The 278,854-nt window shown below is 47.3% G+C and overlaps 18 protein-coding genes and 4 long non-coding RNA genes across 41 annotated transcripts in view; 12 read left to right on the top strand and 10 right to left on the bottom strand.

The window, feature by feature from the left end:
- dnajc17 (DnaJ (Hsp40) homolog, subfamily C, member 17) overlaps positions 1-11,371 on the bottom strand; it is a 34,191-nt gene extending 22,820 nt beyond the window's left edge. For both annotated transcript variants that reach the window (XM_048974587.1, XM_048974588.1), the window contains exons 1-7: positions 11,182-11,371; positions 5,857-5,926; positions 4,529-4,587; positions 4,351-4,438; positions 3,839-3,915; positions 2,978-3,092; positions 2,190-2,239 (exon numbers count right to left, since the gene is read on the bottom strand). In XM_048974587.1, the coding sequence (XP_048830544.1) occupies positions 2,190-2,239; positions 2,978-3,092; positions 3,839-3,915; positions 4,351-4,438; positions 4,529-4,587; positions 5,857-5,926; positions 11,182-11,259 (537 nt within the window). In that variant the 5' untranslated portion in view covers positions 11,260-11,371. The remainder of the gene's footprint in view (positions 1-2,189; positions 2,240-2,977; positions 3,093-3,838; positions 3,916-4,350; positions 4,439-4,528; positions 4,588-5,856; positions 5,927-11,181) is intronic.
- A 3,756-nt stretch (positions 11,372-15,127) lies between these two features.
- Positions 15,128-29,558, top strand: inf2 (inverted formin 2). The gene is made up of 5 exons (XM_048974357.1): positions 15,128-15,301; positions 24,743-25,156; positions 25,961-26,076; positions 27,864-28,023; positions 29,521-29,558. The coding sequence occupies exons 2-5, from the start codon at positions 24,760-24,762 to the stop codon at positions 29,556-29,558; spliced, it is 711 nt and encodes a 236-aa protein (XP_048830314.1). The 5' UTR covers positions 15,128-15,301; positions 24,743-24,759.
- Positions 25,150-29,336, bottom strand: LOC125707312 (uncharacterized). The gene is made up of 3 exons (XR_007382255.1): positions 28,906-29,336; positions 27,840-28,056; positions 25,150-25,631 (listed from the first exon to the last, which is right to left on the bottom strand). It is a non-coding gene; the product is annotated as an uncharacterized LOC125707312 (long non-coding RNA).
- A 2,408-nt stretch (positions 29,559-31,966) lies between the features above and the next one.
- On the top strand, positions 31,967-38,113 carry LOC125707307 (inverted formin-2-like). Its single transcript, XM_048974354.1, has 14 exons — positions 31,967-32,037; positions 32,122-32,183; positions 32,276-32,378; positions 32,556-32,641; positions 32,786-32,886; positions 33,127-33,197; positions 33,321-33,428; positions 33,568-33,638; positions 33,742-33,865; positions 34,235-34,399; positions 34,673-34,775; positions 34,913-35,065; positions 35,351-36,010; positions 36,365-38,113. The coding sequence occupies exons 3-14, from the start codon at positions 32,298-32,300 to the stop codon at positions 36,418-36,420; spliced, it is 1,779 nt and encodes a 592-aa protein (XP_048830311.1). The 5' UTR covers positions 31,967-32,037; positions 32,122-32,183; positions 32,276-32,297; the 3' UTR covers positions 36,421-38,113.
- A 219-nt stretch (positions 38,114-38,332) lies between these two features.
- Positions 38,333-47,871, top strand: adss1 (adenylosuccinate synthase 1). Of its 2 annotated transcripts, XM_048974355.1 has the most exons (13): positions 38,333-38,580; positions 42,224-42,326; positions 42,565-42,627; positions 42,730-42,780; positions 42,930-42,996; positions 43,175-43,282; positions 43,378-43,459; positions 43,877-44,003; positions 44,666-44,820; positions 45,001-45,125; positions 45,707-45,804; positions 46,215-46,364; positions 46,508-47,871. In XM_048974355.1, exons 1-13 carry the CDS (start codon positions 38,392-38,394, stop codon positions 46,558-46,560), a joined length of 1,371 nt encoding a protein of 456 aa, XP_048830312.1. In that variant the 5' UTR covers positions 38,333-38,391; the 3' UTR covers positions 46,561-47,871. The 2 variants fall into 2 exon arrangements, with proteins under 2 accessions (XP_048830312.1, XP_048830313.1); XM_048974356.1 differs by lacking the exon at positions 38,333-38,580 and having other exon boundaries at positions 42,233-42,326; positions 42,730-42,847.
- A 394-nt stretch (positions 47,872-48,265) lies between these two features.
- Positions 48,266-50,497, top strand: siva1 (SIVA1, apoptosis-inducing factor). Of its 2 annotated transcripts, none has more exons than XM_048974358.1 (4): positions 48,266-48,568; positions 49,471-49,713; positions 50,049-50,202; positions 50,318-50,497. In XM_048974358.1, exons 1-4 carry the CDS (start codon positions 48,448-48,450, stop codon positions 50,364-50,366), a joined length of 567 nt encoding a protein of 188 aa, XP_048830315.1. In that variant the 5' UTR covers positions 48,266-48,447; the 3' UTR covers positions 50,367-50,497. The 2 variants fall into 2 exon arrangements, with proteins under 2 accessions (XP_048830315.1, XP_048830316.1); XM_048974359.1 differs by having other exon boundaries at positions 48,272-48,568; positions 49,519-49,713.
- A 5,462-nt stretch (positions 50,498-55,959) lies between these two features.
- zbtb42 (zinc finger and BTB domain containing 42) lies at positions 55,960-62,720 on the bottom strand. Of its 2 annotated transcripts, none has more exons than XM_048975423.1 (2): positions 62,535-62,720; positions 55,960-61,027 (listed from the first exon to the last, which is right to left on the bottom strand). In XM_048975423.1, exon 2 carries the CDS (start codon positions 61,011-61,013, stop codon positions 59,436-59,438), a length of 1,578 nt encoding a protein of 525 aa, XP_048831380.1. In that variant the 5' UTR covers positions 61,014-61,027; positions 62,535-62,720; the 3' UTR covers positions 55,960-59,435. The 2 variants fall into 2 exon arrangements, with proteins under 2 accessions (XP_048831380.1, XP_048831379.1); XM_048975422.1 differs by lacking the exon at positions 62,535-62,720 and adding an exon at positions 61,569-62,093.
- A 20,227-nt stretch (positions 62,721-82,947) lies between these two features.
- akt1 (v-akt murine thymoma viral oncogene homolog 1) lies at positions 82,948-101,864 on the top strand. Its single transcript, XM_048974213.1, is given in 15 exon segments — positions 82,948-82,993; positions 93,720-93,742; positions 93,744-93,849; positions 94,832-94,846; positions 94,849-94,927; positions 95,226-95,352; positions 95,464-95,595; positions 95,695-95,760; positions 96,284-96,352; positions 96,438-96,563; positions 96,979-97,107; positions 99,033-99,247; positions 99,969-100,056; positions 100,518-100,620; positions 101,102-101,864. Coding segments are annotated over 15 exon segments (1,404 nt in total). The 3' UTR covers positions 101,182-101,864.
- A 9,268-nt stretch (positions 101,865-111,132) lies between these two features.
- On the top strand, positions 111,133-134,479 carry cep170ba (centrosomal protein 170Ba). Of its 4 annotated transcripts, none has more exons than XM_048974840.1 (20): positions 111,133-111,521; positions 114,466-114,603; positions 117,918-118,007; positions 118,804-118,884; positions 119,494-119,550; positions 119,720-119,858; positions 122,123-122,230; positions 123,662-124,144; positions 124,224-125,101; positions 126,771-126,950; positions 127,599-127,743; positions 127,909-129,567; positions 129,817-130,051; positions 130,255-130,387; positions 130,550-130,588; positions 130,856-130,990; positions 131,191-131,279; positions 131,645-131,738; positions 131,863-131,914; positions 132,166-134,479. In XM_048974840.1, the coding sequence occupies exons 2-20, from the start codon at positions 114,499-114,501 to the stop codon at positions 132,324-132,326; spliced, it is 4,863 nt and encodes a 1,620-aa protein (XP_048830797.1). In that variant the 5' UTR covers positions 111,133-111,521; positions 114,466-114,498; the 3' UTR covers positions 132,327-134,479. The 4 variants fall into 4 exon arrangements, with proteins under 4 accessions (XP_048830797.1, XP_048830795.1, XP_048830798.1 ...); XM_048974838.1 differs by lacking the exon at positions 111,133-111,521 and adding an exon at positions 111,530-114,208; XM_048974841.1 differs by lacking the exons at positions 111,133-111,521; positions 126,771-126,950 and adding an exon at positions 111,530-114,208.
- Positions 134,480-135,059: 580 nt separating this feature from the next.
- On the top strand, positions 135,060-139,493 carry LOC125707619 (5'-3' exonuclease PLD4). Its single transcript, XM_048974873.1, has 11 exons — positions 135,060-135,155; positions 135,512-135,586; positions 135,717-135,919; positions 136,419-136,602; positions 136,703-136,823; positions 136,915-137,048; positions 137,165-137,359; positions 137,947-138,086; positions 138,547-138,712; positions 138,858-138,954; positions 139,042-139,493. Exons 2-11 carry the CDS (start codon positions 135,524-135,526, stop codon positions 139,248-139,250), a joined length of 1,512 nt encoding a protein of 503 aa, XP_048830830.1. The 5' UTR covers positions 135,060-135,155; positions 135,512-135,523; the 3' UTR covers positions 139,251-139,493.
- Positions 139,494-139,808: 315 nt separating this feature from the next.
- srp14 (signal recognition particle 14) lies at positions 139,809-143,595 on the top strand. 2 transcript variants are annotated; one of them, XM_048974875.1, is made up of 5 exons: positions 139,809-139,953; positions 140,706-140,778; positions 140,897-141,009; positions 141,200-141,232; positions 142,622-143,595. In XM_048974875.1, exons 1-5 carry the CDS (start codon positions 139,930-139,932, stop codon positions 142,709-142,711), a joined length of 333 nt encoding a protein of 110 aa, XP_048830832.1. In that variant the 5' UTR covers positions 139,809-139,929; the 3' UTR covers positions 142,712-143,595. The 2 variants fall into 2 exon arrangements, with proteins under 2 accessions (XP_048830832.1, XP_048830833.1); XM_048974876.1 differs by having other exon boundaries at positions 139,863-139,966.
- A 140-nt stretch (positions 143,596-143,735) lies between these two features.
- Positions 143,736-150,662, bottom strand: xgb (x globin). The gene is made up of 5 exons (XM_048974874.1): positions 150,256-150,662; positions 146,231-146,338; positions 145,029-145,149; positions 144,803-144,883; positions 143,736-143,975 (listed from the first exon to the last, which is right to left on the bottom strand). The coding sequence occupies exons 1-5, from the start codon at positions 150,423-150,425 to the stop codon at positions 143,853-143,855; spliced, it is 603 nt and encodes a 200-aa protein (XP_048830831.1). The 5' UTR covers positions 150,426-150,662; the 3' UTR covers positions 143,736-143,852.
- Positions 150,663-153,906: 3,244 nt separating this feature from the next.
- On the bottom strand, positions 153,907-205,650 carry LOC125708051 (pleckstrin homology domain-containing family G member 3). Of its 5 annotated transcripts, none has more exons than XM_048975545.1 (19): positions 205,398-205,650; positions 194,249-194,317; positions 173,052-173,503; positions 169,624-169,724; positions 167,494-167,563; positions 167,347-167,393; positions 165,877-166,027; positions 165,513-165,644; positions 165,038-165,220; positions 164,851-164,943; positions 164,097-164,183; positions 163,983-164,016; positions 162,830-162,931; positions 162,570-162,602; positions 161,503-161,513; positions 160,626-160,985; positions 159,242-159,337; positions 156,933-158,397; positions 153,907-156,466 (listed from the first exon to the last, which is right to left on the bottom strand). In XM_048975545.1, the coding sequence occupies exons 1-19, from the start codon at positions 205,648-205,650 to the stop codon at positions 155,589-155,591; spliced, it is 4,617 nt and encodes a 1,538-aa protein (XP_048831502.1). In that variant the 3' UTR covers positions 153,907-155,588. The 5 variants fall into 5 exon arrangements, with proteins under 5 accessions (XP_048831502.1, XP_048831503.1, XP_048831506.1 ...); XM_048975546.1 differs by having other exon boundaries at positions 160,713-160,985; XM_048975549.1 differs by having other exon boundaries at positions 205,305-205,445.
- LOC125708055 (uncharacterized) lies at positions 202,062-214,903 on the top strand. 3 transcript variants are annotated; one of them, XR_007382409.1, is made up of 3 exons: positions 202,062-204,372; positions 204,868-206,793; positions 214,301-214,903. It is a non-coding gene; the product is annotated as an uncharacterized LOC125708055 (long non-coding RNA). The 3 variants fall into 3 exon arrangements; XR_007382408.1 differs by lacking the exon at positions 214,301-214,903 and adding an exon at positions 207,255-208,138; XR_007382407.1 differs by lacking the exon at positions 214,301-214,903 and having other exon boundaries at positions 204,868-207,220.
- Positions 211,124-218,962, bottom strand: spint1a (serine peptidase inhibitor, Kunitz type 1 a). The gene is made up of 10 exons (XM_048975550.1): positions 218,560-218,962; positions 217,301-217,455; positions 216,930-217,068; positions 213,789-213,959; positions 213,650-213,697; positions 212,985-213,116; positions 212,692-212,742; positions 212,433-212,603; positions 212,210-212,269; positions 211,124-212,064 (listed from the first exon to the last, which is right to left on the bottom strand). Exons 1-10 carry the CDS (start codon positions 218,960-218,962, stop codon positions 211,874-211,876), a joined length of 1,521 nt encoding a protein of 506 aa, XP_048831507.1. The 3' UTR covers positions 211,124-211,873.
- ppp1r14d (protein phosphatase 1 regulatory inhibitor subunit 14D) lies at positions 218,888-230,994 on the top strand. The gene is made up of 5 exons (XM_048975551.1): positions 218,888-219,022; positions 224,131-224,509; positions 229,641-229,721; positions 229,981-230,013; positions 230,552-230,994. Exons 2-5 carry the CDS (start codon positions 224,327-224,329, stop codon positions 230,612-230,614), a joined length of 360 nt encoding a protein of 119 aa, XP_048831508.1. The 5' UTR covers positions 218,888-219,022; positions 224,131-224,326; the 3' UTR covers positions 230,615-230,994.
- Positions 230,995-232,173: 1,179 nt separating this feature from the next.
- On the bottom strand, positions 232,174-236,661 carry zfyve19 (zinc finger, FYVE domain containing 19). The gene is made up of 11 exons (XM_048975209.1): positions 236,301-236,661; positions 236,037-236,158; positions 235,879-235,932; positions 235,618-235,775; positions 235,398-235,540; positions 235,171-235,279; positions 234,855-235,073; positions 233,563-233,639; positions 233,217-233,318; positions 232,797-232,957; positions 232,174-232,662 (listed from the first exon to the last, which is right to left on the bottom strand). The coding sequence occupies exons 1-11, from the start codon at positions 236,364-236,366 to the stop codon at positions 232,581-232,583; spliced, it is 1,293 nt and encodes a 430-aa protein (XP_048831166.1). The 5' UTR covers positions 236,367-236,661; the 3' UTR covers positions 232,174-232,580.
- A 172-nt stretch (positions 236,662-236,833) lies between these two features.
- bub1bb (BUB1 mitotic checkpoint serine/threonine kinase Bb) lies at positions 236,834-245,592 on the top strand. Of its 3 annotated transcripts, XM_048975207.1 has the most exons (24): positions 236,834-236,884; positions 237,315-237,386; positions 237,711-237,873; positions 238,165-238,224; positions 238,347-238,491; positions 238,577-238,773; positions 238,862-239,037; positions 239,134-239,336; positions 240,936-241,033; positions 241,455-241,681; positions 241,853-241,959; positions 242,041-242,168; positions 242,462-242,499; positions 242,681-242,756; positions 242,842-242,938; positions 243,243-243,526; positions 243,614-243,780; positions 243,858-243,995; positions 244,156-244,253; positions 244,336-244,497; positions 244,591-244,727; positions 244,819-244,978; positions 245,183-245,289; positions 245,380-245,592. In XM_048975207.1, exons 3-24 carry the CDS (start codon positions 237,734-237,736, stop codon positions 245,534-245,536), a joined length of 3,102 nt encoding a protein of 1,033 aa, XP_048831164.1. In that variant the 5' UTR covers positions 236,834-236,884; positions 237,315-237,386; positions 237,711-237,733; the 3' UTR covers positions 245,537-245,592. The 3 variants fall into 3 exon arrangements, with proteins under 3 accessions (XP_048831164.1, XP_048831165.1, XP_048831163.1); XM_048975208.1 differs by lacking the exon at positions 236,834-236,884 and having other exon boundaries at positions 237,153-237,371; XM_048975206.1 differs by lacking the exon at positions 236,834-236,884 and having other exon boundaries at positions 237,154-237,386.
- Positions 245,593-247,736: 2,144 nt separating this feature from the next.
- Positions 247,737-268,654, top strand: LOC125707546 (serine/threonine-protein kinase PAK 6). 4 transcript variants are annotated; one of them, XM_048974779.1, is made up of 9 exons: positions 247,737-248,106; positions 259,390-259,617; positions 262,942-263,568; positions 264,648-265,166; positions 265,356-265,489; positions 265,935-266,061; positions 266,245-266,370; positions 266,931-267,065; positions 267,175-268,654. In XM_048974779.1, exons 2-9 carry the CDS (start codon positions 259,414-259,416, stop codon positions 267,340-267,342), a joined length of 2,040 nt encoding a protein of 679 aa, XP_048830736.1. In that variant the 5' UTR covers positions 247,737-248,106; positions 259,390-259,413; the 3' UTR covers positions 267,343-268,654. The 4 variants fall into 4 exon arrangements, with proteins under 4 accessions (XP_048830736.1, XP_048830734.1, XP_048830733.1 ...); XM_048974777.1 differs by lacking the exon at positions 247,737-248,106 and adding an exon at positions 250,727-250,823; XM_048974776.1 differs by lacking the exon at positions 247,737-248,106 and adding an exon at positions 250,984-251,125.
- LOC125707548 (uncharacterized) lies at positions 249,455-251,206 on the bottom strand. Its single transcript, XR_007382299.1, has 3 exons — positions 251,076-251,206; positions 250,704-250,878; positions 249,455-250,588 (listed from the first exon to the last, which is right to left on the bottom strand). It is a non-coding gene; the product is annotated as an uncharacterized LOC125707548 (long non-coding RNA).
- LOC125707549 (uncharacterized) lies at positions 251,421-253,868 on the bottom strand. Its single transcript, XR_007382300.1, has 4 exons — positions 253,740-253,868; positions 252,652-252,746; positions 251,644-251,809; positions 251,421-251,506 (listed from the first exon to the last, which is right to left on the bottom strand). It is a non-coding gene; the product is annotated as an uncharacterized LOC125707549 (long non-coding RNA).
- A 538-nt stretch (positions 268,655-269,192) lies between the features above and the next one.
- LOC125707547 (POTE ankyrin domain family member B3) lies at positions 269,193-271,096 on the bottom strand. Its single transcript, XM_048974780.1, has one exon. It carries the CDS (start codon positions 270,972-270,974, stop codon positions 269,454-269,456), a length of 1,521 nt encoding a protein of 506 aa, XP_048830737.1. The 5' UTR covers positions 270,975-271,096; the 3' UTR covers positions 269,193-269,453.
- Positions 271,097-278,854: the final 7,758 nt, after the last annotated feature.

Genomic DNA, 278,854 nt, shown 5'->3' with positions numbered 1-278,854 from the left:
TGGTTATTAAAGTAAAAACCATGGCATCCAACACAGAACCCTATAGAGTCAGAGGTCTAACCTCATGCCACCTGGATGGTGAGGTCACTGGTATGAATGCCCATTTCTGCAACGGGCTTAATCCAAATGCAATATGAGCCAGGTGTGAGCCTAACTGCCATCTACCCCACAGCCCTGGACAACGTCAGGAACAGAAACGCCGATGACACCCCAAAGTCAAACTCTCTGTTCCTCGTCAAAGAAAACAGTTCTTGGAAGCAGCCTCAAGAATTTTTGCTTCAATTTACCAAAGTCAATTCACAAAACAAATACCCCCACAACCCACCCTTCCCAAGTTACTTGCTCCTCTATGATAAGTTTATACACCATTAATCTTCTGACAAGGCAGAACAGCCTCTGGGTGAAACCCAGCAGGTCTTGTGGAGCGCAGTGCTAGCGTGTATATTACTGCTAGTCTAAACAACCGTAAGAAGCTTTTTGGGAGAGCAGAACTGGGTTCCAGAGGGGGAAACAGTTCGCTGAAATTAAAAACCAAAGAAAGACCACAAATAACTGAGGAGCAAAAGTAGCGTTCCCCCAAATAAATTCACAAATACGAATCACCATTGTGTTCTTCAAAAAACGCCAAAACTTCTACCCGAAAAGAGACCATTTTCACCATTTAAGTCTCTTGATAGCAGAAGTTCGTAAACTGCCTGACAAAACAAGGCGGCACAATGGGACCTTTCCTGGCTGCAACTTTTTAACTAGCTATTGTTCTAACCCCAAATAGAACTCGCCGTCTGAAAATATTTTCGAAAATACTTTTCCGCTTCCACTGTACGCATGAGGCAGGGTACTGGAATGCAAGTACCTGCAAGCAGACACGCAAAGAAGAGCTAAAGGCCTCCCAGGCAGCGTGAAAAGGAGGGAATGAGTTCAGTTCCATATACTGTCACATACTCGGGTTAAGAGGACACTGATATGTCATCTTAGCGAGGCCTAGCCAGCAATGCGCATCAGGAATGACACGCACACACAAACGCTGATGCTATTTCATATGCAGGTGGAGACAACAATGCATTTCTGCAGGCCATTTGTGTTGCTTCAGAGATATCACCGCTTGGGGGTGAAGGAACCGGTTTGACAGGACTGACATCCTCAAGCAGCGTCAACAAACCCTCTCACACAGATACATCACCACCCCCCCCTTCCAAGAACCAAGGAAAGGTATTAAGTCATGATGAACTGCAATTTAACAAAGAGGAAATACAGAGCACTGGACTGAGAAAACGAGGAGAGAAACGCAGCAAAGCCGATGCAGCAGAGACCATGAAGATGAACTGGAACTGCATTAATGCCAAGTTGAGAGTATCTCGAAAAGTACAGATGAATTTATCACCAAGGCTTACATCTCTCATTGGCCAAAAACACTGGGCAGGATAGAGCCATGGCATGTAACAGAATTACATGCACAAGCATTATGTTATATCTCTTATCCTCGAGCAGTGTCTCTCAGCCCAGTCCTCCAGGACCCCCGGAGAGTGCAGGTTTCTCTTCCTCCCAGCTCTCAGCGCACCTGAACCAAACACCGAATACCTGCTACAAGTCTGCTGGGAGGGAGCACAAACGCCGGCTGTCTTGGGGTCCCCGAGAACTGGGCTGAAAAACACAGTACCATTTTACTTAAAGCAGTCATTATAATGCATTATAAGTACATTTGTAATGCATTGTAATGGTCAGCATAAGAGGTAAGGAGGCTTTTGTACAGCATCATGAAGATATTTATAATGTATTATAGATGAGAGCTTCATAGACCATTCATAACGCATACATAAACATGGACATAAGGTGTTATGCCTTTTTATAAATAGTTATAGCCATGTTTATAATACTTTATGAATGTATTATAATGCACTATTAAGATATCTATAATGCACTGTACATGACTACTTTAACTGAAGCGTTACCAAAAACACTGTTCTAACAAGACTGATAATTTTCCATTTTTAAACCCGAAGGCCAAACTTGAGAGCGATGAAAACAGAGAAACTGAGTACATCCTTAATCAAAGAAACATTTGTAGTCTCCATAATTTGAGTGACCTGACAGTTAAGTTCAACAAGCGGCAGTCTTGACCTCCCAGTTCCCTGAAATCTAGTCGGATCCTGGGACGCACACAATCTATAAGCAATATTTTAATGTCTCACTTTTAATTTGGGGGTCACACTGCTGTTGGACGGCGATCCTCGCGGAGGGCCTGTGGGAGAGAGAGGGAGAGAGACATGTTCATCTTGCCAAGGCCTTTGAATGAACCGTATAAATAATGGGACGTGTGGTGGGGGGTTGGGGCACCTTTGCCGGATTCAGAGGGAGTCATGGCAAGGATCCCAACGCCTCATCGTCAGAGGAGCTCCAACATCTCCGGTCAGTCAGTCACCATGGACCCATTTGAGATCACCTCCCATAACCTAAGCCCCCCCCCCCCCCCATCCTCCCCACCCTCCTGAAGAACTGACCCAACCGGAGCCTTTGGAACCGCGCCGTGGTGCGCTTCCAAGAAGCATGGGGGGACGCGACTAGCGTGCAAACCGGAGGTCTGTGGTTAGGGCCCACCATCCCTGCCCAGCCCAGCACATCCGCTCTGGGGGTTGGGGTCAGGGGCCCGTCCCCGAACTGGCTCGCCACACTCACGCCTCTCCTCCTCCAAGCTCTCATTCGCTAAAAAAATCTCACAGCTGTCTTATGACCGGACAACTTACCTCCGTAGCCTGCAGCTGCTACCATGAGCAAAACAATAACGTGTGTGGCATTACCTGAATGCTAGACTAGTGACATACCGGACATTCTGTGGCATAGACGTGTCCTGTATTGGGAGCTTACCAAGCTGCTTCTGAGTGGCACAGATGTGGAGACTTTAAGAATTTAGCAGCGTAACTGGAAGTAGGCAGCAACACACACAGCAGATGCGTTAAATCACATGTGTTACATGAAGTACCGGGTGCTGCGGGGACTCCTTGGAGCTGCGCCTCCCTCTCCCTCTGGATCTGCTCCTTGATCAGCCTTTGTTCCTCCTGTAGTTGCCGGGACCCCTCCTCTCGCAGCCGGGTGATCTGGGATATGGGGGGAGGGACATGTTTAATACAGTAAGGCCCCATGAGCGACTGCAGGAAACCACACATCATCACTGCAGGCCTCAGAAAAGCACCGACCACGTGACTAGAGGATGTAGTCGGAGGATCTGCCAGAGCAATGGCACCCTAAAGAGCAGCCTGAGGCTGATCCACTGGGCAAGGACTTCTCAAACCTACGGCAGCACAGGAGGAACAGAACACTGCCATGACACAACCATCCCTATGCTTTATGTGGTAGAGGGGTTAAAGCCAGGGGTGCCAAACTGCAGTCCTGGGGGAGCCGGAGCCCTGCACATTTTTGGGTTTCCCCTGATTTAACACACCTGATTCAACTACTTGCACCTCCTCTAATTACCACACAGCTCTTGAGCTGAATCATTTGTGGGTTAACAGGGAAAGAACTAAGCTACACAGGGCTCCGCCCCCCTAGGACTGGAGTGTGACACCCCTGGGATTAGCCATGGCTCAGTTCCTTTATCATGAGGACAGTCTACTGATGTCAACAGAAAGTCCATCCTCCAATGACACAATACATGTTATGGGATTGGTCAATCATGCCCCCTCTGGTCACGTGACCTTTGCCTATATTGTCCACCATAAAAATGACACTAAACATAAAACCCAGACTCTATATAATGCTATAGAGTGCTATGTAGCCCTACACAGACTCTATATAGCCCTCTGTGAAGGCATCTGGGATTGGGTGGTCAGAGACCGGCGCTTACCTCCTCTTCCAGTGTGCGTGCGACTTTGATCTCCTCCACACTGTGAGCCTCAGCCTCTCTCTCACGCGCCTCTAAGTCTGGTTTGGGGGGGGGGGGGTGTATAAGAGCAGACCTTGAGCCACACTCAAAACTCCATCCATTCTAAACACTCTCACACTGTAAATCAGCTCATTACACTGTGGTACCAGATCTGTGGAAAGCGGCCAGTCCAGACCGGTAACGGTGGGGAGCACTTGGACAGCACCCCCGTAAGCGTTTTACTGGTCCCTCTAAAGACCCCGTGATACAGAGTGCACTCAATGGTGACACATTATAAGCCACCCATGGCGGCTGTTAATAACAGGGTGGGGGCCCAGCTGGCCACAGGGACTCACTGCGGGAAAAGGCAGGAAATCTGCGAGCGATTCCACAGCCTGTGCTGAGCCGCGCCGGTCCGCTGTCATGGTAACTATGGGCGCCCTCAACACCGGCCACGCTAAGCCCATTCCCCGTGAGGTCTAAATAATCCTCACCTAGCTTGATCTTCTTCCTCTTATCGTCGAGTCTCCGCGTCCTCTCCTCGGCCTGCTTCTTCGCCTTTCGAAGTTTGTCGTACGCGGCCTGCCGGGGGACAGAGGGTTCCGCATGTGGATTCACGTCCGTGGGTCCGGCTCACGGCGACGCCCCCCTGCTGGAAGGCCGCAGACTTACCCTGGCTGCCGCATCCGTCAAAACCTCAAGTGCCTGGGACAGCTGGTGGAAGAGCTCAGCTGTGAAGGCCGAAAAAAAAACACAGAGAACATGGCCAGCTCAAAGATCTGCCTCGTATCTAACCACAGAAAGCGGAGGAACTTCAAACAAAGCTGTTCTTCATTTACAGACTACTTTATTGTTAATACCTAGAGAGGCGGCTAAAACGAAGCAAACTGACTTTACTGACCAGAAAGGACCTTAAGGCTTCTGCTAAACTAAATAAATAACATGATATGTCTCAGTGGCTTCCAAAAGATTCCAGTAAAGAGTTGCTGAATCTGAGGTGAATTTCATAAAAAAAAAAAAAAAAAAAAACCAATAGACTCTACACTAAGTGTGACACGGCATGCCGTCTCTATGAAGATGGAAGGCTGGGGAAATACTGTAGGGGAAAGTCGTACAAGTCCGCTTCATGACAGCCTTTGTCTGAGTGTCTAAGACGGCCCGTTTCCCTCCGGGTCCCTTCCATGCACGCCACGTTGCCCAAGGCCCCGCTGGGAAGCAGACGCGACACGGTCACAATTGCTGGCACTTGGAAGCGCATGCCTGCCACCTGCTTTGAACGGCATTGCCCGAGGAAGCCCGTTTCCTGAGGCCTGGCCGCAGGATCCTGTGGAACGTGAACCGCAGCCTTTCCAATCCAGGGCAAACGAAGTGCACAGGCGGGATTCAAAGGAGAATAACCTGCACCCCCCTGGGGAAATGGTCCAAATGCATGTCTGTCTGCATCCCGCCCGGGCCGACTGATGCACACTGACCCCCGCCTAACCCTACCCCGCGTCCCCTGGTGTGTGCGCCTTTTCGTGCGACGCATGAAGCACACGCGAAACCAAAATAATTTTGGACCGCATCTGAATGCAGATTGGGCTTTTCTCCCGCTCTGGAGCCGACATTGTTCTCTTCCATTTCTGGGAAACTGACCCATTTTATTTCGCTCAGTTCTGCCATTTACCCCCTTGTTCCCCTTTTATGCTCAAATCAGGAATTGTCAGAGTCATCCAGTGACCACAAAAAAAATAAAACTGAAAAAACCTTGCATGAAAACAGGCTGGTGTTTTTTGTTTTTTCCTCCAAGGTACAATATATATTTTTTTTAAATGTATTTTAAATTTCCAAGACCACTTCACCCTCCCTCCCCCCAACCTCCTGGAAGACAGGAGACCAGAACAACACAAGCTGTGGTATAGCAGCACCAACCGACATCCCAGTCCCCTTCAGGGACCCCGGGGGCCTCTGTGACCTGGGGCCCATTAGGGGACCACACCTCCAAGGAGGGCCCCACTTACCCGCTTTGGGGTTGTCGGGATTCTTGTCCGGGTGACAGGTCAGAGCTTTCTGTCTGTACGCCTTCTTGACCTGGAGAACAAAAATACATAAACAATCTGCCAGGAATCAAGACCGACAGTCATGAAAACAGGCTTATATCCGGCTGGGCTGAGCGACTACGAACGTCGACTGGGGTTCAATGCATGCATAGCTGACTTTTCCCAAAGGCTGATAAACCAAAGGAAACTCAATATCGTGTATCCACCACCGCTGCGTGTCCAATCTAATAGACTGAAGGCCTCACTTTCTCCACAAATAAGTTTAACCTGCATTACTGTGAGTGGGGGGGCACCAGCGACTTCTGTATTTCCACTTTATTCTAAGCCACGGTCCTTCCAATAATGCATCCTCTGACTCGGATAATGCATCCCTAGATGTGCACAATTCTCTCTGAGGGAATAGTAAACAATAATTACAGGATATAAATTTTACAACAAAATTTATGACTATGACAACACGGAACGCAAAAAGCTTGAGAACGAAAAACAGGAAATGTACAATTTGCTGGATGGCCGTGGGCATGACATACCGGCATGAACTCCAGGCCAAGGACGGAGAAGTGAAGCTGCGAGCTGCCTTTCAGGCTCATAAGGCTGCCGAGCTGAAGACGCTACACCACATCTGACTACTGGCCTTCATTGTTAGCCGTTAGCCAGGCACCCTGGGGCACTACCTTCGTCTAGCAGTCGCCTGGGTATCAGCTCCACTTGAGCGGGGTCATATGTCTACACATTTTAGTAGGCCTGCTCTTCTGATTACACTGTACAGGCAAAAAACACAGCTGAGCACCACCCAAAAATATGGGTAACAAGGCGCTACTAGAAACCAGCACTTCAGGTTTGGGTCGAGCAAATATACAGACATGCAGAATGCCGAATGTCTACCTCACGTCTTTACTGATACCCAACTCTGGTCAACCCTGACATACTTCCAATAAATTAACGGCCCCTTACTGGTTCCCAACACACAACTATTTTCAAATGGACGGAGGCAAAGACATATCAAACTTCTTTACGCCATCCCAAGTTGAAAACTGCTCTTTAAATCAGGCAGGAAAATAGGTACATTTCTCAGAGCTGGTTCCATGTAGGAATCAAAGTGCGAAGCTGTCAGATATAAATCACATGCTTTGTTTGTGCATCTGGAATTTTCGTATTGAAAGGAATGCTTCCGAAAAAAACTGGGCCATCGTTCCCGAGGATCGAGCCAACACACCTCAGGAAAGATGCACGTTCGGTCTCATGCTACTCTGGGGTTGGTGTGTGATGAAAGAATGAAAATAAATGATGAATCAAATGATAAATCCTTTAATTGCCATTTGCATGAGTGCAGGTACAATGGAATTCTTCTCTGTGTCTACCCCATCTTGCTTTCCCTAGCTTGGGGGGGGTCACAGCACAGGATCAGCCAATGTGCAGCATCCCTGGAGGTGGGGGTTAAGGGCCTTACTCAAGGGCCCACGGACATGTGACTGTCCTGCTGAGGCTGGTGGCTTGAACAGGCGATCTTCCGATCATGGAGGTGGAGCCTTAGCTTGCTGAGCCAATGTGCCCCAGATACATGTCCTTCAGGGTGGCAGTTAGATGCTTCCTGGCCATAAACGGCCACTCAGCAGTGAGCAGAGGGACCCCATGGGAACCTGGCAGCTCCAGCATTTGCCCCGAGGACAGATATCAATGCTGCAATTGGTGGGAAAACCCCGCAAACACAACATTTCTCCTCTGCATTCATGCACTCTTCAGTCGAGTTGCTCTTCCCGCAACCATACCTGACAGCCCCACCCCCCAACCCCAAAAAAAAAACAGCGAACGCATTTCTTCTCCGTCTGACCCGGAGGTGACCCATCCACTGTGATACGGCCTTAACGAGGGAAGGCTGGATGAGAGTCTGGTCGACAGCCATCACTCTCTGCCCCCTAACCCCAAGGCGTGCGAAAAGCACAGGAAAGAAGGTATTAAACCGCAGGAAAGCACACACAACTATTTATTTGCGGTAGAGAGTTCTGCCATGCCGCTAAAGTAACAGGCCAGAAACTTAGCATGCTGGTAAGGGGCCGGACATGAGACCTGGAAACGAGGTCCTTAGCGGAACAGGCACGCAGGCCACACCGAGGGAGGCCACTGAAGCACACTGCCCTGTCTCCACCTGTGCTTCGACCGGCCTGCAGGGTGGGTGCACCATAGATCACAGTATTAGCTCCATGGCGGTAGTAACAACCTCGTACAATGGTTCTGCTGCAAGATAAGAACCAACCCTATTGAGTTTATCACTGTTGCTACTGCACACATTCCGTGTTGATAAATAAATCCTTTATTCGCCCTTTGCACAAGTATTGGTACAGGCTACGCTGGAATTCTTCCCTTCGTCTGCCCCATCTTGTTCTCCATAGTTTGGGGGGGGTCACAGCACAGGGTTCGCCAACATGCAGCGCCCCTGGTGCTAGGGGTTAAGGGCCCGCAGATGTGAGTACTCTGCCGAAGCTGGGCTAGGACCAGCAACCTTCAACACAGAGGCTTAACCCACTGAGCAACATGCTGCCCCCTGTTGACGTAAAAGCCCAAAATCCCTCTGGTACGACGTTTGTTAATGGCCCCGGAACTGCACATTGGCTACAACAGGACACCTACTTGATCAGAAGACAGCAAATTCGGATTAAACACAGGAGACAATGAAGAAAAAAAAAATCATAACTCAGACTCCCCCTAGTGTACACTAGCTAACACAACATGCTCTAGGATCCCCATTGAGCAATGCCTGGTTCTCCTTTGTCACTCGAGGAGACTGGCCTGCACCTTGCTGTCATTACCGCCCTCTGTGCTTCTGATTAGCACTGGTCACATGTGAGAGTGCTGCCCACATGGCAGCTGGGCCTGTCAACTGTCTGCCTGCCAATCAGGCTGTCCTTAACAAATCTGACATGCAGCAAGTTATCAGTAAGGACAGGAAACACAGAGGCATGGGGAGAACAGACACATTTCAGGAAAGAACTTGTAAGTGACCATATGATTCACACAAATACTTATAGTGGCTTTTAGCAAGCAAGGGCCCTCCTTCTTCTTTCAGTAATGTTAGCATGCCCGGGGGGTGGTCAGCCAATTAGACCCCCAGACGTTTTTTTTCCCCCCTTACTTGGTTGTTTCTGGTTCCTCTCCTCCATTGTCATCTGGCTTTTTACATTTTTTTGTCTTTCCTTTTCCCTGTTTTTATATAATTCTCTCCTAATGATGTTGTAGTGTATCACAATGCACCCATGCCTTGGGGCGAGACTTTTGTGAAAGGCGCTATATAAAAATAAATTGAACTGCATTCAATAGTAGGCTGATTAGCAGCTCCACTGATTGGGCTGCATTAGAGATTGTCAGCCTTTTCCCCTTGATTGTGCTCATCTTCAGTAACAAGACCAGGAAAACCAGGCCAACATCGGAGGGAACCTCCAGGTGCCCCATGAACCTGATCTTACAGGTGTTCTTTGGTGGAGATACTAAAGCTCAATTATTTTTGTTTGACAAGTGGCTTTTATCCAAAAATCGTTTAGAGTTATAATTATACATTTTGAGCCAGTTATCCAGTTTGATATTACATAATGCAATTCAATTTATGTACTGTGCTTTAGGGTACAACAGCAGATTGACTCCTGGAGCGTGAGCCAGCGATCACATCCTTAACTGCGTGACCACCTGCTGCTCTGAGCAAATACATAATAACCAAACCTCAGCGAAGCAGACCAGTGAACCATAGCCTGTTCATGCTACGCAAACCACTAACACACCAGGGCCCCATCCGTTAGCGTGACTAAGCCCGAAAAGGGAGCGCACTCATACCACAGTAACGACGATGCTAATTTGAAACACTGCAGGCAGCAGGAAGTACTTCAATTAAAGGGGCCTTAATGAGTTGTGGCTGAAGCTGGATTAGTAAGTTCCTGGAAGAGCCTGTCAGTGCCGTGACGAGGCTGCAACGGCCACACAGACATGCCGATTAAGGGACTGGGTCCTGGATCTCCCCCCTCCCACTCAACAGGGACCTGCAGCCAGTGTCAGCCCAAACTAGAGAGCTTCACCGTTATCCAAACACCCTAACCCAGAGACTTCCCCGGGAGAACACCCACCTAGCAGGACGTGACTCAGAAATTAATACCACCTTACCGCAAAAACGACCACTTTGCTTTCAGGATTACAAACACAAATAGTACCGAGTTGGCAGCCCGCAAGTATCTGTCTGGCGGTGGAACAGAAAAAAGCTGGGAAGGTGGCGGGACAAAGGGAGTGTGAGGGGGATGGGGGGGGGGGTGTCCCCTTGGCGCCCCCAATTTCCACATGCACTCATGCACAAGACATTCTGTTCCAGTTGCAAATGGACAACTGAAAGCCTGCAGCGACAGCAGGCAAACATGGAAGTTTACAAGCCCTGCATATTGCTCATGCAAAAAGACAACCTCCCAAGACTGAAATCCAGACGCATGAGATTCACTACCTGAGGATTGTGAGATTCTCACAAGCCTCTGCCTGAGAATTAACCAGTGACAAGAGACCATTTTCACGTTGGACCTAAGAATAGCCGGGTGCTGGGGAATGCAGGATTGTCTTTAGTGACACGTTTATTCCCTCATCCCGTCGCAGCTACCGTAGGAACTGTCAATCACGTGGCGGTTCCGAAGCATTCCCTCAAAAAAATGTAAAAATGTGCTACATGTGGTAACATCGCCCCTTAGTGGCCAACAGGTTTATTGAAAAATGCAGCGTTTACGAGACTGGTAAAGTGGCAGAGATGAAGCGAGTTCTAAAATTACATAATACAGCTAATACAATGAACATAAACAGTTTTCGCCAGGGTCTTAGTTTTAATGTCACCAATACCGTTAAAACTTGTGTGTTGCGTGTATTGCTCAATTGCAACCGATCCTTAATTCTGCGATTTTCTAAATGATTCTGTAAAGATCTGTGCGTGCAATTTTACATAAGCCGAGAGGTAATTTGGAAGGCTGACCGATGCAGTCTGATACCAAACTAACCAAAACACAAATCCTCACAGCAGCAATTAACGGGAATAAGAGAACCATCGACTAAGCACGTATAGAAAAATATCCAGCATGATCTGTTTTTATCGTGGTACTAGTCGACTGACTGACTGATTGACTGACGTGCCAATAAAACCAAAGAAAATAAGTGAATTCATTCAGTTGCTGTTTTAGGGCTCCTCATTTATCATGTTGGCCCGCACTGTAACGGAACATTTAACTTCATAAATGTTTAGAAGCTAGGCAAGTCTTTATTAAAATTTCACACCTCTTTTTCGGTGGCTCCTTCTTCCACCCCAAGCAAACTGTAAAGATCCATTTGCAACAATTCCTTCGCCGCTGCCATTTTCGCTACGAAACGTATTTTAAATAATAGTGTCCAGTTCGGTAGTCCAAAAATTACAGCATGTATTTCTTCGGCGTCTTAACCCTTCAACTCTCACACAACCACTTCCGGGAAACACTGCGTGCTGGGAAATGTAGTATTATACATATCAGCGGAAGTAATGTTTGCAGCGAAATTAAAAATTCCAATAATAATTAGAAATAATGGTGAGACACACGCTCCGCCTTGCTGTGTACTATTCTCTGCGCATAACGAGTTCTTCGTGATACCTAAATAAACGAAACTGAAGATGACGTAGGCCTATTAACGAATACATTTTCACATTAGAGAAGAAATCCTGCGCACTTCCGAAGAAGTTGAGACCAGGAGGATGGCACTGTTTCTAACACCAGATGGCGACAAAAACTGCAATTATCTGAAAATACGAATAAACACCTTCCAAAAGATATTTGCATCACCTTTTTGGACCTATCACGGAACGTTGCAGCCCAATTATATACAATTTTTGTACGTTTTTAATATGTATTGAAATGAAAGCGAATGGGTAATGTACCATTTTTTTCATCAACCCACTTGAGGTAACAATAATTTTGCTGTTATTTTGCACACTTTGATTTTCCTGTTATCTCAAAAATTGAAATGACTCCCAAATTAGCGATCACAGAAAAAAGCAGGACAGAAGTAAATAAGAATTGGGTATTGGGCTTTGTTTATTCTGTTGTCTTTTTCATTGTATCTGATGTCATTTTATATTATGGATTGATAACACTATAGATCTCCTCCTTATACTGTAATGATGCGCATTGGGACGGATTCATTCCAAATACATTTCAAAGAAATGTATTTTTGAGTGCAGGCCAAAAGTCAATGACAAGGATGAAGGCCAAGCGATTCAAGCTTTAGTTTTCTTTGAAACTAAACAGTCATCTGCAGGCTGCTGTGGACAGCTAATTCATTCAGAAGAGCTCCAAGTCAACTGCTGCTGCTGACAGATCTCTTAATAAGAATCTTCTTCCTCCAATGCAGATGCACATTCCAAGAATGCCTTAACCCTGTTTTTACCTGGTCATCTGGTCATTTTTGTTCTCGTTGTTTTTCTTACAAGATAAGACACGCAGCAGGTCAATGCTGCCCTAATATTCAACGAGGAATCTTGGAATGTCAGATATGCGACTGGGAGAGTGGTGCTGAGAAATGACTCAGCCTGTTTGAAGATATGAGATAGTTTCACGGCTTCCTGAATGCCAGGAAGATGATCAAAAGCAGCCCTAAATGATGATACTGTTTTTTTAGTGTTAATTTTTTGTGACTTCGCAGCAGTGAAGAACAGTATATTGGGCTAATAAGCAGATAAATGTGTTTAATTTGGAGTTTTCAACAGCCAGTCTAAGCCTGACGAAGCCCAAAACTGTAACTGAGTGGACAAACATAGTGATGGAAATTTATGAGATCGATAGTAAATGTCTCTGCATGTCCGTATATATATGTGTATATATGTATGCATGTATGTATGTATGTGTGTGTTTATATATTATCTCAATGCACCAGTTCCCTCACGTATCTCTTGTCTAACGTGCTGAGCAGTTGTTTTCCTTGGTTCTGCGTTCCAGTTTTAATGCGATGACGGTCAGTGTTTTTGTGTTAATGTTCTGTTGGTTCTCCAAAGCTGTTAGTAAAAAGTTAATCACAAAAAAAAAAATAATAAAAGCAGCCCCAAATAGTTTGCCGCCAAACTGGGTCTGCAATTTACTGTGAATGCTGCCAGCAGTTTTGGACATTTTTTTTTTTTTAAACTAATACATCGCATTTAAATATCGGCTGAGGCACAACAATTCAGCAGTGGCACGTAAAACCCACATGTGCACTGAGCCAAAGCAGAAATCAATATTGCACTATTGTCAGGGCTGACATTTTAGCAGACGTGCTGTTTCACGCTGTTTATGTTTCCCAGCACTTATTAATATCAGTATTATTTATAAACAAGACATTTGGACATCTCTGAACCATCCAACGATCCATTTTCCAAACCGCTTATCCTACTGGGTCTCGGGGGGTCCGGAGCCTATCCTGGAAGCAATGGGCACGAGGCAGGGAACAACCCTGGATGGGGGGCCACCCCATCGCAGGGCACACTCACACACCAGTCACTCATACACGCATTCCTAAAGGCAATTTAGCAAGTCCAATTAGCCTCAGCTTGTCTTTGGACTGTGGGGGGAATCCGGAGTACCCGGAGGAAACCCCACGACGACATGGGGAGAACATGCAAACTCCGCACACATGTGACTCAGGCGGAGACTGAGGTGTGAGGCAACAGTGCTAACCACTGCACCACCATGCCGCCCCTATACTCTGAACCAAGGTCTGTTTATTAATTTCTGGGTCTCACATAGGGAGGTTTCCTAGGGGTACGAATGGCCTTACACCAAACACAAGCCAAGTCTCCAGCATGGGATTTGGGTCTGTGGAGGAGCATCTCTGCTATTTAGGCCTGTTTGAGCTTGACTCAAAAAGTCTCTGATTGTAATCCAAAATGTGGTGAAAGAAAAAAAAAACAATGTGAGAGACAAAGTCAAAATGCGCGAATGGATGTGATTGCATGTACATGCCCTGTATTACTCAAGAGACTGCCTATGGAGCCTGCAGTGGTACTGGTACTATTTTCAGCATGTTCTGTGTCCTGGTGTTACAGAGAGGAGACCACAGGTATCATAACAAAGGACAAGGACTCACTTAACCTGAATGGCTTCAGTGAAATTTTCAGCTGTTTAAATCAGTAAAACTGCTTCATACTTCTCCTAAGCGTATGAGGTAATATACTTAACTGTGATGTGCAGCATGTGAAGCATAACATGCTGTGATAGACCCCTTGGCATCAATAAACTATGTATATCCATGTATGCACACTGGTCAGACTGATGTAGTGTTTTAGGAACCTGGACAATCAGAGGATTGTTGGGTCAAACCAATAGCGAGCCAGAAATCATCGCGAGGGCAGGATGGCAAAAAAATCAGATCGGTCAGTTCCATTACAATTTATAACTTGGTGATAAAATCACACTACCGACTCAAATTACATTTTTTAAATCAGTTTCTAAATGGCTCGTGACACTACTAAGACCACATGAACGAAGAGGGGGAAAAAATCTATTTGCTTCTCAATTTCCTCCGATTGATCTAATCACGCACGCACATACCTGTCAGACACAATCATTTCATCGCTCCCTATCATCTCTGAATGGGTGGGACTGACATCCATCTCGCCGGGCCAGGACCAGGGTCACGCACACACATACCTGTTAGACACACTGAATGTGCCTTTATTGTACTTTATCGCTGGCTGTGAATACTGAGTGGGTGGGACTGAATTCCACCTGCCTAGGAACACCCTAACCCACCCATGGCAGGTTTCAGATGATGAATATTACTACTGCTGTATTATTGTGTGATCACTAATATTTGTCACAATACATTATAATTTGTGTGCACCTAAACCACATATAAACCTCTATGTCCACACACGCTGAAAAGTATTTAACTGGATTTGTTTACTCTTGCCTTTGAATGCATCGGTTTTTTTCGCTGCTAAAGAATCGTTTTCCTAATGCAATCAATCATACAGAACGAAGCACTGCCAGAATGTAAAGGTCCACAATTGGAAAGATAAGAAACCCAGATAAACCAAACATTTTATTCCTGTTTAGTTTAATATATACAGCATATGGGTTTTAATATCGATGGCAAATGTCTCAGTTAAACGCTGATGACAATTATTTGCCATCACCGCTGACCGCAGGGGTGCAGTAGAGGGAGGAGGACGGGCCGGGTGCTGGGCGCTGGGAGTGGGAGAGGCGCTCCTGATGTCACTCCCATGTGGGAGCGGCTGAGCACATTCGCTTCGTCTGACCGGGACGAGGTTCCTTTCCATCAATACATCGACTTTCTTCGCGTAATATAATCTTCTGAAAAGGAGTCCGTTACACGATTTTGAGGGAAAAGGTCTGTTTTTAACTGAAGCAGTTTATGTCAAGGCTTTGACAAGGTAAGACGAAATATGAATTGTCAGCAAAGTTAATAGTTATCGTCGGAATTTTACTGCTAAAGTATTTAAATGTTGCGAAATGTTGCAACTTTGATTCGCAGATAATCTTTCTTTAGTTTTGTCGAACTAAGATTTTTTTTTGTTCTGTTTACTTTTATTGCAATATCTGTGCCGGATTTCTGCCCGGATTTAGTTCCATAAATATTAAATACTGCCGCTTTTTGTTGGGGACACTGTCTGCTTTTGTAACGTATCGTCTGCTCCTTCTCCTTAAACCACGAGTAATGAAAAGGAGCAGCTGACTCCAGGGAAAGGTTGAGTCACATAACGGATTTTCCGAAATGTACACATAGTTCATTTCTATTTTGAAGAATTTGTCTGCAGTAAACTCTGCGATGAAACATGCCAGCGATGTGTAACAGACCAGCGAGATATATAGCTACCACATTAATGATTTATTTGGACTAATAAGGCGAATCTTAGCATGTGTTCATCTCAATCTATGTGTTACTTCAATGAACAATCGCAACTTGAAATACGTACACTATTTTCGAGTAAAGGAAGAATACAGCAATTCACTCATTAATCATAATATTATAGATAAAGCTAATATTTGGGTGCCGTTATGCTATTAATAGAAGGGGACGTAAACAGAATTAAGAAACCAGAATAAGATCGTATTGGGGTACATTTATATAAAACAGCAGCATGAACATCAGTTTACCCATGGAAATGAATACAGATTTTGAATTAGCGAACGGTTTAAATATTAAATATGCCCTCTGTCTGTTATACAGCCTAATTCTAAGGACACATCCACAGACCCTTGAGAATAATTTAATAAGAATCATCTTCGCATGCTAGTTTTATTAAACTTCATAATACTACTTCCATTAAATGGTAAAAAGATCATTTTAAATGCAGTAAGCATTTCCCTATTGTATTTTTCCTCTTGGGATCCACTTAATTGTCCCACCAATTTGCTGTCTCTGTCCTTTGGGATCTCCGACAATGCAAATGATGAGAAAATCATGGCGAAAATCATATGCCTGAAATGGGAGGGGGGGGTTGAGAAGAATCAGGTGAACAGCTGACTGGGTGTGAAGTAGGCTTAGTCTTTGGCAATTGGCTGATACTGACTTTCAATTCCTTCCAAGGCTGGAATCGCCAATACCAATCACGAATATCCAGTTCTGGCCCAACCTCGATCTTAAAACTTGCTGAGCCTGGGGGGGGGGCTAAGAGCAACTTCCCCCTTTCTCCACTCATGGGCGGCCCTCCCCGGTAGTAGCTCATATCTTGCTCCTTAAAATAACATACAATTTTAAATTACAATGTAAAAAAGTGATATTTTACTGTTAGAATTGATCTTTTAAGAGACGAGAAGTCTCTCTGGACAGCGAGGCCTGGGACCAGCATGTGTCTGGGACAAAGCGAGTAACAATTCTGGGCTTTCAGGTACTGCTCATGTTCTCACAAACAGTTTGGGGAAGCCAGTGGATTTCATCCTACGTCCTGCCACCAGTGCCAAATACTGCTTTAGATATAAATAGGGCTCCGTTTTGGACGTTAAGAAGATCTTGGTTCAGCAAGAAGAAGCATGAACCTCGGAATGTGTTCTTGTTTCCTGTAAACCGAGAATGAATTCAAAGGTTGAAATGAACTTAAATGTTTGGTAGCTAAAACGTCTTTATAAATATCTATATAAGACATATATAATCAATACACATAAACATATGTGAGTGGACGTCTTGCATAACCCCACTTTGTGTTTGAGCTGATTAAATATTTACATTGCATAGGGATGTCTGGCTTCTGTTATAACTGTAAGCTTGCTGTATGTTTGTTTAATGCGATGCGCAGCGTGAGCTGAAAAGGTGCCATTTGTTGTGTCCGTAATGTTTCTCCTGTCACCATGGTTAGATTTGAGTGTTGGGTCATATCCATGTATTCTGAGGGCAATGTTTTCGGTGACTGAAGTTTGACTGTTAGTCAGCAAGTATATATATGAATGATTTGCACTTTATACTTTGTTATTTCATTTCATGTTTCTTAAGGACCATCAGCATCTTGCATCAGTATGCACTGTATGGCCAAATGTTTATGGACACACCTATTAATAAGAGGAATTGCATATTTAAGCGACACCCATTCCTGAAAGAAGTAAAGAAGGTGCAGTCAGCCATTGTAAGCCAGAAGGAATTGTTTGTATTGTGGAAGCTACATATGAAAACTCTTCTTTGACCATGTGACTGGCTCGGGTAAAACAGAAGGCCTGTTTCTCTAGCACAGACGAGAGCATCACCGGAACTTTAGTAAATTAGTCATTGTGAGGAAGACTCACCAGTTAGTCTATTGGTCCTCCGTAAAGATCACTGTAGATTACAGAGGGACCTAGAACAGTAGTTGTGGTTTCCACCACTCTCCACACTGGCCATTATGACCTGCAGCGTGAGAATGCTGAGCTGCATTCCTGTGACATTCCAGAGCTCCTTTGTTGTGCAACAGCGGATGTCTACATACTTTTGGCCATGTAGCGTATGTTTATCTCACTATAAGTTCAGGCTGAACTTCGATCGCTGCCGGTGCCTAATTTTGCTTGAGGGTACATTTAGACGCTGGAAGAGCAGTTTGGAAAAAGTGAGCGTGGCTGCTGCAGATGACACTAGAATTTCTGCTAGACGGTGGTGCTTTGGTTGCAGTTTGTGTTGCTACATAAGTGCTGCGCTTCACAGCAGACTGCATACGGAGGTACACTGATGATGGATTTCGGTGCCTGAAATTCTGTTTTGCCTTGAAAGAAGATAGGGAGGTACAGTCAGCCTTTGTTAAGCCAGAGGGAATCGTTTATGGTGCAGAAACCTCCACCCGACCCTGTTAATTCAGGTTATCAGTGATGGAATCAACAATGTGCTGAGACAACAAGCTATGCACAAACTCTCTTCTTTAGCCGTGTCGGACTGGCTCGGCCAATCTGGAAGGCCTGTTCCTGCAGCCAGCTAAACTACGATGCATAACAGGGGGACGTACAGCACTGTCACTAGAGATTTGTGCAAAGGGCCAGTAAGCTATTAGTTTTTAATAGTTTAGCAATTTGAATGAAAATGAACGACATTTTCTACTATTTACTATTAACTATTTAAACTATAATTAACGTACATTTATGGGGGAGGGGGGAGTGAAAAACATTACCCCCCCCAAAGCAACTCTAGTTGCATTATATAGCAAGATGACTTGTGAGTTGAATTCAGTGTCTGTGTGGTTTCACAGAATGTCTTGAATTCCTGTTTTCAATGTGTCCTTTCTTTACAAACAGCAGAGTGTTTTCTAGGTGGATACTCGTGCGGCAATCTCTTGGGAAGATGCTTGTTACTAGGGGTGGGTGATCCTCCCAAAAGATCATATTGCAATCGTTATAACACACAATCATGATCCATGATCTGAATTGCGACCTTTCTTCCCAAGTTTGAAATGTACTGTCAAGACTCCAATAAGCCTATAGACTCATCTATTAGCATCATTTAAAACACATTTCATTAAAGACAGTTTTCAAAATTATAATAAAATCCTGAATTAAACTAATATTTTTGCAAAGTTGTGTCAGATGCCTCCTTCTATGGAGGCTGAATAGTTTTGCCTTATTACCTCCAGAGGTGCCTAAAGTGACCTATCGGATTGTGCATGCCTGATTTTACCTTGCACGTCTGCACATGTACAGCATTGCACTTTACGGCATATTTTATGACGGTGCCGGATTTGTACCAATTTGTTTCTCAACATTTTGACAGCCCAACTTGATGGCGCTGATATTTCTTTTCGCTACATCGGGTTAATTATATGTACGTGTGCATGAAAAAACCCTATAACCTACAGGCACATGCCTGAGTGCGTGTTTATGAGTCTCGTTAGCTACCCCAGTCGCGGTGCGGTGACCATATATGTCCTTTCAGTTCAGAGTGAATCAAAACTGTAAATACACCAAAATGCCCGGTGGCTGCACAAAGGCAATTTCAGCTGATGGAAATATAAACTACTACTTCAGATGTGGGATATTCAGGTAATAATGTTGATCATTAACACCAGTTATTGCCAAACAATAAAGTCTCCACTGTAGTCTGCTGTAAATATAGACCGTATGGCATGAACAACACAGGGAAAACATGTAAAGCAAGTCTACTGCTTAGATGTATTTTTATTATGACTAGGAAAATAATCGCGTTAACGCATCGATTTACCTTTAAGGTTGTATGGCGTCATTAACCCATTAATCACTTATGCGATATATTGATACATAAATAGGTGAATAATATGAGCAAAAAAAATGGTCTTATTGCCATCTGTGCATATATCCTTTTTGAAAGCATTAAAATTTTGCTTGTTCTACCTTGCAAGTAGTACTTTGCGGGAAATTAATAATCTGTACATCACAAGTTAAACCATTAATCAAATATTAAAATATGGGTCATTCTCAGGAACTTTTACAATGAAATACAGTATTTGTGTTTATGTAGAGAAATTGACATTAGCTTCACATTTTAGGCTTATTAAAATGATGTCATTGACGATTTTATACCAATTTTCTTCAAATGGGTATCCCAAAAATTCAAAGAACACAAACCTGCATAACTCTTAATCTTTCTGGTTTACTGCATGATAAGACGTATATTTTTTTGCTCATTTTTGGTTAGTTTTGTCAGTTTATGTCATCCCTGTAACTCTTGCCCAGGATTAAATGAAACACTTTTATTACAGAAAAAAATGGCAATATGTCAAAAACTGACAAAAAAACATATAATGCTATAATGTAATGCTTGTCACTTGGGTGTTGGAGTCTCCCCTGTAGCACAATGGAGGTATCCATGCTTCTGCTCGCTGAAGTGGTAGAGTAGTAGTAGGAAACAAGGCCACGTGAGCCCAAGGTCTACACATTCCATCGAGAGGTCTGAGGTCGTACTACCCACATTTCTGAGAAAGTGTTGAAATTACTTAGATGTCATCATGAGAACAATTTGCCTGTATGAACAAGTGAATCGCTAAGGTTGCTTTTGGACTGTCCTTATGATGTTGGGAATATGTGGTGAAACTAGCTGTCAGAGCAAGTTAGTCATTGTGAGGGAGACGTACCAGTTAGTCCTCTGTAAAGACCACTGTAGATCACTGAGAGACCTAGAACAGGAGTTAGAGCTTCCATTACTGTCACTACTGCACCCAGAAGCTCCACACAGGACATTATAACCTGCAATATAAGAATCTGGAAGTGCATTCCTGTGACATTCCAAAGCTCCACTGATGTGACAGTGCACATCCAAACTGCCTAATTCAGCAGGCGGAACCACACGCCTACCAGCATGGCTCACTCAGGAGATGTGCTTGTGGCTGGGGGCCAGCAACATCCCTCTAGTGCCCATCTGCCCCCGCATGTATGTTCACCGTCCTTAAGAATTTAATTCGGTGTGGTGGAGACCTCTTGTTCAAAATGAAAGGAAGTGCTCTGTTTCGATGATTGGAGCTTCTGCGTCACATCTATTCATGAATAATTTCAGGACAATACATGGACGGTGATTCTTATCCTGGTAACTTGACACAGACAAACAGTTTCTTGTTCCGTCTAACATCCTCATCTGCTGCAGATAACAACAGCAGCAGATAGTCGCAGTCCTTCCTGTGATTATTTTACTTCGTTTCCCTTCAGCGTAGATCTAGCATGCCTCTCCTTCAAAGCACACATCCCTCTTGAGCTCTGGAAGGGCTTCACATATGCTGCCAGATGCACTGGCTCATTCACGTCTCCTCGCTCTGCGGGCTGTATCAGATGGTGTGGGAGGGGAACTCTGATTGCTTTATTGTGCTTAGTGTACCGCTGTAGGACAGATGGAATTAGGCCAGCATCAGAGTCGCCTAAAAACAACCTGAAATCAGTTCATGTTCCCTTATCCCAGACAGGAAATATGCCCAGTAGGTACAGTAACAGAATTCCCACTGAAGCCCAGGGGTGACTGCTGGTCTGTGACTGATTTGGAGCAAAGTTTGTTCTATCATTACATCATTTGCATTTTATTGTGTCCTGGGAAATGGGTTGTTATGGTTATAAGATGAAAGACCTGCAATACTGCAACATTTCACATACATGTTATTGTAAGCATGGCTAACTATTTATGAAAAGGCATGACATTGTAGCCATGTTTATAATGCATTATGAATGCTATATGATGCTATCATGCACTATAAATACCTTCATACTGCAGTACAAAGGATCCTTAAGGTGATGTCAATTGTTGTACACAAAAAAAACAAACACTGTTTCATTGTAACTGTCAAGTTTGTGAGAGTGACCCAGTGGTATTTTGTACTACGTCACCCACTCTTTATTGCATCTGTGTAGCCAGCACTAGTGGGCCAATCTTGACTGTATCTCATGAGTGCTGTGATCTTTGGATTGGGAAGGTGTGAGTGTGGTACACATGATATTTCCTGTCTCCCCCAACATACTTACAGCATGTGTCGGGCTGTAAAAGTGGCTGAAATCAAGGGCAAAATGACCCGCTTCCATTTGAATGGCTTTATAACCATAGTGAAGCAGTAGAGATATGAACCAGCTGTGTCGCATACACTGTGAGCTTCCTGATCTAGTTTTACTTATTATCATATCATATTAAGATGCAATTTCATTTCTCTCACTTCCTTTGCTGGGAACCTTTGAGGTTTGTTTGTAATATGGTGGAGATTAAGGACTATGAACTATACAGTTTGATGCATAGTACTCCGTTTCACTAGTACAGAATTTAATGAGCATGTGCCTGTATCTCACTACAGTAGGTTATAGGTTTTTTTCATCTGGGAATTAATTGTAAGTTTCCATATCTTGTCTACAGTCCATGTCCAGTTTTCAGGAAATAGAACATTAAATTCAAACATTGAGTTGTTTTGTCAGAACACACCCCTGAACGTTCATGGCTGTGGACTCAACCATGACTAAACATTCTTCTCATATCTGTACTCTTAACCTCCTCCCAGTTTTTGGTTTTTTTTTTGCACTTGTTCTTTCAACATCCTGTCTATGCATGTGAGCGTGTGATATGGACTAGCGTCCGCTTTCCCACCACGTTGTCAGCTGCTGACCATTGGTGCATAAAGTCCATTTTTGTTTACATGCCAGCCTGAATAGCTGATTCTGTGAGACCCCCCCCCCCCCCCCCCAGCCTCAAAGTCTCTATCAGGACTGGGTACTTGGCAAGACTGGTGCTGAGAGGGCTGCTGCCGCGTCAAAATGAGCAGGGCTGTCAGACCCACCCCCCCATGTGCCCCGCTGTGATAAAGCCCTCTTGTGTTCTATGTGTTCCAGCAAGCCTACAGTGCACAGACGCCATTCAGCAGAGCCTCAAACCACCCACTCAGCACAGCCTGCTGTAAGCAGCAAGGCAAGGTCTGCAGCTTGCAGAGATGTCATCAGTGTCAACAACCTCCTTTCCCTTTTTAAACATCCACCCATTCTTTCATATCTTCTTAAGTCACTGTGAGCCTGGGATGCATTCCAGGAAGCAATGGGCACGTGGCAGGGGTGTCACTGGATGGCATGTTCACACACATACAGTCACACAATAAAGGCAGTTATGGAAACGGCATTTTAATGAACTGCATATTTAATGGACTGCAGGAGGACAATGTAATGCCTGGTGATTAAAGAAATTAAGCAGCACAGTTTATGCATTACAAAAATATGTTTGTTTGTCGAACTCATGTTGGTTAGTTATCTTTAGCTTGAAGGGTATTTATCTGTTTTGTGTGCCCTTGAAAAAAATGATCCACCTCTCCCCCAACCTTGATGATACCTGACATCTGAGATGAACTGGTGGCACCCCAGGGTGCTCGAGTGGCAGGTTTGGCTCCGGCACCATCCCTGACCAGCTCATACTCCAACAAGCTGACTCATCCTTCCCTTTCTAAGCCCATCCCCTCGTCCTACTTGTCAGTGCCCGTAATGTTACCTATGAACGCATCTTCTGCCTCTGACCATCTGTGATACCGTCTTGTGTCCGTGAACAGAGGAGTTGAGTTTCCCACATGTTCTCCCGTATTGCTTTTGGCGTTCCTGCGCTTTAGGGGCTCGTCTGAAAAGGATTCATATTTGTAACATTACCTCAGTCTGTGAGGAATTGGTCTCAGGTTTGTGCCCCTAATACTACTGGAAATACTACAGGGCCATTTTCTCATGTGATAAAAATGTGTCTGTACAGGCCCCCTGCTTGATTTCGAGCAGCAAAAATGTCTGCAGCTCAGTCATCTAGAGCAGTGGTTCCCGACCCCCAGTCTGAGGACCAGCACCAGTCCGTGGCCAACATCCCACAGGGCCGTGGAGTGCCGGGGGTTTTGGAAAGGGGTCGGTCAGCTTCCAAGAATAAACTATGTTCTGTCTTTTTTATGACCCCTGATGGAGAACGTTAAGCTTTCTGGCAATCAACCTGCGCCAGCACACCCGCGTTTACCTGCTATGGGATTTTGTTGTATTATTCTGCTGTATTTCTTCTTGTTATATTCATTTGTAAGTCAGAAATCACAGCATGTGTGACCTCCTGTAATCACGCACATGACACCCCCTATTGTGACGACAAAGCAAGGTGCCACGCTACACAGTACGGCTGCAGCAAACAAATGGCGCTTTGCGACCAAGAACTGAACCCCACCCACGCTGACATGGCCCTGTCTAACAGAAAGACTGAGCTGGCTGCATCACCACCATCTGATTGGTTGAAATGCAGGCAGACACCGACGTTCTGCGTTGACATGTGTGGATTATTTGAAGGGAAATAGGGCATATTCCATATATTATTCATTAATAGTCGCAACGCACATCACAATGTAATTGTGCATTCCCGATAACTCGCCACTTGGGAATTTCCAACCATGTACTTGGAAAAGTACTGCAGGGCAGTGAACGGAATGGGTTTGTCATACAAAAGCGAATGCTAATTCCGCTAATATTTGATGCTAACATAATGTGGTGATTCTCACAGACATGCTAGCATAAATTAGCACATAGTAAATCATGATGTACACTATGCGAACAGTAAATAAGCATCTCTTCGCTTTTACTACTGTCGCTCTCCAAACTCTGCAGTGCCTTTACCCAGTACGCAGCTCAGTACAGCTCGGGTACAGTTCAGTTTGTGTATGCCAGTGGAGAGGCACCAAAAGACAGAGCAATCAGGCCGCCACAAGGTAAGATAATCAAGGAACCAAGTCGTTCATCTCCATGTTCTGGCTCCTGACTCGCTGTTTTCAAACATGGTTTGTTGCCTTAGAAAGGCTGGTATCACTCACAAGGTAGGAGGAGGAGGTTGGGAAGGTTCTGCATAACATCATCACTTGCATCTGAGGACATCATCTGAAAATAAACTCCTTCCGCCCAAGGATTAAAGCCTCTGGTTTTCTTTCTCTCTGCAGGTCCGGTCTTCGCAGGCATGCTGGGACAATCAGCAAAGGCCCAGAACAAATGGGCAGCCGTCCGGGGCCACCTCGGCTCCTCCCAGGACACGGAGCAGCCAGAGGCCAACCTGGAGAATGCAGATGCGGAACTCTGCATCCGCCTGCTGCAGGTGCCCACCGTGGTCAACTACTCAGGCCTGAAGAAGCGTTTGGAAGGCAGCGACCAGGCCTGGATGGTGCAGTTCTTGGAGCTCAGCGGCCTGGACCTGCTGCTGGAGGCTCTGGACCGGCTGTCGGGCCGCGGTTGCTCGCGGATCGCTGATGCGCTGCTGCAGCTCACCTGCGTCAGCTGTGTGCGCGCAGTCATGAATTCTTCCGCCGGCATCAACTTCATTGTGGACAACGAGGGTTACGTGCGTAAGCTGTCTCAAGGTGGGTGGGATTTCCTGAGCAGAATCCTCCTTTTAAACGGGTCTACAATGTGGTGACACCCCCTGCCTGATTTAACCCAATAGGAACCAAAAGTATAGCCAATACAAAATGGCTTAAATCACTCAGCCAATAGCAATGCACCACTACCCCCACACACTTCATTTAGAACCCTTTCCTTTTTCCCCATCACTAATTGAAGGTAGCTACCTCTTCCAAAAGCACCTCAGGCTTGACAGGATAGCCTGTCAGATCTCCCACAGATATGTCTACGAATGGTGTAGGATTTGCCTTTGAGGTATCTACAGATATGTAGCCCATGGCAACCGGTGACTTAGAAACGGGCTGAAGGATACAGCAGAGTGCCTGTTGGATGTGTCGTCTGAGGAGACCTTTGTTTGAGAAGCAACAACAAGCTGAGCCCTTTGTTACCCTCCTTTGTTAGTCTATTGTTGAGCTTGCCCTACAGAGATTAAAACTAGAATGGGGAAAAGAGACCAAGTAGAAATCCATCATACAAACATTGAATTTTTATGAACCGCCACATTAATCCAAACAAACACTGCATACTTTTCATGATTCCAATCAAGTCGTACCCAGCTGTGCGGAGCAAAATGCAAGGCTCACTTTACTTATTAAATTGGAAAGGGAGCTGCTTGGGGTAATCATGTGCACATCAAAGCCATCCATTTGCAGAGTAGCAAAGTTCAAATAGGGGAGAAAGTGGAAGCGAGAGCTAGGCCTTATAAGGACCCACGATGAGGTAGGGTGTGAGGCAACATGTGACCTTCTCATCTTCTCTTGTAGCTTTGGACACCTCCAACACCATGGTGAAGAAACAGGTGTTTGAGCTGCTAGCCGCCCTCAGTGTGTATTCAGTGGACGGGTACAACCTGGCATTGGATGCTTTGGACCACTACAGGGTAAGTTCCTACCCTGTGCTGATTGAGGTGGTGTCATCTACAGGCAAACTCAAGTATCACGTAGGCTGCTTTAATGACTAATTGACTAATCCAATGGTTCTCAGTCCTGTTCCTGGAGGACCCCCTGCCAGAATGTTTTCATTTCATCAGGCTCAGATCATTTAATCAGGCTCAAATGGTCCTTAATAGGCTAGTAATGGATGTGGCAGGTTGAAAGTAGTGTGGGTCGGAATGAAATCATTCTGGCAGGGGATCCTCAAGGAACAGGATTGAGAACCATTGGACTACTAAAAGATAAATATTACCTTTTTTGGATAAAAAAACTATATCTGAGGTTTAGCCACATTTGAAGGGTTTGGAACAAGCCAGAGAAATTAGAAATCTTGACACAGTGTTTTTCATGGATAACACATTTAACTGACATCAGAACCAAAGCTTGGAAGACTACAGCTTTCTCAAGCAACCAGTTTTGTGTGTAGATGACTATGTCAACACCCAACGTGACACGGTTCAATGTAAATACATTAGTACAAGTTGATTACAAAAAGGCCCTTGCTGGCACTGGTGGACTCAGGGGGGTGCAGGGGGAGAACTGCCTCCTTGGTGCCCTCATTGTTAAAAAAATATTGCTAAAGTGCCATCTAGATAGGCGAAAATACTGTTATTGGCTGCCTATTAATGGAAAAAAACTGACTGCTGTCTAGGTTGCCCCCTTCATGTGAGACAGTATGATGACATGCCCTACACATCAAGAAAATGTCACTAAGTACATTAATGAGTGCCCTCCTAGTGGGGAAAACAATGGTCTTACAATGGTCTAAACAGTGCAATTCCAATGCAAATGGGTGCTGTTATGAAGTTCCCTCCATCGTACCCCTACGTGATTAAGCGTCCCAAAGGGTACCCTTTCCAGTGGAGGAAATAGGATGCAGTGCTATTAAGGGTACTCCTAAGCGGCAAGAAAACATGATGAAGTGTCCAAATAGGTGCCTCTGCAGTGGATAAAATGAGCTGTATAGGGTGTATATGTGAGAATATGGGGAGTTGTCCTAATGGATGGCCTTCCAGTGGAGGAAATGCGATGCAGTGCTGTATAGGGTGTATATGTGAGAATGTGGGGAGTTGTCCTAATGGATGGCCTTCCAGTGGAGGAAATGCGATGCAGTGCTGTATAGGGTGTATATGTGAGAATGTGGGGAGTTGTCCTAATGGATGGCCTTCCAGTGGAGGAAATGCGATGCAGTGCTGTATAGGGTGTATATGTGAGAATGTGGGGAGTTGTCCAAATGGATGGCCTTCCAGTGGAGGAAATGCGATGCAGTGCCATATAAGGTGCCCTTACAATTGAGTAAACTTGAGGTGCCCTTTGGGTGCCTTTCTAATGGAAAAAAACTCATGAAGTGCATTGGGGTGCCTTTCCCAGTGAGGAAGCATGATAAAGTGCCCTTGTAATATAGAGAAAGTATCTCTGATGGGTGCCCTTCCAGTGATGAAAATGAGACTACTTCACCATACAGGGCGTACCATTCTACTAGGGCCGGGGGAAGGGGGAGTACACTTCATGTAATAGGTGCCTTTTTTATTTTTTAGCCCCTGCCCTTCCAGCAGCCTAAGTCCACCACTCTAGTTGGTTTGTACCATGCAACCCAGTATTATTGTACCACATAATTCAGCCAGGGGTAGGAATACAGACTGGAAGTAATGCACACAAATGATTCATCAGAAAATGTGTTTACATGTAAGCCTCTTTTGCACGTTTGTACCTGTGTGCGTCCGTGTCTTGGCAGAGCGTGAAGACCCAACAGTACCGCTTTAGCATGATCATGAGCGAGCTGCAGGGCACGGACAACGTCCCGTACATGGTCACTCTGCTCAGCTTCGTCAACGCCCTCATCCTGGGGGTCGAGGACCTGCGCAAGAGGGACAAACTGCGCAAGGAGTTCATCGGTATGCCCCGGCCCACTGCCTCGCCTCACTGCCCTGGCAGCCGAAAGGGAAAACAAGGAAAATCAGCTCGTCTGACATGCGGAACTTCTTACGAGCACACTGTGGTTAAAAAAAGCCCCTCTTCCTACCCCAAAATAACCTAGTGATGGGGGGAAGTAGGTTGATTAGGAACACAGTTGCCACAAAACCGTTTGACTTGGTCGTCCTTAATTTAGGACTGCCCTGAATCTAGGGGAGATCACCATTACAGTCTGAGAGCACAATTCTTATCTGTTTTTTTGCTCCAGATATGACTCCTGATTAAAATGACTGTCCTACTTAAGGAACGCAGTGTTCTTAACCAGTTATTCACGTTCAAAACAGAAAACAACTTGAGCTATGGTTTTTGGAATAGTTAAATATTACATTTTGTGCAATTCTATTATAAATTTACACATAATTGTAAAGTATGAAACCTAGCATGTTAGCTCCCTTACTAAAAAAAAGTATACTTAAAGTTCGTTTTATTAAGTATACTTCTTGGGACTAAATTGACTCATCTTTAGTTTATTAAAGTATATATATTAAGTGTATTTATTTAGTAATATTAGTTATTTGTAATTTCATACCTGAAATTGCTACAAACAACACAATAGCGATATGTTGCGATAACAGCGATAATAGCGATAACACAATCTGCAATTTGCAAAACATAGAGTTTTTCTCTTAGTTACTCAAAATAACAAATATTGTTTTGAATGCCAAAATTAATGATAAAATACATTTTACATACAAGTTAGACTTTTCTCAATACATGTCAGTTTAAGCCAGGTATACTTAAGTCAGACTTTGTTTAGCATATCTCTGTTAAGTACATAAGACGTTTACTGAGAGTATACTTACTAATTTTTTTAGTTTAGAAGAAGTATACTTATAGAATACACTTAAATATGCTTCTTTTTCGTAAGAGAGACTGCTTTCATTTTATGGAAATCATAAATCGATATTATTCGTATCGATATTATTATCCAAAGATGTATACGACAGTTAAATACAGACTCGTCAGAAGCTGAAGTCCCGAATGATTTGCTCGGCTCAGATGTTTGAAAAAACTCCATACATGACCGCATTACTACTTTAGGGCTGACCAGAGACAGACTAGGTCTCTGGATCCGAGCAACGCCCCAGAATAAATATAACTGATATATTAGTTTCTACTATGTTTACGATACGGTTTCATCTTAGTTCCTGGAATTGCACAGTTTTAAAGCCAAATAAAAGCAATTTATTTGCCGGTGAAATGCCATCAGCGAGCAAACTAAAAGCGCCGTTGCTTTCACGAAACAGCCCTTAATCGCGCGCACCTGTACGGCGGCGAGGCGCTAATGGCCGTCACGTGACCCTGGGTGAAGCATGCAAGCTGTTGATTTCAGGTTGGATTTTTGATATCAACCAAAATGTAGGATTTACAGTAATATTGTATGACTGTTTATGATGTGCTGCTGTTTTCATTTATAGGGTTACAGTTGCTGGACATACTGCCTAAATTAAGGTGAGTATGTGTTTGGTCTGCGTATAGTTCTTGTCGTCGTCTTAAGTTTTAAACAATCCGTATGTTTATCTACTTATTCATTATTTTGCGTGCACGCGTTATCGATCCAGTGACTTAGACGCAATAAAATTGGTTTACGTTGACGTTTTGTTCTGTGGAGTTGCAGTATCAGAGATTACAAATTAAATGAATGCAACACGTAATGACTTTTAAGGCAGATGACATAATGACAAATTATGTACTTACCAATTTTGGGATGAGTACTTAGTTTGTGTGTGTGTGTGTGTGTGTGTGTGTGTGTGTGTGTGTGTGTGTGTGTGTGTGTGTGTGTGTGTGTGTGTGTGTCTGTCTGTCTGTCTGTCTGTCTACAGGGAGCAAGAGGATGCTGACCTGATCATTCAGTGTGAAGCATTTGAGGAGACCATGGCTGAAGATGAAGAAGAAATTATGAGGCTCTATGGGGGTATTGACATGGGAAATCATCAGGAGGTCTTCACCACCCTCTTCAACAAGGTGAATGACAGCTCCATCACACACTACCCACGCAGCACTGTAGATGGTGTCTCCAGCTAATTGCATTAGACTCTGGCAGTATGATAAGCTGTGGGGTTGTGAGACTGTAGGTTTTGGCACCGGGAGATGTTCTGACTGATATATTCCTGCTGAGAATCAGTAACGTACGTGTGAATTTATCAGCAACGTATTTGCAGACTTTGGTCAGACTGCTGCATCATTCCTTAAAATCACACGATGATGGCGGTCACATCACAAATGGGATTTATTTATTATGTGGACATTCAACAGGACAGTTTGGCTTCTAATACCTCAGCAAGACCTGGTTAGACACAAAGTTAAAAGCTCTCCTGATATAACACACATCAGCTTCAGAAGGCATTGTGAGAATGGGTTTGTTACTGAGCCAGGTCAGCTGGGTGGATCCCGCTCCTTGCCTGGAAACCATTTAATGCAGCACCTCTCCCTCCCCCCTCCCTCCCCCGCTGCAGGTCAGCAGCTCCCCCATCTCCCTGCACCTGCTCTCCATCCTGCAGGCCCTGCTGCTGCTGAGCCCGGAGCGGGTGGATGTGTGGCAGGCCCTGGACGCCATCATCAACCGGGCCATGCTGCTGGCACAGGACAGTGAGTCCTTCCCTTCATGTCCCCACCTGAGGTTTTATTTGTGCTTGCATAGTGTTTTTAATTTCCTTTAAACAGTTTATCCCGCCCTTCTAAACAAATCTGAACATGAATGATGGGCATCTGGTTTCCAGGCGGTTTGTTTCATTGAGGTTTCTCTCTTTTCTCTGACCTCACTCTTAATTGTGGGGGTGCTTTACAGCTCAGTTGGACTCTGACAAGATTATGGAGCGCCTCAACCTCTCCAAGGGGAAGTCCAGTGCACCACCTCCAAAGAGGACCGATCGTGCTGTCCAGACAGAAGTGCCACTGTCCTTGACTCCTATGAGTTTGCCCCCTGGGGGGACCCTTCCTTGGGGCCCACCTCCTGTGGGATCTCCAGGCTCCCTACTTCCTCCTGGCCCGCCCCTTCCTCCAGGTCCGCCTCCTCCTCTAGGCGCCCCCCCTCCCCCTGGCCCACCACCACCTCCTGGCCCGCCCCCTCCGCCCGGTCCTCCTCCACCTCTAGGTGCTCCCCCTCCTCCTGGCCCACCACCACCACCTGGCCCCCCCCCTCCTCCAGGTCCACCTCCACCTCTGGGCGCTCCCCCTCCTCCTGGCCCACCACCACCACCTGGCCCTCCCCCTCCTCCAGGTCCACCTCCACCTCTGGGCGTCCCCCCTCCCCCTGGCCCTCCCCCTCCTCCAGGTCCACCTCCACCTCTGGGCGCCCCCCCTCCTCCTGGTCCGCCTCTGGGCCCACCCCCTCCTCCTGGCCCACCCCCTCTATTTGGCATGGGCCCACCACCGCCTCCACCTCCACCCCCTGGTGTGCCAGGCTTGGTCCCACCACCCCCTGCCCCACCTGTCTGGGGAGAGGTGGTGGCCCAAAGGTCCCTGTGTCTAGGCCAGGCTCCTGTTCCTTCCTACAAACCTGGCCGCTGTCCCACGCAGAGAATGAAGAAACTCAACTGGCAGAAGTTGCCCTCTAAGGTGGTGACAGGTGAGGATCGTTCTCACTGCTTCCTTCTGACCCTCGTTCTTAGTATAAATCCATATTCCTGGAGTGTAGTATAGATCCATAAACAGTAAGGCTATTTTTTCGACAGGACAGAATGGGTTAATTTTCCCCATCTCACTGTAAGGCTGTATAAATACATTTGCCAGCATGCCTGACGTAGCTGTCCCCGCCCCCAAACCAAACAGACGGCCAGTCCATGTGGACCTCTGTGCAGGAGGACAGTCCCCTGGAGCCAGACTACTCCAGCATCGAGGAGCTATTCTGTCTGCCTGTGACAGAGACCAAGGACAAGGGGTCAACGGCACCACCCAAGAAAGAGCCGAAGGAGGTGAATGCTTAGGTTTCAGTGGTGGGTGGGCAAATTGTCACAGCCTCCGTCTGCCTTCTGAGTAGCATCTGGAGATAGGAATCACATCCAATTTTTCAACCACAGATTTCTTTCATTGAACCGAAGAAAAGCCTGAATCTGAACATTTTTCTGAAGCAGTTCAGATGGTATGTTCCTCCACCCCCTGCTTTGCTTGCCATGCATGTCTGCTCTGTTTCTGTAGAAAATATTCTCTCTCTCCTTTTTCTTTCATTAATAGCTCTAATCAGGAGTTTGTGGCCATGATACAGAATGGGGACAGATCTAAATTTGATGTGGAGGTCTTGAAACAACTTCTGAAGCTTCTTCCAGAGAAGCATGAGGTCGGTTGACTGGGTGATTTACTCAGCGGCATTAGTGAGGTGCCTGTAGGTCTGATTCTGTACCTGCTGGCGTCTTAAAATTTTAAACTCGTGGAAATTTTGCCCTCTAGTGGTTGTCTGAGAGAACAGCACAGGAGCGTGGTTAAGACGACAGCCCTGTTCTTTCATTTCACACAGATCGAGAACTTGAAGTCCTTCCAGGGGGAGAACGACAAGCTGGCTAATGTGGACCATTTTTACCTCCTGCTTCTGAATGTTCCTTGGTAACGTTTCAGCTGCATAAATTTGATGAAGTTGAACCTGCATTATAAGTATGTTGATTCACGCCGAATCTGAGCCCAGAGTGTTAAAATCTCTTCTTGGTTTTTTTTTTTTTTTTTTGTCATCCTTTGACCTTTGACCTTCAGCTACCCGCTGAGGATAGAGTGTATGCTGCTGTGTGAGGAAACGGGGTCCCTTATAGATATGCTGAAGCCCAAGGCTGAGCTGGTGGATGGCGCCTGTGCCAGTAAGTCTGCCCAAGGGGGCCCGAGGGCCTCCTGGTCGTCCAGGGTGATGTGACGAGGCTGTCCTTCAGCCCTCTCTGAGCTCAGCTACTGTACAGAGCCGTTTTGATTTTGGTTATAATATTGTTTTTGACAAAGTTAACGTCTTTTTAACAAATTCTGTATCTGCTACGACTGCTTTGTGGAAAAAGGCAGCCTTGAAGTGCCTTTAAACAACGTGAGAGTTTGCATTTCTCCATTAGGCCTTCGAGAGAGCACCCGGCTGCCCAGTTTCTGCAAGCTCATCCTCAACGTTGGAAACTTCTTGAACTACGTAAGAACGCCTTGTCTTTCCTCCCTCCTGCCTCGTGCCTCGATCTAACCCATTCTCGATTATACCCATGGGGACTGGTGATGATGATGGTAACCTTGGTAACAACTTGCTCTTTACTGATAGGGGAGTCATACAGGGAATGCGGAAGGGTTTAAGATCAGTACCCTGCTGAAGCTGACCGAGACCAAAGCCAATAAATCCCGTATCACTCTACTCCATCACATCGTGGAGGTACAATTACAATAAAACATGTGGAAATGCATCTTCTCTGCTGTGTCAATGGGTTATTGCTTCTGTAGTGATTAGAACATGGGGTCTGAAGGCCACGGTGATGTCAGCTCCTGCATTTCTGAATGTTAATTACACACAGGAGGCTGAGGAACACCACCCTGAGCTTCTCAGCCTCCCAGACGACCTTGATATCTGTGAAATGGCCGCTGGGTGAGCACTGCCAGATATTCATCACCTGTCCCATTTCCCATATTCCTCTGCTTTGAATGAATGTAAGTGTGAATGAATAACACCCTCCTTTTACATCTGACAGGGTGAACCTAGAGTCGGTCAAGAAGGAGGCAAACTCACTCTTCAAACGTCTTAGGGATATTCAAAAGAAGGTGGCATCCTCTTCCATTGAGGACATCAAGGGGCAGTACCTGGACACTATTGAGGTGTGTTCTCAAATCCCACTATGTGTCAAAATCGGGGTTGCAAAATTCTGGAAATTTTCCCGTTAATTCCCATGTATTCCTGCTAATTCCCCTGGAAAGTTCCCAACTTGGAATATTCCCAAAGTTCCCCAGCTTAACCCTACTAAAAAGGCACAGCTCTGGGCGTGATAGATGCTGGATTTTACTTCACAGTGCTAGTAATGTGAGGCTGAACCCAAACATCTGCATCAGATATGGTATCTTAAGGCTTCGAGGATGCAGGACCGATCGAAAGGGAATATAATCATGGATTTACCGAGAGCCCCAGAGAGAGACCTGTGTGATCTTTAGCAGGGACATTGATCGTTACTAATGGTCATTGTGTTGTAGAGCAACCTGGAGGCCTGCAAGGCTCTGGAGGATTGTTTTGCTGCCATAGAGGAGAAGAGGGTGGGCCTGGCTCTGTACCTGTGTGAGGATGTAAATCGGCTCTCCTTGGAAGAACTCTTTGGTACCATCAAGAGCTTCAGGAACCTCTTTCTCAAGGCCCTCAAGGTTAGACAGTCTGAATATCCTCCAGTGCCATAGTCTGACTGCCAAACACGAGTGCGGTGGAGCAATATCAAGTGCTAACGGGCAAGAAATTGTTTCATTGGGTGAAAATAAGTTGCCATTAACACATAACATCAGTCACATGGAGGCTGAGCTCTGTCCCTGTAGGGTCCGACCAAAGTCTGATTGAGCTAAGCTGCAGGAAGCCGTGAGGTGCTACCTGCTGGCCATCAGGGGTGTTTCATTATCTATTGTGACCCTCCCCACGTCATCCAGGAGAACCAGACTCTGAAGGAACAGGCAGCCAAAGCGGAGAAGAGGAAGAAGCAGCTGGCTGAGGAGGAATCCAAGCGGCAGAAGGGGGAAAATGGGAAGATAAGTGAGTCTCCAAAGGATCCCTTCAGTCCGTCCCCCTCCCCAATGCTGCTGCCCACATGCTTTTCATTACTAGTAAAAATGCAACATATCTGTGGTCATTTGAAACATATGGTCCCGTCTCCACTCTCCCCCCCCCAGTACGGAAGGGCCCCGTGGTGCAGGAAGAGGGCTGCATTGTGGATCTCCTACTGGCAGACATCCGGAAGGGCTTCCAGCTGAGGAAGACGCGGCCCAGGTGCGAAACGGAAAGCCGTCCCACTAGGGAAATGCATAGGGATAATGGCGAGCCTGGTAAGGACCGAGCCCCCTCCTCCTGTGTTCACCCTGAGCCCCCCCCCCCCCCCCCCACTTTGCTTCCGGCCCTAACCAGACGTTGCTGCTTGCCTGCTCAGGCCATTCCAGCGTTTTGTTGCTGACGCCTTTGACTGTTTCCGCGGAGTTGCTCTTCAGTGGTGTCTTCTGTGGCTCCTGCGCTGCCTGCCTCACCCCCGACCCCCCCAAAAAAATGCAGACCAATGGTGGTTTTGGTTTACTGCAACACTAACTGAGCCACCCACACCCTCTCCTCTGCTCCAGGGCCAAATGCCAAGTCTGCCGGAGATACAGCCGAAGCCTCGGTCCCCGAGACCACGCAGACCGGCTGCTCGCCGGCAAGCAAAAGGCAGGTGGAGACCGAGCTCCCTGCCACATCCCCAGAAGAAGCAGCTTCATCGCAGGCTGAGGAACCACGAGCCAGCCCCCAGGACTCGAGCGAGTCTCAGTCAGGTCACTCTGGGGGCTGCCCACCTAAGTCAGAAGCTAGTGACACGCCCATGTTCTCCACCCCTCCCCCAGCCACAGACGGGGACGTACCCCAACACGCTCCTAGCAGCAACAAGGAGCCGGGATGTACCAGTGAACTTGAAAACAACACACCAGAAGGGGGCACTGGTGCGTGCCATTCAATTTCTCCCGATGGTGCATCTGCAGACATTGATAGAGATGGCGATGTTGCCGAGCCTGACATGTCTGACATGGGTGGGAACGAAGCCGGATCCAGTGGAGAAGGCAATGGGGAAGTGAACGGTGACGGGAATGATGCCGACGTGAGCCCGGTGACATGCCACGTGTCGGACGGGACAGGTTTGCAGACGCCGGACTCCGTGCCGGACTCCGTGCCTGACTCCACTTTCCTGAAGCCTGAAACGAAAAAGTCACAGAAACATTCGAAGAAAAATAAAAAGATCAGTGCAGAAGGTAATGTATTTGTTTTGTATCGTGCAAACTAATAAAGATAATGATATGCACAGCATTCGTTTTTAACGTGTCTGAGAGGTGGGGGGCACGCTGTCAGCCAGCCGCTGTGTCCTCTTTTGAATATATAAATATACCATTTTAAGCTTTTTTTTTTAATCTCTGAGGATGTCGCATTATCTCATGAATGTCAGAATCTCTAACATGTAGGCCTTGTCTGCTTTTCTGGGTGTTTATTTTTTTAACCTGCCTGTTTTAATACGATCATTTCTGTGGGGAAAAAAAAAATCATAATATCAGCTGCATAAAACTTGCCAGTTTCCTTCAGTGTGTGCTTTTGTCTTTAATTTCCTAAAGCAGAAGGTAACAGTGGAAAGAGGCACCCAAATCATAATAGGTGTGGTTTGCAGTGAGGTAGGTCAAACTACTCAGTGTCCAACTAACTCCTGTGGGAGAGGGTGAGCCAAAAGTCAGAACGTAATCTTCCTTAACTGCTTTTCCTGCCACTCAATGAATGATGAATCTTCATCTAGTCTTGATTTGTTTTAACCATCCTATTCCATTGCTTTTATCGGTGCTTTTCTTTGTGTGACTGCCTCTGATTGTGACCTAATGAAATATTGCAGATTTGCTATGCAGACGGTATGTGTGAGAAATATTCTAGCCATAAGACTGCCTTTGTCACGGTTGGCAGTCGATGGACTAAATTCAATTCTAATGACAAGCTGGCCGTATGATTAGAACAGCAGTATGATGCCCTTCCGGCCCCCCCAACAAAAAAATGGTTGGGGACCCTTGGTCTTAGACATTATAGCAAATCTTTCAATTGATTATTATTATTATAGACTCAGCTTCACTTGACTTATTTGTCCAAGTCATTTCAACACTCCAGATTCTCCACACATCAATCAATGGGAGATTCAATATATGAGTAGCAATGGTGCATATTGCCCAATACATAGACTGACCTGCCAGCGAAACATCAGAGCAACGTGATTTTAACCCACTAACATATCTAAGACCTACCTGAATGACCCATAAACGTTTCCTGTCTTCACCGGACTCTCCCATCCTGACAGTAACGGGAAAAGACCTGGAGGTGATGCCACATCTTCTTGGTCTGGTCTCATATTATTACCGGAAATTACATTTGTGATGCAAATAACACCTATGAAATCTTCTCTTTTCTACATTGCCTGGTTATCTCTGTACAACACCAGACTCGTTAGGGATTAAGGATAATATTTTCTTCTGGTTTGGAAACTAATTATCCTCTGTCTTTTTTGTAGGTGGTTACAAGAAAAGGAAGACAAAATGTCAAAGAAAATGATTTTTTTTTTCCTTGTTACTCTACTGCTGTTATGTCACCTTGAGCTGGGTCTGGTCACTGCCTACAATCGCTTATTTATATGTCATTTGAATGAAGATGGCTTGTGAAAAAGGACACTTTTTATCAGTTTGATAAACTGCTGTTAGAGAATTCCTGTGCTTTTCCGGGGGAAAGTAGACCAAGATGTGTGGGACACGTTTTGTGGAATTTCAGAAAAGAGAATGGATAGTAATTTAATGTTTGTTTTGGATTTGTGATTTATTTTTTATTAACTATACTTCCTGTGATTGTCAACGAAAAAAACGGTCATGTATTATAGAAAATATGTACTGGTCCGTATGTAAAGTATAGTAATTGCATTGCACTATTCTACAATAATGCAAACAGCAGATCTATTCAATAGCTTGATTTGCTGAGAAAATGAATACTTAATCGTTTTTTCTGTTTTTGCTTTTTATAAATTATGATGATGCGCGTATAGAAGTAATGGTCCTTTTTCTTTTATCACAACTGTCAACGTGTAACTCACCGATGAGTGTTATATGACTAAGTTTTGTAAATCTAACTGAAAAAGAAAAAGCTTTGTATTGTTTTAGTTTTGATATGAGAGTGTCCTTTTACGGAACGTTTGTAAGATTGTCGTCATTTATATTATTGAGCGGAAGTCTTTCTTTGAATTAGTATTTTCGTTTTACGTGACGCCGGTCTGTTTACTAATGACAATTCATTATTGTGTCTTAAATCAAGGATGTACATCAATAAAAATCTAAGTTACAGCATTGTCTTTTCCTTGGATATTGAGACTAAACGTTAACTTTTTACGTTAAATACGTTAAAATGACTTGCCAAATCTAGGCCTATATGAAAATTGTGAGAGTTGCAATAAAGACGCCTTAGGCGTCTTTAAATGTCACAATCATCTATGCCGTGTGAATTTGTCCCCTGACATCACCGGCTGCTTGATCCATATTTGGTTCCACTGGGCGCGGAGTTTATATACTGGTGGGGCTTTCGGGGCCTTCGGCGCAGCTGTTGCATCTACGTTGGCATTATCATGTCGAGCGGCTGGACGGCGAACGATCATAAGACTTACACGAATCCCCCTAAAACAGGAATGAAGCGGAACCGCAACGAAGCCGTGAACAAAGTGACAGTGGTGCTCGGTGCGCAATGGGGTGACGAGGGCAAGGGGAAAGTCGTCGACTTGTTGGCGACGGAGGCCGACATCATATGCCGATGCCAGGTAAAACACACAGTTCCTCAACGAGAACTAGAATTAGAATTTTAATTTGCAAAATGTTAAAGCGCGAACAAAATCCGCGACGTCGTAATCAAAGGTCCCTGAAGAACCCAGGGAAGATAATGGAAACACTGTTCTTCCTTTTTCTAGTTCCTAGAAATAACTAGAAATTATTCCAAAGTTTCTTTCTGCAGCCGCAGTCCCGAATGGTAAGATATGTTTTGATCAGTTAAGTAACAGCGATAACTCAAACGGACCATTATTTCGTAAAATCTGACCATCTATTCTGTAAATAAAGCTATTCCCAGACAAGCAAACGCGGAATATCAGGTGCTCTAATTCACTTGCTCTTACATATAAATATGTCTTATTTGCAAAGGTAACAAAGTTAAATGTTATTTAGTAATGTAAGAGCGCAACGTGGGCTGCATTCAGCCGGTGGAAACTTTTCCTTCCAGTGGGTGGAAAAAACGATTCAGATCCGCACCATGAAATGTCACATCAGAACCACCCAGTCACTATAAATATAACAAACAACCGTCCGGTGTAACTAGAGCGACTGAAAGGCCGTCACCAGCTCGGAAGCCCCCGTGAAGGAATCTGCTTCGTATCAGTTACACTCCAGGTTGACCACAGAGTCCTAAACTTTGTCTCATTTTGAGGGCTTAATGTCTATAGGACATTTTCCTCTGCTGGATTTACATGTCTTGAAAAATGTCAGGGTTTGATGACCATTTTAACTGGCGTTAAGTGTTGTGCAAAGGGGGTAATCGTTACTTAAGTCTGTAGGTTCTTATTGGAATTTGTTTCAAACTTGCTCAAGGTAGATGTCAATAACTTTTTATCTACAGGCATTTCACCATCCATCCATCTTCCTAGCTGCTTATTCTGGACAGGGCTACTAGGGGAAGGGGGGGGGGGGCTGTGGAGTATAGCAAGTGTAATTGAAGAGCAAATTTCCAAAAATGTAACAAAGGTTTAATGAGTACTGAGTGAGTTTCGGTTCCAAAAAATGTAAATTATGCCGAAGAAGCCTGACTTCAGGTCATTGGTGGTCTCATCTCCACAACAACAAAAATGACCGAGTTAGTTTTGGTAATTAGCTCTTCAGTTGTCGAAATGTTGTGTTTACAAGATACCATATTAGGGATGTAATCAGTGAAAACAGTCATGCAATAGACTATGGACTTTCAGTTTAACCAGGCGAAGGCTACTAATTACTGAGGACAGGACACTGTGATCCATCCATCCATCCATTTTCCAAACCGCTTATCCTACTGGGTCGCGGGGACAAGACACTATCATAAAGATAAAATTCTTAGCGCCTCCAGTCTTTCACATACAAGCCAGTCCAGTTGAAACAGCACCGAGGATTTTATCCAGTTACTCATTTCAGGTCACTTGGTTGAATTTATTTATTTGTTTTCACTTTTACTTTTCGTATCAGGCACGTCAGGGAGAGGCAGATCTTACGGCATCTCTGCAAACACACAGATTTACAGTGATAAGATTCCGATCTTCATCTAAATATGGCTTTGTTTCAAGTACATAGTTTACAGATTGCCATCTTTACTGCTGATACATTCAGTTTACAACTTAACAAACAAACAAATGGTCTTGCTGCCTGACTGAAAACGGAGATTTAGAGATGTAAACTCAAGCCAGATTGTTTTGGAACTTAACAAGCAAGAAGTTTTTTTCTATTCCGGAAGACCATTATTACAGGAAACCACCCTTTAGAAATTTTATTTTTTTCATTTGTAAAGTCTGTATTGGACAACCCTGGTCAACTAAGATAGGCCCTGAACTGCACTAGCTTTGAGAAACATTTGACTGGTAGCTTAAACAACAGGCTGTTTTCAATTAATTGCTTGTAAGTCAACACACACTGGCTGTTTGACGGGGACCCTGGGTTTTGAGTTAATCAATGTCATTGTTTGAATTAAAACAAAATAATCAGGCTTTTACAAGTAGATGTTGAATGCTGACTGTTCACCCATGCAGGGTGATGTTATTTTAATGGATAAATTTGACATATCTCTCTTTAACAATGGATTTTTAATCTTGTGGAGATACTCAGATTAGCAGCTAACCTATGCTGAACTTCCATCCATTTTCCAAACTGCTTACCCTACTGGGTCACAGGGGGTCCAGAGCCTATCCCAGAAGCAATGGGCACCAGGCAGGGAACAACCCAGGATGGGGGGCCAGCCCATCGCAGGGCGCACTCACACACTCACATGGACACCTATGGGCAATTTAACAACTTCAATCAGCCTTAGCATGTTTTTGGACTGCTGGGGGGAAACCGGAGTACCCGGAGAAAATCCCACGACGACATGGTGAGAACATGCAAACTCCACACACATGTAACCCAGTCGGAGACTCGAACCCGTGTCCCAGAGATGTGAGGCGACAGTGCTAACCACTGCACCACCATGCCACCCTGCTGAACCTCCATTTGGAGTAAAATAATACTTTATGTTGGTTTTGCAAGAATTGAGGATTCAGAATCCATGATGCTAAATGCTAAGCATTGTCATTTTTTGACAATTTTTTCCACGTCGGATATTTAGTTGGACTCAAGAGCCCATTTCTCCCATCCCTGTTTTATTAATATAAGTTCAGCAGAAGCATTACTTGTTGATGCATGTCATTTTACTAGCATGCATAAAGTCTCCGAAATCTCAGCATAGCTCAAACAAGTAGGTTTTATTTAAAAGTGCTGTTTGTTTTGTCTGTACTAACTTAGCATTAGATTTACGTAATGACAGTCTGGCAGATTTGCGCCCTCTACTGACAAGAATTGAGAGTGTTCCCCCGAGCTTTTGCACTAAACAGTAAACACCCCAAACTGGTCCCATTAGAGGCTTTAATCGTTTTGTCGTTTGAAGCTGCTGTCTCATCCACAGCGTGATGTATAAGTTCACCCTGCCGTTATGTAAGCGTCCTCTAGCAGACAGCAGCAGGCACGTTCCTTACGCTGCCCGCCGGGAGAAAGCCGGGTCACATTCCCCGGAAGCATGACACGCGAGAAGGGCAGGCGGGGGGTCTGAACCTTTCCCCAGAGGAATGTCGTGTGGGCGGTGGGGGCGAGGGAGGGGGTCATGCTGCCCCAAGCCCAGCAATTTAAAATAGCTCTCTCTGCAACTCCTGGGTGGAGGTTTGCTCGTGAGCTGTTCAGTTTCAGGAACAGGATAGGTGGGATACTGGACCTGCAAGGTCGGTGGTTGGGCCAGAACCTGTTTCTGGGCTTTGCTTACTGAGAAAAACAAGCCCATAAATTTGGGATTGCTACACCACTGCAGCCTCCTGCAGTGTCTGGTGTCACCCCCCCCAAACATATCCCCACTGCCAGTTCACACTCAATACATGGTACTGAACTCTACTAATGGCACCAGTCACATGACCATATTTCACTCACAACACTTTTAAAGACTGAGGTCCTTTTTCCATAAGGGAACGGTGATCACAATGGATTGAATATAGAATGAGTGTAGTGCTTTGTCTAGAACACCCATCTTAAGCTCCCAGAACAAAATACAGTCATTTTCCATATAGGAGAGAAAGTCTCATAAGGTGTTCTGATGTCCTTGGTGAAGTAAATAAGTCGCCAGCAATCCCATATCACTCCCTCTGTCTGCAGGGTGGCAACAATGCTGGTCACACAGTGGTGGTGGATGGCAAGGAGTATGACTTCCACCTCCTTCCCAGTGGGATCATCAACTCCAAAGCAATTTCCTTCATTGGTACGTATCAATCTCCACTATATCTGCACATTTTCTTAGAGCTTACTATGTGAGAAAGCAGATATAGCCAGATTCCAACAGGCTTGTTTTTAAAAACTGGCATGAATCTCAGGCCCTTTGAGAAGTTCCACTGTGACTATAAGACAGGAAGGTGAAAGGAAGATCTCTCCAGCTGGTGATGTGGAAGGATGTTTACCGTTGTGGCTTTTTATCAGCTCTTTCCCTGGTTCCCTTTCAGGTAACGGAGTGGTCATACATCTGCCTGGGTTGTTTGAAGAAGGAGACAAAAATGAGAAGAAAGGTATGGAGTATTGGGTTTCTTCCTGAAAGCTGCTTCCTATAAAGTAGCAGTAGGCTCTAAAGGACTGTTCTGATTTCTGCCTCCCCTCCTCCCCCCCCGCAGGGCTCAAGGGCTGGGAGAAGCGACTTGTCATCTCCGATCGGGCCCACATCGGTATGTGTGGCTGTCGACGGCAACAAACAAACCCAACTCGTAGGAAGGAAGCATCTGCATGTCCTCTGTATGTCCTCTTAGTTACTGCGCAGTGACCATTTGTGCAAAACTACAGCACAGTTGATGGTGTCTGTTACTACCCTCGACAGTGTTTGATTTCCACCAGGCTGTGGATGGACTGCAGGAGGTCCAGAGACAAGCACAGGAAGGGAAGAAGTAAGCACATCAAATTAGGCCTGAATGAAATAATGGTTATAAAGCAGCTGAGAAGATTGATGATTTCCGCTGTTGTGTTTGTCAGCCTCTGGGCGTTCTCCTTGGAAGTCCATTTCCTTGAATTTAGAAATAATAGAGTTAGTCTTTCTGAACAACACCTGTTTTTACTCCCCAACAGTATTGGCACCACTAAGAAAGGCATTGGTCCTGCATATTCCAGCAAGGCATCTCGAACAGGGCTGAGAATCTGTGACATTCTGGCTGATTTCAAGGACTTCTCCGCCAGGTACATAGCAGGAACTGCAGTGCGCACAGGTGGAGGTCGTGGATTGGGTCACTGCTCCCAGATGGCGTCGGCTCTTATTGGTGTCTTATCTTCAGGTTCAAGAACCTTGCCCAGCAGTACCAATCCATGTTCCCCATGCTGGAGGTGGACGCAGAAGCACAGCTGAAAAAGCTGAAGGTAGGTGGAGGAGATTCAGCTCCAGGTTTGTGTTAATGTGTCTTGGTGGGTAGCGAAGGTAGAAAATTCAGGTCAAGAAAGTAAAAATCCAGACCAAGATTATGCTTCAACCAACCATTTGAGTACTCTTGGTCTGGATTTTAACTTTCTGAACCTGAAATTTCTACCCCTGGTGGGTGGTTGCCTCTTTCAATAACAGCCTTTCCTACAAGATGTTTCTAACACAAAACCTAACTGTCTTTAAGCCATGAATGCTGTGTATGTGAATTTAAGGCAATATGGAGAGCGCTGCCGTGTAAAAAGGACTGAAATGCGAGTCACAGTTCCTGGGCTTTCCGTGGATTTTTTCCTGCCACCCAGAACCTGGCAAGTCACTGGGCCGCTCTGATTGGCTCGTCGGCTCTGCTTCCTGTACAGGAATACGCAGAGAGGATACGGCCCATGGTGAGAGACGGTGTCTATTTCATGTACGAAGCTATTCATGGATCCCCAAAGAAGATCCTGGTAGAGGGTGCCAATGCTGCCCTGCTTGACATTGACTTTGGTAAGGAGAAACCGCCGCCCTTCTGGGGGAGAGTGCATCAGGCCGTGCCTTTTACTGAGGGAGGAACACGACCACTGAGACCATGATGTCATCCGACGTGCGTCGGTCAGGGCTCTGAGGCATGCAACGTGGAACAGGTGGCATGGCCCCCTTGCCCTTGGAAGGGGAAAGTGTGCTCTTGGAGGTTTCTAATTGTTTGTGGTACATAATCTCTCAAGGGATTCAGTATTATTGTAGTAATGCAGCCACACTGGGGGCGGCATGGTGGTGCAGTGGTTAGCACTGTTGCCTCACACCTCTGGGACCCAGGTTCGAGTCTCCGCCTGGGTCACATGTATGTGGAGTTTGCATGTTCTCCCCATGTCGTCGTGGGGTTTCCTCCGGGTACTCCGGTTTCCCCCCACAGTCCAAAAACATGCTGAGGCTAATTGGACTTGCTAAATTGCCCGTAGGTGTGCATGCGTGAGTGACTGGTGTGTGAGTGTGCCCTGCGATGGGCTGGCCCCCCATCCTGGGTTGTTCCCTGCCTCGTGCCCATTGCTTCCGGGATAGGCTCCGGACCCCCCGCGACCCAGTAGGATAAGCGGTTTGGAAAATGGATGGATGGATGGATGCAGCCACGCTGCCACAATGAAAATCCTTGGTCTGTCCTCTCTCTTCAGGTACATACCCCTTTGTGACATCATCAAACTGCACCGTGGGTGGAGTGTGTACTGGGTTGGGTATTCCCCCTCAGAACGTGGGAGAGGTGTACGGTGTGGTGAAGGCCTACACGACCAGAGTAGGCATCGGAGCCTTCCCCACAGAGCAGCTCAATGTAGGTGCCCAACAAAGAGCCTCCACTGGATATCTGTTATCAATAAGCATGAGAAATGTGCATTAATGTCAGGGATGCCTATTGACTGTAAAGCTCAAGTAGCAAGCACATCAGTATACCGTAAAATTGTGCTCTGATAGTGTTTGATAAAATGATGGAACTGCTCTGTGCTTCCTGTAGGCAATAGGTGAGCTCCTTCAGACCAGGGGGCACGAGGTGGGGGTCACCACAGGAAGGAAGAGACGCTGTGGGTGGCTGGACCTGGTTATCCTCCGCTACGCGCACATGATCAACGGCTTCACTGCGTACGTGTGCAACCGGCCCCAGCTGTCGACTTTGTTTCATGCCAACAAGGGCGGAACAGAGTTATAATCTAGAGCAAGGATGGCCAATCTTACCCAGAAAGAGCCCGCAGTGTATGCAGGTTTTCACTGCAATTTCCTAATTAGATTACTAATTAGAGGTCTGATTGAAGAGTCCTCAAGCCTGGGTTTGAACAGCTGACCTAAAGGTTATCCCAAAAACCTGCAGACACACTGGCTCAGGTTGGCCACACCTGAGTTATACTCAAGAGTTATACTCTAGCCCCACCTACTGGTGTGTAGAATAAGTAATAAAATCTCCAGTTGTGTCCTTTGTGGTCTAATCCCGATTCTGTAAGGCTGTGGGTTATTCTGGGCTTTCAGCTTCCTTTATACAACTAAAAGCCTCAGATTCCAAAGAGAAGCCTAGTTACAGTGACTATGGAAAAGGGAGGATAACAACCTGCATTGACATCACTCTGAAGGACTGGGCAGGACTGGACAGCCCTCGTGTAGAGGTTCTGCAATGTTCTGCCTTTGTCGTTCTTGTGGAACCTGAGATTCTCTGGCCTTTTCCGTCACAGTTTTGCACTGACAAAGCTGGATATCCTAGACGTGCTGGATGAAATCAAAGTGGGCGTGGCCTACAAACTCAACGGAAAAAGAATTCCTTATTTCCCAGGTATGGGTTAAAAAAAACAGGCAGAATTTAAAAATGAGTTATATATCAAACAGAAGTGATTGTGAATCTGAGTCACCCACCATATCCGATTTTCAGTATTTTAACTCGATCCATTAGCTGAAGATTCCCTTTGGTTTCCGCACAACCAAGGCTGTTAGTCATTACCCAGGAGCAGCATGTGTTTTCTTATGGCCGAGAGAAGCTTTCAGATTTGCTCTTAAGCACGGTATTCATCTGACCTGCTTCAGCACATATTCAGAAATAATTATAAACAAAGACTTTCAGTTTCCTCGGATAGAAGGACCTTTTATCAAAGAATTGAATAATGGGCAAAGAGCTTCAAGAACCAGTCATGCTAAGCTGCAATTGTATCTTATTGTTTTGTCTTATGCTTGCTTAATGTTCTCCAGCAAATATGGAAGTCTTGCACAAAGTGGAGGTAGAGTATGAAACACTGCCTGGCTGGAAGAGTGACACCACAGCAGCCAGAAAGTGGGACGACCTCCCACCTAAAGCCCAGAATTACATCCGCTTTGTGGAGAACCAAGTTGGTGTCCCCAGTAAGTGGACCGTGAAATGAGGCGCAATCATCCAGCCAGAATGATCATAACCGAGAAGCGTTTTGCTTATTAGGGGCTGTTTTGGTGCCGAAGGTGAAGTTGTCTATGATTCTCATGCTCTTGTGTCTGTGTTCTCTTCACAGTTAAGTGGGTCGGTGTTGGAAAGTCAAGGGAGTCCATGATCCAGATGTTCTAGGAAGCAGAGCCGACCTTCTCTGCATTTCATGCACATAGATTTACCCACAATGCACCGTCTTGTTTTAGCCACACTGTTGTCTTGTTTGTGTAAAGCAGGGATGACACAAACACAGATGAACCCATAAAAACATACATGGTTCGTTGTAAACAGCCATCTGTAAAATGTGTGTCTCCAGGCTTCATAAACTTGTCCTGGCAAGCAGATTCAGGGCGTATTCTCTCCACAGGATGGTTGGGCTTAGTGTCCTGCACAAAGAAGTTTTCACTATACAGATCAAGGTTTTTCAGGTCAGATGTTTTGCATGAAGCCAACTCACAACTGAAAAATGTATTTTTGCAATTCATATTTTTTTGTCTTTTCCAGATATGCACCATAGATATACTAGCACTGATAGATTCTCTGTCAGCATCAATGCTAAGAAGGTGGTACTTATACACCCAAAATAATATATTTATTGTCATCTTTCAGGTGGCTAATACAATGAAACTCAATGTTCACATATTCCACCTTGCTCTTCTAGAAGACATCCACACATGTTCAGGTGAGAATAAAGCTTGGGGTCAGAGTTCAGGGCCAGCAATTTTTCCAGTGCACTTGGAGCAGTTTTTGGGGTTCAGGGTTCTTGCACAAGGGATTTAATCTAACAGCCTTCCGGACAGAAGCGCGGACTCCTAACTTACAACACCACATGCCATCCCACGATGACTGACCCTGTCCTCCTGTTGTATTCTGCAGATCATTTACTGCTGACTTTTAAATATATGTACTCAGGAAAGTCTGTCACCCAGATAATATTGGCTGTTATGCCAGTTCCTTTCATTGTGGCTGCAGTGAAATTCGAATGCACTTTGGTTGTAATTTTTTTGGCATCCTGAATGTAATGTCACACTAATTGTATAGACTTGAATAAATATTGGCCAGTATTCGGTGGCAAAAAGTGCTTTTAATATAGACATTCACCTTTTTTTGTTGTTAATTAGTATTTTACTGTTGTATGAATTGGTATAAATGTATAAGCCGGAGTTTACGGCTGCCCAGTAGTGTTGGGACCTTTGTATTGGCAGTTTTATTGTGCAATATTGTGCTCTTATGTTTGCTTTTAACGAGGTATGAAAATTAGTTTCACAGCATAACACAGCTCATGAAAACAACTTTCTGCATAAAGTAGTCAAGTGTTTGAAAAGTTTCTGCATGGATGAGCCCATCTTCCCTGCAGCAGATGTCAGTTACATCGCCGGTCCTTCAAGAATGTGCAACAGTGTGATTCAGAGAAAATCTGAAGGTGGAAATAAAATCAGGTGCATGCTATACTTTGTGGCAAACATTTTTACACACACACACTCAAGCTATGTAAGCAGTTCCAAGTAATACACTTGTACTTGAAAGATACCTGAAAGATAGAGATCGTGCATATAAAACCAACCTAATTATTAAATAAATAACAAGGTAAACGTAGTGCTAATATATTAATCACAACTACATTTATACCGTCCAGCTTTCAACACATCAGAACTTAAATCATAATTGTGAATTTTCATGGAACTCAAATCTTAACAATTTAGTAAGTTAAATCAGAAATAACTGTAAAACAGGTTCGATTTAGTATTCAGACATTTCCTAACTTAGTATAAAACGTCAAAGCCAATCCACTTTGAAAGTACAACTATACTTGCTCATAATGTGTAAAACCAGACCATGTGACTGGAAACAAAGACTACAAATCACGTGAGCGGGGTCAAAGTTTAATAGGTTCGTTCCCCGCGAAAGTGTGAACTTGTTTGTCAATATTTTCATCTTTCAGTCGAATAACCGCCTGCTGAGTTCGACGTTTTTGCATCAATAAGGACGGATTTTGCTTTTTAGACGCCGTTTCGAAGAGGTAAAATGCCAAAAAGAGCCTGTCCTTTCGCTGAGACTTTCTCCTCCCAGTACAAAATTCACATAGGCCAAAAGGAGTTGAACCATCACGGAGTTTTCGGGAGCAAATACAGACAAGAAGTATACGGTAAGTAACACTGCTTAACGGTAATATATGCCGTTTGGAAGCCTTGGGTAGTTAGTTTTCAGTCCATTAGGAAGTGTGAGTCTGTCAGCCGTCTTTTGGATAGTCTGGTCCTCGCATGTATTCTGCACTCTTGGTTCACGGCTTTAACCGTTGAGTAGTTAGGCCTTAGTCTGTCGCATTAGTTTAATCTTTAAAGGCTTCGTCGCTGGGTTACCGGCTCTCATCTGGTGTGACACTTATACTTTCAGACTCCCACGGTCGCGCAAAGTATCTTACGGCAAATCTATATTATTTTGTTGTAAACTTGAAGTTAGGTCCATCAAAAGCGTTAGGGTAGTTTGAAAACTCTACAGACTATTTACAAGGTAATAACGCTGTTACATGTAAATGCGTGTGCATGTGTGTACAGACCCGAATTGAAAATCCCACGGCTGCCAGCTGGACAATATAAGCAACAACTCTGCTGCCGGAATGTATGATACTCCTGCATTGAGAGCCGTGGGTCCCGAACATAAGTGTTTAAGGCTGTTAAAATAATAATAAAAAAAAAGTAGTAATTTGACGCACGTCAGTACGTGACACCCTTGAGACCAGGGGGCTCCGGGGCCAAAGCTCAGCATTACTGCTCTGTGGATTTGGGTCTCTTAATGAACAGATGTGGTGTCCAACTGCTGCATAATATTAATCTTTGATCCGAGTAAACATAGGCGTTTGTCAGCGAGTGCTTGACCTATTCTGTCAAGATGGTAAGACAGTTTGAAACTTTTAGTTTGTAGTCTTTATTTTAATTATGAGAGGAGGGGGGCAGATTCCAGTGTCTGTTGGACTGTTAAAAGCTGGAAACCTGCCCAAGATCTTGTGGTTCTGGTTGTGAATTTTGGAATTGTATGCTTGTGTTTTAGACTTGTTCCATCTCAATGGAGGCAAACTCCCCCCCCCCCATCTCTTAGATAAAACGAAGACCTTGCTGTTTAATGGAACCAAGGCAGTAATGGGCAGGATATGGAACCTGGAGACTGAGGGAAAAGGTTCAGAGGTGGAGATGGCAGGGCCCGGTGAGGCCCCAGCCGGGAGCCACGGGCTGTTGCGGGGACAGACCTTAATTGGACAGGATGGCCGGCTGAAGAGAGGCACAGCAGCCGCAGGTCAGGCCGAACTGGCTATCACAGGAGTGACAAGTCTTTCATGGCTAGTTTTCTGCAGAGATGTTGTGAAATCAGCTTTCAGATCAGTGCAATTGTGACTGTTTCTTGACCCTAATCATCTAAGCTCATGAGCTCATGCACTCTCTGAGTTTATTTCCCAACACAAAACAGGTGGTCACACAGGTGCGCACACACACACACACACACACACACACACACACACACATCTGCACAGGTTGGCCATTTTATTTTTCCAGCCTTTCCATGCTACTTTCTGCATTGACTTGGCTGCTGTCTGAACTGTCACGGTGACGCCTGTGCTCGCCTCCGGCCAGGTGCCCCAGAGGCGTCCGCCGTGTGCTGCGTGTGCCTGAAGATGCCAGCGTCACGGAAACCCTGCGCGCAGTGCGAGCGCCACGCCTGCCCGTCGTGCACGCGCCTCTGCAGCGGCTGCTCAGGCGTGTGCTGCTCCGTTTGCACCGTGGTGGAGTGAGTGTCAGTCCCCTTGGCCCCCCCCCCCCCTTGCGGGGAGTCAGCTGGGCTGCTGCTTGTGTATTTCTGGGCATCTTCTGGTTCCTTAAACAGTATCTCTCTTCCTCCTCAGTTACAGCGAGCGCTATGACAGAGTGCTGTGCTTTGACTGCTCAGCGTGACTGAAGATGGTCTCACGGGATTAAATCCTGCATCACCTCTGATCTATGTACTGACTTTTTAATGCATGTTTTATTTGAACTTAACTGTTTATGTATTGTAGCATATGCTTTAATAAATTTTGTATATACAACTGTAGTGAATTCTCATTAATTTAGAACTGTGTAGTGGGCATGTGTAGATTTTATGGCTTGCTGTATTTTCGTAGAACATTTTATACAGTCAGTATCTTAAAATGCACACTGGATGGATTACTATTTGTAATCTTAAATGACTGAGGGTGTAGTGGCTTGACTTGTATTTAAATCTTGTATTAGTCCAGTGGTTCTCAAACTCGGTCCTCGGGACCCACTGCCCTGCTTGTTTTCCAGCTATCCCTGCCCCATACGCTGCTGATTGACTGAACACACCTGATCCAGGTAATCAGAAGCTGAAAGACAGCTGGGACTTGTGTGTGAGGCAGGGATAGCCAGAAAACAAGCAGGGCAGTGGGGCCCGAGGACCGACTTTGAGAACCACTGTATTAGTCCGTAATCAGTTTAATCAGCTGTGTGTGTAACAGCAGGTGGGGTTGAAGTTCCTGTTTTGTCTTTCTGCAGTGTGCATGTCTGTCCTACGTTTAACTGCCACTAGGCGGCGCTGAGACCTCATGAGTTGGTAGCAGATCCTATTTCCAGATTCAAATATAGTTCTTAAACCCCTTAAAGTGCAGGCTGCTGGAGTTAAATGAAAATATGCATGAATATGACTGGATCTCTTCGTGGTGTGTTATTTTAATGGTTATATTAAGTATTACTAAGCAGCAATTTTCTTTACAGTTTTTCCTGGTCACTTTGGTACATTTCTCAGATCAGGAATGAAATTCTCATAACCACTTGTACAACCTCCCCCTCATCGTGTGAGTTGTACGCATCATAAATGCGACGTTGCATTCATTTGGTCAAATTGCAAATGCTTTGTCACAGTCATGCCAATGGTTATGCACAATCATCTGCTGATTCCTACATTTCAATTATGTCATGCTGGTAAAAATGTATTATACTGGTACTCTGAATGATCTTACCCCCCAAATATTAGTCATTAGTTCATTGTATAGATCATTACATGCAAAATGGTTGAACCAGTTGTCATAATTCATCAAGCACATTCTCTATATATCTCTGCTATAGTTTTTATTTAAACGTGTCCCAAACTGATGAATCGCTATCAGTTGATTCTTGACTTTCACCAATAAAGGGGGTTGTCCAAAGCTGGGATGCCCAACTCCAGTCCTGGGCGGCTGGAGCCCTGTGTAGCTTGGTTCTTTCCCTGTTCCACTATAAATGATTCAGTTTAAGAGCTGTGTAGTAATTAGCACAAGGAGTTGAATCAGGGCTCTGGCCCCCCAGGACTGGAGTTGGACACCCCTGGTCTACAGCATTAGATTGACCAGTGATCAACCGGTTCTCAAAAATGGCTCAGAGGTACATCTCACGAACCTTCAGCTGACACACTTAATACTGACAGCGCAACACAGTGTTACAATTTGGCAATGGAAGAAAAACAATGAAATGAACAGGACCAACAGCCGGTAAGAAGAAGAGTAAGGCTGCTTTGTGGAAGGGCAGGGAGGCAAAACAGAAGGGGTAGAAGAGGCCAAGATCAGAAGCACCTTCCTGATGACATAAGGGCCACAATTGTCAAAGGGTACAACCGAATGTTGGGAGAACGACCATGTCCTCAATCGTAGAAACGTTTCACAGAGGCGACAGGTATGTAATCTGATAATCTGTACTGTAATATTGTATACTTACTGCAACGCTACATATTACAATATTTCACTTGCATTTTATATTACACCGTCATACAGTTACATACTGCATATGTACTGTAGAATATGCACACGTAAGCATACTGTGTGTATAAATACCTGTATATATTGTATATATGTTTACATATGTGTGTGTTTGTGGGTGTGTTACAGTACATGTAACATTGTACTGTTGAAACTGTTATATACCATGCAGAAAAAGGGCAACCTTGTGTATTTTCCATACTTTTCATCAAAACCTTAGCCAGAGTTTACATCGGAAAACACAAGTGAGCTGTTCTACTGACAACATGGCTGAGCATTTTCGCCATCCTGCTCGCGAATTATGACGCAAGGACGTGTCATTCTGGTGGAGCTGACAAGTGCATTGACATAAATGTTTACTTTCTAGGGCGGAACTACGGATTCAGAGAAAGTTACGGGCTTTTGCAGGTGATCCATTGTGTGGTGCAGTCTGTAGGAATTGTTCCAAGAAATGCATTTACTGCTTTGCAGATGTTAAGGGTGATTTGAGAAATATACCAAAGCAACTGAGAATATGAAAGACATTAGGTATGACTCTTTATTAATGCTCCAGTGATTTCTGCATGCTTAAATTTTTGAAGTCTGCTTTGCCGTCACTAAGCTTGGATGTAGTCTGATAAATACAAGTTATAGGGCTCTATAGCTGAAAAACTGACCAATGATCATCAAGTCGGCATTGCGGTACCTAGCAGAGGTGTGCATGCTGTGTGCATTAGCAGCTGATCTCTCAGCCGGTCTGAATGCTTACGGTGGTGGGGGTTTTACCTGAATGTGGTCTTCACTTATCTCAGGACCAGTGTATTGTGTGTGTTGTTATCTCAGGACCAGTGTATTGTGTTCTCCAGAGTTTCTTCCAGAAAGGGAGAAACACATCTACCTCAGCTGCAGGCCCGGGGAGCCTGGAATTCATGCACTTTACAAAGCGGCAGTTGTTTCCTGGTCTGTTAGCTTCACATGGAGAAATCCGATCATTTTATTAAACGGAGTGTTATTGGGTTCTGGTTGCCAGCATGCTGGCCATGGGGAGAACGTCACTAAATACAGAGATGTGGAGAATGCCTGTTAGTGGCTAGCAAATGCTGGATGTGGTAGTATACTGTAGCATGGGGAAGTGGCGCCATCCTCAGGGTGCCCTGGGGTCGCTGCAGAGTTCTGTCAGCCGAAGTCCTGCATTTCAGACACCTGCCGGCATGCACCCTGGAGGCAGGTGACCCGCCACACAAGCGGTTATTCGACGCAAAGTGGGGTCCTTGGGCGACCCCGCCGGCAGACCCCAGGCAGGCACGGCTCCACGGCAACGCATCTGGGCCCACCGACGGCCGAACGGCAGCAGAGGGAGTCGCGTGGGCTCCTGACCCGTGTCCCTGCCGCACTTAAAATGGGAGACAACAGCTGCCAGCTGTTGGGGTGGAAGGGGGGTAGACTCCCGGCAACCTAACCCCCCATCTTTCTAAAAATGAAACTGTTATAGGCCCCACAGCCCAGCTGCCTCCCCCCAGCTCTGGCACATGCCACCGCACCCCCCCACCCCGAACACCAAAGTAAAGGCACGCTTAACGCTGGACGGCTTTGCCCCCCTCCCACACCCTATTCTCGCGTAGACCAGCTGTGCCTGATAGACAGGCGCCGTGTGCCGTCATCTTACGCCTATAAATACGCTCCAACCAGCGCTGGCGAGTGACAGCTGTGGAACGAGCGGAGGACACATGTCGTCTGTGCGCATTTGGGATGGGTCACGCCGCGTGGAGGGGGCCTGCCTATGCACTGGGGGGCCCAGTGACTCAGGCCCCCAGGAGTCACTGTATGTGTGTGTTCTGGGGATTTTGTCGCATGGCATAAAGCATCTTTGAACAGGACCCCCTCCTCATAGTCGCAGCACACGCGTCCGAGTTGCGACGTCTAAAATGGACCAGCAGAGGTGCAGGGCTAAATTTAAGCGTGAAGTCATGCAGCTGAGATGAGCGCTGCTGATGAGCGGAACTTCAGGAGGCCGCGGTCGCAGCTGTTAAAGTGGTGGAGGCGTGCGTCACCCCGGACAGGGACGCCCGCTGGGCGCGTGATCCTGACGGGCCACCACCGGCACGCTGAGAGCGCTTCGTAGTGCGACTCCGTCGGTGCACTAGTGTAAGTTAAAATGGAAAAAAAAAACACCCAGGAAAAAGAAGGGTTAGTTATAGAAAATAAAATGTTGGTGCCATTTATCAGGGTGGCCGTTTAATGAGTCACACTCCACTCTGGGTGTGTGCGTGCATTGTTACCAGGATGCAAATTTATGCTCCAGTCAATGGACGTCCATTACTGTGGTGCGTGTGAGCATTTGTGTGGCCAGAAATCTCTCTCTCTCTTTTTTTTTCCAAGTGTGACCACCTGTCTTGTGTTGGGAAATAAATAAATTAAACACAGGCCACACCAGCTGTCCCTGGCAGGCCGGTCACAGGTCAAGGACACCCACCGCTGGCCCCAGCTCATGGGCGCGGCTGCCGATCCTGCGGGTTAACAAGCGGTGCAGCCCTGCCATCCCTTTTTTTGGGGGGGGGTGCAGAGACCCCCTACCCTAAACGGCATTTAAACGCGGCGGTGTTTCAGGTGCTTTCCGAGGCCACGTCTGATTATCTGCACCTTCCTAACAAGCGGGGGAGATGGAAGCATCGGAATGCGTCGCCCTAAGCTCCAGCGAGGTGTTTTCCTGGATGCTCTCGCCTGGGCTGATCATCCCTCCCCCCCCCCCCCCCCCCGGCCTTTTTAGTGTGGCGCAGCGAAGGCGGCACCCCAGGCGGGCGGGGGGTGCATGTGGGAGATCTGGCGGACAGCGCCTCCATTGTTCGCTGACAGGCGGAGCAGAGGCAGCATGTAGCCTGTCCCGTGTAGAGGGGGGGCTCGCCAAAGCACACTGACAATGGAGGGGCTGATCCACTGGTCCCAGTCACAATAGAGTTTGAAGGATGGAGCCCCAGCCCGTATTGTGGGGGGGAGCAACTGCGTCTGCAGCCCAGAGCTGGGGGTGGGGGGGTGGGAATTGAAACACGTCTCCGGCGGGATTGTGTCGCTAAGCAGCTGGATCCCTTTAGAAGTGCAGTCAGGGGCTAATTACAATCCCCTCCTCAAAGAAATTGACCAGTGAATTGGCAGGGAGGGTTTAAATTAGACGCACATTTTCCGTTCACTCGGCCGTCAAAGGCCCGTCTTCCGAGCGACCTGCCCGCGCAGAGCCCACTGCCACTCTGTCCCCAGGTCACGCCGTCCCGACAGCCTGGGCCTGTACGGACACCGGGTGGGGGGTACTTGTCGTCATCACTCCACTCGAGCAGTTTCTGGACAATTACATCATCGTATCGTCGTTGGCACCGGCGCTGGGATTTAAAAAAAAAAAAAAAAAAAAAAACCTTGCACCGATGGTGAGCAGCTCTCTGACCTTCGTGGTGTCATGCCTGCACAGGACAACGCAAGCAGACGCACCCATAATACGGCCTTTTCTGTTGTCTGTACACACTGTTAGAACAAGTATAGGACAGTCACCACGCAACTGCTGCAGGAATTAAACACAAAAAAAGACACTGGTTTCCTTGCGAACGCACAGAGGGCAAGTTCTTCAGATACTTCATGTAAGCCAGCTCAAGTCCTGCATGTACTTTTTCCTGAAGCAGGTTAGTGATAATACTAATCACTGTTATCATAGTGACAGGATATACAGCAGGTGTGATCCTCAGTGCTCCGGACTATGGGACACCCAGCTACGAATGCGGAGACGACACAGAGGAGAGTCACAGAAAAGCTGTTTAATCTACGCGTGACTTAAGAATGAGGACATCAGGATTGTCACATTTCCACAGCACACACACAAACACACTCCAAAAAGCACAAACACCCCCCACCTCCCCCCCAGAAATCATAAAACAAGCAGCTGAACACCTAAACAATACCATTTCTGCACACCGATTGTCCTATGTAATCTATGAATCACTAACACTGAAGCATTTATTTTCTAGAAAATAGACTTTTGTTATAAAAAAATTATATTAAATTCTAATGGCACTCCTACAAATTCTATTACCCCTCCTCCCCACCCCTCCCTCCCCTACTGACATTAAGTAGTCATTTTACACATAAAATCTGTGAGATAACAGTAAAACGCACAAAAAACAATAAATATTTCTCAAGATTATACACAATTTCACAGTCTGGACCTTAACTGCAAAGACAATATTCCAGTTTTAATAAACAAAACATTTCATTCTTTTCTCATTGTTTAAATGTTAAAATACTTCAGTAAGAGTTTATAAAGCAAACCTATTCCAGATAAGTGAGTGTGTCTGTTTCAGTCTCTACTCTTTCGTCTCGATTTCACTCTCTTCTCCGAGGAAGCTTCTTGATTATCTGTGTTTTTCATCCTTGACGCTCTAACCCCTATTTCTATCCCCCGTCCCAGTCTGTAAAATTGCAGCTGTTTATTTGCACGTTGTGTGGATTTGATGTCCCAGCAGGCCAGCTCACATGGACCACGGTAACGTCCCGCTCCGGGTCCGTCTGTCCACAAGGCACGTACTGTGTAGGAGGGCCGAGACCATATCAACAAAAGTGTACGACAAACTGGAAAAGCCTTTTAAACCATGAATCCCCCCTATTAGTAAAAATGCCAGTTCCATCCATATTTTATCATGGAACGATAAGTATAAAACAAAAGCATCTTCCTTGTACAGAAACAAAATATGTATAATAACAAACACAGGAAATGCAGCCGTCTGTTTGAAGCTATAGAACAAACAGGAACATTTAACCTGAAACCACCAAGTTGGTCTCTCTCTCTACCCCCGTGCAGAGAGCTGAGTGGCACGACAGGCAGGGGGGGCCGCTGTAAAGCACCACAAATCCACGGCCTGTCGACGCCTGTCCCTCGCACTTCAGCGTGGGGGGGGGGGGGTGCTCATTTTACAGTCCGCACTACTCCCTCCTAGCGTCCACATTTGGGGAACCGGGACGAGGAAGGGGGGGGACAGGGAATCACATTGAAAACCAGGATATCCAGGATGTAATAACTTTGATGCGATAAAGTGCAACTTGAACACCGCGGTTGTGCTATCGCATCCCAGTTTGACAACAGTATTAAGCACATATCAGGCTAATTATCAGGGAGGCGAGTGCCTGCCAATGTCCAATTCTTCAGTACAGTCCTTCAGTTGCCTTTTTAATAAATACATCTCCCACATTAAAGAAGTGACAAAATCTGCACTCGCAAAATAAAATAAAATAAAAACAAAACAAACAGACACGCAGTGTTTGCGCTTGTACCTGTCCTACGGATAACAGATGTTTCAAAGAAAAACAGGCAAAATGAACAGGTTAGCTTACAGAGATGGTTGCCAAACACCCAGCCCGGAGACGTATGGGGTAATAGCCTAAATTGTTTTATAAATAAAGGAAGTATATACATTAAATATACAACTCGTTAGAAATAGCAGCACACACATTATTCGAGTATTGAAACCAAGCTGACAGGAACGACACCATGCAAGCCCAAGACAAGTGCTTTTCTTTGTGTAGTAAATGTTGAATGTCATTTAAGTATATTCTTATGCCGCCGTAAGACACACGAAGAATCAATTCACATTACAGTAAAGGTATTTACAGGGACTAGCGATTTCTCTGCCCCATTCGCTAATGAAACAGCACCTACAGAGCAGGACATCAATTATCCATCAAAACGCTAAGGTCGTTAAATAGAAAAGGATGTTGGACATAGGACTTTAATTACTCGGAGCCCGAGCGAAGCATCGCTCCCCAGTGTCACTGACAGACAGCATCGGTGGATTTCATTCTATTGTGCTTGAATATTGTGGATGAAACGAAACAGCAACAGTAATAATAATAGTCAAAATCAGACCCCAGTAAAACCCTGAACTATAAAACTAATAAATAATTCTAATCAAGTTTCCTCAGGAAAGATTTTTAACAAAACAAAAGAAATAACTTAGATTTTTTTTTTAGTGCTAAATCCAGCCAAAGTAAGATGTGTATATATCTTCAGAAAGAATCAAATTTTAAAGTGAGAAAATGAAAAGGTTTAGTTAACCTACGAAAACTGTGAATAGTTTGTGGGGTAAGCTTTTCTCAGTAGTTCAGCATTTTTTTTTTTTTACAGGATGTTATACAAACACAAACACACTCACACTCACGCACACACACACACCACCACGGGAGCACAGCAGTGTTCTGACTGCTGAACGTGACTCCAAAGTGGTCATGAGGCTAAACTGCGGATGGAGGGGGGGGCAGACAGACACGCAATGACAGCAGGAAGGATCAGTAGTCACCCAGTGGGGATGGCAGACAGTCTGGGGGGGGCACACACCGGAACCCCCCCCCCTCCCTGCTTGACCACCCTGGTCAGTGCACATTGGTCAGTCGACACCGACTGCCCCTTTTTCTTGGGGTCTTCTTGACCCTCCCCTACCCTAAAATCCTCACACTGGATACAGTTATATAGCCTGTGATATACCCCACATGCTGATTGGTGTACATAAGCATGCACTGACTTGGCAGGGTATACCCTGTTCCCAGTGGCTCGTCTCCCTGTGAACTCGGGTTCCTTTACCCCATTTAACATGGTTGATACACTTTATTCAGTATTTATCTCCTACTGGCCCAGTACACTCTTAAACGGCTGAATCTTCCAGTTATGAGGCGTCCGCTCGCTCTGCCTGGCCCTATGGGACGAGTGAGCTTTACTGCTTCCTGAATTATTAGTACGCAAACCAGCCCTGCGACAGTGCGCCATCTCATCGTCTGCGTTGACTCTCTCTCACGGTGCTTACAGCCCCGAACTACAGCTAAACGACTTTCTGTTCCTTTGCTCTTTTTCTGAGCGTCGGGTGCCCGGGGGGTGGGGGTCAGGGTCACCCAGCCTCCAACTCAGATTTTGTGCTTCTGACAGACAGGTGAGGGTTCAGCACTTCTGCATCACGAGGAGGACCGCATGCCCCCTGCCCAGTGCCCACCAGTGAAAACAACGTCCCATAATTCCACCCAATAGTAGCTGAAATGCTTTTAGGTTCTCCCCCCCCACCCCCCGTGCTCAAAAAAAGACAAAAAAAAAAAATAAGTTTTACTACCTGGATCACATTTTAACAAATACGTTTAAGGAAGTGCATGCCCACTCTGTGAGTTTCTGCACGGTTATTAATTACAACAGGCTCCATCAGGCATTTGGAAGACAGCCCGCTGTGGGCCACTGCCGGGGGCCTTAGCCGATGGCGAGTGTCTTGACCAGGCCGCAGTGGAACTTGCGGATGTGGCGGTAGAGGTCCCCGGACTGTGTGAAGCGGCGCTCGCACCACTTGCAGGCGTGCGGCTTCTCGCGCGTGTGCACCACGGCGTGCCGGCTCAGGTTGTGCGAGTACTGGAAGCTCTTGCCACACTGGGCGCAGGTGTAGGGCTTCTCGCCGGAGTGCGTGCGCTCGTGCCGCTTCAGCGTGTACATGCAGGAGAAGGTCTTGCCGCACTGGGAGCAGGTGGGCACGGAGCCGTCGGGGGACAGCTTGGCGCGGGCGCCGTCCTTCTCACGGAAGTGGGCGCTGAGGTGCAGCTGCAGCACGTGCGGGCTGGGGAAGGCCTTTCCGCACAGCGGGCACGCGCACACGGCCGGGCCGGCGGGCAGCAGCGCCCCGCTGGACGTGGAGATGTCCGAAGAGGCCAGGTCGTCGTCCTCCTCCTCACTGTCCCCGAGCAGCGCCCGCTCGCCCGCCCCCTCCGCCCCCCTCCTTCCCCCCACCCCCGCCTCCAGGCCCCCCTCCTGCTCCATCAGGTCCTCCTCCTCCTGGGGGAGCAGGGCCGCGCCGGGGCCGCTGTTGCCCGAGAAGAGGCCAGCGAACCCTGTCACCGCGGAGCTCCTGGCGCAATTCCCAAAGCGCTGGCTCCCCGGGCTCGCCGGCTCACTGTCCTCCCGCTCTGACAGCAGGTCTTGTTCGTCTTTAACAAGTGGCTCGGTGCCCTGCTGCTGGCTGTCGAGGGCCAGCTGTCCCAAGACGTGGGGGGGGCGCGAACAATCTCTGCCCGACAGAGGCTTGAAAGACAAGTCCAGGGCGCAGTCTGTGTCATCTGAAGCACCGGGCCTCTGGGACAGCGACTCGGCCGGAACGCTGCGCTCGGCTTTTGTTTTTCCAGCTGTTCGGAAGCGGGCCTCGGCCTCCACCGACACATAATTGACACCTACAAGGTCCGGAGACCCGGCGGGGTGACCGTTCGCCTTCTGCCTGCCCTGCGAGCAGCGATCACGGTCGCTGACAGGCGGCCCAAGTTCGCCGGCGTCCACCTCGCCTTCGTCCACGCGGGGGGGCCTCGGCCGATGCGGCCGAGCCCGGCGGCCGGGGGGGCTGTCCCTCTCGCCGTCCGAGAAACCCTCGCCATCCGGGCAGCCCTGCCCCGCCCCCTCGGTCGCCCTGCTGTCCGGCAAGCCCAGTTCCTTATCCTTCAGCTTGCCTTTGCACACTTTGACGATGTCGTACATGTGGAGGTAGCTAGCGGCTGCCAGCACGTCCTCCACCGGCAGCGTGCTGAACTCAAGCTTCCCTTCATACATAAATTCAAGGAGCAGGCTGAAAGCCGGGGCAGTCACAATGTCACTGTTCAGATGCACAACGTCCCTTTTGTCTAGCTGGTCCCTGTAGAAGAGGTGGAAGTACATGCTGCAGGAGGCCAGTACGGCTCTGTGCGCCCTGAATCGCGCCTCACCGACCAACACCGTGCAGTCGCAGAGGAAGCCTTGGTGACGCTGCTGACTCAGGCGCTGCAGCAACTGGCGGCTATGGTCTGGGAACTCCATTCTTCCTTCATAACCTGACGAGAAACAGGAAAAACTGGATATTAAACAAACCGATCGCGACCGCTCAGCCGGGGTGGCTCAGCCAGTTACTAACAACAGCACTCGCCCATAGCGAATGCGAGCAACGTACAAAAAAAAGTACCGACGGCCCAATTTAAACAGGCCATTTGTTTCCCCAAAGAGAAACAACGTTTCGGAATGTTTTCTCCAATAAAAACATTTCTTGAGTTACCCATAAATTATTCTCACCTAATGATTTAAACGATGTTTTAAAACTAAATATATGCGCGATAAAAGGTCGCCGATTGCAAAGCCCGTTGATAAGTCTCGGAAATAAAGTTCTTCTGCATCTGAATAAAGCGCAGAACAGCGTCGGAACGCAGCCAGTCCGTCTTTCGGCGATGATGATAAATCATGTACTTGCTGAACAACAATATTTTGAGCGCCGCCTAAATTAAAACACCGAGGAGTCTCGCCTTTTGGTAAGACGGGCTGTGAAAACTTTGTGATGATTAAAAAAAATCAACATCAGATTGATCCGTAGACGAAACTTACCTTTGTCCGCTCTGAGTAACATCAGTGCGAAACGGTGATCGCTACTTTTAGCGCTTCCCATCGGAACCGTAGCGATCAGAGCAAAGACACACACACACAGACCCACACACACACAGTCTCATGAAGCGATCGGATTCAGGCTGTGTGCGTTTATCTGGACCCACACGGGACACACTATAAGCAGGGCTCCCGAATACCAGCACTAGTCCAAGCAGCGAGGTTAAGGAGAAAAGCAAAGGGGACTAAACTGGAGTGCGCTGTTTGCTAATTACACCGCAAGCTGTGGAGTCAGCTGCTCTGACATCACCGCAATGGAAACGCTACCTCCAGCTGTGCTTCTCTTACTGCCATATGGTAGTCCAAATCGAGCTGCCAGCGAGCCCGCAGCCTGCTTCCTTTAAAGTTCCTGCAGGACCTTTTATAGGCATCGGAGACAACGCAAAGTCGCATTTTACGGAGCCCCTGTGCCTCGCAAGAGCGATCGCCACTTGCATCAACTAAGTCTAAAGTCGGCTGGGCTTCGCACGCACACACGCCGTTTTTTTGTCCTCCGCCGCCCGGCTGGAGACCAGGTCTGACACGGCGAGGCGGTGCACTTCGTTAAACAAATTACAGGACACGCAAAGTTCTTATTTCTTTATTCCCCCCCCCCCCTTCCAGGTTTCACGTCTTTTTTTCTTAACGCTTGAAATTATTCTTGTCGCCCTCGGCCGCTTTTACTTTCGGTATTTCCTTTAACCGTAAGTTTATGGCCCGAGTAATATAAATTACGACTTACTGGGTGAGCTGGAAAGACGCTATAAAACAGGGCAACAGAGTAATAAACTACAGTTCGCTGCAAAGCGTGCGATCGCATACTGCTCCGCAGCTGCCGCTGCCCGACCCAGTGCTGGACAGCAAGGGGTAAGATAATCTAAGTTTCGGTTACTGCTTAAAGAAGAAGAAAGCCGTATAGCGCGTACTCACACAGAGTTTGCCGAGCCGAGGAGTCTGCCGAGCCGCTCCGTGCGCTTAGACGGGCTCCGCTCCCTCCATGATGTCCCGTCCAGATGTTGGCGTCTCGCGGTCGCTTCCTCGCGTCTCGGCTCGTCCCTGGCAGCGAAGCAGCGCCCTGTGGTGCGCGAGGCGAGCAGGTTGTTAATGGTCCAGTCTCGCGATAACGCCCCCCCCCCCCAGTCCCCTTACAATAGGTACTGTACTACTGCATAACATCACACAGTGGCAGCAAGTAGCAGCCTAGTCCAAGGGTGGGGAAAGAATCCAGACAACTTGGGAGAGATTGTAGCGTAGTTCAGCTCCCAGCTGTATTGCAGTCACAGATTTTGCACGAAGGTGCATTTAATGCACTTTTATTGCATTGAATATTTTGAGGCATTGTGCACAATATAAAATACTAAGGATCGTTTACATTTTTAAGAGAATATATTTGTCTTATCACATTATTTTGTGTTAAATGTATATTTTAATTTCTAAAAAAATGTACATGTCCCTCTAACACAAGTCATAACTGCCTCAGTAGACATGAAATTTAATGAGTGTCTTTTTTGTTTTCCGGGAGTTTCTGAATGTGAAATCCAGTCCGTCTCCATAAAATAAAAGCCGTCTTGCTACTTTCAATAAACAGAGGGTGTGAGGGGTCAGAGGTTAAACTTATGGCCCTGCTGGGTTATTAGGCTTCAGAAGTCTTGCTCTTGGTAATTATGCAGAGGGACTGTCCTGCCCTGGGAGGGGCGCTGTTGGGTTGGTAGTCATATTGGGATCAGGGTCTCTCGAGGTCTGTTTGATGATGTCCTTGTACCACTGAAGGTTCTGACATCCCTAAACACCTGCCAGCAGCAGCCAGTCCCAGATCCACCTTGTCGTTGCAGTTCTTTGGGGATCGCATTTGGGTAGCAGCACAGCCCGAGAGACGTCGCATTTTTGACATCCAATGCCACCAGGCTGAAAAAGTACCCAGGCTAGGGGTGTAACATAAATCAAGGGTGTATCTCCATACACAGCACACACCCTGACCAAACATCAAAAAACCCACCCACCCCCTTCCATCTTTCTCATCCAGCTGCACCCTCCCCCTACCAGTCACTTTAGTACGTGTATGTTATTCCAAAGCGTTGTTGTAATGCATTTTCTTCAAGGTTTCATCTTGCAGCGGAAGTACAGATCTGTAGTTGAAATGCTGTTGTCATACTGGACACACAGATAATCGATCACGGTGAGGCCCCTAGTGGCTAAGGGTCAGTCTGTGTCCCAGTGTCATCGCTCTCCGGCTGTCCAAGCCCAGGACCGATACACTGAGGTTTCTATAGCTCTGCATGGCCTTGACACTCCCCGTCTCACTTAGACGCGACATAATTCAGTCCTGAGCAGCACATCCATGAAGGTCTGCTACCCTGGGCTCTTTGCCCTGATTGACACGAGTCCCCAGTCTGCGTCCCCAGGGTTTTACACTCCATGACACAGAAATTAAGTTCCCGCTGTACGCAGAGCAAGATCCGGAGAACAGGTGGTGCCGTGCGATCCGGACCTGCTGGAGCGATACTGTCAAACCTGGACCCTGACAGCACACATTCACTACATGCCAATAACAACTTGCTGTCTGCGGGCGTCACCCTCCATGACACGGGTCCAGAAAAACACCACAGTTCAGGCATGACAGTCAGCTGGCCGTGAAGCCCGGTCATACGAATTTTAGCGACTGATTCGTGTGTCGGGAAGGGACCGAGCTCGCAAATCAGTGCAGGCTGCTCGCAGCCGCTAAACGGTGATTATGATCTGCTGGAAAACTTCCACGCCTCCAGGGCCAGACAAGCCAGACCCCCGCCTGTGACCACAGTTGCTCCCCATAGGACCCCAGCTGCCCCTCAGGAGGGATGGGTTCCACAGTCCATGAAAAATATTCCGAGGCAAAACGAAATTCATTTGAGTAAAATCGACAAGTCCAACACCAGTATTGCTGAGATGAGTCAGAGAATCCGGCCACCCCTTTGGGAGGCTCCACTTGTCACAGGTTGGTGTCAACCGGTGGTGACCCACAAGGACACCTGGGAGAAAGGGATAAGCTCACCTGTTTAAACGGCAGAACGAGTCGTTTTACTTTTCGGGTTTGTGTCGTACTGTTTTTATTCATATCTGCACTTGGTGTTTTTTTGCGCCACTGTCGGCCAAATGGAAGCTGGGGGCAACTAAGCTGTGCTGTTTCGGTGGGGCGCGGCGCCCGTAATTAACGAACAGCAGTTTGCCATCCAGCGGATCTTCCAGTGGGTAAAGGGGGAGATCGTGGCCGCTACGATTCGCGCTCGTCCTTTTGATTTATGGGATGGCGAAGTGGAGCAGGAGCTGCGGCGGCTCCGGCACAGGTGTCCGTGCGTTTATTCATTAACATCCCGCCCATTAATCGGATTCAAGGGGCTGTAATAAAACACCTGGTAACTGTTACGGATCTTGGCGTGCGGCGGCGGCTGTGATTCGTGAGCGATCTTAAAATTCAGCTATTTAATTGATGCTTAAAAAGCAGGGAGTTGTGACCCGTGGAAGTTATGGTGGGAGGTGTGTTAAGTAGCCTGAATGCACTGCTTTTAACAATGCTCCTTTCTAGGGGCTTCAGTTTAAGTGTGTGTTCCCGGATAAAGGGAGAGCATCCACCTGCTGTCTTTTTAATTAGAAATTGTAATTTGTCAGTGTTTGGGCTACATCTTCACCTAGTCGGTTTCCATCCCTAATTATATTCCCCTTCATGGGACTTCTCTTTAAACACAGTGAATTGCTCACACTTTAAAATATATCTTCTTTAATATTATTAGTCATTTTACACAAGTGTCGCTTCCATATGTACATTCGAGGGCATTTGTTTGGCACAAAGGAAGTATTTTAAGAAACGTCCAGGTCCATCAGCGTTACATGGGAACGGGGAGGAAAGTGCGCTCACGCCGATGTACACAAAGGAACCATTAACTGTAGGGAGCATTAAGGCCCCCACCAAGAGGACGACTCTGGGTTACAGCTGCTCATCCTGGGACCTCCCCCCCAACCCCCCCTCTCCCCTCCGGAACTGCCTGGGTCACCTCTGCTCGGTGATCCAGCTGCCCTGTTGTCTGAAGGGGCCATTTGCAGTGAAAACTTTCAGCCCCCTCCTAGACGGAGGGGTGGTTGGCGGGGGTGGTAGCAGAGGCGGGGGGCGAGGAGGGGGGGGCATGGGGGGAGGAGGGGGTTGGCCCCAGTCACGGGGTCTGCGGCTGAGGATTCTTATCCTCTTACCACCCTGTTCCTTTTTAAGCTGGCTGGTCACATTAGATCTACAATCGCTGCCTCCTCTAGTTCTGATCTTTGTATCGATGATCCCGTGTGGTGTAGCTAGTAGGCATCCCTGTTGATGGGTGCTTCTCCCTGCCGGAGCCAGGATTTAAGAACCTAAAAAATATATAACTGGATTGTAATTATGTGTGTTATCACAAAAGGACTGATTTTCAGACAGATTTAAAAGAGGACTTTTTAAATTTGGGCTACACCCCTAGTAGGTCCTTATTCGTATGAAGTTATAATATTTTTATTGTTTTGTGCAGGTGCATTTATTTGCCGGTTTAGACACAGGCCTTTAGTCGCGCCTGTCTAGCCTATCCTGGCTCTGAATGTGCAGGTATTATGTGCTTCTCAGGCCTGGCTGACATTAGCGTCATTAGCGTACCTGCGCCTTTCACTTTCAAAGGCAGCGGCTCGTGGGAAAGTGCCGGGCCCGAGAGCTGTAGCCACACCTCCGCCACACTCGCCCTTCTTGAAATCTCACTCAGGCTTAATGGTTAAAGCGTGACGGTTGTACACGCCCACAGAGAGCCACACATAAGCACCCTCTAGGGCAGTGTTTCCCAGTCCGGTCCTCGGGAACCCCCAGCCGGTCCACATTTTTGCTCTGGGAACTGGGAGGCAGCAAAAATGTGGACTGTTGGCAGGAAGCTCGGAGGGAGTAAAAACGGACTGGCGGTGGGTCCCTGAGCACTGGATTGCGACACACTGCTCTAGGGAACATGAACCAAAATACAAGAGTAAGAATCTATATGAAAATGACTGATATTATTTTTGCTATTTAAAAAACAGTATCTCTAATGCCCATGGCATGGTTTGTGACATTAGCGATTCTAGAGCATATTTATAATGGGCCTCCATGGAAGATTTATTTATTTATTTATTTATTTATTTATTTGGGGGGGGTCCCGCTACTCATTTCTGGACACATGTCTGTGCACACAAACACAGCCTCTGACCCTTCGTGGTTAAACGTTACCGATGTGTCATGTATCTTTGTGAAATATCCTTGAAGTATACAATACGCACTTTTATGGCCTTGTCATAAAAAAAGAAAGAAAACAATTTGACACTTTGAGTGAGACAGATTGTCCAGGCAGGTAAAGGGTGTATATGTATATATATAATGTAACATTTAAAACTAAAAGATCCACTCTGGATCTACTCTTCTCACCCCCACCCCCCCCCCCCACCCCCCTTTATTTAAATCATGGCTGCATGGTTAATGTCATTGTTGAAATTCGAGAAAATCGAATTCACAGTCTGTGGAACGCTTCATTCAGACTGGGACCCCTTAATCACTTACTTCAGGAAGCCCAGATGTGATCCTCTGACTACAGAGTTGATAGTGGCCCACTGGTACCCAGCAAGTGGCCCACTGGTTCCCAGCAACCATAACAGATGTTCACTGGAGCTCTGCCCGCCTGCTGCCCAGCTTCTGTTTCATCTCCCTTATTATTATTCTCATTAACTGCCATTTTATCCAATTTTTTTCTCTTCTGTTTCCCTGCACGCACAAAGTGTAGCATCATTTTTCAAGATCTGATGATAGAACGATGCACAAGCTAGCTTTCCTAAGTGGGGTTGTGTGTGTGTGTGTGTGGGGGGGGGTATGTGTCTGTGTTTCTTTTGGGGGGGCTATAAGAGGGAGGGAAAGTGGTTCATAATGTTGACAAAAGTTTTCAATATTTGAAATAGCAACTTGTATTATTGGATGTCTGTCTTCTTCAAAAAAAGAGATAAACGGATAAATAGTCTCCTGACCCTCCCCTCGAAAAGGCCCCATTGACCCTCTGTGTGGCCTCCCCAGTGCTGAACTGCCTATAGTTCCAGCAGCGTTAGGGCCAGCTTCAGTCACCCTGTTGTTTTGTCTGAAAAATTATTCATGTAAATCCATTTAGCAATTTGTCTCGAATTTTCATACACATTTCATATGAATTTTACCCCCCACCCCCAACCAAGAAACTTTATCTTCATCATACCCCCCAGGAAATTTATCCTGTATTTTGATCCATCTCGTAATAATTCTAGAATCACCGGTTTTACATTTCTTTTGTTTAATATATAGTTTTTGATGTTTGTGGCGTGTTTACGGTGAGCTCCGTGCTCGTATCACCCCTTGCTTCTCCCAACACTCCCAGCTAATTGCTTCCCATTTTCCCATCCTCTCCAGGCTGACTTGTACCTCCTTGCCAGGTTTACTTGCTGTCCTGTTGGCGATGGCTTACGGTCGGCTCCATGCAGCTTAAAACTTTGGAAGCGTCTTCACACGTGGGAACGGCTAATGATTTTGTGGGATTTTTTTTAAGTAATAGGTTTATAGAGCCCCGCTGTCTACTTTTGGCCCATCTGTCACTAGCTGATCTATTTTTAGATGGCCTGCCTTCAGCCGGGAGGTGTAACTGCACAAGCGGTACACACCTGATTGATGGTCCAGCGGTGCGTACTAATGGCTGGTCAATTACTCCATAGCTGAGTCACCGTTTGCAGTGTGTTCACTAGGATTGGGGCGGAGCCAATGGAATGTCACTGACTTCGCACTGGATGCACCCTTGGTCCCCCTCACCGATTCACGCCGTGCGGTCGGTGGCGTCGTGATTTGCGGCTTTTCCGTGCATCTAAAACGGGGACCAGAACACAGAGGGTGCTGATCTGTCTACACCTCTGGTGGACACCTTAAATATTCCCTTTTCAATAGCAGTTGGTCCAATTATAGTCACTGAGAACCAGTAGTGAGGAGGGGAACCAAAAAGTGTGGAAGCATCTGGAACCTTTATATAGAGTAGAACCGACAGCCCAGCAGGTGCAATGCAACAGCATCGCCCTACATGCCACCAAGCTGAATTTGAAAGCGATTAATTGACAAGACATGAGTTTCATACCTGAGAAGAAGTCAGTGGCTAGTCTATGTTAAAGAAGAGTCAGATCTATAATCTGTCACGACGTTACCCGTGATCCCTTACATGCCCTCTCTCCCGTCTGGCCCTACAGTCTCAATAGGCACAACCAATGAGACATCATTTTGTTAACAATAGCTAAACAAAATGTTGCATCACCAAGGGTGACAAACATAGGGCACTGTCCCTTAAATGCATTTTTTGGGAACATTTAAACAGAGGAGGGAAACTGCAGGGGAATCAATCAATCAATTGGTTTATTTTTGTATAGCCCCATTTTAACAACATTACATTATCTCAAAGTGTTTTACATTATCTGTGCCCAATGCCCCCAGAGAGAATTGTGCTAGCAAAAAACAGCAAGGTTGTTTATGTAACCTGAACCGGGCTGGAACAGGGGGAACCCTGGGCTGGAACATGTGGAATGCTGGATTGGAGAAGGGGAACCCTTGGCTGGAGCAGAGGGAACCTACAAAGAGGTACAAAATGAAAACAGAGAAAGGAAGGGCTCTTGCAGCCGTGCTCTCATCCGGGCTGGCGCAGGAAACCACCCGGGATGGCTTATATAACGTTTCAGGAAAGCACCAGGGAGTTCGTGACGACCGGCGAGGAACGAATCATGAACGGATCGAGATGGCGGAGGAAAGTCCCGTGTATTTTCTGGGAACTGGGTGAGTCCATTTCAGACCCCCGGGGAGCAGGGCTGTGATGAACAATGCAAGCTGAAGTCAACAGAGCTGGACGTTTATTGGTTTAAGATTATGCTTCTCACTTGACTGTGCTGAAGAGGCCCATTGGATTTGAACCTACAGCATGTTCGTTTTCTTTTTCTGATTTATTAAGTTTTAATCCAAAGCCACTTCTTAATATACCTGGACATTTTGTTGGGACAAACAAAGGACATGCAATGTGTTCTGTTCCAAAGTGTCTTTTGTGCATCAATCTAGCAGCTCTGTGATCAAACCAGCCTGTCCTGAAGAAATCGGCTATGCCTTTGCACACTAAAATATCCTAAAACATGACACACAAACCTTTTACGAAAGCTGTGCTCGGTCTCTGTGTTCCGATGGCTCCAGCCTGTGATCTCTGGGTCCTGTGACTTTCTAGACGCCTTTGCCCACTGATTTCGGTTTAGATTGGCACAGCTATCCTGTAACACGAAGCCTCCACGGGCCCCAGATCCATCCTCCCCTCCGTGTGCTGCTGGAAGTGATGGCTTCTTTCTCAGAGGAGATTAAGAGAATGGGGTGGGGGGGGGGGCGCTTTCTGGAGATTCATTCTTCCTCGCTGCAATCGTCAATGGCATTCCCAACCCACCCCACTCTATGGAAGCCTCAGCGAGACGTAAACAAAGGAGCTGCATTCCTAAGCGCTCCGCAAGCGGGGCACATCAGGCAAAGCCTGAGGCAGCCCTGCAACCATCGGGTCCTGAGAGTCATTTATTAGCAGTGTTGCTCCCTACATCAGCCTCGATGTTCTTTTTAATGTTGTCGGAAAGGAGTTTTTTTTCCCCATAAAACACCTTTATCCTCTTTTATCCTGGAATATAAATGTTACTCTAAGAGTAGCAACCGGAAACACAAACCATGAAATCCATAAGCTTTTACAACCGTTCCCAAAGAAACCGTCGGGACACCGTGTAAAATGTAACTAAAAACAAATCATATAAAGCCATATTTAATTGAAAATAGAACAAAGGCAAATCAAATGTTTAAACCGAGAAATTTTATTGTTTAACTGTTTTAAATGCTCAATTTCAATTTGATGCCAGAAACAAGTTTAAAAAAATTTGGAGCACGGCAGCAACAGACTGGAAAGGTCAGGCAATGCCACAAAAAAACTCCTGGTTGAATATCTCACAAATATTTAGGTTCATTGGCAACAGGTCAGTAAGATTATTGGGCATAAACAGAGCCTCCCTGCGTGGGCAAATAGTGCAACAACTTAAGAATAATGTTTCTCAATATAATATAGCAAAGAATTTGGGATTGTCATCATCTACTACGTAATAACATTAGAAGATTCAGAGAATCCAGATAAAGCAGATAACCGATGGATAGCCGTGACTGTCGGTTTCGCAGGCGGCACTGAATTAAAAACGGACACGATTCTATAGTGGAAATCATTGCATGGGCTCAGGCACGCTTCTGAAAACCATTGTCTGTGAATACAGCTCATCACTGCAGCCTCAAATGCAGGATGAAGCTCTATCAAGCGAAAAAGAAACCACATCTAAACATGATCGACAAACGCTGCCGACTTCCCTGGGCCCGAGTTCATTTAAGATGAACTGAGGCAAATCGGGAAACTGTCCTGTGATCCGACAAATCAAAAATCCACATTCCTTTTTTGAAATCATGGATGCTACGTCCTCTGTGCTGAAGGAGAGAGAGAGAGACCCTCCAACTTGTTATCAGCGGACAGTTCAAAAGCCAGCATCCGTGATGGCATGGGGGTGCATTAGTGCCCATGGATTTGGTAGCTGGCACATCTGGGAGGGCACCATTAATGCTGAATGATATATACAGGCTTTGGAGCAACATATCCTGCCATCTAGACAACATCTTCTTCAGAGAAGGTCTTGTGTATTTCAGCAACACAATGCCAAACCGCATTCTGCATGTACTACACCAGCATGGCTCCGCAGTAGCAGAGTCCGAGTGCTAGACTGGCCTGCCTGCAGTCCACAACTGTCACCCACAGGAAACATTTGGCGCATCATGAAATGAAAAAAATACAATAGAGACCCTGAACTGTTATGCAGTTGAAATCCTATATCAGACAAGAATGAGACAACATTTCACTTTCAAAACTCCAGCAATTGGTCTCCTCAGTTCCCAAACATTTAAAAGAAGAGGTGATGCAACACAGTGGTAAACATTCCACTGTCCCAACTTTTTTGAGACATGTTGCTGGCATCAAATTCAAAATGAGCGTATATTTGTTGTAAGACAATATTTTTTTTTTTCCATTTCGACATTTGATATGTTGTCTTTGTTCTATTTTCAATTAAATATAGGTTTATATGATTCGTAAATCAGGACATTCTGTTTTCATTCACGCAGCACCCCGGCTTTTTCTGAAACAGGGCTATAAGTTTGGTACTCTGCCTCGAAAAGGCACCCAACAGCTGAACAGTTTGTGTAACAATCAGCACTTTGAATCACAGGGGCCGGGCAGGTAAATACATCCAACGGGTAACATATCCTAAAGGAAATAAACGGGTAAAGTCAGCATTCTTGTGGTCGAGCATGGCTGTGAAGCCGTAAAGATGAGCAAAACTCCATTATGTATACGGATGAAAAGGGAGCTTTAGGATAGCTAGTGTCCCGACTCTGCTGTGCGGTCGACACGTGAGAGCATGGGCTTCTCTGCCTCCCTATCATTCTCGGTTTACAGCATGTCTAAACAAGGCTGCAGCACTGACTTTGTGTGTCTCCTCAAAATAAAAATGTTACACTTAAGGAGCAGAGGACCCTTAAACATAAATAAATCCTCCAAAACACTGACTATTATATGTCTGCTGGTGTGCGGTGGATCGGGGTGGGAGGGACAGCAGCAGGGGCATTGTAACCCTGACATGAGGGAGCACAGATGCAGGGGCGATTCTAGGATTTGACCTTTAGAAGGGCCTCCTGAAGGCATATGGGACAACACCCCCTCCCCCTCCATTATTAAATTTGCAGAGAGGCTGTGGGGGGGGGGGATAAAGTCTGCCAAGCTGGAGGTATGAAATGTATATAAAAATCCAGGATAAACTGCTAAATGATTTTAGAAAAGGTGTTTTTTTAGGGGTTGGGGGATGAGAGAAATAGGGGCCTGAAGCCGCCCTAAATAGCATCTAGAATCACCTATGCACAGATGTATTGCAAGTGTGAAAGATACAATGGGCGGGACACCCAAAGATGTGGGGACACAGGGTCTTATTCTAGAACCCACATGAACAGAATCGATGAGTAAGGTGGGAGCTGGGATCACGGAGCAGGTGGGATCAGTAGCCAGGTGGTCAGTCCTATGGGCACGGCATGAGACAGGAGGGAGACACACCAGGAAGGTCAGGTCAGGAGCAGGATCAGGATTGGAGAAGCACAGGAACTGGGCAGGCAGGAAGGCCCAAGGCTGGACATGCTCAGTAAGTTGCATTAGGATCAACAATAGTCCACATTGAACGTGAGGTACCAAGGGGGGTTTAAAGGAGTGGAGCAGGCGGAACTGTTCATTGCTGATGAACTGGCATTTTCACGAGGAGGGGACATGAGAGAATGCCCCCCCCCCCCCCCCCCCCGATGGCCGCCCCCTAGAAGCCGAAGAATATACAGGGGTTAGGGTTAGAGAACCGGCTTGTGCAGGTGGTACTGATGGAATTGGGCAGTGAGTGAAGGGTCAAGGATGTCTGCCTTCTGACATCCAGGTCTTCTCTTCTGGACCGAAACCCTACCAGGCATCCAGGTACCGCAGTCTGTCTCGTCGCCATCCCGGATGGTGAACGTCATCCAATGGGATGGGACGAGGTGTTGCTGCATCCCCTGCCAGAGGGGGCTCCTGCTGGTGGGCATCTCTAAGAGAGTCCTCCAGGTCCCAGACCACCAGCCCTATGAAACAGGACTCAGGCAATGTAGGAACAGGCTCCTCATGTTCTTGGCTCCAGGTATGTAGGACACCTTGGAGTTAAAACATCTGATGAAAAGGGCCCACTGAGCCTGATGGGAATTCAGGCATTTTGCCAACTTGAAATACTCCAGGTTCCAATAGTCAGTCAGGACCTGGAAAGGATGGAGAGCATGGGGAGACCCCGCTAGCCAATGCTACCACTCCTCCATGGCCGGCAGCTCTCGATTACCGATGTCACAGTTCCTCTCCGCTGCTGCAAGTTTTTTTTTTTTTTTTTTTTTTATAAAAAAGGCACAGAGCTGCATCTTCCCCAAATCTCCCTGATGTTGAGAGAGCACAGTCCCAATCCTTACCTCCGAGGCATGCACCACCACAACAAAGGGCTGGATTGGATCTGGTTGCTGGAGGAATGGGGAAAAGGAAAAAAGGTTCTTCAAGCACCACAAGGCCTCGTCTTCTTCTGTGGTCCAGGTAAGCAAGGTGCGGAGTGCAAAGAGAAGGGCAGTCAGGAGTGCTGCGATGGTGCTCAAACCTCGAATGAAGCACCTGTAAAAGTTAACTAAACCCAAGAATTGCTGTAGGTCCTTCATAATTTGGAGCCGGAGACAGTCACAAACCACCATCACTTTATCCACATCCATTCCATCTCCCCAAGTTAGATCCGACAGCCCAGAAACTTGATGGTTGAGTGGTGCAATTCACACTTCTCACCCTTCGTATACAGGTGATGGTCACAGAGACATTGGAGCACTTGCCTGACATTATGCACGTGTTGCTCCAGGGAGTCGGGAGAGATGAGGATGTCATCAATGTAGGAAATGACAAATCGGTGCAACATGTTGGACAGGACCTCTTTCATAAAGGCCTGGAAGATGAACGGACTATTAGCGAAACCATACAGCATCGGAAATATTCATACTGACCGGGTTTAGTTAAAAAGGTATTCATCTCCAGCCCAAATGTAGATGAGGTTATAGGTGCTCTTGAGTTCCAGATTTGTGACTATATGAGCCGTGCGTAGCTGCACCAATGCAGTGGGAATGAGGGGTGGCGATTTACTGCACTTCACAGTGATGGCACGAGGAGGGGGTGTGACAGCAAACAAGTTCCCTGACTGGAAGCACCCAGACAGCTGACTAGCAGAGAGAGCTACAGGTAGGGCTGTGGCAGGGGTCGGGACAGGACGCACTGGGGACATGCAGCAGGGAGAACGGCAGCCTGTTTATGCCGCAGCCACAATGAGGGGAAAGTTAAACAATGGCAGAGCGACCAGGGGGAACTCAATAAATATTTCATCAAGAGGAAAAGTCTGCCAGCAGCCAGCATGTTAGGAGATATTACACAATTCTTGGACGCCATTCAGTCAAAAACAATAGTGTTGGTATGACATGGTGTCCAAGTAGCACCTATTGCAAAACAAATTAGTTTTATATTAATCAGACCGGGGTTGCGCTGTTATTTTAAAAAATATTTTCGCAATATTTTCGCTGTACAAGAATTGCTGCTTAACTGGCTTCCTCCAAAATGCTTGTTTTGTTTGCTACTGTTTCAGCGGCATGGCCGTGGTATAGTTCTGGCGGTTTTTTAAAATATGCACTTACTCTTGAGACAAGCCGGTAGGCTTGAAAGACGTTTCAACAGCAACTTTATCTGTTTTCACCATCAGCTCTCGTTTCTCTATCGGGGAAAACACGACAATGCGTAAACATGAATAATAAGAATGGTTGTGAAAGACAGCAGTACGTATCGCTTAATAAATTCCAGCTAAAAATTATTTCACTTTAACTCGAACCAGGAAAATGATAAACTATACAAAACTTTGGAAGTTCAGCATTTTTTTGCATCTTTTTTTTTCTCCAGAATGGTTATTTTATATTCATAATGATGTTTAATACGTTGGAGCAGAGATAATGAGCATTACATTTAAAAGCAGCCCTTCATAGATGATGCGATGTGCCTAGAAAAAAAAAACAAGAAAATCATCCCTCCATCGTTCACACGCTCAACCTGAGCAAAGTCGTGAACCACGTTAATCATTTCAGGATAAATAAGCATATTTAAACAATATGTGTTACGTCATTCGCCTGTAAGAGACTTTGAACAAGTGTCTGCCAATAAATGTAAATATCAGCATTTCCCCATCCAGTGTTTTACTTACACAAAGTCATGACGTCATCCCATACAACACTCTCATAGTATAGGCTACATATAACTGTATGCATACATATAAACTTATACGGACCAGTGATTAACAACACAAAAAAAACACAAATTTCCGACAGCAAAAATTGCTCAACTCAGCACTGGAGCTGGATAACAACATTTAGATCTGTTTGAAAGGTCATTTATATACCATGACCTGTGTATCTTCGTACCCATGGAGAGCATGCAGAGTGTGAGCTGGGGTATGGCGCACACCCCCGCCGAAGGTACCCTTGGCTGTCTAACAATGTTTAATAGTTAATAGCTCATCAATAAATGTCCTCTTTCTGTTATCACTGCAAAGAAGCATATTTCATTCACAGAAAATAAAATCGCCCACTGCCCTAAGTCACCATTATAACATCAATTCGCAAGATTTTTTTATGGTTCTCCAATAGGACGTGAAGTTTAGTGTAAACACATATATAAGATGGACGTGTGGTAAGCCAGGTTATGTATAGTATCGCTTGAAATCGCTGATTTGAAATGTATTTATTCATTCATTGTTGCTTTACATGAGTTAAAAGTTCAGGGATGTTTGTTCGCACATCGATGCTCGGTGAGTGAGGAAGACATCACAGTTAAACCAGTTGTCAAAAACCTTTGGGACGTGTAAATTGTAAAACAAACACGCTTACATGCGCGGAGAACACCACTGACATAACGCTGAGTCAGTTTCCTTTTCACTTGAACTTCTTGTTAGCAAATGATTCAGAGATGTTTGTTCACAAACGAATACACAAAAAAACAGTGCTGTTAAAATCCGATGTATCGGTCAAGTAAAGAAGACATAAAATCGTATAAAATATTTTTAGTAATAGGCCATGCACGTATGGATAATTGTGCATTAGTGTGCACAATGGGTTCTCAATAAAACCCTAGGAATATGTACTGCCAGTACTGATAAATGTCAAGTTAGTGAATTTCATGGACGAGTCAGCATGACAGTGGTCCTGGAAAATATGTGATCTGTCTGGGAGTGGGTTAACCACTGAGAATGGAATGCATCGATCAGTAAAGTTCTTAATACGCTCATAACAGTTTTAGACTAAACTATTTTTGTGTAGTATGGATCAAAAGTACTGTTTGTACAATGGATATATACCATAATTTCTAACATCTTTTACTTTTAATCTTCAGTACATGCCTGCATCTTCTTTTGCCTGTAAGAATCATGCAAAAATGACTCTTTAGATGAGGATCTGCCATGTATACCTTTAACTTATTCAAAAACTTAGTAGTACAGAATCAGCCCCGACTTCTGATGCTACATCGCTGTGAGAGGTGACGGATGTATGGAAAGGTGGCTGAAGTGGAGCAGTGTATAGAACGTCGGCACTAGGACCCAGCCGGAAGGACCGTGACACGAGAGCAATACAGAAAGCAAGCTGGGGAGGTATAGTGGAGGATCGGCACCAGAATCAGATTAAATGAGGAGCTTTTTACCCACATTATTGAAGGACATCGCAGTCTGAAAAAGTCACCGGAGGCGCCCACAATAATGGTCCAGGACCAGCTCTGAAACCTCGGTCCAGGTGAAGTCCAGTATCTTCTTATTCGCTTGCTTATGTGCCCGATTGCTGCTGGAGGGAGGGTAGGTCCCATTGTATTCAGTGAGATGCGGCTGTTCTCACCCGGGCTGGCCTGGGTAGGCCCAGAACCGCGTCAGAAACTCGCAAAATACATGAAAATGAGTGGATAGCTTCGCGGCACTCTTCTCCCGTTTCATTTCACATGATCGCGTCAAAGTTGCTCAACTAGGTGAACTTTCCACTCGGGAAAGCGTGTGCATGTAACAAATGGTTTGTGGATATGTGTTTTTAACATATGCAGCTGATGATACTTATTCTTTTACGGATTGCTCGCTGTTGACCCGCCTAGGCCGAAGGTGTGGACGTCTCGCATCCACTTTTTGTACGTATTTTTTCGCTAAATATATTGTGTTAAGCCCTAAATAGAAACGCAGAAGTCTCGGATTTAGCAAGCTTCTACGTAATTCCTCTCGCAGATTGCCGAGAGAGTAAACAGAAGGTAGTTTCATTTCTAAACCTGTTAAAAAAGCCCTAGTGTCGTCGCCACGCTCGATTGGAAGTTGCTGCCCCGAACTTGAATCCGAAACGGTGAAGAAACATTTAATTTCGTTAAACCTGTATTTTACAACATCTTATTTGCCCCACTCTAGGAAAAATACTACACTACTGGCACGTAGATCATTTTGTGTTAATTGCTGCAGTCCACTGAATTGCTTCGGGAAATACCCACTTTTTCGACTGGTGCTTTGGTTTTTGCTCAGTACGTGTTATACTATGCAAGAGATGGACGGTAAAAGTAATTATTGGCACGTTTCTGTACTATAATTATACTGTTTCTGAGAATCGCAATAACAAAGATTGCATCTAGGGGCATTGCTTGCCCAAGGCGAACTGATATCCAATGCAGTTGTTTTTCTTTCTTCACAGGAGCCGTGGTTGCATTTTACCCCCAGTCGGTTTTCTCCAGTCGGCTACATGTATGCATTTCTTTTCATTCGATCGCGACCCTTTTATCTCGCTGGGTTGTGCGGTCGCACACGTGGGATGCCCCGCTCGGCTGCTGTATTAGGACCTGATCTCCGGTGCATCACCTCACCCGGCGTCCTTTAAAAACAACATTCTCGTAAACGAGTGTAGGTGCAGGCCCGCTGGCAGGCAAACACGACCCCATTCGTAAGAAAACCTGTACTGCTTTTCACCCCCCGAATAAATTACGTTTTATGTCCTTGATCTCCGCATATCCACTGAATAAATTAATTCATTTTGGGTAGACGTTGTCTTTAACGTTGGACTTAACTGAGATGATTACTGTATTTCTAGATATTGGATGAGATGGGAGCGTTTAATGGTTCGTTATATGATGTAGCGAGTGGGGGACACACATTGAGCAAAGAGGTATGATTTATGGGAATGGTGTCGATGTATAAATCAATGTATAGAATATACATTTCCTCTGTCCAGGCGTCTCAAAATATTCGTTTTTAACTTAACGATCGTTTTCCGCTTTTATCGCACTTTTGGACTGGCGCATATGCAGTAGGCCTATGTTTTGTTGTTGCTAAATTAGTCGTTTCTACAAGAAGTAATGTGACAGATACTTGTATTTTTGAGCTATTTCTTTGTAGAAGCAAGTAAGGATTTGTGGTGTGTGCCGAATTCCGTAAAGGGCATTCCAGGAATTATAGAACATTGACTTTTTGGCCAAATCTGAACACAACTCGGTTGTGGTAATATCCGAAAACGGATGCATGCAGTGGGACCATAGCAGAGGCCTGGCTTCGCCATGCTGCACCTGATATGCTGTGAAAAGATCTGAAGGCCGCAATGTGTTTAGGGAAAAAAAATCACTGCATCAGGGGATGGATTATGATGCGATTATGGAAATAATGAAACGGTCTCGTGGGTGGTTTTCATTAACATTACGGTGCGTGACATTCATGGTGTGCGAACGGAAAGGGGCCATGTGACGGCTGTATTTCTTCTGGGTGGGGAACGACGGTACTGTCGCATCTATAGCAGATTTTTTTATAGGATCCTTGGAGGTCTACATTTTGTCGCTCCGCATCCGTAAGTGCGCGAACCGCTACGTGCGGAATTTGCGGAATTTACGGAATTTGCGGAATGCCGCCTGAAATTGCCGCCGCGCGATGGAGTTTATTGTGGAAGAGCTGCGGGCCGGAACCGGTCATTTGACAACTGGCCTGGAGAATCTCGCAGTTACCCCCCCCCCCCCCACTTATCATTCTAATGGCACCTTTGCTTTATTCCTTGTAAAGCTATTGTAGGAATTGCTGCGTCCTCATGCTTCGAATCCGCTTGATGTTAAGAGACAATTTGCATTAATCTAGTGGGTTTACATATTGAAAAGGTATATTCCGTCTTTTGGACTTGATAAAAAGAAAGGTATTTTTAAAGAAAAGGATACTGGTCCCTAAAACAGGGTGACAGATTGGGGAAACTTTGCAAATGCCAAAAAAAAACCCAAAACCTTAGAGATGATTCCATGAAAAACGTTTAAGGTGGTCCATCGGACGCAGAGGCGATGGCGGTTGCTAGGCTACTGAACATTAAAACAAACAACATGCTAAAAGCTGTAATTCAGATTGAAGCCTAACCCGGTCTTCCTGTCCAGAATCATTTAAATTCTCTGGATGGACTTGGGGATTTGTTTGTATTTGATTATGTTAATGCAGCCATCTTTGTACTTAGTGCCCATTTAGTGATCATGGGCACCATGATCCGTTCCAACATAAATTCAACAGAAGTTATTGTTCAAAGGTGTGACGTGTAGTTTGCTCCGCCGTGTCTACCATGTTGTATGTTCTCAGTGTTTCTCTCCATCTGTCACAGCAATCAGGCTAAATTCAGCTCTGACCTGGAGCTTGTCTCAGGTTGGGTTCTTACCCGCAGTCCAGACGTTTATGATCCGCTCCGGTCTTTCTGCAGATCCTGCTTGAATTTGACCATATCACCCAAACCTCCTACACAATGTTGTGCTTCGGTAAATGCTTTGAGCGACCGCGGTGTGCTAAATGAAAGAAATGGAACGTGGTGCCAAATTCTCGTGGTATTTGGGTGTTTGGGAAGCCTGCTTTTTTTTTTAAATAGGCTTTTCCAATGAGGGGTTCAGCCAGACGGTGTTCCCCAAATGTGCATGATTGAGCAGTCATGCCGGTCGGGCCCACTTCCCTCAGACTCAGAGCTCCACTGTGTCCGAAACTGGAGACCTACTTTTGTCTCCCGCACGCTTCAGTCTCGCTGAGCGCCGGGGCTGCTGGGAAAGCAGGTGTCTTCCTGCCCGAGGGCTGTGTGAACCTCGTTGGGTGGTACGAGCCATACTGGGGATGTACCACACAGCCCAGTCATAGGCTGCTGTGTCAGGGCATGGGTGGTGTCAGTTGCAGAAGTGGAGTCTCCCCCACACCCCATTCTAAATGTGCTGGGCTAAACTGCTAAACGGCTGAATGCTGGCCAGATGTTTTAACCACCCCCCCCCCCCCCTTGCCCTTTTTGGGTTCATATTTGCAGACAGTTGAGCAGTGAGATGCCAGGTTGTGGCAGTCTGCCCCTGTCCTGCAGTGGCAACAAAGTGAGTCAACAGACATGTATCGAGCGGGTGCATCTGTGAATGAGATACTCTGACATTGTGCTGGAATAATCCCTAAATGCATTTATTGCTGATTACAGTGCTGGAATGTATAATCTTCATATTATGATTGTCATCCTTAGAACTCAGCTCTGCAGTGTTCAGTGACTGAACTGCTCGTGGCTAATCAAATATCCAGTGTTTCACCATTAAGAGCTGGATAGTGCAGCTTTGGTGGGTTTCGCGGTTTGCGACAGGAATCTCATTAAATATGGATTCTGAAGAACAGGTTACGTCCCGCTGTAACGGGCTGTATTGGAATTGCGGAAGTTGCAGCATTGTTTGTGCGGATCTTGTACTGCACATACAGAAAGCAGGGAGCTCGATTCCAGCCGCTACCGGACAACGTGACGCGTGAGGACAACGTGACGGCTGTCAGGCCGCAGCGCTCCGCCCCTTTCACGCTAAGCGTGTCTAAATGCACCCATGATGCGGTTCAGCATGGCTGCCCGGGTCTCTCAGGAATGCGCTGTGGGGGCGTGGCTTTGCCTCTCGCAGAAGTACGTTTCTGGATGGTCTTGCAGTCAGGCGGGGTGGTTGCCGGAGGGTCTCCCCATATCCTTCCAGTGCGGGGCTGCCGGCCTGGGCAACAGCACCGCTCGAGGAGAAGATGCAGCAGGGGAAGGGCACGACGGGGTCACGGCCCGTGAACGACTTCCTGTGAGGCAAGCGCAGTCAAAACACGGGCTTGTTTACGTTCACAGAAATGGCACCAGGCTGTGGTGGCCCCTCCCCCCCCCACAGGATTCCGCGTTCGGTCCTCAGAAGTCTCACTGCTCCGCTGAGGGCTTATAGAAGCCTTGACTTGTCCCTTCTTGTGCCTGACCTGCTGCTCTGTTCCACCTTGACCACTCCCATTTCACATTTGAGCGGGGAGACCCCAGAACAGCAGGTCAACCCTCCCCCTCGCCATGCAGTACCTTGATTACAGGAAAAGGAGATGCTTGAGTAATGACTGAGCAGAGTGACCTAGAAAAATGAACCAGTTGGTGAAGGTACGTGAATGACAATGTCATTCTGCGCACAGGACCCCTAGTAGTGGGATATAGGCGTCCTGAAATGTGCCAGTCGGACGGTTGTGAAGGTCACACGGTACATGACTGTGCTGCCGCGAAGGCCGTTGGCGGACCTGGCTGCGTTGGCAGTGTGTGAACGGGGGTACGTCGAAAACTAACTGCATTTTGTCTTAAACGAAAGGGGGTTAGGGTGAGTCGCTTACCATCAACATCACGGTCTGCTGACCTCCGTTTCGGCTCTGTGCCAAGGTCATGGGGAGCTCCGTGGGGCTCGTGTGATTGGTGCCTTTTTGCGACGTCGCAGTTGGTATCGGCCTTTTTGTTTGTCTCCAGGAGGCTAGTTTCAGATATGCCCACAGCAGGGCTGCAGAGTTTCACAAGCACAAGTGCTCTGCCCTTCTATTTTTAGTCCAGTCTTGTGCGCCGGAACACCGTTGTTTACTGGTGACCAGAATGTTTCGATTTTTCTCAGAAATGCACACTCGTGCTGCGGGCATTTAATGGTTCCATGGGCCGCAGTTTACGGGTAACGAGCCACATAGACGGGGAAGGGGGGCGGTTATGGAGAACTGGTCCGCAATCTGGTTTGAGGGGAGCTCTGGTGGGCTTTGGCGTGTGACGCAGAAGCTCATGATCTATGGATCTCAGGCCCTGTCAGGTCTGACAGAATCCTCCATTCAGAAACTTCTGGCACTTTCTGTCGGTGTTTCACCTGTGCTGGACATGGCAAGATGAAAGCCCGGATTAATCTAGTCATGGTTTTGCCTGTCGATCGAGCTCGGGGTTTTGATGTGACAAGTAGGGCCGAAAGAGCAAGTGCAATCGAGCGGGCAAGGGAGGGAGGAACAACTGGAGCAGATTATTCCGTACCCTGGGTTGTTTTTGGCCCTCTGTCACGTGGGGATGGCGTCTGACACCCTCGCAGTGGACTCTGCTCCCATATGCGGTGCATTTTTGCTTCTTTGTTTTCAGGCGACGGAAACGTCTCACTTTCCTCGTGAGCTGGGTGTGGTCGTTCGCCGATGGTAAGTTATTTGTGACTGGTGCCAATGCCCCGCCCCCTACAGGTAACGCGTGAGAACAAGGGCTCCTGGCGCCGGTTCCAGTTGACGGCCACGCGGGAAACGCCAGCGTCTCTCCCTGTCGGAGCCCGAGGACGGAGCAGTCCTGCAGAGCGCCATGACGGACGTCGTCATCGTGAAAGAGGGGTGGCTGCACAAGCGAGGTAGGCCCCTCGCCCTCCCTCCTGCCCGCCTTTAAGTCTGAAGAGGACAGGTTGTTGAGGGGAGCTGGTTTGGGGTTGGGCAGTAAATGCAGAGCTGATCAAGTTCCTGCAGAATGAAAAGCATCACCAACGCTGTTAATGTGCACTATTACCTTATTAATTGGGGAAGTATAATTTCTTGCTCCTTATATAGATTCATATGCTGGTTTACTTTCTGTGTGGGGGGGCAGAGAAGACCCCTCTGGTGAGTTAGACGCTGTTTATATGTTTTCTCTATTTGACTGAACAGCAGACGTGAAGTTTTCCTACTTTTTGGTGGTGGCCCCAAAGTCAGCCTGTGTGCAATACGTATCACGTATTATGGATGCTGGCTAGCTCAGTATGTTTGGGATTAGTACCTTTGTCCAGAAGATCGTGGGTTCTAATCCTGTGGTTGCCAGACTGGTCATATCACATTGGGATTTTACACAAGACTCTTAACCCCATCTGTGCCATGCATGCTGGTTGACCCTGCAGAATATTCTGCTAAGTAATATGTGTAAATATGTGTATTGTATCTCTGTATGATATTGTACTGCAATTTAAAAACTGTGGATGACGGTAGCACAGGCTGGCTGGACCAGGGATTGATGGGGAAGAGGGGACAAAGAGGTTGATGGGTGATTGGTGGGCAGGGAATTAAGGTTGGGGAGACAGGGAGTGCATTCTGACCTGACGACCAGTTTAATGCCTCTTAAACCTGCATGAGGCACCAAAATGCCTGCAGTGAAATAAGAACTGTGGTGGTGTGAGTCTGCCTGGAGTGATACCCCTAGTCTTGATGGTGGTGGTGGTGGGGGGGGGGGTCTCATTAGGCCGAGGTCACTGTGGCAACATGTCAGCCCCCAGCATTGCCCAGGCAGAGTCACTGGCATGGCAGCGTCGGTGGGGGCCAGGGCCCATTGCGGCACCGTGATGTTGCAAAGGCTGCCCCTCTCCCCTTTGCTGGGGGGTTTCACCTGATCCATGGCATAAACCAAAACCTCTCCTCTCTCTGTTTATCTCTCCTGATCTCCAAACTCAGTCTGATTTTGAAACAAGCACTTAGTTTGTTTTTTGTTTAAACTTTGTGAGCTTGAGTTTGACCCCCCCCCCCCCCCCCCCCCCCCCCGCCCCTAGGGAAACTCCGCTGCTGTGAAGTAGTGGGCTGTTTACACAAGGTGACCTCCCCCACACACCTGTAGCTCCCCCTCCCCGCCCTGTCTTGTGGACGCCGGAAACACCCCCATGCCAGAGGGGAGGGCGATGTGCCTGTGGGCGTCCGACAGGCAGGGCCGTGATGGACACTGTGTTGCTGTAGCGACACTGTGTGTGATGGCAGGTCAGCAGACAAGGACGTTTCGGGCAGAAGATGCCTCCATCGGCCTCCATGCACACAGTGTGAGGGCAACTCCTGAACTCTGAGCTCTGGCTGGGCCTTTGTCACAGAGGCAGCTGCCCTGATATGTAGGCTTTCGCAGCGAAGGATGCTGGGATGTTTAAGAACAAACACAAACGGCGTGGGGAGGGGGGCGGTCGAAGGAGGACATCTCCATTCTGAGAGTTTGAGAAGCAGTTACTCCCAACGCACACGGCTCAGTTCTGGAACCTTGCGCTTCTGGAACCTTCTCTCTCCCCCCTTCGGCAGTCGCCAACGATCACGGTTGTGATTCTGGGGCTGATTGCGAGAAACGTGTGGCTTCTTGGTTGACCTACACACAGAGCAGAAATTGCTGGAGTGCTAGACGGCGCATAGCGCTGTGGTTACCCCAGTAAACTGTCTCCTTTGAATCGCACTTGTTTTTTCCTTTTTGTCTGAGAATTTAGTTAGAAAAAAAATTATAAAAAGCTCATTTCTGGTCTAGCTGGTGCTCACTTGGCAGTGTTGCAGGGGGTCTGCCACGATTTCACTGTACGCTTCTCCGTGGTGCGAGACAGAGGGAGGGACACTGGTCATTTGGGAGGGGGGCAAAATCCACCATGCACTTTACAGCCTCGTTGGGAAGGAGCCTTTGTCAGCCCGCAGATCAGAATGCAAAAATTTGATCGTGATTTGTAACGCGTCGATTACGCTTTGAAAAATGCAGCGACTTTTCAAGTTTCATTCTCCAGGATAAAATTGTATTTTTTTTTCTACCTCTAAAATGAAGAGTGAAGTATTAATGGAAGATAATTCTTATTTAAAATATCGCAATTGCCGTTCAGGCTAGCGTTAGCTTGCATGCTTTTATCGCAAAGTTGAAGGCAAGTAGTACACAGGCCGCCTAGATGAAAACAGCCTCTCTCTCTGCCTTTGTCACGCATGCACACACACGCAGGCATGCACGTACACACAGAGCAAACAAACAACCCTTCAAGAATGCGGGTTGGCACACTGTCAGCTTCCAACAGCTGTGCTCGGCAAAATGTCACTCGGCGCGGCCGTACTTTGATGCGGGGGCAGTCGGCAGCTTCCCCCGCGCAGTGCGGCCTCTTGTTGAGATGAGCTTCGGTGTCACGTCATTGTCAGGTCGCTGTGGCCCCGCTGCCACTGCGCGGGCGGGTTGGCCGGAGTGACGCGGCTGTGCCGGGTTCCTGCTCGATGCTGCGCGGCCGGCGGGTGATGAACCGGGCGCGCCATGGAGCGGCCGGAGGGGATCACGACGTGTCGCAGTCCGCTCTGCTCTCCGGGCCATCTGCTGCCTTCCCATCATGCCTCGGCACACCTCGCAGAATCTTGATGGATTGAAAAGGACACAACCCACAAGTGCGGAGTCTCCACGCGGTAGGAGTGGACCGCCCTCCTGCTGCCATCGTAGCCTGATTGGTTCGTGTCCAATGATGTCATGGCCTGCAGATATCTTATGCTTGCTTGGGACTGGACCCATTTGCTTCCCTAATGGGTCTGCCTTTGTGCCGCTGTAAATACTAGGACCTCCCCCCAATTAGGCCTAAAATGCAGCGAAACCAAAGGGGGCATAGAGTTCCCCTTCCTAGAAATGGACTTTGGCAACAGTAAAGTGGATGGAGCCTTGTTCTCCAAGCTCAGGCCATCCTGGGCAGAATTGGCCAGACTGCCGCTTGACGCCTCTACTGTCTGTGCCTGTCTTGTCCCCCATGGCCTTTTGAGGCAGCTTAGGCAGATGTGGGACGATCAGGTCTCCAGTCCAGAAACGGCTCCTGTCGGTTTTGGGCCAACTTTCCCCGAGCTCTTGATAAGACCTCACTGAAGCAGTAATCTATCATCTGTCCTTCATCCTGCTTCCTCGGCAGAGGCGAGCAGTAAAACCCCATTAAAACTGGACCATTCAAAAACATTTCAAACTCAACTACAGACCTCCTCCAGAGATGGGTTACTTAAGTCTTCTTGGGAGTGATGGGAGTGTTAACATGCTGCACAGTCCAAATATCCATGGGGAGAAATGCATTGTGGGTAGCACATGTGTCAAGGTTCCTGCTCTGTCGGCCTGCCCTTTGGCATCCACCCCTTACGACAATCCCAAGGCTAATGCTAAAGAGCTATCCACATGTGCGACTGACCTCACTCAGGGTGTCGCCCCTCTGCCAGCCTCGTCTGCCTCTCGTCTCATTTGCTCGCTGACGGGCAGGGAGCCTCGACATGAAGAGCCCTCGGCTTCACCAGGCTAACGAGGGCCGGAACAAGAGCAGCTGTGTGTGGCAGGCCTGACTACAGGCGGCGAGATGTTTCAGCAGAATAAAGGAAATAAAGCGGATGGGGGGGGGTGGGGAGTGAGGGGGGGGGAAGTGGCGATGCCAAAACAAGCCAGCAGTGAAAAAAAAGGAAATGGATTCTTTCTATACGGCCTTCTCTTCAGAAACCACATCCTTTGCTACTGTAGTGGTAGTCGCTCTAGAGGTCCCTGTTTTGTCTGAGTGCCCATCCCCCCCCCCAGCAAAGTGTGAGGACAGTGCCCATCTCTGGGGGCTCATTTGCGCGTCATTGCGGCACAGACACCCCCCACATCACCAGACGGCCTCAGAGGTCTGGCCTGGGTGTTTCCTGTAACCCTGTGTGTGAACATGCTGGTCTGTGTGTTTGTGTGCCACGCCCGGTGAGTCATGGGGGGGGGGGGGGTTGAGGGGGGGCGCGGAGAGGTTGATCTTGATGTCTGCCGAGTGGCCGGTCTCCGTTTGTCAGTCCTCGTTCCCCTTCCTGTCCCTTTAATTGTATTGAAAGGGAACTTTGTTGCTGTTCTTGTTCCTCGAAGCACCTGACCCGAGTCGGCCTGTGATGGCCGAGCGCGTCTTCTGCCACCCCCCCCCCCCCCCCCCCCCCCCGAACGGGGGCTGCATTGAGCTTCCCGGTGCAGCCACCCTTTCTGGGTGCCAGCGATTGCTAAATGTGGTGTGGAGAGGCAAATGGTGTGATCCCAGCTGTCACGTGCGGGCAGCAGCGCGCCACCCTGGGGTGCCCAGTAACGGGATGCCAGGGACGGCCGCTTCCATCACTCGTCGGGGGGGGGGGGTGGCGAATGGTAGAGCGCCTCCGAGCCACTCGCCACCCCCATCTCCCCGCATCAATCTTGTGAGCCCCTCTCACCAGCACCTGGGTGGGGGGAAATGGCGCGGGGGGCCCTCAGCTGCTAGCTCGGATGGGGGGGCCGACTGTGTGGGCAGATTGCTGCAGATCCCCCCCCCCCCCGCTTGCCAGCGCCCATCCGTCTCCGCGTGTGCCGTGTCTGCCAGTCTTACTCCGCCTCTCCCCAAAATGTCCGAAGTCTTATTCGACCCCCGAAATCCGCGCAGCCTTTTCTGGTGCCGATTCTCCATGATGTCAGACTCGGACCCTCAGATCCTGGCTGTATATCCTAAGCTTTCTTTTAAGGGTTTTAACTTGCTATACTTTTTTTTTCTTCTTTTAATTTTTAACTATATAATAAAGGGGAGGGGTGTGTAACTTTAAATATTGTGTGTTAGTGTCTGTGTCATGGGTGGGGGGGGACATCCTCTTATTGAACCAATGGCATCAGAGATCCCCGCCATCTCCTTAATATATTGTTTGTTTATTTGTCTTGCGAATTAACTTGGTTAACTAATCCGAGTCCTGCTTGTTTGCCGAGAGGTGGGTGCAGAGTGGGGGGGGTGGTGGGGGGGGGGGGGTGGGGGGGGGGGGGGGGGGGTGCAGGAGGAGGTGGGGGAGAACAGTGAATGGTGAGAGACTGAAAACTTCCCACAGTGTCTCTATGGTAATCAGCAGGTGTCACTTTCTGTGGAGAAGAAGTGAGGGCTTTCTTACAAGCGTGAGAAAGAGGGGCAGGCGCCCCAAAGGCCCCCCCCCTCCCCATCACCCCGCCACTGCTGTGGCAGCAGCGACAGTGACTGTATCGGGGAAAAGCTGTGGTGGAATTTGCCAGGGTGGGGTGGGACCGAGGGGGGGCGGGACGTCGCTGACGACGCGGCCGGGGAGACCTGTTGATAGCGACTGCGGCGCAATGAGAACCGGGGGGGGGGTTGGGGAGACAGAAAGACAAACCTCCTGGGGGCTTCGGTGTGGCCTGTGAATGCGCGTGCTGAGAGAAGGGGCCGCCTTATATGGGCATGTGGGGGCGGGGCCTCACGCGCTGCCCTGTTGTGTGCTGTCAGTCCTGCCGCCGCTGACCTCTCCATCGGGGTGCCCCCGCGCCTCATTGACATGCAGCGCACAAGGCCGTGAGGCGCAGCTGCAGGCTCCGAGCAGGGGCTGCGCAGAAAGGCCCGGGGGGGAGCCAACAAAAGGCTCAGGGGCCCCCCAATTTTTTTGGTCTAAATTTCCTAATCCTGGACACCCCCTCACTCCACACCCACACGCTGCCCCCTCCTCTCTCACTGCAATCCTCCCCCGCCTTCCCGGCCATGGACTAGCCGGGAACAAAAACACAAGGGCACCCACCGCAGGAAGTCCCGCTGCTTGCCCCTCTCGTGTGTGTGTGTGTGTGTGTGTGTGTGTTGTGTAGGTGCAGCCACATGCACCTTTGTGCATCTGCGCCTTGTTTCACCCTGACTGCATGCACCTCACATGATGTGTTTATTAAAGAGCTTAACCAGGCGCTCTCTACGCCCCCCCCACACACACACACTCACTCCTGTCTTGGTGCCATGGAGACCCACATAGACACACAGAAGCCACGGACAGACAAATTCACAGACAGACAAGTGCCCCCCCCCCCACCCACTCGCCTGAGCGGTCTCAGATCGTGTGGGAAAATCAAAAAGTGGACGGGGGGGGCGGCTGAAGGTGGGGGCTGGGTGAGGCTCGTTAATCTCCTTTAACTATTCGGGGCCCAGTTGACTTTGAGTCTCATCAGTAACTGGAACAAATTGAACTGAAACCAGTGAAAGTGGGCGGGTTGGGGGGGGGGGGGGGTGGTTATCATGGGCCATTTCTAAGGAAACTCTGACATGTATAAGAGGGGGTCCAGGAGAGTCTTTGCCTCGCTGCTCCTTTTTCCGACAGAGACGTAACCTCACCTGCTTTGCTCTCCTCCTCCGCACCTCACTGCAGGGATGTCGTGGTTTCCGTTGCATGAAAACATGAAGTCGCTGGAAAAATGTGGGGGCTCACACACGCTAAGGGTCCCATTGGAAAACAAAACGCTATTTAAGCCCTAGTGTTTTGACCCGCCTACTGCTAAAGCCAGGACTGACGGGAAGGTGTTCTGTCCGCAGGCCGTCTCGTCCGATCCAGGGCTTTGGTGAGCTGCCCGGGGGTTGGGGCTGCAGCTGGTGACATTGAGTCTGGGGGTTTGAGACATACGAGTAGCAGAGCTGTGTGGATTGTTCATGTTCGTTTGTCTCTTCATTTGTCTGTCCATTTGTCTATTTTATTGTAAAACACTCTCCATTTAATTAACTCAAATAAAATATATATTTTTTCTTGGCTATTGTTGGGGATACTTGTGAGTTATGCTGGTGAGCAATTTAAGAATGCAGTTTTGTTCTGTAATTGAATAGCATTTGTGCATCTACAGTGTGCACAATCCGTGATGACGAGCTGTGTTTCTGTGCAGGGGTGGGGGAGGCACTGCTGACGGTCCTCGGTGCCCTAATGCTTTAAAGGGCCTCTGGACAGGAGACGCCTGCACACACAGACACCCCCCCCCCCCCCCGACTCAAGCTGGGCGGCAGTCTGCAAATAAAGATGAATCCGCTTTTGTCTGGCAGAGTCTGTCGGTTCATTATATTCACCCCTGTCCATCCGTTGCCCAGGGCCCCCCGCCGCTGTTTGTCATGTAAAGGCGCTCCGCCGGGGCCCCAGCAGTGTCTTTCCTCTGGAGGGGGAGGGGGGGGAGTGAGGTTTTTTAATTTTTTTAATTCATCCCAACCCCTGTGGTGCCGCTTGGGCCTGCTTGGCTCCGCCCTCAGTCAGCGGCGCCCTGTCGTGTGTATGGTGCATCTGCATTTGGGGGTGACCACAGAGAGTGCCTGTTTTTCTTTTTCCATGTATGTGTGGCTGTGGGATGGTCTAGTGCCTTTACTGCTATCGACTGAAAGGTGCCTGGATGACTCAGCAGCTCAGGGCTCAGAGTTAAAAGGGGTCTGTTTCTTACCTCCTACGCCTGCGTCCGCTCTCGTATGGTTCGCCAGTTCCTTATTTGCCGGCCGCTCAGCTGTGCCGTTTGCAGTGCAGAGTATTTCACTGCCGTCCGTCTGGGGGCGGCGGCCTGTGACGGAAAAGAGTGATAAAGTGTGAGATACTGGGTCCTGGGGGTGATGTTGTGACATGACATTTTGACCAAACTTGAGATGTGAGTCTGTCGTTCCCCGCAGGTGAAGGGCGGGCTGCGGGGGCCCGTCTGGGTCGGTCAGAGCTGGTTCCGTTACAGCCTCCTGTTTTGTGGTCTCTCTCTTTTTTTTTTTAATCAGCTCTACCTTATTTTGCAGCCAGGAGGAACTCGGCAAGCTTTCGGTTTAAATGCCCCCTGGAAGTCTGCCCCAGAGGATTCTGGGATCGTCTTGTGGGGCCTTCACATCATGCACAACACTCTCTCTCGGTGGGGGGGGGGGCATCACAGAGGATGTAGCCCGTTATGTTTTTTTGGATGCAGTCTCGGCACGCAGGAGGAACTGGCACATAGGGGCAGTAATCGCCCAGTCGGTGGGGGGGGGGGGGGTGTTGTGTCATCTAAAGATATTTGGGGTTGGGCAATGTGTGGGAGGGGGGGGGGGGCACCACGTGTATCTGAGGCCGCCCATTGCACACCCAGTCCCCCCACATCTTAACCCCTGTACAGTGTTCGGGGCTTTGGGGGGGGGTGTTTCTAGCAGGTTTGTGGTGTTGGTGTTGAAGGGGAAAGTAACACTGGTTAGAGTGAAAAAGAGAAGAACCTGTGAAAAGGGAAGAGCGGGAGAGGAGAGAAGTGTGGGCCAGCTGAGAGCCGCTCCCCAGGCTTGCTGCTGGTTCTGGTGCCCCCCAACCTGCTCACCAGGCTCAGGTGGCATCAGCTAACACCGCGTGACTGCCCCCCCCCCCCCCCCCCCCCCCAGCCCTGGCCATAATTCCCCAAAGCGGCCAGCACCATTAACACCCCTCCACCCCCCCGGAGATCATGTGCATGATGGGCTGAGGTGGCACCCTCTGGCCCAAGCTATTAAGTCTCACTTGTCCTCAAACGGCTTGGCGTGGGGGGGGTAGTGGACCCTCTGTGGCACATTCCTCTGTGGAGGGGTACTCCCCGCTGCCTGATTGCGCTGCAAAGCTTAAAATACGGGGTTAATTCAGGCCGTGTGCCTTTGAAATTCATTTATTTGCTCCTTCCTTTATGTGGCTTGTAGGTCCCAGCCATCATAGTGACTGGGTTGCCTGTTGGGCGCCCCCTCCCCCGCGTCTACGCCGGGGCAGGGTGTGCGGCCCGTCCAGCAGCCAGCGGGGCCCGACGTGCGTCAGAGGGATCTGGCAGGCAGGTCTGGGTCCACCTGCTACCCCTCCCCGTACCGTGAGGAGCCTCTTGCTGCTGACCGCTGTTCCACCCCCCAGCCCAACATCTGCCCCTGCCTGTCACTGCCTCTGTATCCGCGTGGTGTCCGAGTCAGAAGTGACCGCCAGCCAACCCCCCCCCCCCACCTGCCGCTCGGCGCCGTGTCAACACGGTTCAGCAGCCCAAGCCTGCGGCTTCGTCAGCGGGAAGCTGTGAGGCCGATTAAGAGCGCTCACCCGAGTCCGTTAGCCCAGCGTGCTAACACGCTCCGCGCAGCCCGGCACCTCTGGGGCAGCCACCCCCTCTGCCGCATCTTGCAAACTCTTTCCCTGCCTGCACTTGACAGTTCCATGTGAGTGGGCGGGGCCAAAGAGAGTCCAAACCAATCACAACTGGCATCGGTCGCCCACGGCCCACCCCCAAAAGAGCTTTGCGATGCTGCTTGACCTGGTGACTGTGGGGAGGGAGCCTTCCACGATTGGCCAGTCATTCTGGTGGGCGGGCTCTAGCTGAAATGGCCCCAGCACGTTGGACGGTCGTGATGCCTTCACTTTTCAGGCGAGGCATCTGTGCCGGAGACGTGGTGGAACATACCGGAAAATGCGGAGGGTCGTCAAAGTCGAACTAATTTCTAAATTAACTATGATTTATTTAAAACACTTACTCTGCAGAATGGAAATGTAAAATCCCCCCCCCCACAACGTCATGATGAAAAATGACACAGCAGTAACGACACATTGGACATCTGCTCGTGAGTGAAGGGCGCCATATTTGCCGCTCTGGGGCAGATGTTCCCTCGCTGGCCGCCGATTTGCGCCGTCTCCCAGCCACTCGCAGCAAATCAGGTGTTTTACAGTTTGGCCTTTCGCGTTTTAATGGTTTAATCTCGTAATGGAGGGTGTGCAGTGCTTCCAGCTGCTCGCCTGCCTGTCGGACCCCCCCCCCCCCTTTGGGAGCCCCCATGCTTTTCTCGGTATGTTTCATCCTTCTTCTGATGATGCGCTTTTTGGTCCTTTCACCTGAATGGTTTCCATCATTCCCATATCAACGATTCAGACACTGTCCAGCAGGAAGGGGCATAGTTCCCGATTTGCCCTTTCCCGACGGGTGGAGGTTTACCGCTGAGACCTGGCATAACCCAACTCATTGGCGCAGTGGAGGCTGGATTTTCAGCTCCTGTCCCACCAAGTGCTGGCGAGGAAGTCGGGGCAGGAGAAGTTTGCTGACTGATTCTGCGTCTCCAGACTGCTTGGTGACAGAAATGGGGCAATTAAAGACAGCTTGCTCGGTCTCCGCGTGGGGTTAATACCCAGTTCCTGCAATTAAAAATAAATGACACAAGGCCTGCTTCAATATGAGCCCTCGCTCTGCTTCTTAAATTTTTTTTTTCTTATTCATATGGAGTGAAAGCTGTTTTTCACATTTTGGAACATCTGGTGAAGCGTTTCCTGACAAATCTGTGGCAATAAATTGAGTTTGGTTGCCTCTTGGAAATTCTAATTTCTCCCGACTCCTGTCAGACTGGATCGATACGCTTGAGCCTTTCAGCACTCGGCTGGGGGGTGGATGGGGGGCGGGAGTGGGATGGGGGGGGGGGGTAGGGATGGGAGGTCGCGGTCATCCATGCTCCTCACTTTTGTCCCGAATGGAAATATGAGCTTAATCGGTGATGTGGTTTCAAGGCCGCACGGACCGAGTCGTGTGTGATAGTCCAAGACGCACGTAAAGCGTCTCTTCTGAGTCGGCCGTCTCTCGGGCTCAGTGATGATGTGACACTCGCAGCCCCTCACCCAGCCCTCTGCTGTCTCCTGCAGGTGAGTACATCAAGACCTGGCGGCCCGCGATACTTCTTATTGAAGAGCGACGGTACGTTCATCGGCTATAAGGAGAGACCGCAGGACGTCGATCAATTGGAGACCCCGTTAAATAACTTCTCTGTAGCACGTAAGTGATTCTCTCCTATTACTGTGCACTGGGGGTCAAGTGTCACTCTGATCATTAAAATTATGACTGGTTAATAAGAGTCTCCATTACTGATGCTGTCACATTAATTGGGTAGCAGGGGCTCCCCATGCTCTGACCCTGGGGGGGGGGCTGTCATGCTCATATAGAAAGTGATTTCTGTTGTCTGAGGTGGTCCTTGTCAGATGAGGACTGACGGCGTATCGTGGGGGCGAAGTGGGCGCCCCCGTCCTGCGGCCGCCCCCCCCCCCCCCCTCCCCCATGTCCCCACAGCAGCAGAGTGCGTGCGGAAAGCAGGCCGCTCGCGCTGTGCAGATGACTGAGCGTGGTAATTAGCCAGCATATTGTTTCGTCCGAACAAAACGTTTCACTTGACACCCTTGAGTTATAGTGGTTATTAACCGGCTGATTTCAATTATTTATCTTGCGGCTTCGCTGGCTGCTCCATCAGCGAGCTCCAGCATGCGGCCTCAGAGCACTGGGGTCGCCTCCACCCCCAACCCCGCAGCGGGCGGAGCTGGGGACTGCATTGGCCAGGTCACTGCAGCTGGGGACCTTCCGAAATGAGGGGGCCTGAGATATAATCGATGCACAGAGAGTCGGCATGCAGCAGCTACGTAGGGTGCTAATATTATAGAAACGCAGAAAAAATATCGGAAATATGGTGTGATGATGTTAATTGTTGACGTGTCCACCAGTCAGGCGGGTCGTGATACCTGTTGAAGTGGGGGGGTGGGGGGGATTGGTTCAGCGCTACAGTAACCACCCCCCCTCCACTGGGGCTCGTCATGAATTGCCCTTTGGTTCGATTTGCACTCCCACCCCCCCGGCTGCATTGGGCAGCGGTCTTCACAGCGGGTGTCAGCTGTAATCACAATACAGATAAAATGGCTGCAGCGACCGGCCTGTCTCTCTCTCTCTCTCTCTCTGCACCCCCCCCCTCCCCCCCCCATGGCGTATTCAGAATGTCAGCTGATGAAGCCAACACATTCATCATCCGCTGTCTGCAGTGGACCACTGTCATCGAACGCACCTTCCATGTGGACACCCCCGAAGAAAGGTGAGTTCTCTCCCCCACCCCCAGACCATGACAGGTAGTCTCAGACGCCGGTGTGTGACAGACACACAGCACATGTCGCTGGCGGGGCAGGCGGCTGGGTGGGCGGACGCAGCGAGGTGACAGGTGACCCCCCTGGCTGTAAGCACAGTGCCAGCTGGCAGGGTGGGGGGGGGGCAGCGCCCATGTCAAGATGAGCCTTGTAATGCTCCCCCTCTGTTGCTTGCTTACTCTTCTTTTCGGTTACTTTTTTTTCCCCTCTTTCGCCATCTCCTTCTTTGTCTCCTCCTGCCCCCCCCAGGGAGGAGTGGACCAAAGCCATCCAGACCGTGGCGGACAGCCTGCAGAGGCAGGAGGAGGAGATGATGGACTCATCTCCTGACCCCATGGACATGGAGATGTATCTGACCAAACCTCGACTCAAAGTGGTACAGTATGCTGTAACTGAACTGTTAGCGAATTGCGGCTTCTGTGATGCTGATAGTCTTTAAGGCTGCATTTTGATTGGATAGAACCTGACCCTTTTTCCATCTTCCCAGACTATGCATGACTTTGAATACCTCAAACTCTTGGGAAAAGGCACTTTTGGCAAAGTGATCCTGGTGAAGGAGAAGGCCACAGGACGCTACTACGCCATGAAGATCCTGAAGAAGGAAGTGATCGTGGCAAAAGTGAGTCGTCTCCGGGGGGGGGAATCGCCATCTTGGCTCCCTGAGAAGGCCCCCCTCTTTTGTGCCCGTCCACACTAATGCTCTATGTGGTTCCTCCAGGATGAAGTTGCACACACGCTGACGGAGAACCGCGTGCTGCAGAACTCCAAGCACCCCTTCCTGACGGTGAGAGTGCCTTTGTCTGGACGCTCCACAGTGATCGTGGCGGCCCGCTGAATGGGCTTGAGGCGCCAGCCCAACCTGGCTGCAGACGCGGGCCCCATAGGAGACCAGAAAGGACCCCGCCCCCCTCGCTGCCAGGCTCCACAAAGGCTCACAATATCCCTGTGCCCACATCGTCTGTCTCAAGTGTCTGGGACAACACGCCACTTCTCTGTTGCCACGGCAGCTTTCCCATAATTCCAAACCCTGTGAGGCTGCCGGGCAGTGGACTGCAGCTGAGTGTGTCCCAAATGTAGTGCTGGGGCTTAGGCACTTACTGACTGTAGAAGTAGGGAAGGGGAGTAGTGATCCAATCTGTAGTGTTCATCGGCCATACGTCACTCAGGTCCCTTGATCTGGTGTAGTGCGAGTGTAACATACTTTTCATTGTCCTCCTCTGGTGTTCAGTCCTCTCCGAACTGTCTGCAGTTTAATTTGCAAGCCTGAGCGCTGTGAGCCGAGCCTAATTTTTAACACCCCCCCCCAGGGACTGAAGTACTCCTTCCAAACCCATGACCGCTTGTGTTTCGTCATGGAGTATGCAAACGGTGGAGAGGTGAGTCTCGGCAATACGAGGGGGGCAGGGATTATGGACTTGGAAAAGCCAGACCCCTATGACACCCCCCTCCCCATTGTCCTAGCTCTTCTTCCACCTCTCTCGGGATCGCGTCTTCTCCGAGGAGCGTGCTTGTTTCTATGGAGCGGAGATCGTCTCGGCGCTGGACTACCTGCACTCGGAGCGTAATGTGGTCTACAGGGACCTGAAGGTGAGGTGGTGGCTGGGGTGGGGTAATGGGGTAAAACTGAGGCTTCGGGTCTCTGCAGGACCTTCAAACATGTGCGCAAGTGAAACCCAGGCAGCTTTTTGGGGTGGGGGGGGCCAGGCATCGCTCTCCTCCAGCTGACGAAACCGTTACCCCCTGCTCCCCCTCCACAAATGCACATCTCCCTGGGGTGGCAGGGGGTCGTGGGGGCGGGTAGCTGGGCTGCTAAGGTTCTCCCGAAAGTGCCAGGGCAGCAGGATCGAAGTGATGTGCTGACTGTGTGGGATATGGGGCGCTGTGTGTACTGCAGCTGCCAGGGGGCACCGTGGGACCAAAGGCCACACATTGCGCCCCCCCCCCCAGCACTCCAGTGGATCTGGGTAGCTGATGCTGATTTGATGCCTGTGTCTCTGCCCAGCTGGAAAACCTCATGCTGGACAAGGACGGCCATATCAAAATCACGGACTTCGGCCTGTGCAAAGAGGGCATCACAGACGGGGCCACCATGAAGACCTTTTGTGGCACTCCCGAATACCTAGCACCAGAGGTAGGTGCGACTCACCTGAAGAGGGAGGCGGGGCTTTGTGTCAGCCATGTGACCTCTGTGTCAGTCATGTGACCTCTCCCTTCCCTGTCAGAGCCTGTGTGCCCTTGTCTTGCAGGGTCATTCCGAGAACTTTGGATAGTTATGACGAAATTGTCAGTCCGGGTCCTTCTCTGACCGATCAGAAGGCCAGTCAGTCGTGGGGGGGTGCGGGATTTACGGCGGAATGCTGATCCGTGTGTGCCGCCTTGTGTCTGGCTTCCGGAATGTCCCCGGATAGCAGGGCCCGTGTTGACACAGTTGCCGGTTCGTTGTTTTTAACCCCCGTTTGGAATTTGTTTGGTAGGGTTGGGGGGGGGGGGTGGTTGGCATCCCTTTAGGAAACGTGAGCCCCATCCCCCCCGCCCTTAACTCTCACACCGATGGGATAGGCTTCTTGGATTCTGGCTCTAAGCCGGCGTCCGCAGGCAGCGTGGGAGGAGCCCTAGCGCTTGGACATAAAGCTTTAAAGAGCCGCGTATGTTTTTAGTAGCGAGTCACTTAAAATTACTGAAGTCTTCACTCGTCATTTATTTCCCTGTCATCTTTCTGACCTTTTTTTTTTTTTTCTGAAGCCCCCCCCACTTTGCGCATTGTGACGTTGCCGCAGTAGATGCAGTGGGGGCCGTTGCCGCGGAGATTAAGGCGTAACCTAGCAGCCCTGCCAGAGACCCGGTGTTCCAGGTTGTTCGCCGGCGAACAATGACCTTGTTGTGCGTGGAACTCAGGAATGCTGCATCCCCAGAGAAGTGGGGGGGGGGTCGGTGAGGGAGATCTAGGGGAGGAACGTGCTGTCGCACAGCACAGACGCGCTCGCCCCTTTCAGCCAAAGGCCCACTCAGCCCGTCCTTGTCCTTGCATTAGTGTAATAAAAACACCAGTCGCAAGAATGAAGTTTGTGTTGCCCCCCCACAACCCCACTCTCGACAGCTTCCTCTGTGCATGTCTTCTGGCCAGAAAGCTAACTTTCCTATGGGGGGGGGGGTGTACCTGTTTGACTTGCATGTAGAGGTTGAGTTGCTGTGGGGGGGCGGACAGACTGGGTGTCAGTGTGCATGTGTAAGCAGGGCTCGCCTTGAACGGAGCGGTGTGCGTGAGTGTGTGCGTCTGCGCGTGTGCATGCTGTATCTGCGTCGCGCTCCCATGCAGCCCGGCACTCACAGCTGCTTTTACACATATAGGGGGCAGCTGCAAGCCCAGCTGTCTTTGCGGGTGCTGCATGCTCCCGCCGTGCTGGAAATCGAGACGGCCCAGTAACCTGATCACCATGGCGACTCTGTGTGTGTGCGCGCACACACACACATACACACACACACATGCCTCATGACTCCGCATCGCTCGCATCCGCCACCTAGCTCGTGTTACTGCTACATCCCTCTCCACCCAGTGCTTTAGTTTTCAAGGTGTGTCCCCCACCCCAGATCGTAGCCCCCTCCACGCGCCATGCTGGGCGGTGTGGTGCCTCACGGCAGCCATCCCCGCCTTCGGCAGCTTGGGCCGTGCTGCTCGCTACCTGTTATCTGTATGTTTACTCCCGTTTTGTTTTTAGCCCAGGAAATCCCACTTGGGGGGGGGGGGGTGATAGCGCCGTACGGAAACACTGGCCTATCGCAGGCCTCCGGCGCTCTTTCCGTGACTCACCGCTAGCCGGCTACGCTGCTCTTCTCCATTCCGCTCTCATTACTCACCGCTAGCATGTTAGCGCGCTCTCCGTGCTCCCCATTAGCCTACTATACTACTCCCATTACTCACCGCTAGCCTGCTACGTTACTCTCATTACTCACCACTAGCCTGCCAGCTCCTTGCTTTACTCCCCAGTATCTCCCCTTACCCATGTGAGGACGCCCCCCCCCCCACCCCCGAAAATGACCGAGGTTTCCATTGGGCAGGTGCTGGAGGACAATGACTACGGCAGGGCGGTGGACTGGTGGGGTCTAGGTGTGGTCATGTACGAGATGATGTGCGGCCGGCTGCCCTTCTACAACCAGGACCACGAGAAGCTGTTCGAGCTCATTCTCATGGAGGAGATCCGGTTCCCCCGCACGCTGGGCCCCGAGGGCCGATCCCTGCTCTCTGGGCTGCTCAAGAAGGACCCCAAGCAGAGGCAAGTCGCCGTTGGTGCACAGAGCAAAAGCCCTCAGGGCAAGCGAAGCCACAGGAACGCTTCCTTGTCCATTTCCGGAATTATGCAGCGTATGACATGTCTGCCCTCTTATTAAAGACTGGAGGTGAGTCTGAAATCGCAGACTTATACAGTAGGAACTGAATTATGTATGAAGCCTACTACTTAATGCAGTACGTACTGTACGAATGCATGAGTATGCCTGCACTCAGGCGCACTGCAGTCTCCATCTTTCATATTATTTAACCCAGATATTTTCCAACGACGGACCTTTTAACGAAAGTTAAAAACTTAAAATCTGTCGAAGGAAACGGTACGTATTTGAGTCACCTAATGTAACTGAGCGTTGTTTTCTACTTAAACTGAAAAAGAGAGACGCTTCCTTTGCCAACGAAAAATTTGGCCAGAAATTTCTGAGCACTCCTTGGAATTTCGCAGAATGTAGTATGACACTCGGCTGTTGTTCGCTTGCAGTATGACTTATACTGAGGATTCGGACTTACTGCTTATGTTGCATACTATATTTTGCTTACTACATAGCAAACAAGTGTGCGATTTCGGATGCATCCTGAAGCATGATGGAGGATGGGACTGTGTGGTGTAACAGGAAGTGATGTCGTACAAGGGGCTGCTTCCTGTTCCCGATGTGGGCAGCACAGATAGGCCCTGTGGTAACGTGCCTTCGGTTTGCTTGCCATTCCAGGTTAGGAGGGGGCCCCGACGATGCCAAGGAGATCATGCAGCATAAGTTCTTTGCCGGGATCGTCTGGCAGGATGTTTATGAGAAGAAGGTAACAGATCCGTCGCCCCAAATGCCCCCCATACTCACTCTCCTCCCCACCGGCTCTGCCTGAACCCCCCCCCCCCCCAGGCCCCAGCTTGGGGCGGGACTCTCTCAACAGCATCTGCCTTCATTACGCGCTAATCAGGCGAGTGAATGAGTGGAAACAAAGAGGAGCGGCTTTGGGAATCGACCGACGGTAGACTAGTAATTAACGCACTGTCTGTGTGCCACAACGGGACCCCGCCCACCTTCAGGACCAGTCAGCTGCCACCCGTACACTTAGGTTTTTTTTGGGGGTGGGTGGGTGGGGTTCATTTAATTCATGCTCCTCCCTCCCCTCATTAAAACATTTATTTTTGCTGAAGCTGTACTGCCTGTGACCTGCCCATTGGTTGAGATGTGGGTGGTGGGCGGTCCATCTTCTGATTGATCTGGCCCTGAACCAGTGTTTTCCTCCCTCTCCCATAGCTGGTGCCCCCCTTTAAACCCCAGGTCACCTCAGAGACAGACACACGGTATTTCGACGAGGAGTTCACAGGTCAGACCATCACCATCACTCCCCCGGGACAAGGTACGCCTTCTACTCTGGAATACAGCCATAAACCCCTAGCCCACATTAGTGAGGTGAGAGCCAGCAGTGTGGTGGGGGCTGTACCTGCAAGCCTCTGGCCTTTCCTTCCACACAGGACAGGAGACTCTGGATTAGTGGTTAATACTGGGGTAAAATTCAGGCCAGAGGATAAATATGCGATTACTGTTATGTGTTGAGACACATCTGCCCAGAGGACAGCCCCAGGGCTTCTGGGAAGGCAAAAGGCCAGCTGATGTTCACACCCTTGCTGGAATCGTTAGAGACCCAAGGTGTAACACATTTGAGTGGTGCCCCCTGCTGGCAGCGCTGTAAGGTTCTTTAGCTTTGCTTCGAGCTGGTGATGCAGTTCACCTTCATTTCATAGAAGAACAAGGTCACTGTCCTTTCATCACTCTGTCAACGTCTGGTCTTCTAATGCCCGCCATGGTTGGCGCTCTGTCTGTCTGTGTCTTGTTTTTAGATGAAAACATGGAGTCATTCGACAGTGAAAGGAGACCACACTTCCCACAGTTCTCCTACTCTGCCAGTGGAACAGCCTAAAGGCCATCTCCACGCACCCCCACCCCCGTTAATTCCACCAATGGAACAGCCCAACAGCCTTCCCTTCTGTTTGTCCCCCCCTCCCGTACCGCCAGTGGAACAGCCCAGATGCCCTCTCCTCACCCCCCGCCTTTCCACAAGTGGAACAGCCCAGAGGCCCTCTGCTCTCCTCACCTTCCTCCCAGCCCCCACCACCCATAAACTCACCTGTTCCCCCCACTATTATCCAGGCTGGGGCCTGTCTTACCTTTTGTGCTTTTTGTTTTGTTTTCTTTCCTATTACCATACAGACGCCGCCCCTGCAGTTTCGGGTGTCCCCTTATTTGGGGGTGGGGGGGGGGGGGAACTGAGCACTCGGATATTTCTGTGGCCTTTAAAGACCATCTTTGGGTAAAGTTTACAAGCAGCAACACTACAGCGTATTCGCCTCACATCGCCACCAAGCGGCCCTGTTCGGACCTGGCCACGTTCCGTTCAGGCTTCTGTGAGCTCGAAGTCCGCCTGCGTCGTCTCCAGCATGGAACGATCCAGACTGCAGGTTGCACCTACAAACAAGCCTCATCCATTTCGCTGTTCGTGATTTTAGAGACCGACCTCCTGGACCAAATCCAAGATTATATGTGTGTTCGGGCCTCGAAGCTGTACACCATCACCTTATGGATCTACCCCCCCCCCCCCATTTTAATTAAATCTTGAATGTAGTGACACATACCCACAAAAGCACAAGCGTTGCAGTCTAAGGCCCCAGTTAGTTAGTTAGTTAGCTAGTTAGTTAGCTAGTTTGTGTTTTATTTTATTGTTTCTTTTTTTGGTATAAAAGCATTGCTCGACGCTGAAAGCAGTAGACCAGTTTAGCACATAGGACAGGAATGGTTCGTGGGAACGAAAGTCCGAGTCCGTCCACAAGAGAAGAGTGTAGCGTTCGGGAAGACCCGCAGACGTCGGGAGAGCGACGCGGAAACAAACTACCTGTAACACATGGATGGATTGTGCAATACGACGGCGGAGCGGGGAGCTCGGGCCGGATGGCAGTGCGTTTGCGTTTTGTTGCACGGCAAATGTCTTTTTTTTTTTTTTTTTTTTTTTTCCTTCTCCTCCTCCTCTCTTTTGGTCGAAACCTGTGAGCCGGTGAGTCTGGTGGCCCCCGCCCCACTCCCACCCAGCCGGTTCCTCGCCAGGCGACCCTGGGGAGGAGTGCCCTGGCGCAGCTTCCTGTGTGAGGGGCACCTCTCCCGCGAACGGCCCCGTCAGACTGCCGGCACTTTCTTCTAAATCAGGGATTCCTTTTTTTCCTCCATTTTCCTCAGATCTCTCATTTTCTGGGTTTTTCCTGCATTGGGCTGCCGCTTGCCTGATGCACTCACCACAGCCTCAGTGAGGTCGCCATGACGATGCACACCTTTCGGGACGTGGTTCCCAAACTTTGTGTTTTATTTTTCTCTTGTAGTTTTGAGTCTCTCCAGTGGGCGTTCAGCTTCCCTCCTGTTGTTTTTGTGATGTATATAACCCCGAGTACCCCCACCCACCCCACTCACAGTGCATCCCTGCCTCTCCACACGTTTCCTGGATTTTCTTAAATTTTTTTTCTACTTTCGATCCTGGAAACGAGTTGGCCGATTCTTGTCTAGAAGACGAGATGTGGGTCCCACCTGTGTGTGTGAAATACCAGCATAATGAAGTAAACCTATAAGGAAGACTGAAAAAGGACCCCCCCATGTCCCCCCCATGTCATCCTGCTCTGTGTGCTTTAGGTTACGAATGAACCTACGATTGGAAACTTTAAATGGTTTTTACATTTTTGACTGATAATCACTTGGTTGACTTATTTGACTTACTTTGATGAATGTAAAGGTTTATTTTTATTCTCTTGTGAAGCCCACCTTCATTTTGTAAGTTTGTTTATTTTTTCGTACCAGAACTTTAACTCTTTATTTTGTACTGTTGCTTTGAGACGACCTCGTGTCCAATCTCTACACCAGTTCAGTAGCTCATTCATATGTGTGTTCTCTCTCATCTGGCTAAAATAAAATAATTTAATTGACTTTCCAAGTAATATCACCACCCCAATACCCCCCACCCCCCAAGTGTGGCTTCCCCAACGACAGCTGGGAGACCTGAATTTAAAGAACACCAGCTTTAGTGAACAAAAAATATTACTTTTTTTTTTTTTTTTTACACTGTTAAACCATTTTTACATTAGCTTTTTTGTTTTCTTTAAATTGCTCAAATAAAGGGTTTTAACAAGAAAAAAGGTCTTTTTTTTCTTTGCAAAGCAGGACAAAAAATGTTTAGTAGTTTCAGAAGCTGGATCCCATGCAAGACTGTGTACCACTGCACCCTCGCAGGTTCTTACAGTGGCTCCTCCAGAAAAGTGCAGTGACCAGGTTCCTCTTTAAATGGGTCCTAGAATAGACATTTTGGTGGGTTTGCGTCGCCCTGGACCCCTGGAGCTCCGCCTTGTCTTTACGACGTGGTAAGTGCATTTCAGGGAGCTTCTGAAATTCTTATCTGCAGATGGTTTCAGGCACCTCTGCCCGCACCTCATCTAACTCGGTCGTATTTAAGCAGCGTGACTCCCCAGGAAATGGGGGCATGCTGTCTGTACTTGGGAATCGGCTACTGTCCAGTGAAGGTAGCTTCAAGGCTTCAAGCCGGCGTTTTGGTGAGAAGGCGGTCGCCGGATTCCAACACGCGGTTTTGCCGCGACGTCGGCCTTCTCCGCTCGATCCCCCTCCACGCGCCTTTCAAAAACTTGCCGCAGGCCTGACTTCGGAAAGTCGCATGGGATCGTGTTTTCAGAAACGGCACGAGTTGCACGAAGGTTGCCGTGCCATCCAGCGCTGACGAAACAAAATGCGATGTGGGTTTATTTCTTGAGGGGTGGGTCAGACACTTAAGTCACTGAAAGGTGTTTAGGAGGGAAAAAAAAATCAGAGGACCCCTGATAGCTGAATGTGTCCTTGTCCCCCACCTGCCTGCCCTGTGCTGCCATTTGACTCGTGACCAGGCAGAGCCTGTCAGGGAACAGGAGATGCACTGACAGGGTTTTAAGCAACCCCTTAATTACAGCCCCCGACACGGTGCTGTCCCTAAATCCCCGCGTCTGTCGGGCTGCTGTACCTGAGCACTTCCTGTCGGATCTGCAGTCGCTCCCGTCACGGACTTCTCTGGGGCTGTGCGCCAGCCTTCGCCTTAAATCTCTTACAGTGGCTTTTCTCGCATATCCCTATATATCGCTCCTATATCCGGCATGGAGCCCCCCCCCCTGCTGTGGGGGCAGCTGACTCCACCGTGTTGATGGGCCGGATGCAAGGGCCGTCCTCAAAGCTTGTCACTCGCACCGTGGCCCCTGGGCGTCGTGCTGGGCGAGAGCGAGGAGAAGCTCTCCAACAAAGGCAGAGTCGCGCCTCTTCATTCACGACCTGGCCTCTTCTGTCCTGCAGCTGGCCGGCCATCTGTGGTGCCTCTCAGCACCTACCTACTGCCTAGCGGTCAGCCTGCAGGTGTGACAAAAGGCCTTTAACTGTTCCTGGAGCTAAAATGGAGATCAGTGCAGGGCCCGGCTGACATTTTCTGGCCTCAGAGATAAGAGTCTGTTGTTCGTCATTTTAGCTGTTCACCTTGTGCTTATCGGAAGTAACCCAGCTATATTTTGGCTGAAAAACTGCATTTGAAGGAAGCTGGCCAACGGTACTTGAACCCAAAGCCTTCTGGTCATCCTGTGTCCTTAAGGGTCATGCTACTTGTTGCTGTCTTTAATATTGAATGCTATCTGCTACTTTTTGGAATTCTGTATAATGGAGGTGGCACCATCTGTGGGGGAAGCCCACAGCTGTTCTCTCACCACACCCCTGGTGAAGTAGATCTCTTTGGGAGGAGGGGACGTCTTGTGCTTTGCTGTCAGCTTGTTCTTGAAAGCACCTTGAACCAGAGCCGGATGTTAAGGCCTTAGGGTTGTTGCATCCAAACCAGGTTTTGCGACTCTTAAGTTTATTTATTTATTAACTTTATTTATTAATTCTAGTATGATTCAGCATGTCTGCTGCCGCTGTTTGGTGAAACATCAGCTTCTGGCTGACAAGAGCCAAAAATATCTCATCGGGTCACCATAGTTGCTACCAGAACTTCTGCACCGTCCAGCTCTTGGAACGTCAGTGGTCAGGCAGAGGTTTGAGTTTGATGGAGGCTTTTCAGACCGCCACTCGGTGCCACCCACCTAGACCCATCTCGTCCCACCCCCCCACCCCCCCACACACCCTCTCTTCCTCCATTGGGTCTTTTGACAAGAAGCCAAGATTGGGATGGTCACCTAGCAACGCTGCAGGAGCTCCACAGCTTGTTAACTCAGGAAGTGCTCGGTGGATCATTATGGACTCGCTAGACAGCCTCTCTCCCTGACAGTCACTTTTGTGCTCGCTTCCTGGAGTCGCCCCGGTCGGTGTACTCCGCGTCCATGATTTGACTTTAAAATACGCGTTTGCTGCCTCGCTTGAAAAGCGGGCATTGTGGGTATTGTAGTGACCGACCCTTGATGTGACTGGCCCTTAATCAGAGCGTTTACTGACTAATGGCATTAAGACGCCGCCGTTGAGTCATCAGCTTCCCAGAGTGTCATTTGTCAAGCTTTTTTTTTTTTTGACTAGGCATGTGTCGGAAGAGAGAAACCGCGTCTGTTTTGTATAAATACAGTCAGTAGTCTGGCTCCCCTCCACGGGTAATGTAGTGCTTCTGTTAGACACCAACCGGGCAAGTTTGGTCGGGCCCGGTTTCCCCCGGCGCTGCCGCAGCCGGTCGTTGCCGGAGGAGGTGTTTCCCCTGAGCCGGGCACAGATGGCGCCGTTCTGGGAGCAGATGTTGGCAGAGCGGGGTGGCAGAGTGACAGAGCCAGCTGCAGAGCAGGTAAGGCCCGGAGTTACAAGCACGGGCAGGGTAGAGCCCAGCAAGGGCCTCACCTACTGCTGCCACTGCCGCAGAGGGGGTGGGGCAGGCGGCTGGGGGGGGGGCGGCAGCTTGCCAGGCAGTTTCCCGGGCAACGTGCCCCAGCTGCGCTACCCACAGTGCACCTCTCTGCGTCAGCAATTTTGCTGGCTATGTTTTAAGCGCTTCTGCATGTGGGTACGACGCTGCGCTTGTATGCGGAGCCCTGGGGGGGGCAGATGGGGGGGGGGCATCTCTCGGATGACAGCTGTAAAATAAAAAAGAACATCGGGCTCCTAAAAAAAAAAAAAAGGTTTCAGGGACAATGCTGGCACACAGGTAAAAACACAGTGAATATGATGGACGGTGGGAGCCCCCCCCCACGCCCCCCCCCCAAAAAAAAATAATCCAGATAAACATCAGCTTAGCACCTGTTGAGAACTCAGCAAATAAACTGATCTTATCTGATCTGGAATAACCATCTCTCGGATTTCTGGGAACATCTTCCTTGAACCGCTGCCCTAAACGGTCAATGAGAGAACAGTCAGTTTGATCTGAGGCTGATTAGCTGTCCCACAGGACCTGCTGGGGACACCGCAAGCGGCGGGGCAGGTGGGCGGTGACTGTTACAACACGAGCACAGGAGCGCGATTACAGCTCGTACCAGCTGGGGACTCGTCATCCGGGTGACATGTGACATGTCATGTGACTGAGCAGCGGGAGCTGATAATCGCTCCAGTAGCCCTCTGTCAAACTTCATGTCTGCACGGCGTGCTGCTTGAATACCATCTGAAGGACAGGAGGTACTCTCCTTGAGGCTCCAGGTCCCGTGTTAAACGTTTCGCACTGCGGGGTGAGTTAATTGCAGCCCCTGAGCCATGTGCCTCACTGTCCACCAGTGTGGTCTTGTAATTTCCGCTCATGGTCTTTAGTTTGGCCACTGCAAAAAAAGGTAGTTGAATGCCACTGTCCCAAACCCTCTTGGTGTCTTATGGTAACTGTAACTGCTCTCCTTTGAGTCATACGTACGGCTGCAAGTACATTTTGGGGTCTGAGCACAGGGGCGGGCCATTTATCCAGCTTATGAAGTGATTAAGCCCTTGCTCAATGGCCCATGAACTACTTGAAGATGCTGTCGAAGATGGGATTGGAACCGACGACCCTCTGTTCACAGGCATTGACCTATGGAGTCACACAGTGCCCCATGGTGCGCCTTCTGCATGAGGGTAACTACTTATAGATTCAGAGGAAAGACCAGGTGGGATCTGGGAGACGGTTCAGGGGAGAGGATGTAGTGCCCACCCCCCCCCCCCCACCCAACCCAATGCCTCGTTCTGGGAAGGAAGGCACCATACCACTCAACAGGCTGAAGTGTGAGGATGTGCTGGGGGGGGCTGCAAGAAGGTGAAGGAATCCACTGTGATAATTGACTGGGATGAGACTTTTTCTAAAGGTTCTTTAATTGAGGAGGGAGGCTTGGTGGCGGCCTGGGGTGAAGGTCATGACCTCAGTGAGGCCCATTGTGCGAGAGGTAATCCTGATAGGGTGTTGGCCAGCAGCAACCCTGCCCCCCCACCCTCCAATCACTGTGGGACAGAAGTGAGAGACTTTGAATTGGAGAGGAAAACTGGAATTTGGGGACGACTGAAAGAGGAGATTGAATGAAACATCTGGCTGTAGCTGTAGGGCCCGTTTCACCAAAGCCTGTGATTCTTACCTTACAGAACAATCGGCTCTGGGGGGGGGGGCATCCTGTGTAAATGGGAACGTATCTCAATCTATTTCCCTCCCCACTTGTGTGTGGTTTTGTTCCCACGGATTATTTTGTCCCTTTAAAGGATTTTTTTAAAGTGAAAATTCAGCATGATTTCACACAGTAACGTGGAATGCAGCAGTAAGCAGGTTTTCCTTGCAGAGTCCGGTGCTCCATCCACTTTGCTTGGAGGGGAGGAATGTGCTTGTGAAATGTGCCCTGGCCAGTATAATCCTCAGTGAGACGTGACTTCGGAGCTTTGCTCTGTCACGTGGCTTGTGAGAATCCAGAACAATGGTCTGACCTGAGTCTCTGACCCATTATTACATTCTAATGCTTGATGCTGATATTGCATGTTCCATATGAATATTATATATTCAAGTACCAATTTTCCTTTTGGAAATGTAGCTAATTTCTGGAACACTTTAAGTTGCGTTAAATATTTTGTTTTAAAATCCATGTTTACAAAATTGATTTCAGTCATAGAATGACGTGAAGAATATTTTTCCGTTTTGAGGTGTATTGTGATATTATACTATGACAATGCCCTTTTCAGAAGAATATGGGTATGTCTGAAATACAAATGGCATTACAACTTTACAAAAAGACACAATGAAATGCTCTGTTGGATGCTGATATTATCCCACCGTGAGCGTCGGTAAATTACTTAAAGTAGATGTATGACTTGCGGAGCTGGGTAAGTATAAAATAAAATAAAATAAAATTACAATAAAAAAAATTGAAAAGGAAAACATTACCCTCTAGTGGACAAAGTGAAGCAAAATCAGCATTCGGGCCATGGTTTGGATAATAAGGTTTATGTCGCCCCCATTTGGATAATATATGCATTGTACAGTGTACGCAACACGCATTTTCTCCGTCAGCATAACTTTCTGTACGCTTGTCGAAGTGGGATGAACATAAACGGGGCCTCTCTTTACTCCCTCCAATCTTTGACTATAGAAAAGACGCAGCTATACAACGTCCTGAGTGACTACAATCATAATAATACAATAAAATATTTAACTAATTTGTTAATAATGATAATGACTCTGACATATTGGCTTTTTTCATGACAAAGGACAAATGGTCGATTAGCGGTGCCTATTACAATAAACCAAGGAAATAACTTTGGCTTGAGCGTTGGGGAGAATAAGGTCTCCACCCATTTTAGGGGGTCCAGGGGGTCGTATTGGCTGACTTTGGTTATTGGGGAGGTTTACAACCCTCCAACCTCATCCAATTACCAACTACGAATGTTTACATTCCCCAGATACTGAATTGTACTTCTTTGCTTTATTTTCCTAGAAAGTCATGCACTAAATCAGTGGTTCTCAACCTTTTTTGCATCGCGACAAACTTTTTACCATTCCAACTCAGTCGTGATTCTATATCGGCTATATAGATCTAACTTAACGCTATGATCAATGCGAAGTAGATTCTGAAATTCACGCCAATCAATGACTATCGCACAAATCTGATTGGATGTACCAGCGAATTTTAAATTAGTTAAGCATATGCGGTTTGGCTTCTTGGATCGGTTGCATGTTCACTAGTTTTGCGCTAAGCAGTTGCAGACGCAAGACCCGTTTATACATGTTAATTCTAGGACTGGGGCTGGGAAATCTGATTGTGGATCAAATGGGAGCTCGTTGGTTTTGCAATGCTTGCATTTACAACTCTGCCTCGCGACCATTTCAGAACTTGCCGACCCAAATTTGGGTCGTGACCCACGGGTTAAGAATCGCTGCACTAAATACGTTTCATGAGGAGTGATTCCTGAAGAATCGTAGCCTATTTACAGCAACTGACTGTAGCTGAAAAACATTTAAACAAATAAGCTTTGCACATGAAATAGGCATAGGCCTAATGAAGAAACGCAGCAAATACGATTATAAATGCAGAAAAAAATGCGATACATCATTGAAGATGGAGCACGTAAGCTTTTATTATTAAATTAATTTTAACATGAACATAAAAATAAAGACATAAACATTGTAAATAAGAATATTATGTATATACCAGTGTAATAAAATCCGCACGGTATATTTCTAACCAACAGCTGCGTATTGTATTTCAAACCTGTCTGGGTGGTACTGGAGGCAAGTCTGAGCTGGCCTGCAGAAAGTAACCATGGCCAGGATGGTAGGTGTATAGCGACAGCAAACGAGATCGACGCTGTTAAGCACGGGATGTCACACGTGAGCAGGGAAAGTACCTTATGAGATGTGACCCCACGTTAGATCCAGTGATGCTCCACACAAACTGGGGAAGCACAACTTGGAAGAGGAATTACTGAGTGAGCTGATGTAAAACTCTATAATTTCATTTCACTGTAGGATTATGGGGTTTATTTAAATTGGACAAATATGTAGTCTTTCTGCTGTGAGTGTTTCCAGTCTGACTTGGTGAAACACATCACAGTTGTAGAATTTTCTGGACAGGTAATTCTTGTAAAACGCACGCATCGGCTTTTCTGGATCACCAGGCTGAATTTTTTATTTGATTTAGACGAAATTCATTCAGAAGTCTGTATGGTTACAGATCATGAAGCATTTTCTTGACGGAAACATATACGTAACCTTAACAGAAAAATACAACCAATACAGCGTTTTAGATTAAATTATTCTGTACCCCCAAATCCTGCAATCCTTACATTTAATGTACAACGATATTAGGTTTTATACGAAAATTCATTAGGACAAAATCCTTAAGTAAATTTAAAAGGCATAGAGGAGCAGCGCACACACGTAACAGTTGTAACATTTGACACAACAGATTGACACACAATAGGCACCAAATGAACTATGAACGTTTTTCCTACATGAGTTGGGTAGCATTAGCTGATTTCCTAATCCCTCTGATATTTCGGGGATGGACTAAAAATAATGAATAAATAAGTAAATAAATAAAAAGGAATCCTCACAGACTGAAGTGAACCTGCCTTATGATACCCTTCCACAAGGTGGCGTGCGGATGCTTTGTATGGGAAAACCGACTCCTTTGTCACGGACGTGTCAGCAATCGCTTGGTGCGTTAAAAAGAGCACATGTTGAAGAGCACTGCATTTTAATATTATGGGAAACAAACCAAACCGTGGTGCAGTTAAGCGGGAATTAAAAGCACCCATAATTTCTAGTAGCTTCCAATCTAAATAATCTGGGGCTTTTCTAGATGAAAGCACGTTATTGGGGGAGTATAAGAGGCTTGCCTTCGGTTTGTTCCGGCTACAGTGCAGGCAGGTGCCGATCGTACAGGCCGGGTCGTCTGAGGGGAGGGAGCCCGGCGCTGCGCTTTGGGTGCGTCACTAACCTGGAAAGGCTGCTGGAGGCGGCGCCGCTCTTCGCCTACTGACAATCCCAGTAAAAATGCTACGGCGGTGAGCGGTGTGCGGAGCACAGGGCGGGTGTCACCCCAAGCCGATTTCCTTGCCCTGTTTCTGCATTTTTAATTATTATAATTAGATTTAGTTTAAAAGCGGATCTAATTCAGCAACGGCGAGGGACGGCGCTTCCCCTGGCCCGGTGTTAATGGTGGCATCGGTGGATCTGGAGTATAGATGGGACCGTGGGACTAAGAATCGTGCAGGATTACGGGTGGGGGAAATCAGAAAATAAGAGTAAAATACGCTGTTCATTTCCCGAACGGTGTCTGGCTTTTGGAGGAACAGGTACGTGGCTTTATACCTGATGTATATGGGTAGCGGTGCGAGCAGAACCGCGTCGGGGTGACTGTATGGGAGCGATGCAAACGTTACATTGGTATATATTCGGGAAAATATCATTTGATTTATGAGGATTGCTGGATATTCTGCTGAAAGTCACAATAAAACGAGGACGATTCGCCTGGTTTTAGGAGGAGGATCTATCGGGGGGGCTAGTTTTCCTGGAGCCGCCGTGTTAATTAGTCATTTATTAAATATGGTAATATTATCTAAGCAGCAGGCTGACTGGTTATCTGGCCGGCCGCTTGTTGGCTGCCTTGTTTGATCGGCGGTGTCTGGGATAAACCTGCGGTATACGTACAGGAGATGTCTGTAAAACGGCATTAGTACATTATATATGAATAGGCTTTACCACGTAGTAAAATTAACTTCTGTTTTGTTTGTGATTTGCAAGAATGTGCGTTTATATGTCCATGTACAGGAAAAATGGCATCGTTTTTGTCATTAGTAGGGCCGCCAACATTATTATAGACGCTGAAAACCAATACTTTACTGCGAAAACTAATTGCGTTAAGGGATGTATTATTTGTGGATAGTTTTGCCACTGCCAGTAATTAATAATAATTCTGGGTTTGGTTAAGTCGTGGTTAAGATGTCAGTGCATCGATTTGCTTGAGCAGACCTCCTGGCTGATTCTCCGAGAAGAGGATAGTACCGTGTTGCCCCCCGACGGGCCTGACCGCCTTTGTGTAGATGCAGATATCATGTGGACTCCAGAGAGGTGATGGAGCCCCCCTGGGAAAGAAAATTGCGTTAGAGGAAGATCCCCCCCCCCAAAAAGAAAAAGTAAACAGGGAACCTGGATGTCAGTGTATCAACGTTCCTCCAGGACCTCAATGCTGCAGACAGGCTGTACTGGAGAATACTGTAATAAGTTGTGTGAATGCAATAAATACACACTGTAAATAACTAATTGGATGCACAAAGTGGGCCATTGTGCGTAGTGTAGTATGTGCAGTTGCCACTTATGAGACCTTCATCGATACTCGCAGTTCCTGCTTGAGGACATGAGCTGTCTGTCTCCCGCTGTGTTGCTGCTCATAAAACTCAGCATCCCGACCCTGACTTGTAGCTGCCGGAGGGCGGTTAGCCTGCGGCTGCTTGTGATGTCATCAAGTCAATCCAGTCAATACCCTAGATCCAAGCAAGAGGTACTTGGGTTAATGTCTGCCTCTCTGGGAAAACACCCCATGCGTTTGTCACCTAGATGCTGTGTCATTGATAACGAGAACCGGTTGGTGCATGTGGTAGCCCTGTCGTTGCTTGTTGGGGAGATACTGGGGGGATGTGGGCTGGATCTCCATCCACCGGATCCAGTGGGGAATGCTCTGTGAGGCAAATGTCAGCCGTCTGCATTGACTTCCTGATCCTACAGGTCCTTGTGTTGACATTGTTTAATGGTTGCCCGTTGCAGTGCACAGGAAGAAGTGGGCTAGTCTTTTCTAACAGCACTATAATTAGGTGGAGGTGGAAGGGTGTTCCGTTGCCGTGTGGGAGCTAAGGGACTTGGGAAGGGGTACCGAGAGGAGCATGGCGCTTCTACTGGTTTATCTGAGCCCTGGAGTGGAATGGGCTATGTGCAGGATAATTCAGGGACAGCAAATAAAAATCCAGACCAAGATTCTGTTTCAACCGACCAGTTGAATATAAAGAGTCACAGATACTCAGCTGGTTGGCTGAAACAAAATCTTGGTCTGGATTTTTGCCTCCTGGACCGGAACTTATGGCTACATGTTGTAACTCTGATTTGTTCTCTTCTGCCTCGTTTTCTGATTTGTCAGGGCTGAGACCTGTGTCCTGGTGGACAAACTGTGACTGGAAACATGTTTGCTTCACCTCTGGTGGACGAAACATTTTGTCAGTGAGATGGCTGTCTCTCTGTCTCTCACTCATTTTTTGGTATGTTCATCTTCAGGATCCCACACGGGCTCCCTGAGCGGTGCGTCAATGAAAATCAATATTCAAATTCTGGAGTCTGTAGCTGGCGCCCATGCGATGAGATCTCCTGACCCAGGGTCAGTTTGATAACGTCATTTAGAGAAACAGTAGGATTCAGTGAGTGAGTATGGTCGGGTCTGGAGCAAAAAATGGATTTTTGAGCATGGATGAGATTGTTCATATGGGAATATGCTAGACACACAGCTAGATCAATAGCATCCCAGCGCTGTGGGACTTGGTACCGAGATACAAATTTGAGGTTAAGGGCTCGTCATGTGATCACAAACACACCAGTTATAGTCCACAAATGTCTGAGCTGTACTGGTGTGCACGCTGGTTTGCTCTCAACTCTGCTATGGTTCGCATCCGTTTCCAGGATGATGTCATACCTCAGGAGTGAGGAGGAAAGCGTGTCACTCGTTCCCTGGAGCCTGTGACTCGTGCTCTCTGGCTCTGCAAACCAGTCAGGCGTCTCTTTGCTAGATCTCTTGTGCGTTTTGTTAAGGATGAAGGCTGGACGTCTGGCTGGGGTGAGACCTGCACGTGTTATTTCATATCTCTAGACGGCTGCTTTTTTTTTTTTTTAATACAGTTTTTGTTTGAATATAACAGCAGGCATCCCACAACTGTAGCACCACGATGTTTCCTTGGTGATGCAGCTCTGTTCTGTCAGGCATGTTTACGAGCAGCGATGGGTGAGTTTTGAAGTGCCGCCCGTGTGCAGGTTGGGACCTGCTTTGGGTCTATCCCGCCCCACCCCGACGTCCCATTTTATTTTCACTCTAGCAGGTCACATATCAGCCTGCAGGGGATTCTGGGTCCTCAGAGTCAGTACAGATTACAGCTGATGCTTACGATGCCCCTGGGTAGTGTGAGCGTGATTTTCAGCAGCGATCTCTTTGAGGTATTTCGGTATTGGGATTTATCCTGCCCCCCACCCCCCTCCCCTTAGGATGCCAGCAGACCTCTGAGTGTGGCCACCAAGATGAGTGTGACTTCATGGTTCCTGGTGAGCAGCTCCGGCACACGCCATCGCCTGCCGAGGGAGATGATCTTTGTGGGACGAGAGGACTGCGAATTGATGCTGCAGGTGGGTGACCCCGCCCTCCAGGAGCCGCAGGCTCCTCCCCAAATATTCTAGAAACTCCCACATGCATCCTGACACATTCTAGCCACACACCCACACTGCAGGCCACATCTCCACACCACAGGCCCCGCCCTTATCTGACAGGCCACACCCCCAGTAACATGAAGCGCGGCCTTCACTCCCGTAGCATGCAGAGCAGTCAAAGCAGAGTGCTAGCTTGTGTTAGATGCTACGCTGTGTTGGAGAACTTGTCTGGTGGACTCATGGCCCCTGGCTCCCGTCCTAAGGCCACACTTATCTGCTTGTTAAGTCGTGACGTTTGAATCACGTGACGGCACTGTTCCCGGGGCCAACTTGGGTACAAGCCGATATGCCGCAGTGTTGTGTGCCTCAGTGTTTTAATCACTCTGGAACAAAAATATAAATAAAGACTTGTCCTTGTACTGTTTTCCTTGCACAGAGGATGAGAAGTGGCAGTGTACATTAAACAGCAAATTTCCATTTTTTTTTTCCCTGTTAAGTATTAGGGGTGTAACGGTGCCCAAAATTCAGTTTCGGGTTCACTTTTGGTACAGCAGGGAAAACAGAATTTGTTCAGATTATTATTAAACAGAATTACAAGAAATTGTAAATCGAAGGTGATGTGTGACCCAGGGTCATGTCTGAATAACAAGAGACGCTTGGTTGCAGATTGTAAAGAAAAATAACGTTTTAAAATAGAAAATATCATAACAATTATAATAAACTAAATTCCACATTTTCTTCTACCCAGTATCTGTAACTGAATTTGTTTAAATGCCTTGCTCCGGTCGTTTACATGCTCAGATGGTTGTGTGAAACAGGTTAGCATGTTGGATGTGTTTTCAGCAACATACTCGAGTACAGTATAACACAGCCGACGGACAGTCTTGGTTTTATTAGCTATGCTTTAGTGTTGGTGTAATTTAGCTGACGGTGTAAGATTAACCCTAACAAACTCTCAGCCACAATTAGCGTAATGTTTTTGCTGAACATCTACTTGTGAATTCCTGAACATCTATTTGTAAATTCCTGTGTTGAAAAGTTTAGCAGTTAGAAAAAAATGCTTTTGTCGAGACCACAAGTAAAATGTTTGTGTTCTTGGTATTGAGAAACTCCCGTCGTTTGTTTGGCGTAACAGTCTTACGTCAAGCTTTACGTCAGACTTAAGTGAATAATGACCAGGTACATGGTGTGATTAGCCTGGATCCTGGGAACGTAGTTTTGGTTTTGAAGCAGAGCTGAGTTCTGATTCCACTTCCTCATCAAGTTGACATGCTAAGGTTAAAGTAGGTGAGGTCTGATTAAATCGTTAAGAAGCGGCCTACAGCTGTAAAGGAGGGGTAGGTCTGTTTGGAGTTCAGCGGGATGATATAATAATGATAGTGTCCTCTCCGCTACATGTGTTAGCGCTGAGTCAGGGGGGATGGGGTGCGGGGGCCTGGTTTTTGTGAAGGTTCTCCGCATTCCTACGTGGCCTGTTAGAGGCCGTAGGAAATCGAAACATTTTGGTTCATGTCCTCTTTCTGTACTTGGTGGGACCGGAGGGATAAGAGACCATATGATGTTACTTTGATTAAAGTGCAGGCCTCCATCTTGCCGTTACTGCCTGAGCCTGATGGCATCCAGGGTGGGGGGGGGGCAGTTTTGCTGCTGGATTCTGCCCCTGCTGTAATTAAAGGACTTCAGCCTCTGTTTCTCATTCCTGGGCTGTTTATGTCGTCTTGTCAGGCTACTGTTGGCACGGATCCTGGGCCCCCCCGCACTGAAGTACCGCCACTCGCTCCCCCCATCCCCATTCAGGTCTGCTGGCTCTGGCCAGCCCTCAGCCTCGCCCTCCTCTCATAGCGGACACTCTCCACTCCTCCGCTGGGGCTGCCTCCCTTTCGTGTTTTGTCTAACCTCGTTTCTCGTTCAGGTCCTCCTCTGCCCCACCCATCCCCCCCCTTCTCCCCACTGTGTTGGTAGCAGCTTCCTGCTCAGAGTGGCCCACCGTGATTGGTTTCGGAGACGGTGTGCAGCCTGTACCGCACCCATGAGTAATTAGCGTGGCCTGTTAGCGCTAGCAAAAGTGCTTGCAAGCCCCAGTCAGCCTTGCTGCTGGCGAGGGAGTGGATTCACCTGAGGATATGTCACTGGATGATGTGGGGGGTGGGGGGGGGGGACTCTATCCTCCGGTTAGTAGTGTAAACGTGGTGACGCAGCATGACTTGGCGTGACACCAAGCCAGGGAACTCACTCTCCTGAATTAGTGGCTTCTTCCAGCTCTTTTGGGGCCAGGTGGGGGGGGGGGGGGGGTCATCCCGTGCTGTTGGGAGGGGTGCTAATGTAAATCCGGAACTCATTAGCAGGACTCAGACAAAGGCCCGAAGCGAGTGAAAGGACAACGAAGCGTATGGTGGATGAATGGCTGGGAGGAGGGCATGGATGGCACGGGTGGGGGCTCCCTCCCTTTTAACGCGGGGTGGTCTGAAGTGGCTAACAAGAGGTAACGGGGTAACAGGGCTTGTCTCGAGCTTTTTTTTTTGTCAGGATGGTGGGAGGAGTGAGCTGTTGATTTTGGGAGCATGGTTTATCTACGGAGCATTTCAGCATGCGGGTCTTTTATCCCAGGATTTACTTTGACAATAGTTTGACAACTATTCTGTCACTCTTTGTTGTTGGTGACACCAAGAGAGGAACCGGAACTATGGGTGGGGCTCTTCTGGGTTCCTGGGAATATGAGGGAATACAGGGGAGCTGATGGAAGCGGGTCGGTGTGGGATGGGGTCTTAATGAGCCTGGACCTCGTTAAACTCTGGCTAAGCAGATGAAAATCCATTTAGAGGATGACTTTTCGTGTGGCAACATTGTGGGCCCATGAAGCGGAAACAAGCGCTGGGTTTATGGTCTGACTGCTTGCCTGAGCAGTGAATCCCCCCCCCCCCCCCCCCCCCTTCCCGTCATGGGTCAGCAGCCTGCAGGAATGCATTTGCTGTCCCTCACCGCACCACTCTGTCCTTGATGTCTTGAGTCCCAAGGCGGTGGGTGAGTTCCTTGCCCCCGGGGTGGTTGGTGTGACACAAGCCTGTCTACAGAGCCTCGTAACCAGTAAGGTTAAGCTCTAAACGCTACGTTAGCAACGTAGCATTGGCGCTTTTACGCTGCACTTTCTGCTTCTTTAGCGTTTAGCGCAGGAGGCTGCCTCAGTGGACCCGTCCCATTTCCGCACCTCTCAGTCTGCACTATGTATAGCTCTGAGCGCACCTTCCCAGTGGGGGCTGCGTATCTCACACGCATCTCCTCTGCCTCTGCCCCAGTCCCGCAGCGTGGACAAGCAGCATGCCGTCATCAACTACGACCCCTCCACAGACGAGCACCTGGTGAAGGACCTGGGGAGCCTCAATGGGGTGAGTTGAGAAATCCAACCGTTTAGACCCATGACCCCACTGATAAGCTCTCCTGCCAAGAACTGGGGGGGGGTCGACAGCATGGGAAAGGTAGGTTTTATTTCAGGGGGGTCTTTGTTCCAAAGGAGCATGAGGTCCCAGAATACAGTGTATGCATTGTGTGGGACTGGTTTCTCTGGTGTGGTGTTTAGTACCATGCTGGGATTAGTGGAAGGGACCTCATGGGGTTGGGGGGGCCGCAAACTGTCAGATTAATGCTGCAGGTGTCAGAGCTCAGATATAAAATTTAAAGTTTCATTAATTCACTTTAAATCATTCTGATGACTTAACGCACATAGGCTGCTATTGGCCTGCAGCGTGTCTAATCAGTAGTGGTTCCCGTACCAGTCTATAGCAGCCCCTGTTTGTGAAGCACCTGCGCTGTGCTGTCCTCCCATGGCATTTATTAAGCTTCTATCACGTGGAAACTCCCCTCATTAGCATTAACTACCTGAGCCTGAGACTGGGTAGGTCATGCTGTCCCTACAAGCAGTAATGGCACGTAGCTTATTTTTAGCATTTTAGGTGAACTAAACCTGCATTTTTTTAGTCTTTGGAATCTGTCGGAAGCCTTTAGTGCAGTGTTTTCCAATCCGGTCCGCGGGGATCCACAGTAAGTCCATGTTTTTGCTCCCTCCCGGCTCCCTGCGAGACAGTTCGGGAGCTGGGAGGCAACTAGAACGTGGACCGTCTGCGGGTCCCCGAGGACCGGATTGGGAAACACTGCTTCAGTGTGCTTGCTCTTCTTCCCCGCCAGACATTCGTGAATGATGTCCGCATCCCTGACCAGACCTACATCACCCTGAAGCTGTCGGATGTCGTCCGCTTCGGATATGATATCCTTATTCATGTCTTATTGCAGTGGTGCAGTGGTGTGATGGTAGGAATGAGGCAAGTCTGTCTGAGGAGACATTGTTGCTGCGTGCAGTATTTGTATGTTTTACCCCTGGCTGCAACCTGACCCTTTAGTTAATGTTTTGTGGTCTGTTTTGTCGATAGATCCAGGGACCTGTGAAGTTCTGTAGTGAGGGGACAGAGCGGTGCAGGGTCAGGACAGTATGAGAATGACCTCCGTGCAGCTGAGCTGGCAGCCGGCCCAAGGTCGTGCTCATCTCCTTTTGGGAGACTTTCGTTCCAGATGTTAAGCTTTTTGTGCTGCTCTATCCAGCCTTTGACCTTGACAGGCTGATGGTTGGCTGAGGTTTCTGACAAACAGCTACCCTGTCACACACGCTGATAGAGGTCGCGGGATACCTGGTGAGCTTTCCCGGTGTGGGGGGTGGGGGTGTTCTGCCCCCCAGAAAGGGAGGATGGTGCTTTCTGTGCCCTCAGCGATCCTCGAATTGGACAGACACTTTTCCAAATGTCAGTGACAGTCAGTGAGCATATGTCCGCAGCAGATTCATTCTCTGTCATGTTTATTTGGCCCTTAATGAGCCCCTCACATTCTCACATCTACGTTTTGGAACGGAGTCAGCACAAAGTTCCAGAGGAAGCCCTCAAGGTTGGTGCCCCCCCCTCCCCACCCACACCCAGCACCTTAGTGTTTTTGTTGCACACTCGCAATTGTGTGCGTGCACCTCGGCGATCGTCTCTGTGAGTATCATCTCATTTTCAGTTGTGGGGGGGGGGGGGGTGTTCTACAGCTGTTGACCCCGCCCTTGTAATTTCAGCATGAGAAGTACACCAGCCAGCTGCAGATGAGTCTGAAGGTACAGGAAGGGAGGAGGCGGGAAAAAACCCATGAGAAGGGGGGCCTGGCCGACCCGACGCGCTCCAAGACAGAGAAGGTGGAGCGCAAGGCCGTGTCGGGTAAGGGGGGGCCTGCGGCTCGAACCCGAGGCCCTGCTGGGGTTCACATCAATGAACCTTTTATCCTCCAGTTTAACTCACTGCTGTCCCGAGCCCCGCCCATCTTCTGGGGTCGGGGGGGGTTTGGTTTCCCCTCCTGAGTTCCTGCCCTTCTGGCACAGGATGCAAAACACCAGACGACCCCCCCCCCCGTCCCTGCTGGCATGGGTCTGCAGGGTGGAGTTGATGAGGTGAAGCGCCTGGTGTGAAAGGAGCCTCTGTAAGGCTGGTGTTTGTGAAGCTGTGTTAACTCTTTGCCATGGGGGGGGCTGTGGAAATGTGAAACTACGCCCTGAGCACCCCCACCCAGGAAACACGCATCCCATCCTTAACGAAGCAGCTGTAAGTAGAAAGATGGCAGGACCTTGGCTGTGGGTTTGTACCCCTTTGATGCAGCGATTATTTTGGACGAACGTTTCAGCTCTGAGCTGCAGTAACAGCATCACCTCGCCCGGGATGTGGGTTCGAAAGCTCGCTGCAGGATTGGGATGTGCGGCCTCCTTTCTACCTGCTCTGTGTGTGCATTTGGTGCAGCGGACGATCAGAACCTAAAGTAATTGTTCTGTATGATCCAGGCTCTGCTCTGATATGTCTGTCTGAATCCTTTTAACGGGGCTAATCCTTGTCCACTCCCACCTACCGCGGATTATCCCGCATGCCGGATTTCTTGTCGGAGCCGGTCGCCCGGGAGATGGGTCGCGATGTGAGTGCGTCTCAGAGGGTCATGTGTGTTCAGCCCCAGCTCTAAGCTGTTGCGCTTTACCTGCTTACTGCGCACCTTTGTCGAAGCTCCCTAACCACTGCAGAACTTGCTGGCAATCTGTGTCTGTGAATCCGGATGGGGTCAATCCAGCAAGAAAACAGGTCACAGAGCTGTGTGGGGCCCTGGGAGGGCGCGCCTCACCGTCTCTCGCTGGGCGTTTCCTCTGCGACAAAAGCCAGGAAACTGAGTTTTAAACAGCGGCGGACGCAGCATGAAGCTGCGTTCACTGCACGTTACTACAGTGTTACTGAAGCAGTGCTTCCATTAGTGACCATGAAGCAGCATAAACTAATGCTGGAGGTCTTTGCCGGGAGAGTAAACCTTTCACTGTTTATTGCCACACATTATTCGCCCCCCCCCCCTTCCTCTCCCTCCCCCCTCGTTTAATGAAGTCTGCATTAGCTCATCTTCCAGCCACTGCTGACATAACCAGTGACGCTCCAGTCCTCCCAGCCCCATCTCTCAGGGTGCTGCTGTCCGTCTCATTGCTGTAGCAGTGGCAGCCCTCAGTACTGATGTCCCGGTTTCTTTGGATCTCGTGAGCTGGGATGAGCATTTGACAGCAGTCTGACACCCCCCACCTTTCCAGATTCGGATTGCCACCCCCCGTGTCCCTGTGGTGAGCTACTGCCAACAGGGCGTGCAGCGCCTTGAAGCAGGGTGTTACCTTGAAGCTGAAGGGGCTTCACCTGCAGCTTGTCTCCCCACCCCCGCCAGTTATCACTGCCATCTACCCCCTCACTTGTTCATGCGTCCTTTGTGTAGTGTTGTGATATTGTACCCCCCCCCATTTTGATATATAATTCCCAAACAGCCCCAATCTCCTAGCTTCAGCAGTGTGGTTTATGTCCTGCCCCAGCATCTATGCCCTGATCTGAGATCTGCCTTTTCCAGGGAAGCACCAAGTTGTTCATCCCCTGCTGTGCAACGTGGATCTTTATGGAACATTCCGGTTTTCCCCTTTCTCAGTCTCCCGTGGTGATCTTTCGCTCTGTAATTGAACCAGTCAACCTTGCTTATGATCTGAGCTATTAGTGTGGGAGGGTGACGGTTGATTGGTTGTATTGTTTGGACTCTGTTCCTGCTCAGCTGAGTCGGCCAATAGGAAGGTTCTACAGGTGTGAATGGTGATCAGGTTGTTGCTAGGATTATAAAGCCTTTCAAAGGGAGTTGATTTGCCCTCTAAGTTCCTTCATACTAACAGCAACTTGTCATTGTGGGCGTGACCCTTTTCTGTAGCCCTGCCTGTCTGCCGGTAAATTTGTATAAAGACGCTGATATGAACTTTATCTGTATCTGACACACTATGGCTGTCATTGCTGCAGTTTTACAAACAGGCTTTTGTTTCACACAGTTTGATCCTGGGCATGTGAGCAGTGTGGTGTGTGAGTGGATTGTGTAGGGCGGTGTTTGTCTGGCAACCTTACCTGTGTTGTGTGTGTGTGTGTGTCTGTACCTACAGAGGCTCCAGATCCACGCCCCACCCCTCTCTACGGTCAGCCCTCTTGGTGGGGTGACAATGATGTCGGCCAGAAGAGGGAGAGTTGCCGGCCGAACGGGAGCCACGCAGGTCAGTCGGCGCCCCAGGGCACTTCCTGCTTCCTCCTCCATGCTGGGTGGAGCTCTGACACCCTGTCTTACTAATGTATAAATAACCCAATAAGTTACCTGAGTCAATTACAGGACGGCAGGTGAGGGGTGGAATGTGACCTCATGCAATCCACGGCGCTTTTAGTCATGGTGCTGTGCACCCAGTGCAGGGCTGCTGGGAGTTCTGATGGTTCTCTGCTCAGGGGACAGGGCACGGTGTCCGGCGCACAGCTGAGCAGCGAGCGGGAGAGACGCTGGGGGTTAGAGTCCACCGCTGTATGGCTGAAGGTCACGCTAATCAGGAGAATGAACAATAGCCACTAGGATGTGGGGCAGGCCGGGGGCAGCGTGGTTTAAAAAGCCGTGTCGGATCACGTTCGCAGTCTGTGTTTCTGAAAACGACACCCTGGGTTATTCCGAGGCGGGGAGTATAGCGCTGTCAGAACCTACTTATGGCCTGTGGCTGTATTGGGTTTAGCCAAAACTGCGCTGGGTAATTTTCTCCGTGATTGTTGCTCACACGACTGGCTTTGTTGCCTTGAAGAGACATTTAGATTTCAAAAGGCAGTTTCAGAATTAATCTGATGAGTGAATTTGGACTAGGTGTGTTTCTCTCTTCTGTCTTAAATTGGAGTCTGGTTGCCAGGATCAGATTACAGTAGTGTAGTGTGTATGAACTGGTGTTTGAATGCTAAATAATTACACAAAAGAGAGACAGAAGGTCGTCTTTGGTCAGCAGGAACAGCCTGGAAAGCACAGCCACGTACTTCCTTGTGAGAAGTTTTAAAAATCTCTGTTCTTTTCTGCAGCTACTCCACACCCAGGGGCAGTTTGAAGGTAACACTTTGAAGTGTGGCCAGTCGGCTTGCCCCTTTTATGGGTTGTGCCGCATTTTATTGGTTCTTAGGATGCCCCTCCCCCCCCAAGGGCCCTGAGCATTGTGTCAGGGTGTGGCACCTCCTCACTGTGTTTAGGTTTCTGTGTGTTCAGACCACCAGTTCTAAACTTGTGCTACATAACCCCGTGGGACACAAGAATTTTAAGGCAGCGTTTCCCATTCCGGTCCTTCGAGGACCCACAGACAGTCCCGCGTTTTTGCTCCCTCCCAATTCCTGTAGAGCCGAGCAAAAATGTGGACTGTCTGGCAGGGAGCTCGGACGGAGCAAAAACATGGACCGACTGTGGGTCCCCAAGGACCGGATTGGTAAATACCGATTTATGGAGCTGTCAGGGTTCTGTGTCCCCTAATCTGAAATGAATGTTTTTGATCTGATTGGAAGGTGTTGCGTGCTTTGCACGTGAAAGCCATGTTTAGCTTTGGTGGTTCAAGGTTTTTACAGTATCTGGCTGTGGTTTCCTGGTCAGTGTGTGTTTGCATGCCATCATGTTCCACCTTGGCATCTACCCACAGACCATTCCAAGGTCAGCTCTAGACCTGAACTCGAGGTCAACGGCTCGAACCTGGACTACAGGGACCCGCTCACCAAGCCTGTCTACCCGTACCGGAGGGAGCCCAGCTACTTCGAGATCCCCACCAAAGAGTTCCTTCACTCCAAGCCCTCCGAGGGTGAGGTCCAGGAGATCCCCACCAAGGATACGGACAGCCCAGCGAAGCCGGCCCCCACTTCCCCTGTTGTGCAGAGCCACGCCTCTTTCACCATCGAGTTTGACGACTGCAAGATGAAGATCAAGGATCACATCACCAAGTTCTCCTTCCGCCAGCGCAAGCCGCCGTTCCGGGAGTTGGCCACACCCACTGAGGTGATGTCCGCCGAGAGCAAGGTGGCTGACTGGCTGGTGACTAGCGACGTTAGCATGATGAGGTCGAAGGTGCCCTGCGAGGACGTCTACAGCACCAAAAGTGACCTCCCCATGCAGGTCAAGACCCTCAAAGGTCAGATTTCTGTGGTCACAGCACATCTGGTCGATGCTCCTCCTCTCGTGTGATCTTATCATTCTCCGTCTCTGTGCAGGGCACCACCACGAGGATGGCACCCAGAGCGACTCCGAGGGCCCTGTCTTGAAAGACAAGCGGGCCGAACTGCAGCAGTCACTCCCGTCTCGCCCGCTGTCCCTCCGCCAGCATGTCCCGCCGCCAGTTCAGAAGCCCCCCAGTCCTCCACCCATTGACAGCTTACCGGCTGTCTCGTCTCCGGAGCCCCGGTCCCCCCCATCCCCACAGGGACAGGGCAGGCCTGATCCCCAGCAGGCCTTCATCATAGAGTTCTTCGACGATATCCCCCGAAAGAAGCGCTCGCAGTCATTCACCCAGAACTCCGCCCAGCCTGACATGTACTCTGCCATCAAAGCTAAGTTGGAGAAGCGCAAGGCTGGGGTCCAGACTGGGGAAAGGCCTGCCCCATCGCAGGGGCATGCCCCTCCTACCCAGCAGATCACCGTGCCACTGAAAGTGTCAGGTGCGGGGGCCCTGCCCCGGTCTGCCTCTCTCAAGCGGGAGAAGATGGACGAAAGGACCAGCAGCCCCCCGTCTGGCTCGAGTTTCACTATCAGGCCTTTTGGCAGCGTAGGGAGGAGGTCCAAGCTGGCCCAAGACTTTGCGGCCGAGTTTCTGCGGGAGTCGAGCCAGATGGTCGCTCCTGCCCAGGAGAAGACGTCCCCACCCCCCATACTGAGCCCCCGCCGGCAGGCCGCCTACTGCTCCCCGGCCACCAACCCCATCCATAGCCCCAGGTCCCGCGCAGCCCAGCTGGGTGTCTGTCCTGATATCGCGAGGACCACCCAGGCCATTAGGAACGAGGAGGAGGACAGCCTGAGTGACGCCGGTACCTACACCATTGAGACGGACGCCCAGGACAAGGAGGTGGAGGAAGCACGCAACATGATCGACCAGGTGAGGGCACACCTGCAGCGAGTACTGAGCAAAGGACATTGCCTGTAATATTTGTGTCTCCCCTAAAGGCAGGGCCTGTGTGGACTGGTTTGTGCCCCTCGAAGGGCCCCTCGAGTCTTAAAGCCTCATTTTGCTGTATCCTAAACAATGAAATGTAGTTTGAGTCAGGTGCCGCAGTGCATAATCTCATGTCTGTAGGTCAGATGATTGTTCAGGGACGCCTATAAACAGGGCATCGTGAGACAAGATATTGACCTTCTCTTACGTAACTATGAAGTGCACACAGGCCAGGTGCTGTGAAGCTGAGCTGCACCTAATGCTGTGTTTATGGGGCTGACTGAGGAGGTTTCCCCAAAATTAAGTCCACATATTCAGTTCAGCCTGTTCCAAGCGCCCTCTTCTGGTCCCCGGTGCGCCTACTACTTGAAAACTTTCAGTTCCTTTCGCTCCACGTTCTCATGCGGCCTAATTTTGCAAATGAGTCCCTTCCCCCATTCTGGAGCGAAAGACACGCCGTCAGGCAAAACACCTTTGCCCCCTCAAACCAGGAAGGTGGGTGACCCGGCCTTATGCCGCCGAGTCGCTGAAAGGGGGGGGGGTGTGGATTCCTTCTGAGCCGCAGTGCACATGCAGCAGGAAAGGGTTTAGCTTAAATGGGATGGAAAATGCGGCAACTGTTAAGAGCAGCGGTAGGGGTGGGCGGCTGTTGGGTCACATGACATGTATCACCGCCAGCCCCTTCCAGACACATTCCTCTGAGTCAGGCCTCGTCCAGCTGCAGTCCAAAGTCTCTGCTGTTTGAACCTACCGCTATGGCGCTCTTCACGATTGGAGCCCTCCCCAGTCTGCTCCTTTTGGCAAAGAGGCCTGTGGCATGCAGTGTTAATTTGTCTTATGTGTGCCATTGCAGTGTGTTTTTATTAAGTGTAAAACTATAGTGGTGTGTTATGAGTATTCACTCCCAGATAAAGTCGGTGTAAAACTCCACAGTGCAGCCTGTTTGGGGCTGCTTTCACTTCGTTTAACCGCTTTGATCTTGCTCACAGTGTGATTGGGAACGAGGCATACACAAACACTCGGGCATGTTAACAGTAACATTCGGCTCCCGTTCTGAAGCTTGCTGTGACGCGCTCTGTTGGAGACACTGCCCCCTGCCTGTAGGATTTGAAACTGCTCAGATGCCATTCTGCAGTTCAGCAGTTTAAGTATTTACTTCATAATGTAGCTCCCGTAATAGACAAAAAGAGGCATCTGAAAGTAAAGGCAAACTGGCACCTGAACGGCAAGGCTATCTGACATCTTATCTTTGCAGAGGATCTGCTTTCCGCGGATAAATCAGCAGATGCTTCTCAGTTACACGGCCCAGTAAACATTTTGGCTGGCGTCGTCTGCCAGTTCACGCTGAGTGGCTCTCGCCTCTACAGCAGGGAGGCTTTTTGTCATCTGCCATAGTCTCTCAGGGCAGGCGCTCAACCCTAATGACGGTCACTGCGAAGACCCAGTCGGGCAATACTCCTCTATAAGAAGTGCTGTGAAGAGAGGGCTGCCATCAACTCCACAGGGGGAGGGGATGCTGACGTCTGATTGGCTGACTCTTCTGTCCATCAGCAGCCCATGTGTGGGCTCCTCCCCTCTTCTGCATGACTTATGCCTGCTTTGTTCCTGACAGGTGTTTGGTGTTCTTGACTCCCCCGAGTACACCGGCGTGACCATGCCAGCCTATAGGCCGGTAATTAACCAGGACAGGGAGCAGCAGGCTAGCAAGTGTAGCTCTGGGGATCTAAAAGCAGCCCCAGAGCAGACCTGTAGTCCAGAGGCCTTTAGTGGCAGCCCCAGCAGCCCTGCACAGGTAAAGAAACCTTTGGGCCCAGAGCGTTGTCACCCACCCATTGGAAACACCCTGGGCTCAGATCTACCTCATCGGTCGGCCAATCGATCAATCAATCAATCAGCCAGTCAAATAATCATTCACAGAAGAATGATCAGAGCTGCATGATCTCACTGTTAATTTGGCATGGTGCTTCTGTCTCGTTCCATGATCCACTTCCTTGCTCTTCCATTTGTGGTCGGTGGGTTTTATGTTTGGTCTCTCCCCAAGCTGGTTGTGGGCTCTTTCTTCACTGGGGCAAACCAATCAGTCTGCTTGTCGAGAGTATGCAGGTTGGGATATTTATTTTGGCTGACTTGTAATTGCTGGTGAATGATCCGAATTCTATTCTAATTCTCTTGTAAACAAAAAACGTCACATGACTTCCCCCCATGGTTGGAGTGCTTTCAATAACACCTTTCCTGCATTCGTGAAAAATATCCCAACCTGAACAGGATTTGTGCCATCAAACACACCATAAATGGCATTGTACTAATGGCGTATGATTTGAATAAAATTTTGGCAGGCTTTTTTTTAACTGGTTACGGCCATGGTTTCAGATGAATCATATGTTCTGAGATGACTTGTCTTCAGTCACGCATTGCTTCTAACCAATTCCCTGTGTTACAGCTGCAGGCACAGCCCACTGACTCCGTATCTCTGGGTGGCCCCAAGTGGGTCTCTCGGTGGGCCAGCCTGGCTGACAGCTACACTGAATCGGGGCCTGCTGGGGGGCTCCTGGAGACCCCACCGCAGGGAAACTTCACAGATGGAGGTAAGACGGTTGAATATCGTTGTGTTGCATCATTGGCCTATTTGATTTGCGTGTCTGGGAATTGTTTGCCGCCTTTGAGGCCAGCAGTCCGCCTTCCAGGGAACATCCTTAAACGCTACCTGAGATGACTGAAAATGCAGATAACTTGTTTGTTTCTATGCGTAGATGGTACAGTTACCCATCATGCACTGCCAAACCACAGATTGGACAGTACTGAGCCAGAAGCTAGCCACGGCTCCAGAACACGACGGCTCCTTCCCCAAGTTCCTCCATCTGAAAAAGCTGAGAGCTCGGCCCCCAGCACGTCAATGCGACGGGAAAGCTCCACGAACCGCGAGGCCCCCGAGCAGGGCGTCGCCACAGGCCGCCAAGGGGACGCTGTCCAGAGGCTGACGGTGCAGGATGAGCTGGAGCCCGATAGCCTGAGTGATGCCAGCAAGTCTGATGATGGCTCCGCCGCGGCGGATCGGAGCAGGAACTCCCTCTCTGGGGGAACGGAAAGGCCCACAAAAGAGAAAACGAGGCCCCAACCAAAGTCCACTTTCTTCTACATCGGCTCGGAGGACGTAGAAGGTGCCCCATCTTTGGCAGGAAAGGATCGGAATCCACCCCAGAAAGCCTCCTCTGCGACAACCCTGACCCAGCATAAGGCCAGCCTAGAGCCCAAGAGGGCGGTCAAGCCCACTGCCTCAGCCTTGGCCTCTAATTTCTTCATGGAGGACACGGGGGACACGACTGCTAAAGAGAACGGCTCCTCGTTATTGCGGCAGGAGAGCTTCACCAGGGACAAGCCGAGTGATGCCGTCCATGTCCACCAGCTACCACACATCCACAGTGATTCACCCCCGAGGGATACAGACCGTGCCGACACGCACCAGGGCCAGTGTGGGCAGGACACACAGTCCTTCCTCAGGGACACTGAGAACGCGCTGGCAGCCCTGGAGGCAAAGCTGCAGGCCCAGACTCAGGGTTGCAGCCAGAGAGCGGAGGACTCTCTATCGGGAGAGTCGGACATAGATACATCTAGCACAGTCAGTCTGGTCAGTAACCAGAATGCTTCCATCGACGTGTCCAAGAAGAAGGCTGCTGTCAGCAGCACCCAGAAGGGCAAGTCGTCATCCTTGTCCGTCCAGGACCAGGGTCAGACGGCCACGGCCCTCGAGCGCCTGTCCGAGAAGCGGCGCTCTCAGACCACCAATGGTACTGGCAAGGCTGACGCCGACAAGCAGTTTCACCGCCGTCGCAGCTCTGGGACCCGCGGTTCCTTGGAGCTGAGCGACGAGACCCAGAACTCTAGCCAGCCTCCGGGCTACTGGCATGACAACTTCTCATCGGATCAGGAGACCGGCTCTCGTACTTCTGTCGGCAAAAAGCCTTCCATTCGGCCCCAGAGGGAGGACCTTAGCAAGGCGTCCAAGGGTCACCAGGGCCTGACGCGCTCCAACAGCCTCTCTGCCCCCCGGGCCACGCGAGCCTCCATGCTGCGCCGTGCCCGTCTGGGCGATGCCTCGGACAACGAGGGCACGGAGACGGACCGCACGTCCCAGAACTCGGACCCAGCTAAGCCAGCAGCCGATGCCAAGAAGCTGTCCCGCCTGGACATCCTGGCGCTGCCCCGCAAGCGGACCGGCTCCTTCACCACACCTAGCGACACAGAATCTTCTGCCGGACGGACGGGCTTCTCCACCCGCAGCTCCGAGCCTGGAAGCTCTGTGCGCAAGGCGTCCACTGCTGAACCCAGGTCCCGGCATAGTTTGGCATCCACGGGGAAGCAGCCCGTCAGCCGGACTCGCTCCAGCAGTGCCAAGCACTCTGCCACAGCTGGTGAGTACAGAGCTGTCATTGTGCTAGTAGAGGGGCTGCTTTCCTGACTGGTATTCCAGTGTTTTGTTTAGAGATTGTGATCATAGTGTCACCCACTGTGGCAGCAATGATTCCATGTAGTCCGGCGATCATATTGTTGTCATTTCATTATTAGAAGTAATCGGTCAGTCATTTAATCCATTATGTTACCGAACCATCAGTATATTTATCTGGCTTTTTAAAAATATTTTTCACGCATCTTGGGAAAAGGTCCCCGGCGGCGGCAGAAAGGCTCCGACTACACGTCCACGTCGGACGAAGAGTACGACGGCACCCACGGCACCCCCAAGCACAAGCGCTCACAGTCGTCGGCTGCCTCCCAGACACCCCAGGGCCAGGCGCCCAATGTGCCCCGCCTCCGCTCTCAGTCTCGCCAGTCTGAGGATGAGGAGAACGAGGGTGACCCCTTCCAGAACTGGTCGGCGCACAGTGCGGAGATCGCCAGGTTCGGAAGGCGTATGGCTGGATCCTTTTGTAGCTTTTATATTTTATGTGCGTCCAGTGACTGCAAGAACATGTGGACACCTTGGTCCACTTTTGTTTGCGATCTTCCACCTTGCCCTCAGCTTGCTGTCTGTGTTCTGTACAGGGGATGATTGTGCAATCTAACATGGGCTTTGCTCTTTCGCCTCCTCCACCCTCCCCCAGGCTGAGTCAGGACCTGGCCAAGGACTTGGCAATCCTGGCCCGGGAGATCCACGACGTAGCCGGGGATGGTGACTCCCAGGCTCCCAGTCCTGTCCCCAGCACCCCCGCTTCTACAATCTCTGCCCGTGAGGAGGTACCTCTCTTTGTTCTCTCTTCCGAACCTTCTGAAGAGTTTTCTGTGGTGGTCAGTCCGAAATTGAAATTGAAACCTGTAGGGGTCGCTGTTGTCAGAAGGTGCACAGTAGCTGCCCAGGACTCCGTCTTCATGTTGATCTCTTTCTCTTCCTGTGAACAGAAAACAAATCCATCTCTGCAAGCCGCCCACACATCTCAGGTGCTGAGCCCATTCCTCCCCCCACCCCCACACCTTCACCTCACTCCCCCATCCTTCTGTATTGGCTGTAACTCGCTTTATTGAGTCCTTAGCCGTGTCGGAATCAGCCTAGGCCGTCTACCCTCCATTTTGTTCCACTGTGCGCACTTTGTAATCCACTTTCCAGCTCCTTCCCACGTTGAGATTAGCGTGATCCCGCAGTCGCCTCAAAGCCGTCTCTCCCTCGCGCCGCATATGTTTACTCTGCTATACTCCTTCTCTCACCAGTTGGTTCAGCGCATTCCGGAAGCTAGTCTAAATTACCAGAAGGTTCCGCCTGGTTCTGCCAGGCTCAATGAACCGGACCAGAACACAAACGACCAAGACCCGAACTCCAAGCGCCGTGTGTGGAACCGTGAGGAGGTAATCTGATGCGTTCCCTCCAGAACCAGCAGCACAAAAGCTTATTGTTGCCCTTCTTAGCGCAATTCACAATGATCCCCTGAGTCTCCGGTTCTCTCAGTCCCATACAGATTTCAGTTTTACCATTTTATCCCCGATGATCCTGAAAAGGATTTGAATAAACCCTTGATTTACTTTTCTCGTTTTTCTGGTCTTTCCAGGTCATGTTCGATCACCTGATGCTGAATCCCGTCTCTCAGCTATCGCAGGCTATTCGCGAAAACACGGAACAGCTGGCGGAGAAAATGAAGTGAGCTTCTGTGACCGTTCCCAGTGTTGCGTTCCAGGTTAAGGTTGTCTGCTTGCTCGCCCAAGCTGTGTGGGACTCCTGCTATCAGAGTTACTGCTGTCGTGGCGAAACAACCGTCTGTTGTCTGGAAAACCAATATGTGTGGCAGCGGTGGGGTTTCCAGAAAGTTTCATGTGGTTCACACACTACAGCGCACATCCCATAAAGTATGATTATATTTTTATTTTTCCTGCATGTTGGGAAATTGGCTAAGAGATGTCTAGAGACATTTTTTCTTGAAGATTAGTGCCAACTCTGGAAGTACCTGTAGATGTCTCTCTACATTGATTTTTGGACATAGGCTGTTTGTTCCCTGCCGCCCCCAGGACCATGTTCCACGATAGGCTGGACGCCTGGGAGGAGCTGGAAGCCAGGATTAACGCGGACAACGAAGTCCCCATCCTCAAAACATCCAACAAGGTGTCCTGCAAACATCTTCGCCTGACATTTTCAAGGCTGTAGCGTTTTAGATGTGCTAAACCACAAGGCGCCCGTCTCAGTGGTGGCCTTCGGGTTTGGTGACAGACTTATTTGGTGTTTTTAGGAAATCACGTCCATATTGAAGGAGCTGAGAAGGGTCCAGAAGCAGCTGGAAGGTAGGATCACCCTCCAGATCTGACGAGCTTCGCCCTCCAGACTCCACCTTTTCACGTTCTGTTTTTTTGGTCACTGAGTCTTCCTGTTTGTCATAATTCCATTAATGCAGGAAGAAAAGGGTAAACAGACTGGGAGATTTTTCGTAATACTCACATATAACGGCTATATGGGCTTGTAGTGAACAGGCATGCCTGTAGAGATGCCTGTCTGAGTGGTTTGATGCTAATGGATTTCCTTTCTCTCTTGTCAGTCATCAACACTATTATAGGTCCTTGTCCAATCCCGGGGCACGGCACTCCCAAGTCCCGCCTTCCCTCCAAGGAATCTAGGCCAGCGTCACAGACTGACAGCACCCGAGAGCGTATCAGGAGGGCCATGGCAGACCCCGAAGTTGAGAGCATCATGCTTTAAGCTACGGGGAGCCCCCTGGTGGCAGTTTCTCCTCAAACTCTTGTATCGGGTTTTATGTGCTTACTGTGTGTGTTTATATGGATGGGGGATGACAGTATGGTACAAAAAAAACCTAGACTAAACAAAACAAGTCTTGGGAAAACGCCTTGTTTGCCATAACAAGCGGTTTGTGTGGAAATGCAGCCTGCATGCCTTCATCACTTTAGAGCAGTATTCGGGTCTATAGCAAAACGGGTCTGGGCTGGGACAGAGTAGTGGGGGGTATCTCACCGCACGGCGGGAGCTCCGCCCCTCATGCTTTCACACTGACGTTCCACAATTGCACTTGTTCCCTGTGTCCACGTCGTTAGCCTGAAAGTCGAACAACCCATGTGATCGAGCTTTAGCTCCAGGCTGTGATTTTTGAACCTGGTGTCATGGAGGACTTTTCTAACGTACAAGCCGTGGAAGAAAAGGATCCAAGAATGTTTGTTTTTCCTGGAGGGTGAATCGTGCTCACACATGATGGTGCGCGCTTACAGGCGGGGGGTGTGCACCATGTCCTGCTTGAACTGGTGATGTTGTCTGGAAGCCCGCCTGATGCTGTCAGGTGGAGTAAATGTATTAAATTCTCGTGAAATATCGTACTAAACGAGTGATTGCAGACCGATCTTCTGCTTCTTTTTATTTTTTTTTCCCTTAGTTTCTGAACTGGGACGGTGTTTTTCATGTCACGCTGTATTTAACGTGGCGCTTTCCAGATTATCCCCAGGAAGCACAATGGGAGTGTCGCCGTACGCGGAACTATTTATAATCGTATTTCTTTAAGTACGTCCCTGTCTGCAGTCATCTCCTGCCTCCTCCATACTCGTATCTCAAGCCCGGACCCGTGTGGAATTCCACGGGCTGTCCGGCTGGCTCACTCTCACGGTCAGATGGCACAAAGTCAGATTTTTTTTTTTTGGTTGTTTTTTGTGAGGAGGATGTAATTAGAGGTACTATGATTCGTCCATGAAGATCACCCTCTTGCTCGGGAGCCACCCTGAAGTCGGCCACCCCTGTGTTTTACGTTACTGCAGTCCAGTCGGAAGAGCGGCAAGGCGTTGGCACTTTCAGAGCCACTGTAGTACAAGGCCAAAGATGACCGCTCTGTCGCCCCTGTGCTGGTATTAAACACCGTCCCGGAAGTGGTGTCCTCTTCAGAATCATCCCAGTAACTGTCCAAAATACCCTGTGCCTGATGCTTGTCATTCCCCATAGATGCTGCTGAGGCTGTAGGTTTTTTCCCTCCCCCCTTCCAGCGAGGACCTGTATTGGGTCAGCTTCCTCTTCTTGGTTGCACTATGGTAGAAAAACACTGTGTTCCCCAGGGTACCATGGTAACCTGGGCCCTCTGCACTTAGCTTCACTTGAAGGCGGGTGAGCGAGGCCTTACGGTGGCTTAGCAAAAAATGCACGTCACTTGATTTTTTTGGGGGGGGGGGGGGGGGAGAGGTGGAGTATAAAGGACACCTAGCTGTCAGGCTGGTTCGCGGTGGGGAAACGAACCAACTGAACAGGGGGATTTGGATGAGATTAAAAAAAACACCCCCACCTTGTCTAGCTTGGGGAAAAAAACACTGTATTTTTCAATCTGTTGTTCATAAAGTAATTTAGCCATCGTGATGTGCTTTAGTACGCTCTTGTTTTTTGTTGGTTATGGACCTCTCCCCGGCTCACCGAGGCTGTCGCATTACTGCACCTAATAAAGGTACTGACTTACCATCGCGAAATGCTGACCCGTGCGAAACGCGTTTTACCGCAGCTGTAATGCTTGTGATGGTAGCCACTGCTGCTGATGTTCAGTGTCCTATGTAAACTCCTCTTGGTCATTTCCTTTGTATTTCCTTTGGTCAGCCCCTGCATGCATGAAAGGATTTTCCAGGAACATCGCGCCAATATTCTGGACTAGATCTGCATCTTTCAGTTTCAAACTCTCCTACTTCCCCTTTTCTAACATTTCAATTGTTTTGTTCATTTCACGAACATAGGGTATAATTTAAGGATGAGTTCCAGTTTTTTGGGTTATTTACATTGTTTTGAGAATTTCTTTAGGGGGGAAATTATGTACATCTTTTTGCATTATTTTGAAAAGTTTGATTTTATCTTTTGTAATAAATTGACGTCAATATTTATTGATGTGTGTGGGTTGTGGGTCATTTGGCTGTTGTGAGCTTCTTAAAAGTGCTGCGAAATGATGGATTTCAAACCTGTTCAAATTGTAGCTCGTTGCTCTCTTGGCCATTGTCCATTTTCAGTGGGCATGTGTCCATCCAGCCATCTTCCAAACACTTATGCTGGCCAAGGCCATTGGGGGGGGGGGGGCGGAGCCTGTCCCAGGCAGCAAAGGGGGCACAAGACCATGGTATGCCCTGGATGGGATGGCCACACAGGATTCATTTTAATTTGTAAATATTTCCTTTGGGATGTCTTGCAAAATCATCAAGACGACATAATACATCGTTTTATTTTCGTATATAATTGACCTAGTGCAGATACCATGCATAGTGCAGTGATGCAGCAGGGTGGTCAGATGGGCTGGGGGGGATATTTTTCAGGAAAATGTATATTTTATGCTAACTGCCCAAATTTCATACACGTCGCTGAACTTTCTCTTGAAGTGTCAGTATGACAGGTGGGTTTCAGTGTGTGTTTATCCTTTTAACTGTAATGCACCAAAAGGGGAAGTGGACAAACTTAAAATGGGAAGTGGGGGTTTCTGTACAGGGGTCTGACGATACGTCTTCAGAGGAAACCGAGAACACAGAACTTTGTTTCATTTTTGTAGAGGACAGACACCTGACAATTACGGTAAGGCTGCCTGTTCTGCGATGTTTTTCCACGTTCTGTGGTGCTGCTTCATTTGAAATCCCCACAAAGCTTGAGCATAAATCTGTTGTGTATTGATGAATTCCATGCTGTTCCTGGTCTCGAGCTGAGTGTGTTGGTGCAGAGTTTGACATGTGAAACCTGTAAACGTAACCTTAGCTGTATCACTCAACTGTCATGAACTGGCTGGCACTGCTCAGGTCAACTACTAGTAACCATAAACCTCAAGTGTCCAAAAACCTTTTTGCAACTAGATGGAAATCTTGCTGAAACCACTACTGTGGTTGATCAATGTAAATTCATCTTTATCATAATAGTAATCCGTTGTTTTTCTCCAGTGACAGGGAATAATGGCAACTGAAATGTTCTCTCCGTACATTGCTTTGCGTGACAATTATGTTTCCAACCGAAAGGTAAGATGAATCTTAGACCATTTATTGTCTGTTACCGAAAACTTATATACCTGTATACCCCAGTACTTGTATAAAAGAAAATTATTTTTAAAAAAATCCAAGTGCTTGAATGCATTTGTTTTTTTGTTAGAACATTGGTAGAAAATGTAAAACCTTCACGTTGAGCGTTGGTTGCTTGGCTGCATTGGGCACCCTCCTCTTCCTGACCCTGCGAGACAAATCCACCCACAAAGTAGGTAACCTCGGGGGGGTCAGGGCTACAGAGGACCCAGCCACATGGGAGCCGGAGGATGATCAGCTCAGTCAGCTCCCTGTCTCAGATGGGCAGTGTAGGTGAGGAGATGAGGAAATGAGCTTTCATTGTTCTTCATAAAAAAATTAGCAAAATATAAATACTGCCACTCACCAGACACACAGTGTTATGTATCTGTATTACTATACACTCTCAGGAAAAAAGAGCAAAAATTTGTACCTTTGCTTGTCACTGGGCCTGTACCCTCAAGCGTACCCTCAGGAAGATTCCTGTACCACTAATGGTACATTAAAGCTGTTTCTACCTTTGGGATGTTCCTCAAAATCCATTTCTGTACCTTAAAAGGTACAATTACAAGGGTGCAGTTTTACCCTTTTTCTGAGAGTGTACTCTCGGTAGAGGAGGAGCAGTTACTGTAACCCAGGGGCACCATTAAGAGGGGGATAGTTGGGAACACAATTGGATTGGTCTGGGTTGGGGGTGCAATAGGATTTGCTTTCATGGGGCCCAAAATCTCCTGGCTGTAACCACACCAGGTAAAGTACTGAAAAAAAATATATATCCTTGTGAATTCCCCAGGATTGTTTTAACTGAGAGCATCCCTCTGTACATGAATTATGACTCCAATGCCACCTTCGGGATTCCGATGCACGAGGCCTGGAAAGATCTTCTCACCCGGGCAACCAACAGTGTCTATGTGGCATCTTTCTACTGGACTCTCACGGACTATGACATCGGAGTCAACTCCTCCACAGATTGGCTTGTGAGTCATCGGAGTCATTGTGTCAGAGGTCACCCATGACAGCCTGCTGAAGTGTTACCCCTCTCTGGGCTGATGACTTATGGGCTTCTATGTTTGACAGGGCAGGGACATATTCAAGCGCTTCCAGGACCTTCCATCCAGAAATGTTTCGGTACGCGTGGCAACCAGCATTCCAACTGTGAGAAACAAGTCTACTGACCTGAAGGTTCTCAAGGCTAAAGGTTCCCATTTCAGAACCAGTTACCTGCATGCTAAACTATTTTATTCTCCAGGCACAAAGTCAACCTTCATAATGTGTTTCCCCTCCAACAGGGATTCATGTGAGAAAGGTTAACTTTGGCCATCTGACTGGGGGTGTGCTCCACACTAAGCTCTGGGTGGTAGACATGAAGCACATCTTCATCGGAAGTGCCAACATGGACTGGAGAGCTTTGACGCAGGTGAAGGTTGCAGATGTTTAAAGCTCTAAATATCCAGGCAGGTCTGGAATGATGAAAAAAATTATTAGAGTTTTCAAGATCTGCTTAGCACATATTTATTTATTTATCAAACCAAGGTGAAGGAGCTTGGCGTGGTTGTCTACGACTGCCCACATCTGGCTGTCGACCTATATAAGATCTTCAAATCATATTGGGTTATGGGACGCCACAACGCCTCTGTCCCGAAACATTGGCCTGCATATTTTGACACCTCCATCAACAAAGAGAACCCCCTGATGGTTAACACAAGCGGTGCAGCCAGTGCGTTCTACATTTCTGTGAGTCCTCATTTCCTCCTGCTTTCCCCCAACCGCTACATTTTTGGTTTAACTGTGAAACAGCTGTAGAGTAAATTACTGTTAACTTGTGTGAGGACAGTTTTAATGGGTTAGTTTTTAACACGGTTGCTTAAATAAAAAAAAATGTGCTGAATATGACTTTAAAAGTGTCAAAAATGTCCAGTTGCTGCACTGTTTAGAAGTGTTATTTTTATGTCACTTTTTTCCTCCCCAAATTAAAATCTTATCTTTGCTGACTCCAAACGGACACCCCAAAATCAAACTTCGACCAGCAGGGCTGACATTGAAACAACAGGTTTTGTTATAAATTGATGGAAAAGAATTTTACCAGAATCTCCTCTACTCCTCTGTACTGAAAGTCTAAAATTTACTGAGGTGTCGATTTCTGATAATACATGTCGTTATATATTCAGCTCCTGACCAATTCTGAATGTAGGGCACTGCTGATGTCATTGCATTGTTATGTCGTCAGGTATTCGCATTGTCGCTGTTGCTATGATGGAAGGGTAAGTCTTTACATAATTAAAGCCACATCCAAATAAACCTTGTTCCTTGTTCCTTATCAGGCCTCACCTCCGTCATTCTGCCCAAGCACTCGAACAATGGATTTAGACGCCATCCTCACTGTGATCCAGGAGGCGGAGCTTTTCGTTGATGTAGCTGTCATGGAGTACTTTCCCACATCTCGCTTTACAAAACCTTCCAGGTGAGCCCAGGATAGCCTGCATCAGGTGATATGCAGTCCGTAATGAGCTCAGTGATTATTAAATGTCATTTTTATGACATTTATCTGTCAAAAATTAGCAAATACATTCTTGTAGTGGTACAAGAATGTAGAGTTTGCATGTTTTCTCTGTGTTGCATGGATTTCCTCTGGGGAAATTTCCTGCGGTTCAAAGACATGTGCTTTGAAGATAGATGGATGGATGGATACTCTTTTGTTGTTTCTATTTAGAGACATTAAACTATCTGTGTGCAGTACAACATGATGTATTTAACACAAAATTCACTGTGCCCTCAAGTGGACTGATGTGGTATTACAGTTGGACATTTGAATTCGTATTTTTCAAGGACCTCTTGTGGTCAAAATAAGGACATGGTAAATATAATTTGTTAATTAAGAGCATGGATATTTTCATAGTGTAACCTGGTTTTCGTTTTTCAAGCTACTGGCCTGCACTTGATGACGCATTGAGGCAAACGGCTTTCACAAAGCAGGTTGCAGTCCGCCTGCTGGTCAGTTGCGGTCAGGACACCGATCCAGCCATGCTGCCGTTTTTGAAATCTCTCAATGATCTGCACTACCCAGCGGCCAACATCAGCATTGAAGTGGTATGATGTGGCGTTATTGCACTTGTCCTTAAGTCCTGTCCACAAAACATTCCCGTAGCTTCTAAATTCTATTATATTTTTTCTAACTGACTGGTCAAATCTCAGTGATTTACCATTTCATGGTCTGTTTCTTTTGGTTTTTCAGAAAGTGTACATCGTACCAGTGGCGAACCAATCGGACATTCCTTTTTCCAGAGTAAACCATAATAAATATATGGTGACAGATAAAGCGGCGTACATTGGTAGGACAGAGCAAAAAACATAACAAAATGGAATAATAATAAAAAAAAAACATTTACATCATCTGAGCCCATTTCCTCCATGTTCAGGTACGTCAAACTGGTCAGCTGACTACTTTGTTAATACTGCCGGCGTGGGGTTGGTGGTATCCCAAGACAAGCCGCATCCGGGACGGACAGGACAGACGCTACAGGAGCAGCTGAAGGCGGCCTTCGAGAGGGACTGGAACTCTCGATTTGCGTTCAAGCTGTCTAACCTGGGTTACAATCCTGAATGTACATTTACCAACAGAGCCTGAAATAACGCAGCCCTATGTTAGAAGAATAATCTAGCCAACAGATCAGAATCGTTCTTAGGCGAAAGAAGGTGTATGGACACGTATGCAGTCTGCCTTTATATCACGTGCTGAATGTTCGAACATTAGTTTTGAGTAAGTTTAATCAACTCTGGTCCCAAGTGTTTTCCCCATTTAGGAAGCGTGATGTAACATAAGCATAAACATTTTTTAATCTGTTTCATAAATAAAATCGTTTAATACTTAGTCTTCGCAGTATTTTGTAAAGACTGTCGTACCGCTGCTTCCCTTCTTTTATAAATACTTCTCAGGTGTTACTTTTGACAAATTACGTAAAAGATTAAAACTAAATATTTACTCTGGTCTATGCAGCAGAACGCTTAACGCGTTTAACGTTGTCTATTTAAAATTCTTTTCATATAACATATATTACACTGAATACATGTGTATATATTAACCAAAAACAAATTTTAACCACAGAAGCATCACTGACGAACAATTCCGGTGCCGGTTACGCTGCTGCGATACTGCTCGCTTACGTTTACTTCCTTGTTTTGCACCACATGACATAACGTCAAAGGTGAAAGGTTGTGGCTAGACATTAACTTCCGGTTAAGTTACGTGTGCTTAAAGTCAGCTGTGATCGACGCGCTTTTGAGATTTATAATTACGGGGAAAAGTCATGGTTCTCCTTGAGAATGACTCGGTGAGTTATTATGGTATGTTCCGTTTATTAACTGAGAATACTTTGGGTTGCGTGTTTTTCGTGGCGTGTTTTGTGTTGTTAATTTCAATGAACTCAATGAGCATGCTTTACTTTAACGCCTGGTGCTTCTGTGAGCTGAAAATCAGTTTCCCATAAATGTTTCAGATTTCTGATTTTATTTGACATTTCATCCACGGGCAAACCATAGTCTGCTGAAAAGATTTGGGTAGCCAGGTTGGGTACCATTCTCTGGGCAGACTGCAATAACCTGGCAGATTTAAATAAATAAAAAAGAAAAACAAATAACACAGGAATTAACCCCAAATGAAGACGACGGGTGAGGTACTGAAACAGTTAGAGTACGTGTACTGTGAACGGTTTTAACCGTATGTTATCACACATACACATGAACCGTGAAGATATCAAATAGACTGATGAAAAGCCAGTGGTAACCACCGTGTTTACCTTAAATACGCATTGATATAACGGATGTGCGTCGCGATAACTGTGGCAGAAGCATTAACTCGAAGTTCCGTATCGATAAGCCTGTAGTGTTGCCTCCCCCTCCTGGATTAAACTTACGGAGTAACCGGGTTTTTCACCAGCGCCCGTTATTGAAACTGATTTAGTAAATCATCCTGCAGAGTTTGTGTAAATGCATTTATCTCTCATTGTATCCCTTTTCACTTCTCTGTAATACTGTAAAGATGTCATGCCAAGGGCGCTATATGAACCTATTTTTCTTTCTCTAGTTCCTGACCGAACTGACACGGCTCTTTCAGAAATGCCGGACCAGTGGGAGCGTTTACATCACATTAAAGAAATGTAAGTCCTGCATGTCCCGTGGTCTGGTCATTCATACACGGTACTATGCCGTGATGAGGTATGCGCGTGTACATTGCTGTATAGAAACCCATACCTGATTTTCTCCACATCCACACAGACGATGGCAGGACAAAACCAGTCCCCAGGAAAGGAAACCCGGACACTTTTGAACCTGCTGATAACAAGTGTCTCCTCCGAGCAACGGACGGCAAGAGGAAAATCAGCACAGTGGTGAGTCTACCAGTGAGCACGAGGCTTTAAAATCATTAAAATGTATATATTTGCTTTAAAACGGCCCTTTATATATCGTGTCTAATAAACGTTGACAGTTCATTAGACAAGTGAGTAGGGGCTTTTAAATTGGAAGGTTCCAGTTGAGGGCAAAATCATCAAATGTGTTTTTGTTTACTTTTTTTTCCAGGTCAGCAGTAAGGAAGTAATAAAGTTCCAGATGGTGAGTGTTTGGACCGTAGGTGTCAAGTCTCATGTTTAATCTGTGAGACTCGCGCTTTTTTGTCTTAGCTGCTATCTGACAGCCATGGGATATAAATCTCATACACTGTGATGTTTAAACCAGACAGAAAAGTCAGTGTCAGAAGTTGCCTGCTGTGAAGACTTATCTGCATACCTGTAAAAAATATATATATATATGCCGACTTTACTCTCCCTGCATTTCTTTCTTGGCTATAAAAGAATACATGAGTGGCTGCGTCCCAAGCAGCAAATTTAAGGCCAAGCATGCTGAGATGCTACACAACCATGGTGACATGTTTTGATATATGACGCATGTCGCAAGGAACCCAAGTATGTGGGGATTTCTTGAAACCAGTGAGGTACACTTGTCATCTGAAGAGGTAGGGTGTCACTTGTCACACAGCCCAGGCTCCTCGTATTCGACGTGAACGTTAGTTGTCACCTGCGGTGGATTGTGGTCTGTATACTTAGCCAAAGAATGTTTCCATTCTTTGTGGATAATGTACATGAAGTACACTTGGCTTGTCTGAGGAACGGGACCCACCCGGACACGGGACACAGGAGTGTAAGTGTGGACCAAGTGGGATTAATTTGACACAGCTGGTGGTTCTCTGCTGCGACTCTGGGTAGTAAAGTAGTTTGACGACCCTACTGTCAGTTGCACTCGATGGCTGAGACGAGGTGACCAGATGTGAAATACCCTCGTCATTATTTATCAAAGGTTTCGGATCAATGAATTGAGAAATAAAAATCGGGCCTAGGTTTCACATTTTGTATGGTGTCAGTGAGTCTAACTGCCAGTTTTATTTTATAGTACTAATAATAAAAGCAATCGGGATATAAGCACAAGGAGTCTTCAAAATGTATGTGTTCCATCTCCCTTCCCCCTTTTTTCACTGCGGTTAGGTGGACATGTATGATTGGCTGTGGTGGTGAAAGCAGTCTGTTGGGGTTTTTAATTTTATTCTTGTATGGGGCAGTGAGCAGGTAGCATAGTGGTTATACACTGGGTCTCCTGATCTTAAAGTTGTTGGCTGAAGTCCATAGAGTTTTACTGTTATTCCCTTTTAACGAAGTATGTAACCTGAATCTGGGCTGTTAAATGGCTAATCGACGGTGGTTGCAAGGCGCCAGGTTATTTTGTGTGTTCCTGACATGCCTTATACCATTTAAATAAAATCCAGACTGTAGGTCTGTGCCATAATAAATGCCTTGTATAGACCAGAATGATGTGTGTGATAAATAACTGGGGTTACTTAAAGCATCCGTATTGTATTCGTTTTGAGCACTTGACATGCAGGGTTGGGTCAGTCACATTTGGAGATCTCTACAGTGATGTCGATCTGCATGAACTGTCCTGCTTGTCTAGGCCTATTCCAACCTACTGAGGGCGCACATGGACGGTCTGAAGAAGAAGGACAAGAAGAGCAAAAGCAAGAAGACCAAAGCCACCCAGTGACCAGCGGAAGGTGCTGGAAAACCCCACCCACACCCCCACAAAGCCAGTACCCCCCCCCTCTTTACATCAGCCCAACCTTAATTACAGCCGCCAGCTCCCGCCTGGAAAATGAGTCCAACCCACGCAGAACAGCAGCGTGACAGAATGGCGACGTTGGCTTCTGGGGAAGCCCATGATGCCTGACAGCAGGCTGGGAGTCCTGCCCAGTCCCTGCGCTTTATGTTGAAGGCCTGCAGCGTGGCCTTTTAAGGTAAAAAGGAACTTGACCTGCAGAAAGTACAGCCTGGTGTAGGTAGATGGGGGGGAGGTGATCCCTCACAAAAATCAGAGCAATATCGGTGGGATTAAACTGCTTTCAAACTTGTATTTCACGAAAAAGCATTTCTGTTTTTGATTGTTGCGTAAGTCACCTGTCATCGCAAGCCTCTTGCTTTTGGTACTATCCTCTGATTGGTTCTTGGTTCCTGTTCGTACAAATTGAAATGTTCTCAGGATGTGTTCAGAATGGCCATTTTGACATGGGCCAAAAACATGAAAGAATTCGAGTCCTTGTTGGCAATTGTCAGTATTTTCCGCGTGTGACAGTACCGGATGTTTTAATTTTTTAGATCATTGCGTTAAGTCTTCATGAATTTTGGGGAGAAATAAAGCTTCCAGTCAATGAAATACTGGAATCGTTTCCACACAGCCCGTTGTTTTGTTTTGCCCCTAATAAATTCATGAAGGAGCTGGTGTTGTTCTTGGGGTTCTGGTTTGAAGTTTATGCACAGAAAAATTTGCTGCATGGTCTTGGAAGGGTATTAACATGCATCATAAATTTGTGGAGTGGGAACAATGAAGACTAAAGGGAATAAAGTTAGGTTTTCTTTAGTGTGTTAATTTTATTCTTTCTGGTCTTTTACCTGTTGTTTTCAACTTTATTTGTTGTACTTTACTGCAAGGACACAGCCATGTAGTGCCTATGAGAATTTTTTTAATATTTAATTGTATTTGGTTAAGTATAAATATTTCAGGTTGGGTAAAGCTAAATAAAATCACCTGTTTAAAGACACATCGCATAAAATGGATAAAAAAAAATGAATACAGTATATACACAGGAAGCGTAGTCATGGTTGATTGACGATGGGGTGACTGAGGTCCACTAAAGGGCTGTGTTTATCCTCTGAGGTCTCTCTTGCTTGGAGGTCCCCCTGGAGGTGCTGTAATTCTCCTCCTCCTCCTGGTACCCTCGCTTCATGATCCCAGTGACGTACAGGAAGAGAGTCTGGGGGGGGGGGTGGGACATTAAATTGATGCTTACAGCCTTCCCAGTAGGTCAGACTGGGGCATTTCTAACACAGTTTCCCCCCAGAGTTATCCCATTTTCACTCTTGACCATTAAATTTACATTCAAATTTCCTTTAAATGGAAAGCAATCTGAAACGAATGAGATCTTAATTAGGATCAAGGGTGGAATTAGGAGTTGCTGGTATTGGACACAGCCTGTTTGTATTTCCTAGATGCTAGGTTATTTCCCGTATTGTTCTGGGAACTCCATCTCCCCATGCTTTCGGTTTATGGTTTGAAAACAGGAGAACCCCAGAGGCAGTCGAAAGGCTTTTTAAAATTTCACTACACTCAATTTGCCTTTTCGCCTCATTGTAATTTAACGTCGCACAGCCCACCCCTTTCATAATGGAAGCCACGATGTCATAAACTACCCAGAATTCCTTGCATATATAATCATATTCAGACACAGATATCCTTATTCGCTAAAATCAAAGCAGTGAAATATGTTCATTAGTGCTCATCATTTTCCATATCCTTCCCTTTTCACTGTAGAGATTAGGCTTATTTGATACAAATTGCCTCGTTAATATGTTTTCCAGCAGGGCAGTTTCTTTTAGCTTATTAATAAATTAGCATAGAAGCCTAAAAATGTGCTGCATCCTTTAAAGTATTAAAATAAGTGTTTTCATTAATTCTTTTGATCTTCGTGACCAAAGGATATTGCATGCATATTTCTTGGCGTCACTGAATTGCACCTTGGTTTGTTTTTATCTCTAAAAAGGTTACGACAACAAAACAGTAGCTATAAGAAATGATCAGTACCTGCCATGCATGCTCCAGCTCTGGGGTCCACTTCTCCTTCAGGATTGGCTGGACGGCACAGATAAACTCCGCCCCCACGTACTGAAATAGCCCAGATGTCGATTTCATAAACTACTGTAGTGTGGTGTGGTCTTATGTTAAAAGAGGGTTTTTATTGTATTGTGGAGCTTTGCTGTGAAAGGGGTCCATCCCACAGTTTCTGCCCGATTAGATGAAGCCTCCTTACCCCGTAGTACTTGGGAGGAGCATTGTAGCGGTGATGGGTTCTCCCCAGTTCCAGGGCGAGCTGCTCCAGGCGATCCAGCTGGTTCAGTCTGGCCACACACTTCTCAATGAAAGACATCACCCTATAGTGGAAGGTGGGGTTACAGAATTGGGCAGGGGAACAACAGCAGATTTCTGTGCAGGATGCCGGTGTGTGTGGTTCCGTTATTCTGAGGACTTTGAGAGCGTTAGGGTGTGTGTGATAGTTGACATCCAACTAGATATCAGTAACTTTTTAGAAAACGGAAGAAATTATTACTAGTTTTTATTGTGTTACTCTTAATTTGCACATGTTCTAATGTTAAATTGTGTTTTTTTGTTCTAAGCCAAAGTACACTTGCTACCCAGATAAACAGCTTTAAACATTTCTTTGGACAGCCTAAGACTTTTGCACTGTACTGTATCTCGTATTTGTTCAAGCTTAAAAAAACAGAAAGGGAGATGGCCGGCTTTATAAGAAGCCTTGCATGAAATTTGAAGTCTTAATGTGCTCAGTAAATCACTATAATTTTTCTAACCCCAGAGTCAACACCCACACCATGATCTAATTGTCTTTCACCAATCGATACGTTTAGCTCACTAAAATCTCTCCATTTTGCCATCTGTTTGAAGAAGCTGCCTCATGTCCTATTGTGGAACATAATGATCCACCTTTTAGTGACTGGTGCCTTGGGAAGTCTATTCACCCACATCCTATGATGCTAGGCGATAAAATGGAGAAATCTCTCCACAACAAAGCCAGCATTATTTCGCTTAGTGTCCCACTAAAGCAAATGGAGCAAAAAAATTGAGTTTGGCGGATTTAAACTTTAAAATAAGCCCACAGATGTAATAAACCTGTTGACCCTACATGTTCCTAAATAATCCTTGTGCAAAACAATTTTGCTCCTGCTCAGTACTCGGTTAATAAAGTCATTTGCAACATGTTCCAATGTCTTTATCTCATAATGTTTCCTTGCAAAACAAAAACAATCCACAACAAAACAATCTGTTGGCTTCAGGTTGAAAATGTTTGCGTGTGTGACACTATAAACACCACCGATGTGCTAAAACCAGACTGTTGAGATCTGTGGGCTGTGAAGGTTAAAATTTCCCAGCACTACGTCCACCTGAGGTGAGGGAGTTAGGAGGAAGAGGGGGTCACGTGGAGATGAGGGTACTTACCGGAGTCCGTGAGCTCGCAGCTCCTTGCTAGTCCGCAACCGTTCCAGGTCCTCCACGTCTCGGAACAGGAAGAAGACGTCTTTGCATTCGGGATGTGTCTCAAACAACCTGTTGCCATGACAACAGCCACTCGTGAGCCATCAAAAGCGGGGGTCTCCAGCACTGATTAAACATCCCTATATCTCATATGCTCATTTATCTGACTGTTTTGAGAACCTGTCCCCTGGAGTTTTAAAGTACGTTAAGCGTTTCAAAGCTTTGATCCTTGTTCTGTGATTAGATGAAAATGTGAAAGAAGAGGGAGACCATTTCTCACTCTCACTTCTAAGTATATCCGTTTCAGGGTGTTTAGGTCTATTCCAGTTCAGGAGAAAGTTTTTGGGACATCGTGAGAGTGGGGATGCTTAGGGTTGGCCTCACACATCTTGGACCTGAGCGTGAGTCTCTGCCATGACTCTATGTGTGAGTTCTCTTCATGTCGTTGTGGGGTTACTTCTGGGTGCTCCGATTTCCCCTGCAGTCCAAAAACATACTGAGGTTAATCAAACTCTGCATGTCTGCGTGACTGGTCTGTGAGTGTGCCCTGTGATAGGTTGGCCTCCCCATCCTGGGTTGTTCCCTGCCTTGAACCCGTAGCCTCTGGACCCCCCGCAATCACAATGAATAGGACAAGCAGTTTCAGAAATTGGATGGATGGATGGATGGATTGTGACAGTGTGTCCCCATGGATATAGGATCACAGTGACTTTGTAACGATGAACACAGATTGGACATACAGATGAATACGTGTGTGTGCTTCATTGTACTTGTTTGGATCAGATTCTGCGGCAGATTCCCTCCCCAGGGCAGCGGAGAGCGGCTGTGGGATAGCATAAGGCTGCATTTAGCTAATGTGATCCTCTAAAACGTCTGTTTGCTCCTTAGCAAATTGCTGCAGCTGTTTAGAGGATAAGGCTGACGCTAATAGGAGCTCTGGTGGTCCACTTTACGCACATCTGCTTAGGAGGGGTGGGGGTGTTATGTAGCCAGTGACTGTGTATCATCTGTAAGCCCGTGTGCCAATCCACATCCCTGTTCACTTACGATGCCCCAGGTTGACTTTGAATGGTCAAGTTTACGTCTGTTTAACCAGGACATGTTGAACCATTCAGCTGCTCCGTGGGATGCGGGGAAGGTCAATCATGAGGCCGGCAGCGTTTGCTCAGCATGTTTGCCTCTCATGAGTGACACTGCAGTGTCATGTGGCAGCATATAAGCAGCCAGGTAGCAACACATTATGTAATAATGCCACATTATGAAATAACTCAAGAAAATGTAACTAATTTTCACTTTATTATGTAATAGCAGCTGCATTTTGTAATAATCTGTCACATTTTGTAATAGAGAGCTTGAACACAACATGTAATGCGTTTCCCAGCATTACGTAATAAATTGTTACATTTTATGATGGTTGTTACAAAATGCGGGAGTTTTTAATGATGAAAATGTAATACCGTGCATTATGTAGTAATCGAAATGGACATCTTCATTGATACTTTGTTAAGTTATTGCATAATGTGGTATTTTTACACAATGCATGGTTTGTAAGCCCTTTTGAAACACCGATCTGTACAGTTTCGGGATTTATTGGTGGGGAGGGATATACAAATACAAAACAAAGCCGCTGCTTGAACGAGGTAATTTAAGGGATCTCTGTAAACCCAACTGCTCGCATTTTGAAACTCTGAAGCACACTGGCTTCAGTGTCTTTAAGAAGGAATAATTCTATGTGTGGACGAGAAAGGATTTTGTAAGACATGAATCTGCTGGGATGCAGATGGAGCCTAGAGGCTGAAATGGGGCATTTATTAGTGTCCAAGCCTCTCGTGCACCTATTCTCATGCCTGCCAGCACTCCCGATTTCCCAAAGTGTCTCCTGTTCTTCCTCCATTCCTCCCATTCTACTCCCAATTAACCAGTTCTTCAGGTAAACCAATTTTCCACATATACACCCCCACTTTGGCAAATTCTAACCCCCTCCCCCTCGCAACGCACAGCCCTCCCACCTGATGAGCATCGTATCCATATTTTTCCCAACCTAATGTTGCCTTTTGGCTCTGATAACTGCACCTTCCAGTCTCTCTTGTCCCTCTCTTACGGAAAACCAGACTTTGCGTTTCGGTGAATGACACGGTGCTGAATCAGAGTCGGATGGCTGAGTCTCTGTCCCATCTTGGGGGCTGCCTGTAACCCCCCCCCCCCAAGAAGTGGGCTCACACAGTCACACCCATTGGTAGGGAGGGGACAATATAATCCTCATCACAGGTGCCAAGACCCTCTCCCTGCCCAAAGAAAATCACCCCAGCTCAGCGTTCCCGCACTGCCAGCCTCCTTTCAGGTTGTGCTGCTTTTTTGGTTATGAATTTGTATTTCTCAAGGTTCTGCGCAGTTTCCACAAGGCCATTTTCACTGCTGTCTATAAATAGTGGTTGCGAATCGACACTGGGCCCATCTCAGATCCAGTTCAATTAATGTGCTATGCCTCCATTTTGTGCCGCGCCTCCCTTTGCTTAATTACTCTCATATTCGGCCACAGGTTTGAAGCCACTGTGTTTTGTCTCTTGCTTGAAAGTAGAAGCGTTATGCGGTTAATTGTTAAAATGTCATATTGTTTCAGGTTAGTTCCGTCTAGGGAAATTACAGTTAAAAAGTTTAATTGAGGGCCTGTCTGCCGGGAAAGAAAGGCAAAGATTTAATCAGATTGATAAGCAGACCCCCACCGTGTATTTGCCAAAATTGCCTCAGACCCCCAAATGCAGCCTCTGCAAGTGGTCAAGTGGTGTTGCTAGAGAAGTGAGGTACTTGGGGGGGGACCATTGCAGGGAGGGGGGGGGTTATCGAAATTCTTTGGGTAGCTGTTTTTAACTGTCAAAGAACAGCTCTTCCAAGAAGCATCAGGCATTTGTCCTCATAATCATGACCCAAATATCTTCTTCAAACATCAGCTTTGAGTATAACAACCATTCTCAAACCGGAGGGAGACAGTATGATAAAATTAATTGCAAAAATGTATTATGGTAGATTTTATTTCACCTTAGCCGTGCGTTTAACTTATTTTAAATAAGGTTAAAATAATTAGAATATATTACAGGCTGTTATCTCTTAATGCGCACACACTTTTACACACAAATCATTCAGTCATCGTGGCCGTTTGTGCCAGAAAGAAAGAGAGAAACGTTAAAAGGGTAAGAGGTGCAACTACGTGAAAATATCAGGGCGACACTGAATTGGATGCGATATAGTGCCAATCCGCTCGGGCATCCTGTTTGAGTTCCACCTCTTAAGTAGTTAAGAACCTTCAAATAAGCCGAATGGATTTTATTGCCAGTTTCATGATACCAGTCCTTGACAGGTTAAGGACAGCGCCAGGCTGCTAACCTGCCGATCAATTTGCAAATTATAACAGTAATCAGGGTCGTAATATTAATAAAGATGTCGAAAAACGCTGACTACATCAACAGTGTCAGAAAAATTATATTGGTGGAATTAATTGCGTGAAACTGACTACGATCTGCTGTTTTCGTACATGGACATTAATGCGTTGTTTAATACGCAATTACCAAATGTAATCAGTTTTTTGACAATGTTTGGCGATTTAAAATAGACGAATCCTGTCCCCCAACTGTAATTACCATCTCTAAAAGGCGTTAACGGTTTTTTTAATATATATATGGATACGGGTCCAACAGACTGATATGCAAATTAGACCGCTTGACCTTCAATAATATCATTTGTTGTAGTTTAAAAAGAATTTAAAATATCATTTAATTTAGGCAAGTAATCAGGCTCTTATTATGCCTATTATGATGATAAAACAGAAATAGTTAAGTGGTTTATATGTTCAATTAATCTGAAATTGCAGAAAATCATTGCATTTATTGTGTATTAAGTTTTATAAAACAGTAAATAACGTAAATGCATTTATCAAATGGAACATCTTACATGGCACACTGAAAAATCAGATAAAGCGCATCGATGAGAAGTACCTGACGAACATGATAATCCCGACTTTGGCGATGTCTTCCTGGATAACTTTCCAGGACTCCTGGATCATGTCGATCTGTTGCGGACTCAGACGCGTGGCTGCGGGCTCTGCCTGCCTCATTCCTTTCCCCGACTTCGGCGCTAGACCCAGTCCCGATATCGCGCAGCCCATGATCCGCGATGTGCTCCCGCGAACGGCGCACCTCTAATGAAAGCGACGGTACAGATGTTCTTCGGTGGCAAGCAGCTTAGCCGTATGACATGTGTGCGTCGGGGGAAGGAGTGTCCGAACCGAAAACCGTAACCATCGCTTTATTAGGGGCTCCTACCTTGTATTATTTGGGAGGGGGGAATATAACGAATAGGTACGTTTGTCTTTGAATATAACATGCGTTCGATGCAAACGAAACATAAACTTCATTTGAATTATGATGCATAATATATGCATGCATAAAATCTTAATAAATGTTCTTTATTATAACTGTATTTAATGTTCTCTCGTTTACTATTAAGAATATTACATTTATAAGTATTATTATTGATATTTTCAGATATAAATGTGATATTTTTTCTTATCTTGTAAATATAATATCTTTCTATAGAATACAACCATATGGGCTGATTAACCTTCTGGGACCCCCTTAAATCGGTGGAGACCTCAACCTCCCCACCAATTAATGCTCAACCCAAAGTTATGCTCTTGCATTGAATAAAAATTCAAAAGTACAACCAATCCCACATACTTATTTAAAGTTTATACCCTCAAGAGAACAACACAATGTTAAATAGGTCTTCCTCTTTCGTCTGGTTTAATAATTACTAATAAAAGACGCGTTTAGGCTGTTATATAGCCTAGAGTGCAAAGGCACGTTACATATAGAGCCGTCTGGTTCCCTCAAAGCCTCTGTGGGCAGTGGTGGCTTAATGGTTAGAGAAGCGTACTTGGAATTATAAGATTGCAGGTTTGAATCCCCGACCAGCACCACTGACGTACCCAAAGCAATACACTGCCCCCAAGCACTGCTCGCCCGGTACTGTCACATAGGGTTAAATGCAGAGGACACATTTCAATGATTGGAATCAACAGCCTGAGTTTACAATTAGTACAAAGTATCCGTGGCCTTAGTAGGCTAAAAATACACTATATGGAGCAAAGTACTGGCACACAGCTATTAATCATTGAATTCAGGTGTTTCATTCAGACCCATTGTGCACTGATAAAAAAGGGTAAAGCTGCACCTTTGCTTGTCACTGGGGCTGTGCCTTTGTAATTGTACCTTTTAAGGTACAGATTTGGACTCTGGGGAACATCCCAAAGATACAAACAGCATTAATGTACCATCAATGGTACAGAAATGTTCCTTAGAGTCCATTTCTGTACCTTAAAAGGTACAGTTACCTACAGCTAAAGGTACAATTAAGAGACCAGTGAGGCTTACAAACCTTTGTAAAGGAAATGATCGTTTTGAAGAGCTCAGTGAAATCAAGTGTGGTACTGTCATAGGATGCCACCTTAGCAAAAAGTCTACTAGGGAAGGAAGATATAGCCCTGAGTGATCAGACCTAACGGTGTCCATGGCCCACACAGAGTCCTAACCTCAACCCAGTTGAGCACTTTTGAATGAACTAGAATGGAGATTGCAAGCCAGACCTTCACGTCCACCATCAGTGTCTGACCTCACAAACGCTCTTCTGGATGAATGAGCAAAAATACAGACACTCCAAAATCTTATGGGATTTTGAGTGTTTTAGCTGCAAAGGGAGGACGAACTCCATAGTGCTACCCATGGATTTAGAATGGGATGTCATGACAGTTCCTGTAGGTGTAATGGCCAGGCGTCCAAATAATTTTGTCCATGCAGTGTATGTACAAGGTGAAACTCTGCAAATACGGCATAAACATGGTTTATATAGGGGCTGCTTAATAACATACTCGCCAAGATTATATATATACACTAAAAATGTGATACTAAATTAACTCGTTGCTTTGAAGTTTATTTTTGTGGCAGCCGCCTAAAATTTAAATAGGCGTTAGATACTTTCGCTTCTATATTTATTCTTGAAAGTGCGAAAACGGCTAGCAGGCGCTGTTTTTCCTAGCCCGAGCAGGTCGGCTGCACGGGACTGACAGCCCTGGGAAGAGATTTTAATTCCCCACGTCTTTCCCATTCGATTCCTGTCAATTTTTTTTAAGTATTATGCTATTTGTGGCACCATACCATCAGGTTCGCCTGAAAATTTAATCCCCGTAAAGGCCTGTCGGCTGCCACCAATTTACCCCAGTAGGACCCCATTTGGAAAATTTCCTCAGCTTTTAGTTATGAATTAATTAAACTGGAAATTCAGCGCAAAATTCTGCTTGTGAAAAGCAGGCATTTAAAGCTCTACTGGGGCACAGCCCCCCATCCCCCGTAGAATTTGATCGTGAAATTTTACTGGGGAACTGCACTTGCATACTGGTGCACGCGCCCCAGTAAAAGGGGTTTGAGTCCCTCTCAAAATATGTTTCTTCTAAAATCTACCGAGGGGAACCATGGAGAGGGACCAATCAGCAGGGTTGTCAAAACCCCAGCAGCCTGGTGAGAAGTATATCCTTGCGGAGCTGCAGCAGCAGAGCGCAAACAGCGCTGTTGGGGCGGCAGGTACCGGGAATCACGCAAGCGGCGGATCGCGCGCTCACATGCGGTAACGTGACGGAGGCGCAAGACTGGAGTGTTTACGATGACAGAAATCTCCGGTTCTGTAAAAATAGATTTACGAACTTTTAGTTTATCTCTCACGCATCTGGCGTGACTCTCACGTTCACACAAGAAATATTACGGCAAATTTATATTATTCCATTATAAACCTAAAATTAGCTACATCAAAATCGTTGGTGCAACTTGCAAACCGCAAAGACTATTTACAAGGTAATAAAACTGTTATACATGTAAATGAGTGTATAGACTTGTCTCGAATTGAAAATCTCACGGCAGACAACTGCCGACCAACGCTGGCAACCCAGTACAAGCGCAGTAGTAAACCCTGAAGCTGAGCGCAGAGAAAGGGCTGCTGAATTAATAGGTAAATGTTGAAAATGATATTTCAGATGGTGATTCTCTGTCTCGGTGTTCTGATAGCTCGATCTTCACAAAATATATAAATGTCTGCCACTTCTTTCAAGAAAAGGGGAGAAACTTTATCTGGATCATGCAACTCACAATGAAAATTTGCACAGAATTGCTTTAGCTGGTCTTTGCCACAAGGGGGTGCTGGGCTTTGTATGTCCTTCCTCTCCATATAAAAAAAAAATTCCGTGCTTTAATTCACCTTGTCAGTGACACTCAGAGATGACCCCAGTACAGGTGGGATCCATGTTTAGCCTGTTTATATGCAAATACTTTAATATACAATTACAAAACCCACTCAGAGAATGCCCTACACAGTGGTACAACAATGTCATCTTCCGTTGCGATGTAATTTTTTTTCATAGTGAAGCACTTCAACCACTTGGGATTCAAAATTCCAGGGATGTTCACATTGCATTCTGGGATATGACTTCTTAACCATGTCTATGTATGTATCTGACATCAGTCTGTGTTCTTGGTTCCTCACAGAACTGATTGACACGAACCACGGAGGTGGAACAGGCAAAGAAACGGTCTGCTACAATCTAAACTGTAAACCATTGTTGGTTTAATAGTGAATTAATGCCCCTTTGAGGAAACATAAAACATTTCTGTACAATGATCTTTCTGATACATAACAGAATACAATACACAGGAAGATATTTATATAAAGTCAGACAATTATGCAATAGGAAAATATACACCAGCTGAATAAATAATGTGGATGGCAATATACACGATTAGGAGGAAGAATTAGTCCCAGAGATCAACCGATAACAAAAATCATCATCATATGAAAAGCAATATGTTGCGCACCTGCCCCTCCCAATTGCAGGGCATGATGGGTAATTCCTAACACTGGGGAGCTTTCCTTTCCCTTACATTGCTGTAACAGGTGTGCCTGCAATCTGCGATGCCACGTTTAATCACCAAAACCCTTTTTGGCGAGGTCTGCATGTCATTAATGCATTCCTGCGTGGCACAGCAGGTGGCTGAGGACAAAGTGGGTAACAGCTGAGTGGGTAACAACTACTCTCCTTACATTTCTTTGATTTAGCCTTAAAAAGTGAGTATTCCAGAGCATCTAAGAATGCAGTTTCCTTTAATCATTTGATACCACGGAATCTTTTTCCCGAAACGACTCACGCAATTTGTTAGAAGGCTGATCATCAGCTAAAGCTAATTAAGGCCAGATACTTTAAGGTACAAAGGATGCCCTCTTTTTGTAACTGCAACCTGTAAGCTCTTGGTGCCGAGCCAAGCACTGACTAGTAAGAGGATAGGTGGTGTTTTAAATGGTGTCATTCATGGTCACTGGAATCCATGCCAGAATCATGACTGTTGAACACACCAAAGGAGATGTGGTTTGACCTCGTGATATTGACTGTTTACATGGTATCGAAATGAGGCAGTCAAGGCCACAGAATTGCCAAGACTCTCTCAGTCAATAAGACATGAAAACCAACAGTATGTTGACTGTCACACCCCAAGCAGGGTTCATATGTACAAAAAGACACGCATCACATCAGTCTTTGCATTAATAATAGTTTGTGCAGTTGGAGTAAATAGGACTCGAGCGACTCCTCTTCTGCTTTGGTCCATCTGCACCCGATGCCGCAACAACACGCCATTACGCGATAAGCCATGCGGATGCTCGCATCCCTCGCTACAAGAGGTGCAGCAACGCAGGAGAACGGAAACCGAAATCACTCAGATGGCGCAAAAATAAAAATATTCTGCAGCACGATACCACTGATAGCAATGTGAAGAAAATGCAGAAGAGTTGCTTAATATTGCTGATAAAACTATATCAACAGACTTTACAGGTGAATGTGGAATGAACAGGGAGAAATCAATACAAACAGCATCCTTATCACTGTGACTTTCAGCATATATACAGCATTTTTAAAAAGCACAGTTCATTGATGTAATAGAGCAGGCTTCAGTATATCGGATCGGATCGGATCAGATCAACAGACAGAACTACCGGTACTTTGCGGTCTGCTAATTCTGCGACTTGATCACACTGCCAGCATGCCCTCTTAACACAAACCGGCAAAGCGGCCATGTGTTACTAAGCAACACCAATGACCGCAACATGCATCAGGACCCCCCCTGTGGTGTCATCTCAAAGTTGAGGTTAAGGACTTCCTCAGAGAAAGGAGATGGAAGACGACAGGAAGGAATATTCGCATTTAAAAACTTGTACATCACGGTTTTGGAGCGTTTTATGTGTTTGAGCTCATGTTCTGGAATTTCTCTCTTAGGTTCTTCACCAAGCTCTGTTGGCTGTTGTCCGTCTTTCTCCCCGTGGTCAGGGCAGACACATGGGGACAGTCGAGCTGCTCGCTGGCCACAGCCTCGCCCCCCTCCCTCTGCCGGTATTCGTCTGACTCTTGGTACGCCCTGCAGCGGTCGATGACTGCCATGATCGACATCTCTTCCTGGGAGGTCGGTAATTGGTTGTGGGCGTAGCCTTCTGGTTCACCTGGCTTCCTTTCCGTCTTTTCTGCTCCACCCCATGATTTTGCTTTCTCCACCACGATGACCTTATGGTCATTGGGCAGCGAGGCCTGACCGGACACATAGTAGCCGTCGGGTACTTCTCGATCTTGTAAGTTCGGCAGTCTATGATCCAGTGAGCTTGATCTACAGAGCTTGTCAATGCCCCTGCCCAGGGGGCCCCTGCTTGAATGGGACCTGTAGATCGGCATATCCTGGGGTCCACCGGAGGCTAACTGGCCGAGTTCCACAGGAGGACTGGAGGATGAGGAGAAGCTGAAGTGTCTCCAGGTGCCATGTGGCCGCTCAGAGGCATGGTCTGTCATCTTCTCAGGCACGGAACAGCTGCGGTTCACGGCTGAGAGGCGGGGCGGGCCGCCGCTGGGGCCCCGCTGGCAGTACCGGGACCGCAGTTCACGCACATCTGGCCAGTGGAAGCTCTCAGCTTGTACAGGGCTCAGTGGGCTCCGGGAGCTGGAGCGACCAGGTGACAGGATGTGTGGGCTACCCAGGGAGGTGGGGGTGTGGGCTGGGCTGGGGGAGTGCACCTCCCTCAGAATGACCTGCTCATAGGTGTTCAGTGGCAGCAATAAAGTAGGTTTACCTGCAACACAGAGAACTTTTACACTCCAGACCTGATCATGTACATCCCTGGGACAATCAGGACTCCTGTCCCTAGCAGGATCCCCCACAGCTGCAATTCTCAATACTAACCATACGGCATATTTTTCAATTAATAACTAAATTTAATATATAAAATTAAACAGGATCTGTTTGCAAAAGAAGGCGCGCTTTAATGGAAAGACCAATTACTTCAGCCTCTGAGTTAAAAGTGGACAGATGAAAATGGATTCTATTCTTGTGGTCCCATATATTACGTACAGCATGTGGTAAGAACCATACTGATTAACAGGCTCTTCAATTCCCTACTGAGGAACATATACTGTAGCACACCCTATAAGTGCTGATTGAATGTTCTAACATATCTGATTCAAGCGGCAAGAAACAGCAAATACTACAGAACTTTTAAAACGGTCAACATTCTGGTGCTTTAACTATCCTGGTCTTACCTTTATCCTCCACGTCCAGCTTTTCTTCTTGTACAGACGGCAGGTTCTTCTTGAGGAAGTGGACCTCAGCGTCCCTCCCCCGTGGCCTCACCATGGGCCTGGTGTTCTTTATTCTCTGGCTGTACTGCCGGGCCAGCTGAAACACCTTGCTCTTCATCTTCTCCATGTCCTGCTGAAGCATGTCCTCCTCCAACTCTGAGCGCAGGCTAATTATCCTGGGTACAGGGGTTCGAGGGACCCTCCCCTCCTCATATGGGCCCAGGCTTTCACCCAAGCTGTCTATCTGCAGCTTCCCCTCTTCTGCATCTTTGGAGGACTTGAGGGGTGAGACCACAGAGGACTCTTCGGAGATTGTGCTTAGGTCAGACTCTTCCAGGATAATCAGTGGTTCACTGTATTTGGCCTCAGGGCCACCCTTGGCCCTCTGGGACAGAGATGGACCAGAATACGTGTCCTTCTGAGATTTCAGGCTATCCTGGTGCTCCTTTAAGTCCCCGTTGACTTCCATCTCCATCTCCATCTCCTGCCATACCATGATCATTTCAGAAGAAGGCCTAAACTCATCATCTGTAATGGGCATATCGCTGACACTCTGAGATGGAAGCCTGGTGCTTTGTGACACCACCAAATTGGGATCAGGAAGCTTGGCTCCTGCACCCTGATCATTTTCTAAGCCCGGGAGATCAAATACAGACCAGGAGGGTGTCCTGGAGTTAGAAGCAGGCTTCCTCTCTGCAACAGATGCTTCCTCCTTGGGAATGCTATTGAGTCGGCTACTTAGGTTCCTAACCAGTCCAACTGGAATGTAGGATAAACTCTCCCTTCGTCTGAGGCTGAAGTTAGCATCCTGGTCCTCTGCATGCTCATAGTAGGTCCTGATCTTATCAATAAGCAGGCGGTCTCGCTTAGACAGTGTGTCTCGCCTCCTCAAAGACCCTCGGTCTAACTCAAAACAGTTGTCAGCACTGGAGGAGATGGGATCGACTGCAGGGGTAGGAGGTTCCTGAAAGGTCTCACCAAGGCTGAGGGCACTGGCACTCCCGCTACGGGTGTTCAGCCGTGGTGAGGAACAGCTCAGAGATCGCGTTTCTTCTACAAGGAGGCTTTCCTTCCGGGAGAAACTACTGACAAAGCGCTCGGCGATGACGCTGGCCTGGTCCAGCACCGACTGCGGCAGGATCCTAGCTGGCTCCGGGTCCCGGGCCATTTCCTCCTCTTCATCATCATCCTCATCCTGTGTAGTCTCCCCACTGCTGAGACACTTGGCCTCTACTAACTGGGGGACAAGCAGACACTCTGTCATCTCTTCTCTATCACGCAGTTCCTCAGAAGCAGCGACAATTTCAGGATTCTCGTGAGCAACACGCATGTCAGTGGGTTCAGAATCAGAGGCATCTTCCATTTCGTCTTCGGTGACCCCAATCTCTGGGGTTCCACTAGGAGGTTGCTGCTGACCTTCAGGGGCCTGGGGAAGGATAGGGAAGAAGTAATTAGCAGATGTGCTCAACTATCTATGAGGCCCTTTAATTGCCCTTATATCTGGGCTGAATGTTATGCTTTTTATTTCTTATACAGGATAGATTTTGATGGATCTGTGCCCATATTAGTAAAATTTCGTCCTAAAAAGAGACACATGATCAGCTATTTCTGCACTATGAATCATCTGCAATTGCAGCATAATGGTCAGTCAATAGTGAAGCACAATAAGGTCCATGTTGTGTAGAACACCCAGCGTGACAGGGCCCAGGTGCTAAGGAAACATTCAGCAATGCAGAAAGGGGATAGCCAGCTGTTCGGCTGGAGAGGTGCTCATTTCAGGAGCCGGATTTCTGCGGGAACCACCCACTGATGCCAAAACGTTCCCACATTTGCCACAAGCAACGGAGGGAGGTGATCCACGGGTTTGTGGGCGTGGGTTGAGTGGTTGCTATTTTCATGACAAAAAGTACACTTAGCGTAACCGGCTGCATGGACCCAGGCATGGATCCAGCTGAAACCCATATGTATGAAGCAAGTCTTTCACTGAGCTCTCAGAGTTTGGAACTGAAGAAATGAATAGAGCCGGGCATCAATTTTCAACTACAGCGCAGCTGTTAACCAAATACAGCAATGACCAGGAGGCATGGGTGACTTCTGGGGAACCGGGACCTTTAGCAACAACTCAAGAGGTACAACAGAAATCAAAGCTCAGGTTTTAAAGATCGTATCAGTTTTGATCCATGACTGAACATGAAAAAAAACAACCCTCTTTTTAAATATCCAATTCAAAAGTTCTCTCAGTCTCACGTTCTCAGACACTTGTCACTCACGTGATGCTCTTGGGGGTTCCCATCCTCAGTCGGTTCGTCCCGTCCACCCTCTTGTTTCGGCGAGCCCTCCCCTGTAACCTCACACCCATCTTCATCCTATGGGGATCAAAAAACAAAAATGGGTGAAGTTTTCCTGGGAGGGTATTCAACTAACAGTGCTGGGGGGGGCTGGTCGGCAGCCTGCTTAGTCACTCATCACGACATGCGAGTTCAGATGGTCTTGTCTGTCCATTATGTGGATTTTGGATGCTGGTAGCTGATTAAGTTTAGCACCTAAAATGTTTTCCCTTCATTTTACCTTTTTAGGAATAGACTTACTTAAAAGTTCAATCAACATCCTGTTTTGATTCTTATAAGAGCTCCTTTCAAACAACCCCTATTGTCAAGAAATCAAAAGGCAAACCCACTGCTCATTTAATCACCAAAGGCAAAGTGTGGCTTGCTTTAATGACCTTTGAAAAATACACCTTTGAAGTTGGCCATTAATTCTGAGCTACTGAATGAAATGCAAACAACCATTAAATCTGGGGGTCTAGTAATCTAATTAGTATGACCCTACAGTGCTTATCAAAACTCCACTGCATTTCAAGTCAAGTCTAGAGAAAGTTGCCTGTCACTGATGCTCCCATCTACTACATTATTAACTGGAATTCTATTAAGCAAAATTAACTGGAATTCTATTAACCAATATTTTAAAAGGACATGACACTGTAAAAAAAATCCTGTGAAGGAATTGTTTTCATTTGCACCCACAGCAGAATTTGTGCAGTTATGGAAGCAGATTATATCTGTTGATGGTCATGCAGGGTTATGAGTCCGTGACCATGGATAAATGCACAGGGTGACCACCGTCTCCTGAGAGAGACTGGACCAGGGCGTTGACCGAGCCAGTGCCTTAGTGACACCACACTGCCATGAGGAATGACATACGTGTGGAGGCCAACTCAACGGCTTCATCACAGCCTTGGGGCAGATGGTGAAACTAACGGACTTTGCCCTACAAACTGAGGCAGAACGTGCATCGAAAGTGAAACCGGCGGTGAGCCTGCCTTCCCTTCAGGGGCCGGGCAGTCACCCTCATGCCTGGACTAGATTACCAACTGCAATTACATTTCTTGAGCATCATTACCATCAATCCAGGGGAGGGAGTGGGAGAGTGTTTAAGTCATGCATCAAGTTAATGTGAAGGCGAGAGTGAGGATGCTCCATGCGTCATTCGGATTTTCATTCAGTGTCTGTTAGCTGCAGCCTTTGGTTACTTTGTCAGTGGTTTACGGCGCGACGTGAGCGTGCAAGCCGATGCTTTCAATTGGCCAAGTTAGGTGGGAGTGCCGGGGAGGACGAATGGGGGAGTAGGAAGCCCATTGGTGGCAGAGAGCCTCACCGTTGTGAACCGAGCGAAAAGCAAAGCCCTGGCTCTATAGTGCCAGCAGGAGATGGCGGCCAACATGGAGCTGGCAAAGTCGGCTACCTGGTCGTCCCCCATCAGAATATCGTCCTCGTTATTCTCCCAGTCCTCCTGCTCCACCCTTTCACAGGGAGGTGCCCCTGGCCTAGGTTCCTCACTGTCACTAGGGGAGAGCCGCTCAAAAGAGTCCTTCTGGACTCCCGGCTCCTCATCATCATCCTCCACACTAGGCCTTTCAGCCTCAGGCTCGCCTTGGCTTGAGCCCAAGGTGCTGACACTAGCTCCGGCCTGCAGTGAGCGCCTGTTGGCCTGCAGGGCACCTTCGCTGTCTGCGTGCTGTAGTACGAAGCCAGAGAAAGTCAGTCAGGTGTTTAAATTGTTGTACGGCTCCAAGATTCGGGTGTTGGTTGCGATTTTTATGGTGGGGGGGGGGTGGGGGGGGGAAAGAAGATTTATCCGTTATAACAACTAAGGAGGGCATAAAGATAGCAGTAAATTTATAGTAATGATCAATTTTATTGAATGGGAGGAACAGAATAAATAAAAATCAAACCAAAAAAAAATTTAAATAAACTAAATTTACGACAAGAAATCAATGTCCAATTTTATGTGCGGGAGGGAAGACATCTGCAGTTCTTTGGGTTGCATTTCTGTTGCATCAGTTAGCTTACAGTCAAACTGTACCACATCCAACAGTCTGACAGTGGGAACCGGAGATGGACACATCATGCCACTGGCCACAAAGGGGCAATGTGCATTCATAACTAATACGACCTCAGCCAAACACTGATCGCCGAGAAACATCCAAGCACAGAGACCTGATGGTCATGAGGTTGCAACGAATGGGTCTTACCTTGAGAATGGCTGGAGCAGGACGCGAAGTCACGTGGGAAGCAAAATCCGAGAAAAGAGGGATGGAAGATGTCAGACAAGAGAGAACAAGCACAGGTTCATAATGCTGCAAACACGCGCCCCAAGATGGATAAGAGCGGGAAGATTTTCTCGAGATTATCTCGTGGGACACGTGATGGCCATTTTTACAGGTAGCACAGCAATTTTAGAAGCTCCTGCAACTTACTGAAGTCAGGAAGGCAAAAGAACAACGTGTCTCCTTACCCTACCCAGCGCTAAAACGTCATCTCCGTAATTGGGTTATTATAAGGAACACAAATGAAAAGGGCTGTTTTCCAAGTCACACCTCTTAAGAGCAATTGATGCCGACTCCCCCTCCCCCCAGCATTGCTGAAGGATCCTCAAAAATAGAAATGAAGAACGTCGAGTTCATTACACTCCCATCTAAACTGCTTCTAATGGCAGGGGGGGGAAAAAAACATCTTTTCATCCCTGGCAAATAATAATTCGCAAATGGGATGCTCTACTGATCTGCTGCCAAAGCCGAGCTTGGCTACAGACGAGATCCAAACTGTTTTAGGCGGTGCCGTTGCGGACAGCACTGCCTGCAGGCAGATATCCAGCCTTTTCGACTGTGTCTGGAGCCTGTCAAGCTCGTGAAAGAGTCTTCATGGAAACCGAGGCAGACGAGGATGCAAAAGCTGAACAGACAGGCCAGGGCGCTGGAGGGGCGTGGAGACCCAGGTAGATTCAGGGGGCCCAGCACATTACAGGAGCCTCAAAATGTACTGCCTACTGGGGGGATCCGACCAAAGGACTTAAGGTGACATCTTGTCAAGGGGTCCATATTTCTAGCTACGTCCCTGCGGACAGGCAGGCCACCAACATCGCGACTCTACTATTCCTCCCGGCTGCCTGCTAAGTGCTTCATTGAAGGGCAGAGAGCAAAGCAGAAGCGACATCCTATCTTTCATAAGAAAGTCTCCCTTAGGTGCAGGCATCACACTGCATTATGGGTAAATCAGCACTGCCATGGGGCCAAATGTGCGTATAAACCATCTCACTTACCTTTGGTGCTTTTGATAATCTGCTTGGCAGGTTCTAAAGAGGGAATCGAAATGGAAAGTGAGTACTACTTAAGGGGAATATAAAGGTTAATATATTTATGGTGCTGGCTGTCATATCACAGTAGTCGGCTTGAAAACAAAATGTAAAACTGAGACATCGGCTGACGTATAGAGACAACATTTTGAAGAAACCCCAGTACTGCTTCTGTGGTCCATAAAAGGCTGTGCTGGACCATCTTGTGTTCTGGAGATGGCTCTTACCTGACCGGCGTCGCCCTCGTCGCACTCCACCTGGGAATTCGTCTGAACTGTAGGACACGGCCTTCTTAAGCCTCTCCGGGCTATACCGGTACTTTGTAGGGTCTGGAATGTGGAAGGCAGCCCATGAGAACGAGTGCGAGTGTCTCATATGGTCACCTGGCTGAGCTTTCTCTACAGGAGATGTTTCAGGCTAACAGAACTCGGCTCGTCAGCAATGGCTCCCCAGTTCCCTTTGAGATGCCGATTAGATTTGATATTTAACATGCTATATTTTAACAAGAGCAATGAAATGCTTACTTGCTCAACCACACCCAATACAAATGATCAGCACCCACGCGACGGACAAGTGACACAGACATTACACTTTCACGTTTTACACGAGTGTTTTGCAAAACACTGAAAATTCTGCGTACACCACCAGTCAGGACTTTTTGCGCACACTGACATTTTTACTCACTTAAGATTTACTAAAAATGCACTCGATATTCTTTGCTAACAAATAAATGTACAGTATGTTCACCATTTGAGTTCCGTTATTAGCAAGGAAATGTCACATGTTTGATTCATGAAAGTAACCACCTCTAGCTGTTATAACAGCAGAGAAAATTCAAGGCATCCTTTGTACAAGGGACATTAAATAGTGCTCTGTTACATGGGCATGGCATGCACTGTTACATATCCTTTCCATATTATAAAGGAAATTTGTTTTATTTTACTTATATTTTCATTTACTCAACATATAATTAACATAATGCTTAACATATAAAAAATCTGAGAAAAAGATGTTTATCTTTCTATATTGTGGATTTTCACTTATTGCTTTTAAAGTTTATATGGTCTATCTATATTGCAGATTTTCACCTATCGCTGATGGGACCAGGAGCTTGCTTTGCACTGCACAACTTTTGACTAGTAATGTACAAGTTAGTGTACAAGGCAGTGTACAACTTTTGACTAGCAGTGTACAAGCAGATCTTACTACCCACCCCTGCATAAAGGGTTTACCTGAAATGTCCCAATAGTCCTCTTACTCCACCTGTTTTTTATAGCACTGTAAACATGCTAAACTTTCAGCCATCGTTAGCCATTAAGCTGCACTGTCCATTTAGCCCGCAGAAACCCAACAGCCTGGTGCAGCCACACCAACACTCACATATGGAGTCCATTTCCAAGATGGCCTCCTTTGCCTGAAAGACAGAAAGAAGCGAAAATGAGCACAACAGAGACAGACAGGATCCTCCAAGGAGAAGCCAGATACAAGGTGTACCTTTTCTGGGATGATAGCATGGTGGTTCTCCAGAATGAGCCTCTTAATATGATGGGTCCACAGCCTCTTCTCCTCCACTGTCTTGGCCTGAGGAAGAAACGTAGAGCATCAGTGGCGTATGCAGGGAGGGGTCCCCAAATGGGACAAAAGGCACGGGGAACCTGGTAGGAATTCAATCAGATATCTATCAGTCACCACTAGGAGACTCAGTCTCAGAAAACGCGCAACTGTCCTACTCTCTGCAAATAAGATTTTAAAATTGATCTACATACACGTCTACATCTACATACAGAATACTATACTGCTCACACTTCTCAGTTATATATTTTATAACAACACTTCTGTGTGATCGAACCATTACTACAGGCAGCAGCTGTAGTCTCCGGTCTCCAAACATTATGTCAAACTGACCTTTATCAGAGAAAGAGAGCTTTTCCTGAACAGTAAACCAGACCAGGCAATTTTCAAATTCATCTGCTTATTTCCTCTGACAAATTCAGCCAATATGCCTTTGGCCGGAGACCTTCACCCACCACCAACAGATCCAGCTCAGTTCCAGATGAAAACACGATTGAAAGAGATTGAAAGATTGAAAGAGATTGAAAGTTAAGGATTTTTCGACAGGGGCTAATTTCGGGTTTCACAGCACAGCTTCAACACATAAGCACAACAAACTAAACCACGCCAGCCACAAATCACGTCAGACGAGGCTTTAATGGGCCGCTTGGGCCAGAGCACGGTCCCAGGCACTCACCTGTACTGTGTGGGGTTGTTTGGGGTACTTGAAGCGCGTCACGCTGAAGCACAGGGAGTCCTTGGCGCTATCGATCAGCATCAGTGCAGAGCACTGGAACGGGAGCAGGTCGGGTCAGGTTAATGCTGAACACGCCCTGGGGCAGACAGGCCTGTGCCGGCCCTCATGGCTGCCACGGGACCCTCACCAAGATGTTGCTTTTGTGTTCATAGTGTTCCCCCCGTTTCTTAGTGATGAGGAGGATCTTGTCGAAGAGGAAGAGCGTCCGCTCGTTCTTAGCGCGATGGATCCGGAAGGTGCCCTCCAGGACCAGCTCGCCGTAGGTGGTGAGATCTGGTCCCTTCCAGTTGATGAGCAGAGACTGAATCTCCTGTGTGGGCAGAGTGGAATCATTAGATTAGATTCGATTTCTTACAAGAAACTGTTTTTGCTTAGCAGAATTTTTTGAACTTTGAAAATGTTCTGAACTTCGCAGAACTCAACCATTCATGCCTCATAACCGATGCAGTTTTAGCACTGAAACCTTAAAGGCTACCTGGCAGAACAGAAGATAAAATGGAACCACACACAGAATAGCAAAAAAAGTACTGTAATGGCACCGACGTCCTCCTGCGATAATGGAAGCTTTACGCACTTATCTGTGAGGGGTGCACTTGACTCACCTGCAGCCTGATGGCATGCTCGTGCTTGCGCTTCATATCGTTGATGTACCAGGCCACCCTCGTCATGGTGTCGATGGCTTCTTCCACCACCTCATAGCCCTCTTCCTCAGGGTCAAAGTGCTTGGCGATCTCCTGCAGTGGGCAAGAGGACAGCTGTCAGGAGATGCTGGGAGGAGCTTGTTGACCATTGGTTGTATTTATGTAAGTCGCCCTGGCTAAGGGCGTCTGCCAAATACTTTGATTAAGTGGGTGTGGCCTACAAGGAAAGGGGTGGCAGGAATGGCCTTGCGTGGGCATGACCTGTTTCTGGATGGCGGCCCCCTGGCAAGCTGTGCCTATGGACGGCCAGCTGTGGAGCTCCTACCTGCAGCAGCAGGTGGTACTTGAGGATCCTCTGCACAGGCTTCAGCAGGTAGGAGCCCAGTGGCAGCGAGCACTTCAGCGAGGCCTGCCGGTCCCGGAAGAACTTGGCCAGGACCTTGTTTTGCATGCATTCTGTCAAAGCGGCGACTGAGCTGTAGGGGGATGGGGAAGGTATGGCGGGAGAGTCAAACACATGGTGGATCTCGCTCTGCGTCTGTCCATCTTGCCTTTTCTTTCTGGGCCCCTGTCACAGACCTATTTCTCCATCCATTTTGCCTTTCTGTAATTTTCGCCTAAACGAATCTCAATGGCAGCAAGATGACATCATTTATTGCTTTCGTTACCATTTCGAATACCATTACCATTGGCACCCAGACTCAATTTCCCAGCCAACACTGTTCCACCCTAATTCAGTTTAGTTACATTAGTTTTCCCGATACAGACAGTAGCCTAGGAAAGCCACACTAAGTACTATGGCGTACGTTAGCGCCCCCTTATGTAGACTAGGGAAAGGTCATGCAAGTGGACATATCAATGATGAAAACTGAGCAGAGAGAATTATGTGGGCAACTTTAATGTGCTTGGGATGCTCAGTACTGCAGACGCCAGCCTGAAGGATCTTTTAGGGAATTTAAGTGATGATTGAGGGCCTCGGATGTCTCAAAATGGACATCATAAAGAGGAAGACGACACGCAGATGAACTGCAGCTGGGATGCAGCAGGCTGGAGACGGTCATTCTGACGCCATTCTGAGTTCTCATTCGTCCGGATCAAACCGGCTTCCTCTAGTTCACCTAACTGCATCGTGCTTTTCTGACAGGGCCTGTCCTGTCAGATTTCCACTCAAGACTTTAGTGATATGATCGCTGTAGGGGGCTCTATTTTAAATCTTACATTTTTAACTGATTTAACATGGGGGCTGTTTTGACAGCTGTCAGACAGCCACATGTCCGGCTTATTAAAAATCACACAACAGGGTCTGAAGAGTTTGTGACGGGAGACACAGCACTGTCCGGAGATACCAGCACTACGCCGCGCATTTTGCCGTCTTCGCATGGGTATTTACTGCGACATCCCGGCACCCATCTCGCATTCACCAGTGAATGACCTTCCTGATCAAATTAACTGCACTGCACTGTTTGTTGCCAAGACGGGGCAGAGTTTCAGAGTAACATCGCCTCGACATTATGGATGCCCTGTTTCCTGTGTCTCATTAGTTCTCCATCAGCCAGGCTGAACATATCAATCCGACAAGGGACCAAGTTTTCCTTTCACGCTCCAGCGACTGACAGACCCAGGTAATAATAATAATAATAATAATAATAATTAAAAAAATCTATAACCACAGCAGTAACTGAGGCTCATTATGGTTTATTGAGCTTTGCGGGAAGAGTGAGATTAAAAGCGGGTCAGCTGGCTTAAAAACTGCCTGATCAGCAGTGGCCACAAGACAGTTACACGTCCGACTTACTTGGGGTAGTTTGTGCAGTACTGGGTGTAGATCGTGAAGTACTCACTCTGCAAAAAAAAAAAACCCAACGCAGATGTCAGATGCTGCATCCATTTCAACATATACAGAAAGAATAACAAACAGGACAACAGGGACGCTTCTGCTCACCATGTCCACGAAGCATTTGGCGATGGCCACGGGGTCATTGTCGCACTGGTTCAGAGACTGCAGTAGTTCGCTGGAAAAAAAAACAGAGGAGGCCACGGTGAGGGGGGGGGGGGCAGCTGTCATGCGGCACTTTTCCACTGCCACCAAGAACCGAGCCCGTTCCGGGAAGAGACGGTTCTCCATTGTAAGTTATGCAAGCCATACCCAAACCGTACCCATACCGACATGTTCCTGCTTAGCAAGGCCGAAAGCGTGACCAAACTGAGCGGGTTGTATCACCACCATCTGATTGGTCAAAATGCACGGCGATACCGGTTGTCTGCTAATGGATTATCTGAAGGAAAATGTGTATATTCTACACATTATTCACTGTTAGTAGTATCTCACATCAAAATGTATTGTTGCGTCCTCAATGATTCAGAACCTGAAAAATTTCTGATCTCCTACTCAAAGTAGTACTATAGAACAGCTGAACGGAATGCATTCGTAAGGCAAATTTACAAGAACGAATGCTAATGGAAATTAGCACATAGTAAATCCTGATGCACGGCGTGTGAACAGTAAATAACGTCACACTCTCCAAACCTGACAACGACTGCAGTGGAATATTGAGGCGAGCTGGAACCGTGCTATGATTAGTGTCTCTTCACGCCGCAGGTCGGGTTTGGCCCGGTTCCCGCAGGTCAGTGGAAACGCGCCAATAAAGCCAGCAGGACAACCCAACCCTGTGGAGTGAGGCCCAGGAGATGCACTTCTTACCTTTGGGGTCAGGTGCCACTCAGACATCATAAGGCATAAGGCTTTACTGAATGCTACAGCGCTTTGGCTCTCACGGACCAGGGATTGTTTACCGTCAAGTGACCACAAGCCACAACAGCAAACCATTTCCGAGCGCTTGTTTTCAGTCATTTTTCATTTCCACACAGAGGCCCGATCAGGCCCCTTGGAGCTACAGGGAAACCCCCGAAATGGAGAACACATGGTACGGTCCTGGCGTTGCCATGGAGAAATGACATGTGGCAGAAGAGGCGCACAGGAAGATGTCACCACACATGCAGTCTGCGAATGTCTAAAGGCGCTCGGCCCAAAATTTGGAGGAGGGGTCATTTTCCCAGACAGGCTAAGAAATTATGGGGGACAGAACAGAACAGGGATGAGTCAGGGGTACGAAAAGGTACGTCGTGCTCAGAGCATAGAGTGAGTTGCTCCCACAGGGTGGGTCAGGAGCGCTTATGAGTTGGAGAGGCTTAATGAGAAGATAGGAAATGTGACCACACTGCAGACATGCCCCCAGCCCCAAACAAACCCCCCCCCCCCCCAGTGGGAGGCACGCGATGCTGGACTCGAGCAGTGTGCAGGAACAGCTCTCACACGAGGTACCGGGGCCATCAGTGTAAATTACCCCAGTATCCAGACCAGGCATTTCCGACCCTGAAACAGGACGATAGGCTCAGCGAAAATAAACAAAACAAATAAGTTTCTCAGACAGCAAACCGAAAGCCGGTAAAATAAGGTCTGGGGATTTTCAGGGGCCTGGCTGCCCTGCCTCCGAAACCCACAAGCTGCATCGCCACATTCCTGGTGGAGAGACAGTCCATCCAAGCAGATAAACAGCATGGACATCTTGCCCAGATTGAGGGGGCGGTTGCAGTTGGTGGTTTAGGTACCTTAAGTGCTCCCTGCTAATTAACTGTAACCCTAATTAACATTAACCCTAACCCCCACCACAGTAACCTGTTCACCTTCTTTTTGACTTTCATTAGTTAAATTTAAAAACTTTCATAAGTTTTTTTTTTACCTGTAATTACCATGAAATCGTCCTTCTGTTAATAGTGATGTGAAAACTATATGGAGGAGGGGTGGGGTTACTGTGACCTCTATCTCTGAGTGGGGGGGGGGGGTGTTTGGAAAAGAGAGAGAACTATTTTAACAGACAGACCAGCTCTGGCATGGTGTGGAAGCATCTAGCTGATGTGTGTCCCAGAATCTGCAAAGGTTGTTTCTGTGGGATAAGTGAGGAAATGGAACCAACACCGAACCCAGGGCAAGTTAACACGGACCCCCCTTCAGGGTGTGAAAGGGACCCCAGGCAAGCCAGTCAGTGTGCCTTTGGATGAGAGAGCGCCTCACCTGTTGAACTCGTAGATGTCCTCGATGTTTCCGAAGAGGGCAGACACATGCTCCGGTCTAATGGGCAGGTCCGCTTTGTCAATTATGTGCGCCAAGTAATCCTGCAAATCCAAGCAGACCATGTGATCACATCAATTCACTCAATTACTGCTTAAAATTAAGTCACGTAATTAATTACATTTCTTAACTAACAAATGCTGGCATGTGCACGGTTCTCGTAATCAACTCAGAGAGCGATATTAAAAGATCTTCTCTTTAAAACGAACCTCAGCAAATCTGAACCGAGTCGATCTGTGGTTAACTACAGGCTTTGCCCAAAAGAGGGAGCTAGAGCACAGCCAGAAGAACTTCAATGCAAATCAGAGCAGATGTTCAGATTTTTCCCCCATTATATTTAACCAGTGACTCTAAATCCTGTTCCTGGGACCGGCAGGGTGACATCATGCGCATCCAGTGACCACTTCCTGTCTCAGGTAACAAATTCACCTAGCAGTCTTCAGCTTTTATGGAATACAGCCAGATATAAGGCAACTGAAGATAAAGCAGACTCAACATAAGCACTCAGTGTCAGATTTTGTCACATGACTTGGCCACATATCTTGGCTTATTATAATGTTAGCATAGCGTCATTAATTAGAGCAGGGTTAGTAGACCCTGTTATTGTCAGGGTGTTGAGGCCCATGTCTGTGTCTGCTCTGAAGTGGGAATGGGCCCCTGAAATCAGAACGCAGACGCTGAAGGGTTATGGGGACTTTCTGGGCCAGTCTGGGCCGGGCTGCACATCAGAGGCGCTCATGTTATTGTTGGCGAGGCAGACATGCCGGTGCTGGCAGAGCATTGTTGGTGAGGGTGGGAAGTGCACGGAAAGCTGGGGATGGACCGCCTGCGAGGTGCGGTTACCCAGGCTGACCTGGAGGGGGCGCTCTGCCATGTCAAGATCCCTCAGGATCAAAGGAGAAGCATGGCCCAACCCTTCACATTCAGATCATCGAACTCAGAACCCAGAAAGAAAGTAAGGATACTGTCTCAATTACAATTACAAGCTAATGAATTGCATGTCTTTTCAGCCTCTGGTTGTCTGTGGTACAATCTGTCCATACCCAAATTCCTTCATACCCTCATGAAGTACCACAGAGGCATTCCCCTCGATCCCAAAGTCACTGCGCCCATTTCTTCATGTTTTATGAGGTTAATATCCCCTCAGAATGTGCTGGTGCTGAAATCCACGGCACAAATTTGTTTAATCACCTTTTTGGGGGAGCTTAGATATATTTAGTAACTTGTGTTTTCGGCGAGACATTCAACGGTCGCACCGCACGCATAAATCAAAGTTGTTTATTAAAAATCCTTGTTTTTGGAGCTTTGCCAAGCGCATCGGCCATACGGTGCTCCATGGATCTTCAAGAAGGGGGAGGGAAGAGAGAGGAAGCCGGCAAACACAAGGCGGACATGTAGACGCACAGGAGGAGGGAATAGACCAGGCTCCATGCAAATGCTGGCTTTGAATGCTCACAGCAGGGATGGTATGCAAAAGGACCACGCAAGAATTCTCTGCTGCTCATGACAACAAATGTGCATTTAAAGGACCTGGTTTACTGCAGGTCAGTCAGATCACTCTTACAGCGGGTGCAGGTGAGAATCCTGCATCACAGCGCACTACAGCACCTTCTCATCACCAGGTCTGCTGCTTAACCAGGCCCTGTACGTTCACCTTCGGCCCACAGGCGGAGAGCTGAAACAGGAAACCTGAGGAGACCACAAGCCTGAGCAGCAAGTTCAGCTGAAACCATGGAGGCAGCCAGGGGGTGGGGCATGTCCATCCCAGACGCCAGGGGCGCAGTGAGCGGGGGCCAGCGAGGGAAAAAGACGCTGAACTTCCCCTAACGGCCTCGAGAAAACGCTGCCAGACATGAGGCCAGAGTCGGCTTCTCTGAAAACACACAGAACAGAGTCTTGGCTGCCAAGGAAAGGCCTGCGATTCGACGTGTGGGAGGTGTAGGACTGTGTCTGCGGGGGTGGGGGGGCACAGAGTAGGAAAGGGGGCAGGTTGGGTTCACTCTGCACCTGAAACAACACGCAGAGTCAAGCTCGCTCTCTGCATGTCAAATTGCCGCACAGACACACCAGTCCTCAGTTACGGGACGACCAACTGTTAGCCCCTCTCTCTCGGGCCGGCCTGCCCCTCTCTCTCAGGCCTCAGCCAAAAGGAGACCCAAGAGACACCAATTCCTATCTGCTCACGCTGAAGCCATGAGGCACCCATGCAGGCACCCGTCTGTTTGACACTGAGCACTTCCCCAGGAACACCAGAAGCCAGTAACAGTTACAGTCGCCATCTCCAGCTTCACAGGCCTCACACAGCTTGGTATTTGTACATCTGAAAACCATATAGAAGAGAGAAAAATGTTCTAATAAAGTCAAGGCGAGATTTGATCTCGAGCCTTGCGGATTCTGACTCCCACCTCTCAAGTGCCCAGAACTCTTGGGACCTGGTTAACAAGCAACCCCCCCCCCCCCACACACACACTTGTAGTCATATCTTTGTAGCGACAGTCCATTCATATCTATGTAAAAAAAACCCTAATCCCAACTTTGACAACCCTAACCCTACCCAGCCCTAACCTTAACCACAATTAATGCAACAAAATATCACTTCTGGCATTTTTAGTTTTTTGATTGCAGTCACAGATGTTCATAAAATTGAGTTTCCCCTTGAAAAAATGGTCCACACAACAGCAGGCTTTTTATTATATTGTGAGGACGTTTGGTCTCCACAATGCAATACTTACATGACCCACACATGCATGCACACACATGCATGCAGCATGTGCCAACAAACTAGAGGGGGAGGCCATAACTGTGACCGTCTGACAAGTTTTGAATGAGCTGTCACTAATGTTAGATATCAGTTTCAGCTAAGACTCTTTATAAAAACTGTCACTTCCAGGACAGTATCAGGTATAATGCTGCAGCTTGAGGGCATGCGACTGCATTTCTCTGACACGCACTCGTCTGAGCAGCCCTGCAGGTCATTCATGTAAATACCGACTGTGGGAGACAAAAGCTTCCTCCCACCAAGAAGCAAACGCGCATTAAAACTGACAAGCAGCAAAACAAGCTGAGGATCCCGGGGACAGACAGGCGGCTGGCTCCAGACTGCACTGCGGGACACGTCCTCATGTCCGCCGGTTCCTCGGGGGATTCCCTGTCTGGGCTTTCTGAGAAGGAGGGAAGCCAGAGAGGATTGTGGGAAGGCTCAGTAATTCTGGACAGCCTCTCAGGTGGCGTATGGTGGGTGGAGGGAGAGTCTGAGAACCCTGGATTCCTGTGCTGACTGTAAAGACTGTTTTAGACCTGGGGTATAAGCTCTGCGATTGCAGCTCGGGGGTCTTTTACGTGGGAAGGTCCTTAGCGGAGCCAGCACTGACCTGTACGATGCTGCGCAGGTCCCTGACGTACATGCCCTCCGTCTCGATGATCTCCACCACGACGCGGTCCACGTACGTCAGCTTGGGGTTGGGGGCCATTGCTTTGGCTGCGAAGGGGGAGATCCACGCGTGTGGGACGGCCTCAGCCGACTGGCTGCCGTTACGGCGGAACTCCGCCTGGCGGTTCCCCCGTGAATCAGCCTGCTGCGATTTCTTGGTGCCCCTCGCTGGGCTCAGCTCGAGATCGACGTCGTCTCCAGGCGGGGGCGGGGCACTCCCGCACAGGCTGTGTCCGTCCCGTGACGAGCCAGACGACAAGGTGGACACCAGGCTCACCGGGCGCTCTCCGTCAGAGGGGTCGGTGCCGAACGGGGCGGAGCAGTCCGGTACGGCGCCGAGAGATGCACGCTCATTGCTGCTGGCGGAGGAGGCCGTGGACAACCGAGGAGATTCTGAAATGGGGGGGGGAACAAAAGAACATCTGGGCTAAGAGACAAATTACTGAGGATCCCTGAGTCGCAGGTCATGGAACCAAACCCAACGACCATCTGGTTACTGTCAAAGACAATCTGCTGCTTCAAGATTAGGAGGCACACAGACAAGATGGCATAACTCCCATCGACAGTAACACTGAAGGGACTGCTTGGAGTAAAACAGTCAAAGTAGCTCCCCCGCCCCCCCCGTATGAACCTGAACCAGGGACCTTCTGACCCCAAGGCCAGATGTGGCCTGCCAGCGGACTGCTGATTTAGCACCTAGCAGCTAAAGCACACAGTTCACTTCGATAGATCCTTAACTGAGGTGGGTATCGGGGGTCACATTCCACATCCAAAAGGAGATAAGAGAAGGACCAGGGGCTGGGGGGGGGTGCTGATGTGATGCAATCAGGTCACAAGCCAGTTCTCAGAAGCCAGGAAGTGAACAGACAGGAAGGCACACGGTAAACGCCGGCAAGGCAGTAAGCTCGGAAAACAAAGCACCAGCCCACAGCTCTCCATCCATGTCGCCATTCTCGGGATGTCTGGAGAGTACAGATGGGAGCGGGATCCCGTATTATCGCAGTGTACAGGTCCACATCGCTTCTGGGGCCGTTTTAACAAACGTGAGGTCCTGAAAACACACTCAGGGAGAAGCCTGAGCCGTCTCTAGTGGGCGCCCCCATTTGGTGGTCTGCAGGAAGTTATGGTGGGAAGCAGGGCCCCAGATGAAGGTACATGCCACAAAGGTACACGCCACAAAGGTACACGGACTAGCCATCCCTGCCGTTCTGATACCTCTCTTTTATGGTAAAGTCTGACTTTGTTGGCACTGTGGCTTAACGATACTGTGGGGGGACGGGGGCTGTTACAGCATCCAGCAGCTTACAGAGAGGCCCAGGGTTTCCCCACTGGGCTGTGGCAGGCGGCGGAAAGGCCCTGGGTCCTGGAATCAGGCCAGAAAGGCGGGACATGGAGATCCGGATCGTAAAAATGAGGCAGACAGTTTAAAAACACAGTAGGGGAAGGGAGGGGGGGGGTGTCACATGAGGACTCCACTTCAGTGACTCAGCATGAGGCCCCCCAGGCCATCAGAGGCCTCTCTCACCGCAACGCTAACAAGCCCATGCTGAACAATCCTCCACGAGAACCTTCTAGGCTTCCTGTCTGCTGTATCACCATGAGCTCACCGCGCCCCACCCGCCCTATCAGGCAGAGGAGCCTCGCTGCACGACAGCTCATCGAATCCGTGAGCCGTTCCCTGCACTGCTTGCTAAGTGGCTGCCGTCACATGATGGAACACGAAGAAGCAGGACCTGCAGAGGCCTGGAGCCGCACCTTCCAGGGTAAAGAATGACGTCACTGGGCCACGAGCCCGAGTGTGGATGGGCGCGAGGATTAAGCTTGTTTCAGCCTAGGCCAAGACACGCACTGAGACGCCAACGATTCAGAAGCAGCAAGTAGATGTGGAAGATCTAAAACATCAGACTTAAAACTGCTCCTTCTCCAAGAGAGGAATTTTGTTTTTTTTCTGTACGTGGAGACATGTTCTGTCCGGACTCTTAAATCAAATAAACAGCCCCATATGGGCCTTCAGATGCTTGCAGATTCAATTAAAAGCCAGAAAGGGAAGCAGTTCAGTGGCTTCAGTGTCAAAACAGATGATGAGGAGACCACAGCATGACCTGGAGGCCAGACGGAGGAACAGAGCGTTTCTGGAAAGCGAGTCCGAACGGCATCCAGCGTCCGCTCATCTGGGCTGCTGGGAAACTCATCACAAACCGAGGCAAGCAGAAAAAATATATACATCCTACAAGACGGGGTGGGGCGGGGGGACCCAGGCATGCAACTGGGCACAAACACGACAGCCAGAGGGGGGCCAGAGGTCACCAGACCAGCAGCTACCGTGTTACCGGGAGGAAACCACCCCCCACCCCAGTCACCCCCACAAAGGGGAAATCCTGTGTGGATTGGTCAGGTCGAGGAGTCCGGTCACATACGATACTGTAGAGGGAAGAAAAACCTAAATGCAAGCAGATCCCTCTGTGTTCACAGCACAGAGCAGCGCCGACCATGAAGGCAGATCCAGACATGTGAGTGTGGAACACCATACTGGTTTGATCTCTTCTACACAAACCAATCAGCATTTTTATATAAGCATGCATAGAATCCAAAGTAGTTAGTTGTATAAGTAGTTATATACGCCTAACTACCCTTCTACTACAAGAAGGAACGTGTTTCTGAATTTTCTTTTCCTGCTCCATCAAGTCAGCTATAGATCAGATCAGGGAGTTCATTCGATTTGGCAAAACGAGCATCATTAAAATCACTGGCAAATCCATCCATGCTAATTAACACGCAAAGCACTTTTCCATTAGTGGACTGCTGCGCACGCTTTAGCCAAGCAGACTGAGCCGTCGCTGATCCGAGGGCCCCTACTGATCACTGGTCATCACCCAATCAGGTCCGGTCACAGGAGTCGACGGCTCGATCGGTTTGCAGAGGAAATTACATGTCAGGTCAAGCGAGAAAATGCACAAACATACCCAACAGCCACTCCTGAGTAGGCTTGAGAAATACTTTATATAGAACAGAGCTGGTTATTCCACCTGCCGAGACAAAACAGAGGTAATTAAACCAGTATAAACCAACAGAGACAGAAGCTGGCACCTTGTGACTAGGATTTGCAACTGACTGGTGAGGAACAGAGCAGGAGGCTCAGGTCACAGCAGGCAGGGCCAGAGATAAGAGGCCCTCTTGATGTCCAACCGAAAGTTAAAAGTTTCAGAGTATGAGAATTTGTCATCTCTATCTAACTACTACCCCCAAATCCACAGGTCCTGATCACAGAAATGCTCTCCCTGCTCCCACACTCAGCACGGAGTAGGATGTCCTCTGGCGCATGGAAGGATGCGTCGCATTCCAGTCTGCGACTTTGAAAGTAAACACGTTCAAACCTGAGGCGCTTCACCTCAGCAGCCAATCAGGGCAGGGCCGCCGCGGACTCTGACCTCTCTGGCACGTTACAGGAATAGATGCAAGACGCGACAACACAAACACCGAGACATGGCCACTGGTCTAATATTTAACTGTGACGTCCTTGAGCTATTCTGAAAAACACCAGTGTGAACACTGTCATATCAGCGTCCCCACCAGGCACAGGGTGGCACTTTTAGCTTTCGCTCACTCAAAATTATGGCTGAAGGCAGAGATTAACATCAGAATGTCTACCTGCATCCGTCAGCCTAACAGCGACCACAAAAAAATGCGCAAAAAAGAGCCTAGAGAACAGCAGGGCTGAGCTCGCAGGACCATACGGCACACAGATCGAGCCCCCCAGGGTTCTGCTGGCCCATCCGGCTGACAGTGCTGTCCTAGAATAGCTCAGTGCTGTCATCTTTCAGCCTGCAGTAAAGAACACCCAGAGACCAAGTAAAATGATATGGAAATCCGGCAAAAATGGAAACCAAAGGACGGAGCGAACGCAAATACCCGGCTGAATCAGACCTAGGCTTGGTGCTGAGCAGGAGTCTATGAGGGAGAGGGTGACGTCAGTGCTGTTCTCACAGCAAGTCACTCTCACTGCATCACTGCACCTCAGAGCTGAGATTTAGGCTGTTGCACAAGGAGCTGGAGACCACTGTGGGGTTGTCTGAGCTCACCTCATGCCTGATGAGGTCCACCAATCTCTGGAACCTAACGCCAATGTGCGGTGCTGCTACGCCTAGCTACAGAATCCCACGGCTCGCCTCCGGGATCGTATCCCAGCAGCAGTGCCCACCACCTGGGAGCGACTCACCAAAGAGGCGGGAGATCCTGCGGTTGAAGCCGTTGAGAAAGCGCCTATCCTCCAGGGTGGTCCTTGCGCTCGGGGCCCGAGAGACGCCCGCTCCCCAGCCTACAGGGCCCCACGATCTGTTCCTGGCAGTCGTTTTCATCTCTCCTCACTCCCGGCCAGGTTGGGCAGCCTTCCCAGCACTGGAGCCTCCCTCATAGGGCCCGACGTCGTATTGGCACATCTCCAGCAAAGCACCTGGACCTTGTGGCATCGCAGGTGAGCTGTGACTACCACTGCCCAAGGCATAGCTTGCAGGAGACACAGAGGAGCAAGTCCTCCTAGTCCGCAGGGAGGGGGGGGGGAGCTGAGGAGGGGGCGGGGCTGAAAGGGCAGGAATGTACAGGGCAACAGCGCCACCTCCCTCCCGAATCTCACCAGCCAGCCATAAAAGTGGCGTTGGAGCTCGGAGTCCAGGGCTGGGGCTCGGCCAACATTCCCCTGCGAGATCGCGCAGGTCGCACCGCTCGCATCACCGGGGAAGGCAGCTGACGTTCAGCGCGAGGCGGCACCGGCCAGCAAAACAGCCGGGAATTCCCCCACCAGAGGGAAGAGGATATACTTTCTGCAAACCTTTTCTGACAGCCTAACATGCGGAAAGCTGCTGACCCAAGGTAAGGACGGGTACAGGCAGAACACTGCAGATCCAGCCATGCAGAATAAACACGGAATTCTGCACATTCCGGCTCATGTTCTGGGGGAACGGAACCGAATTTACAATTGTAGGGCAACATTCTAACAAAGCTCTTTTACATTTACTGTTATAACTGGTTCATGAAATAAGATCTGACCACATGCTGGCAGCGCCACCCGGTGGCAGCAGAGGTCAGCTTGGCACACAATTGGCTGTGCTCTGTTTGTATCTCATGCTGTGCAGAGTGTTTGGTCAGCTTTCCCCACCATACGAACTGGGGGACCAGGTTCAATGCTTATTGGGACACACACATACACGTTACAGGAATAGATGCAAGACGCGAAACACGGAGACATGGCCACTGGTCTAATATTTAACACACTTGTAATCATTGTTTTGGGGACCACTCATTCATTTCTATGGGGAAAACGCTAATGCTAACTATGACAACCTTAACCCCCATCCAACCCTAACCATGACCATAAGTAACCAAACGAAGTACAAGAGTTTTTGCATTTTTGGTTTTTTCATTGCAGTCACAGATTTTTATCCATCCATCCATTTTCCAAACCGCTTATCCTACTGGGTCGCGGGGGGTCCGGAGCCTATACTGTAAGCAATGGACACGAGGCAGGGAACAACCCATTTGGGGGCCAGCCCATCGCAGTGCACACTCACACACCATTCAATCACACATGCACACCTATGGGCAATTTAGCGACTCCAATTAGCCTCAGCATGTTTTTGGACTGTGGGGGGAAACCGGAGTACCTGGAGGAAACCCCACGACGACATGGGGAGAACATGCCAACTCCACACACATGTGACCCAGGCAGAGACTCGAACCCGGATCCCAGAGGTGTGAGGCAACAGTGCTATCCACTGCACCACTATGCCGCCCCACAGATTTTTATAAAATAGAGTTTTCCCATATGGGGGACCAGGAAACAGGTATTCATCACATTGTGGGGACATTTGGTCCCCACAAGGTAAGGTATACCTGGACCACACACAAAAACACACACACTCACCTTCATCACAAACAGACCAGCACCCAGCAGGGCTGTCACCTAGTACCACACCCTCGCAAAACGACCAATTTGATTTTCTTACCTTATCGATCCACATTACACATTGACAGTGCCCATCTTTGAGTCCTTCCCTGGTATAGGGCACAGGAATCTCACCCTCACATCATCCACTGCCTGTCTGCGTCACACAATGAACAAGCTTTCTAATCAACTCAAAAAAATAAAAAAATTATAAAATAAGAAAATTCACAAAGTCGCGCCAGGGAAAGAATTCAGAGTTCCACAGATGCTGGGTGGACCCAAACATTCAGAGCAGGATCCGTGTGAACATGACAGTGTGCAGACTGCATTAAACACGGCCGTCTGCATTTGTGTACACAGGAGCGAACTGAACAGGCTGCGGTCCACTTATCGGCTGCGAGTGACGCCGAGCACAAACCACGTCCGGTCTCTTACTCGTGGTGACGGAGGGCCTCACAGTCAGGCTGGCACTCGCTGCACGATTCAGGCTGAGTATGAAGGAGGGGGGAGGGTGTTTAAGTGCTGGCAAAGACACCAGGAACTGCGCGATGTGTCAAATACATGATGCATGTGCCAGGGGCCGGTGCTGAACCTAGAACCAGCCTTTTACAGGAACCAGCACCGGTTTTGGGGAACATGCTCAGTGTTGCAATCTGACACCTTCCGCTCCACACGAAGTGCCAGTTTTTTGTCATACCTGCTCTAAGGGCATAAGTTTAGAACCATCACTCACTGAGGACTCTTGTCATTATATAATAGTTCAAAGGCGGATTCCACACTCTGTCAACTACCTGGGAAACGAAATGTTGTCGTTACCTGGCGCTGGGGCTGAGATTAGGACACACTGTAACTGAATCAGCAGAGTTACAGGACCATTTAAACTGGTCATCGATCTGTTACCATCCCATATACATGACGGGTGGGGTAACTGCGGGACTAGGTCAGAGAGAGAGCATGTTATTGTGGCAGTCAGGCTGACGTCAGAGAGCGGAGACTCTGCCATCCTCCGTGGCTGCGCCATGTTTACTGTCACCCGCCCACCGCGAATTCCTCAGGCGTGTAGGCCCTTCGCAGCTGAAGCAGACAAGGCAAACTCTATATTTTAAATATCACACCAAGTCATCCTCACAACATGAACCGAATCTTGTTTAAGTTCCCCCACCCCGATCCTGGAAACTTGTCACTCGTCAGCCGTCGTCATCGTCCATGCATCCAGATCCACGGGCGACGACATCCTCTGAAGTGTGAGGAAACAAACCCAGACAGGGGGGGACAGCAGGACAAGCAGCAGGACACAGATGAATGCAGACTCATGCCTAGGTATGGCCTTTGACACACCTCCGCATGCAGACACGCGGTCTGTGTCGCAGGTGATTTGCAAGGTCGTTTGCTTATCTTGCTGTCACGTCTCAGGTGCTCTCCTGCAGCCAGACAAAGGGCCTCTGTGCTAAAAGTCAAAGGGCCGCCCTTGAAGTAGGTAGCCAGTGAGCAAACAGGGGGAGGCGGTTTCCAAATAATGAGCCAGAGAGGGTGAGTTAACTGGCAACCACGCAGATCATCAGTGAACCAGAAAAAGCTCCATCACTCAGGCGTTATATATACATACAGATAAGCCCGCACAGATTAATATCCTCACATACTGTAGCTGCAGCGACTATCCGTAGCAATCTACCGCTCCGTTACGCATCAAGACATGACTGCCTCATCCTCCAACAGAAAGAGGACGGGCCAGGCCTGCACGATTCTGGAAAAAAATGTGAATCACGACTTAGAACTGAGATTACGAGGTTCCTGGGTGTCCAGTTCACTGATGACCTCTCCTGGTCTCCACCTCCATAGCCCAGGGGGCTCGACAGCGTCTGCACTTCTTGCGGAGGCTGAAGAGACCGAGCCTCCCCCCCGACCGATCCTCACCACATTCTACACCAGCACCACCGAAAGCCTGCTCCGTAGCTGCCTCACTGCCTGGTACGGGAAGTGTAACGTCTCGGACTGTGACACGTTGCAGCGCATAGCGAGAGCAGCTGAGAAGAAGATCAGTGGTGAGCCCCTACCCCACCTAAAAGACATTTTCCAACAGAGCCATAAACATTGTAAAGGACCCCTCCCACCCGCCACACGGACTCCGGAAAACAGTATCGAAGCTTCGGCTCCGTATCTACCAGGCTGAGCAACAGCTTCATACCACAAGCCATAAGAACACACTAACAATACACACTAATAACTGAACTCTCTCTCTTGAAATTCCTCTAAACTGCATATACAAACTACCTCTAATTGCAACTGCACTTTACTTACTTAGGAAGGTTACGTCTCCGCCCTATTAATTATCTCTGCACTATTTATTTACTGCTTGTTTGCACCTTGCACGCCCTGCTACTGTAATATGTTGCACCGGGGCCATGGAGAAATGATGTTTCATCACCCTTTGCACATGTATGAAGCTGCTGATGACAAAGTAACCTTGAACCTCGATCTTGAAAACAGTTGCAAACTCAGAAAACAAGGATAAACGAGGTAAAAAAAAAAAAAAAAAAAAGAATACGAAAAAAATAATGCATGATCAAATGAGATGATCCAAGTTTTAACTGTGATTTGGTTGGAAGAACCAGAGATCAGGATTGAATAAAAATAAATAAAAGTATTTTGTATAATATACTAGGACAGCACGGTATTTGAAAATTTCCAAGTACTGTGATGTGATTTTGTTGTAATAAACACCGAAATACAAATTTCTCAGAAACAGTCTAGGAGGGACTTAAACAGCAAGGATGAAAAAAAAAAGAGTAGGATCGAAAGCACACACCACTCATGCAAAGCAGCGGAGGTAAACTGATTTTTAAACATATGCAACATGATTTTGAAAACGAATAATTAAAATGGCAAAACTTGCTACATTTCTTTTCCTATGACAGTGTAAAAATGCTTTAGTGACACCTACACTCCCTGCACCGTAATGTCCGTACAGAATTGAAGGTCAGCAACAAGGAAAGTGCCACTGAAAGCAGCTCCGAGGGGGGACAGCGAAGAACCTCCAGAGGATCAGACACTAGCAACTAGGGAAATGGAATAATCAATCCCCTGGTCTTCCTCCCTCACCCCCCACCCTGTCTGAAAATTTTATAATGAGGGTTATAGTGGGAACCAAATATCGATGAGAAGGGTATCTATGGTACCAATCTGGTACCTATGGTAGTGGATCAAATCACGTTGGAAGAAAGAAAAAAAAAAATCAGTGGTATAGCCCATCTCTACTATGTACAATCCATGTAGGGTGACCAATCAGACGAGTGGTTGTAACTAGCGGGATCAAATTAGGAAAGGGCCACATGAGGAGTACGGACCGTTTAGGGTGTGAGAAGTAGAAAGCTCTGAATGATGTTTTCAAAAACAACCATTTTTTGGCATTGATGACTTCAGGGTAGTGTGAGCGAAAGGTGAAAATGAAAACAAAAGTTTGCATTAAGTAAAAACTTAGTGTGGCCTAAGAGACTGTCAGCGAAAACTCAAAGGGGTCTGGTTGGCAGACCAGAGTTCTCACACTGACCAATCAGACCAGACCTGACCACGACAGAACCAATCCATCTGACCACCAATAACGTGGTCTGGGAATTGCAGGTCAGGAAGCCTTCATGTCCAGGTCACCAAATACCTGGAATTTGATTAACCGCGAGGAGAATGAGACAGCAATTTTTCCAAGGGGTTATTAAGGGGGTGTGGCTTTGGGAGAATAGCTGGAATTCCAGCCAAAGTCAGTCTGAAACCTGACTGTGATTCTTGGAATTCCTGTCCGCTGCTCATAGAAAAGTGATGCAGGCTGGCAGACGTCAATACCGCCCTTCCCATCTCCTCCCCCCTCAAAGTCTCACCACCTGTGCCACTGGAACGGGGAAGAACTGGGTGACTGAGGGTCCTGTGCTCTGGAGAAGATTATCAGCAGAATGTCGGGACAGCAAAAACAAAACCTGAGCTACAGAGTCCAGACAGAGGCGAGATATTCTGCACTTAAGGCGAACTTCCCAAAAAGAAAAAATAAAAGGTCCTAGTGTAGCTTTTATTTGGCCTCTTCACGCCTTTAGCCAAAGACAACAAAATCCAGCGGCTATTTGACCGACTCTTTCGAAAGTACTGATACGAGCTGCGATTGTCCACCAAAGTCTTTGCTGAAGACCATTCTCTCAGAGGTTAAAGGTCAGCACGCCTCACAAAGCTCAGAGCTAATCAGCGCAGAGTGATCTTTCGCCCAAGCCTCTTCACAAAGCTTTTAACGGGCTGAGCTTGATGTGGTTAAACACACATCCATTCAACAGGACAAAGGGTCAATCCACCCAGCAGGTTGCCTATTAAAAATGACGCCCCGCCAGCATTTACAACTCAAGCCTAAGCGGGAAGAAGGGACCATTTTGCACAAGTCCTCTATGTTCATTAGCAGCCGCATTCCAGAACTCTCAGCATAAGTTATTTCCCTGAGAATTTCTGAGATTTCACAGTGAATTTTATGCCTTTTTCACATGCATTACACATGCATTGTCTGTAGTCTGGAGATCTGCGGCCAGGATATTTAGCAGGGCAAAACAACTATAGTCTTGAAAGCCCCTTGAAAGGGGGAGCCCATCCTCCAGGGGCCAGCAGGGAAAGTCAAATCGGAGAGATGGTTAAGTGCCAAGTCACACTGTCCAAGTCGTAAGATTTCTGACACAATCGGGGAGCAGGGAGCAGGTATTCATACCGAAATTTTTAGTAGGTTGCAGCAGTACTGACAGAGACTTTTTAATTTAAGAAAGACAGTCTTTGTTCAGAAAATCACTGTTTAATAAATAAAAAAGAAGCAATTTATGTTTTGATTCTTTAACTCCTGCTCTACCGAAAATGTCCCGAACAGTGACCTCAAAACCGAGGTACTCACCCAACCGTAATTTTTGTGTTACACCCCTGCTTTTGAAACACCCCAACTACCTCTCCATGAGACATACATAGAGTTGAGGGTGAATTTTGGGGTCCGAATGCAGGGACAGGCCATTAATCCGGTGGCTGTGGAGCACTTTGTGGGGTTAAGAACCTGACTCAAGAGCCCAACGAAGATGTGACTATGCTGCCATGAATGGGATTCAACCCGGCAACCTTCCCATCATAGACAATAAGGCCTAACCAGCTGAGTCCCCCCAGGTCAGAAGCCCACATGACTGGGTTGGAAGGAGCATCTGGCTTTTGGGCACAGGTTGTCTCCATATGATGATGTATTTTCGAGTAAAAAACAAACAAATAAAGGACCATTTACCCTACAAGCCCTGTGAACTTCGCTGACTACACAACCCACGGTGATAGACAGCAGGTCTCCGTAGGTGACCCCTGAGCTCCCCGAGGAACCAGAACAAATCTCAACGATATCGAGAGTACCAGTCAGCAGGCACGGAACCTTCCAGATGGCCATCTCGAGGAAGACCACGCTGCGAGTTCCACAAAAATGACCAAAATAGTCGGAGTTAAAAACGGAGAGCAGGGCCCGCGCCTGCCTGTAGCGCTGGCCCCGGGATGTTCGCGATGCTGCAGCGCCGCGATAATAACAGTCTGCGGGGGGGGGGGGGGACAACAGCGCCCCTGCCTTAAATAGTCAAAGATAACATGCCAGATGTTAGCGGGGGCAGGCTTGGTCCTACTCCCAGGAGTGCCGAGCCAAAACTGAATCACCCTTCGCTTACAGATTCCTCCCTCAGCATTCCACCCTAATTTTTTGTCCAAAATGTTTTGCTGAGCAGACAACAACAAAAAACAAAACACTTCTGATGACCTGAGTGCTTCTGTCCGATTATTGTGTGAAGGAATACGGGCAACAAGTTAGAAACAGCAGCAGCCTCGCTGCTCTCCAAGACGGGTCTCGTCTGCATCATGGCACAGAGTATCGGCTGGCTGGCAGGCGTGGCCCTCGCCCGGAGACGGCAATTACCGTGACGTCGTCACCATGAAAACCCACAAGTGAAAGCTCAGCTTCCAAAGAAATGCAACACATCTGTGGCGGCTGACGAAAGGCTGCGATATGCAAAGTTGAGAGCTTTTCATAGTAAACAGAAAAACGAGCCATTGTCTCCGGCAAACGTGAACAAGGTTTCGGGACACTGATCCCAAAGATGCCTCTTCACCCAAGATCACCTAGGTGATGGTACAGAAGTTTACCAGTTGGTAATTGTTCTAACCTAATCTAATCCAAGCTGGTCAGGCTATTAGCCAGACAGCAGTGGGTGCACAGTGCATTATGGGATACAGATGTGAGACCTTTAATCCTCACCGTGACAGAACGCACCAACAGTTCCACTCCGTGATCAAAATATATCTCAATACTCTTTATTTAGTCCTCACCTTTTCATTACCAGAGTCAAATAAGGTAACTTTGAAATCCCCACATGGAAATTTTAGCACCAATACTGGACTAGCTGTACAGGAAAGAGCAGCCATCAGGGATTGGGGGGGGCAAGGCAGGCAGCCAGGCCGGTGTAGGAACCCATTCCAGGACCAGCAAAAGCAGTATCATCTAACCACATCACTGCCGAGGAATAAAGGCAATTACTGAACCATTTGTGTAAAAACGGCATATTGTGAGGGGGCTCCGTCGTACATGAATGCAGCCCCTTGTCTAAGCCCTGGCACGGTCGCGGAGGGGAACACCCAGGCTCACGCGCCGCAGCTGCAGGGCTGCATATTTGCGGAGAGACTCGGCAAATGAAAACCCATCCGGAACAATTACCAGCCTTAGGAAATGGCGATAGTGCAGCCTTGCTGCGAGAACCCATGACGGGTTACGGGCCGAGCTGGAGACTTGGCCTCCATCACAGGGGCCAGAAGCTCCAGGATCGATACCATGGACCCTGGATTCGGAGAAACCGGAACAGCATTTGGAAAAATGAGAAAATAACTAATTCTAATGCCGAAATAGTGATCTCTCGTCAAGACAACCATCACAACCTCAGTGGCTGAATCCTTCTCACAAACAAACCACTGATGCACATCGCTGAGACACAGATTACAGGCTGCCACACTGACTTTTTCAGCCTCTCTGGAATGTACCTCCAGCTTCATTAACCCGTCACCTCCTTCTGGATGCCGATGTGACGGAAAGGTTAACAGGAAAGTCACCTAGACATGTACAAGTGACATTTAAGAAGTGTGGCTGCCCTAAAGTGATTCAGCACCCACCTTAAGAGCAATTACCTCAGCCCATGGCCCACCGGCTATCAGCGAGAGGCTTGGGTTCATCTTCAAGTGGAAAAACACGGTCTAAACTGGAAACCCACAAATATCAGCAGTATTCCCAAACTGGTGGATTCCAGGAAAATGAGGAAATGGGAAACCTGTTATCCCAAAATAATTCCTCCAAACTGACCCCAAGCGGCCATTTCCCTTTTCACTAATCCTAGACAAACGAAAACTAAAAACTTCATATACAAAGGTCCATATTTTTAAACAGAGCTCTCAACATTCATATAAATTACAAACAACTGACCAAACCCATTCTGCTGGTTCTCCCAAAATGTCTAAAACTTTAAAATATGCCTGCTTTCGAGTTGCACGCGACATTCAAACTTGAAATCAGACACAGAACAGAGACCAGAAAATGAAAATACATTTGGAACAGACCTCCAGAAAGGCTTCCTCAGAAGTCTCCCATCGCTTTCCAGTCCGGAATGTGAGAAACCCTTTTTAACGGGCAGCCCGTTCCTTCCGCAGGTCTGCCGCACACCGGACCGAGTCTGCTGCCCTCAGCCCAGCACACCTGTTGCCCTTGCTGGACGACCTCCTGACAGTCCATTCAGGAGATTGGATGGGGGGGTTAGGACTCCTATCCAATTAGGGTGGACTTAGCGAGAACAGAAACTGCAGTTCCCACCCCCTTCCCAGTAAGGCCCGCCCTCCATCTGGGCAAACCTACAGATCGACTCCACAAGGCCACTGTGAATGCCTAATAGGGCAAACTAGCTGCTTTCGCCCCAGGGAGCCTGTGGGTGGGTGCTGAAAGCTGGGTTCACAGGCACAGGAACCAGCCTGCAGAGCCATCCAGTCCCAGCCTATCAATCTGCTGCCAGTTCCCCCATTTACATTCTTTCTTGGTCTTTCCATACCTGCCAGCTTTTGCAAAACTGGCAAAGAACCAAAATCCTGGGTGAATGCAAGACTATATCCAGACTTGCAGGGTGCGCTCCTAATCAAATCAGGGGACACGCAAGGCAGATGAGGCCGACACGCACAGGCCTCCTGCTTGCCATTTATCGAAAGTGAGATGAGCCGTTATACAAAGCACTCTGCGCGCGTGGCCGTCACAAAGCAGCCATTGAAACATTCAAACATTCAGGTGCCTGACACACGACGCGCCTCTCCCAAGGTCATCTGCGTTTAAAGGTGACGCCGGGATAACGGAGCTACAGGAAAGCGAAATTCTGATTATTTCGAGGCGCCCTTAGGAAAGACTTCAACGTTAAGATCAAAGGGATAAGGCCTGGAAGCCTTTACCTCCCACTGAGCGTAATCTGCTGCAGCCAGTCACCATCATCCCCTGCAGAGGGGCAGGAGGCTTAAGAACTGTCCATTCACCTCTGTCTCTCTGACCTAATCCACTTAATCCATTTACCCCCCCCCCCCCAAGGAGCTTACATGCCCACCCCCACATAACTTCCAGATGAGGGCTGTTGGCGTTCAGGTAGACAAGGTCCATAGTGGGTGGGGTTCCTATATTATGGATGCAGAGAGGCCACCTGCTGGATCACGCAGGAGATCCACCGTCGTTATCCTCTGAGTCTGCACTCTCCCTCTAATGCTGCTAATGCGTGCTAATACCCCGCAACATTCGTGCATTGGACGGTCAGTTATGGGGGAACTGGCAGACGAGCGCATGAGCTCCCGGGAGAAGGCAAGGGGACCTACAGGGCTTCCTTCGGGAATCATGCCTGGAAGCCCGAAGAGCGGCGATGTGGTCTATACCACAGTTCCTTTCCCTGGCGGGATTCAGGAACCGGCAGCCCCCTCGCGACAGCACTGTGAGACATGACGAGCTTTGAAGAACTTGCCGTTTACACTATCTGACAGAGATGCGGTCCAGCTTGGAATTCCCTTCTGCCGGGGGCTGGGGGTGTTGGGAACGAAGGCCTACTTCCTTCATAATACAAGTAATCTCAGACTGAAACGGAATCCGAATGCCTACAGTCTCAGGTCGTTCCATAACATTTCTAGGTTAAGCTGACACTATTCAGTGTGTTAACCCCCCTCAGGAAGAAAACCAGAACTAGCATTTGTTGAGGAAATAAAGCATGCTAGTTCCTCCTTTGCATACCGTTGATGAATACTCCCCTCAAAGCATGTGCAATGAACTCCGACTCATCACGGAAACCTTGCACAAAATTTCAGAGTGAATCCAGTAAATATGAAATGAATAGTCTTCCCAGATGTAATTGCAGTGCACGGACACCACAGGATTCACCTACGAAATGAGAAACCTTAGCTTTGCTCCTGTGGAGTTCAAACCCTTCTAGTTAACTGGAGATACAGTAAGTTGTCTTACTGTCTCCTTGAGGCCAGTACCAGGGAAACTGGAAAGTCCAAGAAGCAAGAGAAGCCTGAAAACCCACCACATTCTTCATGGATCTGCCACTCAGTCTGCGTTTTAAATTTCCCCTCCCAGGGACCCAGAGCTCCCATTAATCAGTAAGCGTATCTGTGTGATGTCAGAAGCTTCCTCTAGGACAAAAGAGAAACCCCGAGTTTCCTCCATGTCCCAATGAAAAACCTGCCTCAGCTCAGCGGCTCCTTTTGGTCACAGTCTGCTCAAGTTCAATGACAGGAATCGCCCGAAGGCCTGCCTTCCCAGCTCCAGCAACTGCCAGGACACCAGCTGGTCTGACAAGTGGCCACTGCCCCCCCTCCCCCCTCAAACAGTGCTTTCACCTGCAGCTGAATATCGTCCACGAGGGTCCTTCAAAACTTGAGGCACGCGATGCAATACAGCAAATGTGTCCCTATTATGATACCTCCAGACTAACTTTTCCACTGGTCGCACTGGTGCTACCAGCTTTCTCAGTCGCACCATAACATGATTTGGTTGCGCCCTTTTTTTTGTACACACACAGCATAGCATCCCCCTCGTATCATACCCACCAGTAGCAAGAGCCACTGTTGTCGAAAGTGGTGATTTTTCCCCCCTTTCCGCCTCTCAGCCAGTCCTCCTCTCCCTGCACCTGCACCCTCATCGTCAGGAGTGTCCGAGTTGAGACGTCTCACTCGCTCTTCCTCCCCCTTCTCCACTAGCCTCCGTTCTCTTCAGAGTCACCAGCTCTCACGCATCTGGTGTGACACTCACACTTACAGAGTCAATCTCACTCTTTCGCGCTCATGCAAAAACCCTCATGCCAAATCTATTTCCATTACATTTGTTCAATCAGTTGACTCATACATGCTGTTGATCACTAGACTAGAATATTACTTGTAAAAGGACAGAACAGGAGCTTCTCCTGTAGATGGGCTCTCACTAGCTCCCACGCATCTGGCGTGACAATCACGCTTTCAGACTCTCACACTCACGTAAGAACTCTTGCAGCAAATGTCTCATTCCATTATAAACATAAAATTAGCTACATCAAAAGGGTTGGGGTAGTTTGCAAACCCTACAGACTATTTACAAGGTAATGAAACTGTTACATACACGTAAATGTGTGTGTGTGTGTGTGTGTGTGTGTGTGTGTGTGCGCAGACTTCTCTCGAATTGAGAATCTCACGCCAGCCAGTTGACCAAAGTGGGCAACCCTGTTCATCATCAGTGCACTGTGCAGGCGTCCGTGTAACTGATAATACCGTCCGTGGGAAATTAAAAAAAAAAAAAAAAAAACTACTTTCAACCCCAAACAGGCACTAAATCAAATGATCAGCATGCACTCGCACAAATGTAACCAGGCGAAATTTTAACTCACATGCTCTGGTAATTAGTATTGGAGGAGGCCGAAGTATTTTTAAAACTCTTGTTTGCTCTTCATGCTGGCAAACATGAGGGGAAAACCCGGCCTTTATAGCAATAAATGTCTGTTTAAAATTAAGCCTAAAACAAGTTTCTGTTTCGGTAATCCACTGGGTTTCTGGGTACGAAAGGAAGATGCATCACACAGAGCTCTCTCAGTTTCCAAGTTTGATTTACTGTCATGCCAGCTTCCTGTCTTTACTCAAGTGGAAGTTCATCCAGGGTCACTGGCAGGACCAGAAGAATGCCCATGAGTAACGTGGTCTGGAGAACCACAGAGGAGCTCACACAGAAGCTGCAGTAAATCCTATTGGTAGGTTCAGTCGTTTATTCACCCAATTCAACTCAATTGCATACATGCTAATCAGATTTAACAACCAGAGATCACACCTCATTGACTCTTTTGAGCGAATTCCTGCGATCTATGACCCAGCCTGAGAGCTCGCAAGCCCCTCTGTGCCCAGCTGGAGTTGAGTTGATGAGCCTACTGGGGAACAAAATCGAGCATCCAGATCCACAATCAGATTACAGACTGCAGGAATATCAAGCTGTCTGTCCACAACAAGACCCATGTGACCAGTTACCAGGCTAAGTTCCACGTTGCGGAAATGTAATTCTACCGGCAGCGATTTAGAAAGAATCTAATGAATCTATGAATGTAAGAGACCATGCATCTCTGCCCTGAGATATTTCAGAGGAACATGCTTGCTATGCACAGTCCTCCACGCATCCATGTGTTGCACCTGCCAATACAACAACCACCGCCAACTAATCCATCATGAGCAGGAACCTTACAAAACAGGGCATTGCAGGACTCGCCTACGTATCGGCCAACTCCGTAAGGAGAACTCACAGAAGCAAACAGGGGCCGAGCTGCAAGAAACAACAAAATAAAATAGAGCCACGGGGAAAAGCGTCTGCGCCCAGAGGAGCCAAGCGACAGCTTCACCTGCCCAGCCCTCAGTGCAGTTTATAGGGACGAGAGCAGAAGGTCACATGGTGGGGTTCCGACAGCCCTCAGACCACAGCAAACATGTGACTGGTGGGACAGAGGGTCACTCAGAAGGAGCTACTGATCTCGTGCTCAAACCAAAACGAGTCTTTCTTCAAGGCAGCCAAAGGAAAGTCCACATATCTGGATACACCAAGATGGTGACCCAGAGAAGATTTAGTGAAAAATATATTGACGTTGCACCATGTGTGACTCTTTCAAAGCACTACAGAGTAAACAGACATATGCCAGACTCATTACGGAACCTGTCTGTGAAGAAACGGCTTTTCAACGTTGTATCAGACGGGGGCTTCATTAACTATGTGAAGGGTGTAACAGCCCAAGCCAAACAGATTGAATCAGTCAAGGCCACCAGCTTCTATTTAAGAACAGGGACTGTTCTGGGATGTGTGAGGTCTGAAGGTATAATTGATTGATGCGATTGGCTGGGAAAAAAAAAAATATGCACCTCAGAAAAATATTTCAAAACATCTGCCTTGCATGACGACCACAGTAATTTCCATCTGTTCAATCCGGCAATAAATTGCATGCAGCAAAAAGGTGTTACAGTAACTGAGGATTACTGCTACGATGCTGTAACAGAGGGAGTTTACAACAGAGCGTGCAAAGGACACGACCGAGAGACAAGAGATGGGGAGAGAGAGCTGACGTTCAGCAGATCTCAGACGTATCGAAGGTGCAGAGGAGAAAGGCAGCAACTTCCGAGAAAACCAGTCACAGAACCTTTTCCAGACACCGCAGGGTCCTTCACACTGCATTGATTTGCTGACGAGCAAACAAGGCCAAGTGCTTTAAAGCCCCCCCCCAGGACCCAGGTGTGGCCCGGCTGCCACAGGAACGCCACCACGACCCGTTACTCAGCGCCGAGGCGTTAACGTCGGAAAATTTCGTGGCATTTGCGAGTCGTCCGGGCCAGAAAGATGGACCTTGAGCAGCTGTGGTTCTTCTGTAAAGTGTTCAGGCCCCTCCCTTTCTGAGTTTCACCCTCCCATGCACGATTTCTGCAAGCAAAGGGAAATTCCATCACCCACCAGAGAAAGGAGCCGCAGCCTAGGGTGGGCTTCATCCTGGCACTGTGATCGTCCAAGCCCTCACTTCCCCTCCCCAGGAATTGCTCGCCATGCTGTTTCCATGGAGATACAAACAACCCTGCAACTTTAGTGGAGGGAGGGATGGTGGATGAAGGGACATTCTGATTGGTCGGGTAGGATCAAACTCGTTCCCCCAGTCAAAGCTCCGCCAAGGCTTACGTGATGCTGAAATGCAGCGAAGACTGAGTCACGCTACAGGAGACCCAGCGCAAAAACCGAGGACGACGAAATAAACACGCTCACCTCACGGCTGAGCAGCCTCCGAGATGCGCTTTTGAGGGACATAGCAGACATCAGGGTCGCGGAAATGCCGATTCTGTCACAGCCTCACCATCGCTCACACTGGCGAATCGCTCTGAATCACTGGCAATTGCAAAACAGCCGACTCACTTGGCACTTTAACCATCGCCAGACAATAGTCCCGACACTTTCCCTTTCATTTTAGCGGCGTGTCCCGCACAAACAATTTCAGGAACGCTTTACCAACAAGCTGGAGCTGAACTCATTAAAACAGAAGACGATCTATCGCAAGTTTTCAAATAACGGGATTCTCTGAATGAACACACACATATTCACACCGAGTCCAGCTAATGTTACGTCAGACAAGCTCACGGTTACACAGTATACTCCCAGCACAAGTGGCATCATTGGGAGTGACAGTACCCACCCGGCCCCTGCCTCCACCCGGAATGTATTTACCTTCACATGGAGCCCCGAAATGTCTTCGGATCCTGCATTCCTCCTACCGTTCACCGTGCAAACCCATAATGCACCAGCACTGGCCAGCACTGCCTGCCACTTCCCTTTCCTCGCTAACAGCTCTTCATGGCCACCCACCCTCCTGTGAGGCTCCTCAAAGCCCAGTTTATGTAAGGGGGGGGGGGTGTGTTGGAGGCAGTCCTCTGCTTATCGTGGTGTGTAGAGCGTGTTTAACGATGCCTCTTCAGATGGACTCTGCACCCCCTTCTGAGTTTTACAGCCTGTGAGGAAACGGGATGCAAAATAAAGGGTTCCCCTCCTCTCGCTCCCCTCCCCAATTCTTTCGGCCTCTTTTGGCAGCCGTGGCTAGGGAAGGGTGGGGGGGGGGGTGCAGGAGGCTGAGCCTGTGAGAGAAAGGAAACCATTGACATAACGGCATTCTTCTGTGAGAGCATGAGCTCACGCAGCCGGCGAGGGCCAAGGGGTGGAGGGGTGGGGACACAGCGCAAATACTGCCACACGCACCGCCGACGGCCCTGGATCGGCGTGCCTCCGAGCTCCTGGCAACACCCACGTTCCCCTCGATCCTGACATCCCCACATCAATGGAAGTGCAAGCCTGTGCCCACCCCCTCACTGGATACCTCGGGCACCCTCCGCAAGTCGACACCCACCAGACGGCCCTCGACGCTCACCTGGAACACGTCGGTCGAGAGGATGCAGTTGCATAAACTTGGGGGAGGGACCACCGACAGGCTACGGGATCTGTTCCGGCTATGTGTCGCATTCGAACCCCACCAACACAATTCCAGGATTGGGGGTCAGACACTGACCCAAAGCCCACCTGGATACCAGTTTAAACTCTGCTCCTCAGGGTTTATCTGAATGGACAGAATGGCTTGGATTTGGCCCCAAAATCCACTACTTGTAAATGCACATAGAAACACATTAAAATGAGTCATAAGACATTTATCATTCTGCTGAATATGCACCTCAGATGCTTCTCTTGACACTTTCAACAACAGAACAAGCACCAAAACAACAGCACACAGTGCTGAGCGGTTTGACCAAAAATGTATATTAAGGTATTTTTTAAGATTCTGGCAGTTTCGCAATATTTCACGATAGATGTACATTGTACATGTTCACCTTTAGCACGGCAGCTAGTGTTCACATCGATAAACAACTAGTGCACCAATATTCCACCCAGTGTCAATTTCAGTTAAAAACAAAGAGAAATTGTCTTCACTGCCAAAGCTGTCTAATCTCCATTGCTTCCAGAAACCATATGGAAAATGCATATTTGACCGAGCACAAAATAAGGGACAGGGGCTCTTTAATGCCGCATATAAGGCACACCCACAAAGGCAGGGCTGCTTGAGAGAAGACATGGCAATCACACAACTCACCTTCACCCATGGGAAGCTCATATAGAGCGGAGTGGGATCCCTCGGGCATGGCACTGGGGGCCTCGGGGGCTGTAAAAAAAATAATAAAAATGGGACCAGAGTCAGGTTGAGAACCTGAGGAGCAGTGGAGCTACAGAAAAACCGCATCATAGCCGACTTGTCCCATAATGCAAAGCAAGCTTTAAAAAAAAAAAAACTACTGATTTTTGGGTCTAGCCAGTGCGCACCTACAAGAACATTGACTAGGTGTTTCCAGTAGGTGGCAGCACTGACATCCAGAGGTCAATGAAGAAAGAGGGACAAGACGATTTGTAATGTGGACTCTTGATGAGCAGCTGGAGCAGAGGAAGTACAGAGATACTCACACATATACTCATAAAGGTAAACATTCAAAATTATGGCATTCCCAGCTGTGATTCTGATGCAAAGGCATTCTACAGCTAACAGCAATTCTAGAAAAGTTTCCACATTAGCCAACATTCAAAAATAGGGTTAAAATAACTAAAGTGATGAGTCTGTTGCAGCCAGCTGACTAGCTAGTTATGAAACCTTCTCCCCAGACAAGCGCCTTGGTGAGCAGATGGTTAGCGATGGTGCAGCTGAGACTCAGTTTATCGGAAAGTCAATACATTTTGGATCAGTTAGAATTCTCTTTTCTTCTTCTCTCTCTCCCACACACACACACGCTCACTCCCCTGGCATTTAAACTCACTCTTTCTATAAAACATTTTTTTCTATTCTACGACCAACAAATACAGAACATACGTATATTTTACAAGAGGTTTGTCCTTTTAAGCAGCTTGCTTGAAGTTTATCTTTACATTTTCCGGTTGTATAACGCTTTGGCATTTCAATGCGACATCATCTGAAAACACAGACCACAAAATATGATCTGAATCCATCAGCCCCCTTTAAAAACTCGACCACAGCATACTATACAACAGCCTTTGTTAGGCACTTTGAAGTTGCTTTTAAATTCATTTTAAAAATACATTTTGTTTGAATTTGATTTTACTGCAGTTATAGTCTTGACTTTTTTTTTTGGTCAACCCAGGTGCTAAATCAGCACCCGTCTGTCGTTTCAATGGCAATGAGTTTGCACCTCAAGGTCGTCAAAAGGTCACTGGGGCCGCCTAAGGACGAAATGAGGATGTTCCCATATGGAACGTGTGTTTGCATGTGTTTTTCGGGGGTTGAGCATTCATATAGCCATTTGTAGTGAAGTATTTGCCTCCTTTGCTACCCTTTTAAGGTTAAACAGTGTGTTGTACCATAACTGAGGTACCCGAGAATGAACTTCAAGGAACCAAATGAACTCCATAACACAAAATTGAAGGACGACCATTCAGAGGCCTGGGGGGGCGGGGGGGTAGTACTATGGCTACTCCTGATTCCAAACGACCAGGGTGCCTTACATCACAGGCCCGGGTCACAGACCCTGCCTGTCTGCCCCTGCGTCAGACACCCCCACCATCTCATGGCCGAGCAGTAGGGGCAGCGGGGGGGGGGGGGAAGGAGCACATCAAATCACACCGTTTCGCAGTCATCCACACCAAGCTTCCAGTTCCTGAGAGTTCCTGAGAGTTCCACGTGTGTCATGCTTCCAGAACACGGAAGGATGCCCCCAATCCCAGCGGGAATCGGAGTGCCGTGATGCTGAGAAGGTGCGAGGAACAGCGGGTCTGTCAGGGGTCAGTCAGTGACACCCGAGCACCGCCCTCACCACCCCCCCCCCCCCGCCCGGAAGATTGATGAGGGGAGCAGAGGGGGGAGAACCTCAAGCTTTTTTGCATCCTGTTTCCTCACAGGCTGTAAAACTCAAATGGGGTGCAGAGACCACCCCTCCCAATTGACTCAAAGGCTGAGGTCTGTCTGCCAACAGCGAAGCCAGGCCGAGTCCGTGGTCTGACCGCACTTTCCCAGCCGAGCCCTTTCGCTTGTTCCTTTGTGTCCCGTTTCCGCTCAGTGTTAATGACCGCGCTCGCCACTTCCTGCCTGCTTCCTCAGCCCCGCCTCCTGCACTCTGCGAAGCCATTAACCGCGGCCTGGGGATACTGGGTGTCCACCGGTCACCCGTCCATGCTGAACCCACTACAAAAACAAACTGTCACAAACCGTCCGGAGGCCATCAATCCATTATCAGCTCACGCATGGATAGACCAGTCAGGGTGTCGGATCATCCTACTCAGCTATTTGAAAGCGATCCAGGAGTTAGCGCTCCGTCCCCTCCCTGCCTGCTGGCCCGATCCATTAAAATGAAACCCATTAAAATTTTGCGCATGTGGCTGATTTTAGCTATCATCTTGGCTGTCATTTACGGGGGAGCCCCACAGCTAATGGTCGAGGGCTCAAGCTGCACCGCCTAATCCTGCCAGTAGGTGGACCCATTTCTGCAGATCTCTGCAAAGCAACTATACGGGGATGTGTTGGTCACTCAACATCAGTCCTCGGGTGACACCCCCCAGACGGTTCATGGTTTTTTACCCTCTCCCAAATTCCCTGAGAGCTGGGAGAGAGAAAAAATGTGGACTGTCTCGGGAGGGGGGGTCCCCGAAGACTGGAGCGAGAATCCCTGCTCTATAATACAAATCTCTCTTTTGATCACTGAATAAAACACGCGCCTAATTTTACTTTGTAAAGCTATTTTTTAATTAACTACTCCCGCACTTTTTATATAGCTCATTTTAGGTTCATAATGGAAGAATATAGATTTGCCGTAAGATTTTTGTTTTTTAATTCTTTCATCTGAGCTGATTTGTATAACAACTGTATAAAGTTTAATTTAATAACATAAACTTTGATGAACATGAAGTCACCAATAAACTGTCCATTTATCCAACAATTTATAAAATATATATACACTACATTCAGGTGTACAATTTCAGGACAGAGCAGCAACTCTATTAGGAACATTACAGCTTTTTGGTTGCAGGCATTTGATCCGCTGCTGTTATTAACACTAATGGCACATTAACGTAAACAAAACTGCTACATACGCCAAAGTTCGTCTTGCTTGGCGGTTAAAGTAGTTCGACATGGGAAACGGAGGTTCTAATGTGAACTGAGGAGTTGTGCCTTTTAAACCGCACCTTGCATGAAGGCTTTGGCGCCTATATACATCGATTTAGCGAATAAGTATGTAACCAAGTGATTTGTTTGTGTATTTATTTTGAATTTGTTCGCTTGCTTCAGGGACGCAAATTTCAATTGAAGTTTTGAAGAAAATGAAATGCTTTATTTTTTCTATACAAGCTGTTGTATAATTCGGCTGTAGACTTCTTGCGGTGTTATCGGTATAGTGTAAATCCATATTGTAGCACACAATCACACCGGCAATGACGACACATATGTACCGCGCACCCCTACCGCGGTGCATAGCAAAACCAGCTCAGCAGGTTCTGGCATGATCTGAGAGGGTTCTACTTGCAACCCAAACAGGCAGGAGACAGATCAGTTATCTCCTGTGATTTGGACCATGGCACATTTAGGCCCCCGGGGGTGGGGTTCCTATACGTCTATGGTATGATGGGAGTGCAGTAAGGGCTCTAAGGAGGGACCACTGGTCTGGGGCAGCCTCAGTCCTCATGAGCCAGTTGCTTTAACACAGAGGCGGAGCCAAACCAGAGGATCCAAGTGACATCGCTGGGCAACTGCAGTAAACAAACAGGACCGAACGAATCCAGCCTTGGCCAAAGGCACAGCTGAGACACAAAGGGCTCCAGTGTCGTCTAGCGGGCGGTCGTACTCTACCTCTCGACGCCTAGCACGCGCGCGTACCACGTACAATGGACAATGCGACACACTGGGGGCTGCACTTTGATTTGCGCTTATAAATCAGGTCCTGTTACAGGAGGGGGTTTGCACGCATGCACTCACACAAGCGCAGTCAGCGCGAGCAGGGACACGCAACTGCAAAATCTCAACCTGTCAGGGTAGGTCACCACCACTGCAAGCCCACCAGGTCAGCACAGGAGAACATCAAACTGCAAGGCCCAAGCACCCATCGTGTTCCACTGGGTCGCCATGAGAGACCGTTTTCAGACTGTAGGACACAGCTGTGAGCTGTGTCGAATGTAGCAGGTACCAAAAAAAAAAAAAAAAAAGAAGCCAAATTAAGACGACGAAGACTGATTGCATAATTAACATGAGATTATGAAGAAAAAGCAAATCAGATAATCTTGCAGAGCGCGATATGACCCAGTGACGCTCCAGCCAATCTTAAGGTTTCAGTTTCACTGACAACATTACCTTATCTTTGAACAAGCACATTACCAAGAAGGCAAAAAAAAAAAAACATATTCAGCACAGAGCAACTTCCCAACTGGATCTGGCCCAACTCGGCATCGGCCATTTCCCTGTTGGCTGTTCTAACTGACAGTGGAAAGATGAAGCAATAAATTTAAGGGGGGAAAAAAAGAGAGAAGGATGAGAATGGACGCGCCCGGGATGTGAGATGAAAGGGAGAGATAGAGAGAGAGAGAGAGAGAGAGAGAGAGAGAGATAGAGAGAGAATCAGGCTAAATTGACTGTACAATTTGTACTTTATTTCACCGCTAACATACTGATTTATGTGCGAGTTGAGACAGCCCTAAAGAGGAGTGTTCTCACCCCGCAGCTGAGGACACAGGCCAGGCCGTGAGCTGCGCCAAACGCCACGCCATCCAGTTCGACACACTCCACGGGAAACAGTCGTGGAGGTTTGACAGCAAGCTGACAAGGGTCAGGAAGACGATTCTGCCGGTGTTTCATGCTGGAGAGTCCATTTCCCTGTTGGGCTGGTCAGCTTTTTCAGGACAGGGTGAGCAAACGGTTTAACCAAAAAAACTAAAGAAAGAGTGTCACCCAGAATGTTGTGGGTTCGGACAAGATAGGCTGTACAAATAGGATGGGCGGACCTATCCTGAGAGACAGCAGGAAAGCCTAGACCTGCTATAAGTAGGCTCTGGTTGAAGAATTTCACCACGTCTGCGAGAAAGTGGACCACAGATCCCTGACACTCCTGCCAGTGCACTGGCACTGAATCAAGTCAAAGCAGTCATTGGTCACAAGGAGATAAGGAACATCTAATGTTAATCACAACAAAGACGGATGTGGAGAAGATTGGACAACAGCAGCAACAGGGTTCAGGTAGGTCACATAGACAGCATACCTACCACAGACAGGAAATGACATCACTGGGAACGCCATGAAAATTGCCCAACACAGGCAGAAACCATTCCTTGATAAGACATCAAACTCACCCAAGACAAACAAAGGATTAAACACCCAGACTATTTACTAGGCTAAAACCGATAGGTATCAGTGAGACATAATGTGTAGTAAGTAAAAATAACTAACCAGCGATGAGTGGGGGATGCACCCCTTCCATTTACCAACGTGTGGAAAAATCCATCCATCACTTCCACAAAAAGTTGTTTTAACAAGCACCGATTTTAAGGTGATACAAGCTACAGACTTGCTGCACACCCCATAATCACTTCTCATAAACACCTAACAGAGTATGTCAAAGTTCAAGAAGCAAGTATTTTAATAAGATTTCAAACCTTTCGAAATCTTAATAAAAGTCAGCAGATAAAAACGAACGATTCCTGAGTTTAAATGCCATCGAATATAAATGCAGTTTCATAAGAGAGACACACTTCCTTGTCCTGGGAGACTCCATTGTCCTGGGAATCCATCTCTCCAGTTTAAAATGAGTTGTAAACGATCCTGCAAACAAAACTGACCTAAAAATAAAAAACAAAGGACCTCCCCCCCCATGCTGTACAGTTTATCTTTCCAAGAAAAGCAAGCTTGTCCCCCCAAAGGATGATATTTATCCTCATGGTGACGTCACCTAACAGAAGCCCTTTCGAGGAAACTCAGGTCACATTTTCAAAACTGCAGACTGAACCAATAGGAAGGCAAGGACTCCAGAAGAGACTCACTGTAAGGAATCACTGTATGTCTCAGCAAAGTCAGTAAGCACCTGCTCCTCTCCTTGACTCATCCACAATAAGAACCACCTCCTTAGTAGTCAGTAAACAAAAGGTGTGGACACATTATAGATGAGAGAAGTTTCTGGATTTTTGTTTCAGAAGTTGAGTAGCAAGAGGAAAATCACTCAGAGGAATCTTGGCTTATTTCTAGTGGGGGGGGGGGGATGGGGGGAAACAACACCCTTGGAGTAAGATCCATCCAGAGTTCAACACCCGCTGAGACAAGGCCAGCCGAGGACACACACTTTCAATAAGCTGCTCAACCTTCTTCCCTTTATATTCACATGGGAACCTAATAAGGAATCATCAAAATCAAGGCCACGGTTCCAATTACATTTTGGAGTTGAGAAGATGGGACTGATAAAGACCACCTTCAGCCCCAGGCACTGCAGGGTGCTGTGGAGATAAACGACACACAGACCACAGCACGGTTGCAAGTAATCGCTTCCATCTCCCATTGCACAAGAACTCTGGAATTCCAGATGGCCTTGATGGCTTTACCTATCAGCTCATGAGACGCTTCTAGGAAAGTCTTCTAAACAAAGTGCCTCGAGCTTCCAGATCTCACTCGTATAACTGGCAACATCACCCAATCTCAAAAGGCTCTCGTCTCCCATACTAACGATCACGTCTGATGAGAAAAAGCACCTACAGCATGAAGAGCTGCATTGAAGCAAAGGGGCCTATTTTGGTCGGAGTGGTCACATGACATTTTTTCAAAGCACGAGAGAGGCCTTTAAAAGCCATCTTTGATCAATATTCTATGAAGAGCATCAAACCCAGACCAAGTCTGCACTACACATTCCGGACAATTAAATCCTCAATTGCCTTGTCGGTAAGGGTATTATAATTAACCTCGCCTTCTGGGACATCACTGGAGAACATCCACGTGACCCTCAGTTCCTGAAGGCACAGCTCCCTTCTCATTCCAAACAAACTGAATAATGAATGTCAGCCAGCAAGGAGGGAATTTGGCGAGATTTGTGACAATGCCGTCATGTTTAAAAATGTCAAAGAACGAACGATGGTTAATCTCTGCATGATCTCTGCAGGGCGATGGAACGCAGGGCGATGGAACGCAGGGCGAGGGCTACAGTTGGTCCATGGGTGGCCCCTCTCCAAAAATAAAACCAAACCATGGTCCTAGTGACCATCCCGAACATAGTGGAGGCGGGTTCATGGCTGGGAAGCTCCTAGTCTTTAGCAGCTTGCTGCTGAAATGGAACAGATTCCTAGCATGAGAAACTAAGCAACTATCATAAGGAGAGTTAATACATCTGCAGCTATGGCAGGAATCTGTGCCTGTTTAGCAATCCCAGAGGAGCTGTCAAGAACAACACATATTAATGACTTCCCTACCCCAAAAAACAGGGTAAATCAGTAGATTGGTGTAAAAGGGAGATGTGATGCTTTCTAGGATTGCTTACTAGCTATATAGCCTTTACAGTGCATAGGCCGAAATAGCTATTCCACAAGGACCACGCGGTTTCTCCTCCGGCCGAGTGTCTGCTCACCAGAACGACCCAGCAGAAAGCTTCTCTGGCTCATTCTTTCTGCGGCGCAGTGATTCCAACGCTCTTCCTATGGCCAACACAGACAGGGTTGAGCTGAGCTGGAACTGACACTGAGCAAAGCTGCGTTCTCGGCCTGCCGAAGCTCTGGAGAGACCCCCCTCCGCCACACGTCCGCAGGGGCTGGGGTTAGGTCTGGCTGCATGGGAACCTCCTGCCTCTTTGTAAACGGCCACCTATTGCCTGCTGGAATATTTTACTTTCACTTTTGAAAACTACTAGTATTATTATTTATCTATGAATTCACAGATAAGTAGTTTAGTTAGTGTGCACATCTTGCGCAAAACATACAAGGCCAGTTAATGAACTGTATACTAAAGCAGCGCCCTGGCTAACATTCATCTGAAAGCACTACCACCCCCCCATCCCCCGAAGTGGGAGCCATCAGTCTCACTCTGTGACAATGGGGGGTTTATAGCTTTCTTACTACAATGACCACTGCAGCCGTCAGGTCCCCTACAAATTCCACTCATTTCAGCAGCCCAGCGAAAAAAATCCTTACAGTGTACAGAACCAGGGCAGCATAAGCCAACTTGTTTGCCTTGTGTGTTTACGGTTTCTCCATCACGGTGGTGCTACTTCGCGGTTATGGGGCCATGGTGACCCAGGAGCTCGGGACAGATGAAACATGCCAGAACATCAGGAAAGCGAGACTCGATTTGTGCAAAGGGTGGATTTTCGCTGAAAGGATCTGCATCACTGGTGCTCTCGGGGGTGGGTGGGACAAGTAAGGAAATTGTTCTAATTAAATAAAGAAAAATGCAAATTAAGCCAATTGCACCAAGAGAAGGAAAATCGGGCTGTATGCACGGATGGTACGGCAAGCACAGAAAGCAGCTCTTCCTTGGCCTATCTTCAGGCAATTGGGATCGTGAATGAGGGCAGTGTTTCGGACTCGCATGCCAACATTCTCCACAGTCTACTTAACCCTCACATGCATGTGTACCTACACTTACTGCCAGTTCTGCCCTCCACAAATATTTATGATTAATACTTAATGTCTAATTTTTGTTTTATGTTATGCCCTGGCTCTGTCTTATTTAACTAGTCTGGGGCTACGAATTGCACACTGTTCTCAGTAGAATTATGCACGATAAACAAACCTTTGAAACTCTGAACTGAAAGTAATTTTGTGGGTATTCTGAAAACTTTGCCTACTAACTAGCCACCTAGCATGAAGGATACATGGCGAACAGCCGCACTCTCGCTGTCTGATCCTGGGAGAGCGATAAGCTGTGGCAGGACACAATACAGGCCCATCCCCACCCGCTCAGAGTAACCTATATCTGCCAGTCAGTCAGGAAACGGTGCGCAAGTGACTCCCCCCCCGCCCCCAGCACGCTGCGTCACAGCTCCCGCTTGCCATACCACAGAGAGGAACTGGGCCGGCCACAACTCCCAGTCAAACACCCACAGCTGCAGCCCTTCCAAAAACCACACCCCATCCTCACTGCGTGACACAATTCTAGCAAATCAACAGAATAGGAAAATCTATTTGGTGGGACAAATCTAGTCATAATGCCTCAGGCTGGTTTTGACAACTATTTCCCTTCCATGTTTGTTGCCTTTAATGCAGAGATCCAGCAGATGATCACACAAGACAAAATTTCCGGGTAAAAAAAATGGGAACACAACAAGCCCCCCCCCCCGTCATCGTTACCAAAGGGCAGCTGGCAGAGTTACAGGTGTACACAACCCCCCCCCACCTCCATGGGGTCACAGCTGACCTGCGGTAGAACTGCGTTTGTGCGAGAGGAGTGACAACAGCAGGGGGCAGTGTGTTAAGACCAGGGGGTAAGAAAAAATAATGCAAGCAACTTGGGCGTGAACACAGCGAGCGTGCGAGGCCTTGTTATGTATACAGCCACACAACATACACCACAAACTCAATAAGCACCGCAACAGTTAAAGGGCCTGGCGGTCTAAGTACAGTCAGAACAGGACCCCCCGCCACCAACCAGGCTTCCCTGGCATGGCTAAAGCCCACCAAGGTCCTTTGAGGAATTTACACCGCATATTCACCCAGCCACACTTAAACACTACTTGGGTGCCTCCCCAGCTGTGCTCCTGTGAACAGATCTAGGGGGGCAGGACTCACAAGTCACCCAGCCCTTGTCACACATTCCTGCGCCCTGCACCGTTGCAACATCTGGCCGCGCCTCATTCCCATAGGTGCCGTTGCCTCGCCGCCCCAAGCTCCCTCTGGAGCGGCGGTTACACCTGACGAGGCCGTCATGTCGTAACGGGCCAAACTGGAGCGCGGAAGTCGCTAGCGACAAGGGCTCAGCACCGCAATGGGCACGGCTGCAAGCCACAGGTGCGGTCAACTGCTCAGCCCTGCACCAAACATCGGTCTGCAGTAGGTGTGGCCAAAAGGCAGAGTGATCACAGAGTGTCACACTTATACAGGAGCAAATACCACATGGGGGGGGGGGGGAATTCAGGAGCTGTGAACACCAGAACACGTCAGGTTGGGATTACTTTGATTTTCTGGGGCGTGGATAACACATCCTAATGTTCCCTTCTGCCGATTCTGCGAAGTTCCAGTTGCTGGCCCTAGAAGGTCATGCTGCAGGTAAGCCGCACATTTGCATAGTATCCTTGATTTTGCATTTCCCGTTTTTGCATCCATCTTTAATTTGGAAATGAGGTACATTTTATTTAATCTGTGTTTAATGTTTAAACCACAGGGGCTTAGTAACTGGTTTACGAGTCTGCTTAGAGACAATCAAGTATGGCACCAATGACATCGTTGCAAGATAAATTTTTAACACTGATAAGAGAATACAGGGGAAAAATGTATTAATCTTATTGTCAGCCCACAGAAGCCATCCCTGCTGGGTTTTAAACAGTTAAAGCTTTCGCAAACTCATAAGTAATTTTAGCACCTTCCAAAATTGTTGACATCGGAACCAAAACCGTAAGAAGGCTGCAAGGTACAGCGATCCAAAAAAATCCTCATCTGTTCATACGATTTCCCCCGAATTTATAGCCACAAAGCTAAAACACAAACTTACCTGCCCATTTTGCGTGTCACTTCTGATCAAACGTTTTTTTATTCTATTTTCAGCGAAGAACTAAAAGTGCAACATGCTGCATGCAAACATCTATGCAAACCAAGAGAACAGTAAATACTGAAATCAAAGGCATTTTTCAACACCTAGGCAATAATGAGTATTGCAGGCAAAAGGATTCACGTCGCAAAACTTCAACCTGAGTGTTCAGATTGAAGTCAAACTTTTTCTACGGATCACAAATGAGCCAAGAAAGCAGAGGAGTTGTTCAGAAGCTGTGTTTATATGTAAGCGCCCAGTTTCTAATATAAACACTTAAGTCATACACCAAAGAATGAATACTTTAAAAAGAAGATCCGATGTCTAGCTACAGTCGCTTGCGCAGCCTTTGTACACCGAGCAGTTTAAGATAATTTATTAACATTAAGTTAAAAAGCAAATGCACTGACAACGCTACGAACAAAGTATGTGAAAATCTGTTACTTTTACTTACCTAATTTAAAAATCGTTCGAACTTTTAAATTTTAGTGAGATCTCGAACACATTCGGTGACTTTGGTCTGGGGCTCCTTAAGAACCGAACCTACCCGAGGGAACCCGGGTCCGTTCAGTGCGTCTCGCTCGGTGTCTCAGCGCTGGGAGCTCAAACCGAACCAGTGGGCTGATGTTACTGGCTGGAGCGGTGCGGCCTGTGCGCATGCGCCTTCGCGCTGCCAGCAGTCCGCTGCTTTGAGTTAAACGTGCCGCTCGGCTCTCGTCCGCTTTCCGCCACCACGCCTCTTCCCACCCCCCAGGGTTTCGGCTCTCAGAATGAAAAGGTTGGGTCCAACAGGAAGTCATTTCCGAGATTCTGATACGAAGGGCAGCATTTTTTAAAAAGAGCAGATGGGATTCCTGTTGTGTCAGTTTAGTTTGCGTAGTTGAAAAGCTAACATGTGGTGTGAGCGGCATACGTACTGCTGGGCTGTGTCCCTTTAAAAGTCATCTGGTTAATATTTAATCTGATTTGTTGCATTAATGTCAATAGTGAAGCGTTATTATTTGCCTACGATCGAATGAATACCTGCCTGTCCTTGTTTTGTTCTTCTGCACTCTGCATTGTGTAAAGCTATGTAGGTTATTAAATTAATCATTTTTCATTTGAAATGTCAGTTAACAAGCAATGCAAAGTCACTACCAGACCAACTTTAAACCCTGTCTAAATCAACCAGGAATAATAAAGTCCCACCAAACATAATCATACATTTATATAAATAAATTCATCAGAATAGAGTGGATATACGCAGTAAAGAATGACATCAGCCTCACGACGTTAGACGACACAAAACAACACATGAAACAATCAGGCCTGCGGTGTATATATAGGTTCATCACTGGAGACGGCACACCACTGCTAGAGCACTTTAAACTACAGCACTCTCAATCCATACACAACCAACACTACACGCCCTTAATGCCTAATCTTGTATTTGAAATCAATGTAAGTGCTATGCAGCATACAGTAGGTGGACAAAACAGAGACCAGGCCTGCCAACTCTCACACATCTGGCCTGACATTTTACAGCAAATCTGTATTATTCCATTATAATACTAAAATGAGCTACATCAAAAGCATTGGGGTAGTACAGACTATTTACAAGGTAATAAAACTGTTACATGCATGTAAATGCGTGTGCAGACTTGTCTCGAATTGAAAATCTCACTCCAGCCAGCTGACCAAAGTTCTCCTATATTTAGGTAATCCTGAGAATCACCTAAATATATTAAGGCAGAACAAAGAACAGGACCATACTTTGCCTTCAGAACAGCTTTAGTCCTTCTTGAAATGCTGTCATATGAGTCCTGGGTGTATTGGAGCATCAAGATGTTCTCCAAGAAGAGAAGCCCCTGGTTCCTTGAGGGATGGGGCAGTGCTTCAAGTTCCAGACATGAAATGATGTTTAGATCCCAGCATTGGGGATGGACGTGGAAGGATGGTGCAAGGTGAGAGTATCCCAACCAGTTACCATTCAGATAAATACATTTGTAAAAAACATAGTACATATATTTACACTAAATTATTATTACACATTGATATGATTAACAGAAGCCACATTTTCAAATATAACTTTACAATATCACGTTGCATTTTTATCTGACCAGTAGGGGGTGCACTTGCACTTGGGTGCACTTGGGGAAGGGGGCACAAAAGATTAAACTTGCACTGGGTTGTGCATCTTTCTGCATTGATTATGGATACAGGAATTCTTCATTAACACATACTAGCATTGACATTCAACTCGGTATGACTCAAGTTTACAGCAGCATTTGTATTTGTAATTTAGATGCGTAAGTTCATTTTCATCATGTTATCCAGCTTTCGCAACAGCACTGTTGACAAATGCACGGAATAAATATTTTAACTGCACAATACAGTGGGTGAACTACCTGTTCCTTGTCTCCAGGGAGGGTGAAGGGCTTATTATACAGCAAGAATCAAAGAGAATGCAGAATGAACACCTGCTGGAGTACAAGGCAGAGATACTTAAATTATTGTCGATAATATTATCGATCTGGATCAATTTCCCAGGCAGCTCAGCACTGGAAGAGAAATGTTGCAGTAGCTGCCCTGGTTCAGGCCCATGACGAAAAACCACGGGCGTATTTTTGGGCATGAACCGAACGGAGACGTCTCTGTCCAATATGGTGGGAGTACCACATGTGGGGGGGGGGGGGGGGAGAAGCCCCTTCCACTGCTGAAGCCAAACCTATACTCTTGCCAGACACAAATAAATTTCATAGGGCATCCAACATAGGTCCTCTGAGAATACTGTTTGTCTAAGTGGGGGGCGGGGGGGCGGTCAACCCTGCAATTTTACTGTGTGGCTACTTACCTGGCCAGAAAACATGGGCAGACAGACTCGGTCAAGTTCCTCATTTTTGATGTAAGGAAACGCCATGGAAACCAAAGACTTTTTATCAGCGGAAAATATGGCTAAAAGACAAAAGAATGATCTTATCAGGACTGACGTAAAAACTCGGTGCCCTGCGATTACTGGTCACACACCGGAACCGTCTGTTCAGATTCCAAACAAGTCACGGAATTGACTACTTAATATCAGTGACAAGAGAAGCCCCAAGCAATCGCATGTTTTCAGTGGAATGCATCTGAATAATAAGCCACAGAGAGGTTCTATCAATCCCTGAAGTAAACCACCTTAATATGTCTATTAATACATACATCATACAACTATTTTTAAATAGACTTATTGTAATGTAAAATGCAATGCTTTGTGACTGGTGCTATAACATCAGGCATTCATCTTGTCATAAATTTATTTTGAATTTATATTTCAATGTGTCTGTTTTTAATGAAGGAATCACTTTCAAATAATCATTTCACCAATAATTTTTACAGACACATATTTCAAAATATACAAAAAATACATTTTAAGGCACCTTCATATCCCACTTTGCAAAAACCGAACATGTTCTTGTGGAAACAATGAAGGGGCATTTTGAATAACTGAGATAGAAAAGCCTATTGTTTTAAACGTTCAAGTAAGGTACTCCCAATAAAGACAATATTTCATCAGAAAGATCAAAGACGGTCAAAACAGGACTATAACCCCAGTGACAGAACAAGTGATTTTGTTTTCTTTTAAAAAATGACAAAATTAACAAAGAAAATATTTTCATTGGCTTTCACTGTTAATTGGCTTTTTAGATGTTATGATCATTCATGACATTAACAGACAAGCCGAGACACCAGCGACGTTCTGATAAACCTGGAAGATGTTTTTCAGGTCCCCTGGGGGATTAGGAGTGGTTGTGCGACTGTTTAAAATCAATGACATAAAGACACATAGGATTATTCAGACAGAAATTCAATTACACAGCAGGTTTGGACTCACCATCCCATTACATAAGATCCTTCATCTGTGATGACCATGGGTGTAAATCACCAGCCAATGCAACCCCCTGGACCCCCTTAAATAAGTGGAGACCTCCTGGCACACACATGTGTGGCACACACACACACACACACACACACACACACATATATATATATATATATATATATATATATATATATATATATATATATATATTAGCCTCCCTAAAATGTTTTCAGCCTCCCTCAAATAAATGTCTATTTATTGGTTTATGCCATGATTAGCTTGCCATTAGCCTACCTAGTAAATAATTATCCCCTGTTAAAATAACACCAGTCATTAAATATTTGTGAAAAAATGTTTTTGTTTTTCTTAATTATTGACATATTTCTGAACATAATACAATATATCTAATTACGCCATTTAGTAAAAGTTGAACCCTTATATACAATTTCATGTTGCACATTTTTAAAATATTGTTTTATATGGAAAATGGTTTCTCGAATTTTTAAATTTGGCTGTGTGACAAACTGTTTTGCAGGTGAAAAGAACAATTAAGAAACGTGGAAAAAAAATTAAAAGCAAATAAATCACGAGGAAAATGCGTTATTTAATGAGCCTGTGGGGTTGTACGTGCTGACTTATGGCGCTGTGACTAATAATTTAAGCCCTCCAAGCTCTGTGATACGCTCTCCCACTCCAGACGCAGAATGACTCAACTACATGCTTGTAAAGACCAACAAAACGGTTCCAAGCGTCATGTGCGGAGATAGCATTTTTTCCGGGTGCAGAAACTGAGAAAGGCTAGCAATATTGCACTAAATGTTCACCAAAATGTAAAACGACTGTCACCAGCTACAAAAATTATACAGGAATGTATCCGTTCAGAAGCAATCCAAAGTAATCCATAATTTTCTTTATAGTGAATGAGTGATGAGACAAATGACTTCAAATAACTAAATGATGAGTGGAAATCGAGTCTTTTATTTTACCAATGAATAATGAATGAATAAATTAAATGTCTACATGTCATGCGCATATTCCGTGATTCATGATGTTATATAACCAACTCCTAAGCGAGATATGGGAGATGGGCAATATCAGTAGGCCTACGACAGCGGCGAGTCTGGAAAACGTTTTTGGGTCTGAAAATCAGCTGTTTCGCGGGGCTACTAGCTTTGCTCATTAATTAATTTCTGGTCCTAAGTCTGATTAGCTCATTTGGTTTCTTAGGCAGACAATAATGCGAACGTGCCTTAATAACTTGGAGGGGGCAACGCCGCACGTGCATGCGATCTGCCACCACTAGGGGGCGAAATTCAGGTTCAATCCCCACATGAAACGGGTATGAATGCAGCCAGTCGCTATGCCTGCAGGTAAACACGGACAAAATGGCCGCAAGCTGGAAACAAAGCAGGCAGCGTGTCACTTACCTGCTGCGATAGCGCTACCCGTGTCCCGTAAACAGATCAGTCACCATATAAAGGCAGCATGATCTAAGATACGCTGACATTTTATTATTTTCGAATTAATCACTTTAATTCTGTAAATATTATCTAAACACAAAACTGTCCACCGAGGCTCATGTTTTCGAATACTTCCTACTGAGAAGACATTCATTTGTTTTTATGCAGCTAGTAAGTATGTTAATGCGAATTATGTCATTGCGAGTTATTCGGCCAGGTAAAACGTCATAGAATCATAGTCATCACAGAAATCTGGATGCCTCACTCTTTTCTAAATAGCACAAAAAAAATCGTTTCTCATTATCATAGATTCATTTCCGGTATTGTTCTACCTTTAGGTGTTTTAGAAACTTTATGGTGGTGCCATTCTGCCACCTGTTGGTGAAACGCAGAACTAACCCGATAAAATATTTCTATGTTGCGTATTTTTGTATGTCGAAGTCCTCCCGCCGCGTGCGTGCAGTGGGGGTTTATTCTAACTGAAATTCGAGTTCATTCGATATGGCTTTTATCATTCCCCAGGATCGTCATTTTTACATGTATGTGAATAAGCAAAGTATCTTCAAACATTTGTGGAAATTCGGTAGTGAAATTCACTAGCTTCTGATGCAAGTTTCTTTCAAAACGGTCTCGTTTCCCACAGCCTATATGAAGAAGAGCATAGATACCATGTCTTGATAACTTAAAAGACCAGTTTTGTGACATACCGGTGTATACTGATTCCAGGTAACAGGAAGTGGGCCAGTGCATGCAGACATTATAAAAATGGAGGAAATTCTCTTGGGACAAATGAAACATTATATACTACACTATCACCAGTAAATGGTTAACGCATCCCAATCCCAATGCAAACACAAAGTTTCTCATTTAGGCCACACAATCTCCTCCATGCTTCCCAGAGCTTATGTTTCCTTCACACGACGCAAGATGGGAAACCAATTATAGAAAATGCAGGTAAAGGAATGAATCAAATACATTGTATGACTTTTTATTCGTTTTTGTTGTTTGGTACTTAAAATCAAATTTCCATGTCTAAATAGAGAAGTAAAACTATATACATAAGTGATGGAACACTGCATACCTGCAAAAGTTTACCAGATCCTGAATAAATAAAATACACCGACATTTACACTCAAGTTCCTCTGTCCGCCATGAACAAGCTGGAGACTCTAAACAGACGCAACATTCAGCAAAGAAACCCAGGATAGCAGAAACATTGTGTTTTCTACATCTGGTTTAGCACACAGCAACAGAAACTGTACAAAAGTTTGGAAACACAATTAAAAATAATATTTACTGGCAGGTAAAGCCTCCTGGACTGGAGGTTAGGAAGAGGTGTTTGCATTTGAGTTACCAAAAATCACATTTTTATGCTTGAACAAATGGGAGGAGCAGGACAGCAGGATCTGACATTTTTAGTCACAAGATGGCTTCGCCCTGAGAATCATTTTCCTGAACAGCCAATGGCCTTAGTATCAAGGCCCCTGTGGGGAAGCTCATTAAAACCGACAAAATCACCAGTGTTTTAAGAAGAGCTGCGGGTTTATATTTGGAAGTCCTTCAGACCTGCCGTATGGCCACAGCCACGGTGAGCCGTTGCACCAGCAGGACTGCATGTTTGCACTGTGGTACACAACTTTGCGGGAAAAATAGCTCCGTATCTCAACCACTCTCCCAAAAGCAGAGGCAGGGCAGGTAGGTGGGAGGGAACGTGCACAGAGGTCAGATGGGCTTGGTAGTGGTGTTATAGACCAGGCGCTCCATGTCCTCGGTGGCTAATGTATGGGTGCCATTGACAGCCACCCGCTGGTGCCGCGTTGCCTGATCCCTCTTGCCTTTCATGACGCAGTAGCCCAAGATGGCCAGCAGGATTAGGATGGCTACGCCCAGCAGCACAGCTATAGCAATGCCACCTGAAGGGGGCGACCAAGAGCAGGTCAGGGGAGAGACAGATATACATGCATTACCTTCATAATGAAACACTGTGAGGGAGACGAAGTTCCTCTGTGAACAGAGGATTCAGCTCAGTGCAGAGCTGATGCAGCGAAACAACATTACCTGCTTGGGTTGTTTGTGACTCCTGGTATTCAAAGGTTCCTCTTGCATAGACGTCTTTTTCTGTACAGACACACAGCTCTTTAATACTGCTTTGTGTCACCTCTAATACTTCGACCTTAACAGTTAAGACTTAAGTAATACTAACTGCTAGATTACTGAAGGCAAGACATCAGAAGTCGACGGACATCATTAGTGCCTGCAAGTTATCCACAGCAGATCTTACCCGATATGTCTCGACAGGTGTTCATGCACGTTTTCTCAACATCAAAACGGTTGCTGTTCCCATCACAGCCACCATAGTTGAAGGGGAAGCACTTCTGGATCAGAGGGTCATAGTACCACAGGGTAAAACTATGCCGGCAGGGTCCTGTTTTAGGCGGATCTGTGCAACGCACTGTGTTAAAACGCAAGGGGACAAAAGTCAGTAAGTTTAATAAAGGAGACTTGGGCACAAAGGGTGGGACACAGAACTGCTAACTCACCTTTCACTTCATCTATAGGAATGTGCAGGAGAATTTCGAAGTTTTCTTCAACTAATAAAAAGGTGGAAAAACAGGATTGAACTCTAACAAGAAACGAAGAAAGAACATTGACACATAATGATTGGCAGACACTGAGATGCAGAACATCCCCCCCTTATAATAGGAGAGCTTAGGATCGCTCAGCATTAGCCGGGTTAGTCCAGCAGGCCAAAATAGCTCCACATCGAACTGGTATTAAAGAGGTGTGTGTGTCCGTGTGTGGTAGGGTGGCGTTTCAAGGGTGCGACTCTCACGGTTGTCACAGAAAGCTTCGTCAGAGCCATCGCTGCACTGCTTCTCCTTGTCGCATTCCTGACCTTTATCCAGACAGCATCCGTTGTTGCAAGTGAACTGGTCGGGGCTGCAGGGGCTTCCACAAACCTCACCTGAGAATCAGTTCATATATTCCTGTTATTGTGGGAACTCTCCATTCATTTCTATGGCCATAACCACAATCACTACCAATCCCTAATCTTAACCACAAATAAACTATTGTTGGCCATTTCAGTTTCTTAACTGCATTCACGCATTTTTATGAAACCGAGGTAAATTTTGTGGGGACCGGAAAAATATCCCCGCAAATAAAATAAGTAACCAGGTTATAATGTGGTAAATACAAACCCACACACATACGTGAGGCTGGAGCATAAAGAATCCCAACTGCAGGTCCGTCCTTCAAATCTGAAGCATTTCCTAGGCATTTCTAAGAGGCCTGCCTCTTAGAAACAGGCAGGCCTGTGTTCAGCACGTACATGTGATTCATAGGCCTTATTCACCAAATGAAACTCTTACACTCTCACACAATATTAGAAATTATATTAGCGTGATCTGCTCAGTAACTGCTGGCAAATTTCTCCCAAGTGCCGATTGGAGCTCAGTAACCTTCAGGCCGATCTGAGACGGTAGGCTGGGGTCTCACCTTTACTGGAAGGCTGGTGACCACGTCTGCTAGAATGGGTGGGCATGACTGTGGGGGATGAGGTCAGGGGAAGCCGGTTAATGTGGAGCATCAGATGGCAGCCTGAGGCGCTCAGTCCCAGAAGGCGGGCTGCACCTACCTGACTGGCCCTTGCACGCATCTTCACACTCATTCTTAGACACGTAATTGTTGTTGTTTCCCTTGCAGCCGCCGAACACGAACTGTTCACAACCCTCTGAGGCCGCGTTGTAGTGCCACCGTGGGAAAGCACCACGGCAGGGGCCTATCTTCTTTGGCACCAGGCAGTGATCTGGGGGGGGGGGGGGGGGGGGGTGGGGGAGGGAAGAGGATACTTAAATAGCTGAAAGAACAACGACCCGGAGAGCCTGGACATAGGACGGTCATGGAGAGCGAGAAGGAGGGACGCTCATCCCATCTGAGGTCTCTCTGGGTCACAACGCCCCCTTGTGGGACTAAGTAATGAAACAGGACAGGGCCCTTGCTGCTCTTGATGAGAAGTAGCACAATGTACAGCCAGGAAATAAACACAGAGGGCTAAAAATATGCTAATACAGGTAATAATCATTAGAGATTTATGGTCGCCACGCCCCTTATGACACAGCTGCCATTTCTTATTTTTATGTAACCCAGAGTGCTTCAGAATCAGAAAGTCACCGAACAAGAGCAGCCAAGAAACAGGCAAAGCAGCCCATGAGGAATGAAGCTTGAGGAGCACCTCCACTCCACCTCCACTCCACCCCACCCCCACAGCGTCAAAAACCTGACAGCGGCGGAGATGTGATGACATCATGAGCAGAAGGGTGGGTGTGACAGGCTGCACATGTGCGCGGGTAAGTGCTCAGGGTAGACAAGGCGACACTCTCAGCTGGAACTTTAGCCCTGTGTCCATTTATTACAGGTGAAACGAAGGAATTTTAAAAATTAACCTGACTCAAGCCAGAGTTAATGACAAGTCAGGGCTAATTATCTACCCTGTAGAGTCTCTGTGAATTAAACTAATTAAAATATGTAAGAAAAATGTGTGGGGTCACTAGGAAGTTGCATTTCTCCACCTTTAACCAATGAGGAGACTCCTTGTGGGAAGGCTAAGGGGAGGAGCTTAAAGCGCACCACTCACGAGGCCTTTCAGCTCTCGGGGATGACACACTATTCGGTTTCAGGTCCAGGGCTTTTCTAAGGGCTGTTCCGCTGCCCGAGGACAAAACCTGTGTGTACAATTGGAGTGGTGTGGCAACTCCAAGTTCCCAGGGTGGGGGGGGGGGGCTGTATTCCCCCCCCGTCTTCAACACAACACTTGAGAAAACTATGACAAGAAGTATGCCGCTATTTACGGTCCTAAGAGAGCGGCGGTTCAAATACGTGCTGGCTGTCCCCATCGGCTAAATGGGTGGGACAAGTCAATTATAACAGACAATACAGATTAAATGGCACATTAATACAATAACATAAAACCAGTGAATATAAACAGTCACATGACACTACCATTAAAGGGGGAGGGTTATGCCACTTAAAAATCCTGCTGTAAAAATCACATTCACTTACAATAGCCACAGACATGAAAAACTCTGTAATTCTTCCCAATTTCGGCTTGTCACCTTAGACCAGGGACACAGAGCCTCTTGTCTCAAACAATGACACTCAGCAACATGTCAGACGTAAACCTGCATTCCACAGAAGGACATTAATCACTAACATGCCACGTCAAAGCCACGCACACTGAAAGGACCCTCCTACTTCAAGAACAATCCAGAATTCACTTCCCACACATGCAAAAACTCAGTGTTTTAACTAGCCCAACCAGTTCCCAGTGTGTGTGTTGGGGGGGGGGGGGGGGGGGTCAGGGGGGAGGTGGTAGGGGGATGCGACATCGTCACTTCCTGTTTTGGCAGCCTTTCGTGGGGAAACCAGATCACATCTCCATACAAGCAAACCTGATATCAGTTTGTCACAATAACCTTGATGGAGCACAAACGCTCTCCTGGGTCACGCCCAGACACGGTCACGTAAAGAGCGCCGACAATCATTGGCAACCGGAGACAGTCACACTGCTGAAGGTGCAAATAATTAAACCATAACAAAAATGCAGCAGCACTTCCTAAACCAAGCACTGAATAATCCTCCTCATCTTGGGCATGAATAAAAGCTAACTCTAACAAAGAACCTCAAAGCCATTTACGAGTGTACAAATCCAGCACTAGACAGCGGGAACTTCTTTCCCAGAGGTAACTCAAGGAACTCGTTTTAACAGGCAAATTCCAGAGAAATACAAAGGTAAGCTGACCTGAATAAGGCACTCTTTACAAAACAGGTCCCGTATCACATAATGCCGTGCCAGTGACTCAAATGCCAAGAACCAATTACGCAACTTCCCATATCATTCAGTGGATACATGCATTAAATGCATATAGCTGTCACTTTCAATTTCACACCTGTACATCTCACATAGCTGAATGTGCGGTACACCATGTTAGAGCACAGGAATATAGAGGAAAACGCAATATTACTTACACACACATACACACGCACCGAAGCGTAACAGCGGAAATGGTCCTGCAGGGCTTTTTTTCTGATTCCCAATTTGTGCATTCATTCAAAAGCATGAAATCATCACATGGTTCATTCCTACATGTCCCACCCTTTCGTATCTAACGGACGAATATCAAAGGCCTTTAAAATTCACCACCGGGAAAAATGACACGGAACCGTGGAGATGAATGTTTCAAACGTCCAGGACAGGCTGCCGATTCGCACGGAAAGCACAGACTGAATGCTACAAGCAGAAACTATGTCTGTGTGTTTTGTAAACAGTTCAAGCCCATAAGCAGCCTAGTCAGACTTTCCTTGCTATCATCACATGGGTACAATAGTCCCAGTCCCAGTCCCAGTCCTAGACCAAGAGTCCACGTGATCTGAAAATGTGCATTAAAGCATAAAAACACAACCAAATGTTTGTGGAGATGGGGAATTTCATAATTTCTCCTAAAATAGACAAAGGATGGTGTAAAGCCAGCAAAAAGACAAAGAGGAACCTTAATGCTGATCAGGAAAGTTTCCTTCTGTGCGGTTAAGAACGAAACATGCAGCACTCTGGATCTCACAGAAAAGCTTCTCCAGAATTCTGTAGATGCCTCCCAGGGGCACTAGGCAAAGCTTTACTTGTGAAAATTGATGATTGTTTCTCTTCATGATGCAAGTCATTTGGGGGCTGTAAGCTACCGCCTTATAGCTAGATCCGGCCTTCGCTGAACCCCACACTTACTCTCTGACTGCGATGCGGTGAGGACCAGGACTGTGACCACCGCCTTGCTGGACTGGCCTGCCGAGTCAGTGACCATTAGTTGGAACTTGTAGACACCAGGCGAGAGATTGGAGACCATGACTTGATCTGGCATCATTTTCTGACATGGCCAAAGACATAAATATGAGGTCTGGATCAGGAATGTACATTAAAAACCGAGAGCATTACAGAAAAAAATCTAAAATAAAAACAAAACATACTACCTTTATCCTAAGAGCAGAGTCCTTGAATCCTCATAAACACAAAACTAAGTACCACAGCTAAGTACCCCAACACAGGTGTAATTGTAATTGAAAGCAGTGTGGATCGGAAATCACAGAAACTCCTTTTACCTCCATGACCACAGAGGAGTCACCAGAAACGAGGGTCCATTCATAGATCTCGATCTTATGATCATCGATGCTCTCAAACCCCTGCAGAAGCACGTCTTCATTAGGCTGCACCACTTTATCCGGACCCACCCTGGCAACCGGGGGTTTGTCTTGCTCTGTGAGAGGATGTTAAGGACCTAGTTCAGAAGATCACCTGACATCAACGGACAGCAATTCACTACTTTTGAGTCTCCAAAATGACTCAAGACTCACCAGGAACACAGAATACGGCCATTAACAGGTAAGTAGAGAAAAAAATTATAAACTTTGATATGATTACATATGTGTCATTTTAAAAAGGAATAACAGATGTTTTCAATTCGAGACAAGTCTGTATGTATGTAAGAGTTTTATTACCTTGTAAATAGTTTGTAAGATTTTCAAACTACCCCAAGGCTTTTGATGTAGCTAATTTTAAGTTTATAACTGATTTCCTGCGTGTAATTCTGAAAGCCTGAGTGTCACGCCGGATGCGTGAGTGTCGGCTCCCCGCCATGTCCACGTGCCTTGCGTGTGCAATGGAGCAGATCAAGAAGGACTAACGCTAATCGTGAACCTGGCATCATACAGGGCCCAAGAGTGTAGCCTGTTAGAGTTTTACTCTGAAACGGCCCGATAAACAGCGGAAGCTTCAAACAAGAGCGTGAATGACTTAAAGCGAAAGGAAGGTGCAGGATGAGCGGCCGCCGGAGCAGGACGTGTCCGAACACGAGCCGCCGTTCAGATAGTTTCACGATTGGCAATCGTCATCTATGGAGCGTCACACAAAATTCATGTTGAACAGACAAGCGTAATCATGTTTGGACTTTGAAGGAGTTATCTCCACATCATTTACTCATTTAAGAGGCTGATGTTTGTGAATAATTAAAAACTCTGTGCCTTTGCTTCTCCATACATAATAATATTCCGGTGTGGTTTTAGGTTTCAGTTGTGTGTCCGTCGTGAATATAAATGACGTCAGTTACTAATCAGTCGTATGTGGCTTATTTTTCAGTACAGCCACAGGTAAACAATGCACAGTTGCGGTAAATGTGGTTTACAAACTACCCAAACGCTTTTGCTGTAGCCAATTTTAGGTTTATAATGGAATAATATAGATTTGCTGTGAGATTTCTTGCGTGACAGTCTGAAACCGTGAGTGTCACGCCAGATGCGTGAGAGCTGCCAGCCCTGACACCGTACACTGTATTTGATATACCAGAAAAATAATGATTTCTTACGGGAACCAGAAGGGCCCTTGAGGTACTCGTCGAAAACGGTCTTCAAAATATAGTTGCTGAAGCCCTTCTTCTTGGCCATCTTGCAGACGTACGTCTGCTTGTAAACGCAATCGAAGAGAAAGCAAGCTTTGATCATGCCCTCGTCCGCCTCGTCCTCCATCAGGGCCAGGCTACAGCGGGGGTCCCTGCAGCAGGAGCGCACGCAGTCCTTGGCGTGGGTCACGGTCGGAGAGGCGATAAAGGTGGCCCCCTCCTTCACCGAAAGGTCCGTGTCCAGCACGAAGTCCTCCTCCCCCTTCTGAAAGGTATCCAGACACTGCTCCCCGAAGGTGTCGGCCCGCAGACTCGGCGATCGCAGCAGCAGCAGGACGCTGCACAGCAGCCCGACCTGGGAAGGGATCATCCTGAAGACAACGATCGTCCACGATCAGACCCAAGGTACCTCGGCGGCTGAAATAAAACGGTAAGAGTTACATTTTAGTCCAGTTAATGCTGCCAGTGAGTTATAATATTTCAAATCGATTGTAACTTTACCATAGAACGTTCGTATAACATGACTATATAAATACATTTAAAACAAATACCAGAACACAGGTCCTACCTTGTCGCTGACGGTCTTTATGCCCTATAGCTGAATTGTTAAAGGGAAAAAAGAAGTCAAACTGGTTTTGTTTCCCTTTTGTAATATCCCACACGTCTAGTCCACGGTTTCTTGAAACCAAGAAATATTACTCAATATCTGTACATAGCAAAGTTATTGCCTCGTTTCCCGGAGTTTAACCATTCGCTTGTTTTCAGGTGTGTCTCCTCCTCCTGCAGCTACCTGTAAAACTCAGGAAGTGGAAGAGTCCGCAGTGGGGGCAGGGTGTTGGACGGTTGAGTCACCTGCCACTGATGCATGACCACTAGCCAGAGCCACTGCCAACAGTTGCTATAATCAGAACCTGTTTAGGGTGATGTCTTGTAAATGCTTAGTAATGAGGCTGCGTCAGATTTCCGGAGGTCTCAGGTTTTTACGGCTGGATATGGATTTCCTGCCCTGCTCCTGTAACACCAGGTTGTGCCTTTTTAAAATAATGATACGCAAAGAACACCTGTTGCAGTAACGTATTAATATATGCAGTTATATGCACACATCATTGTACCGCTATTCACGAAATAACAGCCGTAAGATATGCATTGGCGCGACCCAATATAATCGTGGATCGTCATATATTCAAGTAGACCACTTTTATACCTAGAATGCTTAAAAGTTAATATCGACGTTTTATTGGCGTTAAGTCACCATCTGAGGCACTGGTCTAGGATCAGCATCTAGTATCTTATTAATTTCATCAACCGATATTCGGCAAACATCTCAAGCAAAGAGCTGAATATTACAGTTGCCCTCGCCGTGCATTCCGTTTCCAAGGCAACAGAAGTGTGGTAGGTTCTGCCACAGCCATGCCAGCGGCCACGCTGGGGGCCACGTTTGCTTGCCAAATATACCCAGATGCCTAATGTCTTGGGATAGCAGCCCTGTGGGGGTAATACTTTCGTTGAATAACTGCGTGTGCTTACCAGCAGATGGCATTCGGTCACCTGTATCAAATAAAATTCGACTGCATAATGGGGGTCCAGTCCCTCAGGTGAGATGGCTGCACCGAGGCAGACTAACCTGTATTACTGTAGGTATTGTATATCCTGTGGCACTCATTGATGCAGTAAGGCTGTTAAGTCAAACTAGCTGCACCCACAGGCATTATCAAAAAAAAAAAACTTTAGCAAAGTAAGACTTAATAAACTGAGTAAAGTAATCGTAAAACTTGCTAGCTCTTGGCTAAAAACAAGCCGGTGTATGTGACTGAAGATCTGGTGGAAGCCGACCTATTTATCTATGAGGCAGACAAGAGGCCATAATGATAAAACCCCTTACTAACAGTCATCATCACCTTGTGTGATGTGCAGGATAGTCTTTTCACATTTTTACTCTATAGCTCATGCAAGACATAATAGTGACATTATTTTTCTTTGTATACAAAAAGGCTACTTGTTTTTAAAATGGCCATAATGATAAAGACTGTGACGATACATGGTGCTAAGTGTGATTATGATTAAAAATAAATAATTCGCTTTAAAGCTTTTCTCATCTTTTATATTTACTGTAATTTCAAACTGTAAAATGATCTGCCAGTAAGGTAAAAACTATTTACACCCCCTAGTTAAGCAAGAACACATTGCATAGATGAAGATTAACTAGCAGCTTGATCATTCCCAACAAAGACTTACTTTCCACTGCAGTCTTTGTTGTGAGATTATGTGTTCAAATGTGCACATGTATTTCTGTTTGTTTATACTGAATGTGACTTACTATGTAACTTATATTTAAATGCATTGTAGGAGAATGATTCACAATATGAGTCATACAGCTTCAGGGAAGTGAAACTATGTCAAGATACCGATAATATTTTCTCAGAGTCTTTGTGGGACTCACCACAGACAGGCCCCAACAGAAAGTCAGGACTTTGGTGAAGTCCAGAACAAAGGGCTTTTATTAATGAAACTAGCTGATATATAGAGATTCTGTACAGGAGAACAAGAAGTGCTATGTACTCAGAAAACCACCGAATGGCACCCCAGCCCTCCGCAGTCTGATGTATTACACTACCTATTAGACAGAGGCAATTATTATTTTGTGGGGTCTAGGGCAACACAGTCAGACTACATGCTAAATCATCTTAAGTAATTTTTTTAAAGAACAAAAATAAAACCCGTGATCACTGCTCTGTTTCTCATACTAGGAAGTGAATACATCACTTTTTGTGAATAATTACAAAAATTAAGCTGGTTCCTATTAAAGAAGAACCATAAGGGGCAGAGGGTTATTATTTTGGCAAATGGAGAACAATCCAATTAAAATGGTCTCTCTGACTGAATGAGGTTCCTTCCGCTCTACCGGGTCTGGGATGTGTGCTGTCTTTGCAACTTGTCTGCTTTGCACAAAATGTATGTTCGTCTGTGATCTTGCTTCTGTATACGCAAGACTTGCCCCTGGGATCAATAAAGTTTGCCTAATCTAATATAATCTAATCTAATGGGTGAATAACTACAGTATGGATACACTCCTAATAGTTTTCAGTATTAACATAAATTTATGACTAATTCCTTTCTGCTTTGCTGTGACTCAAGGACAGATTAAAAGGGGTGTGCTTTCAGTGAGCGCTGCCATCAGAGCTTTAGTAACTTGTAACTGCAAGCATACTGGTTGAACTGGAGATATCTGCCCACAGGCTACAGTAAACTGGTGAGAGCAGTAAGTACTCAGAGGTCTAGAGTAAGTGTTTATTGTGAGATCACAGTCAGTCTCCAGCTTAAGCCACCTCTGTATATGGCCTTTGGTGTTAGCCTGTAATACTCATTATCACTGACAGCGGGATTTCAAAGTCTCAATGAGATTATTAGTGAGGCTCTAACTGAATGGGAGAGGAACCAGAAGTGACAGGCGCGACAGGACAGGAAGGGGCGTGTCCTTGTTGGCAAGTCACGGCCGGTCTCTCAGGCTACTGCTGGCCGTGAGGTTGCCCTCTGTGGAAAGTTGAACCACCAAGGCGCTGAATAATTCAGCATTTGTAACAGACGGGACCGATATGCGGGTCTACGCTTGACTGATGCAGCCTGGCAAAACAGGGCGAAAAGGGTAGTGTTTATTTTTGTTTGTAAGGGGATCTGTGGAAACCCTGGGGCTGGGCCACCCCCCTGTGCCCATTGATGGTTTGACTTGAGGGAGTGACCACTCTGGCCAAGCAATTTGTCCACTGGGGTGCGTGACCTGCCTGGAGAAAAAACACAGAGGCCTACTGGCTTTTCAAGAGGATATCCCTCCCCCGCTTAAACGATGATTACACAGCCAACGCCATCCTCCATACATCTCATCTATCATTCACCACGCTGTAACATGAACCTAAACAGCACGGCAGCAATTTGTGTGGAACAAATGATAGCGTTTGTTATGAAGTGTTTAACCATGATGATATCACTCACACTTATCAAGGGAATTTTGGTGCAGATGATACAGCTAAATGGAGCGAAAGGTGAAGGCGGACTTCCCTGAAGATGCCTGAGTGACGCTCTCTTCTCTCTGCTTTCCTCCACTTCCTCTCCCATCAGCTCTTGGATTCCAACGCTCGTCATCACGAAAGGCCGCTGTGACACCAGCCTTCATACAGTAACACCTGAAACTGAAGTAGAGTCATTGCCTGCTTGTGCTAATAATACGCACTGTACCAAACAGCTTATCTAAATGCTAGACCATCATTTACTGACTGTTCTGAAAATAATATCGATGTTTGAAATAACGGTGATTGTAGAGGATACAGAAACCTTTGATATGTCCTGGTTATTAGTGGAACCAAAGTAATACCATGGAATAGAAAACTGGTACCTCATTTGTCCCCATGGGGGAACCTAAGTAGTTTTTGCATATCCCATAAGTTTTGGGGTCTTAAAGGATGGACAGCCCGCATTCAGAACCCCTAAAGCAGTTGGAGCTACAGGTCTAACCCAAGGGTCTGATGGCGACATGATTACTCTACCAGCCAGGGGATTTGAACCCACAGCCCTCTGGATACAAGCATAGAGCATGAACCCACTGAGCTACCCACTACCTGAAGGGTTCTGCCCGGAGACAGGAACTGCTCTGTGCTGTCTTTATTAACAGCCATGGGAGTTCTACTTAAATGGTCGTCCAGGGAAGGGCGGGTGGCCTTTGTGCCCAGACGGCACCATACCGGCAGGACAGTCACCGCATCCTCTTTGTGAAGCCAACTCGGATTTTGCAGGTTTCTCCCTGGCAGCTGGTGAGCCACGGCTGCAGAAAGCGCTTCTTCTCTCTTCCTCCCATTGGCAGAGTGTGTAGCTGGTGTCAAGTTTCATGACAGGCAGAGTCTAAAAGGGTCCATTACCCTCTCCACAGCCCACCTGCCATCACATTAAAACTTAATAATAAAAAAAAAACATTAAGACCGGAAAAATTGGTCAGGAAGTGAGACTAATGAGAAGCTTTCTCCAGCTTTGCTTGTGCTTAGCTCTCATCTCAGCTAAATTAAAAACTTGATATGTTTTCATTGTTGCTCCCAGCCTCTCGATTAGCCTCACAGGAAGGAAGCACAGGGTTTCCCTCTGGATTTGGATGATAAGCTGTTGTACGCTGAGTGTGGGTTCAATTAAAGATACGCTCTATTTAATTTTTTAAATACAGCCTCTCTAATTTGTTCAGCTCATCTTTAAAGTTAGTTTAGCATGCTTGAAATGCATCTTATCATCCGGCCTGAGATGCAACCTGACAAATGAGTGATCTAATCATTTCGCTGCACGTGTTTCCTCAGTGTAGGACAATGAGCCATGCTAGCTCTCCAGAGCCAGGCATGGACAAGAGAAAAGATGCTTTTTTTTTTTTTAACAGGTTGCCCAACTCTCTCAGTGGATGTTATTGGCCAACGGCGTGCACTTTCACCCTTTCAGCTGTGTTTATGAGTCCCTTGCTTATCTCCTCCTGCATCTTTCCCTCCCTTCCCCTCTATCTCCCTGATACAGAGCAAGCAGGCACCAAAAAGCACACACACACACATACACACACACAGGCGTCTTTTATTACCATCCTCCACTGAGGATAAGGAGCAAGTGAGTGAGGGAGGGAACGAGAGAGGCGAGAGAGAGAGAGAGTGAGAGAGAGAGCGAGAGAGAGAGTGCACAGAGTTCCCTCAGCTGTTTCCAGGAGGCCGCGGCAGGCATGGCGTCGGAACCGAGCGCCCAGCCTAGGGTGGTGTTCCAGACCACGGACAAAGAAGAAGAGGAGCCCCCGCACCGCAAGCTGGGCAAGCTGACGGTGAAGTACAATCGCAAGGACCTGCAGAGACGGCTGGATATCGAGGAGTGGATCGACGGGCAGTTGCACCTGCTCTACGACTGTGAGGTGAGCAGGACTGGGCCATCGAGCAAGCGAGCGGGTGGGGGGGGGGTGCTATAGGAGAAGCCGCTGGCCGGTCCCCTATGTCAATATGTCAAAGTGTGAAGGAGTCCAGTGACGGAGAGGTGGGGGGGGGTGTGTGGTGCTTGGTGCGTGGACATGCTGCGCTGCGTGTAGGTGGAGAGGAAGGCTTCCAGACTGCTGTGAGAGAACTCTCTGGCGGTGTCTCTACCGTACATGATAATCACAGGACTAGGGGACCAGCGTGTGATATTTATGATCATTCGCATCTAAAGCCATACCTGATTCGACATTCTCTATTATCAGCGGTGAAAGAGAGCATCAGTTTTGCTTTTTGCAGCTACAAATGTTCATTCCAGCTATTCATGTTTATGAAAATGATACCGACTCCCAGGATACAGTTACGGTGCTGCTGTTACTAAGGTCTTCATGGACAGTTTGTTTTGTTTACTCTCGTGGTCGGTGTGCTGGACGTAGCGCCAGTCATTCCTGTCTGTATTTCTCTGCCTAAGAGGGATATGATAGATTTTAATAAAACATCCCTCCACGAGGGCATCTTGGTCCCGCCTCCCATCCCATATATGGTATCAATGTTCTGGACAGGGAGCCAATCGATTTTGCTCTGGAGCAGCCGGCACCATCACAGGGATTAATAACTTGAAAGATTTGCCTCTCTCCTCTTCACAGGGGGAGCTTATAGAAGGATTATGTTTGATTGGCTTCAAGATGCTTGCTTGCCCCCCCCCCCCATTTCCTCCAAGTGCCCCTTGTCCTCATATGTCAGATCCAGACCATGCATCACATTGTTTGGGGTGTGCCCCAGGCAAGTCACGGAAACCGCACTGCACAACAAATCGTTTCTGAGGAAGAGGAGGGCCATGTAGCTGAAGGCTGGACTGAAATATGTAGAGCTGGCTCCAGCTTTCAGCAGAACAGGCAGCTGCTTAGGGCCCCAAATTACCTGTGCTGCAGAGGAAGTGAAATGATCATTTTTTTAAGAGGGGCTCCCTAGTAAAGCTTAGCCCCTGATAAGGTAGAGCCGGCCCTGGATATATCAGCCCCTACCGGGGACTATCAGAGCCGTACTCATACGAACCTTTCAGGTTTGCTTATGAAGCAGCAGAGAGCTAATTCAGTCGCTATTGTAATACGGTGCTTAGTCATGTTTGCATCCTAGACGCCTTAGCATTCACTGTGAAAATTTGCAAGACTCTGCCTCTGGACTCCATCTGTTTCAGTGGCTAACTGCATTATTTACTGGCGAATGATGTATTTGCAGATGGCTGGATTCGGCCCCTAGCCACTGAAATGGTATGGCACTAGCCCAGCTGCAGGCCTTAGCTGCTGATAGCATGTGGTGCTAGCGCTCAGCACAGGATATAAGCAGGCGACCCCCTATATTGCCAAGTCCAGGACTCTTAGCTTTGGAGTTCCTGAATGTATTAATCACAGCGTGCGAATCAAAAGGGGCAGGGACGCTATCACCTAGATAGGCTTTCTACTCTAGTGTATCAAACCTCAAATCACACTTATTGAGCTCTTCTGAAAACAGTCTGTCGCATCTAAAACCCTCAAGCACACTCTTAGAGTTCCTTTCGTCCTTCGCACCAATAATGGTTTTCAGACCCTTCCATGCAGAGCCTAAATTATTCTTCCCAAGTGCTCTCTAATTTTTCTTTATAAAGTCACTTCCTTTTTCAGTTTATCCAGTTCTAAACAGTTGTCCTCCATAATTGCACGCCTGTTCCCGTACAGCGACACCCTCAGTGATTTTGCTTTACTGTTTGGGTTTACTGTCTGGGTACAGCTTAAGAGGCTTCTCAGGGATCACATTGTCCACACAGAAGGAAATGCAACACACAACGAGAACTGTGACCGTTATGCTAAATAAGCATAGGGGACACAAAACGTTCTATGTTAAACTTCCAACGTAATTTCATATGTGATGAAACTACACCACCCGTCCAAAATGATGGAGGGTGAAGGAGTCGTTTTGTTAGTTACTGGTGGGGAGAGTGGTGGGGTTAATCACAAGGTCCAAAAATATGGGACATAGCATATTGCCTCTGTATTTAAAGTAATTTATTATTGGTCATAGTTCATTGTGTGTCATCTGTTGTATCAAATGTTACAGATACGTGTGTGCGCTGCTTCTCTATGCCTTTTAAATTGCCCCTCGGGGGACAAATAAAGTTTCTTGAATTTGAATTTTATATTGTATTATAATATATTATATTTATGCGTCCTGCAACATGTTCAGAATTAATTTTTAAATTTGGTCGGCAGATCGATCTTTCATTTTTCCACAGAATAGAAAATAATGTGCCGTTATTCCGCTAATCGGCACCGGCAAGGTTGGCCACAGGCACCAGCAATATTAGAGAAAAATATATACTGGTATCGGTGCAAACTGGTGCATCACTATAAAGAAACGGCAGTAAACCCTGAGCACAAAAGAGAACACATTCGCATCCGATTGTAGAAATAAAGAGATGCAAGTAAAAACAATAGTGTTCATTGATGCCTTAAATGTAACTTAGATACCAAAATAATTCCATCGGCTCTATTTTTGCTCTCCTGCTTCTCTTGCTTCCAAACTGCAGCCTTTGGCTATGAGCTCACAGTGGTAGTCTAATAGGCCAGCAAGGTACCACTCAGGCATCCTGAGGAAGGTACTGCTCCCCAGGCACTGAACTAGCAGCCTACTACTATGTCATATGTGAATTAAATGCAGAGGACATTTTTTTTTGTGGTGTGCCAGCGATGACAATTGCTTTCTATGCTCAAAAAGGCAAATTCACCTGCATAGCAACTGGGGAACACAGAGGTATTTGAGAAATGCAAAGAGATCGATAGCAATGAAACCAAGCTCTTCCCTTCTGTTGGTCAAACCCAACTCTGCTGATGGGAGGCAGCACAGGGTGGCTGGCTTAGACATACACGTTGCACATAACCGATCTCAGTGGAGCTCCTGTCTGTAAGCAAGTCTCCAGTTCCAGCATGTGCTTCCATGTGAAAGCAGAGGAAGGTCAAAAACAAAGAAAAAGGTGACGTGACTGGCTCCGGAATAAAGGCTGGCATTGTGCGAGGGGGGCTTCTGCTTGCATTGCATTGTGGGATAGGTCACACCGTGGGCACACCCGCCTTGCTGTGCGGAAGCATTTACAGCAAGCTCCCTGTGTTGGGTGCTCAATTATTCAACGACATCTCTAATTTATACTTGTGTTGGCTGGGGCCTCACTCGTGGCTCTTGCTGGGGTTATAGCCTTCCGTGAACACATGCAGCATTCCCCAAAGGATGTGCTGGACCACACAGAGAGGAACAACACTAGCCTCAGCAGATAAGTCCCTGAAGCAAGGGCAGGCAAAGAAACACATGCTGCGATTTGGTCAGCTGATGTGTACTGTACAGAGTACAGAGTGCGATTGTGGCAGCATGTGACAGAGCAATAGCCAGCATCCTCCCCACAATGCATTTCACTTAAGCAGTCTATGTGGGACTCTATGTGCGTTCATTAGGAATGTGACTTTTGAACTGCGACCTTCAGGTATTTGCTGTTTAAACAGTTATATGGCCAATGGCTCTTAGAGGTAAAAGGAAATCTTATTAGCAATAGGGCCCTTGAGCGAATCACTGTTGGCTGATTTCCAAATCAAAGATGACTTCCGGGTAAGGCGGTCTCTAGTGTTTAGTCAGGGCATTACTCATTTCACCTGTTATTGACAGCACACAGTCATGCTTGAAGTAGGTCAATAAGAAGTCAATGATATAGACATGTTCACATGTAAAGTAAATACCATAAACAGGTACTTTCATCTCCTGCTGATTACCTGGAAAGGTTTTGAGATTTGGAAAGCAGGGCTCATCCTTATGAAGGAATTCCTGCACGGATTTTCTCTGAACAAGCCAAGACATGAATGTTGTTGTGTATCTGAAAATGTGCTACATTTTTCACTGCACCCCAATCAAACATACGGGTATGCTGGTGGTGCGTTGCCACGGATACGCTTCCTCATTCAGGGAACCCCTGCCAACGACAGATCATTTCTACTAACAGGGCTCTTTCCAGGTCACCTTTGCAGTGGCGTCGATGGCATGACAGAGTGCTTTTATATTCCTCTTTCGGTTGTGTCTTGGGTTGTTAATACTCGGTTTCCTTACTGTGAATCTGGTCATCGTTTTGGCTCTGCTGTATAATCACACACATGGGCCTCCAGATCTTCTGCGGGGGTTCCCGCTTATTAAGTGAACAGAGCCTTTAAACTGTTAGTATCTTAACAGACAATATTAACAAGTAAAGAATAGGCAAATGAAAATGAAGAGACTGTGTGGTATCCCAGCACTAAGACGCAAAACTGGGATTGGGGGAGGATGGGGCAGGAAAGTCTAACCCAACTGCTAAGTGATCATGCTTTCACACTACCCTTCTCATGGGAAACTGATCACCACAAACATTCACATGGGTCTCCTGCAACACCCACCTGACAGGAAGTGGCAGCACAAGCTGAGAACAGGTCCAGAGGTCTGTCATCACCGACTGCCCTGTAGCTGCGTGGCCTCACACTGGCCGACCCCAAGCAGAGCAGGCAGCGGACAGTTTTCTTTGCCCCGATGTCATTCTGGGGCGGAGTCTATTTTCTATTTATGGATGAGAGCTGTACCAGAGCTCTAGCCCTGGACCCCCATTCCACGCACTGCCAGCTTTACCACACAGTGCCAGGCCCACTTCTCCAGGCTCCGCCCCCCCGGCACCAAGGGCTGCTTCTCTTAACTACTCTGAGAGACATTGCTGCGTTAGTGGGAGGACTGTTTATGGGGGAAGTCCCATATTTCATTTGTTTGTTTATTTTCCCGCCAGTGATACAAGGCTGTGTGTGGGGCGTAACTGGCGATCGCACGGCGTCCTTATCGGCTACAATTACAGGGCTGACACACACTCAGCGGGGGTAGATACACACACGTGTGCTGCCACTGAAATCCGCTTAGGCAAGCAGACCTTAGATCAGGCCATGGATCAATAGGCCCAGTGTATCCGTGAGTCACACAATGCCGCCACTGTATCTCAATTTATTTTTCTTTGTTTTCTTCCACCGATTCCCGTTATGCCCGGGACAGGAGGAGGAAATTCCAGAGCTGGAAATCGACATAGATGAGCTGCTGGACCTCCCCGACGCGCAGCAGAGATCGAAGCTGCACGTGAGTTGCCAGTCTACACCCGAGCCGAGTCTCTGGCTTGCTTGTCGAAACCCGTCGTATCGGGAGTGCTTCAGGACGGCTGCCAGCTGCGACTTTGCTTGCGTACGGGAACACGCGGCACGGGGGGTGGGCTGATTGCTCCCGTCGCCCTTCACTGATCTGATCTGCTTTGCGTTGCGCAAGACTTCCAAGATGCAGTAAGGGGGCAGTGCCTCGCTCTGTCATGGGACACACTTTTAACACGTTTCTCCATTCACAGGAGCTCCTACAAGAATGTGGCAAGCCGAAGGAGGTAAGCCATCAAGCGGACGCCTTCATAGCTAGCAAATAAGCTAGCTATGAAGCAGAGCACTGAGGACTAAGAATACTCAAAAGACTCCCAGTAGGAGTATGTATTACTCACAACAAACAGCTCCAAACAGAAAAAAAACACCAATCGAACCCAATTTTGTGTCTACCAGGACATTACAATACAGCACAGCTGGATAAATATGGTGCTAATCATAATTACCATTTAATAATGATTAATATTTAATAATAAATTACCCTGCTACAGTTATCTAGCCCAGTGCATGCCCATTTTTACAGCCAGTTCCTCCATAAATAGGGTAACAATAGTGCTCCATGAGAATGCAGTGGATCCATAATTAGGCAATAGATGCACAGTTGCATAATACATAACAGAGAACAATAACAATGACGTCGTGGTTGATTAGAGACTTTAGGCGCCTGGTTGACTCGTGTTACGTCTCAGAAGTGGGACGGTCTGAGGGCACCCGGTTGTGTGAGCACCCAGCTCTGTGACTTAAACAAGACCATCTATCTCTTAGGACTTTATCAACGGCCTGCTGTACCGGATGAAGGGTCTCCGGAAGATGTCCCTAAAGAAATGAGGAGAGGACACGCTCGATACACTGCGAAGAGCCAGTGCCCCACTGCTCCCCCCATCCCGAATGTCTGTCTGTACGGTCTGTGTTAACAGGACTAACGTGGGGGTGTCACACGTGGGCGGGTACAGTCTTCATGGACAAACTCCTGCTTTGGATTGCCTTCTGATCATCATTTATGGACAGTCTCATGTTTTGAAATTAGGTAGGAATTATGCCCCTTTGTCTATGAATCAAAAAACAGAAGGTCTCATCTTTTGATGTATCCGTATGTCATTTTGTGACTAGTGCATGAATGCAATGTTTCCTATTTATATAGATATTTTTTGTTCTGGATTACAGTGTTGTATATTGTGTTAATAAAATGAATGGTTTCTAGTTGTAAATGCTGCAGCCCTGCTAATCTTTACTCCCGATGTATAAACCTCTCTCTCAAACGACCAATGAAAACTGCTTGGCTGCCCAGAAGTGCATCATGGGAGAAAAAGCTGAAAGTGTCAGTGATTCAGCGGGTGAAAATATGTATATGTATGGTTATATATTACATACATACACATATACACATATATATATACATACACATATATATATATATACATATATATATACATACATATATACACATACATATATACACATAAATACATACATATTTACACACATATATATATATATATATATATATAAATAAATATACATACATACATATATATATATATATATAAATATACATACATACATATATATATATATATATATACATAAATATATACATATATGCATACATACATACACATACATAAATATATACATATATGCATACATACATACATATATATATATATATATATACACATACATAAACACACACACACACACACATAAACACACACACACACACACACACACACACACACACACACACACACACACACACACACACAATTAGCTCCCCCTACTGAATCCTACATCACAGTGCACTGCAGGGGTTACATAATACCAAACCTCCTCATCTACTCCCCCAGTGTTTCAGATAAACATATAGATAGCAGATACTCTTGCTCTTTATACCAGACCATTAGAAACAACCATAAATGGCTTCATGGTCACGTGAAGGTACCTAGAGCGTAAACATAGTGCCCGCATGAAGGCGCCCAGAGTTCCACTAATGTGTGTATCTGTGGGTGATTTCACTCATATCTGTGGTCCGTTAACCCAGGAAACTTCTTCTTCAGTCCCATGTGTGTGAGTTTTTGTCCGTGGGAATGTGGTCAGACAGCGCCCGACTGGAGAAACATTTGAATGAAGTTTGTCTCCAGAAGGCTCTCTCAACGTTGGTGACACCTCTCATGACACCTCCCAGAATGAAGGCGGGGGTGCACTTTCCCACTAGCCTTTCCACCCACCCGCCCCCTCTCCAATGTCCTCACACTGCTGTTCTGAATCAAGCAACTTTCCTTTAATCCACGAAAAAACAAGAACATCTACTCCTGTAGGTGAGAATTCCTGTGAGCTTCTGGGCCAGAACCATTGTCCAAAATACAAAAAATAAAATCACCACTTGCTCCATCCCAGTTAATTTAATTGAAAGGCAGATTAGTGGAAACATTACAAATGAGAAGACTCCTCCCCCCATTTAGTGTTACATACAACATGGAGAGTGGCTAATCCTACTCGTAAATAAAGCTAACAGACCCAGTTAGCTCCCAGTAATGCACAATCAATGTGTACCTTAAAAGTGCTCTGCCATACAGTATCCCTTAGTATAACAGAAAGCGCCATCGGTCACTTACCTAACGCATACATAACACTAGGCTAACAGCACAGTCGGACTCATTCAGGCCTATGCGGTTTTAACAACCATCAGACTTTATAGGTCAACAATCAGGGAGAACTGAGACTGGCCCATCTTGGCTTCCTACTGCTCTCTTATTAACGTCGTACTGGGAGTAGGTCTTACTCCTGCTCTCTCTCACGTCCGCCTCCTCGACTTCTGTGGCACCTTGTAGCTTGTCACCTGGTGCTCCTTTCGGTCAAATTCATCATGGCCTTCCCTGGAACAGAAGTACAATTTACAAAAATAATTAAAACCGAAACCATTTGAGGATAGCATTAAGCGAGCTGTGAGTCAACATGCCACAAAACCATCATGTGCACAACAGCGCCCTCTGTCTGATGGTGGGGGTACCTGAAACAGCGCTGGCAGTAGAGGTCCCCATCGCAGGAGAGGCAACGAACAGTAGCATCTTGGTTGCAGATACAACACCAGGGCAGCTCGTCCTTGTCCTCGCTGTCAGAGTTCTGGGCGTGAGCTCCCTGGATCATGCTGGCCGGTTGGGCACGTGACTTCTGCAACGTGAGAGGTCATCATCTCGGGTGCGGCACAAAAACCGTCACTTTAAACTCCACCCCCAAGGTTTCCAACACCAGCCCACACTGGGGCACTGGGGCAGTTTGGGCCTAGGGAAGACTCAGTGAACCAGGAGAGGACCTTCAAAGGGAAACGTGCTTGGTCATCACACACTGCATTCCATTTAACAAGTTTATTTAAAACAGCTGCTCCTCAGAAAAGCTTACGACAGCTTCGGCGGCGGTGATAGAAGGTGACCTGCTCTTTCTGGAGCCCAGGCTTCTCTGTGGTCTGCCAGCTGCGGGGCTCAGGTGGGATGTTGTAGCCACAGGACTTGTCTAACGCTGCTTCTTCAGACAGCTAGAAGAAGAAAAGAATCCATATATTTGACACAAAGCTCAAACAGGCTCGCAGCATCACCGTAGGCACCATGGATCTGTTAGTAAGCAACAGCCCATAAATTTCTTAAGACTAAAGTGCTACCCCTAGTGGCAAGCTTCATTATATAGGATGCATATAACTTCTCCATGAAGCTATGTTTTGCCAGTGAGACGCATGCCTTATTAGCAGGTGAATCTCGCTAGCATTGCACGCTGTTACACACCTGCCTTATTATTCTGTTTGCTGCCTCTTCTTCCGTCTCCTCTTCGCTGTCAAGGGGCTGGAAATCATCCCTGGACACTGGAATTCAGGGTGAGAAAGATGTCAACAGGATGTGGAGACATGGGGAGTCTTACAGGGCAGCTAAGGCTCTATAAAGTTAAGGAGTAAAAAACATGACAAAATAATATAATCATCTTTGCCTTCTTTCCCAGAAGTTTTATAATGGCATCATGGCAAAGCAACCAAATAAAAAAAAGAGGTGTTAATACCCTGTGCTGACCAGCCCTGGTTTGGTTTTAAGGAACTCTGACAAGTCCTTAAATAATTAACTCAGATATTGTTGCTATCAAGTAAGAAAAAAAATTCTGGCTTGTTAGCCTATCCCATTAATTGCTTCTAATCATTTAATGATCGTCATGGTTCACTTTCGCTTTCAGGGTATATGGAATACAAAATATAGTATTCTAAAGAATAGTCGTTTATAAAAATTTTACCTGATACCCCTGCATTTTATACTATAAGTCTTATTTAGCTAATACCTTTGTCCAAAGCAACATTCAATTTGCAAAGCTAGAGAAGACAGTCCCTGGAGCAGCACTGGTTAAGGCCCCCCCCCCCCACCAACGCTGGGATTCGAACCAAGGACCTTCTGATCAAGGGCACAGGCACCTAACAGACTAAGCCACACAACTCAGAGCAATATTCTGAAGATACTGTCAAATCAAATAGGATTAAAACAGCACCATCTCCCAAATCAACAATCTGCAGAAGGCCATTAAATACTTAAGCAAATGATACTATTCCAAATACATTAAAACCTTGGATTGCGAGTAACTTGGTCTGCGAGTGTTTTGCAAGACGAGCACAAATTTTTTATAAATTTTGACTTGATAAACGAGTGAGGTCTTGCAGTGCATACGCTTTGCCTAGCATTACGTGATCACAACCGAGCCGATCACAAACCTCAGGACTGCATTTGTCCACACATCCATTATCATTACTCTTATTTTACTTTGTATATACTCATTTTCTGAGTCCGTAACTATTTTCAAGATGGCAGTGGTATTTTGTGTTTGTGAGGCAGGTTATTTGCATAACTAGTCAACAATAAACATATTTTGCATGTCCCATCCCAAAGTACTGAAGTACCAAACAAGTACCCCAACTGGTTTGGTACTTGGGTACTGCACCAGAAGTCAATGTAAAAAGGGCAGTACTGTTTTTTTTTTAGTACCAAAAGTTCAGTTCCTAGTGCAATGGAAAAGCGCCCCTGGGTACCCTTCGCAGACGCACCACTGTCTGGGTCCAGCCCCTTCAGCAGAGCCAGTTTACGGGCCATCTTCAGCACTTCCTCCTGGTTGAGCCGGTCTTGACGCAGGTCCTCCATGGCTTCTGCCAGGAGTCGACTCTTCTCCTCTTCCAGCTGTTTAGCTGCCCTCTGCGGGTCGTCTAAGTTCTCCTCAAGCCCACCGCCCACTGGCTTGTTCAGGTTATTCAAGGGGCCATCCGTGCCTGAATTGAGGGAGGGTCAACCAATAACACAACTCCCAGACACTCTGGTGGTAAAGAGATTTCCTCGTCACCTCCCCCCCATCGGACACGACAGTACCTTCTGAGTCCCCCTGTTGCTGGCTGTCAATGTTGACCTCCTCTGTCATCTGTGTAATCAGGTCATTGGCTTGCTCCACCTGAGTGCGGGCATCGGGGGGCTGGTGCACCTATGGCAAGCCACAACATCGGCCATCACAGGAGCTGCGGAGCTAGCGCATCGCCGGAAAGCTAACACGGTCTCTGGAGCTTCAGCTGGGATATGCAAGTGTCTGCAGCCGGACTCACAGGAGGACGAGCCATTGAGGATGGGGTTCTCCCCTGCAGGGCAGCCAGACGGTCCTCCATCTCGCTAGCTGAAGGAACTGGCTGGACTGGGGCCTTTAGTGCAGCCAGACGAGCCTCAATCTCCTTTTCTGATGGAAGAGATTCTGCACAGGGATAGATCGGAGGTTGGAGGGGGTCATGCATTTTCAAAGAAACCGATCAAAGGACTATGTATTCTTACTTGGCTTCGTGTCCTCCTTCAGTTTCTGCAGTCTCTCTGCAATCACCTGGTCTTCTTTACTTAGACAGTTGCTTGGCCTAGTAGAGCTGATAGGTTTTCCCACTTGTGTGGAGGATGCTTTTCCATGTCCTTGTCTGGCCTCCAAAGCAGCCACTCGCCTAAGGCACACATTTAAAAGGATGGCGTGACTCACAAGGTTTCCTTCCTGCTCTTCATATACCCTCCACCAACATGGCCTACATCCAACGCATAAATGCTCACTTTTTGTAATTTTCAGGAGGGGACCACCTAGCAGCATTGTTCTGAGTGCCACCACTGAAAAACATATAAAATTAAAAACAAATAAAATGCTCTACATGTCACTCCACGTACAGCATTGATAAAGTAACATGCATATCGGAAAATGAGTTAAAAGCCACCTTGTGAGGTTCCCGTGACATTGCTTGCAGACCTTCTGCGGAGAGCTGCCAAAACGCTGCACCACGACGGTAAAAGCCAGGCACCCCGAGCAGAAGCAGCGCCCGCAGTTCTTACAGCCCATCTAAGAATACAGTAAGGACAACTAATCAGATACCTGAACAACTGGAGGAAGTTTTATAAAGGTCCTGAATAGCAGTCATGTCGGCTACCACGAAACACCGTAAATGAACAAATCCTTTAAAATAAGCTATGTATTTACAAACCTCTTTCCTGAATAGCGTAAATTTTGAAGCACATCCGTAACATCGCTTGTCCATGTCTCTTTTCATGAACCAAAATAACTGCAAGCAGAATGTATGTAATGATACTAAAAATCAGTCAAGAAAATAGTTTTCGTGGCGTAGCCCTGACCGCTGTCAAACTCCATAAAGTCAGGAGCTAGATGTCAAATTACCAGAACAGGTCAGAGGTATCCGTATTAAACGCGAAAGCTAATCTGGAGCCTTTGTTTAAATGAAAAAATCCAGTATTTCCCCCATGTCAAGCCGAAGAACAATAATCTAGTCAAGACAGAGCAAACTAATGCAAGAACACATAACGGAAGTATAAGTCATTCCCGTTGCATCATGGTACACGTAGTTTTCTAGTAAAAACTCGACCGACCGACCATCCTTCCATCCATCCATCCTTCCATCCATCCATCCATCCATCCATCCATCCATCTATCTATCTATCCATTCATTTTCTGTAACCGCTTATCCTTTTCAGGGTGGCGGGGAATGACGGATGCTACGGGCACAAAGCAGGGAGCAACCCAGGATGGGGCGCCGACCCATCGCAGCAAAAAGTAAACTTATGAATGAAAAAATAACACCACCATGTCATTATACTCAGCTACAACTGATAACGTTGCTTGTATAACGTCTCCTTTTACAAACGTAATTTTGTAAAATATGAACAGAAAGTACAGTTTACAAGTTTAAAATTATGAAACGCAGACACACATCGAACTCCATTTCCCATGGTCCGTACAGGGCGTAGGGGTGGGTACGTTCAGCTAATATATGTATATCAATGTTTTTGTTAGTGTTATAGAATTTTGAAGTATATCGCTGCATTATAGGTTTAAGCGGGTGGCGTCATATATAATTTGTGTTATTTGCGCTGAAAATATACAGTACTAAAAAGATTAAATTCCGTATATCCGGAAGTACCGTTTGGACCTGGCCGTCCAATCAGCTTCGCTTTTCTGGCGGTTTTCGTTTAAATTTTTGAAGGGGCTTGATCCGTAGACAGCAGAGCGGTGTCCCTCTGGGAAACTTCAGATTATTCTGGTCAGTTTTAAGCAGGTTGGTACATATATTTATTTTGAGTAAGCAGCAATTAGTATTCAATGTTAGCGTTGTTATTTCCAACATTTAATAAGCTAATGTATGATGATGTGATATTATTGTCACTGCAGATTTTTAGAAAAAATGATTTCTTGTTAATTTATTATGGCTAAATATAAAGTTGCTCAATTTAAATGTCGTGTTTCTGTGTCTATATGACATATGTTTTGGCCGATTGGTGCGAGGTTATTTAGCTAACAGCTAATTGACATGGTTGCTCCTAGTGTCGTGCGAAGATGCACGCGGTCTAAGTGGTAGCTCATGTTTTCCGTGCTCTGGCAGATTTGCAGCTTTACAGCTTCGCCATGGCTGAGGGGGAAGCCGAGTGGGAGCTGTGCAAGGAGAATATTCAGCCGCTGAGGCGTGGTCGAGCCATTTCAGCCCTGCACCAAGCACTGAGCCAGCAGGACGGCGCGGGATACGCTGCCATTCAGCAACAGAAACAGTATGGGCACGTCTTGTTTACACGGGAGTCTGAATTGCTGAATCCCGGACAGATGGTGTTTTCGGTCTCTAATGAAAGTAACATTAGCCATTGCCTGGGATACCTTCCTGCTGGGCAGATTAGGGGTGATGCTGCGTATCATTTTGCTGTAGGTAGTAGTGATTAAGTGACTGGTAGCAATTAAACATCTTCCGCTAGGTGTCACCTGTACTTCCCACAACGCGGGTTGTTTATTTCTGTATCTGAATGTTGTTGAGTATAAAACAGATTTTTTTCCCCCCTTTTTTTAAGGGCTTTTGAGTCTGAGCTCCGATTATACAGTGGAGATGATCCACTTGATGTCTGGGACAGGTAGGTAGCTTTTTGAATAAATAAATAAATAGGATGTATTTGTTGAACTGATGTAAATATGAAGCAGCTGGAATGCGCTTGATCCAGGACACGGTCCATAGTATCATGTAATCATTCCTCAGGTACATCAAATGGACTCAGCAGACGTACCCTCAGGGAGGAAAGGAGAGTAATCTTTCTGTGCTGTTGGAGAGGGCAGTCAAACGCTTTGTGGATGAGACACAGTACCACAATGATTCTCGCTACGTCAACCTCTGGATCAAATTTGTAAGTTGCTCCGCTTTTCCCACGGGATGCTTATTCAGTAGGTGGAGCAATTGGACAGGTGTGCTAATGCCCCACTTGCTTTCAGGCAGAGAATAGCACTGAGCCCCTGGACATGTACAATTACATGCACGGGCAGGGTATCGGTGTCCAGCAGGCAGCCTTGTACATCGCCTGGTCTGAGGAGTTGGAGAAACATGGGGACTCTAAGAAGGCGGACAGCGTTTACCAGGAGGGCTTTAAGTGCGGGGCTGAACCTGCTGATAAGCTCCATCAGTACCACAAGTGCGCCTGCGATCTCGGAGCATTGAAATATATAGTTTCTGAAATCCTCTGTTTGGGCAAAGGCTGACTCTAACCCTCACGCACACAGAGCATTCCAGGCACGTGTGTCACGGCAGGTGATGAAGGACATGCTGGGTGGTGGAGAGCAGGAGCCTGACAGCCCTGAGCCAGCGCAGCCTCAGAGGTCCTCGCTAGTAGACCTGAAGTCCAGGGGGAAGAAGACGGCCATCGCTCCCATCGTGCGGGTTGGGGCCGCCGTTAGCCGTAAGTGTTACTTCCAGGGTTGAATAGGCTACTGTGAAAATGCTGGACCCCACCTCCCTGATGCAGATTTTTCAGTTTCTCTTTATTTCTTGACAGATCGCTCACGTGGCCTGAATCTCCAGCTACCTACTACTACTCATAATGGCCACAATTCTCGATTCCTGGTGTTTGATGAAAACCAGGTGTCTGCAGCCGCCGCGGCCGAGCCCTCCGAAGCCAGGCCGGAACGCTGGATGGCCCCGCCCAGCTCCAGGGCGAAAGAGAATGAGATGATGCCTGAAAAATGGACCAATGTGAAGGTAGGAGTTGAGAGGAGAGACTCAGCATGCTGCCCTCTCATACATACACAAGCAGGAAAGGTACTAGCAGGGCTTCAGACTAACTCTTCCAGTGGTAGCACCAGCACATGATTTGGTCGCACCCCTTTTTATTTTGCAGTGCAGCATGGTTTTAATGACCTTGCATGCTGATGAATAGTTATCCTAATTTACAATATAGTTTTTTGTATTACTGAGAGATTGAGAGTGACTAGAGACTTGATGCAGTAACTATTTGCAGAATTTTTTTTAATCCGAACCTTAACTTTAATAACCTAACTCACCTCTAGTGACTGTATCGGGACATCGCTTTGGCTCCCCCTCTCCATCGCTTCCCTGCAGGAACACGTTAACACCACCGCTAAAGGGGATCATTTTGCACGTTGTATCATAAGTGCATGTATACATATGTAGTCTTGTATGCAGGTCGGGAGAGACCAACTCAAAAAATAAAAAAATGCATTGAGTAGTAAAGATGGGGGGACAACTTTCAGTCACAATTCATTAATGCAGGAGCAAAACATTGCATTAGCACGCACTGGTACAGATGTGACCACGTGAAATTTTAACACTCAAAAACACTCAAAAGGTCACACATGCAACCATTTTGGTTGCAGTCTGATACCCTGTGGTAGTATTGTCAAAAATATCTAAGTATTTTGTCATATAAATCTTTCAATACTTATTTTGCATATAATTGATTCTACAGCTTGCACTTCCAGTTTGCACTTACCAGTGTGCATGCCTAGACCTGCGTGCAGTCTCACACTAACATGATTAGTTCACAAATGTCGGAGCTTAACTGATGACGAGTGTAGCCAGAGTGGCGTCTGGAAATACTCTGGCTTTGTGCCAAATGAAGATTAATCCACCAGGACATATGCAAGTGGTGCCATTGCACTATGCTGACAGAGTGGGGGGTGGTGGGAACACCACAAATCTAGCTAAGCATTTAAAGGATCGACACAATATGCAATTCATAGAGTTTAGAGGGAGGTGTCTTATTTCTGAGTTAATGAAATATTAATCTGTATGAGCCTGTTGTGGGTGAAGTACAGATATGACATGCATTTTTTTTTTTTATGGGTTAACATTTTTCGTAGTTTGTTAAACATTTTAACAATAAGAGAACAGTCTGCAATTACTTCCTGGATTTTTTTTTTGGCTCCATACAATCACTTTTAACACCACATTCAAACTTTTATTCATACAGTTGTTACACGTATTTGTTTTGAGACACAAGGTAATGACGGCATGTAAAAGGAATGCTTATAGATCTGTTCTGTTATGCATTGTAGTAATCATAGGTAACAATCTGTTTGATTTATTTGTTTACTGCTCCCAAGTGTCTCTAAACACAATTATACCATGATTGGCTGCTACTTTACTTAATATGCTTTGATTGGCAGTGCAACACGTAGGTCTTTTTAGACAGTGACATGAGTGCAAAAAGTTTTTACTGCAAACAAAATTCCAACTGAAATTTAGTGAGTTGTTACGTGTCAAGTATCAAAAATGGTTTGAAATTTAAACTTGCAGTGAATGCAAGACATTCTACAGAGCCATTGCCTTTGTGTCTAGATGCCACAGAAGTCCAGGGCAGGCTACAGTGTTGTGGCCCCACCCAGCAAGCCAAACTTCCAGCCTTACGTGGAAGAGTGTGATCAGCCCCCTGTTGTGTGAGTATTGCCAAGATGGCCGTGGCTGTCAAACATTCATTGTTCTTTACAGATTTCGCATATTCAGTTTAGGTTGACGTAGGGTTCTAGGCTGATGTTTATGAATGATCTACATGGCTCTGAAGGCATGGGAGCACAGTGGGTAGCACGGTTGCCTCGCACATCTGGAAGCCAGGGTTAGAGTCTTTGTCCTGGCTCTGTGCATGTGGAATTTTGCATGTTCTCCCCATGTCATTGCGGAGTTTCCATAGGACAATGGAAATAATGGGTGGATCAGAAAGATCACCTTGCATTTAGGGGTGTTGGTTTACCATTTAGGTCTCTGGTCGGGTGGCTTTGGTCAGCAGCACACTGGAGCCACTATACTGTATCCAAAGGAAGTCCTGAAATGGATTTTTTTTTTCTGCATGCCTTGTGGCAGGACGCCTTGTAAGATTAACCCCATGGTGAACACGGTGCTGTCTGTGCGGAAGCCCTCCAAAGAGGAGACGCCCCTGGAGCGTCTGCAGGAGCCCCAGCAGGTGGAGGGTGACAAAAAGGAGCAGAGCATGTACTGCAAGGAGCTGCTGTTCAGTGGCGTTGCAGAGTTCTGCTTTGAGGAGCTACGGGCAGAGCGCTACTACAAGAGAGCGGCCCAGGAGCTGGAAGGTAGCCGAAAGGTGGAGGGATCCAAGTCCCCCCAGTCGGCTCCTAAGGGGTGGGGGTCCAATGTGAAGAGAGAGCTTAGTAAAGTAAATTTTGGCTACACTGATGGACCTTATTTCTGTATTGCAGGTATTTTCCCCAAGTAACAGCTTTTCTTGCCTTCCATTAAATTAGCAAAAGAGAGAAAACTGAAAGGAGTTAAAGAGGACCTGAAGCGGCAAATTGAGGAGAAGCAGAAGCTTCTCCAAGACAGGAGTCCACAGCCAGGTGCTGGCCAGCAGGTGAGTCAGCCCTCCCCTTTGGCCCATGCCTCCCATGTGTGTATCCGTTAACGGCACGTTGAGCCGGGTCTCCTACCACAGGGCCGACTGGAGGCCGGCGAATCATCTCAGCCAGTGGACTGTCTGCCTGGATGTGCTGTGTCACGGAGGCAGGGTTCTGACCCAGGGTTTAAAATTCACGATGAATGCGAGGCCAGCTCTTCTGCAAGGTATGACTGCTGTGATGTTTGGGACTCTCCCATTTTTTTGGGCGGGGGATTAGTGTATTTTATCACCTTGAACTGCAGTATATCGTTGTGCTTTGGAGGAAAAGGGTCTGGGTGTGTAAACAGATGGTTGCCGGATCAAATCTCAGCATGGGCTGAGTGCTGCTGTTCCTCAGTTACATTTATAAACCCTAACCTGCTACAGTATATTAAGCTGTGTCGAATACTGCCCAAACAGTGACATCATAAGGAATTGCAGCTGCTACTATAAGAACATTCTTGATCTTTGTTTCCAGGGTCAACCAGCCTGTAGAAAATGAGGACTCTCGTTTAGGTATGGTGTTATTCACTAACGGCATATAGCTGTCGGAGGCATCTCCCTTGGCCGTTAAAGGGGTACCATCCCCTGTGACTTTTCTGAACGTCGTAGGACTTGCCTAGCAAATTCGTAAAGGAAATCTTCTTGAGATGGGGAAGAGCCCACAGTCATTAATTCTGTGCCATTTCCTTGCCAGCTGACAAAGGCTGTGCCCTGGTTCTGCCTTTTACCATATTTGATGAGAGCACCACTGGTGAAAAAACACAAGAAGTGTAAGTCTGGAGAGATATGCAGAGTGGTTCTCAGTCTGTTTAAAATGAGATACCAGAGCGTCTAAATGCCGTTTTTCCTTCACAGGACATCTAAGGCAGTTGGATGTAGACCATCTGTTTGTAGACCGCTGACTGCCATACTGAAACCACTGGCAGAAGCACCTGCCACCAGACTGGAAAGTGTAAGACTTTATCTCCATCCTGCGCAGATGGGTATTCAACAAGGCTAGTTAAATGGAGCTGACTGTTTTAAATCTGGTAGTGTTTCAAGATTCGGCCCATAATTTAAGTACACACACAAGGGTATATCATCCATTACTCAGTAGTAATTAGTAATTGGACAATTAAATAAAAATTAGTATTAATTAGTAGAAATGAATGATGTTTTTGCGGGACAGTGGTGTTGTCAGCGTTGTAGAGTGGGTCCAGGGCTTCCTGAATCAAATCATCTTATGTAGTTTATTTACGTATTGTTTTCCATCCCAGGATGGCATGGAAGGAATAGAGTCCCTGACCGACGATGCCATTGTCAGTAGCTACAAAAACAAAACCCTGTGCCGTAGCCCCGACAACACCTGCGACTTCGCCCGGGCTGCTCACCTAGCATCCACACCTTTCGGTGGCTCAGGTTCAGGCCTCGGCACCTCTGCAAGCTCAGCCGACGGTCTCCCGGATCTGTCCACGTTCAGTGTTGAGCCCATGGTGTCGGCACCAACCCCTGCAGTGCAACAGGCGGATTATGAGGTGGTTCTGAGGGGGGAACGGCTCAGGTTAGTAATGTTCAACGACGCGGTAAGCTTTAGGATTGTAACCAGAAGGGAACATGAAGTAGAGAGTACATTTTCTCACCCTGGCAGCCCCATTGAAGAAGCCAGCCTGGAAGATGGCCACTATTCAGTGTCTTCAGCTTTTTCCGGCTCCTCTCTGGGCAGTATGTCGGGTACGAAGGCCATGCACTCATCCAGCGGGATGGAGGCTTGCCCTCCCCAGTTGTTTCCCAGCATCCCTGAGGAAACTGCACAGGGTAAGTCCTTGGGGTCATGCTTTGAGTGCTAATCTTCACCACCTTTGTGGAATTTACTCATTTTGCCCTGTCTGCAGATGTGGAGAAGGACAATCCTTGCAGTATGAACTCCAGGAGACGGATGCTGAGCAAGGTGGACCTCGATTCCTTTCCTAACTTCTACAGGGATGTGAGGTCTTTGCCAGAGGTGATGGAGAGTGATGCACTGTTCATAGGTAACCATGACCAGCAATGTTGGTTACTCAAACAGATGTTTGGCTTCCATGTCATTGGTACTTGTTAAGCATCCAGTGTTGGAAAGCTGCCGCTTAACACACGATACTGGTAAACTGTTGATCAGTAACACAACACTGAATTTTTTTGGGGGGTTTTAAGGTGAAGAGTTCATCATGATCTTCTCCCAGATAATCAGTGGTGAAAATGGCGTGGTCCATTTTGGGCAAACCAAAAGCAGAGAGAGCGTCATCGTCAAGGTACCATACCATCCCCCAATCCTGAGAGCTAGGAATGGCACAGGAGGGGAGAGCCATAACCTGTTCTGACTGCCCCCTACAGGTGGACTTTGAAACTGTACCCTGGGACTTCTATGTTGCCACTCAGCTGAGGAGCCGCCTGGGTCCCAAATCCCAGAAGTACTTTGGCTACCGGAGCAGCTGCGTCTTCTACATGGATGGCTGCATAACTCTCAGCTGGGGGCGCTGTTTGAGCACTCTGCAGGTGGATGAACATCTCCAGATCTTCGGTCCTCATGTTTGTTCACTTTGGAGCGGGGGAGGGAGATTATTAATCTAATGAGTTTGTTTCCTACAGGACTTCCTGGAGATATCCCCCTTCCTACAGGTGGCTGTGTCTCTCACGAAACAGCTGTTGGAGATGATGGAGCAAATGCACACCTGCCACTTGGTGCACGGGAACATCCGGCCTGACGCTGTTCTCCTGCGGTGCAGGTGGGTAGATCCAGTCCTCCTGCCTTCCGTACCCTCCTGTTCCTTCTTTCCTTGTTTATTTGGTTCTTATGCTTTTCCTGTCTGGCCCAAGGGAGTCTGGAGATGGTGCAGACAGCGTCCTACAAATGCTGGACTTCTCCTCCTGTGTGGACCTGGACCTGCAGCCTGAGGTGATGTCTGCTGGAGACCTTCCGTCTGCCCAGGCCTTCATAAAACAGGGCCTGCTGTCAGCATCCTCCAGCCCTTACCAGGTGTGTACTGGGCCCCTTTTGATAAGCTCCTGACTCGGTGCCTATCCCCCCACTTTGTGTACTATTGACCTAGGGAAGACCTGGTTTACCCTTAATAGGTGTCATAAAATTTACTGCTCAGTTACAGCTGCCTTAAGATCTCAATCAGTCTTCAGTCAAGCTGAACTAAACACTTGTTTCTCCTATTTCCTCTTGCACCCACAGGTTGACCTTATTGGAATCGCAGAAACAGTGTACATGTTGATGAAAAAACGAACAATGAATGTCGTGAGAGAAGATTCTGAATGGAAGCCCACTGATGACTTTGCTGGGTATGAGAGCTCTTTGTGGAAATATTGTAGTATAGTAGAGTCTTTAATGTGTTTTGAGTGTAATTCTCTTATCTGTTGCTTTATTTGTAGAACTCTACATGGTCATGTTTGGCAAGAATTCTTCCGGAAAATTCTGAATCCAGGCAGTCAGTCGTCAGTGTTCATTCTGTCTGACCTCCAGCATCTTGTTGAGAGGATTTTACTCTCTGGCCCTGAGAATAACCCCAAGATAACTGAATATTTTTAACACTGCTAATGTCACAGGTAGCTTTTGTAAAAATGTAGTAAAATAGGTTAATCATATTCTGTGAGTATTGGTTTTTTTTTATGTGGATTTTAGTAACTTTTGTATTGCCTGGTTATTAAAATGTTAGTATAATAATGCATCTGAGTCAATGTTAAAGGGACAGTTCACCCCACAACTGGAAAAAGATGTTTTAGTGCTATGTATCCATCTAGGTTGCTGCTGGGAGTTGCCAAGTTTTGCAGACATTGACCGTAGAAATGTCGGCCTTCTCTGGGATATAATGGGAGTGCATAGCATTATTTCTGTGGTGATTAAAGCACCAAAAATACATTTGAAAAATCCAACAGCAAAGTCTCTTATCAGGAATCATGACCAGGTTACTGAAGATAATCCACAGACGAGCACCCCAGGCATATCTTCTGCACAATGATACGATTGGTGTGTGGAGTTCGGTAGAAGAAAATAATGGATGCTTTGGTGCTGTTTTTTTTTTTTTTCCCCTCCAGTTTCAGGGGGAACTGCCCCTTTAACTTCCAGTCAAACAGATGGTGGCATCTCTCCCATTCAGTGCTAGAATGCCAGCCTGAGTTGGATTGTATAAGTGTAACTGGCTTGCTTTAGGCTGACCAAATATAAATAGTATTCAACATTTTCATGCATTAGAAATTCAACCTAAACAAACCAGAAGCTGTTGCCTTGGTTTATCAAGGTTTAGAATCTCTTCTCATAATCCCGCTTTGGACCACATTTACAAATGGCTGGCTTGCATAAAAGGCCCTTGGTCGAGTTCCATTTCTTTTGGCCGTGTGAGAGCATTTTGACTTCTGCTAAATATATATTTTTCCTGAAGTTCACTGACAAGTGGTGGAACACAGCTGTCTACTATTATCTAGCACTTTTAAGCAATTAGAAAACGCGACATAATTATGCTGCCATGATGGGGCATGGTTTACCATGCACCAGCAATGACGCACGAGCCTTTCAGTGGCCTGTGCAGCAGCCCTCCTGTCTGCTTCCACTGATTCCTTCCCGCCTGTCTTCTCCTGCTGCCACTGGCAACATAATTCTTCATTTCATTTCACATCACTTCCATATCGTTAGATGCCAGTAGCATTGGGTTAGCTGTCTCGGACAGAGTCACGTTCACAAAGCAAGAGGTTAGACACGACCGAAGCCGTGATCAGTCCACAAAAGTGGTTAGGTTAAGGGTGATTTGGGAAAGATCTCTTTCCCCTTTAGCTATTGACAGGTGTGCCAGTGTTCCATGACCTGCAAACTAATGGCTAAAGTTTTTGCTACAACAACATCTACCTGGTACCTGGCCAGCTGGTGATGACTGCTAACCATATACTCATCTGTTTGGAGAAGCTTTGCTCTACCATCTGTAACCTTTGTCCTGACACTCCTGGCAAACAGATCAGACTGGTTGAGCCAATGTTCTGCTGCCTTAGTCAACGCCGCCTAACTAAATACAAACATTCACACCCTGTGTATTAATAAGAAAAATTAAAATTACATATTAAAGGCATGTTGGCATGAAAATTCTGAGCAACCTATCATGTGTCTGTGAAATGCCCATTCTACAAGAAACTCAGCAAAACAAATTGTCATCGTAAGGGTGGCTTCAGGCAAGGTTGCCCTGCCTTACATTGTCTGTCTCAGTGTCTGAAAATGGATACGCGACTGCTTTGGCACTCAGTCAGCTGCGTCTTTCATTTTCAAAATCCACCAATGTTCAAAAAACAGGTATCCCAAAACCTCAAGTGTGCATCCAAGGCAGCTCTCTGTACTATTCCGAGTTTAGAGCACTTCATACATTCTGCTGCCAGCAGGGGGCATTGCATGCAGTGTTGTCATGGTGATTTCAGCACTTGGCTCTGGCTAACTCGGCAGTCGTTCCACCTCCTGCAAAGCTGACTTACTGTTTAAGGAGGAGATGGATACTTTGGGGTTAATCAGGTAGAGGATTAAGTAGTTAATATTAGCAGGCCATCACCAGTGTAAATGAGTCGCATGACCTTTTTATGCAGCCTGTTGAACACACACCTTGGTAATAAATTCCCTAAAACAATAAACTACACATTTCTTTCTGTAAACTAAGACGCACATCAGTCCGAATGAGCCTATCATAAGCTGTAACCGTAATTTACTACTCGGAATCTCCTTCCTGAACATGACTCAAACGGAAAAGCTCAAACTGCATGCTCGTGAGTAGCCGCATATTAGAAACTGACTCGTAGCAGCAACAACAACAACAACAAAAAACCTCAAGAATTTTGTGCCAGCTAAGAGAAGTAAGTAACAGGTGGTGAAGGCTGCTGTCTTCTCACATGGCCAGAAGTTAATATTTAATGGATAGTGGGGCGGGGAGTTATGTGCAAAGGAAAACTGACCTCCTTGGCTGCATAAGAGGAACCGGCTGGGCGGCCTTGGATCAGTGAGAATCGCTGGTGCAAGCCGGGTTGCAAGATAGTTGCCGGCTCCTTACAGCCCTTGTGCCGAAGTGGCCTGAAACACCGGCGAGAAACTGAAGCCCACGTCTGTCACTCAGAACTGGATCTCTTCAGCTGGTGAGTCGAGTCTGTTCCAGTTCAGCCTGTTTGAGGATCCATGCAAACTTGTACTGTAGCAGGTCTCTCGCTTCCCTGGACGACACACGTACATGTGTCTGCGAGAGTGGCCACTGGAGTTATTCAGCTGTACAAATGGGCAATACAAGCTTTGTGCATTTCTTTGGATTCAATGAGTAAATTAAGAACTAGCAGCAGGCAGTAGAGGGGTCCAGGGTGAGCAGGCCCTTGCTCATAAGGTCTCGGGTTCCACATATAGCTGCCGCTTGGGTGTGACTGGCCCTTTAAAACACTGGCCAAACAAACACTGGTGTCATGGTTCATGTAAGACAGGCCGATTGTGGTCGCAGTGTGTCTGGATGATTCCTTTTGTGTCACTCAGCAGCTTCGGGGCCTATCTGGACTCATTCTGCCTCCTTCTGCTGCCCCCCCCCCCCCAGCAGTATTTCAACAGCAGGGATCCAAGGGTCCGTATTGTCTTGCAAAGTGCGGCTTATTATCAGAAGCAAACCGACCGGCATGGGGCAGGGTGCCACCCCGTGGTTACCAGAGCGGAAGTGGGCGGTGTTTCCCTTCTCTAGGTCATGAAGGTTTTCTGGCGTTCCAAAGTGGGAACCCCCCCCCCCCTTAAAATGCTATAGTGCTTACGGCACAAATGCAGCACCACACTCAGCAGATGAAATGGAAGGAGTCTGATGTAGAGACGCATCTCCCCGTGTCACGCCCTTCTGGAACACACTACAGGAACGGTACCAAATGCCAATCACCCTTGAGACACCTTGGGATTGCAAAGGGGAGTTTCTAGCTATTGAAAAGATCCAGGGCTAAGCCAAGTTTGCCTGGGGCTTGACTTATTTCTTTTTTGAAGGAAGATTGGCACTGGGGCTAAGATACTCAGGACTAGGCTTAAAATACACAGGGCTATAGCCCCGAGTGATCGGACCTAACGACGCCCATGCAATTGCATCCACGAGGGCTTATCCAAATAACTGAGAAAATGAGTACGGCAGACAACCTATAGAAGGCAGAAGTGTACTTCAGACTAAAAGTATTAGAAGCTGACTTGGGTGTGAGATTACCACATTCTTTTAGAACAAGCCTTAACCTGGCTAATCAATGATTCATGTTTAAGGTACTGTGACCATACGCTCAGAGGGGGTTGCAGCAGCTGGCGCTGTTCATATCTAACGTGGCTCTGCACGGTAATCTATGGGCTGCAGTCGAGCTTCTCTCTGCCTCTTTTTCCTCCAGATTAACAGTCACAGCAGGTGAGAAGAGGGCTCTGTGGCTGCCCTCTGTAATTGGCTGGCGGCTGGGTCCCCCCCGCCCACCCTGTTTACAGAGGAAGCTTCCCTCAGAGCAGCAGCGGCCCACGTCAGGACAATAAGCCGTCGCATGACAATGGGCAATTAGCTCCCTGACAATTAGCCTGAGTGCGTCTATGAGACGTGAATGTCTGTGTGTTATCAAAATAGGATTCAGCCTTTGTATGTCCTCTGGAAATATCAGGAGAGGTTTTTATGGGGAACAGAATGAGTGAAACCTGTGTCTTGCGCGATAGTATATTTGGAGAATTTCAGCTGAGAGGTGAAGAAATAAAAGGCACATGTTTTTTGGCATGTTTTACAGTGGCATTTATAGCTGTTGCCCCAGGTTTTTTGTCCTCTGCCCCCCTCCACCCACAGCTCTCCCTGGAGCCGTGTGCTGTGGGCAGCAGCAGGAAGGTGGGAGCTGAGTGATCCAATTAATAGCTACGACGACAAAAGGAGGCGGGACTGGAGGGGGGCGGAGTCACATCTAGCATCTGTCATGCCTCCTCACGGAGGAGCTGTGCCTGTTTGAGATGCAAATTGGCCCAGGCGGGCCTTTCGGTCCCATTCTTTGGTGCCGGATAAGACGTGGTTGTCCTGAACACAGCCAGTCACTGTTGAGGCAGCTGCAGTTCACACCCCATGTTGTTTCAATGTCACTGCCATCCCTGAAGGACCCACGAAGGTGAGCACGATGACACACCGACGGCACGTGGCCAAGAACCTTGGCGGATGGAAATGGAGGAGGTCCAAGTGACAGCCAATTAAGAAATTGACGTGAGAGCTTTGACTTTTGACTACAGCCTTCAAACTGACAAATGATTAGTGTTACATAAATGTCTGACTGGTCCGTTCTTATCAGGAGAATGAGCCATGACTATATTTCCCACTTGGGCAGGGCTCAGCATGTGCTTCTGCTGTCAGGTGACACTATGAGTAGCACATGTCCAAGTTTGCCAGGTTCTCCAACTGAAAAAGTGGTGCTGTAAACTCACGTCATTAACCGGAAGGCAGGTGAGCAGGAGCCCCCTCAGCCCTTTGGTGGTGAGTGGGTCACAACCTCCATCTCTCAACCCCAGGTCACATGTCGGCTGCAGGGTAGGGAGGACGTGCCAGGTAGAGCCAGGTAACTGATTGCTGACATAGGGGCCGCCTCTCGTCTCCTACACCTCCTGCGATTGGAGGCTTGCATTTAACGGACAAGCGCATGTAGATTGTTTGGTCCACCATAAAGACAGCCTATAGGATGCGGGGGGTGGGGGGGGGGGGGGGTTGTGCGGAGAGTACATTTGTTCGCCGTGCTGCGGTGTCTTCTCAGGCTCTCCTTCTCCACGGTTTCGTCCGTCCGGGAGCGTTCCTGCCTGCTGGTACCGCTACACGGACAACGAGTTGGTCATGGCATTGGGCGTGAGTCATCCCAGACAAAGAGGCTTTGAGCTGGCTTGCGTCTCCTTCTCTCTGCCTGGAGGGAGGAACGCATCAGGCTTTCACCGGGCAAGCGGCAGCCTGCAGTAGGCGCTTGCTTGAAAGCCAGCCCTCCCTCTCTCTCTCTCTCTCTCTCTCTCTCTCTGCCTCTCTCTCTATCTGTGAGCGATGTGTGTATGCAAGTGTGTGCGCGCCGGCGAGCGTGTGTGCGCATGTGTGTGTGCATGCTCTCACTCGCAAGCCTCTTCCCAGAGGAGATCTTCTCCTCCTCACCAAACGCTAAGGTAAGGGGGTCTGCGTTCTTCCATTGTTCCGTGCCATCAGACTCCCCGCCCCCCCTTCGCGTACACCGGGGAGCAGGAGATCGTGTTGGGGGGAGGGTGGTGATGGTGGTGATGGTGTTGGGGGGGGGGGGGGGTTCAGATGAAAAAAGCAAAGGAGGCAAAGGCTCATTGACAAAGAGCTAAGGGCTAGGTACAGCAGCAGCGCTGGAGGGACACTGGGTACTGGCAAGAGCTGAATGCAGTAAGCAGAGAGGCTGGTGAACGGGGAGAAAAGAAGGGAGATGGAGGAGGTTCACCTTTGAAAGGGTGTCACGAGAGAAGCACCTCTGCCCTCCTGTCCTCCGCAAAACCTTTTCCTCCTTCGCTATCCCTTCACCTTTCCTAGGAAGGATGTAAATTCGGAGCAAGGTGAGAGAGTCGGAACCGTGCATGCTATTGTGCAGACTCCCTGTTGTTTGATATAGCTCCCGTGCCTTTCCTGTCACTTTCGTGTTCACGGCGAGGCGTGCGCCTCTTACCGTCCTACTGCTGCTGTCTTTTGGGTACGGTTAAGAGGGTGAGGCACTGTTCAGGTGAAGGATATGTTCCTGAGGGTGACCACGCGCTGTTTTCCCACTGCCTTCTCTCCTGCTCCCATAACATGCCCCCTTAAGGTTGTCCTTACTCGACCGTGCGGGAGGGTGCCTGCAAACCAGCACAGTGGGGTGTCGTCAGGCATGACTGTATGGAAGGCTGGAGCGCGCTGACAATCACTAGGTGATGTGTAACAATGTGCCCGCATTACTGTAATGTCCGTGTCGATGTGGCAGCGCCTCTGGGAGTTGCCGTACGGCACAGCACCGGCTTCCCGATCCTGATTCCCCGATCTGGGGTTTCCATGCATGGACATTTACCCCGGTGTTAGTGCACTGCTAAAGGAGCCTGACTGTCCGCTCTGATGAATTCATGTAGCTATACTGTGTCGCGACTTGAAAAGTTTCTGCAGCAAAGCATCTGAGAAATCGCGTCTGCTGCCTAAAATTCCAGTCATGGTGTAACATGCCTCTGAGTTCGGTAACCGCCCTCCCAGGACAGCAACGACCCCGTCTGAACCCACCTGGCCCCACCTGAACCCATGGCCATAGATGGCCCTGCTCGTCAGGGGACGGCGCCGAGTGCGGGAGTGACGCCAAGTGGCCATCACATCCTGGAGCCAATAGATAGCTGGGGGTTTTCAGGATATGGACTGGTGAGCGCCAGAGAGGTTGTGGATGTCAGGGGACGTTAATCCCTTGTAAACATAAACAAGTCGACCTAATTAGTCTGCTCGTTTCGGAAGACAAGCGTGGCCCTTCATGGTCAAATGTACTGAGCTCCCTGATGGGGATTGTGGTTGATGCCATGGCGCAGGAACAAACGTCATCCCAAGAGCAGTGATCCCAGTGAGTGGGGTGCAGTAGGCAGGGGAAGTAACAACGGGAAGCGGGCAGATGGACACACGTGTCTGGGGTGCGATATGCATAATCGGATCTGCGTGATCCATTTACCTGTGGCTCCTGCCAATCCAGCGGTGGTTTTTTTCTGTCTCCCTATCTGGATGGCGAGGGGGTGGATTTTAGCGGGTCTCCTGACAGATACGGGCCTGTGAGTAAGGTCACGACTCGCCATCAGACACCTGTAGCACCTTAATGAGGTGCAGAAACAAATCATTTTAAAAATATCATCGCGCCATGTCTATGGGGGGGATGCGGGTCCAGTGTGAAATCTGCTCCCCCAGGGTGAGGAGGAAGCAAGTGAAATACGGAGGTGAATAATTGGACAATGTGCCAAATTCTGAGAAATCCCTGTCACTCTGGCCTGGGGAGCAGTCGAGGCGCGGAAGGAAGTCGAGGCGAGTTTCCGCTTCCATGGGGAAAGGCTACATGGTGAGATTCGCGGGGGAGGCACACTGCATCAATAAATTAAGCCCCTGAGAAGCCATTTGGCCTGTCTTTTTGGTGTGGGCTGATGATACGTCTTTATCTTGCCAGGCTAAAACTGTCTAAGGGATTGGCTTGAGCCAGGAAGATCTTTAATTAAACAGTGTGCGGGGAAGAGCTCCCTTTCTGGCCTGCCAGGTATATAAAACAGGCTTTCGGATGGATGCGGCTGGAGCCGCCACTTATATTATTTTCATGGGGAAGGACTGGAAATGAGAGTGAGATTTAAACATAAGGCAACGAGCTTTCTTATAGCAATATATCATGACAGCTCAGAACAGGTGACAGAGGCCTTCCAAGTATCCTTAACACAAGTCTGTTTGCTCGTCAGAGTTTGTATGTCATTGCAATGCTGACAGAACACATCTCCTGTTTTGTTTCCTTTTGGTTTTAACCCTCCCCCCCCCTCCCCCCCAGTTACACAGTCAGGGGAGGGGAGCCACATACTGCTAGGTCTGCCATCTCCTTTTACCGAATCCGCCTTATTAGGCATGTAGCAAGGGCTCAGCGTCTGAACGTGCCGTGTGAAGGGCAGGGGTCTCCAGGGAACAGAGGGGAGACTCAATTAGTGAGAATGCACAGCGGCTTGGTAAAAAGCAGTGGGAGGACGGCTGGCAGAACCTAACCCCCCCACTCCCCAAAGGCACTGCTCTTACCGTCCAAGCCGTCACTGTAAATAAAGAGAGAGTGAGGGGCTGTGTGCCACATCCAGTTGTACTGATCGTACTGCGAAGAGGCAGCTGACATTACTGAGTTTTTCTGCACAACACCATGTCAAGTACAGGATTCATTCTGAGAGAAGAGACACATTTCTGGTTATGACAACGCCTGAAATTACCTCTGCCAAACCTATGACCCAGTCTTCAGCAAATTCCCCTCTGGCATTATAAGCTACTCACCTCCAGAAGGTTCGCCAAAGGGTGTAACAAAAGTTGAGCAACATAAGAAGACATTTAGGAGATATTCCCGTAGCACCTCGGGTAAACAACAGAGGCTTCGGTGCAGCCACTACTTTCCAGGTGCAGTGTTTCTGAAACACATTGTCAGTCCGCCCTACCTCTAGGCCTTAAAAAAGCAGACAACAGTAGCTGGAGTCGATTCACATGGCTGCGAAAAATGGCGCGTTAAAATTCAAAGCAGAGCAGAAAACATTACGAACCAGTTTGGTAAGAATGACACTGTTTTTTTCCCCCTTTTTACAACCAGGGTGTTGCTCCCTATCGGTATTGCATGATTTCCAACCTAGTGGCCCCGCAGTCTTCTCTTCATCGTCTGGAGCACAAAAAACCTGTAGTGGCCTATATTTTTTAATTACCGATTATATCTGGGGCATGAGAGGAAGACCAGTGTAGTGCTTAGAAACAGACCACCCATCTCAGCAAGTATAATAATCCTGAGCGCCTGTTGATATAATCCAGAGAGACAGCCCATTTCCGACATACAGAACCAACTGTGTTCCCAGCAGCTCTGCAGGAAGTGGGAGACATAAGATCCACCTGGCTAAGAAGCCAGAAGAAAGATTCACATTCAATCTTTTAGTCTATTTCACTTAGACAGTGAATCTGGCTAAAACATGTGACAAACTATCTGGAATCAACATTGTTCACTGAATGGCAAATTTAGTGCACATTTATAAAATGTGTTCTCCTCATTTAAACTGTCAACAAAGTCCCCTACGGCTATCCAAAGGCCTTCCCTTTAAGAGAACACTCACAATCCTTCCTGAAAGTTGAGTCAACTGTCCATTAGATGTTATTGTTTCACCCAAGTCATGCTCTTACAGTAAATGTTTATGTACTAAGGAGAGCATCCCCGATTTCATGAGAAATCAGCCTTCTCACTCTGGAAAGGGCTCTGCTGTAAACATAAAAGTGCCAAAGTGATAAAGGTGCACGGTGCACCCAGGTCCAGGCCATATCCAGGTTCTTATATGTACACACCTTTTTCTAAAACGGGGAAACACAAGTGAGAATCCATTCCTGCCTGTACACCTCCAGAAGTCCTAACGACTGCACAGATGAAGCTGTATAAAAAATTGGTTAGCTAACTAATCCAGTTCCTTGCACTGTGGTTCTGGTGGCGTCTTACTCCAACCTTTTAAACTGAGGACAAAATTAATCCTATTCTTTCACTTTTTTCTTGCCTGAGAACTGGTAGCCTGAAAATCCCAGCTCTCCTTACGGTTATCCTCTGACATGCCAAATTAAAATCCAAGTTAGTTTGGTGAAGGGGGGGCAGGACGTCTTTCATATCTACTCATCCTCACTCTTCTTCCCAAAGCCATAGCTGCAGGTAAGCAGCCTGGGAATGCTTGTTTTCCTTGGGGAAGTGCAGGCCAATCAGGCAAGGCTGGGACATACTTCCCCTTGACTACTGTACGGCTCCTGTGCAGGATGTAACTTGTTGGAGAACCAGTGAGCTATCAGGCGTTGCGCTTAGTGTAGTGTGATTCATACAGTTATGGACTGACCTGGATTTTCGTGCAAGCACCATCTCACCTGATTCTGTCATTGACAACGAAAACCAAGAAACAGCCTCCAGGGGCATGGATTATCTACCTGTCCGTACATGGATAAACGTGTCCGTGGTGAGGCTTATCTGTGTCCATGGCAAAATATTTTGATTGAGGGAAAAAGCTATGTAGGGTGCACGTTTAAATACCCTGTTATTAGTAAAAAAAAAAAATAGCATTTTGATCAAAATGTTCATCAGAATCCATCATGTTCAGAGGAAGTTGTTCCATTTCTACTAACAAATTTAAAAGCTGGCATTTCTAGTCCCAGAGGATATATTATTATTTGTCACTCTCTGTCACAACATTTGATGCCCCCCCACGGAGTTCTCTTGACAGTGTGGTACCTGTAGTTCCAACACTCCAGAAACAAGTACTATGAGGATCATATTACCAAATCAATAACAAGCTGTCATGAAAGCTTGCAGACTCCTATGAGATCAGGGCTTCTGAATCGATAATAATACCTGCTTCTTTACCAAATCTAGTAAAGCAAACACATCTCAGAATTTTAATAAGTGCTGTCTCAGTTAAGACACTGTAGAATATGTTTTTATGCATTTATAGTACCATATAAAGGTCAGGCAAGACAGAATTTTAGGTAAGTTCTGAGCTGAAACTAAGGCCTTAGCTTATGAAAATGAGCAGGGATGTACAGAAAGAGCTGACATATTTACATTTTACATATTTAGCAGATGACTTTTTCCAAAGCGACATGCAAGTGAGTGAAATAGCACTTTGCAAACATACATGTTGTTAAGGAGTCAGCTAGACATAAGTGCAGATTGGCTGAGCTTCAAATGAGGTACAAGTGGAGCAGGAGCTACACAATTCCTAATAAAGGTGGAGCCTAACATTCATCACCAGATATGCAACATAAAACCAGTCAGAGAAAGTAAAGAGGCATCAGGGTAGTAGAAGTATTCATGGAATAGACCGGGTTTGAGGCATCTCTTGAAGGTATTGAGGGAGTATGATAACTGGACTTACTTCAGCAGCTCGTTCCACCGTTGGGGACCACATAAGAGAACTGACTGTAGTGACTCTTCTCATGTAGTAATGGGAGCTCTGAGCAAGGGGGAAGATGGAGCATAGGTCTTAGTAGGCTTTTGAAGGGGATGGATGCCTGTCCATTGATGGACCTGTAACCCAACATCTAGGACTGGAACTTGATGCGAGTGCTAGTAGGAAGCCAAGTGAAGAGGGACAAGGAGGGATGTGAGATGAGAACGTCTAGGTTGAATAAATATCACGTGGTTGCATTTTGAATCATCCGTAGTGGTCTGATAGCACAAGCTGGTCGACCTGATGTACATGAGCAAGCCTTCAAATTCTTATAAAGCAAAAAGTTTAATACCTTGTCCCTATTTTGACATTTTTGCATTTAGTTACAGTCCTTGCATCATTGGTGGTAAGTTGATGTGTAAGGATGAAAACAGGAATACCAAAAATAATTCTACTGCTTCTCTAAGTGACACTAAACTAATTTGTCACATAAAACAAATTACTGTGGCAGGTTGCCCCTCTTCTTGGGTAAATACATGCAGCTCTGCAAACCACTATGTGCAAGAACGTGATGGTTACCTGGTCACAGATATTGCAAAGAGCTGCGATATCACAGAAACTTGAAGGAAGGATAGTGCAAATGCTGAATGACCAATTTCATGGACATTAGAATGCCTTAGAGAAGAAACACCAGTCATCAAATTTAAGACACGAAAGTGGGATTCAGGGGTGTAGCTAGAAATTCTGGGTGCCCTGATTCAGTTAGAAAATACGGGTCTCACCATATATATAGAATTTTACCAAGTGGGGGGCCCCTGATAGTAAATTTTGCGGCCCCTAGTACTGGGCCCCCTGAATCTGTCAGGGTATCCATGCCCTTCTGAAGCCCCTGGTAGGATTATAAGAGATTATATGAGAAACTAGGAATATGAATAAGAATACAGGATGTGCTCTGAACAGGAATTTTCTTTTGAACATGTATTTATTTTGTGTGTGTGGGTGTAGGATCCACTGTTATTTTCACAGAATGACGCGGGGCACCATCCCAACACACGGATGCCCTTTGAAGCGTTCGTGATGGCTACTGTTTCCATGTGACGCTGCGAGATGCGACCTCATAGACTCCAAATCACAGAATAATCAAAACAAATTGCCAGATAGACTTCTGATGTTTTCGTCCATACTGCACCCTCCCAGTCTGCAACAGGCTTTGACGCTTTCATTTTTTTGGTTTCACCGTTCTCCCCATCCTGACTGCCGCAAGCCATGCCGCTCTTGTCAGGTCTCGTTAAAATCCTTTGCAGCCCAGAGTTATTTACATAGGAATGGCAAAGGAAGATATGGTTATGCAACACCTAGCATATTAGCCATGTGACTGAGTTATTCTTAAACCTTTTAGCTTACTTCCTCAATACACAACTGTCATGCGTCACCTTTCCCTGTCCTTATAATTAGGAAAAAAGTATCCTGATTTAGCTTTTACTCAGGCTTTCACATCTGCTACATGCCTCCTCCTTGTCATGCATCCATAAGGACAATGCCTGCTGGAGTGTGTTTCGTCACAAAGGCCACTCATTCTGCCAGTCGTGAAGATCAATGATAGTATGTCAAAGGGCGGAGCCTGACAGTATGACAGTCAGCTAGATGAGCAGGGCAGCACAGCCCTGCTTTCACTGCACAATGTGGGCCATGTAAAACGCACCACCCTGGAAAGCATATGTTATATAATAGCTTTCTGTGCTCCTTTTTCCTTCGCATGTTTCTGCAAACCACAATGCTGGCCTTGCCCACTGTATTTGTAACAATGCTGATCATAGCAGCTTTACCTGGAATTTTTGTCTACAGGAACACCAGGGACATGAAACCAAAATCCATGGGCAGATAAATGTCATGGATTAACAGTGAGACACATTTGGGTAAGCTGATATGCAAATTAGGAATTTTCTTTTAAGAGCAGTATGGCAAATACTAAAGACAAAGATGCTTTATCTTTGCAAATATAAAACCTACAGCACACAGCATGAAGGCCATTAGCTCAAAGTCAGTAGAAAAGCAGGCCCTGCAAGCAACCTTCCAGCCATTGTCTTTGACATTGCCAGGGATGATGCTCTTTAAGCCAAACTGGCTGTTTATAAGAGGGCTGTTTGCCCTTCATTAACATATATTGTGGGTCACGGTCAGCAGCTTCTTTGTGTGTCTTTCTGCTGCAAATGCAAGCTGTGTCCTCGTTGGTAAAAGGGTACAGTGAATGAATAAATGAATAAGCCCCAAATGACCAAAGAGCTTCCATTTTACATGTGCACACGTTCCCTGTCCCTATGCCTCAGAGCAAAACTCATCAGATGCATGAGCCAGTCAGCAGGCTGAACTAAGGGATGCCATATTACTGACAACATTTCAACTCTGGGCTTCAATCACTCTTTCAAAACTTTTCATGAGCAGATGGTCTTTGCCTTGGACCCACTTGCGATGGGAGGGTGTTAAATTATATTCTCCTTAACAGAATTGCAAATCAGCAGCTTGATTGGTTACACTGAACAATGAGACATACTACAAGAATGCAGAATCACATGACATCAGGCTTACCTGGAAAGTTTGGTTTGTTTTGTACCTGGCCAACCGTTGGAATGTACTTCTGTGTGGTATGCTTGCAGGAAGCTCAACTTGTGTTAAAGTCAAAGGCTCCTTTAACACACAAGACCCACCATCGTGTCGTTACGCTACACACAATGGCGTACCTGAGAAGAGTGAAATCTCCTTTTAACAGGAGGATGTCTTGCTTCCGGCAGGTTCTTGCTCTCTCGGACCTGAGGATGTTCCGAAAGAAGAAAAAGAAGAGACCTGAGATCTCGGCTCCAAAGAATTTCGAGCACCGCGTCCACACGTCATACGACTCCAAGCGGGGCTGCTTTGTGGGCCTACCGCCCCAATGGCAGAGCATTATCGAGAATCTTCGCAGGCCGAAGCCAGTGGTGGATCCTTCCAGGATCACACCGGTGGACCTCAAGCCAAAAAAGGTAATGTAGCTGAGTGCTCCATTTTCGCTTTAATAATATGCTCTTGAGTACTGTAGTGGGGCAACAGATGGTGGTTAATCTGTTGCTAATAACAGGGTGAGCAGTTGTATCCTTGACTATGGTACTTAACATGAACTGTTCAGTAAATCTCCAGCTGTGTACATGTATATGACAACAGTAATAAAAAAACTTGCAGTCTTGGATACCAGTTGGCTTAAATGCGTTTAAAGTCTTATTCTCCAGTGGGTCTGGTCTTCATGCGGACAGGGGAAACTTTGTTCCAACATTAGCCCTGTGGTACTGTAGTGCCATTCTCACTGAAAGAAAACAGTGGGAGGAAACAGTTCTCACCAAGGCAAAATGGGCATCAACGCACGTACAATTCAGGAGGCTGTCAGATATAAATGAAAATAGAAGACACTTTTTTCGTTGGCACGCTGGCTACTATAGTTATCAGTAATGCTCTTTTGGAGTATGTTGTATTGTTTAGTATTTTGTCGATAGATTAGATACAGTGGCAGTATGCATTCTGCATAATTTCATTAATTATTTACTCATATAAAATTCTATATTAGTAAGTTGTTGGACATTGAAGAGCATTTCAACTTGCCAGGAATCTGCTGGGATTTAACCAGCAACCACTGGGTTAGGCGTCCACGCTTTTGCCTGCTGGGAGCAGCTAACAAGACCTGTCTGCGTACTTGTGGGTTATGGGGGGTGGATGTAAGATTTATGAGTCTATACAGGAAATTAATAACTGTCCATGACAGTTTCCTATGAATGATCCGCTTGGGGAGGAATTGTGCAGGTACAGCAGTGATTCAGCAGTGCTGATAACAGCAACGGGGAAGAAACTGCCCACTTCAGGTCCTCTCTGTTCATGAGAGCCCCCACTGTGCCCTCCCCTCCCAAGCACCATCTCACAAACACAGGTGCAGCCTTTACCAGAATTCCATATTGGGTCGCAGGCTGAACCGTACTGTGAAGGATGCAAGACAGTACAGCATGTGATCTTGTGCCATCTTCTCCAGTGAATGGCACAAGTGTATATTCAAAGTACATAAAGCAGCATCCATGTGGACGTTACTGCATTCCACGCCGTTTCTTTTGCCTGCTGGAGCATGTAAGCTTACTGTGGTTTGTTTAATTACAACCTAAAATGTGCTTTAATGGCAGCATTTTTTTAGCCATGGTCTTAAATTTTTTTTATCACTGTATCTTCCAGATAATTCGATTCTTTCTCATGATTGTGGTATTTAACCTCTAGGGCTTGCAGCCATGGCAACATATCAGTCCATTTACTGTTTTTCTTCCCACTGTCGGTTATTAGCATAAAAGCTGTACTTTATTTTCTAAAAATCCCACTTTCACACCATTAAGCATAACTGGCCAACTGCAATGTTATGACAATCTAACATCACAGAATGGCAAACATATTTTGGTTTCCTGGGTGAAAAGGATGCTCCAAAGTTAACACACTAAAGTCAACACTTAAAACTTGAAAAAAGTCTTATAATTAATTACAATAGTATAATTATGACCTGAAAGGTGATATTGATGCTTTTTATGCTGAGCAACATTCTCTCGTTTAACTGTACCATCAACATATTTCCTCAGAATATTAAAAACGTGGAACAGTATATGAAAATTGTGAATGCAAGTTGGAATTCAGATATACATAATGATTAGTAAGACCCTGTAAATTAAGAGCTTTGTGACAGGTTTTTGCTTTCCTCCTTAAAGTACTTTTGTGCCCTAAAGGTTTAAATTCCCAGCTGTTTTATCTCAAAGATCTTCAAGCAATCTAAATCTTTTTCACGCGTACCCGATTCCATGTCAAATTTTATTACAGCCCGATATTGATGGTCTATCCATAAAAATTCAGTGGTGTGAAATAGTCACTAGGTGGCGCTTCGGTACCATTACCCCTGCTACAAATATCTATGAAATAAGGATGTATTTCGTAAATAATATCCAGCATACTTTCCTCAATTTAACAGTCTACGAGCATAATTAGATATATAAGAACAAGCAGACGATACTCAAAGTACAGCCGCAGGACTGAATCAGCCACATATTGCTTATGTGAAGGTCGATAATAGGTCAATAACGCTGTAGCAAAAGTTGAAATGTTTGTGGCGGAGGTATTATGTTACCAATACAGTCTCAACCCGTTGATGTTCTGGGCTCTGTGTCGCTCGTTTTGGTTTTCTTTACGCACCTTGTGTACTGTGAAACTTAAGACTTGCGTCGTTTACCTCACCTGAACAGCAGTGAAAGATTCACAATAAGGATTCAACTGAACTAAAATAAATCCGAGCACGTATTAATATTTAGGGGTGGAATAAAATACGTTTTTTTCTTAAGTAAAGTCAGTTTTTGCGGCACCTGTCCTCGCTTTTTCTTTTTCATATTTAGACGCCGTGAATCACGCGCGCCTGAGGTGACAGGCGAAACCCGGTTCGGCTTGCGGCACTTTGTCAACTATCGCACGGTTTTATTTCCACACATTTAAAAATAACTGCTCGGCGAACCGCGGGATTTATAACACTACGACTCATTTGTATAAATTGAGGGAACGGGACGTCCGCACATAAATAAACAGAATGCTACATAATTATAACTTGCTCTGATTGCTGAGCTTCGGGAAAATCAGACAGTGTCAGCAGGCTGTCTTAACTGCGGTCTGCGGCTGATAAAAGCGCGTCGGGCCGACAGAGTACTCGTCAAGCAACAAAGCCGGGCAGGATAGCTTGAAAGGACGAGCCACGTGACGCGTCGAATTTTAACGCCTCTGCTCCAGCAGTGTGATGCATCATGGGAGGCGCGCGACAATCGCGAGTGAAGGGGATTATCATGCGTCTGTGCACCCAACTATGGAAAGTCTAATGGTGCCTGTGGATCTGTGCATTGTGAACATGCTCAGCCAGAATCATCAGCCCTGCAAGCATTGAACATAAGCAGTTTTTGTCTGTTATTTATGGTTGGCTGAAGTATCACCTTAGTCGTCATTTCTGTTTCCTGTGCAAATGAGTGCAGAATTGAATAAGAAAAAACATACCACTAAACACGCCAATGCCACTGTACAGCAATCATATCAGAAGCGAAGGCATCTGGGTTTAGATTTACAGAAGCTTGTTAGCACTTTCATGACTAGCACTAGATTTCTGGAGAAGACATCACAGGAGAGTAGTATCTGTATTGCAAAAATACCTGAGAAAATTTCTGCATTGCTGGTAAAAGACTTCCCTGATATTATCTGCAAGTTTACGGTAAACCCCTACAAGTCAGTTAAGGAATGCAATATCACTGTTTCTTTTTCAGACTATCGTCCGGGGGAGCTTCATAGGGCATGGCGAGTACATCTCTGCGGTCATCTCTGACATGAACCGCCTTTCTGTGACCAGCTCCAACTCCTTGCGGAGGAGCAGCCCCTCGGCCCGGAAGAGGGCACAATCCCTGGGCCGGTTGGGGGAGGTCAAGGAGGGAGACACGTATCAGTATGAGGACCTGATGCAAGAGGACTCCAACACTGGGGGGCAGGGCTGGCGTGACAAGATGCGCAATGTACGCAGCGAGAGCGGGAGTCCACGTCTGGGCTTGGACTGTAACCCCTTGCTGGCTAACGGAGCCCTGCCCAGGGCCAAGTCCACCCATGAGGTCAGCCTCACATCCCTGAACAAGTCGCCGTCTCCAGACGGCAATGGGGAAGCACCTAGCCTGTGGCCTGATGCCAGCAGCCCCACAGGGAGGTTGGTGCCTCTGAGGGACAAGGGCCCAAGGACTGGCTTTATTACCCAGAGACCAGTGTCCTGCTTTTACAGCCCAGCAACATCAGCTCCACAGCCGCGGGCCAACCTAGGGGGCCTGGCAGACTTCAGCGCCTTTGACAGGCCCCCCTTTCACACGCAGAACAGTCCAGGGAGGCCCTTCTCCTCGTACGACCTCAAGGTAATCACCACTTTAGCTGCTATTGAGTCACGCGTCATAAAGTAATTTAAAAGTGTGTTTGTGGGACTCTCTCAGACTTGATGCTACCGGCAAGCCGGCCCGCTGACCTAAATTTTCTGGGCACAGACTTCTCCAGGCTACTGGGTGTGTGAGCATTAAACCATAAGCAATGTAGGTTACCTTGGATACAGGCCTACAGCAAGTGAATCGTGCAGAGCATCTCTCAGTAATGAACAAGCCAATGACAGTCTGTCAGCACACATTGTGTTTCATAAAAGAAGCTGAATTCATAACGGAACTCAAATGGAATTCATACACCCCTTTTTCTACAGTAGGTGCCTCTATAAAATTTAGGAGAATTTTTTGCAGCCCCCTCCCACGTGTTCGTGGCGAATGGTTTCGGAAGGCAGCTGAAAAGCACTTACAAGATACTGCTTTTATGATGCAGCAAATACAGATCTCCTGAGTGCTGGCTTCAGCTCAAGGGCACATCTATCCAGAGTTAAGCAGAACATGCAGTTCAAGTTCACTGCAGTCATGGCTTTGGGAAATGTTGAGGTGTCATTTGATACATTTGAAGAAGAAATGGGGGAACTTCAGCTAGACTGAAGGGGATGAGTGGATTAAGGAGTCAGAAAAAAGCTCATTATAAATGTGTGATAAGAATGTGAAATGTTAGGGGTAAGTGTGTGTGAATCCATGATTTAGGACAAGGTTTCCCAAACCAGTGCTCGGCTTACTGGACAGATCCACATTTTTGTTTTATCCCAGTGCTCTGAACACCTGACCCAAGTAATCAGAAGTTGGAAATGCCTTACAGGGGTGCTGGGAACTGGCAAAAAACAAAATCATGGATCCATCCAGTTTGCCCTGAGGACTAGTTTGGGAGACGCTGGTTTAGGAGACAGACCAATCAGATCTGAGCAAGGGTTTACTGACTCAGAGGCTTTCAGTCAAAGGGTACTTTGTAATTGTATTCTGCTTTAAAAATGTCCTTCCGACACTGACTGACCTTAATTAATCCAGGGTACCAGCAGTAGGCACAGGGTGATCTTTTTCCTTCCTCTCTGCCATTGCAGGCAGATTCTGTCTTACGGCACCAGCCCAGTTTTCTGGCCAATGGCACCCGCAGCCCACAAGTGGGCGGAACGAGAACCCACCGAGCAGTACGGCCCTCGTCAAGCTACACTATCGGGCTGTCCCCCAGTATCAATGCTGATCCTTCCCTACGCTTGGCCAGCAGCTCTGGGTCCACCCCCCTGGGGCAGGACAGCCCATCCCAGCCCCGACCGTCCCCAACAGGCTCCCTGGCCACCAGCCCAACCGGTGCCTGCTCCCCCTCCTTCAGGCCCCCCCAGCACCCCTCTCCCCGGCCGCCACCTGACCCCCCCAAGGTGACCCACGATCAGTTCAAGGCTGCACTGCAGATGGTGGTGGATAAGGGGGACCCCCGGTCCTTCCTGGAGAACTTTGTGAAGATCGGGGAGGGTTCAACAGGCGTGGTTTGCATTGCTCGCGAGAAACACAGTGGCCGGCTGGTGGCGGTCAAGATGATGGATCTTCGGAAGCAGCAGCGGCGAGAGCTTCTCTTCAACGAGGTATTCACCCTTCCTCACTGGCCCCTTTCCTAGTGATGGCAGAAGGGGGCGGTTCTCAGGACATAGAGTGCTGTAGTTTTTAGATGACACTGCGGTGCAACTGACACCTAGAGGAAAAATCTCTGTGTCCTATGAAGGACAACTATTGATCATGCAATAGAAACCATGTGACTCCTGCACTTCTTGTAGGTTGTCATCATGAGGGACTACCAGCACAGGAACGTGGTGGAGATGTATAAGAGTGCCCTGGTAGAGGAAGAGCTCTGGGTTATCATGGAATATCTCCAGGGTGGTGCTTTGACCAACATTGTGTCCGAAACAAGGTAGGATGCAAAGCGACAGAAGGCAAGGTCACTACAAAACACTATGATCTGAGATCCAGAAAAACAACAACACATTTCAGAGTTAGGGTTTGTGGATGGAGTAGATCATATAGCTTTGTTTGTGGGTAGTGGTGATTAAATAATTGGGCATGAAATGAATGATGGACCACTCTAACCATTAGCAACTCCTAAGGCACTAGAGGGCAGTGTGGAGCTAATATTGCAGAGTAATACAGCGTTCAAAGGGATTCGGCAGAACACTGTTGTGGAAAATAAACAATCTTTGTACTATTCCGAATTGTCCTCTTTGAGAAATAGTACATTTCACTACTTAACTGAATTAATGACTTTCTGAAATTGTCATTTGTCATAAGTTCCATGCGAATTTATGTGAGTGAGCTGGAGGCGGTGTGTGTGGAGCTAACAGACAGACCACTCCCCCCAGGCTGAGTGAAGAGCAGATCGCCACGGTGTGTGAGGCTGTGCTGCAGGCCTTGGCCTACCTGCACTCCCAGGGTGTCATTCACAGGGACATCAAAAGTGACTCCATCCTCCTCACCCTGGATGGAAGGGTAGGTAAACCAGGTCTCATGCCGCTGTTCGCTCTTAAAAATAAAACTAAGATAGGACTGGTAGTACAATAGGTAGTACAATTGAAAGATATAATTGTGCATTTTTGTAATCGGAGAGTTCGTGCTTTTCAGGTATCATTTTAATCCCAAACAAAATACGGCCTGTTTGTCAATCTCATACAGGTTAAGCTGTCAGACTTTGGGTTCTGTGCCCAAATCAGCAAGGACATCCCCAAGAGGAAGTCCCTAGTGGGCACGCCATATTGGATGGCACCAGAGGTTATTTCCAAACACCCGTACAGCACAGAGGTAAGCAGCAAGGACACCATGTCAAACCTGTAACTTAAAGCTGAATAAATACGCACAGCACTTTACAAGAACTGACTATTTAACCCCGAAGCACATTCACAAATCAAAAAACGGGAGTTATATTTAGGTCATGTACGCAGGTGGTGAGATGCAGACTCATGCATGGAAAAACGAAACTCGATTTGGATTTAAAAATGTCTAAGCAACGTCATGGAAATATAGGCAAATGGGCTAAGTGCTTCATTGGATATGAGATGCATATTTGCATAAAAACTCATCTTTACATTTGGTGTGGCTTTTTTGCCCCGAACAGCTAATGTTCTTCCACGGCTCTTGTGCTTATGTGAGGGAGAGTGCCTGAAATGTTCCCCGTGTTACAATTTCATAATCTCCTGATACAGTTAACAGTCTGGGCTTCAGTTACCCATTTACGGTTTTGTAAGTTTACTGAAATACAAGATCCAAGACTCTGAAACTGATTTGACCTGACAATCTTCTGTCCTTAGGCCCAGTTCATTCACTGTCACGTTCAATTGATTTGAACTCTGTGCTTCTGGCAGGTGGACATCTGGTCTCTGGGCATCATGGTGGTGGAGATGGTGGATGGGGAGCCTCCGTACTTCAGCGAGGCCCCAGTGGCAGCTATGAAAAGGCTGAGGGATGAGCCTGCGCCAACTGTCAGGAACCTGCACAAGGTGGAACACACACACAACGTACACTGTATTTTATATTTATATACACAGCCTGAAGCCAACACCATGGTCTGAAGCAAACATATCAGCCCATGGTCTTGCCTTTCTGCAGGTTTCACCTGTGCTGAAGGATTTCCTGGACCGCATGTTAACTCGGGACCCGCTGGAGCGAGCCAGTGCCACAGATCTGCTGGAACATCCCTTCTTACTGCAGAGTGGGTCGCCCCAGTGCCTGGTGCCCTTGGTGGAGCAGTACCGTAAGCGCATGTCCCGGTGTTGACCTGGCCGACCTCCCCCTTGCTTCTACAATCGATTCTCTCGTTGCCCCGACTGAGCATCAACACGCAACCTAACCTGCGGGGGAGCGCAGGCGGCACACAGCCAACAGGCGCAACCCGCCGCCAATCATAGCAGCTCTAGTCCGGACATCCTCCCACCCCCCGACTGTCTGGGGGGGATGCCAACTCTGCTGCATGGCAGCTGAAGGAAACAGCATGGATCTGGAACGACGAAATGCACTTTATTGATTAGAGTGGTATCTGCATGCTAACATCACTAATTCTCTTAATGCAGCTAACAAAGAGACGACACAGTACTTACCTGGCATCAACATCTGGTGTCAGTGAAGTAGGACTCCTCATTACCCAATAAGGACCTTACAGTGACACACACAAAGATGGACATGAGAGACTGCAGAGTACCTAATGCACAGTATTACCGGATGCTGACTTGTTCATCTTTGACAGTCCAGATCACAGCTTGAGTTCCATATAAAATCCTGAACAAAAAGCAGCCTGTGTTCAACCTGTAGAGTGACAGGATGGCAGTAAAACCTGCGCAGACTCAGCGTAGAGTAATAAAATCTTCACACTAGCCAAATAGTGAGATTAAACAGTAGTTAATTTGATTGGTTGGAGGCACTCAGCGATTCCTTCCTTCATTAATTAACCTTTGGCAATCAAGAGAGGACTGTTTTACATTTAAATGATGGTTTTTTTATGAGACAATGGAAAAAGGACTTGGTTATTTTCATAATCTATTTTATCTTCTGTAAAAACAGAAAATCGCCTGCTTTTCCGAAAGGTGTCGTAAACCGTTTGTAAGATGTGAAATTGTAAATGTGACCTCCGAACCTCACAGTTTTTTTTTTTTTAATGTTCCACAGTTTACTTCAGATGAAACTTTGAGGGATATTGTGTTCAAAGAGAACCTGAACTTTGCTACTCACAGGGGATACGGTGAATACAGTGTCAGATACCTCGTTTTGTCACGTATGTGTTCTGAATGTATGTAAACATGCGAAGATCCTCCTTTCTGCTTGCCCCCTACGCACCCTTGCTCTGCTGTGATCGAGGAGTCCGCTTTTCTAAAGAGCGCCTTTCGTGCGTTAGTTTGCATATAGGTAAAAGCACACGGGCTTGGCATGTGACGCTTGAAGATCTCCACCAGCCGAGCATATATCCTACGTTGTGTTTGTAGTCGTTGAGGGTTTCGAAACCTTTCTCGTGTTTGTACCAGTATGTATTTCATGAAAGAGAGCAACCACACGCTTTAATTTTGTAATAAATGAACAATAAATATTGCATACCTAATGTTTCGCAGCGAGTAAAGCTTCCTTTAACTACAAAGCATTTACGCCGCACATGGAGTTTTTCTTTAGTTAACTCCACTTTCACGCGCCCCGTTAACGGTGTTTCTCGTGCAGGTGATTTAACCGAAGTCATTCATTAGGATAATTTTCCTTAATCGCATTGAAAGTCATAGAAAACGCATTTAATGAATGGTGATGGGTTGCATTTTTTACATAAAATGCGTAAAACAAACCAACCCAGTGACTGAATTCATGCATATTAAAAGTAATAATGATCTGTTTTCTTTAAATCGGTGAACGTGTAGTGGATTTAATACAGTTAAATTTAATGGCATTTTAAAAGATTTTCTCCGGCCGTTTTAGTCGTATCAGTGTTAAGACTTAACAACACAAGGTTTCCTGTTGCTGTACTTCTACTCTGAACACCTATCAAGACAACAATAAAAACAAACATACATCATAAAGACAAGTTAAATGGTGTCCACTACCAATTTAAGAATAAATTAGTTTCATTTAGGTAATAAAGACGCACACCCAAGTGATTTAATACGATTTTAATGGGTAATTCCGGACCTAAATACCACGGATAAACAACTCTTATAATTATGAGATGCACTATACGTAATATATACAGTATTAATAAGGTGACAGACATATAAGACGCATAACTGCATTTTCGTTTATTCTTTATATTTACAACGATAAGGCCACACACAAGACACAGCTTTCGTTAAATAGGCACAAAAGATGAAGGTTTTAATCTTTTCCTCATTTTCAGATGAATGCATCTCGATGCGCTTTTACGAGCGGAGCTTTTTCCGCAAGTTGACGGCGCTGTCAAACTCGCAGTTCACCGCGCTGATGCTGTCCACGCTCGGCTGACTGTCCACCTTCTGGTGTGTGTGTGACAGGGGGAACGTCTCCGAACGAGACATCTTTCCTCTGCCGATGTCTGAGCCGGGGGGGAAGTCTAGCACCAGTCTCATAAATTCTGGGGCGGTGAACCTTCGCAGTAACCGCGTTCCCAGTCCGGTGAAGCCGGGCGGACGCACTGGGATTTTCTCCGGTGCGATCTCGTCCCGTTGAGAGAGCAGCTTGTCTTGACGGCCGTACTGGGGGATACTCGGGCGCTTCTGAAACTCTCTTCTTCCCGAGAAATTGGAGTTAGGCTTGTCGGTAGGGTATAGTTTCAGGTTGTCGTCTGCTGGCTCCAGGGATTGCTTGATTTCCATTAATGGGACGTGGGACACACCTACTAATTTGTCAGCATCATTTGTTAGAGATGCGTTTTCCTGAATCTTGGAGGTAAGAGCTTGCTCGTCCTGCAGTGATCCCCTCTTTATTGTTATTGCAGCTTGGGTTCCGTTTGACATGTCATCTTGAAATGACTGTTTTCTGCAAGCCTGGAACTCCATGTTGAATGACTTTGCCTTACCCCATGTTGGAACCACCTCTTGTGGATCATCCCTCTTCTTGTCTTCCTTACAAAGTTCTGGAGTGTGGTCCAGTGCTTTAGCCCCTCTTGAGTCAATCAGCTTGCTGTCCCTACTGAAGAGCCTCTGTAGCTGATTGGTCCGGGTTTGGTCCATTTTCTCAGGGGACCGCTGAGCTCGGAGACGTCTCGGTGACCCATTGCCCTCCCCCACCCGCAGCTGCCGTTGAAACATGGCTGGAAGGTGCTCGTCACACTTGCTGTGGAATTGCCTGGAGAACCTTTCCAGGACCTGCTTGGGGAGTCGGTTAGGTCGACGAACCCCACCTCCTTGGTCCTCTGTAGCCAAGATCTTCTTCCCAGGGCCATGCAAGGCCAGGATACATTGATTGTGCCCGAAGAAGTCTGCGACCTCAAGTGCCGAGTGGCCAGCCAAGTTGGTGCGGTCAAGCCGTAGACCTAACCTCTTGAAGGCCCGAACAAGGAACTCCAGCACCTGGCTGTGTCCGGCACAGGCGGCGTACATCAGAGCGCTGTTTCCCCAGGTGTCGGTAATTTCAGGGTCGGCGTTGTACTGGACCAAGAGCTTGACGGCATCCAGGTGGCCCAGCTCGCAGGTCAGGCTTAGGGCGGTCCGGCCGTGTTCATCCTGGCAGTTGACATCTGCCCCCTTTTCCAGCAGCAGATGCGTAAACTTGACCCGTGCGGCTGGGTCCGGGAGACACACGGCGTACATCAGCAGCGTGCGGTTGTTCTCCGTTTTGGAGTTGATGATGCGTCCATCCAGGGCGTCCAGGACGAAGCGTGCCAGGTGAGCCTTGCCGTTGTGCATGGCGTCCAGGAACGTCTTGGTGCCCGATCCCTGGCACAGGTCTTTGGGCCGGAGCATGGCTGGAGCTACTGGGGATGAAGCCTGGCTATTTGTTTCTGTGAATCAGAGGAGGCGACTCACACTGTTCCCCTAGCACTGAGAGCGGTGATATCAAGCTCCCGATGAGCATGGGAGGGCTTGGCTTTTTATACCATCCTTGTCTCCCTACGCCCTCTCTGTGTTGCCAAGGAAACGGACATCTGAGGGCCGTGATGCTGCTGCAGCATCCATTCAGAGATACCTCTCCAGCTCTCCATCAGGAGGGAGTACATGCTGCTCGTAGCAAAATAATTAGTCCAGGAGAAAAACAATCGGTGTTTTTCATGTCCACAGGTAAAGGCCGAGGAGCACTTAAAGCCACAGCCTTCCCTGTCAATATCCTTCCTCCATATTTGTACTAAAGCACTCACACTTACTCTGTTTACAATCTGAGATTGCCACTAATTCCGGCTGCTTGGGAAAAGATCTGTTGTTTGGCCAGGTAGATGCACAAATTAATAGATTAATGTGGAAGCAAATGGCATAAAATGCGGTGTTTTGCAGATGTTTATTAGCTAGCCACCCGTGACAGTCTTTGTCATTTGGAGTCCGGCCGTGACCCCCCACCCCCACGGTGTGCTAAGTGGCAGTCAGGTGGGCCAAGGCTCAGCTTCATCACACCCCGCAGACATCAGGACTCAGACCCTCTAAACATCCCCCCAGCTTCACTTCACAATATTTCTCCCCAGCTGCATAATGTAGCAACAGACCCTATAACAGGCTGATGTTTCCCTCATTCGGGACGGCATGCATTCTGCTTTGTGAAGGTTTGCTTGTGACCCTCAGAAAAAGGGGTCATTCGGAGAGGTGCATCTCCATTATGTGGCCTTGAGTGCTGATGGAGGCAAATCGCAGGCATTTCATTTAATTTCAGATGCTGGAGCACAGGGCACTGTAACCTTTTCTATTCAACGCTTCTATCAGCCTGTGGTTTAGGAATTAATTTGGCTCAGCGCTGGGGCAGGATACTTCTCTCTTATGAGTCAGCTGTTATTAGCATATTTATTTACCAGAGCACCACAACCAACCTTAAAACATGACACACAGCACATGGCTTAGTAAGCAGACAGGGCCCTGCCAAAGGAAACTATGTAAGCACTGGAGCTGCAGACGGTGTAAGTCAGTGCCTGGGTATGTGGACTTCTCCAATCTGAATTGCTAATATAAAACACAGCTAGTGAAAGGTATTGCCAAGGCCCTGTCACAGCACCTAGGTGAGAACAAACACGTTCACAGGGGGGCAGACTTAATTACCGCTCTCCACCTGGTCCAGGACATCGAGCACCGTGTTACTGTCCTGGGAGAGCTATCCAGTCTTCCCCCCGGAGATATCATCCCAAACGCATTTGCACGCAGACGCTTTGAGCATACTTAAAAACTTCCCATTTATAAACTTCGTATTTACAAACAGTCTGAAATACACTCACATTAAACTGAGGTTCGATTGTATGGAGTGCTGGAAATCGCACGGCATGTATGAGGCAGTGAATGGAGCCTGATCTTCTTCAGGAAGAAGTTGGGCTATAAAAGCAGATATGAGGCATGTAAAATTGCACCACCCAGTCCTATCATTGTTAGTCTACATACACCTGGCCTACCATCCCATACACAGCCTGTAAGTCTAACATCTAAAGGGCTTCTGTAGATATAGTGCTTAACTAAATAAAGAAGAACAGGACCGAAAACAAGAAGAACAGGAAGAACAAAGGCAACAGCACCTCACCCCAGTCACCTGTCAACCCCAACGAGCTCCAAATCACTGTCAAGTAAGTGCAGATGACATGCTGTAATGTTCGTGGAAACACTGCAGGCCCAGGGCCTCGGGATCTTCAAAGATTTTCCTCCCAGTGTTGTCTTCTGCCCTCGCAAAGATCAGATAGACAGGTATTGAATTATTTTACCTTTTTGTTTACGTCTCATTGCCCATGCCATCTTCATATACTAAATCAAAAGTATTAAACCAGAGGCGCTATGAGGTTCAGCTATAATTAAACTCGAAAAACGGGGGCTCATATACAGAGGTGGACATTTCAGGTCCAGAAAGTAAAAATCCAGACCAGGATTTTGTTTCAACCAAGCAGATGAGTACTATATGAATGTAACTCCATGCTGAGCTGGTTGGTCAAAACAAAATATTGGTCTGGATTTTTACTTTCTGGACCTGAAATTCTCACCTCTGCTCATAGATCTAAATTTTAAACCGACAAATTAAAGGGGGGCTTGGAGATAAGACAACAGCAGAGCTGCATAGCATAATCCCTCTTATCTGGTATTCAGGGAAGTGCTCTCAGCTCCCCACTGCTATTTCAGGTGCCTGGCCATCCAGAGATAGACCACAGCAGGCAACTGTATCCTCCAGCGGTCTGGCCCCTCTTCACCTCCTCTGTTGGTTCACTTGCTTTTGCCAGGGCAAGATAATCAGCACCTGAAGACAGCTTTCACTCCGCGGCACCTTCCAGCTCTCCTCCCGCTCCTATTTTAAACATCGTGATAAAGCCCGCGATTAATCCTGCCTGCGCAGACGCAGACGCAGGCAGCTTAGAGCGTAAGGCTCCAGTTTATCACAGAAAAGACCGGCTGAACTGATCTTCCCCTGAAAGTATCATCTGAAGCTGATCAGTATTTGTGGTCTTGCCGCGAATGCAAGGTTCTTGCTTGTGCTGAGTAAACAGGTGCTTGTAAATATGTCAACTTACACGTCGGCTGTGTTAGAAAAAAAAGAAAAGCAGCCTTGAACTGCACCGATACAGATCCACTAGTCCAGCGTTTCTCAAACTATGGGCCGCGGACCGGAGCCCGTCTGTGAGAGGGTTCCTGCCGGTCCGTGAGAGGGTTCCTGCCGGTCTGTGAGAGGGTTCCTGCCGGTCCGTGGAACCTCGTTTCTGCACCAATCAATATTCAGTCAGATCAGGTCAGGTATCCATCCATCCATCCATTTTCCAAACCGCTTATCCTACTGGGTCGCGGAGGGTCCGGAGCCTGTCCCGGAAGCAATGGGCATGAGGCAGGGAACAACCCAGGATGGGGGGCCAGACCATTGCAGGGCACACTCACACACCATTCACTTGCACATGCACACCTACGGGCAATTTAACAAATCCAATTAGCAGGTCAGGTATAATAAAAATAATAATAATAATAATAATAATAATACTATCTATCTATCTATCTATCTATCTATCTATCTATCTATCTATCTATCTATCTATCTATCTATCTATGCGGATGCACATCCGTGGGGGCGGGGGGTTGGGGGCGGTCGTCTATGCAGGACCCTGCAGCCCCAAAGCTTAACATGACTGGCCCCCAGGACAAATAAGTTTGAGAAACGCTGTCATCGTCCATAGGGTCGGTATTGTTTAAAACCGGTCCAAGAGGAATATGAAGCTAAGCTGTGACTGATCAGTGACTATATGAGCTGTCGAGGTGAGACACATCTGCAGACCTGGATAGGTGTCTCAAATGAAGACAATATCCTGGCCAATTCACACAACCCATGCACCTTCAACTCCAAAACAGCAACTTGTTGTAAATCGCCCAAAAAATCCAAAACATATAGAAAATGTAATATGTGACCCATCACCACAAAATGTGTCTTATGGGTGCAGTTCTACCAGTGCGACTTAAGACTCATTTCGTGACGACGGGTCACATATGAACACAAGGTATAATGTGCAACGTGTACCAATGTTACTTTAACAGGACAATCCGAATCTAGAATCCCCCAAAGAACTAGTGCTGACATGACTGATATATATGAGGGTGACAGGCAAAAATCGAAGTCTCTCACCCACCTTGAAATAAACCCTAACCCACGAAAGCAAGCACTACTTATCACATCAGCCTCCAAAAAATAAAAAGGTTTCTCTTGTCTGTGTTCTTCCAGGATTTCCCTGCTGCGCTCCCCATGCAATGGCGAAGATGAGCCCGGCCATAAGGGCAGTGGCCGCAATTTCCACTGCATTAATCACTACACTGCTCTTGAGAGGCCTGGCCATTGTGCAAGAGAGCAGAGCGATCACACTTTGTGAGGAATACACACACTGCTGATCATTATTTGGAATTATTAGCTGTTGGTCTGACATGGCACTGGACACATATGAGAGCTACAGTGATGTCCTGTGCTGGAGTTTTCCCTCTGAAACGTCTCCTTCTTGTCAGTGTCGTGTCTTCTGATTGGACGCGCGGTCACAACAGCCTGGGTTCGGCTGCAGTTTCACACTCTGTCATCACAGGAAGCGAGAGCAGCTGGCAGGTTGTCATAGCATCGGTCACTCTCAGGCTCTTTTCAGGTCAAATCAAATTGTAATAACCTTCTCAAAAGATGCCTTTGCCAAAAAGTGAAATGGCAGGAGGACATCGTAAGTTTCAAGCAGACCAGTGAAGGAAGGTGATAGCAAAGACATATTACTGAGTTTTACGTGACACACAGCACCAGAGAGCCTTAAAGGGGATGAAAGTGACACACGGGACCAGGGAGCTGTTTGCCTTAAAGGGGATGAGAAATAGTTGCATTTGATGGTAAGAGCTGAGATGAGATTATGTAGATGTGGATGAGACACATTTAGCTAAGTGAGACATCTGGCTGACATACAGACAGCCCCTGCTGGCTGCTAGCACCTCTAGGGAGCTGAAGGGTTTGGGGGGCGGTCACTGGGAGCTCCAGGCCTTCGGAAGCAGAAGACAACTTGCTGGAAGTCATCCATCACCATGACATCCAGCTGCTCAGAAGATCACCCACCTCCTAGGTTTCTTTGCCTCTAGGTGGGTGGGGAGGGGGGAATCCTTAAAATTCTAGCTTCTCACTCTGCCTGTAATTATGAACCTTGGCATCCACATCATCACCGGTGGTTAATTAAGGGCTTGCATTTCCCATCACAATTTTGAGGGCCTAATTTCTGCTTTTGTCTTGACGGCCTTCAGACAACCAAGCATTAGAGCTACAAGTCAATATGCTGAGCCACTCCTTATCATCAGGCTGCGGCTTAGGCCAGTGAGCAGTTTGCTGAGAAAAGACTTATACAAATGTGCGACAAGCTTTTGTTTTTCAAGAATTTTTTCAAAGAAAAAGGTCATTTGAACTTTTAAAACATTATGCCTCAGATGATACCGTCTCCAATAAATATCACACCTGAATGACCTGATTCCCAGTTAACACAAATCTGTATTGTTTAAGTTATAGTAAGTTACTATAGTAATAGTAAGTTATTGTATAAGAAATCACCAATTTTAAGGAGACAAAAAGCTTCTGACCCACTGATCAAGATGGTGAAACTGCTTTGTTTGTGTAGCCCAGAGATTGGTTAAACAACACAGGCTTGATTTCACACCAAGTATAATGCGTTTATATAACTTGCTGAATTAGTATCGCACAGAGTTACAAATACCACAAACAACTTGAGGATTTAAAAGCTTAATAAACAGTGTGTGGATCCTATCCGCAGTACGGTGCCCACTTGGTTACCATAAATACAGTCCGCCGGAGTTCACGGTCCATCTGAGAGGAGACATGCTGTTCAGCTCGACTTTCAAAGACACTACGCAAAGGACGCTGTTAAACTTATCTCAAACCCCGGATAGCAATGAGGTGGCAGTCACGTTGCAGTTAAACCCAGACAAGTGCAAGTGATACATCACTGGCATAAGAGTCACTGTGTGATAACACCCATAATCACTTGAGTATATGTATGGTCCAGTAGGAGCCACCATGTCACCGGCATGCTTATGGAAGAGCACCGCAGTCGTTTTGAATCAGCAAATGACAGTCGAGTGGAGGCAGCCCGGTGTATTATGGGTAAGTTCGCAGAATATCCACAGAACACTGTCACTGCAATTCAATCGCATTCAAAAATTTGGGATGGATGACGTTGCTTATCCACATTATAGCAACTCTGAAAGACTCACGCAAACCCTCTGTGTTGTGAGTCACAAGCCAGCAGAACATGGGACACAAGTGGAACATTCTGTGCACAGTCTATAATGAATAAATCGTTTATGTGTTCTCAGTGCTTCTTATTGGTGATTTCTGTGTAATTGGAGAGCAATTTTTGCTCAAGGAAACATCTATAAATCTTATTCCGCATTCTGTGAAGAACACCCAGTTTTGAGATGCGCAGCCTTTGTCTTGATCGCCTCAAACTGTCAAATGCAAGCTAAGGATTTCATTGGTTAACTGCTCCTCAACAACTTTCTAAAATGTCAGCATCTCTTAGGAGGCTTTATACCCTAGGCAACAGAGACGCGTGAGTAAATTTAGATGTACATCCTCTAGCTCCATATGGAGAACTTTTTTATTATAAACATTTATTACAGCCAAACCTTAGACAAAATAAATGTACATCATTAGGTAGCAGGGATGATTTTTTTCAAGGCAATACATTATCTGGTCACATCAAGAGTGCCTTGACATTTTGCCTTTTGTCTAAGTTTATCACATTACACGGTGCAAATTTTACAAATTGGAGAGTTAATATAACAGCAAGTGCAGCAGGCTTGGTGTGGGTGGATCGATATGTCAGTCCGCATGTGAATCACAGCCTTGACTCAAAACAGGGACTAATAACAGGGGCAGATGCAGGGGTACACAGACGCAGACAGGAAATTCTACCCCTGAACTTGAGGGTAGACTCTTTTACAGACCTATGTACGCACACAGAAAATAAATTGAATGAACATATGATAAAAATTTAGAAATTCTTCACATACTGCTATTAAAATGTCTTCTAAGCAAACACCCATATCCAGAGTGATTTCAGAACGTGATAAAATACAGGTAAATGAATTTAAGGCAAAGAGAACTTAAGCTCTAGCATTAGTAAATTTAGGCAAGCCTACTGCTGGGCTGGAGCTGTCCGCTGAGGGAATTCTGAATGCTTACCATTCTGAATGCTGAAAATTCTGTCAAGCAAAATATTTGTATCAGTTTTACCAGAAAATCTAAAAAGTCCCAGACCACAGCTCACTTTAAAGCCCACGGCAAGAATTCCGAAACGATGAAAAAAAGAAGGAGATGGAGCAGTCCTCCTTTTACACCCACATGCAGAGCCAGCAGACGGGGCCCAACCGTTCAGCCATCAGCTCTGGCCTGATAGAAATTCCCCCCTGTTTTCTGGGATGTGCCAAGAGGCAGAGACAGCAGCCAGGAGAGTCTCCGCTCCATCTCCCCCTTGACAGCCTGGATCTGTCAGCCCTCTTCCTGCGCTTGCATGTGACAGCTGAATAAATTGGACAATTGGATAACAAGAGCGTTTCTTATTTCCACGAATACGTGGGCCTGGAACAGGACATGTGTAGGAAAACAAGAAGATTAAGAAGACGCGTGTTCCAGTGCACTTGAGAAGCAGACACCACAGACATGGCCAAGCATCTTGTATTGTCTGGAATCTCAGAATAGCAGGTGCATCTTAGGTCTCCTCCCTCACTGCCAGAGTATAATTCAAGGACGCATTAATATTTGAAGAGAGAAGCTGACCAGGGAGTACCCCGGTTGGCACACTGCAGCCTTCAGTCCTAATACTAAGGCTGTGTTGTTTCAAAACAAGGCCCTGAATTTAAAACTCCACCTCAAAGCTGTAATCTGTCTCCAAATGAGCTCTGATATATGGACAAGTGTTAGGATAAGCTGACAGCCTCCATTACCAGTGTCTTATTGAGTGCCAGCGTCAGGCCAATGTCCCTGACAGATACCTGATAAAGAGTCAGAATTTGGCAAACATTATTGTCACTTGTTAATTTAACCAAGTAGCATGACACAGTTCATTCCCTGCTGTAGGTGTTTTACTCACCTTTTAAAAATTGCTTTAAATTTACCACGTATCTTTCTTACATATGCATGAAGAGTATGCATATAGGCTAAAGAA

Source organism: Brienomyrus brachyistius, chromosome 14 (genome assembly GCF_023856365.1).
Source record: "Brienomyrus brachyistius isolate T26 chromosome 14, BBRACH_0.4, whole genome shotgun sequence".
NCBI lineage: Eukaryota > Metazoa > Chordata > Actinopteri > Osteoglossiformes > Mormyridae > Brienomyrus > Brienomyrus brachyistius.
Note: the sequence above shows the minus strand (reverse complement) of the source record. Positions and strands in the feature narration are given on the sequence as shown.

What these genes read in the sequence shown, in the direction of transcription:
- inf2 (XM_048974357.1), top strand. Translation starts at nt 24,760, where the DNA reads ATGCTGGGACAATCAGCAAAGGCCCAGAACAAATGGGCAGCCGTCCGG. An exon ending in CGTGCGTAAGCTGTCTCAAG is followed by an intron (nt 25,157 to 25,960) that starts GTGGGTGGGATT and finishes CTTCTCTTGTAG; the next exon opens with CTTTGGACACCTCCAACACC. An exon ending in ACTGCGCAAGGAGTTCATCG is followed by an intron (nt 28,024 to 29,520) that starts GTATGCCCCGGC and finishes TTTCATTTATAG; the next exon opens with GGTTACAGTTGCTGGACATA.
- LOC125707307 (XM_048974354.1), top strand. Translation starts at nt 32,298, where the DNA reads ATGATACAGAATGGGGACAGATCTAAATTTGATGTGGAGGTCTTGAAA. An exon ending in ATCTGTGAAATGGCCGCTGG is followed by an intron (nt 33,639 to 33,741) that starts GTGAGCACTGCC and finishes TACATCTGACAG; the next exon opens with GGTGAACCTAGAGTCGGTCA. An exon ending in TAGGGATAATGGCGAGCCTG is followed by an intron (nt 35,066 to 35,350) that starts GTAAGGACCGAG and finishes CCTCTGCTCCAG; the next exon opens with GGCCAAATGCCAAGTCTGCC.
- adss1 (XM_048974355.1), top strand. Translation starts at nt 38,392, where the DNA reads ATGTCGAGCGGCTGGACGGCGAACGATCATAAGACTTACACGAATCCC. An exon ending in CAAGCACAGGAAGGGAAGAA is followed by an intron (nt 42,997 to 43,174) that starts GTAAGCACATCA and finishes ACTCCCCAACAG; the next exon opens with TATTGGCACCACTAAGAAAG. An exon ending in CCTGCTTGACATTGACTTTG is followed by an intron (nt 44,004 to 44,665) that starts GTAAGGAGAAAC and finishes CTCTCTCTTCAG; the next exon opens with GTACATACCCCTTTGTGACA.
- siva1 (XM_048974358.1), top strand. Translation starts at nt 48,448, where the DNA reads ATGCCAAAAAGAGCCTGTCCTTTCGCTGAGACTTTCTCCTCCCAGTAC. An exon ending in ATACAGACAAGAAGTATACG is followed by an intron (nt 48,569 to 49,470) that starts GTAAGTAACACT and finishes CTTGTGTTTTAG; the next exon opens with ACTTGTTCCATCTCAATGGA. An exon ending in TCCGTTTGCACCGTGGTGGA is followed by an intron (nt 50,203 to 50,317) that starts GTGAGTGTCAGT and finishes CTTCCTCCTCAG; the next exon opens with TTACAGCGAGCGCTATGACA.
- zbtb42 (XM_048975422.1), bottom strand. Translation starts at nt 61,629, where the DNA reads ATGGGAAGCGCTAAAAGTAGCGATCACCGTTTCGCACTGATGTTACTC. An exon ending in GTTACTCAGAGCGGACAAAG is followed by an intron (nt 61,028 to 61,568) that starts GTAAGTTTCGTC and finishes GTTTCTCGTCAG; the next exon opens with GTTATGAAGGAAGAATGGAG.
- cep170ba (XM_048974838.1), top strand. Translation starts at nt 114,167, where the DNA reads ATGCAGCTCTGTTCTGTCAGGCATGTTTACGAGCAGCGATGG. An exon ending in GCAGGTCAAGACCCTCAAAG is followed by an intron (nt 124,145 to 124,223) that starts GTCAGATTTCTG and finishes GTCTCTGTGCAG; the next exon opens with GGCACCACCACGAGGATGGC. An exon ending in GGGAAACTTCACAGATGGAG is followed by an intron (nt 127,744 to 127,908) that starts GTAAGACGGTTG and finishes TTCTATGCGTAG; the next exon opens with ATGGTACAGTTACCCATCAT.
- LOC125707619 (XM_048974873.1), top strand. Translation starts at nt 135,524, where the DNA reads ATGGCAACTGAAATGTTCTCTCCGTACATTGCTTTGCGTGACAATTAT. An exon ending in ACTCCTCCACAGATTGGCTT is followed by an intron (nt 136,603 to 136,702) that starts GTGAGTCATCGG and finishes TATGTTTGACAG; the next exon opens with GGCAGGGACATATTCAAGCG. An exon ending in GAAGGTTCTCAAGGCTAAAG is followed by an intron (nt 136,824 to 136,914) that starts GTTCCCATTTCA and finishes CCCCTCCAACAG; the next exon opens with GGATTCATGTGAGAAAGGTT.
- srp14 (XM_048974875.1), top strand. Translation starts at nt 139,930, where the DNA reads ATGGTTCTCCTTGAGAATGACTCG. An exon ending in TTACATCACATTAAAGAAAT is followed by an intron (nt 140,779 to 140,896) that starts GTAAGTCCTGCA and finishes ACATCCACACAG; the next exon opens with ACGATGGCAGGACAAAACCA. An exon ending in AAGTAATAAAGTTCCAGATG is followed by an intron (nt 141,233 to 142,621) that starts GTGAGTGTTTGG and finishes CTGCTTGTCTAG; the next exon opens with GCCTATTCCAACCTACTGAG.
- xgb (XM_048974874.1), bottom strand. Translation starts at nt 150,425, where the DNA reads ATGGGCTGCGCGATATCGGGACTGGGTCTAGCGCCGAAGTCGGGGAAA. An exon ending in CTGCGAGCTCACGGACTCCG is followed by an intron (nt 145,150 to 146,230) that starts GTAAGTACCCTC and finishes CTTCCACTATAG; the next exon opens with GGTGATGTCTTTCATTGAGA. An exon ending in CTCCTCCCAAGTACTACGGG is followed by an intron (nt 144,884 to 145,028) that starts GTAAGGAGGCTT and finishes GGGCTATTTCAG; the next exon opens with TACGTGGGGGCGGAGTTTAT.
- LOC125708051 (XM_048975545.1), bottom strand. Translation starts at nt 205,650, where the DNA reads ATGACTTCCTGTTGGACCCAACCTTTTCATTCTGAGAGCCGAAACCCT. An exon ending in AGTACCACCTGCTGCTGCAG is followed by an intron (nt 165,645 to 165,876) that starts GTAGGAGCTCCA and finishes TGCCCACTGCAG; the next exon opens with GAGATCGCCAAGCACTTTGA. An exon ending in TTTTCGCTCGGTTCACAACG is followed by an intron (nt 159,338 to 160,625) that starts GTGAGGCTCTCT and finishes TGATCCCCATAG; the next exon opens with GATGAAGATGGGTGTGAGGT.
- spint1a (XM_048975550.1), bottom strand. Translation starts at nt 218,962, where the DNA reads ATGATCCCTTCCCAGGTCGGGCTGCTGTGCAGCGTCCTGCTGCTGCTG. An exon ending in ACTCCTCTGTGGTCATGGAG is followed by an intron (nt 217,069 to 217,300) that starts GTAAAAGGAGTT and finishes TGGCCATGTCAG; the next exon opens with AAAATGATGCCAGATCAAGT. An exon ending in TCACCAGCCTTCCAGTAAAG is followed by an intron (nt 213,117 to 213,649) that starts GTGAGACCCCAG and finishes ACTGATTCTCAG; the next exon opens with GTGAGGTTTGTGGAAGCCCC.
- ppp1r14d (XM_048975551.1), top strand. Translation starts at nt 224,327, where the DNA reads ATGGCGTCGGAACCGAGCGCCCAGCCTAGGGTGGTGTTCCAGACCACG. An exon ending in ACCTGCTCTACGACTGTGAG is followed by an intron (nt 224,510 to 229,640) that starts GTGAGCAGGACT and finishes TGCCCGGGACAG; the next exon opens with GAGGAGGAAATTCCAGAGCT. An exon ending in AGCAGAGATCGAAGCTGCAC is followed by an intron (nt 229,722 to 229,980) that starts GTGAGTTGCCAG and finishes CTCCATTCACAG; the next exon opens with GAGCTCCTACAAGAATGTGG.
- zfyve19 (XM_048975209.1), bottom strand. Translation starts at nt 236,366, where the DNA reads ATGAAAAGAGACATGGACAAGCGATGTTACGGATGTGCTTCAAAATTT. An exon ending in TTACGCTATTCAGGAAAGAG is followed by an intron (nt 236,159 to 236,300) that starts GTTTGTAAATAC and finishes CTGTATTCTTAG; the next exon opens with ATGGGCTGTAAGAACTGCGG. An exon ending in CAAACAGAATAATAAGGCAG is followed by an intron (nt 233,319 to 233,562) that starts GTGTGTAACAGC and finishes TTCTTCTTCTAG; the next exon opens with CTGTCTGAAGAAGCAGCGTT.
- bub1bb (XM_048975207.1), top strand. Translation starts at nt 237,734, where the DNA reads ATGGCTGAGGGGGAAGCCGAGTGGGAGCTGTGCAAGGAGAATATTCAG. An exon ending in GGTTGGGGCCGCCGTTAGCC is followed by an intron (nt 239,038 to 239,133) that starts GTAAGTGTTACT and finishes ATTTCTTGACAG; the next exon opens with ATCGCTCACGTGGCCTGAAT. An exon ending in GAGGCCAGCTCTTCTGCAAG is followed by an intron (nt 242,169 to 242,461) that starts GTATGACTGCTG and finishes CTTTGTTTCCAG; the next exon opens with GGTCAACCAGCCTGTAGAAA.
- LOC125707546 (XM_048974776.1), top strand. Translation starts at nt 251,018, where the DNA reads ATGCAAGTGTGTGCGCGCCGGCGAGCGTGTGTGCGCATGTGTGTGTGC. An exon ending in TGGACCTCAAGCCAAAAAAG is followed by an intron (nt 259,618 to 262,941) that starts GTAATGTAGCTG and finishes TTTCTTTTTCAG; the next exon opens with ACTATCGTCCGGGGGAGCTT. An exon ending in TCTCCTCGTACGACCTCAAG is followed by an intron (nt 263,569 to 264,647) that starts GTAATCACCACT and finishes CTGCCATTGCAG; the next exon opens with GCAGATTCTGTCTTACGGCA.
- LOC125707547 (XM_048974780.1), bottom strand. Translation starts at nt 270,974, where the DNA reads ATGCTCCGGCCCAAAGACCTGTGCCAGGGATCGGGCACCAAGACGTTC.